The following is a 248,907-nucleotide window of genomic DNA, read 5'->3' on the forward strand; positions in this document are numbered from 1 at the left end:
TTTAAATAATACGATGTGTCCAGAACAAGCTGAGAACAAAGACATCTAATTTTTCAGGGCTGTATAAACACACATTACCCGGTTATCAGAGCTTTAGCCAAACCCCACAGCCAAGAGGGAAACATTGTCACCAGCTCAGTTTTTAGCCTGAGACTTTAACCACAGTAAATATTATTTCACAAGCTGTTTGGAAGGAAAAACAAAAAAAAGTTGAGAGGATCTTTCTTCTCCTTGGTCAATGCATAAGGAAGACAGGAATTGTCATAAAGGAGTAGAACCCTTGTTCATTTAGCCCAGTATCCTGCCTTTACTAATGATCAAGGCCTGATGGATCAGAGGATTAAGAAAAGGCACCTTTCTAACAAACAGACATGCTCCTGAATGACCATGGTGATGAATGGGAGAAATTTGATGCATACATTCCTGACTGCCTGCAGTTCTAGGACATTTATGTGCAAGTTCTTGTTGCTCCTGGACCACGGGCCGTGGCAGGTCTGATGTCGTAAGTGGGCGCCCTATCCTGTACGAGATGTGCATCTTTCCTCATGGAGACGGATGGCTCCAGGGGGTGGAAGAGAACTCCGGAATCATGGGCTCGGCCACCAGCATAAGAATTCCTTTGCTATCTCTTGAAGGACTAGGAATTTGGATAGCGGATGGACACTGGGTTTGTACACCTGTCCCAGCCAGCTCTGTAAACATCTCATGTGCAGATGCGCATTGCTGACTAGGAAGTTGCATGCTGCCATGTGCCCTATCAGCCGAAGTGCCCTATCAGCTGTTGTGTGGAGGCTGGATCGTATGGTATTTACAGAGGGCATAATTTTTTAGAAATGGTCTGTAGGTAGGGATGCGGTAGCCATTGTCAAATCGAGGCATGCTCCTATAAACTGTATGTTTTGTGTAGGAGAGAGCATTGACTTGGTTTCATTCACATGAAGGCCCAGGTGTCAGAATAGGTGTCTTGTAACTGACAGAGGATGGCAGGAGTTGTTGTGTGAGTGCAACTTGAGGAGGCATTCGTCCAGCTAAGGAAATATGATAACTCTTTATTTCCTCAGTTACACTGTGACAACCGCTAGAACCTTTGAGAGGACCCTTGGGGCCATAGAGAGTCCAAATGGAAGCACTTTGTATTGGTAGTGTTGACAATTTACAACTAAACAAAGAAAACACCTGTGAGACAGATGGATGGCAATGTGAAAGTATGCATCTTGCAAGTCAAGTGATGAGAACCAATCATCCTGTTTCAATAGCAGTAATATGCGTTACCATCTCATATTTTGTTTCTGAACAAATTTATTGAGGGCTCAAAGATCTAGAATGGGCCTTTTTTCAGTCAAGAAGTAATGGGAGTAGAATTCCTTGCCCCTAAACTGTGTGGGGACTGGTTCAGTCGTCCATGTGTGTAAGAGGTGGTGTACTTCTTGTTGAAGAAGGATCTCGTGAGAGTGGTCCCTGAAAGGGATAGGGCAGGGGGTGAAAAGGGAGTATGAACACAATGGAATAAGATAGCCTTTTTCAATTATCTGCAGGTGGCATTTATCAGAGCTTATACATTGCCAGTTGTTGAAGAAGGGCAATAATCTACGCGGGAAGAGATTTGCTTGCATATTTATACCTGCCTCTGGAAATTTCCACTACATGCATCTGATGAAGTGGGTCCTTGCCCACGAAAGCTTATGCTCCAATACATTTGTTAATCTATAAGCTTCTACAGAACTCTTTGTCATGCTTGCACCAATGATGTTGGAATAGGTGAGAGGCTCTCTAGACCCTCAACCTGATGATCAAATTTGCTTGTTGGACTGCTGAGACTGTTGGGAATTGGTAGAGGAAGGGTGTCATTGTTGGTTTCTACCACTGCCTTTGTTCTGTTGCTGCTGGTCTTGTCTATTGTAGTGTTGTGCATATAGGGGGTATCAAGGTCTCGGGTAGGGCTGATACCTATATTGCCTTCTTCTAGGTACTTGGTTGTAGATCCCCAAAGACTGAAGTGTCACTCTGGAATCTTTCATGGAGTGAAGAATTTCGCTGGTGTTAGCTGCAAACAACTTCTGGCCATCAAAAGACAGGTCTTCTATTGTAGATTGAATTTCCCTGGGGAATGGAGTGGAGCTAAACCATGATTCCCTCCTCATTACTAACACTGTTGCTGTAGAACATGCAGCTGTGTCAGCAGCATCTAAGGTGGCCTGTAATGCTGTTCTTGCAATCGTGTGATTTCTGTAACCATATTTGCTCAATAAAGTTGCAATTTGAAATGCGAAATTGTAAAGTAGAAGGCATACATCTCTCACGCTGGACTCCATCGAGCCTTTTGCTATCGTGGTCTGATGGGGTAGACCCGTATTGTTGCTGCTTGGATTTTAGTTGTGCAGCTTCTACCATGAGGGAATTTGGTGCTGGGGGGCAAAGAAATTCAGAACCCTTGGGCAGGACATAATATTTATCAGGTCTCTTAGCCATCAAAGAGATTGACACCGAGGTTTGCCATATCATCTTTGCCGGTTCCATTATTGTTGGATTAATTGGCAATGCTATTTTTGATGGTATTACTCAGTGCAGTTTGTCTGTTAGTGTGACGGACTAGGCCGTGTCTGGGCACAGCTTAGGGCGTCCGCTCAGGGCGAATTGCTCAAATCCGGGGCTCTTTACAGTCCCCCTGACTGGCGACCTCTCCAAACAGGCCACAAACCAGTCTCACAGAGCGCTTCAGCAGCCTGCCTGAAGCCTCCCGAGCAAAACCCCTCCGACACCCCAGCAATATCCGTGCCCCAGATGGCCCCGGGCCTATACACAGGTGGGGGGTCCTAGCACCCAATCTCACCTACCCCGAACAAGTTCTGTCCGGTTCCAAGAAACCAGCCACAGATCCCTGGTCAATTTACCCTCTGGACCTTACCGCAAATCACGCTGGGCCAATCCTTTAGAATCTATATCTAAAGGTTTATTATTACAAGAAAGAAAAGCCTGAGAGTAAGGTTATTAAAGTACAGTAAGTTACATGCTCCGAATCTCCCAGTTCTCGATGCAGGCTCTAGCAGAGATGTTGCAGCTGCTGGTTAAAAGTCATTATTGCACATCCTACGATCAGGATGGGTTCCCAGGTCTTCCGGGCTCTTCAATCCCTGCAGTGCTGCCTCTGGGATGAAGTGCTGAGCTGAGAACCAAAATGGCCTCAACCACATGGCCTCTTTATCTCCTTCCTGGCCTCTTCTGGTCTCAGCCGGTCACCTGGTCCTCAGCCTCTCTCTGCTGGCAGCCCTTGGGTCTCCGCCCTCCTGCTTTAGGTGTGTCTTTGGGCCATCAAGGGCCATTGTTCCACAGGGCTTTGCTACCCAGCCTGTCCATAGCCATGCTTAACCACATTCACAGAAATATTCAGCTTCCACACAGATTACAGATTCCTACCTACACACATAGACATTATACATTCACATAAATAGCGTACATAAGATCAACAAACAATTCAATCCCCATTCAATTCCCCCATACCAATTTCTGGGGCCAACACCCCCACCCAGGGGTGCAGCAGCCATCTGGCTGCTTCCCTCCAATTCAGCAACGTGACAGTTAGCTCATGCTGATTTTCCACAGCCTCATGAAGAGGAATGTTTAATTCAGCAGCTACACATTTAAAAAGGTCTTGGAAATGTGCAGTGTCGTCTGAAGTCATTGAAGCTGGGGCCAGAGACCCTCCCTCCACTGGAGGGAGGTTATTTGGATCAGGTTATTTATCTCCTGTGTGAGTGGGTCCCCTTCTTGTATTTGTTTGGAGGGAGAATATTGCACTTTGTGTCATTTCTGGCCATGTCGGTGTTTGTGATAATATTGCCATTTGTACCATATTGGCAGTAGGGGTACGGCTCAGGTAGAGGTACACAGGGATTCCCATAATATGAAGGTATCTTGATGCGAAGAAGCTAGGGAGCACTGCTGAGTCCATCTGTAACCGGAGGTGGTAGAGAAAGAACTGAGGATGGACGGGGGAGGGGAAACTTGCGCATGCACGATGCCTGCAGCCTAACAGCATGCAGCTGCTGTGCACATGTGCACACCCTCAGGGAGACTGCTACAAAATCTCCGCTCTGAGGCTCGGTGGTAGTATACTGACCTAATGTGAAGCACTCACAGGGACATCTCTCAAAGAACGGGAAGTGCCAGGAATGGGACCATTTTCCATAACATAGAAAGGGAGGGGCACAGAGAGGAGGGACGTGATACTGACAATGAGGGCAGCAAGCATAGGGGAGAACTATCCTGCAGAGGGACAACTGGGGGTAACTGCACTATCAAGAGAGTGGCCAGTGGGGCTGCAGCTTTCCATCTTGTCTGCCACCAGGCTAAGTAAGTAGCTCCCGTTCCCCAAACCCTTTCCTCACACCAGCCCTTGGCTACAGCACCGGAGGGGGGCGGGGAGGAAGGGAGAGAAAAGGAACCTGGCAGCTAGGGGGAACCAGAAGGCCCCTAGTGGCTGGGGGCAGTGGGAGAGAAAGAAGACCCCCGGCAGCAGGAGCGCTGGGAGGAGAGAGAAGCCCCTGGCATCTAGGGGAGGCTGGGGGGTCCTGAGTCCCTCCTCACCACCCCCAACCTTCACTCTTGCACTCCTCATGACCCCAGCCCTGCCCTGACTCCTGCTTCCTATGTACCACCAGCCCCCTGACCTGAAGGACCTGGGCAATGCCAGGTAAAGTCTTCTAGTATACATATAATTATAATACTTTCATTCTGAGCTTACTCCCCTCTACAAAGTCTTCTGTTCACATTACTTGGTTTCTTCAGTATTCTTTTGCTGAAGATTTTGGTAAGAATTCTTATTGTCAGATATTCAATCTGCAAAAGTGCAAGCAGTGAACAGCATCCTCCTAGACAACTTTAGCCATAGCCAGAGGATAGTACATTATGTATGGCACTGTGAAGACCAGATGTCTGTACTCAGTTTGGTTGCAACCTTATAATTTTATATTATGCCATTTCTTCGGAGACTCCCTGGTAATGGTTTGAAAGATAAATGAAAATATCACACACAAATTTCTACAACAGAGAAGTGCTCTATTCCATTTAAAAACTGAAATTACTAAAAGCAAAACATGTAGGCAATCAGGACTCCAAAAATTCATGGAGGGTAATATTAGTCTGTTACTTTCTCAGTGAGCTCCCAAAAGAATAAGCAGGAAGGTCCTTGTAAGTATTTTAGTGGGTGGTCTCTCTGTGATTTTTGTATTTAATAATAATTTGGGAGCTGGCCTCATTTCCTAGTATCTCTCCTGTTTGAGTCAGTAAAATTGGATTTTTATCATCATCTCTTTCAGAGTACTGGGGTCAGTGTTTTGTTCCAGACCTCTGGTATAACAATTTACACGCAATTCAACCTGAGTTACACCACTACAACCTTGAAAGCCCATTATTTCAACCGAGCTGGCAGGGTGCAACCTAGGGTAGAATCTGACTCACTCGTAGGCTGCTGAAATGACAGAAAATCCTGCTACAGCCCAAGGGACTTAATCCATAAGGTGAAGAGCTCAGGGAAGCCAATAGAGCCTTGTGTATGTTACATCCGCTCTAATTGACTAATCATAAACAATGGGCGGTGTGTGTGGGAGGGTGACCAGATGTCCTGATTTAGTAGGGACAGTCCCAATATTTGAGTCTTTGTCTTATGAAGGCTCCTATTATCCCACCCCACTCCTGACTTTTCATGTTTGCTGTCTGGTCACACAAGTGCAGGGGTGGGGATCCTTTTTTGAGTCAGGGGCCACTGACACAGAAAAATCAGTCAGGGGTCACACACAAGTGAGAATCAGGGGAAGGGCTGGAGTGCCAGCATGGGCTCCCCAGTACTAGGATGACCCTGAGCCTGAGGGGGCTGGATCCAGGGAAGCTGAGATTCCCCACCCCTGCCCTAGAGTTTGTGTGTGTATTAGCACCCTTCCTTCTTATTAGCACACCGTACTACTCTGCCACATACAAAACAAAAAATAGTGTCTATAGATCTATATAAACATCTTTTTAAAGTAGCAAAGAAGAGGTACTAAATTAGCAAGGCAAAGGAAGGCACTGGGAAGATAGGACATGAACACACACGGCCAACAATGATCATTCTATACTGGCACGATCTTGCGCAAGAACTCTTTTGTGGAAGAATTCTTGTGCAAAAGCTCTTCCAGAAGAGAGCGTCTACACTGGCATGTGTGTTTGCGCAAAAGATGTGCTTTTGCGCAAGAGCATCCATGCCAGTGTAGACGCTCTCTTGTGCAAGAAAGCTCTGATGGCCATTTTCACCATAGAGCTTTCTTGCAAGAAATTCATGTTGCCTTTCTACACTGGCCTCTTGCACAAGAACAGTTGCGCAAGAGGGCTTATTCCTGAGCGGGAGCATCAGAGTTCTTGTGCAAGAAGCACTGATTTCATACATTAGAACGTCAGTGTATTGCGCAAGAACTCGCGGCCAGTGTAGACAGGCAGCAAGTTTTTGCGCAAAAGCAAGTGCTTTTGCACAAGATCGTACCAATGTAGACACAGCCTACGATCATTCCAGGAAGGCTTTAATGAGGATTGTTAGAAGCTTGGTGAGTTTTGACACTAAAGTGATCACAATCTTGTTGGTTATATAGGTGGCCACCAGAGGAATTTCCTTCAGATTTTTTAATAAAGAAAGGATTTTGAAATCTCAAGTGCAATTTAAAAAAAAAATTGGAAATACACCAGGCTTGAGGCCAGTTAATTCAAGAAGGAGCCTAGCACCTTTCATGATGGGCCTCCAGATTAAATGAAAGCTTCCATCCCCCACTCTAATCCTGCATGATTCAAGCTCAGGAGTCAATGCTTCTCCATGAGATGAGCCTAAACATCATTCAACTGAAAGAAAGTAGTAGTGAGTGGTTGCCAGCTATGAAGAAGTGAGTAACTAACCCTTATTTATTATGTGAAATGCAGATTGGGTAGCTCCAATGCGTGCTGCTATTTCATTTTTAAAATATGCTAAAAAGTAATGGTTACATTTTCAGAAGTGACTAATGCCTCTGGGCATCCTATTTAATTTTCAGAGGGAAGAACTCAGCACTTTCTGAAAATCAGACACCCAAAATCATAAGTCAATGTTTAAATGTAGGCCAATGTAAATCAGCCACTGTAGAGAGCCAATAGAGAATTTAATCTTACTGCAAAGTGATTATTTTGTCTTTGAAAAAGGGTCATTCTACCCTGGTTGTGTCTTGAACAGAGATTGTATTCCCTTACTCCCATACTGTATTCCCTCATTCTCTGACCCATTTTGAAAACTACACTCAGGCTCCCGTTCTGGATCTTGTTGCACAGAGTTTCTCATTTTTTCAGCTTTGCAACCTCTTATTCAGTGTCAAAAACATTCACAGCTCCCTTATAATGAGAATAAAGAGAAAAGTGCAAAAAAAAAAAGGATATACATTACAACTACTACATGTTACCTCTCAAACTGGGAAGGATTTGGCCACCCTGAGGCAATTCTGGAAATTTCATTTTCTCTCCTTAGAACTGTAATAAAATGTTCATGGTCTTGCAGATCCATAGATCACCTTTTGTGACATCCTCTGGAAAATAATTCACCAGCTGAATAATACTTTTCAAGGCCACACCGAAGGGTCACTCATCACGATGGTGCACTTTAATAAAAAGTGATACATCAGATATCATTGCCTCCCGGGGAATTATAGGCAGAATGGAACTGAGGGTTAGAAGCATCCTGAGTACATTCTGAGGGTATTGAGGACAATGTTAAGCCCAAGGAAGCTTGGAAAATCTCCTTTATTGCATCCTCACTTACAGAAAAAAAATTACAAATGACATTAGGCTCCTAGGCAAGTCAGTATAGAAAGAGAACTAATTTCAAGTGACTTGGGATGATTGAAAGACCGGGACTCTCTTTTTTTTCCTGTTAATCTTTACCATATTTTTTTCTAGGTGCAATATGCACTCACTGGAGTTACTCCTCTTTTATTTATTTTATTTTATTTTATTTTATTTTATTTTATTTTATTCTTTGTTTTCATTGATTGTAAAATGAAACAGGGAGCACCTTTTTAAACTTTTTTGTTTGGCTATTGTCAAAGTTCTAGCACATCACAAAGTACACTGAAGGCTCATGGAGTGAGGAATAAACCTGAGATTCACAGAGGAACTCTAAGGACATGTCAATACCACAAGCACTACAGTGGCATTGTTGTGGTGCTTCAGCTACTCTGCTGTAATGTAGACACTTGCTACAACAATAGAAGGGGGGATTCTAACAATGTAGTAAATCCTCACCCTGCCCCAACCTGTGCAGTGGTAGCAAGGTTGATGGAAGAATTCTTCCCTTGATCTAGCTGTGCCTACAATGAGGATTAGGACAACCTGACTACATTGCACAGCATGTGACTTTTTTCTCTAGTGACTGATGTAGCTAGTTTGGCCTAAGTTTTTGGAACAGACCAGGCCTAAGCAAAATTGATAGCTGGGTCTTCAGGAAAATTCAGTGGGAACTCCCTTAGGTTCCATTACAAAACCAATATTTCTGGATGACTACAAAGACGCCCTCAAGCATATTAAAGGTCACATAATCAGTCTTTGCCTCTTTCAGTTCTTCCACTCAGGCCCCAACTTCTTCACTTTGGCCTGGTGCAACAGCTCCAACTTCTTTTCCAATATTTCCTTCAGTATGTCAGGCCACCCCTTAAACCCAAAATGCTAAGCTGCAACTTGGTGGGTCCAATCCTGGCTTCATTTTAGCATTGGGTCTCATTGCCAATCAAAGCCATGCAAATCTGTTCTCATTTCCTACTGTTTCTCCAGAGTGAATAAGTAAAATAGTGTTATTATTTCTGTTAGAATTTAAAGCATTTTGTTTCACTCTGTAGTTCTTGTATTTATAGTTATTAGTGTGTTTTCAGTTATACCTACCTGTTAGATTCCCTCTATATTTAGGAGAACTCATCACCATTTGGTCCTTGTCTCGAAAGTCTGTTCTCTCCTCTCCACTATTCCCATGGTGAAATCCTGATCTCTGGCTTAGCGATCCCTTGCCTCAGGTGATACACTCCTACTTTTCCTCTCACTATCTGCTGTGCCTCCTCACTTCCCTCCTCTCCATTCTATTCAAAATGGCACTACCTCATTCTCCTTCAATTCATTCCCCTCAGATTCTATATGGAATATCAGCATCTCATCCTCACTTCAACACTCTCCACCCTGACTTCTTCACCTCCTGATTACTTTTCCTCCTAAAGCCTCTCTTCTAAATGAAGTCTCCCTTCTTTCATGCTGTTCCTCACGCTTGGCCGTATCCTCTTCTTCTGATGAATCAACTTCTTCTCTTTAAAGTATCTTCTTCAAACTTTTCTCCTACAAAACCTTTCAGTGATGACCAATACAAGCTTTCTACACCCAGCTTTGTATGGGCATGAACAGATTTTTTTTCCTGTCTGAAACAGACTGTAAGCCCAAGGACCACTTCATCTTATGTATCAGTCACTTCTAGGGAGTTTTTTGCCAGACAGCATGAACACCCCCCAGTGGCATGAGTTAGAAAGCATGCACAACCCCTAGCAGAGTGACAGCACAAAATAAAACAGATCCAAATATTTTAAGTTCTTCTCTTCATCTGTGAGCTTTTAATATAACAAACAACAAAATAATATCACAGTGTGAGGCTAAATAGGTATACACCAATGGGATAAATGTAAAAAGACCCATTTATAGCAACTGTAAAATACATTGGTCAAATTCCACTACAGTCAGATATATCCCACTGCATTTCTCAGTGTGTGTCGAGGAATCCCTGCCACCCAAAATAAAACATAATACTGTATTTTGGACTTGTGCCCCCTTACCCACCTCTCTGCCTCTTTTCAAGACTACATATACACCATTTCTGAGTTTCTAGGCAAGCTGATAACTAACCGCAGTGACGGCATCACAAATTGTAGAAAGGCAGATTTAAAGGCTTAATAGTGATTTTTATTTAGGCCAAAGTCCGTTGAAGTTAGTGAGACTCTTTCCATTGACTTCAGATTGGGCCCACAATTGGTTATAATCCTTCAAAAGCATCCAACACAAAGGATGCTATCCTGATTTCATGTTATCGTGCTGTAAATCAGGAGTATGCCAATGAAGCTCTAACATTGGCATGAGATCAGAATAAGGCTTAGGCACAATATTACACAGCACATATTTAAGACTGATGATTGTCAACACAGTGTTACAGAATGGCACCTCAGTGCTCCCTTCTCCCAAATAACATCATGAGAAAAGAGGTACACACGTTACATAAGCTTTGCAACTGGAAATTACCACCTTACAGGTTACTATTTAATAAATATATTGGAATGACCTGCTTTAAATAACCTTTTCAAATACATTTCTTCCTTAGTTATATACAATGATTTAATCATGTCTTCAATAATGTTAGATTTGAGCTAATGCACTTCCAAAAGAGTAGTTTCTGTGCCTCATACAACAATGATCCTCTAATCATGTCTTTGTGCTTTACCATTATTATTTTTTTTAAAAAAAAGGAGACAGAGATGATCTCAACATTGTCAGCTCATGATACTTCCATTACTTGAGCAAAGAATATACTGATGTATTAACTGGCACTTGTGAAACAACATGCAATGAAAAAAATGTATCTTAGGCCAGGTCTACACTAAAGGGAACGTTGAATCAAGATATGCAACTTCAGCTACATTAATTATATAGCTGGAGTCAACCAGAGGATAGTACAGTATGTATGGTACTGTTTACTGGAACTGCACTAATTTGCCTCAGAAAAGAACTTGGTCAAAATTGATTTGGAACGCCCCAATGTGTTATAGTTTATATACCATTTCCTTTGTACTAATAGGGTATGATGGAAATTATTTCCAATAACTCCATGTTGTGGGTAAAGAAGAAAACAAAAACATTACCTTTAAAACTTTGCGGAAGGTCAAGAATTTTTTTTTTTTTTTTTTTTTTTTTTGCACATTTTCACCTGAAATACTGACAATTGACTTCTGACCATTAGTATTATTTGGAAAAGTGAGGGACTAGCATTGCTGATTTTAAATTTACATAAAACTTGATGGCTGTCTGTAATGCAATGAATATTCTAACACATTCACAAATAGTTGATTACTAAGGTTAAAGTTCACATCTACTGATTAGAGTGATGGGGAGAAAAGAAATTCATAGGCTAGAGACTCACATATTTTCCCATAGTTTATATGTATTTAATGTTGTAAATGTTTTACTTGCCATGCTTTTAGTTCCACATAGATCAATATGTGAGTTTATAGGAAATTTTTTTGTAATGATCTTTGAAATCTACAGCTGAATAATGCAATACAAGAGCTAAGTATTTGTATTATTTATCCATAGAACAGGCAGAGACAAAAATAACTTTTTCATAGTGGAACAGCCTAACAAAATAACAGCTGTTGAATATCATGTTAATGAGTAGTTTTGGGCCAGTTACTGTTCCAGAACAGAGTGTTTCCTTTATTTATTAATCCAATCCCTATTTGGGACAGGGGAGGGAGGCAGCATTGTCTATCTCAATGAGAGATATAGCTTAGGTCGAGGCATTGCAAATTTCCCCAGAAATCCTGCTGTTCTTCTGATCCTGAGGGTACATCTACACAGCAACATTATTTCGAAATAACTTAGTCTGCATCTACACAGGAGGCAGTTATTTCGAAATAATGGTGAAATACTGTCAAGCTGGAGGACTTCTTACTCCAACTCCCTCATTGTACGAGGAGTAAGGAAAGTCAGAGGAAGAGTGCTCTATTTCAAAATAAGTGCTGCGTAGACATTCCCAAATTCAAAATAAGCTACGCAATTGATGTAGTTCAATTTGCGTAACTTATTTTGAGTTAAGCCCTGCTGTGTAGATGTACCCTGAGGCTGTGTCTAGACTACATCCCTCTTTCGACAGAGGAATGTAAATTAGACACTTCGAATTGCAAATGAAGTGAGGATTTAAATATCTTGTGCTTCTTTTGCATATTTCTAAAGTAAAGCCGTGGTCTAGACATGGTTCTATCGAAAATGGCAGGCTTTTTCAAAAGATCCTGTACTCCATTTTTTGAGGAGTACAGGATCATTCGAAAAAGCCTGCCGTTTTTGACAGAATCGCATCTAGACCGCGGTTTTACTTTCGAAATGGCACTTTTTCGAAAGAGTGCCATTACGCGACTATGCAAATGAAACGTGGGATTTTTAAATCCCCGCTTCACTTGCAATTTTGAAAAGTCTAATTTACATCCCTCTGTCGAAAAAGGGATATGGTCTAGACACAGCCTGAGAGACCAACCCTATAGCGAGATGATAAATGGATCCTCAGTCCAAGTTGTGATCTCTGTGGAGACCACCTGCTGGATCTGAAGTGGCAACCTGCAGCAGAGGCGAAAGAATCCATATGCTATTACTCTATTATCCCCCGTCTGCTTTCCAGATGATTCTATTATAAATTTTGTTGTGCTTTATAAATAACATAGCTATTTGGAGGTTTTGGAATTAAGCTATATTCAATACATGTCATTTTAATCTTCTTCCAGTTGCTCCTGCCAAAAGACTCAAATATAAAAAAGACAGAAAAAAGTACACAATATGCTAACTACTATCTATATTTTCCCCACCCTGTTAATTTGTTTATATTATATTATGTGTACTTTGGCAATATGTATAGTTCAGAGATCATAGTATGATATTGCAACATTAAATGGGTTTCCTTGGAACACAAACAGTTTTAGCAACAATGTGATTGTCCCACATTTAAGAACAAAAGATCATACAAATAAAACGTATCCTATTAAGGCCAACAAATATCTCTCTTCTTCTATCTTTCATTCCCCTCCCCCCATATTTTCTATGAAATAATATACTACTATAGTGATATGATAGATAAATCCCAATTGACTCCATCGGGACTGAAGCATGTTTTATTCACTTTGCTGAATTAGGCCATTATTTTACATTCACCACATCTTACTAGCATCCATGAGAGTTCTCCCATGGATCAAAAGCAGTACATGGATAAAGTATTTTGACAAGTAATATAGAAAATTATTTTACACAGGAAATTTCCCAAAAAAGCATATCTTATTTTCTCCAAAAAATTCCCAAATAAATATTAAAGGAGGAGGGTCAGAAAAAGCAAACAAAAACCCTTAAATATTTTTTAAAAATATCTCTCAGTTAAAATATCAGTTTTTTGCGAACAGTTTTGGTTTTCCCAAACTGAAAGATTTTACAGAATTTTACACATTCTATGGATTTTGGGTCAAATTTTACATAAACATTTCAAAATGTTTCAACAAAAACATTTCAACCAGCTCTCTAGGGCTATGTCTACACTGTACATTTATTTTAGAATAAGGTATTCTGGAAGAAATAATCCAAAATACCTATTTCTAAATAGCGTATCTACACAGCAAATGCCCATCGAAACAGTGCTTAGCTATTTTGAAATAGAGCATCCACACTGATTGGATGCTAACTCACATTTTAGGCCACTAGAACCACGTCAGGCAGGGCATCAGGACAGCAGTTAGCCTCAGGCAGCAGCCACGAAGTATCTTAGGCTCTTGCTTAAAGGGACTCCCCTGTACAGCCGTGTCTCCAGCTTTTGTCCTTTACTTACCGCATTGAGGGACAGCAAAGCCTTTCTTTTGCTTGCTTTGGTTTGCCCTTGTGGACACCTCAGCTATCCAGCTATGGAGCTGGAGCTGCCTCTGGGCAATTGTCAGCTATTGCAGCCTGTGCTGCACCTCATGCAGCAGTTTCTGCACCTCATGCAGCAGTTTCTGCAGGCTGCCTCCCTGGCCCTGCAGGAACCCAACCCCCTACTCCACTTGGAGACTCTTCTCAGCTCTCTGCGGGCATGGCTTGTGCTGCTGGATCCCCCCTGCCCTTCCCTGCACACCAGGCACCGCTGTTTTTGGCACCTGGACACCAGTGCAGACTAGTGGGACTGGCTCATCATGGAGCAGTGGGGCAACCAGCAGTGGCTCCAGAATTTTTGGATAGGGAAGGACACATTTCTGGAGTTCTGTGAATGGCTCGCCTCTTCCCTTAGATGATGGGACATTCACAAGAGACCCACCATCCCCCTCCAGAAGCAGGTTGCCATCACCCCCTGGAAGCTCGCCACGCCGGATAGCTACCAGTCCGTTGGGAACCAGTTCAGCATGGGGAGATCGATCATCGGGGCCCTGCTCATGCAGGTTGGGTACTCTTGGGCTACTGTCCCAGGAGGGGGGATGGACTGCTGCAATAGGGTTCCTAGTGAAAAGGGGGTTGGAGGTGGTGGTATTGGAAGCCCCCTCCCCAGGAGGTTTTTCAGTCCTGCCCTCACAAAGCCCTGCTGGGAGATGAGGTAAGTGTGGGGTTGCTCCTGGTGTGTTAGGAAGGGAAGGGGGGTTGAGCTTGGGGATCTCCTGAGGGCTCTGCCCACCCTGCGGTTCTCTGTTTGTTTGTGTCCTTCTACAAGTGGTGCTGGCCATCAACACCATCCTGTTCCACAGGGTCATCAACCTTGGTGACATGAACGCCATCATTGCCAGCTTTGGCGACATGAGCTTCCCCAACTGTGGTGGGGCTATTGACGGCATCCACATACTCTAACAAATTCATCTTAATCCTCAGATGACATAGCTCTGAGTTGCCTTATTATGGACCTGATCCAAAGGCCATTGAAGTCAAAAGCCGAATCACTTCAAAAGGCTTTGAATTCGAACCCTAAATGTTGTATTGCAAAATGGCATTACAATCCTTTTTCCCCCCTTTCCTTTCCTTCCATGGTTTGTGTTTAAATCAAATGAATATCAAGACTGCGAAATTTCAGAAAAACCTACCAGAACCAGACTATCTGCATTTGTGACCCTCAGCAGTAGCTAGTTGTGCCTGAGAAACAAGACACTGGTGGCAAGGTATCTTGTGCCTTTGGAGGTGGGGGGTAACTTGCAAGCATTCTAGCATGTGTTATTGCAAGCTGTTGTTTTTGTTTCCCGCAGGGTTGCCAATTCTTTGCTTTTTCCCGTTGTGTGGTATCACACTATATTTCCTTTGCCCTGCAGCCATTCCACCTAACTTTGCTGCATTCCTTACAGTGAGAAAATGAGAAATATGCTCCATTTATTTAGAAATCAGTGACTTGCTATTCATTTGTCTTTTGTACTGTTTGCCATTGACCACAAATGCTGTGGACTCCATAAGAAAAGGTAGACTGGTTTTCATTAGCTGAGTAATTTTATAGGGTTTTTTTTTCTAAATACATAATTCTTATACTGCTCCTCAGTTATAATATATGGAGATATACCTATCTCATATTGCTGGAAGGGACCTTGAGAGGTTATTGAGTCTAGTCCCCTGCCCTCACAGCAGGACCAAGTATCATCCCTGCCAGATTTGCCCCAGATCCCTAAATAGCCCCCTCAAGGATTGAACTCACAACCCCTGGGTTTAGCAGGCCAATGCTCAAACCACTGAGTTATCCCTCCCCCACAGGCAGGGGAAAAAGGGGCCTGTGGCTATGATTTAGCCTCTCCATGTTCCTTTTGATACCTTCTGTGTCTTGCACTCACAAGGGCACCAGTAAGTCCTGCTACTTACAACTCCCTCCCCTTACTCTGCCCCTACTCACATTATTTGCAATTCCATGGAGCAGCTGCACACAGCCTACCCCAGATCTGTAATCTGCGTTGCTGTGGTTGAGTGCACTTTACATTCATATTTTACATAAGCACAAAGTTTTGGATGGTGAACTAGACAAAAAGTGGATGCAGTCCCAACTTGAAGACTTTACAGTATAGAAACCCGACACTAGGAAGACAGGATGGACTAGGTCACTCAGGGAGAAAATAACTTGGACAGCTTTAGCTGGCTCACTTCTTGTGGACCATTTAAAATGGTCCAATTAACACTAACTGCATAACTAGCTACATAACTGCGAGCAAATAAACATGAACCCAGCCATACACAACGACAGGAGAGAGACACAAAAGTCTAAGGATGATGAATTCCAGGACCCTCAGTTAGTGGAAAGCCTAGACAAAGATACTCTGGCCAAATTCCGGTTCAGACTTTATTTCCTGAGGGTGCAAATTCTAGCTGTCACTTACAGTCGACATTTTAGGATGGAAAAAACAAATGTTCAACTAGTCTAGGCTCTGATAAGCACCTCTCTTTCCCTGAGGGTACAGTATAGCCAGTTCTGTCATGCTTTTATTCCATAAACAGTTAGACTTTTCTGTCCCTGGGCAACTGGAACCCATAGGATCAGGCACTGTCATTAGCTCCAATAGAGTATTTGATGACTAGTCCTACAGCAGCAAACACCTCTCTACTAAACTTTTTTAAGTAAAAACCCCTAACTCTTTTATAAGGGTGCACTCAAATGCCACCCCAGTAAAAGCACAGGTGGACTATAGAGTTGTTTGAAAGCTGCTTCATAGACTTTCAAATATTTTTAATTTTTCTGTTTAAAATGTTTCTGTAATAATTTGTAGTTTTCAAACATTGAAAACCCCATTCAAGAATGAAGTGTGGAGCACTAAGGCAAGCAGCTACCCTATCCTATAAAACTTACCAGTGTAACAAATGCAATAGAGGAGGCAACACAACCATCTATAACATGAGACAGGAATGGTCAATGATGTCATTTGTGGAGATACTACACACAGTAAATTTCATCTGTTTTTAATATTTGAACTGACATTTTTACATTTCAGCATAGAGATCACTAAAATAAATTGCTGCAGATCCTTTCCCAATCCCTCTTTACTGAACTCAACTCTGCTTCCACTGAAATAGGCCCATTTTGTCCATTCAATACACCTCCATACAACATAGCTTGACCCTAATGAACACACAGAATTACATCACATTAATATAGACTCCACCTGTCTTTCAATGGAATAAGCATTTCTTTGGCTATGATTTGAATATAGCTATGTTGCCTGTCTAGTGAGGTGAAAATAGTTCTATCACTAATGAACTGCCTTTCTATTGAGTAATTCATTTCAGAGAAATAATGGTGTGTAAATCAGGGCCCTGGCCTTAGGGAAGCCTTTGTCCCATTCCATGCAAAACCTTTGAATCCATGCAACTGTGATACTACATTGGTTGTCCATTAGGAGTCGAGAAGCCTGAAGTGATGTCTGTGTATTATCCAGAAAGATGGGGGGAGGGTTGAATTTAAGCAGAGATGGGCTGAACCCAAACCCCAACTCTCAACACCTCTTAAATTACTGGAAGGTTTCAAAATCTTGAATTTTGAGAACTGAAACAATCATTAGTTTTAATTTTCTAAAGGTGGCTCTTCTTGGCCAATATGACATAAGCTGATTGGTTTTAAATTTTAAGCTCACTGGGGCATGGATCAGGTCTTGCTGTATGTTCATAAAGAGCCAAGTCTACTGACACTGCTTAATAAAAATGATAATATTTTCATCTTCTATAACAACTATCCAGCTGGTAAAGCTACCCACATCAGCATTAATAAATGTATATCTCTGCTGAACATTTGTAAAAGTACACAGAAAAATCAGTCAAAATAATAAATGGAGATGGTACTTGACCAACTAGGTACCTAAAACCAGAACGATCTCATTACATTCACAAATATGTGAAGGAACATGCACTTCTCTTTATCCTATTTTAGGTGGTTAGCTGTCATCAGTCCATAAATCCTATGTAATTTAACTGGCAGCCGTGCAATATTTCACAGCTCACCTGTTTAGCATTTCAGCAACTGCCCCTGTAAGAAAAGAAATATTCCTGTAAATGCCTCTTGTGACAAATTCAAATCCAGCTCTTGATTCCCACACTCTTTCTGCTACTTGGGGAACATACTTACTTTTCATCTACAGGAAAGTAATCCCCTCTGAAGTGCATTTGATATATAACACAGTCCATTAATGGTAGATAATTGAACTCCATGCATGCACTGACCACAGTGTGCTGTATTTTTTGTTCATTAATTCTTTATAATTTTGTCTAATTGTACTTGGTACATCCGATTGTCTAATTGGCAGACAAATTGGTGTTATGTTGCAGCTGGTGAATATCTCCAACCCACAGAGTAAGTGGATGGAGCTATACAGGCAGAATAAAAGCAGAATTTTTATTTCAAATTTATTAAATATTTGGAATGCATATCTTTTAAACTATTCTATTTTTATGGGCAATCTACCCTCAGAATTAATTCTGTCTTGATTAATTAATTCTGTCTGACAATTCCTTTCATATTTGACAAGTGGCGTGTATCTTTCAAACACAGAGTTTAATTTTCTTTACCAAGGGTGAAATTCACACTTATGTAAAGGGCAAGTATGAAGCCCATGTTCCCCTGCTTACCAACTACCTAAACCTGCAAAACGAAGATTATATATAATTTAAGTGCTAAATAGGTCTTGTGCGTGGTCTCTAATGATTCAGGAGTGAAATTCACTCCTAATTCTTTACTGGTCTGGTCCAAATGATGAATCACATTGAAATTAAGCTTTTTAATACAAGGAACAGATAGCTACACAGCAATATAAATGCTTTCTCGGCATCCCTGGATTGAAAGTAAAATGATCCCCAGGCTGATATAAAATACACAGTATGCTTAACAACCTTCTTATATGGTCTCTTAAAAATCCTCCCTGGTTCAGCATAAAAGTCTATTTGAGCAATCCCAGGTTACTGAAGTGGACAACTCCAACTTCCTGGTTAATAAATTCACTAGCATCATTGTGCTCAGTGTTCAGGAAGTGATTGTGTTGCCAGGGAATCCTTCCTTTTTATAGGGCTAATAAAGCACTTGTCTGATGGGACAACACAGCTACTATGGAGGCAGAAGATGCCATTTTCAGCAGCATTTTTTCCTAGTAATTTGATCTGGTACTACTGAAGCCAACAGGCATTTTTTCTGTTGATTTCAATGGTGCAGGATCAAACCCAAGTGAGTTGTCTACAAAAAAGGTGCCAACTGCCTAGACAAACTAGTAATAGCATCTTAGCTAGCATACTATGATAACTCAGGAAAATGGACCCCTTGGAAGAATTTGTCAACTTGGTACTCAGGATCATCTCCTTTCATTTTCTATAATTACTGGTAGCAAAGTATGAAAGCAGTTGTTCATTTTTAAGGGAATGAGGGATGCAAGCTGCCACTTTTTTCAACACCTTTGCTTATTGCTAAATTGTGTACTCATATTTATATATTGAAGTCAAAGTACATCCAAAAATACAAGAGGCTTCAACTGATATCTCAGCCCCATTATGCCAGGTATTGTATGTACACATAAAAAGAGACAGTTCCTGCCACAAAAAGCTTACAATCCCTTTTTCCATCCTGACTATATTGGCTCCACTTCCTGAAATTCATAGCACACGGGTACATTACAATACTCCTGTACAGACAAAGGTATGTGCTTGCACACTATGAATTGCAGGATCAAGATTGCAAGTTTTTTTGAAGAACGATGGGCCACATTTTACGTTGGATGCTCTAGGCTCTATACAGTACAAGTAATCAGAATTAATTGTAAAATTTACTTAGGATTAAGTTTCATACGAGGAGCCTCAAAATTTGTATTGTTCTTCCCATTTATATCAAAAGACGGCCCCTTTCCAAAAATATCACTAATAGAAATCACCAAAACTTACCAGTCCTACAAGATGCTGAGTGCTGTTGCAAAGTAGTGAGTATCTTAATGTTCTTGAAGTCCAAGGGCATGGAGGCTGCTCAGTAATTTAATATATCAGATCTTTCAAGATTTGTGTACTTTGAAATATTGCAGAAGTCAGTCAGATTGGACTCTTGGTGAGAAAAGTGTGAATATGTTAATTACTACTAATAGAGTGTGATGAGTATCATTTGAGAGAAAGACATTACCCTTGGAATCTTTAAGTAACCAATAACTAAATTTCCAGGTCTTTGTTGGCAACCTCGCTTTGAAAGAGTGACTCTAACCAGTGAGTGATCTGACATAGTCCCAGAAAGCCAGCTACACAAATATGGAAGATTTAGACCATTCTAATAAATACTTTAAAACAAATTCAAAATACATTTTCAAACAGGCATTGAGTAGTGATTTTTTTAAAAAATGCCCTGTATAATCTCTCCTGTTAATATCTTCTCCATATGTGTCTGAACTGTGAATCAGCCAAATAGCTTTTTTTAAACTCTAGCAGCTCTGACAGAATATCAAAACGCACTTCTGAACTGTATTGAGTTCACCATTAAAATTCTTGGCCAGGAAATGCATTACTTAAAAAGGAACCAGGTCCAGGAAAGAAAGTCATGGAAATCATTGAAGGCAGTCATGGCAATGCTGCATATTAGCAAATATAGCATTTTTACCAAATAAGATGACAGTGAGCATCACAGAACTTATTGCCCTTATTTTCTTACCAAGGCCTCCCCCGTCCCTTGATTGAAAATGTTTGACAAACTCACTGTCACAAACTCAACTGAAAATATTCCCAAGCCAAGGCCTTTTCAGGATTACATGTTTAGCAGCAGGAAAGCAACATTGTACAAAAGAGGGAAATTTCTTTTTCTTTTACTAAACTGTTATTGTCTCTCAATCCATTAAAAAATGTAAAAATACTTATTTTTGTCCGCATAGTTTAAAAAAGCCAGCCATTACTACATACTACTCTTGCATCCACTCTAAACTCCACATTCCTTTCCTTAAAAAGTACAGCCTCAAAACAGACCAGCAAGAGCCAGAAAATTGCTTATTTCCCAAATACCTTCCCCTGCCTTTGCCAGACCTTTTTCCCTGTCATTTCTAGGCAGCTTTGTTTTTACACTGTAGAGTGAATTCTGTATGATGTTTTAATGATATTTATGTATTACAGCCCATAACGGTGGGATCAAAGCAGAGGAATTCTGGCCTAAACCAGTTAGTGAGAAAGAAAGGAAAGATAACAAGTCATTATTCTTCACCAAAATGCAGCAGAAAACCCTACACAAAGACTGGATGAGGATATCCATGTTTAGGGGATGGCTGTGTCTAGCTAGAGGATGTAGAGCTGGGAACAACCATTCTAAGTGGGATCACCCCTGGCAAGCCAGGAGAACTTCTGAAATCTATTAAAATCTTTCCACTCATTTTAATGTGAGCTAGAGCAAGTCCTAAGTTTGCAAGGAAATTAACACTGCCATTTTCAGCATTGACACAAGTATCACACCTTTCATATCCCTCAGAAAGAGGGGGTTAATTTGCAAACTTCATGGGGAATCTGTGCAAAGGGTGGTATCTGCCAGGAGCTGACTCAAAAGGTAGGATTAGACAACCATAGACATGATCCGCTATGGGATCACAAACCCCTCCTTATAAAGATGTTCTTTCTTCTTCAGTGCAGTGAGTTTTACCATGTACATGGTAAAACCTGCAGGTTTTTCAGCGGTACAAGTTAAAAATGCTCTAGAAATGTATTTTAGTGGCTTGTACAGGGCTCTGAGCACCTCAGTAGGTGGAGGGGAGGGTCTGGTGCCCACCTCAGTCTCTATTCCAATATGTGATCTATGTGCATGGCTTCTGGGATCAGGCAGTTTCAACACCCTCAAGCACCTAGGGAAAAAGAAGGTGGAGGAAGAGCAGCACGTGCTGAATGAATGGTGATCAGCATGGGCCACAGGAGAATCTGGACGTTCTAGGAGAATGTTAGCTTGTTCTGTTCTAATCCTGTACTATAAGAGGAAAGCCTAACTTAACTTGTAGTGAAAAGCTAGCATGGATAAGAATAAATATGTATGATGCATATTTGTTTTATAAGTCTTCTCTCCTCTTCCCCTGCTTTGTCCCAAATGATAAATAAAAATATGTTGCCTTAAGAAGACTGTTGGTCGTACATCACTGGTAGAAGGTTCCACAAAGGAGGAATGGAGATGTTGGAAACAAAGTCAGAGCTGCAGGGTGATAGGCAGCAACATGCGGACCCAAGACCGAGCCAAAGGTGGTGCTGAAACCAGAGTCTGGAAACAAGCTGTGAGCAGGAGAGCAGACAGCCTAGGTGGGCCCTTGGGCAAGGCGGGAGGACTGACTTGGTACTCCTGGAAGGGGCAGGGCCTTGGGTAGAAGGGGTGAGGCCAGGGCAGCCAGCCCTCTGTACCAGCTGGAGAACACCACAGCCCTCAGAGCCACCCAGAGCACACCACATGGCGCACCAGCAACAATGTAAAGGGCCCATTGCTCCAGCTGCCATCACTGCCACAGTAGCAGTAGTGGTGGCAAGGAACCCCAGACCCCACTGAATCACTGGACCCCAGGGCAATTGTCCCTTTGCCTTCCCCGTTGATGGACCTGGCCATGATTTAGAACTGAGATCAGAGTCCATAGACAAGCCACATCAGGATCATAGGGCCCAGAAGCAAGAGTAAGTATGAAGACAGATGGCAGTTAGTCCAAGGGTCTGGGAGACAGGGGCAGGTTCGGAACACAGCATGGACAAAAGTGAAGTGGACTGGAACAAGGCATGGGCAAGGCAGTGGCAGGAACAGAGATAGGATCCAAGACAGGGTAGGCTATAACCAAGTCCACCGAAAGGGGGTGGGCCAGGGCTCCCGGCTGCTACCTCTACTACTATGGAAGCACCAGCAGCTGAAGCCCAGGCCCTTTAAATCACCACCAAAGCACCATACTGTGCACTCTGTGTGGCTCTCAGGGCTGAGGGGGTCGGGCGCCAAACACTCTATGCAACTCTGAGTGGTGGGCTCTGGGCAGTGTGAAGGTCTGGCTTCCCTTAGCCCCACTCCTTCTTCCCAGGGCCTCGCTCCTTCCAGAGCATAGAGCCAGGGCCTCTCCACCTTGCCCAGTGACCCACAGAGGCTGTCGGCTCCCCTACCTGTAACACCAAGAGGCAATAGGAGGAATCCTAGTTTTCGCACAGGCTAATTAGCAACTCCAGCAGTAGGAGTGAAATACCAGTCTGGGAATCCCTGCCCACAGATAAGCTATTACAACAACCAGGCTCCCCGTAGCTAAGCAAAAAGGGTTGCCAGCCCTCCAGGACTGGGCGAGAGTCTCCTGGAATTGGCATCACTCTCCCGGTGACAACTGAAAGTAGTCCTGGAGTTTTTAATAAGCTATTTTAAGAAAACAACATTACGGCATGTAAGAAAAAAAAAAGCGTCTCCCACAATAGCTTTAGTTAGAGTTGGCAAACCTTATGAGCAAACAGCCCTGGGCCAACGGTGGGTTTGCCTCACACAGTGTTTCATGTTCCCTCAACTTTGCTTTATGTTTCAGGTTCAAACGAATCTCAAAATCTTCAAATTCAGTTCAGCCAAAATCATCAAATATGTCTAGTTTTGGATAAAAACTAAATGACCACGTTTCTGCATATCTTTCCATCAGAAAGGAGAAATCGCCTCTGATTCACTCAATATTTGCTTTGTTTTACAGTGTATCCTGGGTTCACCAAATCTTTCATCAGTCTTTGCACACCATTTGCTCAAGCTGAAGTGAAGTGTTGGGATTATAGAAAACCTTGTTCCACATTTCAATTAATAAAAGAGGAAGAGGGTATATAATTCCATTTAGTATCACTTAAGATATTCTTATTTTGCTGCAAAAATGAAGAGATTGGAAAAGGAGGAGAGATAAAGGATACATTTACAAATAGAACAACTTTACAAAGCAAATTATTATTAATAAAACATATATAAAGAACGGTACATAAACATACTGATCATACAACTCCAGAAAGAAGGACCAAATGACATCAACAACCATTTTATCATCTTTCAGGCAATATGAGATTCTCTTCTTCACTTGCCAATCTTTTCTGACCATTATGCTATTCACAGCAATATTTAAACCAGATGCTGACTGCCATTTTTTGTTAGTCTACTTTCTTTGCTACACAAGCTGCTTTCAAAAAGAATTGTGGGGGCCATATATTTAAGGATCAGATGTCACCCAATTACTGTAACACAAAAATCTCTCAGGTTGCTCAGGGTGTCACCACACAGTATCTAAGTCTCAAGTGTTTTTTGAGGCTAGGAGCAATTATAAATAATATTCTCAAAATGATAATGCTGAATAATATTGCTAGAGGGATAACTTCGAATTTACAGCATTGAAGGGCTTGTCACAGTCTCAGAAAGTCAATTCCTGTACCTCTGTTCAAAGGAGTGACTCAAATTGAATGGTTCTGCTGAAGCCCATAACTGTGCTCTAGGGGCCAAAAAACTCATATCAACAAGCAGCTGATGTGGGCACTAAGCAGATATGTGGTGCGACAAAGGAAGGAATCCTGTTTCTTCAGGACAGACCAACTGAGGTGTCATTTCACACAGTAGCCTTTGGAGGGCTCATGCAAAGATGGATCCCTCATCCCACTTCCAGCCTACCCCAAACTTCACCACTCCTTCTCCCAGGGTACAGCTGTCTATACAACATCCTAACTAATATATGCTAATATGAATGTTTATGCTGAAAATCTTGAAGAAAGACACATTTGGACTTTCCATAGACTGATTCTGAGCATGTAAGCAAACAAGTCACCGAGTCATTAGCAGCCTGTTGACTGAAGGTTTGACACTGGAGTTGATGTATTTTTTTAAAGCAGCACAATTCCAAAACTACAGTTAGAGCCCTGTACAGATACAAAATTGATATCCACATCCATTTCCGCAAAAATGAGCCACAGATGTCCACATCCATGGATGCAGATGCCCAGAGATGTAAAGAGGATATCCATGGATTTACAGGACTCAACTACAATCAAACATTTATGCAACTGCATTGTTTCCATTTGTATATGAACGTAACTGCATTCTTCGTGTTAACTGCAGCATGGTAGCTGATCCCTTGTGGCCTCAAAGGACTCAGAACTGTTGTTCTACTAAAAATACTTTGTTTTGTACATTTCCAGGAAATAATGATGGATGGAGCAGGACAGATTGAACAAGAAGCAAAATGCAAGTTTTCCATGAAGCACTGAGCACTTTTGTAAGGTGTAGTGAAAGTTGAATGGAACCTACAAAAAGTGATGCGAACTCATGTTTGTATAGACAGTTCTACTTATTATTTACATGGTACACCCAGAGTCAGCGATACTAATAAACACTGGAGTTTTAGTACAGTAGACCTTAGAGGCCCCAACTGCAATAGTAGATACTGAAAACAACATAGAGAATTGTAGGATGGGAAGGGACATCAAAAGGTCATCTAGTCTAGCCCCCTGCACTCAAGACAGAATTAAGTATTTTCTAGACTATCTCTGACAGCTGTCTATCTAACTTACTCTTAAACATGTCCAATTAGGGAAATTCCACAAGCTCCCTAGGGAGTTTATTCCAGTGCTTAACCATCCTGATAGCTAAGAAGTTTTTCCTAATGCCCAACCTAAACCTCCTTCTTGCAATTTTAACCTATTGCTTCTTGTCCTATCCTCAGAGGTTAAAAGGAATAATTTTTCATCCTCCTCCTCGTAATCCTATAAATACTTGAAAACTGTTAATCATAGTCCCCCTCTGTCTCTTCTCCACACTAAACAAACCCAAATATTTCAATCTTTCCTCATAGGTCAAGTTTTGTAAAGAAAATAAAACATTCTTTACACTCTTGTGAGTTACCCAGTGACACAGAATTATAGGTTTTAAATACATAATAGAATGAGCATTGTTACTGTGTTGAACTGAAACATATTGACTATTTAAATAAAAATACACTTATACATAAACAGTACTGAAAAAGAAACTACTGCTCGCTTCCTGGATATCACACACACTAATCTATTCACTTCTCCACCATCCAGAAGTACAGCTGCACTAGGATAACAGTTGATGGCCTAAAGCCAGCCTAAAGGTAGTACATTTTTGCTTTAAAAAGTTTATCTATTGTGCACGGATGTAATATGTCACTGGTGATGACACAAAATATCACAGACACAGTATTTTGTATCTGAAACAAAATACATGCTTTTATGAACTGGCCAGGCTTTCCAAGAGTTTCTTTTCAATTCCTTGAGAATTGGTCCGACATGTAGATAGTTTGCTTCCTGCTCATCTTTATCCATGGTATTTATGAATTGCTCCAACAATTGCTGTTTCTGGATCTGTCAGCAATACGTGGCCTTGCTGAAAGCAAGACACTGTCTCCAAGAGAATGAATATCCTGTTCTATAAAGGCAAAAAACTTTGCTCTGTTGTATTGCATTGCTTCTATCATTGACCAATGCTTATGTTACAGCTGTCAGAAACAAACTCCTTCCTAAGGTAATTCCACTGAGTTCAACACAAACATAAATTTAAACTTCACCTTGCAGGGCAGGGCTTTTATAAATTAGAATATAAGTTGCAAAAGTATCCCTTATGTGACAATATAAATATTGAAGTCGTGCCTAAAGGCGACAGCCAGTTTAGGCCTCTTTTGTGCTTGGTGCTATACACTTTTCAGTAAAGGAGAGTCCCTGCCCTTGAATGGGATTTTACAAAATAGCAAAGAGAATTGGATTGCCTGTTCAAAGTGGAAACAACAGTTTCTTCTGTGGTAGACAAAATTCACCACTGTGCTGGGAGCCAGCATAAGGGAAACACTATTGTTGCCACAATCCCTTCTGGTGTTCAGCATGCTAACTCCAGTGCAATAGGCATGCTCAGTGAGTCGAGGTGGGCCTCAGCCTTCCCCAGAACTAACACAGAATGAGCAACCCCAGCTCCCTAGGCAGACACCCAGAGCTTGCTAAACAAGGACATACATGTGTCTATTATATATTCATTGAGTTGCTAGGCACAATCCAGCACGGCACAATGTATCACATATTTGCACATTTCCAAAGCAATGTGAATGATTTCTAACAAGTGTGTTTAGGTAAACTGAACTCATCTTCCACATAAGGCACTTGTTCTAGGTTTTATTTTTCTCCAATAAGCAGGATTTTCTTCATTTGAATTTAAATTTGTAGTTGAGTTAAGTCAAGATGGCACTTACAAGGGTCTGGGAAAATAATAGGTGCCACCAAAATGGATGAGCCATTAATAGGAGCAAAAGTTTCAGAGGGGTAGCCGTGTTAGTCTGTAACTGAAAAAAATAATAATGCATAGTTTTGCAGCACAATACCATCCACATTTTTGTTAGACTCTAAGGAGCTGCAAGACTCTTCATTATTTTTTAAGTTTTTCCATTCATATGACCCAACTCTAACATGATTTTAAAAATAATGACTATGTATGTGTTGCATAAATTGCTAGTTTCGTCCCCTTGGAGGCTAGTCTGATTTACCCCAAGAAGAGAGTCACACTTTCAGGCTGGGTCCAACTCAAGTTTATTGGTTGCAACCAAGGTACGGCTAAGGAACTCAATGTTCAAAGCAGAGCCGACGACCAACATCTCATAGGCAGGGGTTCTTATAGGGTTAACATCCTTCCTGGTTTAGTTGCCTTAACATGATAGGTTACTTCATTTTTGACGTTTAGCATTCCTATAGGTCAGGTTAATTTTCCAAATGAGGTTAAATACAGTGCCTACTTGCTGACTTTGCAGTTACAGCTGTGTTACATTCATTCACTTTTGCTGAACAATGGGCGAGCCATACTTCCCTTTTTCCTTTCCTGCTTGAGCCGGTCACAAGTTTAAAGGATGTGGAATCTATCCATATCTCTACTTAACAGAAGACTGGTTTCACCTCCCCTCGTCTCCTTATTATAAGTTATTACTTGTGACAGGCATTAGCAATGTATGTATATTGTACGTGCCCCTCATAGGGGAATCAATGGCTCCGGGGGATTTGACTTCCCTTTTACACATCATATGTATGTAGTTGATCAGACCATATACATCATGGGTCAAATTCACTTCTGTGCAGAAGATCAGATCAAGGCCTATACACTACTTACATGCCATTTTTACACTCTTCAAGAAGATTAAGAGGGGCCTAACTAGTGTTTACAGTTTATTGTGCTGGTCTGCTACATAGGGGTGAAATTCACAATAGTGGAAGCATAAGCAGTTCTATTTTATGGAGTTGCACCAGCTAACACCAACAATGAATTTGGTCCTCTGTCTTTGCTAATGTGCTCTGACTTTCAAGTAAAACAAAACAAAAATTTCACAGAAGCTATCATATTAATGTATTATGACTAGTATTGGTTTTGTAAGCACTAGTGAGCAGAGTTCAGTACTGTGTTTGTAGTACTCCATTGAAAAGCTAGTCCAGTTATGATGCAGAGAAATGATTCTGGATTTTTTGCATACTTTAGAAGCTACAGAATGTTAAACACAGATGTCTATAATCATAGCTGTCTTGCCCAGACAGTTTAACACCCATGACTTATTGTGTTCTTATCCCCAGAGAGAGTTAGCAAAAGCTAAATTTAACAACATTGCTCCTGCTGAGATCGACATTCAAATGATTGACAATCCAAAAGAAAACACTGATGACTAGGAAGAATTTTACAGTGTGAGAAAAGGGATAAAATATTAATCTGAGAATTTTCATGTCACAAAACAAGACGTTTTGCTTGTTCTTTGTGCCCTGCGGTATCCTACTAGCAGAGTTTAAAACAAAATGGGGCAAATGATCATCAGTTGTTTTAAATTGAAATCAATGGAGTTATCTTGATTTACATGAGATGAAGATGTTGTCCAGATAATGTCAGTCAAACTAAACTTCTCTTTTCATATAATAATATCCTTTGATACTTTTGCTTGCATACACTGGATTGAAATACCAAGACTTATGAAAAAACAAACCCACCTACTCTTTCCTGCCTACATATTGTGGGTTGATGGTTTACATTGTTCACATTTTTAAGCAATTAAGATGGGATTTCCTTCATCAACATTTTTCTTGGATGGTTTCAAATAACTACTTACTTTAGATTATTAATAATGTATTAGATAGGTTGAGGGTGCAATTAAGTGAGTTTGCCACTTATTTTATTTTAGCTTGAGCTGTGTATAAGTGCTAAGGAAAAGTATTAACCTATACAAGTGCTTTCATCACATGTGACCACTACACTAGTCAGCACTAAAAAGTCAGCAGATGTCCCCAGAAAGAGATGATGGGAGGAAAGGGAGCGATATATCTCGATTGTCTATGAGGAGGGGTCTTCCCCACAGACAATGAATGCTCCATTAGAACTGTTAGGAAAATGGGAAATATTTTCCATGGAAAATTTTTAGAACTAAATTTGAAAAAAACCCTCTTTAATGTAATTATCCAATTTTCATAAAATAATTTTGTTTGCTTTGTGTTTTTGGTTAAAAACACAGAAAATTAGAAGGAAACATTTTCCATTAAAATTTTCATTTCCAAATCAAGACTATTTATATTTGAAAAAAATTCACTTAAAGATGTCAATCCATTCTAGTAGCCCCCTGTCTTCCATGTGGGAGAAGGGGAGATCTCCATCCTTTATGGCTCTTGATTGAGAAAATACTTCTGTCTCCAGTGCTCCTAGGCTTTTCCATGGAGATTGTCGTGGTGCTAGTCTTTGACCCTGTTTATATCAGAATAAAGTCCTTCTCTGGAGCCAGGAAGGTCCATTCACAGCAGAACTGCATAGACATTGGAAGACCTTTGTCAGGCCTGGCTTGGGTGACTACCAACTGCAGCCATCCACAATCTCCCCTCTGTACAAATACCTAGTATAGTTTCCCCATTCTGGTAGGTTCCCCAGAGAATTCATCTGCCAGGTTCCCTGCTCAGCCCTCTAGATGCTCTTGGGAGCCTCTGTCCACAGGAACTTCCTGTTCGCTATGGTAGTCACCCCCCCCCCCCCTTCCCAAAAAGAACTTGAGTAATCTTTATTATGTCCAGGTGCTCTTGGCATCTGGCACAGACAGTTACATCCAAGTTCAAGCTTTCATAAGGTAGATATGGGTAAATTGGGCCTAACTCACCATAAAGGGCAGCTTCCCCATGGCATGTAGCATTAGGCTAAGTAAACCAATAGATTTATTGGTATTGCTCTGTTCCAATTCCTGGTACACTGGAACAGATCAAAAGAATTATCTGAAAATTCTTCTACGGCAGCTAAATTAGAGAATTCTAAAAATATTATATCCCCCTACAAAAACCCCAAGATGAATGAGGGTTATGCACCAATTTATGGAGACATAATTTGCAGCAATTAATCACTTTGATTCCTACTAAGCTGCTGAAGTTATACTAAAGGAGAATACTACTCTGTGGGGTCACTTGTTATTGGTTACTACAGAATCTCAGAGAAGTGGCCATTGAATTGTTTGCACAATGTCACCCTGATCATAGAAATTAAAGTGGTTTTCTGACACAAGAGATCAAATCTGTCTATGGAAAAATGCAAACAATCCACTAGTCAAATCATGCCAGAGATATTTATGTGCCCCTCCAGAGAGTAGGTGAGGTGTTCTAATGAGGTGTAGTTTTGAAATTCTAAAGTTTTCTAAGAGATGGGTGGAAATGGAAAATAGTTCAGTTTGAGCCTATCCAGGAAGAGAGAAAATAAGACTACTTTATACAAATGCACACAGCATACTTTATAGTTTCTTTCCAGCTTTGGCTGTTAATTACAGTTAGTTTGCAATGTTGCTCATGACAATTGATGGAATATGAGATTTATAAATGGTCCCACTGAGTACTTTTCTGCGCATTCATTATCACAAAGATAACCTGTTTAGTTTTACTTGTGGATTTCCTTAATTTAGTATGTTTGCTTTGTATATAAAACGATTTTCCTAATCCCAGCTGTGTATTTTTTACTGCAAACTGTTCTCTGCACAAAGACCACCTATATCTTGCCAACCACACTTTCCTAAGGTGTTTCTTGAAGGAAAAGATTTGTTTACTTTCTGTATGTCTGCAAGCATATATGGAAAAACCATGAAGAAAACCCACTACTATACAGGTATAATTCAAAAAAGGCCTTTTTGCACAGAGAATACTGGCACAATGCAGTTTTGGGATTCAAAACTGTATTGTTCATTATCTCATTAGTTAAGCTATGAGTGGGAGGCCTTGGGATTGGATAGCCCTGAAGACTGAGACTGCAAATATGACATTTGTAACTCTCTAAATCATAGCTTTGAATCAGTACTCACCAAAAGTCTTTTATGGCTATTTGGTAACCTATGTTTAGGAAATTAGAAGCCACAAGCCAAGGACTGGCTAGGCATTGCTAGCAGTGGTCTCTCAAATACAAGGAAATGGCCAGGCGTGGCAACAGAGGAGGGTAAAGGGGAAAATAGCCCAGTTCCCATTGATTTAAAAGAGCCAGGGGTCCTGCCACTGTTGTGGTAGCAGCAGCAGCCAGGAGTTCTGAGCCATTTTAAATCATCTTGGTAGACCACAGGGCTGGCTAGGCACATGCCCAGGGCGTGTAGGCCCTAGACATAGACACCGAGTTTCTAATCTGTCTGAGGTGCCCCCCACCCACTTCTGCCCAGGCCCTGCTCCCACTCCAGCCCTTCCCCCAAGGCCCTGCCCTCACCCTGCTTCTTCCCATCCTTACTCTGCCCCTGCCCCACCTCTTCCTGCTCCCATCCTGCCTCTTCTCTACCCAGTTCTACCCCCTCCCTGAGCCCACTGTACCTTTGCTTGTCTCCTCCTCCCCCCACCAGTGCATCCTGAAGCCACACAGTGTTTGATCCACGGCAGGTGGTAGCCTCTAGGAGGGAGTAGGAGGTACTGATCAGTGAGGTCCAACAGCAGACAGGAGACACTGGAGGTGGGTATCTGGTAGAGATTTTCCCTTCTCTTAGAAAACATTAGATTTTCAATACTGCACCCCATTAGAATACCTCACTACTCTTTGGTAAGACACATAAAAATGTGGCCCTTCATCAGTGTTACCTCTAATCTGCATAGCAGCACATCTTCAGATTAATCATCCCGGCCCAGACAGCTTCCTAATGGAGCATTGGGCCTCTGACTGGATGAGGCAGATTAATCACCTTTGAAGCTGTGTTGCCAGGCAACTTAGAGGAACACTGCCCTTCACCTCCCTCCCACTATGCTCACCTGCCACTCACCTCCCCGTTATCCTCCTCACCCCACTCACCCACTTCCAATTCAGAAAAATCTTTTCAACATGGCAAAAGTTACTTTTCCATAAGCACCATTTACAATCACAAGCTTGAAGGCACAAATAGTTGACTCTGCATATTGCATTTTCTGTTTTTTATAAATATTCTGATTAAACACCTCAGCTGTGTCTACATTGGCGCGATCTTGCACCAAAGCGGCCGCTTTTGCGCAAAAACATGCTGCCTGTCTACACTGGCGGAGAGTTCTTGCGCAAGTACACTGACGTTCTAATGTATGAAATCAGTGCTTCTTGCACAAGAACTATGATGCTCCCGCTCAGGAATAAGCCCTCTTGTGCAACTGTTCTTGCGCAAGAGGCCAGTATAGACAGGCAACATTAATTTCTAGCGCAAGAAAGCCCGATGGCTAAAATGGCCATCAGAACTTTCTTGCACAAGTGAGCGTCTACACTGGCATGGATGCTCTTGCGCAAAAGCACATGCCAGTGTAGACGCCCTCTTGCACAAATACTTTAACGCAAGAACTCTTGCGTTAAAGAGTATTTGCGCAAGATCATGCCAAAGTAGACATAGCCTTCATGAAACTGAGAACACCAATTATTAATGATGAAACGTTATGGGTGAAAAGATAGATACTCCATTAAGGGACTTCATTTTTTTTCCTGCAAAATTCAAGCACAGGCAACAAAATACTCCTAATAATTTTAGTATATTACCTATGTCTATTTTACACATGTATGGAAAAAATAAGCCTTTCCTCTACTGATCCATACAACAGTTATTTTTCAAGAAAGATTTCTCCCTTCCTTCTAGAGTTGTTCTTTCTCTTAGGGTACGTCTAGGCTACAGGCTTTTGTCGACAGAAGTTGTGTCGACAGACCGCAGTGGCAGGTAGACGCAGGTATAGTTTTGTCAACAAAAGTCCACTTTTGTCGACAAAAGCCTGTAGTCTAGACACACCCTTAGGGATAAAATCAATGTTTGATATATTCTTTTTCCTTCATATTTGTCAGCTTTACAACAATCTCTAAATAGATTCATACCATTTGGCAAAAATATTAGTAGCTTCATTTTATTATTTAAAGAAACTTTGTTTTTTAAATTGTATCCTGACCACTCATCTGCAAATATTGGTGCATGTCAGTAATACAATGGAGTGGTACTAAGTTGTGTAAGTGTTTGTAGGTTTGGGGCCTAGATTTCACCTAGTTAGATTTTGTAAGGTTAGAACTACATGTAGAAGAACAGCTCAAGGAGTTTGGGGGAAGGGGACAACAAGATGCCCTTTATGTCACTGAACACATCTCCCTTTATGGTCTATTAAAGAAATCAGGGTATGTCTACACTAGCCCCCTAGTTAGAACTAGGGAGGCTAATGGAGGCATTCGACGTTGCAAATGCAGCCCAGGATTTAAATATCCCGGGCTTTATTTGCATCGTCCCATTCAGGCGCCATTTTTAAATCCCCTTAGTCCAAACTAACTACCCGCGGCTAAACACGGCACTTAATTCGAGTTAACATTTGACTGCCACGTGTAGCCACAGGCAGTTAGTTCGGACTAAGGGGATTTAAAAATGGCGCCCGGACGGGAAGATGTAAATAAAGCCCGGGATATTTAAATCCCGGGCTGCATTTGCAACTTTGAATGCCTCCATTAGCCTCCCTAGTTCGAACTAGGAGGCTAGTGTAGACATACCCTCATATTCACATTGCACAGAAATTAAAATAAATAAAAATATTCAAAAATCTAAAAGTATAATCAGTGATGTTACAAAGGGTTAGTTTAAAAAGAAAATAGAGGTTTAAATCTTCACATTACATTAAGCATTCTGAGCTAATATAATTCATTATTTTTGCCTAAAAAGTTTAATTTGTGGATGACTTCTGAGAATGAGTTCCTTTGTAGCACAGGCAATGCAGTGAATGTCCAAAATCAGCCAACATCTTAGTGTTTCATCATAAATAATAATAACAACAAGTTAACTTTCCAGTGACTTACATAACTACCAAAAAAACATTGGATCAAAAGTAGAGCAATTTCTACAATGAAATAGGTTTCACATCTCAGTAAAAACTAGCTATTTCCATCTACAGAATTTTCATAATAGTATGTAAGTCTTTTTGGATATATACCATTCTAACATTGATATTAATCCTTGCAGTCTTGCCAACAATGTAAGCCTCTGGATGACTATCAAGTATTTTAAACCAAATTTGAGTACACTATAAAAATAAAATATCCTCCTTATTCTGTTTTCTACTCATTTTTATCTCTGCTCTCTATTATCCCTACTGATCAAATTAAATCCTGAACCCTGTATCATACTGTTCTGGTATTTTAGTGAGGTTTTTACACAGAAATATGGAAATGTTATAGAAGTAGTTTAGAAAAATATTGTATTATGTATACGGCTCTTAGAGTGCTGTTTTTCCATATGTTGCCATAGTTACAGCAAACTGAAGTTTAACATAACAGAAACTTAAAGCTAAGAAAGATGAACAAGGTCGTATGTTCTCTCTTATGCACAACAGCTGCCTGGAATACTAGTTACGTACTTTAGGTATCCAATATTTTGTTAACAAAGAAGTTGATGATTTTCTATTTGTTTAAAGAAAAAGTTCTAACACTTGTTCTTAGATTCACAAGCTTTTTGTAGAGTGGTACAGAAAGAAATCCATGAAAAATATATTGTACTACACTATTTATATAAAACTGCCATGCTATCATTGTAAGCTCCTTTATGATACCATTGAACCTCTCATCCCCAAAATTTAGGACATGAGGAAGATTCCCAAATCTGAGCCATTCTTTTTAGGTGACAAATGTGAAGAACTGTGCCAGACTGAGGTGTCATTAGAGGAAGTTTTGGAACATATTGATAAACTAAGTAGTAATAAGTCACCAGGATCAGATGGCATTCACCCAAGAGTTCTGAAGGCACTCAAATGTGAAGTTGCAGAATTACTAATTGTGGCATGTAACCAATCATTTAGATCAGCTTCTGTATGAAATGATTGGAGGATAGCTAACCCGCTACCAATTTTTAAAAAAAGCTCCAGAGGTGATCCTAGCAATTACAGCCCAAAAGTCTAACTTCAGTACCAGGCAAATTGGTTTAAACTAAAGTAAAGAACAATATTGTCAGACATATAGATGAACATAATTTGTCAGGGAAGAGCCAACATGTTTTTTTGTAAAGAGAAATCATGCCTTACCAATATACTAAAATTTTTGAGGGGGTCAACAAGCATGTGGACAAGGGGATCCAGTGGATATAGTGTACTTAGATTTCCCGAAAGACTCTGACTAGGTCCCTCACCAAAGTCTCTTAAGCAAAGTAAGCTGTCATGGGATAAGAGAGAAGATGTTCTCATGGATTGGTAACTGATTAAAGGATATGAAACAAAGAGTAAGAATAAAGGGTCAGTTTTCAGATTGGAGGGCAGTAACTAGTGGTGTCCCCCAGGTGTCTGTACTAGGACCAGTCCTATTCAGCATATTCATAAATGATCTGAAGAAAGGGGTAATCAGTGAGGTGGCAAAATTTGCAGATGATACAAAACTGCTCAAGATAATCATAATCCCAACTATCATATAAAATGATGGAGTTTTAATTAGCTGTTACCACACAAGAGAAAGATCTTGGAGTCATTGTAAATAGTTCTCTGAAAACATCCACTCAGTGTGCAGCAGCAGTCAAAAAAGCAAACAGAATATTGGGAATCATTAAGAAAGGTATAGAGAATAAGACAGAGAGTATCTTATTGCCATGGTACGCCCACATCTTGGTTTAAAACAAATAAAAAGAAATATTTTTCATACAAACAGAGCTGTCCCGTCCATAGGACAAATCAGGGCAGCCACCCTAGACTCTTCACTTTTGGGGACCCTGAAGCAGCCATCCCAACTATCCTATGGACAGGAGTGACCTGGGGGATCACAAGGATCAGGCGCAGGGTGACAGCAGGGGTCATCCCCCTGCACTCACCACATGGGCAGTGGAAGCTGGAGTGGCCCAGCAGCCTGTTCTATCCTACCACCCCACCCTCCCAAACCACTGCACTCAGCTGCTCCATGGTAGTGGGAAACAGATCGCCACACCCCACTGCCCTGGAGAAGTGGGGCACAGCGGGCCAAGAGAGCAGTGTAATGGTGTAGAGCCATTCCAGGCCCAGTGCCGTTCCCACCTCTCCCAGGAAGGCCTTGCATACTACACACAGTCAATCTGTAGAACTCCCTGCCAGAGGATATTTGGAAGCCCAAGATTTTAACAGAGTTCAAAAAAGAACTGATAAATTCATGGAAGTAGGTCTTTCAATGGCTATTATCCAGAATGGGCAGGGATGGTGTCCCTAGCCATTGTTTTGTGAAGGCTGAGAAGGGGTGACACTTGATGATTACTTGTTCTGTTCATTACCTCTGGGGTACCTAGCATTGGCCACTGTTGGAAGACAGTATACTGGGTTAAATGGACCTTTGGTCTGACCCAATATGACCATTCTTATGTTCTTATAGTGGAAAAGGGTCTCAAGTCACAGGAAAACAGCATGTCACACATGCTACTAACAACCCCCAATTCCAGGCACTGAAAGCTCTAGCCCACTAGCTAGACAAAAACATAAAGACCAAGAGAACATCAATATGGAACAACATTTTTGGACAGAGATATGTCTGACGTTTTTATAGAGTCAGGTTTGTATTTGTATTATTTGGCCCTACTGCAAATAGAAAGGGAATCTATCACAATGTGGAAAAAAGTTCAGTACAAATAATAGCTGTTAATGAAGATCTTCTAGTACCATAGATATGAGAGTTGAAATCATACTGAACTAATCAGGGCATAGGACTGCAGAAGGATTTTCATGTAGCCAGACTGACATCTTGTGGTGTGTGCAAAACATTTAAAAATTTAGTTATGGCAAATTAATGTAGCTAAGGCATGGTAAGACCTCTCTTTTCTCCAGGGCAACATGCAGCAGTCCCAATCTGTCACAAGTAGCAAGTATGCGATTTAAATGTACAATTGCCTTCATGTCTGGCTTTGTTTTTATATGGGGTTTGTTACATGCTCTGCAATTTTTTAACTTTTTATCATATGGAGGTACAGTAGTGCCAACCCCAAACATGCAAACACTCATGAGACTCCCCACCCAAAAAATCATGAGATTGGCTAAAAAAGTCATGAGGTTTTCGTTTGTTTGTTTGTTTGTTTTAAATAATGACTTTTAGGTTCTTTTTATTTGCCTTCTGATTTCTGGTTCTTTGGGGTTCATTCACGTCTTGTTTCCAAGCTTTCTTCTTCACAGAAAGCTGAGATTCTTACATAATATCTTCACTATTAGAGCTGGGAATGAAAAAAAGAACAAAACACCAAGGCTGTGTCTAGACTGGCAAGTTTTTCCGGAAAATCATCTGCTTTTCCGGAAAAACTTGCCAGCTGTCTACACTGGCCACTTGAATTTCCGGAAAAGCACTGACGATCTCATGTAAAATCATCAGTGCTTTTCCGGAAAAACTATGCTGCTCCCATTCGGGCAAAAGTCTTTTTCCGAAAGACTTTTGCCCAAAAGGGCCAGTGTAGACAGCATAGTACTGTTTTCCGCAAAAAATCCCCGATCGCGAAAATGGCGATCGGGGCTTTTTTGCGGAAAACCGTGTCTATATTGGCCATGGACGCTTTTCCGCAAAAGCACTTTTTGCAGAAAAACGTCCATGGCCAATCTAGACGCGCTTTTCCACAAAAAAGCCCCGATCGCCATTTTCGCGATCGGGGATTTTTTGCGGAAAACAGTGCTACGCTGTCTACACTGGCCCTTTTGGGCAAAAGTCTTTCGGAAAAAGACTTTTGCCCGAATGGGAGCAGCATAGTTTTTCCGGAAAAGCACTGATGATTTTACATGAGATCGTCAGTGCTTTTCTGGAAATTCAAGTGGACAGTATAGACAGCTGGCAAGTTTTTCCGGAAAAGCAGATGATTTTCCAGAAAAATTTGCCAGTCTAGACACAGCCCTCCCATTTGGGCAAAAGTCTTTTTCAGAAAGACTTTTGCCCAAAAGGGCCAGTGTAGACAGCATAGTACTGTTTTCCGCAAAAAAGCCCCGATAGTGAAAAAGGCGATCGGGGCTTTTTTGTGGAAAAGCGCGTCTAGATTGGCAGGACGCTTTTCCGAAAATGCTTTTAAGGGAAAACGTTTCCATTAAAAGCATTTTCGGAAATTCATGCCAGTGTAGACATAGCCCAAATGTTGTGAGACTCGTGATAAAATCAGAAGAGTTTGCAACACTGGGAGTGGGAGCATGAGAAGGGCAGTGGGGACACATACTAGGAGATCGCAAGTATTATCCTATGTGTGCAAAGGCCATAGAAACTTTCAGGATTCCTGAACAAGTATTCAGAAATAATCAATCAGTGGAGCACAGTCTGTGGCCCATGGCCTCCATGCAGCCCATCAGAGTAATCTTATTGTGGGCTACGAGACATTTTACTGACATTGATTGTCAGCAGGTACCCCACACACACAAACACAGTTCTTGGCCAATGTGAACCGTTAAAAGTTCACCTGTGGACAATGGGGAATAGAGAACTGCAGCCACTGGAAGCTATGTGGGGCGGGGGGTGCCTGTGGCCAGTCAATGTCAGCAAAATGTCTTGTGGCTCACAATCAGATTATCTTGATGGGTAAAATGCAGCTCGTGGGTCACACATTGCCCATCACCGCCCCAAATAGTCATTAGATTTTTTGAAATAGTAAATTCAGGGTTATTTTTATTTGCCTTCTGTTTTTTGAATCCTTAGGGTTCAAGTTTTCAACCTTTTACTCCATAACCAGGAGGGTTAGTAACTTATTTTTACAAATGAAAAATTAAATTCTTACATAATCTCATGATTCAAGGAGCTGATGCTTTAAGGAGAACACCAAAAATCATGAGACTCACGATGAAATCTCAAGACTTGGTAACATAGAATTTCTCCAGCCTCAGCAGCAAAATATCCTCAGGTGACAGGTTTAGAAAAGCCTTGCAGATTGTCTTCTTCCTTTTCTCATTTTAAGCTGCTGAAGTCAAACAACATGGACTGGAAGCTGTGAAGGGACCAAGGCAGGGAAGAATTGATGGGGATGACTGTGATGGTATGCTTCTCACAATGCCCGATTTGCCACTTTGGACAGCACTTTGAATTCCACTGCTCTGCAGCCAAGTAAACAGGTAAACAGAAATGCATCCCACCTCCCTGTAAGCTCCAGGAACTTTAAAATTCATTTCCTGTGGACTGGCTCAGCATGGAATGTTCCTCAAGGCATCTTCTTGAGGAATCAGGGGTTGCTATTGCTCAAGATGCTCTCCTGCTTGGTGCAGCCCAGAGCTTAGGATTTTATCAGTGTGTGAGGTGAAAAATCTGTTCAATCACAACTGCGAGTGACCCATAGGACATGTATGGCCACATTTCTCAAGCCGTGTGCAAGGAGTGTCAGCAAGACACCCTGCAATGCAGAGCCAAGGTAAAGGAACTCCAGCAGTCGTAGCATAAGGTGAAGGTGGTAAACAGAATAAGCAATAGTTTAAAATAATTTTTCCTCAGAATGCCCCAAAATGTAGAAAACATGCCTTCCCTGTCTCCCACCTCTGAATAGCTTACTGTCTCTGATCCTTCAGACACTTAAACATGAACATACGTGTGCAGGATCTGTACCTAAGTAGCTTACATAATACATTCCCCTTAGCTTTCCTGCTTGACCCGGTGTACCTCTGTTCCCATCTCCTGCAGCCATCAATTAGAATTTAAGGCCTGTTGTTTATCCTCTGAACTGCAGTGAATGAAATTCTCTCTAAATAACAGAAATAAAATATTTAAATTCTATCTGTTTAATTCATTTTTAAAATGAGAGTGAGCTTAGTGCTCATGAAAAATGAGGGACTAAATGTGCTGCCTAACAATAAACATTGTTGAGGGCACATTGTGGACAGAGTGCCTCTGTAACTGCACTGACTGGCGCTGAAACTGCAAGAGTGTAATACAGAACAGAATTTGTTCCACCAGGTAATTATGGCAGAATCTACCCCATACAGCTCTGCTAAGCTGCCGTTCCCTGCTATTCCAGCTGTGCTGTTCTTCATCAGTGACTGACGTTCATGCCAAATTACGTAGTGTGAAATTAATCCCCAACGCGTAAAGCCCTCTAGTGAAATCTGAGAAGAAATTATCTGACAACAGTTTCAGTGGCACAGGAAAGGCTTGGTAGTTAATGTCCCAGAACTTTTATCCAGTAAAAAATGCTCTTTAAAAATATATTTTTCAGTTATTGGGAGTGAAAAAGCTGGTTACATTACACAGCCTAAGAGGTCTCAGGAACAAGATTATATATTTTTCTCCAATATGAATGCCTTTAAAGCTTTCCTTTGTGCATACTTTTATGGCTAGAGGTTCCAATACCAGGGCAAAATTAATAGACAAAGGCTCTAGATCTTGCATCAGCTCTGCTAGCACTGGCCTCTGATTCCATGAGGGGTTGCACTGATCTCAGTGGCAATGCGGGGACTACACTGCCACTATGGAAGTTTCTATACTATGGTACGCTACCATAGCTGTGCCACTGGAGCACCTATAATATAGAACATGGAGACTGCATGGATGAAGGTATCCCCATAAGCAGAGCCCAGTGCAGAACTGAGGCCTAAAAGAGTATCCTCGTCTACAGACTCTGGCAAGGGGGAAAAGGCTGAAGCATTTTAGCTAAAGTCACCTTTCCCTTTGGAGAATTATATAGAAAGTGGAGCAAAAGTGGTATATACAGCTACATAGTCTCAGAACTGTAGCCATGTGTGAGCCCACTCTACATAGTCTGATGCTTTTCCACCATCAAGAGAAATAACCCAAATTTTCCTGGCAGAATAGACCCACATGAGAGATTGCACAAAAGTGATGACAAGAAAAGATAGAATAAATACTGCTATGGCTTGAAGCCAGTCTGGCCTTCCAAGACCACAGAGGGAGAGAGAAAATTACTTTTATTACCCCATTCACTAAGGTTTTGGTTGCAAAAAGGCATTGGATAGCGATGGCAGAGAAGGAGGAGAAAGGAATGTCATGTGTTTAAGTTTGTTTGAGTGCCATGTGTTTTCCTGCTCTATCACTGGGTGAGCTGGTATGTTTGGCTTCAGAAGTCTTGAGAATGATCACACATTGGATCACAGTAAGTCATATACCCTGATTTCTCAGGTTATTGCAGATGTCTGAAAAGCATCATCTTCATATAGCAGAACAGTATATCTGTTAATATAACTGCCCTTCAGGCCCTACTAGATCTCAACAGTCAAATCATCATTGGCCTGGATCCAGCTACTTCAGAAAGGTGTGAATCAAACAAGCAATGGGCATGCAATCATAATATATTTTGTGCTCACCGCTCCCTCAAAGATTCCTATATTGCAGAAGTAATTCTACCTTCCCAGTTATTCAGATTTTCTGGTTTGTCCTTCAGGAAGGCTACTTTTTCCATTTCCTGCATCTGGCGAGACCAGGGAATTCCGTTGTCCTTCACCCTCAATCCACGGTTCTCAAATTGTTTCATCTTACAGCTGTTAGATAAACTCCTAATAGCATAAGAAATTGCAGTGGTTTTTGAAGCAAGTGCATTAGTCACCTTTTCTGTAATGGAATCTATGCATTCAGATGGACTTGTCCAAAGTGGTAGAAACCTCAGATACAGTGATACGAATCATCAATGCTTATAGAGAAATCTCTACAAATGTCTCCAAATTTCCTCCTTGGTGCCACAAGAATGTCCCTAAATTTGGGCTCTACAGGGAGAGAACTCCCTTTTACTTGAATGAGAGTCCAGAATGGTGGAGCACAGGACAATCTGTTCCCTGTGGCGGTACCCCCAGCTCTGCAATGGGAATTTTACATGGTAACCTTGGAAGGAACTCATTCATCTGGGAACTTAATTGGCTCCCCTTGGTTTCTCTCAGCATCTGCAACTGATTTCCCTTGAGGGATAAGAGGCAGATGCCATTCTTATTTCCTATTTAGAAATCTCATTTTCATAAGAGGTCTCTAAATACAAGCATCATCTGAGAACTGGGAAATTGGCCCTTTCTTGTTAATAGGCAATGTAAGCAATTTTGCAATACATACCACTGCCTGTACAGATCGGGAGGATTCAATCTTCAAGCATATTGTTTCAACACATTTCATGGACACGAACACCCATAGAAAAGTTAGAAACAAACAATAATAAACCTCCTGGCCACACACTCCAAAAAGCACAGCTGGCACACACATATGCAGTTACACAACCCCTCCTTGCACACAAACTCACATTCAGAGTGTCTTTGATTCTAAACCACATCAAGCTTATCATTAATCATTGTCAATAGAAAACCCTAAAGCATTAATCAACTACTGTTTCTTATGGTCTCCAACCTTTATTCTTGTTTAACATCAGAGCAGCCATTCAAGCTACAAGTTAGAGCCATTGTTTTTGAAGCAGAGATCAGGTTAAATTTTAAAAGATAATCAATTATGATAATGACAAGAAATTGCAAGTGTCAGCACCATAAATTTCAAAGTCTGCTCCACTGAATATTATTTTCATCACCTAAGCAAGAATAATAGCCCTGAATTACTATTATTATTAAATGTATGTGCTAACTAGTCTGGTGGGCACCAGTGTTTGAAAATCAGCAAGGGTCAATATAAGCATTAGCCCCACTTAAAATACGTGTGTGGGCCGGTTTTAGAGTCCCATTACACTTCTCTAAACATCAGTGTTATAGGAGGTCAGATTCCACATCTTTATCCATACTGTGGACTAGTGTGTTTGTTCAGGACCAATAACTGAAGAACTGCTGCAGAATTAAGCATCTGAAATTAATCAAGAGACTTAATCAGTCAAGTCTGAGAGACAAGTGCAATTATAGCACCTGGCAAGTATTCATTCATTTCACTTTGCATTGTACTTCTTTACGCTTTTCTGATGGATTGGTGATGCTGCCACATCTTTACCTTTTATAACAATTCAGGATGCTCTACTTTTTACACAGTAAGGCATGGTATGACATGAGTAGTATATAAGTGGTAACTATATTTGGTTTTTTTTTACAAACATTGCACCTTCATATGGCTGAGTCTCATTTTAGACTGTCCAGGTTTTCTGTTCTATTATATATCTAGAGCAGACATTTTTATAAACCACAACATATACAGATGTCACTGGTGAAAGCACAATAGTGATGGACTCTGAAACAACAAAGTCACTTGTTCCTCAACTAGCTGGCTAAACAATCTAAGGGTATGTCTACACTGCAAAGTTATTTTGAATTAACTTCAATAGCGTCTATACATGCAAACCACTATTTTGAATTTAATTTGAAATAGCTGCGTGCTTATTTCGAATTTGGCAACCTCATTCTACGAGGAGTAATGCCAAATTCGCACTTAATTAGAAATAGTGGGCGTCCAGCCCTTCCCAGGGAGCCCTGGTGGCCACTCTGGGCACAACCAGGGAAACTTACTCTCCTCTGCCCCAGCCCTGGAGCCATTAAAGGGGTAGATTCAGGCTACAGTGCCTGTTCCAGCTCCAAGCCTGCCAGCCCAGAGCCAGCAATGGCCACTGGGGCCCCTGACCCAGTGGCCCCAAAACATGAGACAGCAAGCCACTGGCAGCCAGCCTTCCACTGCTCCCCAGGAGCAATCTGCCAGCTCCCAGGAGCCTGACAAGGGCTGCAGAAGGCGGGCATCTTTCTGGTCCAGGGTGGAGATCATGGACCTTATTCAGATTTGGGGGGATGCCCCCAACGTCCATGATCTCAGCAGTAGATGGAGGAATACGTCTGTCTATGGCAGGATAGCTGCCAGCCTGGCCACCAAAGGCCACATGTGAACCCAGGAGCAGGTTTGCATAAAAATCAAGTTGGTCCGGTGAGACCCCCAACCCTGGGCCCTGAGCTTCCCCTCCCTCTTCTTCCGCTTGCTTCCCCCTTCCAGCTCCCTCCTCCCAGGTTTCCCCCTCCCCTCTCCAACCCTCTCTCTTCCCCTCTCCCACCTCCTTTTCCCAGTCTCCACAGAAGTTCACCCCTTCCCTGCCCTCCCCATTTTGTTCAATAAACACGGTTTCTATTTTTGAACATACGTGTCTTTTATTTGTCATCAGGAAGGGGGGCTATGGAAGGATAAGTGGAAGAACGTGAGGGAGGAATGGGGCACGAGCCCCCAGTGGGGAGGTTCGGGGTGGCTCTGAGGGCTCCTCGGGGTGGATGCTCTCCTGCAGGGCCTCCTGGATCCTGACAGCCCCCTGATGGAACCTCCTGGATGGCAGCCTGCAGCAAGTGCAGCCGGGCTGATGGTAACGACCCCACGAGATGCACCGATGTGACCAGGGGCAGCCCTGGCTCCATGTGGCCGAGTGTTGTGGTGTCCCAAGTGCAGGCACTCAGGGCACTCCAAGACAGGACTGCTTTGCTGTCCCTCATCGAGGTAGACAAGCAAGCGGGGAACCCTGAGAACTGTCTGTCCGGGATGGGGTAGGTCCCTTTAAGCACGGAGCTCAGTTCGCCTCAGGCAGCAGCCCCAGACACTAACTTCGGTTCAGGGTCCACTCAGTGTGGATGCGCTATTTCGAAATAGTTTTGTGTGTAGATGCGTTAATTTGAATTAGCTTAATTTGAATTAACTATTTCAAATTAAGTTATCTCGAATTAATGCTGTAGTGTAGACGTACCCTAAGAGATTGATCATATGTATCTTGACATCTATATCTTCTGCTTGGTCAACAGTAATTCCCACAGTACTGTAAACGCACTAAGATAGAAGTAATCATTTCACATTGTTCAGGGAGTAATTTAATTGCCAGAGGGTTCAGAATTTCCCGCACTCTACAATTATCTAAGGGTACATCTTCACTTGCTCCCTAGTTTGAGCTAGGGATGCAAATGTAGGCGACTGAAATTGCTAATGAAGCGGGGATTTAAATAGCATGATCTTGCCGACGCGTTACTCTGCTCAACAGCTTTTTAGAAAGTGAAAGTGCACGCTGGGACACGTTAGTTCAAACCAAACCCCTTGGTTCGAACTACCGTTACTCCTCAAGGATTAGCAATTTCATTAGGAATTTCAGTTGCCTACATTTGCATCCCTAGCTCAAACTAGGGAGCAAGTGTAGACATACCCTAAGTGAATTATTAGGGTTATTTTGATTTCCTTTTAATTGTTATGCACTGTACTGGCCAGTTTCAAAAACAGAATGTTGGACTAGGTCAACTAATCATTTGATCAGGTGTGACAGATCCTATGTCCTTGTAATAGATACATATGTATAGAGAATTAGTGCTGTCTCTGCATTGCAGAGATTAATCTAAATTGCACCATAGGTGAGTAAGAACCAGGATTTGCCCCTGGAGAACTGGTACTCCAAATCTTGGAAATTTGGAGAGAGCTACAAGAGGCCAGAGCCATACACAGGGTGGAGGATAAATCCTCTCATGGAGGGAATATCCACAAGTAGGGCTCCAGGAGAAGAATCTGTCCCTCCAAGGCCCAATGACTATGTCTCTGTCCCCCTGTAGGAGATATTTGTATTTACTGGAGTAGATTTTCAGCAGAGTACACATGGACTTAATTATGCAGCTCCCAATAACAATAATGAGAGCAGTGTGCCTATCCTACACATACAGACATATACCCCAAGTTGAAAATGTAACCCCATGAAACTGCAAATTCACTCCTCTTGTACTTAAGTTTGTCATTTTCATTATGCTGTATAGAATGTATTTTCATTCTGGGTCTTGGAGCACTCCAGTTCCTCCAGTAGCAAACAATAAATGGATCTGAGAAGTCTCTAGTGTAGTTAAGAGGCTCTGGTGAACTTATCAAAAGAGGCCATTTATTTTTGAACTTGGCACTGTTTACAGCATGCCTTGAAAATGTCAATTTGTGTATGTGTGAGCATCTGACACTACTCAGCGGCACATACCAAGAGCCAAGAATTTGGCTGATTCTGGCTGATTTGCAAGCCTAAAAATATTTTCTTTTATCAATATCCATTTTTGTGCTTATTTGCATGCTAATAAAATTCTAAAGAAGCAACAATTTCACGGATCAGCATGTAACAATTCTATGTAGATCAAGTACATGATGACCTTCCATAAACTACATGCTGACACAGTTAGCATAATTTCATAAGAAATTACCCTTATATAAGCATACTTTGATTTTCATTGTCTGTCTGTCTTAATCCTGTAGGAATCAGAATCATTTTAATCTGTAGTGTTTTATTGTTGTGTATATGTTTACATGAAGTGCTCAGAAGGCCTAAGGCAAGTACAATGAGGGCCAAATAAATAACATTCATTATTATTACTAATGTATTTCCCATAATGGGCCCAATTCTATTCCTAGCAACAGAAAATCCACTACTGAATTCAGTGGGAGCGAGGTCAAGTAAAAAATCTCTGATTAGGCTCAGTGTTTGGCAGTCATAACCTGATAGCACTAGGGTCCCAAGACTGACAAGTTAGCTCTTCTTAAGGTACATGGAAAACAGAGACAGCTAATGGGGTTTATAATTAGAAACGTCTGTCCTTGTGTCATAGAATTGTAGAATCATAGAATCCCAGGTCTGGCAGAGACCTCAGGAGGTCATCGAGGACCAACCCTCATTAAATCATCCCAGCCAGGGCTTTGTCAAGCCAGGACTTAAAAACCTCTAGGGATGGAGATTCCACCACCTCCCTAGGTAACCCATTCCAGTAATTCACCACCCCCCAGTGAAATTGTTTTTCCTAATATCCAACCTAGACTTCCCCCACTGTAAATTGAGACCATTGCTCCTTGTTCTGCCATCCGTCAGCTCCAGAGAAATAAGAAGCTGCCCTATTTGTCATTTTAAATATGGCAACTAGGTGTATTGAAAAGGACAATTTGAAAGAGCAGGAAAAATATGTGCATCTTATGTTATTTCAGAGTTGTTTGTCTTTACAGGACAGTTTAGAACACAAAAAATTTGATTTATAAATCAGTGCTCTAACCACATCTGGACAATCCTTTTTTTTTCAAAATCATCAATCCTTTCAGATTGATCTCAAGCTTTGAATGCTTTGATACTACTCTATAGCCTTCTGTCTTTCAGTCTCTCATACATTTCAAGAGTCCCATCTTTTTCTCCCTCCTTTCAGTGTTCATTTCTTCCTTCCCATCTCTGTTTTCCTTCTTTACAGTCCTAATTTCTTCACACTCTCTCTTTGCTCTCAGATCTCTGTCCCCAGTAGCTGGCTCCCCTCCTTGTTAAAAGCAAAGTTTGCTATGCACTGCCCTTTACGTACTAACCCTTTTCTCTCTTTGTTGCCAGGATCTGTCCTTCTTTGCCGTTACCACTACATCCAGCTCTCTCTTTCAGGATTGGTCCATCTATGCAGAGCCAATTCTGTTATAAAAGAACGAACTGGATTCTGTTCCGGCTTCTGCCAATAGATTTATTAATGGTACTTCCAATCCAGAACCATATTCTTTGGCCCTGTTACACCTGTACCACCTCACTTAGACAATGGGTGTGTGGAATAATTGAGGGCTGAGTCTGAAGACATTGTGCATAAGATGCTGTACTACCTTTCCTGTCCCAGGGAGCACTAACATCCTGACCAAAGGCTGTTCAGACCCTTCCTTTATTTTTCAAACATAAACTTCACCAAGTGACAGTCAAGCAAAGCTATTTCTCTGACCAAAGCTAGTTGCCAGAGCCAGCTCATACATTCACTCACACCAGTCATAGCTATGCACAATTCCTCTCCTCAACTGAGCTTTTATAATCACTGGATAAATCTAAGCTGGAAGGCATCTGATTAGTCACAGGAAAGGCTGAACCCTGGCCTTATATTGCACAAACATAATATACAACAGAATGTGACTGACAGAATATTATCAGTGATAGTGTAAAATAGGGTGACCAGATGTCCCAGTTTTACAGGGACAGTCCTAATATTTGGGGCTTTTCCTTACATAGGTACCTATTACCCCATACCCTTGTCCCCATTTTTCACATTTGCTCTCTAGTCACCAAGGCTATGGTGCCCTTTGTTGCAGAGACCATGCAAATGAAGCACTCATTAGCATTTGTGTCACGCTTCCATTTGCATATTCTCTGCCAATGCTTTTTGCAGAAGAGGTTTTTGTGCAAAAACAAGCAGCGTAGACAGGGCCGTTTTCCGCAAAAAAACCCTAATGCACAAGATCCCTTATGCCTCAAAAAAGTAGTATTACAGGATCTTGTGCAAAAGTGGGGTTTTGCACAAAACGGCCCCGTCTATACTGCTTGTTTTTGCACAAAAACCTCTTGCGCAAAAAGCATTGGCATAAAACAGTGGTCCCCAACATGGTGCCTGTGGGCACCATGGCACCCGCCAGGCCATTTCTGTGCGCCCGCTGAGTGATCGGAGCCGGCACTGCCCCCTCCCCCAACCCCCACCTCCTGGCATGTGGCGCATGGGCAGTGCCGGCCCCTGGGCGCGCAGCGTATGGGAGGCCCTGTCCCCGGGTGCACAGCGCAAGGGCTGTGCCGGCCCTGGGCATGAGGCATATCATAGAATATGCACGTCCCCGCCCCTGGGCACGCGGCACAGGAGCAGCACCATCCTCAGGCGTGAAGCGCATGGGCACTGCCGGATCCTGGGCACATGGAACAGGAGCAGCGCCGGCCCTGGGCATGCAGCGCATGGGCTGTTCTGGCCCTGGGCACATGGCGTATGGGTGGCCCCACCCCTGGGCATGCGGCACAGGAGCAGCGCTGGCTCCGGGAGTGCAGCAGCCCCAAAAGGTTGGGGACCACTGGCATAGAATATGCGAATGACAGCACGAGAAAATGCTAATGAGTGCTTCATTTGCATTGTCTTTGCCAACAAAAGGCTGCAGTGTAGACATAGCCCTAGTATAAAAAGCAGGGGTGAAGTAAGTACTGAGGCTTATGGTACACAGTGTCAGCTGGCTGGGGTCCTGGGCAAGGTGAGGGAGGGTGGCTCTGGGCCCGCAGAAGAGGTGGGGCCTCAGGCAGAAAGGGCAGGGCTGGGGACCAGAAACACCCTGATTGCCTTTCATGGCCAACACGGCTGCAGCAGCCATGAGCCTTGGCGCTTTGACAGTGGCTGCGGGAGCCCCGGGGCTCTAGTGGCGATTTGAAGGCCTGAGGCTTGGCAACTGCTGCTGCAGTGGCAACAGCCAGGAGCACCAAAGTCCTTTTAAATCACCAGGCCCTGGGGCAATATTTTCATGCCAGCCAAGTATTGGCTGATACCAGCAACTGCTTTTTGCCTGTGCATCACACAGGCCCATACCAGCCCACTCTCACCTGTGTGTCAAAGCCAAGGTGAACACAGCTTGATTTTCAAGATAGTAAGAGAAGTCTTCACAGCTGGGAGTAAGACAGAGCAGTTCTTTATTTGAAAACTGATTAAATTTCCCCAGAAATTAATTGAAACACAAACATGCAATCCCAGCTTGTATCTTCACACAGTCTCTTAGAACACGACTTTACTTTAATGTTGCCTCAGTGTGCACTTTTATTTGCATTTAATTTCCCACTTGCCTTTTTCAAAAGTACAAAAAGAGAAAAGGCAAAAAGAATCTGCTTGAGCATGTTAGTGCTTAATTAATTGTCTCTAGACTGGAATGTAAATTCACATTGCAGTTATGTGGCTGGAGTCTTCTTTTGTAACAGGATGAGTTAACAGAATGATAGATCATCTTCAAAATAAAAAACAGATGAGGATGACAATAACAGGATTAAGGGAGACCTAATTAGCAGTAGTAGATTTAATGGAGTCATCATTACAATGTTTTGCATTATTGTGTTCTGGGTGCACTCAAAAGTGCTGGAACTAGGGATGCAGCATCACCCCTTGACTTGAAATGGTTTCCATCATATGCATGGTATACTGGTTTGTTCAATTGTTTTCTGCACCTCCGCTATAACAATTGTTCCAACACCATTGTGTGTGTGTTAATGAGTTGCTTATAACTTTACTTGTGCACATTGCCTGAAGATATAACTACATTATGGAGACTATACTATGTCAGCATAGCCCCCTAATGTAAACGCAGTATACCCTAACAGGAGAAGTTTCCCACCAACTCACTGAACATTAGCAGATGCACTCTTCTGTTGACGGCTGCATTTATACTGGATTTATGTCAGCATAGCTATACCTGTCGGCTACGTCTACACTGGCATGAATTTCTGGAAATGCTTTTAACGGAAAAGTTTTCCGTTAAAAGCATTTTCGGAAAAGTGCGTCTAGATTGGCAGGACGCTTTTCCGGAAAAGCACTTTTTGCAGAAAAGCGTCTGTGGCCAATCTAGACGCGCTTTTCCGCAAAAAAGCCCCGATTGCCATTTTCGCGATCGGGGCTTTTTTGCGGAAAACAGAACTATGCTGTCAACACGGGCCCTTTCGGGCAAAAGTCTTTCAGAAAAAGACTTTTGCCCAAACAGGAGCAGCATAGTTTTTCCAAAAAAGCACTGATGATTTTACATTAGATCGTCAGTGCTTTTCCGGAAAAACTTGCCAGTGTAGACACGGCTGTCAAGTATGGGGGACAGGGGTTGTTTTTATATTTTTGTTTTTGCAACCCTGACCAATGTAGATATATCGATGTAACTTTCAAATGTAGACCTAAGTAGACTGCTAAGTGGCAGTCTCCAGGTAGGAAAGGCCAACTAGGAAAACAGTACTAGTTTACAGCAAAAGGAGTGCAAAAGTCTTAGACAATAATGGGCATATTTTAAACCTGTTTTTAAAATTGTTTATACATTTATTTGTATTTTTCCCCACAACTCTTAATTTGTCAAAGACTCTGTTCCTCCAAATGGACTATGTTATGGGCAGTTCACCATTGTAGGTCTGGTTCACAATGCAACTGAAGATGTGAAAGTAGCACAAATAGGCATAGCCACAGCAGTTTAATCTAGATAGCATTTTAAAAATAGCAGTGAAGCCACAGCACATGGGCTTCACCATGGGCCAGTAATATGAACACATAACTAGGAGACCTAAGCAGGCCTCTGTAAACTATACTGAAGCCTGTGCCACCACGTTTTCACTGATATTGTTAGTGTGCCAGCTAGATTAAAGGAAGCATCGGTATATCTACCTGAGTGACAAATCATACCTTCAACTACAGTGGAGACATACCCTGTGTTGCTCCAATATCACACTTCCATAACACTGTTGATCAGGGCCGACCCATAACATTTTGGCACCTGAGCTCAAATGACGCCGCCATGTCCCCTCGCTTGGGCCAAAACTTTGAAAGGCCTCAATTCTGCCTTCTTCTTGTTCTTCTCCTCTCATGGTACTGCTCTGCTATGCAGCATATGCACCAGCAGCAGACACAATTTTCTACACTCTGGGTCCTAGTGGCGCCCACCAACAGTCTGGCACCTGAGGAGGCCACCTCAGTTCGCCTCATGGTAAGGTCAGCCGTGCTGTTGATGTCAATGAAGTTATAGTAGCCTAAGAGTAAAGTTACAATGGTGCATCAGGCCCAAAATTTGGGGGCTTCTTGTGGTGCTGTTTTAAAACTTATTGCTGATGAGCAACTGAATATTTGAAAAATGAAGGCAAAATATATTAAGCACAAATACTGGTTTACATTACAATACAAAGTCACTTAACTGGTATTTTGTAAACTTTTGTGTGTGTATCATTTGAATAAGCACATTTTTGTTTTCAGTATTTTTTGTTTTGTATGCAGAAACAGAGATTATCATGAATAATTGTTTAAGAAAGTATTTGCTCTGGGATTTATGATGATAGCCTTCATACAACCATTTTGAAAGGACTTTATGGATTTGGAAATCATCCAGTCAACAAGTAGAAACAATGCCACGTGGTTTTTCTCTTTACCACATGATGACTTCACATCCCAATTAGGATCTCTCTAAGTTTCCACAATATAAAATGTTATTAACATCCATCATAATTTAGGTGACCATTTACAAGATGTAAATAGTGAATTATTAACAAGGACTATTACAGCAATAGTTGCACCGAATACTTTGCAAACAATCCTTAGGCCATAAATTCTTCAAATAATATTGATGAACAAATGCATAGAAAAGTGAAAAAACAAAATCTATCCATCCTTCTAGGCTCATTTATTGCATCTTATTTTTAATTATGTTTTAAGTGCTTGTGGGTGGGAAAGGTACCTGTCTACCTGTGTTTGTAGAGAAGATATTGAAGCAGGATCACTATAAGGACTGAAACAAAATACAGGACTATGTAGCACTTTAAAGACTAACAAGATGGTTTATTAGATGATGAGCTTTCGTGGGCCAGACCCACTTGAAGTTTTGTCATTAGTATAATACCAAAACAATAATACCATGCAATGTGGTAATGATAATTCTAATTAAACAATAATTCAGTACACAGGATACATTGTATCACCTCTCATGTTATATGATAAACAGTTGGAGTTTAATTCAAAAATATGGATTTGCCAGTTCCACAATGACATTCCCAAGCATATCATATTTTGGTATTTTCCAAAAATATATCACTTCATATAATGGTGACACTGGATGCCTGACGATGGGATTCCTTCCAAGTAACTTGTTTTGGAATTTCTACCTTAACTACTGCCGTACCTCTCATGGTAGCCATTAACCTAAGCGACCACTGAAATCATTTTGGCCACATTTAACTCAAAAGTCTCCTCTTTTTTAAGAGGAAGGAAATGCAATCACTAGAGGTAACCAGAAAAAATTCAGTGTTTATTGTACTTCAATCAAAGCCCACTTTGTCAGAAGATAAATTTAAACAGACTCCAGCAATAAAATGCATGTTTCAGTCTTGCCTTGTGCAACCAAAAAGCAAAAGAATTTCTTTAAACTACTTCAATAAAAACATTTTTGTTTGAGTTAAAGAACTGCCAAATCATGCTATATCCAAAGGGAAAGTATTTTAATTGGTTTTTAAAATACTCTTGATGCAAAGTTGCTATAGTTGTTATCTATCCACATATTTAAGCTTGTCAGCTTGTCTGACTCAGTTTCCATTTGGTACTACACTACATCTGTCCTTATTCTTAGCATAATAAGAATATGGGTCCACAAATCAAGGGAAATAGATGTGATGACGTTGACAGGCTAAAGTCCCCTGGGATACAGAAAGCCTTTATTCTGCAGTTAAAAGAACAGGTTTCAAGCACTTGATGAAGAGGAGGGGGATGCATCTGATGAGATTAACAAAGGATGGGACAAAGTAACAACAATTTATAAACTAGGCAGTGAAGCCTGAGTAGACTATGGGCAGAAGAGAAGGAAGGATAAATGTAGCACGTGGAATGTCACAGAAACTAGATGAGCCCTGAAGAAAAAAGTTTTAGACACAAAATCCCAGAAGCTGGAGGACAAATGCCTCAAGCAGTAAAGCAAAGTACACTAGGAGGTCAACACTTTCTGAGTGCAGACAAATGACAGATTTACTTGGCTATCCTTCTGAAGCTTATCTACTCATTGTCTTTTTTCATCCTCCCTTTCAATTTTTTTTCCCTCCTTCCCTTATTTATTCTTGGATCTGAACTTCCAACACTCCTGTCATCTGAAGAAGTGGGTTGTGCCCAGGAAATCATCTGCATGTTTTGTCGGTCTTTAAAGTGCTACTAGACTATTTGTTGTTTTTTAAGTTTTTCCTGTTACAGACTAACTCGGCTATCCCTCTGACCCTCTGAAGATTATACTGATGACCTGGCAACACAAGCAGAGTATGCAGTTGCTTGTGGTTAATAAGGAACTGTCTACAGAATGACAGGGCTTATCAGTAGTAAGTGACAGACACCAACAAACACTCTCATCTGGAACAAACAAGATTATCTACTGAGCATTGTAAAAGAGGAAGCAAACATGCAGGAGGCAGAAGGAGTTGTTGATGTCGACACAAACACCCCAACAAAGGAAGAGATAAATCAAGCCATCAACTCCTTTGAAAATGGGAAAGCTCCTGGCAAGGATAAATTGAATGCAGAATTCTTCAAGGTAAATCCTGAGTTAGCAGCATCTAGCCTGACCATAGTTCCTGCCAAGGTGCGCACCTGCGCTGCTGTGCAGAAAAAAGGATCCACCCACCCACATACTTTGCAGAGCCGCACAGCAGCATTCCCCTTCCAGCTGAAAGGTGAGTGGCATGGCAGGCGGCTGCTCTGGGCCAGGGCCTGCTGAGGCACCATAATGGGGGATCTCCTGGGAGGGGGCAGCTGAGGCGGTGGGGTGGGGTGGGCTGCTCCTGCGGCCGGCTGGGGCCATGTGGTGGGCAGCTAGGGCCGGGACTTGCAACCTGCTCAAGGTCCTGCTCAGGGGGGCTGGGGCCAGCTCAGGAGGCTGGGGCTGCATAGCAAGGGCCTGTTCGGAGGGCTGGGGCCACATGGTGGGGGCCACATGGCCAGGGCTACATGGCGAGGGGCTGGGGCCACTTTGGTGGCTGAGGCTGCATGGTGGTGGGAGCTGTTCCCATGGCTGGGGCCAGTTCCAGCCCTTCCCCTGGGCTAAAGCTATGTTCAGGACCTCAAAGTAGCTTCCTGACTGCTCCTTGGGCTGGCCAGATGATGGCTGCCCAAAGCCGGAGCCGGGCTGTGGTGCAGCTGCTCCTGGGATTAGGACTCCCTGCATATCTCTTCCCCCCTCCCACACCTCTCTTTTGCCCCTCAGAGCCCCCTGTCCCCCAGGCTTCTGCCCCCCTCCCCCCATGTCACTGCCCCTTCCCCAGCATCTCACTCCTTGCTTGCAGCAGGGTGGGGACTCACAGCTAGCTCCATGAGGATCAGTCCCTGACCTGCACACAGGCTGCCCAGTGAGCAGCACTCTCTGGTGGGGGGCCAAGTCTTACCTTCTCCCCAAGAGGTGGGGGGCATGCCACCTGGTAAAGAAAGTCTCTTGGGGAGCAGCACCACTGGTGAGTGCCACAGTGGCACACATCCAAACAAAAGCACATGACCTCATTGTTGGCGCACAAGACAGAACTCACTCTGCTCATAGATGGAAAATCTTAGAGGGAACACTGATCCTGACCCCAATATTTACATCAGTCTGGGAAAGGGAAAAAGTGCCAGATGAATGGACTAATAGAGTTATAATGAAGATACCAAAAGGAGGAACTCTCGATGATTTTAATAACTGGCATAGTATCATACTTTTATCTGTGCCAAGCAAGGTATTGTGCAAAATCATAGTCCAGCATATGTCAGAGGAAAAAGAATTAGCTAGATTTTGGAAAGGGCATGGATGCACAGACCAGACCTTCATTCTAAGGATCATGATAGAACAGAGGGAGCCAATAAAATGGCAGCAATTCACCAGGTTAGCCCCCGGAAGGCCACTGCCACTATATTTACCTGCATCTCTGCAGGTATGGATGATCACATCTCCCACTGGCCGGGAACAGTGATCCACAGCCAATGGGAGCTGTGATTCCCCCATACCTGTGGAGGTACAGGAAAATATGGCAGTGTGGGGGCCCGCCAGGGACTAACCCTTTTAGACTGAATCCAGCCCCTGAGCCAGTATTTGCCCACCCTTGTGATAAAACAGTGCTTACAATGGCACATTCTGCAGTTATTTAGAATCCCACTCCATGTCATCAACATCTTCAAAAGTTTCTATTCCAACTTTACATGCAGTGTTGATCACAGTGAACTAAGTTTTTAAACCAAAACAGGAGTGTGTAACGTCTGCAATTTTCTTCAGCATTGCCATTGACTGGGTGATGCAGTGTACAACAGTCGACATGCTAAGAGGCATTAAATGGACTCCCTTCTCAAACCTCAAAGACTGGACTTCACAGATGATCCAGCTTTTGTACCACATACCCAATCCCTTATACAAGGGAAAAAAATCTAAATCTATGCATTCGGTGAGCAGATTGGATTGAAAATCAACTGCAAACAAGACTCATATCATGACCATTAATATTGTTCCACCAAAAACAGTACACATACAGGATCATGTGCTCACCATTGTAGAAACATTCACATGCTTGGGCAGCTCCTTCAACCAGGTTGGTGGAACAAGTCAGAGCATCCAGATCAGAACCAACAAAGACAGGAACATCTTCAGAAGCTTAAATACAGTCTGGAAACCATCAAAATAAAACACTAAAACCAAACTTAAAAGAGAGAGATGCATACTTTCAGCACTACTTTATAGTGCAGAATGTTGGTGAATGAGAAAGTATGACCAGTCCAAACGCTCTTCTTCCATGTAACCTGCCTAAGAAAATCCTCCATATCTTTTGGCCCAGAACAATATCAAATCAAGATCTATTTTCAAACTGCAGCCAAGAAGATCTGAGCACCCTCACTGCCAGGAGATATTGGAGATGGATTGGCCATGTGTTTTGAATTCCATTACCAGAATAGCAATAAGATGGACACCTGAGGGCAAACAAAAAGGAGGCTTCCCAAAACCAACATGGCCAAGAGCTGTGCAAGTGGAACTGAAAAAAATGGGGCACAGCTGAAGATCCACGAAAGTCTTGCTGGAAACAGACAGGAATGGGTGATAGTCATCACTGCCCTAAATACCAGTGGCCTAATGGGAACATTGATGATGATGATGATGATGATGATGATGATGATGATGATGATGATGATGATGCAAAAGAAGAATACCTTGACTATTGTGGTAGTCCTATAACATGTTTTATTGATGGCATACAAATCTTGACAGCAAATTTGCTTTAGGCCTGCTCTTTGTTGGTGTGTGGTAAAGATAAATAACCAATGGATTATACTCGTGATTTTATTTAATAATCTTAGTAAACTATTTATTATGTCTGCCTCTAAATGCTGGTCTCCCCCTTGACTCCATTCCTTATTTTGCACAATTTAGTGATTAATGGTTAAAAAGACAAAAATCTTAGCCAATTTGAATATTTCTAGTGTCTTGGTATTGTTGGGCATAATTCCCAATTCAAGTAGACGCCAGTAAACTAATGATTTGTTACTGATCTGTTCTAGCCATACCAAATCAGATTTTCATCTTGTACAAACTATGCAGGGCGAGCCTTAAATGGGAGCCTGATACTAAGAGAATAATCCCTTGTGTGACCCACAGTGTGTTTTTGATAAATCAATGCTTGCAGTCTGGGATTGCTATGCTGTTTGGATGAAATGCTAAACCAAGTTCCTGACCTGTTTGGGTCACTAAGAAGCCCTGCAGCATTTTTTTTTTTTTTGCAATAAAAGGTCTGTTGAGGACATAGGCGGTCCCTCCCTGTCAGTCTCATAGGCCTAGTCTATGATAGATTATGGAGGTTGGCTTAAGGTACGCAACTTTAGCTACACAAAATGCATAGCTGGAGTCAGCTTACCCTAAACCAGGGGTTCCCAACCTGTACTACCTTGGCTTTTAGTAAACCTTCCCGTACCCCTATTCAATATGAAAGGAAATAAATTCTAGACTCTAGAATCCACAACTTTTTTCACTAATACTACTACTTTTGGAATATTTCAATTATGATAATCTAGTTATTTACCAAATATTCCCCATACCCCCTTGACAAGCTTCTCGTACCCCCTGGGGGTACGTGTACCCCAGGTTGGGAACTCCTGCCTTAAGCTGAGCCCTGACAGCATCCATACAGTGGGAGGTCGATGGGAGAAAACGCTCCCATCGGCTTCCCCTACTCATCACAGAAGGAGAAGTATCAGATACCAGTGGGGGCTGCCCTCGGTGTTCGATTTATGGGTCTAAACCAGACGCGCTAAATTGAACACTAGAAGATCGGCCTCCAGAGCATAGATCTTCTGTAAGTGTAGACATGCACTCAGGGAGGCCACACTGTCTCACTGTCATGTATCTGTCACGTACTTTTAAACAGGAACTTAAGTTACTACACCTAGAGCTCTGGTTCCCCGGCTGCGCAAAACAGTAAGACAGCCTATGAGCCCTGGGCGGTCAGTCAGAGCAGGGAAGCAAATAGTAAGTTCTGGCCTGCAATATAGGCAACGGGCTAAGTAGTCAATAAGCCCAGGCCCAGTCAGGGTGGGGCAGCAAGACAATGGGTAGACCTACAATCAGGGCAGAGCAGCAGAAGATTCTGAGCTGCAAGTAAGGGTGAGCACCAAGACAGTATAGGAACTCAGGCAGTGGTGAGCACTAAGCAGTCTGTGAGGCTCAGTTAAGGATGCCCAAGGAGTGCAGGCCTCCTGGCCTAAGGAGGGGGAGTGATGCCACCCCAGGGGTGCAGTAGCATGGGGGATGGGCCAGCCCAACTCTACTGTATCCCAGCCTGGGGTTCTAATAGTGGCAGAGTGGTCGACCACTGGGTCAGTGGGCATCTGCTGCAGCACACTGACCTTCTATCAGGCCAGCTCCCAACCACACTGTTTCCTGGTTTCTCTGGACTGCTTTCTACTCTCCCCCTCAGGTATATCTGTGTCCATCACTTGGAGAAGCTCTGGCCAGTCTGCATGTGGCAGCCCCAGCTGCTCCTCAGCCTCTTAGTCAGCAGGCCGCCCAGGGAGGTCTGGCCAATGCTCAGGCAGCAAGCCTAGCAACTCCTCGGTGTCTTCATTAGCCAACAGTCCTGGGAGCTCTGGCCAGTCCTCAGCTGGCAGCCCTGGCCACACCTACATGCAGGCTCCTACCCCAAGAGGGGCACATCCTTCTTGTTTGGTGGATCCACTGCAGTTGAACTGCAGCAGGGCCCATCTTTTGTACTTTCCTTCCCATCTCACCCTTCCAATTCCATTGGGGGTGGACATGGCTCCCCTGGTTTGGCCCACCGGGGGAGGGGGTGTTGTGCTGTCTCCCTGTCACTCTCTGAGGGAGGCCACACTGCCTCACTACAAGGCTTTTTAATTGCATGTGGCTTTCTTCTTCACTTCCAGTTCTAGAGCTGAAACCAACAGCAATGGGGATGAAGGTTGTGAGGCCAGTGCTGAGCCACCAGTGCTTTGCTGAGGCCAATAAAACGAAGTCAACTGAGGGAGTGGACACTGATGGACAATGAGCCAACAGGCTAGAAGACTGATCTCAGCTTACATTGGGATGTAATAGGCAGATGACTATGAGATAGACTGTTTCCTGGAAACAGTCAAATGCGTTTCTGTCAATCACCGACCTTCAAATTGCAAATGTAAATTGTTATTGATTAGGACACATTTCCATACTTGGGATTCTAACATTTTTAGCAGCATAGGATCAACTGTTTCCATTAGCTCCTATAGGAGTCTTTCATTTGGTTTTACTTGGGACATAATGCAATTCAGAAAATGTAGTGAGGAATGCCCTCATTATTATTTTAACTGGACCTTTAATAATGCCATTCATCTGAAGAAGTGGGTTATGCCCAGGAAAGCTCATACCATCTACATGTTTTGTGAGTCTTTAATAAGGTGCTGCTGGACTATTTGTTGTTTTTAAAGTTTTTTTTCTGTTTCCATTCGCCTTACTCGCAATCTCTTTCACTTATATCATAACCTCTGATAATAATCTTATGATTGTTTTCAGTATAAATGTACATCTCAATGTTGTGATGTTTATATAGGCACTGATCCTCAACTGACTCAAACAGGTTGGTGTGCACACTGTCTGGTATTTCTATGAGTAGCCAGTGACAGGGGCTGGATATCACTGGAGAATGCTACAAAAGAGCTCAGGGACTACAGTGCACCTACAGACCAGCAAAGCAAAGTTAGGGTTGGCATAGCCCACAGGCAATTGAGCGATTAATAATACACCTCGTATGGTAGGAAATTACCTTAAAAGAAGGCTAGTGTTCTATTCTAAGGCTACATCTGCACTGCAGGCTTCTTGCCCAAGAACTGTTTTGCGCAAGTGTTCTTGCGCAGAAGGTCTTGTGCAAGAGCGCGTCCACACTGCCACATGCTTTTGCACAGGAGCATCCATGGCAGCATCAATGCTCTCTTGTGCAAGAAAGCTCTGATGGCCATTTTAGCCATAGAGGTTTCTTGTGCAAGAAACCCCTGTTGCCCAGCCACACTGCTTTCTTGCACAAGAGCTCTTGCGCAAAAGGGCTTATTCCTCATGAGAAGAGGAATAACTCTTGCTCAAGAAGCCCTCTTTTCTGATGCTTTATTGTATACTTACTTGCGCAAGAACACGCGTACAGTGTAAACGCTCCACAAGTTTTTGCACAAGAACAGTCGTTCTTGCGTAAAAAGCCTGCAGTGTAGACTTAGCCTAGTAGTGGAGATAGGGCCAGTCCCCCTCTAAAATTAGCTGTACTCATTAGACACCCCTTCACTAGCTGGTGCAGGGTCCTATGCTTTTGCCACCTCACCCTTCGGTGCATTTGCACTAAAATGGCCATAATTTTGCTTTTAATATCTGAGGCAGCAAGGGATTGTTTTTTCTTAGCAAACGCTCAAATCAGTTTTATTTAGATTTCTTTGGATTAATAAGCATATATGTTGCTTAAACAAAAGCCTTCTTCCTGCTGCTTTCTGAGACAGGATTAGTTAGTGGTAAGAATCCAGACATCAAGATATTTCTGGAATTCTACAACCCTGCCAATTAATTCTGCCATTCAATAAATATTAAATTGCATCTGTTAATTAAAGACTATACTTCGCCTTTTTCTACCCAGACATTTAATGTAAAGAACTATCTGGAAGTTTGTAAATAGAATGTATCTTTTTCAAACTTATTTTCAAAGTAGGGTGTTAACTATTATGAATTTTGAACAATAATTGCTTCAATGTAATTGTAAATGAAAAAACCAATTTAAATAATTGTCAGTATATATGAATCCAGAAGGGACAGTGCATTTTTTTAGTTATTAATTAATTCAGTATCTAGTGTAAATGCTAGATTCACAATGCTTTTCTTCTTGAAAGTGTTTTTACAAATATTAAGTCATCAATCCCTGTGGTGCAGACACAGTAAAAAAGAACTGTTCCCATGGATTGATGGAGATACAGGGACTTACAGTGTCCTACTGTCTAGACTACAGGCTTTTGTCGACAGAAGTTTTGTTGACAGATACTGTCGACAAAGAGCGTCTAGACTACATTCAGTTCTGTCGACAAAGCAAGCTGCTTTGTCGACATGGCAGTGTAGATGCAAAGGACAGTTTAGATGCAATAACGCTTTCTGTCGACAGAACTCTGTCGACAGAAGGCGTTATTCCTCATAAAATGAGGTTTACCAGTGTCGACAAAACTGCTGAGTTCTGTCGACGTTATTTCGACAGAACTCAGCGGTAATGTAGACGCAGGTTTAGTTTTGTCAACAAAAGTCCACTTTTGTCGACAAAACCCTATAGTCTAGACACACCCACAGATGCTCTTTTGCTATACATGGTGGAAGTAAGTGTAAAAGCCAAGAAGACAATGCCTGGCACCTAGTTCGTGTTTAACTCACTCAACCACAGTTCTCTTTGATAACAATCGTACTAGCAGGTGTCAGGTTGAGAACTCTGGAGAATGAAGCCTTCCATTTAACCACAGAACTGGTTCATCATAGGAAATAGCAATGCAAACTCCCTTACAACACTCCAGTCTTGAAAAAGGTGCTACTGTCAGTAGTGACATGGTATTTCATTCTGTTTATCCAGAAACTGCAAACAAGCATAGTAATCATGATGGTGAGTTTTTTATGCAAATTCTTGTCTGCTAACCGCTGGGGTGAGAACACTCATTCTTTTCAAACAAACATTAAACATAAGAACAAAAGAACATAAGAATGGCTGTACTGGGTCAGACCAAAGGTCCATCTAGCCCAGTAGCCTATCTGCCGACAGTGGCCACCACCAGGTATCCCAGAGGGGGTGGACCGAAGACAATGATCAAGCGATTTGTCTCGTGCCATCCTTCTCCAGCCTCTGACAAACAGAGGCCAAGGACACCATTTCTATCCCTTGGCTAATAGCCTTTTATGGACCTAACCTCCATGAAATTATCTAGCTTCTCTTTAAACTCTGTTATAGTCCTAGCCTTCACAGCCTCCTCTGGCAAGGAGTTCCACAGGTTGACTACACGCTGTGTGAAGAAGAACTTTCTTTTATTAAACCTGCCAGCCATTAATTTCATTTGGTGTCCTCTAGTTGTTCTATTATGGGAACTAATAAATAATGTCTGGCTAAACTGTCACTAATACAGTAATAACTCTTGATCATTACCAGTCTGGCTAAATATACTTTACCCTTTAGCCTAGAAATGATAGGCTTAGTTTCCCCAATATCAGACCCTCTTGTCCCTCTATAAATTAATTTATTGTATGTAATCTCCAAATCTGGTGGATGCCACTAACATCTCTTCTGTCATAGCTTCTGCAAATTGTATTGCAGCACTGCAAGGTACTCTCTGAAATTCTGCAGTGCCATTGCCTAGAAGAGCAAAATGTCACACCATCTCTGATTTATGATACATGTAGCCACAAAAGATATGATGCAGATGTCTACAAATTATTATTAGCTATGATCTCAAAATGACCTCAAAAAGCAGGGCACAATTTTGGGTATCTATTTTTTTTTATGGTCCTAAATTCACATTCAATTGACCTCAGTTGAACTATGATTATTATGAGGATAATATGAGGATCTAGCCCAAAGAGTCAGAAACAGTTAAAAACAGCTCAGTGGAGCATAGATGGCAGTCAAAAATAATCCATATCTGTTCTCTCAAGTTATGTCTAGTCTGCAGGCTTCTTTCGGAAGAACCTTTTCTCGGAAGAGATCTTCTGAAAAAACTTCTTCTAAAAGAGAGCAGCCACACTCAAAAACACATTGAAAAAGCGTCTGCTTTTTTGAAAGATACGTCCACACTGAATGGATCTCTCTCGCATGTAAGCTGTGATTACTATGGACAGAGTGTTCAGCAGGACACCTGTGCTTTTTCTTCTTTCCTCTTCTTCTGAAAGTCCTCCGTCTTCCCTGTCCCCACATACCTTTTTCTGAAAGAGCTCTTTTGGAAAAAGGCTTCTTCCTCATAGAAAGAGAATTACCAATGCTGGAAAATCCCTCTGTTCTTTTGATTTACTTTTAGAAGAACATGCTTGCAGTGTGGACATAACTCAGGTTTTGTTGGAAAAACAGCTGTTTTTCCAACAAAACCCTGTAGTGTAGACATACCCTCATTGGCTAAGAAAAGGAGGGAAAAAGGGGGCTTCTCTGCTCTGATTAAACTTTAAGTAGCCACTGATTTTTAATACAGTAATTTTCTCAATTACATTGCATGGACTAAAATAATAATATTGCAGTTCTGCTGACTACAACATTCAGGACTGTGGCAGTGGAATTGAGTAAGATGTGGGAAGATTGTGTTGGGGGTCTTACAGAAGTTTTTAATGGTCAACAGATTATATAACTATGTTATGTAACGAGCCCCATGCAATGAAAGATCTTTTGCCAGGGTATAAGGATTTCAGCAGTTTTGTTTTTAAGGTAAGTTTATTGTGTTTTGTTAAACTTTTAAGCGTGTTACAGATTTAGAGCCTCTTATATGTGCAATAAAAGTTTATATAAACCAATTCATACCATTTGAAGCTATCCATTGGGAGCCCTTAATCAAATGCGGGAAAACAGCTGATGTATTTTATAACAACTGTTAAATAATTATTTCAATTTTTTTTAGCGTTCCTGACTTTTTCCCCTTGAAGCTTATTGAGCAAGACGGTGGTTTTATAGAGCAACTACTCTGATTTTAACATGTGTTGCACATATAACATGCAGGTCGAGTAGCACTTCAGAAAACTGTTTAAGGATCCATATTAATACAGCAAAAAATCAATCAAATATGAATTTGTGATGTCCTTCTCTGATGGTTGGGGTGACTCAGGTTGGGATGGGAGAGGAGAATAAACTAAATAAAAAAGTTTATGAATTTCTGTAAGTAGAGGAGGGAGGCTATTGTTCAATGCAGCAAGGCTGATTCACCACCCATCCAGCAAAATCAATGGAGGAGGGAAAGGAGAATGATGGCCAATCTCAAGTCTCAAACTTGGTATTTTAGCCTGAGGTGAACTTGGGAGGTTTGTGGTTCTCAGACTTGCAGAAGAAAACATGAAAGAGCACATCACACTTAAGCAACTTCTCATTGTTAACTCAAGAAACTAGAGCTAATGGACTCTCCAGGAAGCTGTCTCCAACATTTCCCCACCAGATGGAGAGTAACTGCAGTGTGAGACTTTTGTGGGAGAAGAGCTTAAAAAAAAAAAAGCTGGAGAAGATCCAAGAAGCCCTCAAGAATGCCTCTGCTTCCCTCAGAATAAAATGAATTGAAACAGAAAACCTCAAATTAAAATAAAATAGTTCTGCTGGAGCAGCACAAATCAGCTGGAGTGGGATACAGGATCTGGCCTGTAATATATTGTTGTATTGCAGTAGCATTAAGGAGCCCCAGTCATGGAGTAGGGCCCCATTCTGCTAAGTGCATTCTTATGACCAAAAGTTACATCCTGATTGTAAACAGTTTACAGTATAAAAAATCTGAGCAACATGTATCATATATAGATTTAATCCAGGGAAAATGATGTACAAATAAATCTCCCCTTGGTTACAGGTGTTCAATAATCAAAATGCTATCCCACTTCCAACACTTTCATTTGGAAATCTGGCATGAGCTGTGAATTTAACATTTTTACTACATAGCGGATTGCTTCATATTGCAATTGTTCACTGTAAGTAGATGTGCTGCTCCGTGAAGTGATAATTAACCATAAAGCACTTCTACAATATCAACTTCAGAAGTTCATATCCAATCTCAGCGAAAATCTGAACTTTTCTCCCACTTGATCACCCTAAATGGAAATTTTGAAAGGAAAGACGAGTAAGGTAAAAACAGTATTTCTGCCAGTTAGTTCAGTATTTAATGTCAGATTTTAAAATAAGTTTAATTATGTCCTCCAACTTCCCAGAGGTCATTTTTACAAAAGTGCCCTCCAACTTAACATGATTGGCAGCTTGTACTCGGGAAAGGTTTAGGATAGAATCATAGAACTGGAAGGGACCTTGAGAGGTCATTGAGTCCAGTCTCCTGCTCTCACAGCAGGACACAGTACCATCTAGACCATCCATGATATCTAACCTGCTTTTTAAATATCTCCAGTGATGCAGATTCCACAACTTCCCTGGGCAATTTATTCTAGTGTTTAACCACCTTGACAGTTAGGAACTTTTTCCTAATGTCCAACCTAAACCTCCCTTGCTGCAGGTTAAGCCCATTGCTTCTTGTTCTATTCTCAGAGGCCAAGGAGAACAATTTTTCTCCCTCTTCCTTGTGACACCTTTTTAGGTACTTGAAACCTGCTATCATGGCTCCTCTCAGTCTTCTCCTTTCCAAACTAAGCAAGCCCAATTCTTCAGTCTTCCTTCACAGGTCATGTTCTTTAGATCTTTAATCATTCTTGTTGCTCCTCTCTGGACCTTCTCCAATTTCTCCACATTTTTCTTGAAATGTAGTGCCCATAACTGGACACAATACTCCAACTGAGGCGTAATCAGTGCAGAGCAGAGCAGAAGAATGACTTCTCATGTCTTCCTCCAACACTCCTGTTAATGCATCCCAGAGTCATGTTTGCTTTTTTTACAACAGCGTATGAGGTCAGAGGAGGTGGTATAGATAAGGATTAAAGAAGGTTGATGTGGGTGCATGTGGGAACTTACACAAAGCCTGCATGTGTGCCTCATACACCTTCTAGGCCATGTAGTGGCACTTAGACCACTTACAGAGCAAGGGAGAAGGCATGTGTTCTACAGCCTTAGCTGAGAGCCAGCTCATGCACTGATTTCACAGGTTTGGTTCTACCTGTTGGTATTACACGTGCTGTGGTCTGGCTCTGGCTGGTACTGTCAGTCACTTTTAATAGCACAACATTCAAGTAAAATATTCTGATCAATTTATACAATCTAGTAAAAGTTCCCACATCAGATGCCTCCATACTCTTTCTTGTTGGCGCTACTGGAACTGTATATGAGTTTAAGTGAAGGACACAGATAGAATGTTCACATGCACAGATAAGAAAAATAATTTTCAATCACAAAAAAAAAAAAAAAAAAAGGAGTGATGCAGAATATAGCAGCAAAATCCTATTAGCTATAATATGACCTAGAAGTCTTGAAGACATTGCTATGGGAATGTCAACAGTACAGTCAGGAGTAGTTATTGCATCTCATATAAGCTAGTTTTGATCTAATTAGCCACTTAAATATGAACTCAGGGCCCTGGCGGGGGTTAGGAGCCCACATTGCCACCCCTGCTGCCACAGCTACAGTTCTATTATTACTCAAGGTATATGGATCAAAACTAGTTAGGAAATGCCTATAAGCATTGCAACACACATCCTGGCTGCAGTGTAGACATGCCTCAAGGATATGTCTACATTGCAAAGGATGTTCTGGTTATAGCACAAATAGGCATATCTATGTTAGCTTTAACCTAGCCACCATAGGTATCAACAGGAGTATAGTTGTGATAGGATGAGCTTCAGCAGAGTTGGTACTCAAGCTCCTTGGAGGGCTTGCACTAGGGTTGCTGCATGGTTCTGAAGGATGTAGATGTTCAAGAGATAATGCCTCACAAAACTCATCGTTGGAAAAAATGGGCGGGGGGAGGGAGGTAAGAAATGTACCAAAGACCAAGGAAAGGAAACTTACTTTGGAAAATCTGGTATCTATTCATTTGAGCCACAAACTTGGCTAGTATGCATGATCATTTATGTTTTAAATTATCCACTTATTTGCCAAACATCCAGCTAAGAACAAAGACCACATTGGCTATTCTCTCTTTAGGATGATTTGCCCAATGATGGATGTCTTTTGTGGGAAATAAGAGGGAGGGTGGGACATGAGGTCCATAAAAGGAGTGAACCATGTGAAGAGGACCCATGGGAAAGTGCAAACAAAGACTATTCTGTGAGCTAGACTCAGGGGATACAGTGGTTCATACTGGTAATGTGCCAAAAGCTTGAGGGGCCATGGGCATGATTTGCATAAACTGTTAACAAAAGAGACATTGAAATTAATGCAGCTACTAAAAAAATATGAGTAGTGACTAACTTTACTGAATTGTTTTATTAGGAACATGAATGTCTTGCTGATACATTCTTCTTATTATTCAAGTTACTTCAACTGTTTGAGCATTCTTGAAATGCAAGGCACTTGGGGAGGTATGGTACCACACGCATGCAGGTCCCATTGCCGTCTGAAGATATTAAGGGACAATTCCTTACAGAGGGCAGAGTGGTATCATAGTTCAAATAGGAAACTACATGTTAGAAATGGACCCCTGAGCCTTGTGATATAGCAGAACTCACCCCATCTAAGAAGCAGATGAATAGAGACCCAAACACCACATTTTGTATTACTAATTTTTAATTAACCAATAATCTGCTACAAACTTTTCCAATCAGTATCCAGGCCATCATTAATAACCCCATATGCAACAGACTATTTATTAACAGAGAAGGTATTTTAGAACACGAGAAAGGGCAGAGTCACATTCTTTCTTCTATCAAAACCATAACGTACTGCTAGAACTGGAAGAGAATAGATTTACGCACTTTCATGTGATCTGGCTGAATGAGCCCATTCACAAATAAAACGATAGGCTGGACTCCTCAAGTAGAATATTAATATGCATCACCACTAAAATAGAAACTATGTCATATCACATTGTACGTAATTCTGACCATCAAAAGGAGAATTTAGGCCTTTAGGTGGTTAATTTTGAAAACTCAGTTCTCTATGTTTAAAATAAAATATCAATGTAAACATGGCACTTAACACAGAACCTAAAATCAAGCCTTCCACGTATTCCATTTAATCAGTTCCAAGGAGAGTATCCATGCAGTTTTTGTCTTGGTATCCCGGAATCCTCTTTTGTCTCTACAAGAAGTAAAGGTGTTCAAATCAGCAGTATAGCTGTTTTTTAGTAATTGAAACAAATGGACAGCTTCAGGGTCCCAAGTGTGGTATAACTGCCTTAGAAAGTTTTCCCTTATGGAAAGGAAATGATCATCCTCACTTTTTACATTATGTGCCTCAAAATGGAACTTTTGCAGATGTCTCTTTGTGACGTAGTGGGGGTACCTGGCTGGTTTCTATGCTGCTGGCTCTGGGGTAACCCCCACTGGCTGCTGTGGGTACCACGACCCAGCAAAACAGGATGAGTCACTATGCAAACCAGTGGCCAGACACCTCCCGTGGAGAGGAACAAAGGAAGATGGAATGCTGCCCTGGCTGGGGGGCAGGGCTGGAAGAGAGTTGGTTAGTTCCTGTCTGGAAAGCAGGGGAGAAGGAGCTGGGGAGGGGGGCTGGGACTCCCCTATCTCAAGGGGGGCACTGAGGCCTCTTAGCCCCAGTTCCTGTAACCAGATTACATCTGTGCTATGCGGTATCCTGGGGGAGCAATAAACCACCCTCAATTCCACTGGCTGGTGGAGTCTGTTTGTGCCATTTCGGGGTGCAGGAGACGGGGGACCCCCAACGCGCCGTCACACTCTTCACCTAACAACAGATGCACTTCAGATAGCAGAAAAATCATTGTATGTAAAATGAGAAGAGCTGCATTCAGTCAATGATCTGATAGATAGATAGATAGATAGATAGATAGATAGATAGATAGATAGATAGATAGATAGATAGATAGATAGATAGATAGATAGATAGATAGATAGATAGATAGATAGATAGATAGATAGGTCTGAAGTGGTTTGCAAAAAATTGATTATAATAGCTTTTGTAAGAATTGTAAATACCTGGCTTTTGTACTTTTTGTGCCATTCAAATATGGATAATTGAAAATGAAACTGAAGTTTCCTCTAAGTCTGTACCACTGGGTATGTCTACACGAGTTCATTAATTTGAGCTAGGTAGGCAAATCAGGCAACTGGAGTTGAAAATGAAGCCTGGGATTTAAATATCCCGGGCTTTATTTGCATGTTCCCGTCCGGCTGCCATTTTTAAATCCCCCTTAATTAGAATGAACTGTCCGCAGCTACACGCGGCAGTTTAAAGTTAATCCAAACTAAATCCTTAGTTCAGATTAACTGTTACATCTCATTCCACGAGGAGTAACAGTTAATCCAAACTAAAGACTTAGTTTGTATTAACTTTAAACTGCCATGTGTAGCCGCGGACAGTTCGTTCGAACTAAGGGGAATTTAAAAATGGCGGCCGGACGGGAACATGCAAATAAAGCCCAGGATATTTAAATCCCAGGCTTCATTTGCAACTCCGGTTGTCTGATTTGCCTACCTAGCTCGAATTAACGAGTTAGTGTAGACATGCCCTCCAAGGAGTCTCTTAATGGTTGTTTTGTTACACCTAAAAGCAGTCCATGTTATTACATTCCCTGTAGCAGCCATTTGCATAACAAGCAGTTCTGCTGATGGCAGGTAGAGTTCCTTCAATCTGCTGGATTGTAGTGTCCCAATTAGTTCGAAGATCTATGAATCCATTTTGTAGCTAAAATGGGGGGTGGGGAGGGGAAAGGCCTGCTGACTGAGAGCTATAGGGAGCATTTGCCCATGGGTCCAACCATTCAAAAGGAATTCAGTACACAGTATTTAGTTTACTTGATGCTGACCTCTTCAGTTAGGCTTTTGTGGGCTGGTTTAACGCCTCTGTGCTGGTAATTTTATCGTTCTCTCAAGTAGCTCTTTTGCAAGTGTACAGTATTCAGAGCTTTTAATTTTAAACCCTAACAAGATGCCAGAGCCAAGGCAAGATTGTTTACTCCATTTACAAGAAATTCAGGAATCTTTTTCCCACACGAGTATTAAAATATGCCAGATACATGAAATAGACACAATTTCTCTTAAACATACTAAATATGGAAAAGCTAACATTTCATCCTGTCATCTGTAAGGAATGGCTCCATTCTATAGGTATGCATAGGTATTACTCAAAACATTGTGCAGATAACTAAATTATGCTAGTGGATATTCATATTCAAAGAGGTACCGAGGACCAACAGTGAAACACGGGTTCCTGAAAATATGGGAAGTTTCTATTTAGACACCCAAACATGGCTTGATTTTAGTACCTCAGCTTCACTTGACCATAAGTACTTCTGAAACATCGGGCTTCTTTTATTTAGATGCCTAAATGTAAATGTAGGTGCTTAAATGTAAGCACCTGGATTGGAAAGTTTGGGTCTTAATGTACTGGTACCTTTATCCACCCCATAAGCATGTAAATTGCAATTACCAATATTTTCCAGCTTTATTGTTATGTGATCAGAAGGATGGCATTCTACTATAACCTTTCCATATGTCTAATAGACTCACCTGGCTTTGCCCAGGTCTAGGCCATGGTTCCCGGTCCTCCACTGGCATTTCATGGGTGTAGAGGGAGGCCGTTGTACCACAGCTCCTGGGCCTTCCCAGCATCTCCTGGGGGTGGAGGGATCACCAGGCCACGATTCCCAGCCCACCCCACTGTGTTTCACTGGGAAGAGGGTCATCCAGGCTGTGATTCCTCTCTCTCTCACACACACACGGCCTGTCCTGGGGGCAGGGTACTGCCAAGCCATGTTTCCTGGCCCCTTACATCTCATCAGGGTGGGAGGGCCACCAGGCCATGGTTCTCGGCACCGCTGGTGCTCCTTGAGAGTGGACTGAGTCCACGAGGGCATGGCTCCCTACCTCCTCCCTGCCACATCAACTTGCAGCAAGGGGGCCACCAAGGCTGTGGTTGATGGCCCCTCTGGCATCTCCTAAAGGTGTGAAGGGCTACCGGTTTGTGGTTTCCAACCAGCCCAGCATGTCCTGGGGTGGGAGGGCTGCTGGTTTTTAGTTTGTGGCCTTCTCCCCTCTCCCCCCACATTTCTTGAAGGTTGGGGGTGTCTGGGAGGGCCTGTGGGCTGCAGTTCTCCCCCCAGCTGTTTCTTGGGTGTAGGAGAGCTCTGGAGGGGAGGGTGTTTTCTGAGGTCAGAGACAGTCAGGGCTAAAATGACCGACCCCGAGGGCTGGTTGTGGGAGGACCATAGTGAGGTGGCTGGCTGGCAGTGCCCCTCCTCATGTAGCACTGCAGTCGAGGGCCAGGAGGTAGGGGGGCTACTTACCCGGGATGTGGAGCTTTGGCCCCAGCCAGCCACCCTCTTCCTGGTGTAGCTGCCCCCCAGTGGTCACTCTGCAGTGTATCTGTCCCCTGTGCTGGCAGCCCCCAGTGGTCACTCTGAGGGTGCATCCACACAGCACACTAAACTCGAAGTAAGATATGCAATTTGCACTATGCAAATTACATATCTTATTTCAAAACTATTTTGAAATAGCGCATTATTTTGAAATTTGGTGCATCTACACAGCACCAAATTCCAAAATAATGCGCTATTTCAAGCCATTCCTTATCCCTCGTGCAACAAGGTTTACCGGGATGGCAAAATAGCGCACACGTTATTTTGAAAAATATTTTGAAATAACAGATGGCTTGTGTAGACGCAGGGTCGCTATTTCGAGATATCTCCTATATCCCGAAATAGTTGTGCAATGTAGACGTACCCCTAGTATCGTGTCCCTCCTCTCTCTGCCCCTCCCTTTCCAGGTTAGGGAAAACATTCCCATTCCAGGCACTTCCCATTTTCCTGGCACAACAAATCCTGACCTTGATTTAAGTTAGAACTAAAGAAAGCTGCAGACCAAATTTAGTGATCCTAGCTCTTATTGTTTAGGAGGAGTTCTTGAACAAACAGACTCACAGATGGACATTTCTGATAGATAGATAGATAGATAGATAGATAGATAGATAGATAGATAGATAGATAGATAGATAGATAGATACTGTATTAAACTTCATGGTACAGTAAAGATAGGCAAGCTGCTGCATTTTTACTGTACTTTCTTTACACATGTACTACAATACGCTAAATTGGAATTGCTAAGTATAATGAATAAGAGAATAAAGCCAGTTTTAAAGTGATATAATAAAACTAAGATCTAAGTGAAATTATAAAATTATATCATACAAACATTCATAGAACTGCCATAGCAAATATATGTTTCTAGGAAAAGTAACAGCTGCAAACTTTTTTAGGTCTTGCAGGAATCCATACAAATTCATCCATTAATATCATAAGAAAAGGTTAACATTTTTAAATGTTCTTTTTTACATGATCATATGTTACTTATCAGCTTCTCTTCCATAAACCTCATCTTCTTAGAGCCAAGAACTATTTCCTAACCACTGGAACCAGAAGTTTTAAGTCACATTTTTTTCACTGTTGCACCCTTTATTTTCCCTAGAGACATAAGCTGAAAGAGTGAGATGAAAAGCTTCATTTCTTAAAGAACTAAAGCAGTGTTCAGTTGTTATTTCTGTGCCCTATGATCTCAGATTTGGTGTTGAACTGAAAAGTTACTTGTTTTTGTCTCAAATACGACTAACTAACTAGAACAAATTATATTCCTGAAATTGCAGGCGTATGTTCTGAAGTAGCTTTAACTGGCATTGTAAAGTACAGAAAAGTGATTCATGGGGATGTAGAAGATACACTCTTGTATAATGAGTAGTCCTGTGGCACCTTAGAAACTAATACAAATATATAGAGAACAAATTGCTTTAGTCTCCATGTCTCTCAGTCCTCCATCTCCAAAATGCAGATAAAAGCTCTTCCTTACCTTAGTTATCCAGTACCAAGTCTTTGTACCAGTAGATGGAGTAGCACAAACAGAAAATCCTGACACCTTTCTAGAACAGTACTTGCTTCCTGGCTATGTGCCTTCCTGGGAACATTCACTCATTTCCAGTACATGTATTTCCTTGTCTCCACGGTATTCCCTATGCCAGCACACAAGATAATAAATGCGGGCCAAGGATGTAAGTCAGGGGTTTTCGGCCCCTTCTGTACTTACAACCATTTTTGTAAGTATGAGAGGTTGGAACTCGGGTGGTCGCAAGTTGGGGACCTCCTGTATTTTATCAACAGGAAGCCTAAACAAAGAGGAAACAGAGGCTGTTTACCCCACCCAAAGCAGCTGCCATATTTATTGTAGAAGGAGCTGCTCTCTCTACTAAAGTATGTTTTTCTCCCATCCCCCAAAAACACAGAGATAGTCCAACAGTGAAAAAACTGCTGTCTGCTAGGCCTATGGAAGACAAATCAGAAACAAGAGAGAGGAGGTTCCTTGGAATTTATTAAACTGGCACTCATATCTTGTTGCCAAACCCAGATCCTGTCAGCACACTGGATTTGTTCAGAGCATGAGATATTTCCCCCCAATATATTTCCTATTGACACTCAAACACAAAACATGTTTAACTGCCTCAAAGAGCTATTTTTTATGTTTATATATTCTGTTTTTACTTTTTATTTTCAGGATACTAGGCATATGTGCCCCTATGATGGTTTCTGAAGCTTTGCTCAGCACTGCACAATTTAATGGCTCCTTCAGAGCATCAAATAAATGTATAATTTAATAATTCTTCCATCAGTGGAATTTCCAAAGCTTATATACAATGCTTTTCAGCTGTTCTTGCTGTATGACAGTAGACTAACTCTGACTAATCCTTCTTCATAGCTGTTACTGAAAAATAATGGGTATTAATTTTGTAAGGTGGTGATCAATGTAACAATACATTCAAAAAGTGACTAGAGAAGCCCCACACATGTTCATTCCTTATCCATATATACAATATAAAAGTAAGACTTGTTCACCCTTCTTGTTACCACTGAACATTGGGCATACAGCTATACAGCTATATGGATATTCAAAAATTACTCCCTCCTCCCAACATTGATTCCCTATGGATAAAGCCCTGGCCCACTGAAATCAGTGGGAATTTTGCTATTCATTTTATTGGGGCCAGGATTTCATCCAATGTCTTTATTTAATGCTACCTTGGCTATAAGGCCAAATATTACATGGTAGAAACTGGCTAGATGAATCTTTGACTATATTATTTAAACACAATTTAGACTGTAAGTGCCAGGATTTGCATAATGAAATGATACTTGAGTCTTGGCTGAAGAGATGTGTTCCCAAACAGATGTGTTCTCGAAAATGTTCAGCCTCCCTAAGTAGTGTTTCAGTAGTGTATTTAACTAGATTTATCAGAGCGACAGTGTAGGGATAACATATCAACGTATTAAAAATGTGATTCCCCCAAATGGAAGTGACTCCCCATAATTTGTTCCCCACAACTTAAAGTGTTTTAGATTTATTATTAATTCTTATTATTATTATTATCATTATTTGTTAAGATTGTTAAATGTTTAGATTTATTATTATTATTGCCCCTTTAGAATATAATGTATTAGGTCATGTAACTTAGAACTGTTAAGAATATAATCCTATGTAGCCAGAAACAGCAATTAAAACCCACAGCTGGGCTCTGGCCCCTGACTTCAGCTCACAGGGCTCAGGCTAAGAATCTGTTTAATTGTGGCATGGATTTTTGGGCTCATTCTGGAGCCTTCACTCTGGGGGTACGTCTAGACTACCGCGTTTTGTCGACGGAAGTTTTGTCGACAGATACTGTCGACAAAACTTCCGTCGACAAAGAGCGTCCAGACACATTGAGTTCTGTCGACAAAGCAAGCTGCTTTGTCGACAGAACTCCGTAGTCTGGACGCAACGTTACAGGCAATAACACCTTCTGTCGACAGAGTTCTGTCGACAGAAGGTGTTATGCCTCGTAAAATGAGGTATACCAGCGTCGACAAAACTGCTGAGTTCTGTCGACGTTATGTCAACAGAACTCAGCGGTAGTGTAGACGCTGGTATAGTTTTGTCGACAAAAGTCCACTTTTGTCGACAAAACTAGGTAGTCTAGACACACCCTGGGACACATGGGGGAAGGAAGTAGAACTGTTGCAACCAAGATATGAGCCATTTAGAGACATGTGTTCCAATTTGCCAAAATTCAGCTGAGATGACCAGACCATATTGTAATTAGACCACACCTCCAGGTAGACCCAGAGGTGGTGTAATGCAAATGTGAAGAATTGAATTGAGAAGTAGAAAGTCTATTTAATAACCCTGCTATATCTCCCTTTAGGTACAAGTTAGGCCACCAAGAATCTACCCCCACATTTCTGATATATGTAATGCAGGTAAAAATCTGTTCTTTGTTAATGTTCTGAGCGCAGGTTTGTAAAGCTTCGTAAACCTGGCAAAGACAGTATGCAAGCACTGAAATGTTATAAGATTTTAATTACTGCTTATTACAGTATTTGTTATTTCTATTACAGTAGCATCTAAAAATTTCTACAAAGCATCATACCCACAAGAGACCCTCCCTGTCTGCAGTAGCTTACCGTCTATAAATGGTGAAGACAGATAATGGAGGGAGGGACAAAAAGACACACAGATATAATGGGATATCTGTTCTCCTAAAAGTAGCTTTTCCAATATTTATTTCTCAGTTACATCATTAATAAAAAAAAGCAAAACTTACTAATTGAGGACCCCATCCAACTCCTATTAAAGTCAGCGGGAGTTTGTCATTTATTTCAGTGGGACAAGACCTTAGACTTAGATGATGGACTTTGTGAATACCAAGAGTAAAAAAGGAAAAGACTTTTTGAGTTAAATTTTCAAACAAACAAAAAACTACCATGCATTATTGAAAGGAAAATCCGCTAAAGAGTTAAATAGTTCCATAAACAGATATGAATGTGTTATGCTTGCATACAATGTCTAACACTAACAGATATCAAAAGGAGTCAAGATAAAAATATTCAAATTCTGAAAGTACAGATTTATTCAGTAATTAATTCATTCTTTAAGTGGCATTTGCAACGTTAAATATATTAAGTTCTGCCTTCATTCCTTCAGTTCCCTATACCGAAAAAATCTGCAACTATTTGTCAATCTTCTCAACACTAGGAAACAACATCTAACTAGCTTAGAAATGTTTGAATTGAAGCTGCTCCAGGGAATAGCTTAGGAAGTTTGAAAATTAGATGGCTATTTTACTTGTGTTAACTAAAGTTGGTGTTGTCAGATAAAAACAATTAGATTGTGCAATTCTTTTTTGTTCTTGTTATTTTTGAAATGCAAGACGTTGGGCTACATGAGCAGCAAAATAGTTTTCTCTGTTCCAGCTGGCAAGTTCCACAATGCCTACAGCTTTTTGCTGCTACAAGAACACCTCCTACTGGCTGAATAATGAAATTGTGTTGTTGGTATAATTGACAGGAAGTTTGGGTCTTGCAATATCAGGTTATGTCTACACTGCAATGAATATCCCAGCTGGCGCGTGTCAACTGGCTCAGGCTTGCAGGGCATGGATTAGCTATAAAATTGCAGTATTGATGCTTTAGGCTCAGGCTGGACCCTGGAGGGTCCTAGAGCCTGGGTTCCAGGCCAAATACAGTATCTACACCTTAATTTGACAGTCTCACATTCTCAACCCTGCAAACTCAAGTCAGCTAACATGGGCTAGCCCCAGGTTTTAACTGCAATGTAGACATAACCCCAGTGGCCTCTTTAGGTAAGCCTTCTCTAGAAATGTTTCATGAAGATGCTTGGTCTACATAGCATTAGAAGGGAAGTGCAGCTAGAAATCTATGCTGAGATTCAAATCTTTAGAAATATTAATCATATCTCAAGCTAAACATCAACATTCAGTGAAAATAGGAATTTTAGATGCTCTAATCAGCTCTACATTTACTTTCATGTGTGTGATATGTAATCCATCCATCTGCTTCAAATCTGTCATTAGACTCTTTTTGCTTATGTTGAATGCTTGAACACAATTTCATGTCACAAAATGCAGTTATTTTCCTGTTCTATTTCCAGGTTTTCGGATGGGGAAAAAAAAAAATCACATTCTCTGGTATAGTTACTGCCTTTACCATGACAATAGTAACACATTAAAGGAGGCTAAAAACCTAATCTGTTGCTAAATGTGCCCAAATATGTATTTGGAATTCTGTATCAAATGTCTTTTTGGAAAATGGATCCATTCATGATCTGTACATTACTTTTAAAATGGGAATACAGAATAGCTAGAGACCAGTGCAATTCAATACTAGAATGTTTGACTTTAATAGACCTCATCAACCCTTAAATGGATGACACATGGCAGAATACAAAACGGACAAGACTAGAGCAATCATCCATTGATTTATTAGAATCTTGCCGAATCTCATGTCTTACAAAAGATTCATGCAAGAGAGAGCCATGCTAGCTACAGCCATCTCTCAGGTATTAGCAGTTTTTCTTTTAAAATCAGGAGCCACTCTTCCTAACAGCTGCTTCATCCACTTGTGCCAATTATTAACTCAATCTTACCCATTTTACCTCCCCTCAGTTGAAAGGGAGGCTCAACAAGAACCTGGTCCTATGCTCCACATAACCTGCTTAGACTCTCTTCTGACCCCCTATTTTCTTTTAATCTCTCTTCAGTTTCCCTCCCTGTTCGCCACATTCCCTTGCAAGAGTGCAGGAGTGTCCATATGCGTGCGTGCAAACATACGCACGCAAACACCAGTTTTCCTCAATTCCACTGAGATTCTCTTATCCTTTTTGTTCTACCATGTTCAACTAGTCCTCACAGTATGTCTGTTGGCCTTCTGATAACTAATACCCTCCCAGGCTATGTCCACACTGCAGTTATTTCGGAATAATGTCTACACAGCAAGCTCGTTATTTCAAAATAAATTTGAAACAACAGGTTTCTTACTCTGACTCCTGTAACCCTCATTGTATGAGGAGTAAGGGAAGTTGGGGAAAAAATGCTCTATTTTGAATAACTGCTGTGTAGACAGCACCAAAAGTCGAAATAAGCTATTTCAACTTAAGCTACGCAATTAGCATAGCTTAAGCTGTGTAGCTTATTTTGAATTTAGCCCTGCTGAGTAGGTGTGCCCCAGAGAGCAAGCTATGTTCAATCATTTGGGGACAATGGTGATCATCTTTACCTCAACTTCTGCCTGAAAAGACTGCAAGGAAGTGGCAGTCATCTTAACTGAGGATAGTCTATGGCTTTAGTTCCACTGAAACTCTCAGACATGATGGTCATGTTGAAAAAGAGGAAATGTTATGTGTTTACAGGAGATTTTTTTACCCTTTATCCTAAATATTTCTGTTTAAAAACTATCCATGATTGCAGATCACCTTAAGTGTCACCTCTCAGCCAATGTTTTGTAAACTTAAACACAAAATGTGAGGAACCCTAACAAATTTCAGACAGAACCAATTTCAAACACTTCCTATTCCAAATTTATCACACTGAAACAAAATAACCTACACAAAAAATTCAAAGGGCTTACAAACTAACACTGAAATTTCACACTGAAAGATCCCTACAGACAAGTAGAAAGAAAAAGAAATGTATGTCCTGTTAGAACATCATGTTACATCTGGATTACTATTCCACTAATTATGCTCAGTATAAAGAACTAGATTGTGCATTTAAGGAATATCCTTGTAGAGGTGTCTGTGGAGGGAATGGCTTCATTATGATCTCTCCTGGGTTTTACACTAGAATAAATCCAGTGATGTCAGAGAAGTGAATCCTGATTTCCATGGAGAATCACTATCTGTGGGGAAGATTCTCCAGTTCTTACATTTAGAGTATCCTTATTCCACACGTATTCCCACATTTAAGTTTATTCATGAGTAGACTTATTAAATCTATGTGACTACCTGTATGCATGAAATTAACCATAATCATAAACATGTGCAGGGTTGGGAAGTAAGGTATTACTTACTACGACTGTAAGAATCTGGCCCTATGTATGTATTTCTACAATGGAATTTCTGCATGCCAAAAGAGACAGCTTATGCAACAATTTTTTATCAAAAAATATTCTGTAAGTTACTTGGCTTCTCATTTTGGGGGAATATTTTTTCCTAACCAAAATGTAAACTATAATTTAGCTTTTCTCTTTCCTGAGTGTGCCTGAATTATATCAAATCTCTGCAAATTAAATAATTGTGCTTTTTGTGTGATTGAAATGATTTTTATATTAGGCTAGATTTGGAAGCATTTTAAGGTACATATGAATGGGGAAAGGAGGGATTGTAGTAATAACTTTTGTTTCTTTCTTTGTGTTATAAATTTAGCAAATGGAATCTAAGTAATTGAGGCAAAATGTATTAAAATATATTGACTTTTATATAGATTTAACTTCTTATAGAGTATATATATTTAAACCCTATAGACAATATTAGTGTAACTACATTTCATCTCATGAATCATGTGGAATAGTACTTTGTTTTGATAACAGATTTGCTTTGCCAACATTTTAAATTATGTTTTAAGATCCTGGATATAATGAGAATTTTATAGAACTTTTGTGGAATAAAAAATGTGAAGAATTGCTGTAGTTTATTTATGTCCTTAAAATGAACCACACCATAAAACTAGCCAGGGGTTTTTAAAAAAATTCTCTAGATGTTCTTAATTGTTGGGCAGCTGCACTACACTGCTATGAAATGGCTGATGGTCACCATCTGGAGTTCTTTATTATGCAAAAGGAAATCATTGAATAATTTAATTATATAACATGATGACTATAATTTGCCAAGATAAAACATAATTATTCCAGATTTAGACTTTTAGAATCCTACCAGGGCTTGGATGGATTTTTTTTAAAGAAAAATAGCTTTCCCGTCCAAACAGCTTAGCAACGTGGGTAGTATGGATTCAATTCCATTTATATCTTACCCCAGAGTGTTTCTGTAGAGTATGTTTCTGTAGTGTATGTTGACAACTGTAGCATGTTTATAGTACACACTGTACTGTGAATTAGGCATTTAAATTTGTTCAGGCTTTCTAATGTAAGAAAAATGTGGGCAAAGTTAACGAAACAAAATAGACAGGTTTTCAAAATTTTCCTTCATTAAAATAAACTTTTATTAACAGTAAATGTGATGCAAATGGGATGGCAGAAGAGCTAATGGTTTTTGTTTAATGATCACTGGCATTTTGCTTGTGCTTATGTTGTCTATAGTGCTGCTAGCTGTAGGAGTTAAACATTTACCACTAAACACAGAATGTTGTTCAATAAGATACTTATATTTTAAAATGCATTAACTGTTGTTCAGGCAAGAAACTTGACTGAACCTCAAATTTTCAAAAGTGCCGAAAGATCTTAGAACGTGGCTGACTTTCAATGGATTTATGATCTTGTAGGCTTCTGCACAGCCATGAATCTCCTGCACTATGGTCCCATCTTTAATATGCCCTTGCTAGCCTCAGCCCTGCTTTCAGCATGCCCATATAATGGCTTTATGAGAGTCTCTTTGGAAGGCAGACCTATAGCTGCCTGTCACAATGTGTGTAATAGATATAGGGCTATTAGAGCCCATTAAACCACTCTGGCTCTATTCTCTGGCTTACCAGGGCCAGAGTAGGGATCATTCACCATTGCAAAAGGCATAAGGGATCTGTTGAAAAAGGCTTTCTTTCTCAACAGATCCCTTCTAGACTGCCGCTTTTTGCCGACAAAGTGCTGAGTCGGCAAAACGCAGTGGCTATTTTTATGCAAATTAGGCACGGGATATTTAAATCCCTGCCTCATTTGCAATGTTGACCTGCCTAATCTACATCCCTCTGCCGACAGAGGGATGCAGTGTAGACATGCCCTAAGTGAATTTTCCTAATCACACATGGCTGTGGTCACCTGTCCTTGTGGAATTACAGACAATCTCTGGCCCACAATGATACACGCAGTTAATACAGTAATACCTCCCAAAATATTACAGGAGTTTGCCATATCTGTCACAAGGTTGTGTGGCTATTAAACTCTTCACTTATTGAAATGACATGAGATCAGGAGTATAAAGCACCCCTCACTTTTATGTTATGAAATATTAGAAACAATAACTTATTTACCTCTGTGTTTTCTGGTTATGAACTTAGGGTTGCCAGGTGTCCGGTATTTTCGCCTCCTGTCCGGTAAAAAAATTCAGAAAGTACTGGACACCTAAAATGTCTGGTATTTTCTTTGGCGGAGGGGGAAGTGATCCCTGCCAGGAGGCAAAAATACCAGACACCTGGCAACCCTATGACACACTCAGCAACTGGGCCCAGCCCCCCGGCCCCTTCCTGGGCCCCCTGGCCCCGGATCCCCTGCTTACCTGGTTCCGCAGGGAAGCTGCCTTCTGGTTCAACCAAGAAAATAAGATGGCCTCCGGCAAAAAGCCTGAAGACCTGAAGCAAGGAGAAGCAATGCCTTCCCTGGGTCCTAGTGCTCAACCTCTCCTCTCTTCTCTTCCTATCCCTACTCTGACTCTGCACGCAGTTAAAGGGGCCATGATACTTTAACGCTCTTTTATTTATTTAGGCTCAACAACTTTAGTCTCTCCCTTTTTTTCCCCATGAACCAAATTTTTTCCCCAGTGTTCAGTATTTTTGGTTAAACCATCTGACAACCCTATATAAACTTGCAGCTTCCCATTTAAAATACCATGGTATGTTGAAGAAGTTACACTTGCACTAAAGCAGGACCTTAACTTACTCTTGGATTTATTTTCATTTTATCCATGTTTAGGGTTGCCAGGTGTCCGGTTTTGAACCAGAAAGTCCAGTATTTGAGCTTTCTGTTTGGGAAATAAATCGAGAAAATATAAATATCCAATATTTTCCCAGTAGCTAAGATAATTTGAAAGCATTCACCCAATTAATGCTCCAAATGAATAATTCAAAGGAAAAGTATTTAACTAGGAAACTGTATATAAAATGATATGTAATCTATGAAACAGATTACTCCCCTCCTGCTTCACAGTTTCACATAATCAATGTTTCTACCATAATAATAGTCCTAACAAAGTAGCTGCATTTCTGCTGCTTTTGATTCTCTTGGAGCCAAATACCTCTTTGCTCACCCAGACTGCAGCTGTAGTAAGCCAGAAATTACACCAAAAATGTTGGGTCAAGTCCAGGAAAAAAGAAAAACAAGGCATTTAGTGGCTGTTCTATTTTTAACCTTGGGCTTTTGCTCCCTACGACAGCTGGCACTGACAATGCCAGGGAGAACTGAACTCACCCACTTGAGGTGCCTCACATCTTTCAACAGTAAACTTTTTGGTTGACTCAAAAACACCACTCACTATTTCCAAGACCCCTCATCCAGTCTTTCTTGGCCAGAAAGCTGGTAGCCACAAAGCAAGGCCTAATCAGCAAAGTACAGAACCCCAAAGCACAAAGGAAGGTTTTCAAAAAAGGCAGAGGCTTCCCCGGAAAATGTGCAATTCCAAATGAAATGAGTCCCATGTCCCTTCAATAAATTCCTTTATGAAGATATCTGTGGGCATTAAATGTTAAGTATACAAGTATTAAGATCCACACCGTGGTTTGTTCTTGTTGATACTCACTTCTAATTTGCATGTAGATCCTTCATGCAACCAATGTGTATTTTACAAGACTATCAATGTGAAAATATTAAATTATACTATGGTATAATTTTAGGCTACAGGAAGTTGTTCGTCATGCTTTTCAGAAATTAAAATCAGCTTGGGCCAGCTTTCATAGCCCTAATTTCTATCATCTCAGTTATGCTATTACAGATTACTCTGGATTTTACTGTGAAGCAGTAGGGGAGTAAAGACCACTGTGTGTTAACCTTAGCTGATTTTCACAAAATAATAACAGTAAGAGCAGATAAGTGCTGGGATGAATTGTGGTCACAATATATGAATGCAGATATTATTTAAAAAGTTGTTCATTATGATTTGCATTTCTAGTTTTTTATTTTTATTTGTGTTCCAGTTATTATTATTAGCTGCAATCAGAACATACTTTTACAGGCATGGTAAGCCCATCTTAAAGTTCTAGTTGAGACAGATTTCTTTACACATCAGATTCTATTTTTAATCCATATTGCAGTTTTATAAAAACCATAGCCATGGCAGTATGACCTCCGCTTCAGTTCTTTCAATTAAACCATTTAAACTACAACTGCTCTCAGCATGCTACATGTTATATCCTGAAAGAGTGCTAACAAATTGTGTTTTAATGAAAGGTTCCCATTAGCGAGGTGAAATTCAGAGCTTTTCCTATTTACTCAAAATATCTCAATAAACATGACAGAAACTTGGTATGTGGACAATTTCTGCAAATAAACAGACCCTTTAAATCTTTTTAGTAGCAAGACTGTGATAATTAGATTACTTTGGGGAACAGATTTGACTCAAATTCCTGGGTGGATTGGAAAACATATTGAGGATAAGCACTTAAGTCCTTACCAAGCACTTGAGCAGAAAAGTGGAACAGCATTAATTTAAAAAACACTGCAGCTGCGTCTAGATTGGCATGATTTTGCGCAAATACTTTTAACGGAAAAGTTTTTCCGTTAAAAGTATTTGCGCAAGAGAGCATCTATACTGGCACGGATGCTTTTGCGCAAAATCTTGCCAGTCTAGACGCACCCAGCCTCTTCAATTATTAGCTTTCCCAACAGTACTTAATTAAAAAAAAACAGTACTCATTGACTAGTGTTTCAGAATGGCTAAAAACATAATGTTTTCAGGAAATATTTCACTGAGATTTGTTAATAATCTTAGGACTTGATTTCAATTATTTTGTTGACTTTTTTGAAAGGCTGTATGCTTCAACTCCTTTAGGGCCCATTCCAAATTGTAATCCATTAAAAAGTGGATTGATTATACAGGTACACTTTGCACATTGTATTTGTGTTTGATTCGCTTTTTTAAAAGGTTTAGGTTTAGATTTTTTATTTATTTCAGGAAGCACTTACGAATAATTGCTCTGTTCATATCAATAACCATTTAGCACTAGCAATTTTGGTTTATGCTATTGTTTTCTTGGTCAAAATTTTCAAAAATAGAAGCTTCAAGTTAAATTTCTAAACCCTGAATAATTGGGCCTGATTTTCAAAAGTGTCCCAGCAGGCAGTCTCCAAAATATGGAATGGAGCCTGAAAATGTAAAAGCCTTCACATGTCAGGGTAGAATTTTCAGATACCTAAAACACTCTGGAACACAAAACCCAAAATCATTCCATCAAAGTTCAGTATTTGATATCTATTCTAGTGGTTGATCTGCTTACACCCTTTATATTTAACTCAAGTTACACTAAGTTCTTCCTCTAGTTCGTTCATTCTGATGCCCTACTTAGCCATCAAATATTTGGCTTCTTTCTTGGTCATCCTCAGGAAGAATCTCTTGCCTGACTCATAATATGGCTGCAAAGATTATTATCCTAGCTCTTTGCTTTGGCTGTGTCACTTCTCATGTTGCATCCCTCCACTGGCTCCCCTGTCTCTATCATATATAACCTACACTACTTGTTTTCACTTTCAAGGCCCTTTACAGTCATTCCCTACCCTACCTGTTGCTAGGAAGAGGTCAGCTACCACCTCTAATTAACCCATGATGCATCTTCCATTCTACACTTACTGATTTAAAAAAAAACACTCTTGGCATTTTGACCCATGTTGTCCCTGATGCTTTGTAGGTGCTTCCCACAAACATCTGCAAAGCTATCTCAGAGTCATCCTGTAGAACCCCGCCCCTCTCAACTCTCCTTTGGTGTGACACCCACAGACTAGGCTGCGAGTGTGTGAAGACCACCACCTATTATGTTGACCAACCTTATCTTGTTACTTCCTTGTACTCACCAATCTGACCATATCCCTTGGTTGTCTCCTGTCTTATCCTTAGATTGTAAGCTTTTGGGAGGCAGGGACTGTTTTTTTATTGTTCTGTTCGTACAGTGCTTACATAAAGGGACCCTGGGTCCATTCTAGGGCTGCTAGGCACTATAGTTATACAAATAATAAAACAATAAGAAAGGTTTAGAGCTATCAGCTCAATACCGAGGTGTTTGAATCTGTGGGTTTGTCTGTTGCTAAGGTCCCCTTTATGCCAGCTAGTGATATCTCTCCTCTATCCCAGGAATCAGTCTTTGTGCTTTGGCCAATCCAATCCCAGACATTAAAAAGCACCTCCCTAGGTTTCTACACAAATCTCATCCTGCCCCCAACACCACAAGATGGTAGCTCCTGGTATCCTCTAGATCTCTTTACTCTTATCTCACTGACCTCATTCTAGCTGCTAGAAATTCCTCCTGAGTCCTTAATTTCCCACACTGGCAAAATTTCAAGCAATGTGCAAGTACGCTACAGGTATCATGTATATAGTATCCTTTACAATATGGTCATTGTATTAAACCTTGAATAACTAACTCTTGCATCATCCTGGCAAGATCGTTGCACTGTTAGCAGCATGGGTTTCAGTGTCTCAATTCCTTCTCCACCAAGTTCTGGTGGGAACTGTCTTTATACTCAGAGCCCTGCCTGCATACAAATTTGTATCCACATCCTTGCCCTATCTGCAAAAAAATTAGCCATAGATATCCGCAACTACATGCACAGATGCAGATACCCATAGGTATAAAGAGAATTTCCATGGATTTACAGGGGTCTGTTTATCCCAAATATATATGCATAATCTTGGGTCTAAACTAGCTCAAGGAAGAGATCTTAGAGGTTTGAACCCTTGGAGTTCTCTGAAAACATCTACTCAGTGTGCAGTGGCAGTCAAAAAAGTGAACAGAATGTTAGGAACCATTAGGAAAGGAATAGATAATAAGGCAGAAAATACCAAAATGTGTTTTTATAAATCCATGGTATGTCTATATTTTGAATAATTTGTGCAGATCTTGCCATCCCATCTAAAAAAAATGATATATTAGAATTGGAAGAAAGTACAGAGCACAGCAACAAAAATTGATAGCGTTTATGGAACAGTTTCCATATATGGAGAGATTTATAGGACAACTATGGAATAGCCTGTCTAAAAAGTAAGTTTCTTTTTAGCTACCATTAGTTCGTGGTTCGCTTCCTGTCTACTTATGTGATCTGCTCCTGGTCTCCATGATACTATGTGCAAGTGAGCTAATTCCATTTCATTCATGTCAGTGCATGTTCCCCAGTGTCTTTCCTCCCCATTGCTTGAGAGTTTCTGATATGCCTCAAGAATACCCATCCTCAGCACCTCATCTCTCATGACAGCGTGTTCTCAGTATTTGTCACAAGCATGTCTTCCTAACCATGCCAAGGAGCAAGTTCTCTGTCCGCCTCTGTGGTGTTGCTCCTCTCCTCCCAGCAAAACAGTTCTCTTTCAGGAATCAAAGGTCTTGGCAATTCAAAGACAAGGGCATTATATGGGTTTTTCCTTTGGAAGAAGACAAGAAATCTTCCCATATAACATCAATTTGATATAGAAGACCACAGATTTCTAGACAACCTTTAGTTCTCAGGCAACTTTCGTGGCCCCTGAGGAACGAGCTCGGGCTAGTAATGGTAAGATACATGTACTAAAGTTTTTTAAAATATAAAATGTTCATAGTGTCTTAAGCAGGATATGCTAGGGCTGGGATGGAAGTGAAGGAAGTTCAATCAAGAGGTTATTAACTGTCTGCAAATTTCTTCTATAAATACTTGCCAACATCTGAAATGGGACTTTCGAGTTACCAGAATGGAAAACAAAGATGGCTTTCCAGTGCTGTGGAGAAGATCTGGCAGTCTATGTTAGAAATATATTTCTCCTCCTAATGGTCAACTCACTGCATATTTATGAATGGAAGGTTTTCAATGGTTATGATGATGGACTAAGCACATTTACCCTGTTGTTGAACCAGCTGGAGTTGCTGTTACACTAAACAATTTCCTGAACTATTCTTACAGAATTGGGAGGCAATTTGATGAGAAATTGACCATATTCTTGGCTTGCATACAAAGTTTTCATGCAAAGAGAGATGCATACCACAAACAATGCCCCTCCACACATCATCAGAAAATCTGTCCCTGTGCCTGCTAACGGCAGTGAAATGAACAGGGAAAGAGACATACCACAACTTTATTTGACTCCTTGATGTTTCAGATCTGCACTGTAAGCCCCTCTCCTTGACATAGCAAAGGAACATCACACTATATTTCTCCAACTATTATAATCCTTCTCCCATGCTAGTTTCCCCTACCTTGTGCAGTATGGATGGGTGCAGGGAGAGGCCAAGACACCAGGTAAAGGGGAGGTAACAATTTTTGTAATCAATCATAGAACACTAGAACTGGAAGGCACCTCGAGAGATCATTGAGTCCAGTCCCCTGCCTCACAGCAGGACCAAGCATTGTCTAGATCTTCCCTGAGAAATGTCTATCCAACCTGCTCTTACATATTTCCAGAGATGGAGATTCCACAACCTCTCTAGGTAATTTATTCCAGTGTTTAATCACTCTGGCCATTAGGAAGTTTTTCTTAATGTCCAACCTAAGCCTCCCTTGCTGCAATTTTCCAAGGAAGTAAGGACTACTGTGACAGAAGGCACGTCTAGACTTGCTTTCACTTTTGAAAGAAGATATGCAAATTCGGTGCAAATTTGCATATCTTCTGCCAATCGCTTTTTCGAAAGAGGTTCTTTCGAAAAAGAAAGTCTAGACATGGTTCTTTTGAGGAAAAGAAACCTTTTCAAAAGAACTGTTCTTCCTAAAAAAAATAAAGTTTACACAGTTCTTTCGAAAAAGGGTTTTTTCTCGAAAGAACCGTGTCTAGACAACTTTCTTTTTTGAAAGAACCTCTTTTGAAGAAGTGATAGGAAGAAGATATTCAAAATAGCGCAGAATTTGCATATCTTCTTTTGAAAGTGAAAGCAAGTCTACACGTGCCCTAACTGTTCCCCAGACAACAAAAGTGTTTCCTTTCCCTTCCCTGACCTCACTCTCCTCCCCCTCCCCCGTCCTCCTTCAGTGTGCCTCACATTTATGAGGGTAAGTATCTAGCTGGGGAAGGGAAAAGTTTTAGCTTTCCCCTAGCTGCAATCTTCTAAGGCCTGGTCTACACTACATCAGAAGGTCAAAGGAAGATACGCAACTCCAGCTACGTCATTTACGTAGTTGGAGTCGACGTATCTTACATCATGTTTCCACACTGTCTGTTATGCTTAAAAGAAGCATACAGGATCTTTTTCAGGAGGATAAGGCAACATGACACATTTATTGATAATATAACAAAGTAGCATATGCATTCACACACACATGTCCTGCTGATGGAATAGTTACCAGTCTGTTGCTCAACCCAACGTATTGGCCAGATAGATTGACTATGAGGGAGGAGCCAGGTTCTTGTCAGTCAGGACTGATGCTCCATGGTTTTACCAGGACAGAACCATATAACACACCCCATCCTTCATAGGATTTTCCTTCCATGCAAGTCTATGCATTTTGCCTGGTCAGGCCTTAATCAGTCATTCATCATCACAATCAGTTTTTCTGTGACATATGTTTATCTGGAGGTTGTTCTCGCAGTCATCTGACACCAGTATGCTGACAACTCCTCCTGGGTGTTGTCTTGTGGCGAAAATTAGTACCCTATCAAGGGGTGCTTGCCACTAACTTCAGGATTCGTCAATCTGTCCCAGTAGTCTGCATCTTCAGTGCGCTTCTGTGTCTCCGGCCCCTCCTCTGACCATTTGAGCATGCAGTGGCCTTCACAGTTCTCTCTCCTAAAATATTCTCTCTCTCATTCACACATACAATACATTTACACAACTGCAGCATGGGACAAAAGGGTATTTCTAGTCACTTTAACAACGTTACAAAGTCTTTCAACATTAAACTTCTTTTTATCTATTATAAGGCCTTGCCTAATATTAACATCACTATGTATTACAATATTCCAACCCTTTGCTTTAACATCAGAACATGCTAACATCAAACAGAGCTGGAGCTAAATTATCAAAGCTGCCTGGCCTGTCTGAGGCCTACATCTTGGCTACGTCTACACTGGCCCCTCTTCCGTAAGGGGCATGTAAATTTCAGCAGTCGTCGTAGGGAAATCCGCGGGGGATTTAAATATCCCCCGCGGCATTTAAATAAACATGGCCGCCGCTTTTTTCCGGCTTTTAAAAAAGCCGGAAAAGAGCGTCTAGACTGGCCCCAATCCTCCGGAAAAAGCGCCCTTTTCCGGAGGGTCTTATTCTTACTTTGAAGTAAGCTTTGAAGTAAGAATAAGACCCTCCGGAAAAGGGCGCTTTTTCCGGAGGATCGGGGCCAGTCTAGACGCTCTTTTCCGGCTTTTTTAAAAGCCGGAAAAAAGCGGCGGCCATGTTTATTTAAATGCCGCGGGGGATATTTAAATCCCCCGCGGATTTCCCTACGACGACTGCTGAAATTTACATGCCCCTTACGGAAGAGGGGCCAGTGTAGACGTAGCCCTTGTGTTTAAGTTTAATTCAACCCTTTTGCTATAACATACATTAATTATAACTAACTGACTTATTACCTACAAAATTACAAGGCTACACGTCCACATAGCAGGAGGCTTCCCTTACTCCTCATGAGGAGCAGGAATACTAACACCAATGAGGGTGCCCTTGGAATTTAATCTAGCAGGTCTATACTACACCTGCTAAATCAAATTTAGGAAGATCCACCGCAGCAGCAGCAATCTTCCGTGTAGCATAGTTGTGCCCTAAAGAACAGAAGATAGTTGTTACTAACTTTACATAACCAACTGTAAGTTTTGTATAACTGTCCCATCCCTAATCAGGACTTCTGTAAACCAGACCCTTCCTTCCTTTTGTTTCTCAGCTCCAGAACCATCACTTCATATATGCAAGCTGGATATGCACAGACACAAGAGATACAATGATTATCATTTAATCATTTCTGCCTGTGGTTGGATTTGACCTCAGAGTGCCTATGGATAGAACTCTGACTATAACAGTCTCAGAACCTCACATATCTGTATGATACAGAGATAGTTTTCAGATAGTTAGGCTCTGTCTCTACACATTCCACGATTTATCCATTAGGCATGTGAAACTTTGCACATCTAATTACAGATGTTTTCAAACATTTCAATTTTATTTCCCCCAATACCTGGTGCGAGCCAAGCACTCTGCAGAGACATGCCTCAAGTATTTGAGATCATGGTACAATGCTCTGAACCCTGGTTTAGTCTGTATCTGTAAGCAAAAAACTGTTGCCAGAACACATCATCTTTAAGAAAAGTTGCCTTTTTCCTCCCCCTCCAGGAGCTGCATCCCAGGAATCCCATTGTCCAATGACACCAAATTTGGATCACTGTAAATACCTCATATCTCCATTAGCCACATCAAATTTGAAAGCAACCACATGAACTGTACTGATTGTGGATCATTTAGAACAACTGAGGTTTACACAAAAAGCTATTCTTAATCTCAGCAATAGCACAATTGTCACTCTGCTGTAATGTCCAATGACTGCTTGGTGGGTGGTTCCTCCTTCACGGGATGAGGAAACCTGACCATGCCCAGTTATCTATACGGAGTTATCTCAACACAAGCCCTGCTTCCCTACTATTTGCTAGGGGGCCTTAAGTCTCTCCAGCTAGGGGATCAAAATGAAGGTCACAATCCCCTCCACACACACATATATTAAAGGATAGTCTGGGAAAGGGAGTATCTGTCTTACCCTGGATGTCCATATACTCTCCCCAGGGTTGGCTGCCTAGAATCATAGAATACTAGGACTAGAAGGGACCTCAAGAGGTCCCCTGCCCTCATGGCAGGACCCAGTACTGTCTAGAATATCCCTGATAAGACATTTATCTAACCTACTCTTAAATATCTCCAGAGATGGGGATTCCATAACCCCTCTAGGTAATTTATTCCAGTGTTTAACCACCCTGACAGTTAGGAACTTTTTCTAACCTAAACTTCCCTTGCTGCAGTTTAAGCCCATTGCTTCTTGTCCTATCCTCAGAGGCCAGGAAGAACAAGTTTTTTCCCGTCCTCCTTGTGACACCCTTTTACATACTTGAAAACTGCTATCATGTCCCCTCTCAGTCTTCTCTTCTCCAAACTAAACATGCCCAGTTCTTTCAGTCTTCTTTCATAGGTCATGTCTCTAGACCTTTAATCATTCTTGTTGCTCTTCTCTGAACCTTCTCCAATTTCTCCACGTCTTTCTTGAAATGTGGCGTCCAGAACTGGACACAATACTCCAACTGAGGCCTAATCAACAGGGAAAGACTGACTTCTCGTGTCTAGCTCATAAAGCATCTGTTAATGCATCCTAGAATCATTTTGGCTTTTTTTGTAACAGCATCACACTGTTGACTCATATTTAGCTTGTGGTCCACTATAACCCCTAGATCCCTTTCTGCCATATTCCTTCCTAGACAGTCGCTTCCCATTCTGTATGTGTGAAACTGATTCTTCCTTCCTAAGTGGAGCACTTTGCATTTGTCCTTATTAAACTTCATCCTGTTTACCTCAGACCATTTCTCCAATTTGTCCAGATCATTTTGAATTATGACCCTATCCTCCAAAGCAGTTGCAACCCCTCCAAGCTTTGTATCATCTGCAAACTTAATAAACGTACTCTCTATGCTGATAATCTAAATAGTTGATGAAGATATTGAACAGAAACTGGTACCAAAACAGACCCCTGTGGAACCTCAATTGTTACTCCTTATCCACAAGACTTGTTATCATATCAAAGAAAGCTATCAGATTGGTTTGACATGATTTGTTCTTTACAAATCTATGCTGGCTGTTCCTTATCACCTTATTATCTTCCAAGTGTTTGCAGATGATTTCCTTAATTACTTGCTCCATTATCTTTCCTGGCACAGAAGTTAAACTGACTGGTCTGTAGTTTCCTGGGTTGTTTTTATTTCCCTTTTTATAGATGGGCACTATATCTGCCCTTTTCCAATCTTCTGGAATCTCTCCTGTTTTCCATGATTTTCTAAAGAGGATAGCTAAAGGCTCAGATACCTCCTCTATCAGCTCTTTGAGTATTCTAGGATGCATTTCATCAGGCCCTGATTACTACAGACATCTAACTTTTCTAAGTTAATTTTAACTTTTTCTATTTTTATTTTATCTTCTAAATCTACTCCCTTCCCACTAGCATTCACTATGTCAGGCATTCTGTTTCCCTCTTGTCACTGAGCAATGGGTCTACCCTGTCCTTGGTCTTCCTCTTGCTTCTAATATATTTATAGAATGTCTTCTTCTTTCCTTTTATGCCTGTAGCTAGTTTGAGCTTGTTTTGTGCCTTTGCCTTTCTAATCTTGCCCCTGCATTCCTGTATTGTGTGTTTATATTCATTCTTTGTAATTTGTCCTAGTTTCCATTTTTTATATGACTCCTTTTTTATTTTTAGATCATACAAGATCTCCTGGTTGATCCAAGGTGGTCTTTTGCCATATTTTCTATCTATCCTATGCAGCAGAATAGCTTGCTTTTGGGCCCTTAACAATGTCCCTTTGAAAAACTGCCAACTCTCTTCAATTGTTTTTCCCCTCAGTCTTGCTTCCCATGGGACATTACCTACCAGCTCTCTGAGCTTACCAAAATCTGCCTTAATGAAATCCATTGTCTCTATTTTTGCCATTCTCCCTTCTACCATATCTTAGAATCATGAACTCTATGATTTCATGATCATTTTTCATCCAAGTTGCCTTCCGCTTTCAAATTCTCAACCAGTTCCTCTCTATTTGTTAAAATCAAATCTAGAACAGCTTCCCCCCTAGTAGCTTTTTCAACCTTCTGAAATAAAAAGTTGTCTCCAATGCAGTCCAAGAACTTATTGGATAGTCTGTGCTCCGCTGTGTTAGTTTCCCAACATATATCTGGATAGTTGAAGTCCCCCATCACCACCAAGTCCTGCACTTTGGATGATTTTGTTCGTTGTTTTAAAAAAAAGCTTCCTCCACCTCTTACGCCTGGGTAAGTGGCCTGTATTAGACCCCCTATCATGACATCACCCTTGGTTTTTTTTACCCCTTTTAGCCTAACTCAGAGACTCTCAACATGCCCGTCTCCTATGTCCATCTCCACCTCAGTCCAAGTGTGTACATTTTTAATAGATAAGGCCACACCTACTCCCTTTTTTCCCCGCCTGTCCTTCCTGAGTAAGCTGTACCCTTTTATACCAATATTCCAATCATGTGTATTATCCCACCAAGTCTCTGTGATGCCAACGATGTCATAGTTGTATTTATTTATTAGCACTTCCAGTTCTTCCTGCTTATTACCCATACTTCTTGCATTTGTATATTGGCATACTGATTTGATCTTGTCCCCCAGTTCTGCCTTATCCCTCCTTTTTCTCTGCTATTATAGCCCAAACTCCTTCCCATTTCCAACCCATCTCCCAGGTCTCCATGTTCTTCACTTACCTGTGGGCTTTGGTTACCTGTCCCCGTTGAATCTAGTTTAAAGTCCTCCTCACTAAGTTATCCAGTCTTTATCCAAATATGGTCTTCCCCTACCTCAAAAGGTGAATGCCATCCCTGCTTAGCAGTTCTTCCTGGAATAGCATCCTGTGGTAGAGGAAGCCAAAGCCCTCCTGGTGAGAGTTTCAAAAGTTCCCGTTACAGTTTCAAAAGTCACTCCAGTCTGAGAGTTACTACTGAGAACAGCCTCTTTCCATCTCTTTGGAACCTCCCTTCAGGTAGTTGGAGGTTGCTATCAAATCCCCCCTCACTCTTCTCTTCTGTAAACTAAACAAGCCCAAATCCCTCAGCTACTCCTTGTAAATCATGTGCTCCAGCCCCCTAATCATTTTTGTTGCTGTCTGCATACAGTAGTTTATAACTGGTATCTAAAGTTTAGCATGTACTTCAGGTCCTTTGGCGGAAAGATATTAAACAAGATTGTTATTTTTATTCCTAAGTGCTTCATCTCTGAAATAATATCAAAAGCTTTGGCAAATTCCACTTCTGAAGCATTAATCAGACATATATAGATGTTCAAAGGTGTCCCTTTCAGAAACGGCCATCAAACATTTCTCACTGTAAGGTGAGAACCTCTGTGGTCTAGGACTCTCTGGTATGGCAACATCAGGACCATGGACGTTGATGGACCAGAATACCCCAGCAGTAGACCTTGACAGCGAGAATGGAGCTAGCCGTGAAGTCAGCAGGGCAGAAGAGCCCATGGAGTACAATAACCCATAGCTGGTAGGGCAGGGAACCGTGTGTGTCGGTGGGAGCCCCCCAAGATTGGCAGGGTGAAACTCACAGGCCTATGGACCAAACAGGGCTGCCAGGGCCACTGGAGCTCACGAGGCAGCAAAACTGGTGTGGCTGCAGGAGCTCATGGAGCTGCCACAGTTGGAGGGTGTGGGGGGACAGAGGTGCCAGGTGGTTGGAGAGAGAATCCCAGTGGAAAATCTGATGCCCCACCCCAGATGTCCCCATTCTGGGAAACTCCCTTGTCTAGGACCAGTCAGTTCCCAAGGTGCCATACCCAGGAGGTCCAACCTGTACTTCAAAATATTTTCAAATCTAGATTACTACTGTCAGGATCTTAAATCTGTATTTATACTCCTATATTAAAATGGCCTAGTTTTCCAATGTTCTGTGTACTTGCATCTTCCACTAATGTATTTCAGTGATAAGTGACGTGATCCCCTAATAAATAAATTTACAAAATTTGATGAGCCAAAAGATTATATCTATGTGATTAAGTGCGCTTGTGCCACAGAGCACTGAAGCTATGTTACAATAGCACAGCAAATGTTCTCAGTCAGTCAGTGGGGGGTGTGAGGAAGGGAAAGAAAAGTATCACTCTAGCATAGTGGAAGAGAGGGGGAATTCACCTCTTTCTCCTCCTCTTCTACTGGCCATGATTTGCTCGTGGTTTCACGCTTACAAACCGAGACAATTCCAATGGCTCCTTTTTACACCACGCACACGGAGGAAAATCTCAGCTATTTCATCTGCTCATATCTCCAGTGATTTATTCCAATCAGATGTGCACAATTCCTGAGAACCTCATGAAGACCTGTAAAGAGCCACAGGTATCTAAAGAGTCATGGATTAAGTATCAGAGGATTAATTGAACTGCATTGAGTTCCAAAGGAGATGGACCACAGAACTTATTCAGTGAAAACAGGAAAGTTATGATTTCTGTCAGAAACAATTTTTAATCCCAACAAAACCCTATTTAATAACATGGCAAAGATACCATTAAAAAGGGAATATTATTAACTTTCAATAATTTCTAGAAATCAATATGGAATCTGTTTTGGCAAAAACACTGCAGTCTTCTACCAAGATAAACATTTTATGCAGTTATGTAAGCAATAAAAATAAAATGTTTTATACAATTTACCCAGAATGATTTATAAAGTATTAAAAAATAATTATCCAGAGTTCTTGACATGTACAGCAGCCAAAAATAACATTTAGTACAGCTGAAGATGGTGAGGTCATTTCTTGTATTGCATTCCCAACACTGACCACCTGCAGAGATGCAAAAATAGTCAAAAGTATTCATTTCCCAAATATAGACAGACTGAAAGATTCTCAGTCTCTTACATGATTTTATTTTGCCAAAGGAATGGAATTCAATACACATTTAATGTGCATTACAAGTAGTTGTTCCTATGCAAGATTCCCCCATACATTTATGAAGCTGATACTGTGTTTCCCTGGAACAACAGTGCCCTTATGCTAGTCTTCAGTATTATTTTCCAGCTAATCTAAACAATAACATTGGCATCGTCACTTAAAGTTGAAGTTTTGCTCTTACAAAGTGAGATGTGTCTTTGCCCCATCACAAACAATTATGCAAAAATAAAACAAAATTTTGACTTAGATAATATGTGATGGGAATGTAGCACATTTCTAGTTCTTCTGATTATCATCAGATAGGCTACGTCTACACTGGCCCCTTCTTTGGAAGGGGCATGCTAATTTTGAACTTGGGAATAGGGAAATCCGCGGGGGATTTAAATATCCCCCGCGGGATTTAAATAAACATAGCCGCCGCTTTTTTTCCGGCTTGGGGAAAAGCCGGAAAAAAGCGTCTAGACTGGCGCGATCCTCCGGAATAAAGCCCTTTTCCGGAGGATCTCTTATTCCTACTTTGAAGCAGGAATAAGAGATCCTCCGGAAAAGGGCTTTACTCCGGAGGATCACGCCAGTCTAGACGCTTTTTTCCGGCTTTTCCCCAAGCCGGAAAAAAAGCGGCGGCCATGTTTATTTAAATCCCCCGCGGATTTCCCTATTCCCAAGTTCAAAATTAGCATGCCCCTTCCGAAGAAGGGGCCAGTGTAGATGTAGCCATAATGTAATGCTGATCCAGAAATTAAACAAAGGCCAAAAGCAGATTTCACAATAGATATAATAGTTATATGTTTAAATGAGTCATGACCCAAAAGTCATTATTTCAGAAATTGTCCAGAAACCTAATTTAGGTGGAAGGAGTCCTCTATATCAGAGTGGCTATTTAGCTACTGGAAACACTTATACGAAATTACTGATTGGTTCTAAACCCACAAAAAAGATACAACAAATAATAATTTTACACTTGTATCTTCCATTTGAAGCTCTCAGTGTACTTTATAAACATTAAACCTCAAAACACTCATTAAAGTAAGTAATGGTAATAAATAATAGTATACCAATTTTTAAAAGACGTCTCAAGTGACTTGTCCAAGGTTCCACGGTATTAAGGGTCAGAACCAGAAACACAACTTGTGAGTGAAGATTTGCAGATCCTTCCTTTAATCTTTCTAGACATAAAAATCAACAGAAGATCACTAGTGATGAATCTGGCCTAGTGAGAACTGTCATGTATTGTTTGATGCTATTTTGCTTTGAGAGTAATCTGAAAGATAAGATGTTTTATGCAGCAAAAGAAAACCAAATATTGTTGCATTCTATATGACTTTACACATGTGGTTTGAATCTGCCTATGGTCAATGGATTACTTGTCATAGTATTAATATTTTCAAATACTACAATACAGTAAGAAATAAAAACTAAAATACTGAGATCATTTCCCCCTTTTCATAGTTAGTCCTATTCATTACTTCTTCAGCCCATGTGTATCAACATTTTCCTTTCTTTGGTCTAAGCTATTCTATCATCTTCTGGGTAACCAAGAATCATACAAAATTCAGTACAAATATTGGGGAGAAACTCTACAGTTGTTTTACTTTCTACTCATCAGATTTTTTGTTTTTGTTTTTTTTCCTGGAGGACAAAGCCAAATTTTTTATCCCAAACTATTTTAAATTTAAAAAAAAATGCAGATTCAGATTGATCAAAATATTTCGTGAATTTGTATTGTATTCACCAAATTGTTTTCAGTAAAAACAACTACATAAAATCAGAAAAAATAAAATTTATTTAAAAAAATGTCAAAACAAAAATATTTCAGGTGAAATGAACCATTTAATTTTTCAGCACAGAGAAGGAGCACAAAACACTATAGTCTCTAACTTTTTACCCTGAAGTTTCCCCAAAGTCCTACACAGACTCAAACCCTTTCAGACTGGCATACACTATCTGAAGGCTAGGGCTGCTGTCATCTAACAATGGCAAAAAATCACAGAATAATTTTTTTCTAACACTGAACTTCTTTAATGTAGTAAAGAAAACAATAGTCACCCATAAACTACTCCAGAGGTGGCCAACCCATGGCTCTCAAGCCGCATCTGGCTCTTTGATTAAAGAAATGCAGTTCCTGCTGGTTCTGAGCCACACACCGGTACTGCTTACAGCTGGCTGCTCTGAGCATGCGTCCCAGTGCCTGGAGGGAGAAGTGCGTGACAGCAGCTCTGGGACCCAGGCATTAGGGTAGAGCGGGGAGGGGGAGAGGCATTGGGTTATAGCAGGACGGCTGAGGGTGCCTGGCTCTGCGGGAGGGAGGGGGATTCGGTTAGAGCGGGAGGGGGGAGGGGGGAGAGGCTGAAGCACCTTAAACTCAAAGTCTTCGTGGATGCAGAATAAGGCAGCCAACAAACACAGATGTCATTTAAATTCCAGGGCAAAAAAAGAATCCACATGTACCTGGTTTACACTGTGGGGTTTTTTGGGTCAGGACCCCTACAAATACAGCACCATGACATTTTATATTTAAATAGGATTTAAAAAATAATACATTTCATTATTTCACCTATGACTGTGAAATTGACCAAAATGGACAGTGCATTTGATAAGGTCTTAGCTATGTCCAAAGGAAATGAAAAAAAACAGCAGCAGCATTCCTTTGTAAAAGGGTTGGACAAAGCTCAAATTGGCTAGCAAGATCCACTGGTGAAGCTTAAAATTTTCTGGCTGCCTAAATGCAAGTTTTGGCACTTGAACTTGTCTGCAATTTGGCAGCATTTGTACTTTTAAAAAATATTACTGTATTAAACACAGAGGTCATCGAGTTCAAACCCCTGCTGAAAGCATGACCAAACTCAACTAAATCCTAGCCAGGGCTTTGTAAGTCAGGACTTAACCTCTAGGGATGGAGATTCCACCACCTCCTTAGGTAACCCATTTCAGTGCTTCACCACCCACCTAGTGAAATAGTTTTTCCTAATATCCAACCTAGACCTTCCTCACTGTAACTTGAGACCATTGCTCCTCATTCTGTCATCTGTCACCACTGAGAACAGTCTCTTTCCATCTTTTTGGAACTTTTAGTTGAAGGCTGCTATCAAATCCCCCTTTTTCTTTTTTTCTGTAGACTAAACAAGCCCAAATCCCTTTGCCTCACCTCATAAGTTATGTGTTCCTGTCCCCTAATCATTTTTGTTGCCCTCTGCTGCACTCTCTCCAATATGTCCACATCCTTTCCGTAATGGGGGGCCCAGGACTGGACACAGTATTCCAGTGCCAAATAAAGGGGAATAATCACTTCTTTAGATCTGCTGGAAATGCTCCTATTAATGCACCCCAATATGCTATTAGTCTTCTTGGCTACAAAGACACACAGTTGACTCATATCCAGTTTCTCAGGTCCTTTTCTGCAGAACCACTGCTTAGCAAGTCAGTCCCCAGACTGCAACAGTGTTTGAGATTCTTCTGTCTTGTATTTTATGAAACTCAAGGGTTTCTGAATAAATATGCTAACATAAATATCAGTGGTTCACACATAGTATGCTGATGTTGAAATTCAGGTATTTAGTTTACACATAAATTGTGGTGTTTGAGAGAACAAAAAAGCCAGGCCATAAAGCAATTTCTTTTGGTTGACACACACTGATTAGTGACTGAATGATGTATCTGACTTACAACCAGGAAAGTATAGTGCAGGAAATACCAGAACTAGAGGCCTGAATCTGTGACTGAATGGAGAGAGAACTTCAAAAGAATCATGAGCTGGTTTTATGGAGACACAAGAAAAAATATCAAAGACACAAGAAGATCATAGAGGTAGGAATCAATTGAAGACTGAGAAAAAAGTAAAAAAGTCTCCCTACCAGGAATGTGTCAGGAACACAGATAATCCAATAATTTTAAATGGCAAAGGAGAGCAATAGAGACATGAAGTCATGTCAAGGTCTTTGGAGGTCCTGTTAAGAAATCTCCATAATGTATTATTGTATACCAAGAACTTAATATTAACAAAATCTAAAACTGAAGACTGAGGCATATGAAGTCACAAGCCCTTTTCTGCTTGATATTTTATAATTGCTTGCATTCATTTGGGGGGCGGGGACCAAAACAGCATAGGAATATTATTTACTTTATCTGGTGGCATGTGCCAGTAAAGTCACTACCATCCTGAATCTGGCTTAAATGGTCCAATGGGCTTGGTGTCCTTTGCCCATTTTTTTTTAAAGTCTAGTTCATTTATGCTCAGCAGAGAAAGAAATGCTGCAACTGATAGTGTGGTAAAAAAATTGGACAACAGTTACCACTGGTGTGACAGGCTAGACATGGAAATCTTTGATTGAACCGTCAGAGGTATGCCAGGTTTAATTTTAATAATGTAACATCTGAAGCAAATATTATTCTCATAACAGGGTGGGCTCCACTTAAAATGCTACAACTGCACTGTAACACCATTGTATTGCTTTGATGTGGGTACTAACTATGTCTATGGGAGGAATTCTCCCATCAGTGTGGGTAATCCACCTTCCTGAGGCCATGTCTTCACTCTGAGAAATATCGACTGGAGTTTGATCTTCTGGAGTTCTATTTAGTGGGTCTAGTAAAGACCCACTGAATTGAACTCCATGGGCGCCCTCATCAGCAGCGGGTACTTCTGCTCCTGTGAGGAGTAAGGGAAGCACTCCTGTTGGTCTCCTGCTGTGGGGACGGTGGGGAAACTTGAATCAAGGTACCTTGATTCCAGCTAGGTAATCAGATGCGTAAATAAGGTGACGCGCTCAAGTGTGCAGCTCCAACAAGAGCGGTTTGAATTGCTGCAAAAGACAACAGGGGAATATTTAAAGAATGAGCAAGGACCTATTTAAAGATCTGTCAGGAACTCAGAGACGGGAAGCTATTTTAGAGAGCTGTTGATGGGCTATTTAAAGGGAAATTAAGGATTTACAGGAGTGTCAGCCAACGGTCAGGGCAGTGAGTCCCTTATGACCGGCTGAAGTTCTTTTAAATTGTGCTTGGTTCTGTTACAGCAACTGAAGGAGTCAGGTTAAAGCTTAAACAGTTACTATTTTATTGTTACAGGGTAAACTTAGTTGTTAAATGCTACTACTGTGTTACAGATAACACAGACACTACAAAGGACAGGACAGAAATTACACTAATAAGTCACTTACAGGTACCATGAAACCCTTTGGTTCTCTGAGCTCTTATTAAATGCATGCAAAATAGACACATAGCAGGTATATATTCTCACCCCTGCGTTCCAGACTTGGCGTGGCCAGCGTCTTTCTCTCAATCCCTCGGGAAGAAGTAGGGCGAGGTTGGGCGTCCCACAGACCTCGGGAGACAATCAATACCTGCCAGCAGGTATAGATGATTGGAGCTCAAATGGGGTGGGCTGCTGAACCTCTTTTATACCCCTTGGGTCATGTAGGCTTCTTCCTGGGCTCAAGTGGCCAATTAGGAAAAATGGCTTTGAATGCCAAGTTTCCCACGAAGGGTGCAAAGCATAATTCACACCTGGGAAAATGCAGACAATGGGCACCTCTGGTATGTGATGGGCGAAGATTCCTCTCTGGGACAGTGCAGGCGTGTCAATTACTGGTACTAGCCATCAGGGCGACGGGAGGCCCCGGGTCGTCAGCTAGCCCATTTACTGTCTGGTTTCTGTTTATGGTAGAGTCAGGGACAGGCAGCAAACCTGTGTTCCCAGGGCATCAAAGGCTGACTGCCTTTCTCTTGCTCTCTGGGGGGGGGGGGGACAAGATGGGGTGTGTGGAAAAACAAGATGGGGTTTGTGTCTGGCTACATTCCACCCCCTTGACACGCCTCACTATGTCCCAGAACGCAAGATGGCGGTGATGCCAGCACCCTTTGCCCTCCTTGGAGGAAGCTAAAATCGCCCTATCAGCAGGGTCTGATCAGATAATTTGGATCCAGGGATTGATTAGGATCACTTCCCAACGCCATATACCAGATTTGTGCAGAGGAGGTAGCAGTGTACACAAAATGCCTAACAATACATAGAAGCATGCAGCAAGCAATTACAACAAGTAAAATGGTTAATATAGTATTTATAATAGAGTGAAGGAAGGGAGTTAACGAAAGTCCTAGGTGTTGGGCTAGACAATCTAGCCTTGAGGCTTTACATTTTTAGTTACAGCATGTCTTATCCCATACCGTTTGTTGCCACTTCCCTTGCCTTCCGCCCAGAGTTATTTAGAGGATTGCGGTAGTCGCTGTCATCGAACCATACCGGTCCCCATCGGAAGATGTCACTCTTGTTTCACCAGTCATTTGGGCTGAGAGGGACAAACTCGATTCCCAGTCCAGTAGAGGAGTCAAGTAAGGTGTTCTGGTACAGAAGTAGCAGTTGGGATGAGGAAGAAGACCATGGCGAGTTGGAGTACCATGTCTTATTTCAATAGTCTGTAACTAACAACAGTGGTTGCAAGCGCTACAACAGCAAGCGATATATATATATAAAAAGTTCATGGTGGTTTCCCGGATCCACACCAGCATTGGGAGGGATCCATCCCACTGGAGCACTGTTCAGGGCTATTGCCTCAGTTTCCTGTGATAAAACATAAGGTTCGCCGGTCTTGGATACAATCCAAGCCTCAGTAATGGTTATTGGTGTTAGCCCAGACTCCCTTTCACCTGTAGGAGTGCAGTAAATGGGTTTGTGTTCCCAAACTGGGGTGTTGGGACAAGGTCTATTAAGTGGTTTAGTCCCATGATCGTAGACAACCCTGTTGTCCATCGGGTTGGGTAAGCAAAACCAATTTTTGAAACAATTTTTACTTCAGTTAAAACATACTCCCACCCTTGCTTACTGCTGGGCGGTGGACCAATATACTCTACTTGCCAGGTTGCCCATAGTATTTTTCTATCTTTTAGCCTGGCAAATCATTGCCTTTCTGTTATATGTTTTCTGAGTTTAGCACATAGGGTGCAAGCTTGTACCAGAGCTCTGGCTTGTTTGTGGGTGATAGGCCACCCCCTGGCATGTGCCTGCCGCACCAGCTCTCTGTGTGTCCCAAGGTTTTATGTAGCCAAATGTACAGGCGTTCCCAATCCACCTGGGCAGCAAAAATTTGTACTGCTGCATCTGCTAGGTTATTTAGCTATGCAGCTAGAGTATTATTATTATTTTTTTTGACACATGACTTATGCTTAAGGCATGTGGGGTTGCATGCTGGTATATCCATTTCCAATATTCCAATCTCCAAACAGGCTTTCCTATTTCCCAGTTATTATTCTTCCAATTAGTTATCCACTGGGTGGCTCCAGCCCATACAGCATAGGAGTTAGTGTAGATGGTACTGGCCCCTGCCTCACAAGCTAATTGATTGCTGCCAGCTCTGCAAGCTGAGCTGTTCCTTCTATGTTTGTGGACAGGGGTGCAGTGGATGTGTCTGCTGAAACAGCAACAGCCTTCCCTGTCCACTTTCCTTTGAAATAACCAGGCAGCCTGTATTTACATATAATGTTGAATTTAAAAGCAAGCCAAAAGTGTTATCAACTCAGCCTTGAAAGAGACAGTTAAGTTTTAAAGCTTGAGTTTTTAAACTAATAAGTTGGTTTCTAGAAAGTTAAATGTCCTTAAGAGTTGAATGCCCAACAGAAGCACTAACTAATTTGTGCCTTGTCTATTTGCAATTTTAAGCAAGAGGACATTATCCAAAACAAAATAAAACTAGTTAATTTGAAATAAACAAGGTGTCATTTTTAAAACAAGATTTCCCTTCACATATTACAACCATCACTTAATTCCTTCCACACTCCCATGGAGTCCACCTTTTATCTTCACATTCCCTCAAATCACTTGCTTTGTTCTTTCAAAAATGTTTCTCATTCCTAGTAACTTTCCAATGTCTGACTTTCCTTATTCCTTCAACTATGCCTATAGGGCTCCAAACTTTTTGCCTTCCCCTTCTTATGGTCCATCCTAATTCCTGCTAAATGACTTTTTACAATGACACATGTTTGTCTACTATTAATTTGGTAAGGAGGGTGAGCTTGTTCACTAAGCCTCATACCTCCTTGTCCTTTTCTTAAACATATTCCTGAAGGAAGAAAAACAAAAAATAAATCTGAGTTGCTTTAACTCTCAGCACCCATCCTTAAGGGAATCTAGCTCGTTTGGGTACTGAGGGACATGCATTTCTACCTCTCCACTTCTGCAGCAGAGGCTTTTACATTTTTCCAGTTTCATATTTGTATTCTTATATTCAGACAATTTTGAAGAACACCTCATTACAGAGTTTCCATAGAAGTTAAGCTGCAGCTGTTTCCCTCTTCATTGGAGTTGAGGGTTTACATATGCACAAGTAGTTAGCCAATTTGCCTTGTAGGTCTGAAATTGTATGGACAAGCAGTTAACACTTGATCAGACCAAGGGCTATGCCAGAACCTTTGCAAGATTTTGTTCAAAAGGGGTAACATCTTTTACAAATGCCAATTGTCTCAGTCTTCTCTCTGCCTTCTTAAAAGACTGCTTACATTTAAACCTTTTCTAGTATACCCAACCTCCTATTGGGACTAAAATAGCAATACCAATACCTCCTTTTTCTTTCTTTCTGGAGGGTTACAATTTGAACTTTCTGATCTCAGCTAGTTTGCTAATCAAACTTAGCTATTACCTGCAAAGCTTCTTTGTGCTGCCAGCTAGGGCATTTGCACCACAAAGGAAATCACAACCTGTTGTGGCTCCTGGAGCTTTCACAGCATTTTAGTTTGTTTGCAGTTTTTACTCATTCTATAGTTTACAGGAAAATGTGCAATCTTTGTTTACAACACTACTTAGCCACATTAAACTTTGCATATAGTGTAACTCTTTCTTTATGCTTACAGTTTTCCTGTACTTTCATTAAACAACTTGGACTAAAAGTAAACCAAACCAATCTGTTTTAAACCTACAAACAAACAAGATTATTGGACCTTAAAACTTCATTTATTTACACTATATATATATATATATATATATATATCTACACAGAGATACACATACATTCTCTTTGAACCTTTCTTACACTATTTCTACATAGCTGTACAACAATTACATTCCCTTTTTATTCATTGGGGTAGTTCAGTTCCAATAGAACCCCCTCCCTTTAGAGTTCTTTTAGCAGTCTCTCTAATCAAATGTACAGATTTGAGTCAAATTTGCCTGGGTTATTTACAGACATTCCTTTGGAAAAAGGGCCCATTTTTCCTTCAGAATGACTGTAAAGAAACCACAATTTTCTATCTACACCATTTTAGCATTTGCACAACTGCTCAATTCTCTCCATTCTCTGCAGAGTTTAACTTCTCTGTTTCTCTTTTCTTAAAACACTTTCTTATCTCTAAAATAAAAACTGGCCTTGTTTCAGATATTACTCTTGTAAGTATGTTTTAAGGTTTTAGATTCCCAGTACTTACTGCCTTTTTCTCAGTTCTATAACAAGGCTTTCAATCTTATCTGTTACCTGCCTGCTTGTCTGGGCCTGATCCTGTTTTCCTTGCTAAATGGAAAGTGTCTCCTTTCCACAGACTCAGGCTTTGTCCCATTCTTTAGCTTACAGGCAGTTCTATACTTACAGAACTGTACCCACAACTCCTCAGGATTTCCCCAATCCTTTTCTAACATTTCTCTATCCCATTTTGGGTTGCCCCAACCTTCCTGGGCAAACCCTTTCTCTATACCACTAAAATCCATGTCTATCATGACAGGCTTCATGTTGCTGTATGTGAACCAATAGCACAATCCTGCCGACTACGCCAATTCTGTCAGCCAACGGTCAGGGCAGTGAGTCCCTTATGACCGGCTGAAGTTCTTTTAAATTGTGCTTGGTTCTGTTACAGCAACTGAAGGAGTCAGGTTAAAGCTTAAACAGTTACTATTTTATTGTTACAGGGTAAACTTAGTTGTTAAATGCTACTACTGTGTTACAGATAACACAGACACTACAAAGGACAGGACAGAAATTACACTAATAAGTCACTTACAGGTACCATGAAACCCTTTGGTTCTCTGAGCTCTTATTAAATGCATGCAAAATAGACACATAGCAGGTATATATTCTCACCCCTGCGTTCCAGACTTGGCGTGGCCAGCGTCTTTCTCTCAATCCCTCGGGAAGAAGTAGGGCGAGGTTGGGCGTCCCACAGACCTCGGGAGACAATCAATACCTGCCAGCAGGTATAGATGATTGGAGCTCAAATGGGGTGGGCTGCTGAACCTCTTTTATACCCCTTGGGTCATGTAGGCTTCTTCCTGGGCTCAAGTGGCCAATTAGGAAAAATGGCTTTGAATGCCAAGTTTCCCACGAAGGGTGCAAAGCATAATTCACACCTGGGAAAATGCAGACAATGGGCACCTCTGGTATGTGATGGGCGAAGATTCCTCTCTGGGACAGTGCAGGCGTGTCAATTACTGGTACTAGCCATCAGGGCGACGGGAGGCCCCGGGTCGTCAGCTAGCCCATTTACTGTCTGGTTTCTGTTTATGGTAGAGTCAGGGACAGGCAGCAAACCTGTGTTCCCAGGGCATCAAAGGCTGACTGCCTTTCTCTTGCTCTCTGGGGGGGGGGGGGACAAGATGGGGTTTGTGGAAAAACAAGATGGGGTTTGTGTCTGGCTACAAGGAGGTATCTCACATTGCTGCTGGTTTCCATGCAGCAGTGCTCCCACAGAGACAGCCCACATCTCCCTCCTGGGCAGGTAAGGTTACCCGGCCCCAGCTCCTTCCCTCCATGTTCTCCTCCACCCCCCAGAAGATGCCAGATCAAGGGAGGATGAGAAGCTGACAAGTGCACCTGATCCAATTTTTCTCATTAGACCTCTACTTTTCCCTTCCCCAACCAATGCTCACAACTGTTCTCCATTACCTTATATCTCATCTCCATTTATCCCCCTTCCCTCACTGCAGCCCCAGTCCTTCCCCACATAGTCTTCTGATCCCTAACTTCCCTTCTCCTTCCAGTGTTTGCATGTGTAATTTCTTTTAAAACATTGTTTTAGGACTTTCTTAATATTCTGCTATACTCAAAATTACATTTCCTCAAAATACAAAACCTCTTTAGCAGAGGCAGACTGTAAAAACATGCCTCTTATTTCAGATTTCTACTCACAGTAGGGCTTGAATTCATAATGCCTGAGCGATGATCAGGCTGAATAGACACAACATTGCTGCGGAGTAGTGGTTCTCAACCTATTTACTATGGTGAGCCACATATGCATCTCTCTGTGTTATGTGGGACACATACACACACACACACACACAATATATATATACACACACACTACCTCTATGGACCTGAAGATATTGCATGTGTTGCAGTTGTGAGCTGACATGGGCACAAGCAGTCTGATCTGCAGGTTGAGAACCACTTCCCCAGAGCACCACACTTGCTATGAGTAAAGCTGGCTTGCAGTCCTCTTTGGCACTTTCAATGCACATGCTCACTGTAGACCTAACCCTAATCCTTTAATTACATATATTTTATATTCACAATATGTTACATTACTAATCCTCTTCTGGTTTCAGTTTTTACTTCTTGTGAAGTGGAACAGATTCACTTCTGCTCTGATGTGATGTAACTGAACTGTCTGGGCCTCACTCATAGATGCTAAAAGTAAATCCTTTTGCTGAAGTAAAGAAGTTTAATATTCAGTGTATAAAAAGTGATTGGCATAACCTCCTCCAGCCTTAACAGATTAGTCTATTGTGTCAGTGCACAATTTACAGTAGAAAGTAATTTAAAAAACACCTCCTAAGAATATACATTCCCCCACTTCGGAAGAGGGAGGATGGATAAAATAGTACATGTAAAAAATTTAAGTTAATTTCATCCTCCTGTAAATAATTACCATAGCTAGAGTTGCATATCTTGATTCCACTGTCTACTTTAGAGTAGACTTGGCCAAAGAGGAGGTAGCAAGGTTGATGGAAGAATTCTTCCATCGACCTACTGCTGCCTGCATAGGGATTTAGGTCAGGCTAACTACACTGCTCAGGGTGCATATGGATTTTTTCCATGCCTGAGCAACATAGTTACATCAACCTAATTTTCTGAAGTAGACAGGGCCTTGACCTCTCTCCATTGTACTTCCAGTGCTTTTTAACTACTCTCTCAGCTAACCAATAATTAGCTCTTTAGCCCCTCTCTTCCCCAGTACAATTAGGTAATTAACTATTCTATTTCCCCTGGGGGGGGGGGGGGAAAGAGTGAGAGAGAGGAGAATAATGAACATTTAAGTAATCAGAGTTGCCAACCCAGCCACTAGCTCTCAGCATCCAGTTACAAATCTCTTGAATAGATCTGAAGTCAGAACAAGATAGCTTGTACAGTTCTTTTCACAGCACAGAACACAGAGCTAACATTACAATTACCTTCTCACCAGTTGCTCTGCAGGTGCTACTTTTGAGACCAACTCTTGGGGATGAGATGAACAGGGAAACGGGGCAGCACCTTCCATTCCTGTCATGGCCCATAGTCATGGACTTGAGATTTCATGAGCTTTCGTGGGCACAACCCATTTCTTCAGATGACTGGAGTGTTGGAAGTCCAGAACCAAGAATAAATAGGGGGGAGGGAATTGAAGGGGAGGAAGAAAAGAAGACAGTGAGAAGATAAGCTTCAGAGGGCTAGCCCAGTGAGTCTGTAACAGGAAAAACTTAAACAAGAAACAATCTAGTAACATCTCAAAGATTAAATAGTTACAAGAGGCTGATAAGAACCATTAGTAAGCACTTTGAAAGGAAAATGACCAACACCAGATTCTCAACAGACATCAAGAACCATTAGCACCTTCATTGTTTGGTTGGTTGGTTGATAATGCATGAGCCATCCAATAACAAAAACTTTCAGGATATATATAGAGCATTCTTAAAACTGAAATATACACCTGGAGAAGTGAAAAACAGATTGGGAGAGGCAAAAAAGTATCCAGACACGAACTCCTTCAAGACAGGCCCAAAAGAGAAAACAACAGAATTCCACTTATTACCTACAGTCCACAACTTAAACCCCTCCAACGCATTATCAAAAATATACAACCGATCCTAGAAAATGACTCCTCACTCTCAGAGACCTTGGGGGAAAGGCCAATTCTGGCTTACAGACAACCCCCTAACCTGAAACAAATTCTTTCCAGTACAGGCAGTCCCCGACTTACGCGGATCCGACTTATGTCGGATCCGCACTTACGAACGGGGCTTTTCTCGCCCCGGAGTTCACGGGCGGCGGGACCGCCCAGAGCGCAGCGGTCCCACCACCGCGTCCTCCGGGGCGAAAAAAGCTGCTCCGGGTCTCCCTGGTGTGCACAGCAGGGAGACCCGAGCAAAACCGCAAAGGCGGCGGGACCCCACTGCCCGAGTGGCTTTGCTTCTTTGCCCCGGAGCAAAGCCGCACAGGCGGCGGGGTCCCCCACCTCTGCGGCTTTGCTCCTCTCCCCCCCAGCACAGCAGGGAGACCCGAGCAAAGCCGCACAGACGGCGGGGTCCCCCGCCTCTGCGGCTTTGCTCCTGTCTCCCTGCTCTACACAGCAGGGAGACAGGAGCAAAGCCGCAGAGGCGGGGGACCCCGCCGCCTCTGCGGCTTTGCTCCGGGGCAAAGGAGCAAAGCCGCACGGGCAGCGGGGTCCCGCCGCCTGTGCGGCTTTGCTCAGGTCTCCCTGCTGCGCTGGGGGGGATTCCCCCAGCACAGCAGGGAGACAGGAGCAAAGCCACAGAGGCGGCGGGACCTCTGCGCCTCCGCGGCTTTGCTCGGGTCTCCCTGGTCTTCTGGGAGGGGAGGGGGCGCAGCTAGTGCGCCCCCCCCCGCCCAGCAGACCAGGCTTTTGTTGCGGGACGCCTGGGGTAGAGCAGATGGGGTGCTGCCGGGTTGGTCCTGCGGGGATCTACCCGGCAGTGCCCCAGCTGTTCTGTCCCAGGAGTCCAAATTCAGCCGCTGTTGAAACTGATCAGCGGCTGATTCCAGGAAGCCGGGGGCAGAGCAACTCTGCCTAGGGCTTCCTGTAGTTAGCCGCTGATCAGTTTCAGCAGCGGCTGAATCTGGAGCCAGTTCCGACTTACATACAAATTCAACTTAAGAACAAACCTATAGTCCCTATCTTGTATGTAACCCGGGGACTGCCTGTAACGATCAAATGCCAGCAATGCCTCACTGCAATGCATATCGGCCAAACTGGACAGTCTCTACGGGAAAGAATTAATGGACACAAATCAGATATTCGAAAAAGGCAACACACAAAAACTTGTTGGAGAACACTTTAAACTTCCTGTCAAGTATCAGAGGGGTAGCCGTGTTAGTCTGAATCTGCAAAAGCGATGAGGAGTCCTGTGGCACCTTATAGACTAACTGAAGTGTAGGAGCATAAGCTTTCGTGGGCAAAGACCCACTCCGTCAGATGCATGCATCTGACGGAGTGGGTCTTTGCCCACAAAAGCTTATGCTCCTACACTTCAGTTAGTCTATAAGGTGCCACAAGACTCCTCATCTCTTTTAAATTTCCTGGACACTCATTAATGGATATCCAAGTTGCTATTTTATTTCAGACCAATTCCACAGTCAGATACTGAGAAGGATTGGAGCTTAACTTTATTCACAAGTTTAATTATTATGCCTATGGTTTGAATCGGGATATCAGAGGGCTTGCACATTATCAACCAACAAATGAAGGTGCTAATGGTTCTGGATACGGTTTAGAATCTAGCGTTGACCATCTTACTTTCCAAGTGCTAACTAATGGTTTTTAATCAGCCTCTGGAAACTATTTAGTCTTTCAGATGCTACTAGAACTTTTTTTATTGTTAAGTTTTTCCTGTTACAGACTCACTGGGCTATTCCTCTGAAGCTTTTCTCCCCCCTTGCCTTATTTATTCTTGCATCTGGACTTCCAATACTCTGGTCATCTGAAGAAGTGCCTTGTGCCTATGAAAGCTCATAATACCAGCTACGTGGTTTGTTAGCCTTTAAGGTGCTACTAGACTATTGTTCTTTAAGTTTTTCCTGCTACAGACTAACTCTGCTACCCCCTCTGAAGCTTTTGAGATTTCATGTCTGTCCATCCAGGTTGCATGAGGCTGGGCACCAGGGACAGGGAGAGCGGGAAAGAGCTAGAGAAAGGAAGCCAGAGAGTCGGATGCTGTGCCCAACCACTCTGCATGGCTGCTCTCCGGGTGTCTGCTGCAGCCGGCCCCGAACGCAGCGCCCCAGGCAAGTCCCTGCAGGCACCGGGCGCCTGTCCCGGGACTCCCCTGCGCAGCTGGCCTCGCCAGAACGTTCCATAAGCCCGATGCGCAATCCATTGTTCTGGGCTCGCCCCTAGGGAACCTCAGTCGAGCGCCGATCAAGAGGCGGGGTCAAGATTACGCCTCTCGTCACTAATGACGTCAAGCTAGGGGAGAGAGTGTCAATTTGTAGCTCCATAGGTGGGTGCGTCTCTCCGCCCCCTTCACGTGAGGCGGGGAATCCGCGCATGCGCACTCCTTCGCGGAAGAAAGGGGGTGGTGCCGGGCACGGGCCATGATGCCCACCCCGCGGCACGGGCACGTGGGCCCGCACGGGCCCTTCAGCGAGGTGTACGAGCCGGCCGAGGACACCTACCTGCTGCTGGACGCGCTGGAGCAGGACGCGGTCCCCATCAGAGAGGCAGGGTGCGAGATGGGGGGAGGGGAAAGAACCGCTCCGCAGCCAATGGGAGCAGCCGCCGGTTGGGGTGGCGGGAGCACGTGCCAGCCACAGCCGGTGCAGGGGGCGGAGCGATGGCTGTTAGGGAGGCGGGGCTGGAACATGGGGGCGGGGTCTAAGAAGGGCGGGGGGGGGGAAGTGGGGTTGGCAGCCCCTGCCCTTTGCATCCAGCCTCTCCCCCTATTGGCTGTCAGTGGATTCCTATGGGGACCCCCCCCCCCAGCCCTGGTGAGGCTGATGGCAAAACCAGCCCTGCTTTAAACAGTGGGGAGCCCACCCACTGGCTGCTGGGTGATGTGTCAGCCTCTGCGCCGCAGCCCTGTGAGACACGGGGGCGCTGACGGGTGAGTCCTTACGCTGGGCTCCACCTCTGCTCTGCGCCCATCCTCCCTTAGCGCCTGCCTCGTGGAGCCCTGCTTGTGCCGGGGACGAAACACCCCACTGGCTGGGCAGCGTGCAACGGTGCACGCATGACATGGTGCTGTATGAGCATCTGAGGCCCTGGGAAAGATTCAGAGCTACCCCAGCCTCTGTGGAGTCACAGCGAGTGCTGCTCTTCTACGACCGAGTCATTTGGTAATCAAAGGACAGCTTTTTGGAAGATTGGTTCATCCACAGCTATGTCTGCAGTGAAAGAAAGAGGATTGTTGTAGTTTGAGTGAACACCTATTCACACTGCAAAAACGACACAGGCAGGAATTCTATTCTCGTTGGCGTCATCCCCTGTGCCTCTTTTTCTCCCTGAGGCCCCACCTTTGGCCAGGCCATGGTAAGAGCTTGGACTGCTGTGGCGTGCCTCAAACTCTCCACCTACCCTTGGTGAGGGGCCGGGGTACCTAAGAGCAGATCCTGGCCTATGTCCCTGCCACCCCTGTTGTGCACAGTAAAGGGCAGGTGGAGGGTCCACGCATAGCAGCCTGGTTTTCCTTGGTGGCTCTTGTTACAGTTCAGCTATAGTTTCTAGCCTGGCTTCAGGCTAGTGAAGTGTGAGCTAGTGCACTAAAAATAGCATGGACATTGCACCTTGGGCAGCAGCTTGTGCTCTCAAGCCTGTCTGGCCTTGGAAGGCTAGGCTGAGTCTTCACCAGAACCTTAACATCCGTGCTAGGGATATAACTGTGTAATAGGGTAACCATATAACTGCTGAAAATCTCAGTGGTTACACCGCTACACACTCTGCGGGTTCTGCAGTATAATGCCCTTGCCTGCCCGGCTCACAGGGAGGAGTCTTCACTGCCACAGCAAAGCTTCTCTCCCTTCGGTCAGCCCTTGCCCACCCAGTGCCTTGGGAGATGTCATCGTTGCCCTGCCACCGTGAAGATGCCACTCCAGAAGCTGGTTGAGTGTAACTGAGACCATTCACCAATAAGCATTAGCTTATTGGTTAATTGGTTATACTCTAACGTCCCTGTTTTTAGAGTGATAACTTGAACCCTGCTAGTGCAAATTTGTATACCAAGCTGGCAGGGCACAGCTGCATTGTGTAGATATATATCCTTGGGATCCCAGTTTCATTGTGGTCTGCTCCAAACTCTTACGTCATGGCTGTTTGGAGATGGAGGTGGAAATGTGTCTAGAAGTATGATTTTTGTGTTGACAGTGGACATCTTGTTGACATCTTGTTAAGAAAGATGTAAGAATGTAGTTATTTAGATGGTTAGCCTATAAGCTGCCTATCAGTTTCTGTTACAGTTATACGCCAGCTCCTGGCCCTGCACCCTATACTGCAGACTCTAATGCAGCCAGCTTCCCAGAATAAGCTTTATACTGCAGCACCGGGTGCAGCTGGCTCCCTGGGACCAGAGCCGGGGCTGGCATTGTAACCATAACAGAAACCATTTAAATGATTGCACTTTTACATCTCTAATTAAAATACCTGCTTCATAAAAGTATCAAGGATAGACATACACAGGGCTGGATCAGGCAATACTGCCAAGCAGGCAGCCACGAGGAACCATGCTAATAATGAGGTTTACTAGTCATATTGCCTTCAAGATGACTGGTGTGCCATATGATCTGCTTTGTGCTGACAGAGAATTCTCTAGGAATAACTTACTTCTCTAAGGGAATCAGTACGTTTCCTACTTACCACAGCCCTTGCTGGGGCACATTGCATGTTTCCTTCCATCTGTTAATTTATATACTGCATAAAATTTATGTACTGCATAATATATATATACTGTACACTATAAGCTGATTTGTTATATATTCTGTATACTATAAGCAGGCTGCTGGCATGCACTGGTTTCTAGCTGCCAGCCGTGCTCCCAGTAAGCCAGCTGCACTGCTGACTCTGTAGCATAAAGCTTATACTGCATAGCGCACAGCTCGTATAACCTATAGAATTTTTAATGGTTATATGGTTACATTTTTAACATTTTTTTATATCCTCAATTTTAATCACAGTATATACTAATTATTTTTATTTAAATTTAGAGTTGAGATCTCCCTTGAAGTAGGATCTGGATCAGGTGTGGTTTCAACATTTCTGGCTTCCATTGTGGGACCCAGTGCATTGTACATGTAAGTATTATAATACCAATTGTTTCGATTATTGCAGCTAATAATATAAGAATACTTAGCCCTTACAGTATATGCTGCTTTTCATTTCAAAACATTATACAACCATCAACCATTAGAGAAGTATTCTTTACATGTTACAAATGGATTTTCAAAGGCATTTAGATTTCTGTCCCCCACTGATTTCACTGAAGAAAGGTTTGACACCTAAAAAGCTTTGAAAATCTGGCTCTAAATTACTTGCTGAAAAACACTTTTTGGTTTGGTGGTAGCACCCAGACTAGCGTTCAGAAATCCCTTCTTCCCAGCTTGAGCTGAATTTTTAGTCATGTTGCCTCTTCCATGTTTACTCAGAACTCAATCCTGCAAACACTTGTCAAACTCCATTCATGTGAGTCACTTTGTTGAGCTCAGTGGGTATGCTCACATGTGCAGTTTCCCATAAATTTAGCCAGCCAACCAAAAGGAGACTATGTTGCCACTAGTATTCCCTGTAAGCTGAGCGCTTGGACAGCCCCCCAGAAGAAATTCAAATGCTCCTCACTTGCTCTGCCTCTCTCTGTCAGCCAGGTCTGGCAGGGAAGATCGGGGCTTTCTTCACACCCTCTGCCCCACGTACCCTCTGAGCAGAAGCCAGAGCTGGTGTTTCAGCCTTGCGGCTTCACGGCAACCATTAGGCTTGAGTGGCAGCACAGGCTCACCTGTGCGTGCGGGGCTGAGCTCGAGCTGCAGACTGCATGGAAGGTGGCCATAGCCCACTAGTGGTTTGTGGACTGCACTTTGAGAACCACTGCCTTAGATTCATGCACATCATTTTCTCCTAATTAGCAGTTTTCCTTATGATGTTTCATTCTTGCAACTAGGCCCTGCACTGCATCGTCTTCCTGCACTGCTTACACTTGACACGTTTTCTTTTTAACTAGGGAACCAATTTCTTCAAAATATTCCCAGATAGGGGGTGTGTCTCACCCAGAGACCAGGACAGTTTTTCTGTGGCAGTAGTTTGGGGGAATATAGGAAGTTGTGTGTGTACTGAATAACGTCTTCCCTTTTTCTTGCCAAAAAAACTTAAAAAAACAACAATGGTCATGTAGCATTGTTGGGGTTTTTAAAGTTTTTTTTAGTTACAGACTAACATGGCTACCCTCTGAGACTTTCTTGCCAGTCCACTCCTCTGTTCCTTTTTATGGTGCCTCCATCCTTTCCTATATATTGTCTCTCTCTGCCTTTAAAACAAAGTCTTAACTAAGTTCTGTGCCATGCTTGTCCAAGGTCCACCACCACATAAGCACAGAACAAAAACAATCCAATCCCACTCGTGTCTGTCTTTGAACATGTTACTTTTTAGTCTGATGAGAAATAGAATTTGAAAGCCCAGAACTTTCAAGAACCAAGAGCTGGTAGTTAGGCCAGACAGACTATAGCCATGATCTCATGTTTAAGGGACTGTAAGTGTATGTGTAGCATGTTTGTGATAAGATTTAATTGTAACTGTTTTTAAATGAGTTGAATTTTATTGGTTATTTTAAATAAATAAAAAAATGCTATTTAAATCAATAAAATCCAATTTTTAAAAAAATCTGATTTTTATCCGCCCTTAGCCCGACTGATTAGCAGAACGCCTATAGTGGGCAGCATGTGGTTCTGTTGGTGGTGTACATGCTTCAGTGCAAATTACAAAATTTATTTTTCATATGGATGGAAAAAAGAGGGAATATTGTTTGCCACCAATTTTTATTTCAAACATTAGCTTTAATAAAATATTAAGCAAATGCACAAGAGTTTGAAGGACTAGGTCTCACTGAGAGTCTATGATGCAGTGCCAGAGAGACTGGAAAGGCAGTCTGATTAAAAACACTTGTTTTCACAGACAGAACCATTTTAGACTGAATTTCTGATGTCTGTTCTCAGCCCAAATTTTGTTTGAAAGACTGGTAAAATTATCTTGGCCTTTTTTGAGTTATCTAAGCACAAAAAGTAGAAAACTTTGATATTATAGTATATATGTGATGATTCAAGACCATTGTAATGCATCCGTAGATGAGGACAAAGTTAAAGTTGTATCTGGGCATGCAACCTTAACTTTTGCATTTCCTGGACTTTTGAGTACTTGGGCAATCTTAATGTTTCCTCAGGATAGTGTTATTGTATGAAATTTCATCTGTGTATAATCACAGTATGAGTAACAAGAATTGTATGTTCTTTTTGAAGACTTAGATCAGTGGTCACTAACTGGTTGATCATAATAAGCTGAGATCCTGGGGAGTCTTCCAGTTGATTGTGGTCAACAGGCTCCTTGCTTGCCCTGGCCTCATGCTGCCAGACATTCCCAGGAGCAGCCAGTATAGTCCCCGTAGGTGTGGAGGGTCTGGAGTCTCAGCGTGCCGCTCCTGCCCACAAGCACTACCCCCTGCAGCTCCCAGGAAACTGTGGCTAATGGGAACTGAGGTAATGGTGCCAAAAGAGAGGAGCAACATGCGAAGTCTCATGTTCCCACATAGGCACATTGGTCCCTTCTGGAAGCAGCTTGGGTTCATGGCAGGCAGGAAGCTGCCTCAGCCTCACCACATGGCAACCTCTGCTGCTGGCTCCAAGATCCCGGCCTTCCACCCTGCTGCCAGTCCAGGAGTTCTGATACTGGCTCTGGGGGATTGCTTAGCCTCCAGCCCTGCACACGGAGTCCCAGCTGCTAGCCACAGCTGTGAGGAGCATAGACGGGGCTGGGGAGAGGGGTGCAGCTCAGCATCTCCTCTCCAAAAATTGTTCCAGCATCACTGCTGGCAGGAGGCTGTATACCAGCTCCCAGCATCCTCCCGTAGCCAACACTCCATCCCCCATCTTGCACTCCCAGTCCTGAGTGCCCTCCCAGAATCAGCACCTCACCTCTGCCCTAACTCTGAGCCCTTTCAGCTAGCATCCCAGACCTCTTCCTGTATGCCAAGCACTTGCCCCAGCCCTGACCCTCCTCTCAGAGCCATGCCCCTTTTTGCATCCTAGTGCATCTCCCAAACTCCAGCCTTCAGCCCCAACCTGGTAAAAATGAGTGAGGATGGGGGAGAGCAAGTGATGGAGAGAGGGGGGAATGGAGAGAGCAGGACTTTGGGGAAGGGGCAGGGTTCTCCTTAAAATTCAGAAAATGATTTTAGGCATAAAAATATTGGAGACCACTGGCTTAGATGATGATTATTCAGTAAGGCTATGTCTGGACTGCAAAATAGTGGTGAAAACAGTCATTATGTGCAGAGCATGGCTAAGCTGTACATTTGCTGCTACTACCGCAGTTAAGCATCTATTTATACTTGTGCTAATTGGATGAGAACTAGTGGAAGTATGTGTGCATGATCAGGGGAATCTCATTTATTCACACACAAGGCTTGATGTCACATCAAGCAATAGCAGTTACAGTCTTATATTAATTTTTAATTATATTTTGTAATATTGATGTGACGTTGATGTTTTGCTTTCAGATGTACAGATATAAACCCTATGGCAGCTTTTTGTACCTTGGAAACAGCTGTACTTAACAAAGTTTACATTCACCCAGTAATTACTGACTTGGTAAGACACATGTTCCAATAACTGCACCTTCTAATAATTTTACAGTTCTTACAGTGTACAGTGGGAGGCTTGCCTGTAACCATTCAGATGCTGTTCTACCACACTGAAAGAAAGACCAAGGGGCTTAAGTTATTTTAAATGTCAGAATTCCATAGCAAAGTATAGAAGACTTTCTATAACTCAGTAGTATATAATTGTAAATCTATTAATTTTTTCCTGTCTTCATAATGATTGATTATATGCAAAGATTAATCTCTAATATTAATCCCATAGATGACAAATCTGCATTCTCACTATTTATTGTATAGTGAGAAATGGGTATGTGTGTTCTTGTTGTAAAATAAAAAAATGTAGCCAATAAAAGGACTGCCTAAATAAAACTAACTTGTTTCCTACCTCAATTTTATCCTTAGGTCACAGGATTGTTACCAAGATTAAATGGAAAAGTTGATCTCCTGCTATTTAATCCACCGTATGTGGCAACCTCCTCTGAAGAGGTAGGAATTCCTAAGATTTAAGAAGATACAATCCCCGAAGCTGGTGGAGATTCCAATACCTAGCTTTTCCAAGCACAAAACAGCTTCTACAATACCTTACTGGTTACCCTGAAGCCAGCAACAGTTGCCTTAAAGCAACCCAGCCTTGGGCTTCCACCCAAACAGCTAAGTTAAATATGATGAGAATTACTGAAAGTTCTGCCTATCCTAAAGGATTGGACACATTACCTCCCAAGTAACTATTTTAAAAGAGACTGTATTGGTTAAAAGATCAGTATTCATACAGACATGAGTACAGTTCCGAGATCAGATTCATAGCAGAGATGATGAGTTTTGTAGTTGTAAATAATTCTTTCAGAATTAGTCCACAGGTTATAGCATAGTGTCCATATTCAAGGTGATCCAGAGGGGACTGGATATACCAGTCTTACGACTCAAGCTTCCCCTGCGTAAAGCATCAAGCAGATAAGAGATACAAAGGATCAGGATCCAAGGGTTCCTCTACAATTCCAGGCCTTCTGTCGGGTACATCTACACTGCAACACTATTTTGGGATACCTGCGTCTTCACAGTAAGCCCATTATTTCGGGCTCGTTATTCCAACGTCCCTGTAAACTTCATTCTACGTGGAGTAAGGGACATTTTGGAATAGCGCTTTATTTCGAAAGCACCATTTTGTAGACAGCACCAAATACGAAATAATCTATTTCGAAATAGCGTTGAAATAAAATATGCAATTTGTGTAGCTCAAATTGAGTATCTTATTTCGAGTTACAGTGCTGTGTAGACACATCCTAGGTGCTGTGTAGACACATCCTAGTAAATAATCCTCAAAACTCAGACATAGACCTGTTTCCTAAACATCATTGGTAATTAGCTACATTAATTAAAGTAGTGCTGTTGCCAGTCTTCCACCATTTGCAGGGGTGTTGATACATATATTTAACTGGAGAGGAATATAGTGATATTCACTATATTTACAGTTCTTTTAAATGTTAAGAATTCCTTTGGATCTCTGAATGAACAGCATAGACAAGAACCATTTGATTGCAATACATAAGTAAATTGAAGTTTTATTTACCAATATGTCCCTGTAGGTTGAATTTGGGTCACTTATCCTGCAGGATGCTTAACCCTTTCTTGCCATTTATCACAGGGATCATGTGGAGCCAGTGGTGATAGCAGAACTGTTTGCACTAAATATGAATCACTAGCTCTGCAGCAATTAACTGCACTTTCTGCATAAGGAAACTCTTGACCACTGTTCCAGAAAATGTTGTTCCATCCATGGGAATTCTTAAATCCATCTACCCAGGGACACTTAGGAAATTTAAGGAGAATCTTCCAAAGTGTGAAGTCAGGGCGCATAAACTAAAGCATGTTTAATCCTCCCTCTGTCAATTATCTTATTCAGGAGTAAGGGGACTTGAGTTTTCTGACTTTATTCTTTGATTAAGGGCTTGTCTACAGCATTACTATTGTACATCAGTGAAGATGCTACCTGTGCCAAAAGGGCTTCTCTGGTGTAGATACACCATAGCCCTGAGAGGCTGTAGCTGCGTGAGCAGGAGAAGTGCTTCCATTGACATAGCACTGTCTATCCGGAGGGTTAGGTCTGTATAATTGCATTGCTCAGGCGTATGAGATTTCCACACCCCTTGAGTTGCTTTGTGTAGTTACAACTAACTTTGGACTAGTTACAATGAACTTAGGCCTTATCTACATAAGTAATGGCTAAGTCAACCTAAGTTGCACAACTACAGCTATTTGAATAACATAGTTGGAGTCAATGTAGCTTAGGTAGACTAACTATAGTGCCTACACTGCTCTGGGCCAACAGGAGAAACTGTCCCGTTGAGGCTATATCTAGACCACACTGATCTATTGGAAAAAGGTACGCAATTTGCACTCTGCAATTTGTGTATCTTTTTCCGATATTTTTTTCGGAAGAGGCTTTTCGGAAAACCTCCTCTTTCGGAAGAGCCCTTCTTTCTCATGGAAGGAGGAAAACAGGGTTTCTGAAACAGCGTATCTGCTCTTCTGCAAAAAAATAAGCGGAAGAGCAGACGTTTTCTCTGGATGCGGCGGAGTTTTTTAAAACCCCATAGTCTAGGCATAGCCCTGCTTGCCTTATGTGTTTCATTCCATTGAATTAGCGGAGTTGACCAGTGGTCAATTTAGCAGATCTTTACTGGACTCACTAAATTGACCCGTGATGGATTGATCATTGCAGTGCTGATCTCCAGTAAGTGTAGACATGCTAACGTTCCTGAGTAAGAGATCCATGCAGAGCTTTAACTGTGTCTTAATTTAGGTGCAATGACTTCACACCTCTAATTGATTTACCTTAACTTTCCTGAGTGTCTTCAAATAGACAAGCCCAATGATTTTCTGGTGGAAAATACCTTTTCCACAAAATCAAAATTTTCAGGGATGAGTGCTTTGGTTCTCATCTCGTGTGGCAGCCTGCCCAAAGTCTGCCAAGAGCCATACAGATGGGCAGCTGGAAAGTTGCAAGATTCTGTTTTGGATTTTGGATTTTTTTCAGAATTTCTGGCTTGTGAAAAATCTTGAGCTATTTACTCTTTTATCCAAACTTGGAATTAAATGTTTCCAAAACCTCAACAATTTCTATGAGACAGAAATTCCTTTTTCTGGACTGCTCTAATTTTTGTCTTTCTCTTTTATTCTTCAGGACTCTTGAATTAATGTCTGCACAGCAATAAAACACCCATGGGTGGCTCATGACAGTTGACTCAGATTGGGGAGTTTACTCTACAGGGTTATAAATTGGAATGTATAAAACCATGAAAGGGGAGGTTGTGAGAGCCTATGCTCTCACCCAAATCCAAACATTTACACGGCAATTTTAAAATGCTGCCTCCTGAGCCCCCCCCCCCCAACCCTCCAAGTCAGCTGACATGGACCAGCTGCAAGTGTTTTATTGGAATTTAGACATATCCTTCCTGGGTGGAATTTATGCTAATACCTTCCATATGCCTCTAGAGGAAGGATATGCTTTGAATGTTACAAAATGTGTCTATTTCCAAACAGTGTCAACAAAAACCTTCTTTAAATCCAAACAGAGCTCATCTATAGGGAGGATAAGTTCTGAAATTTGACATGTACGCTGTATACACTAAACTGCCATCTAGCAGTTTTACAACTGAAATTATTTTAATACAATACACTCCTTATGATAAGGATTGTGGTAACGTTCTTTCTAAAGTGTCAAGAACATATATAGCACTCTATAGTCATCTGTAAACCATTAGTAACAAAATTAATCTTCCTTTAATTTCTCCTAGGTAGAAAGCCATGGAATAGAGGCAGCCTGGGCTGGAGGCAAAAATGGCAGAGAAGTAATGGATAGACTTTTTCCTTTAGTACCAGATCTGCTTTCAACAGGAGGGTTATTCTATTTAGTTACAGTTAAAGAGAACAATCCAGGTAATAGAATCCTTCTGTTTGCCAAACTGTATTACTGATGCTCACGTGAAAACTATGAGCACAAAACTAAGGTGCTATAGCTAATCAAACATTTCCATTCTTGTGTAATACCCTTGAACTGCTTTAATCTGACAGCCTTGGGAAATAGGATATGCCAGATTATGGAATTTTCCAGACCATGAGTGTTTGCCATAATGAAGGGGGGGGGGGGAATAATGTTGGGATGTGGAGGTGCGGTGGGAGGAAGGGTGAAGGAGCATAGGGAGGGTGCAGAAGAATACTGGGTGTGCAGGATCTGGAAGGGAGGCTGCAGTGGCGCAATGGGGTTGGAGGGGCGGAGTCTGGGACGGAGGGAAGACACTGGAGGTGTGGGATATGGGAGGTAGGGTATGTGAGGGGAATGGGAGTGCAGGGTCTGGGTGTAATGGGGGTGGGCCCTGCTGGAAAGGGAAGAAGAGTAGCTTGTTGCTGCGGCTTCCCGAGCTCACCAGGATCACACTCATGGGACTTGTGCTCTCGCCCATCTCCCACCCTACCCCCCACGGGGCACGTGGAGGCACCGCCACTTCCCCATGCCTCACAGCTCCCCACGAGTGGCCATAGAGATGCCTCAGCTTACAGGCCTAGAGGGGCCCCTCAAGAAGCGAAGACTGGTGGACTTCCAGTTCTCCGCAGGAAACTCATTCTGGCTTTTGTGTTAATATATAGAATATTACAAGCTTACACTTAAGCTTTGAGCACAGTTTTTAATCTTAAACATTTTTTACCTATTCATTTAAGTACTTAGTATATTTTTCAAAGACATTAAAATCCAACATTTGCACTAATAGAAAGCCAAGTTCATTTGGTTCTGTTGGATGATCACTTTAAAAATTGTTCTAAACAACTGAAGGAGTATGATAGATATTTTATGAGATTATCTGATTATTTGTTTTTGCTTTTAGCATATAAATCAGTTTAAGGTGGGATGAGCTTAAGTGGTGATTAATACAAATTGAACTGTAATGCTACACATTTTTAATTACAGATGAAATTTTGGAAACAATGAAGAAATATGGTTTAAGGGGTACTAGAGTACTTTCTAGACAAGCAGGAAGAGAAACTCTCTCCATTCTCAAATTCAGCAAATCCTGATGACTATTAAATCTTCCATTGCTGAAGAGATTGAAAGGTAAACATAAATAGTGTTATAATGGTCAGACTATTTTGTAACTACAGGTTGAATTTCTACGGTCTGCGGCTCTCTGGTCTTGCAATATCTGTGGTCCATCAAGACCACAGGTGTTGCTGGACTACAGAGCCCCAGTGGCAGAGATTGCCAGTGGCTGGGTGCAGAGCTGGCCAGGGTGGGCAGTGAAGCCCACAGGGCACCAGAGCCTGTGGGGCAGGGAAGCTGTCCAGAATTTGCAGGAATTCAGAGCCTGCAGTAGCAGGGCTGTGAGTCTGTCAGGAGTGCCAGAGCTTGCAGAACTACGAAGTCTAAAGGGCTGCCACAGCCAGGGGCCTGCGAACACTGGTGCAAGGTTGCTAGGGAGAGGAGCCCAGTAGAGAGGTTGGTGCCCCCCTACTCCACCAGACCTCCCCTGGTCCTACAAACTCCTTTTTTGGAGGCCAGACAGGTCCTGATGGTGCTGGACCAGGGAGGTTCAACCTGCACAAATCATAACTCAACATATGAACTTTAAGAGAGATTATCCAGTCTGCTGACCTCTTCAGGAAAACCGAGCAAGACTTTTATTGTTGTTCCCTTAACCTGGCTTTCAACCCACCACGATCTGTAATCTTTGACGAGGAAGTTGTTACTCAACTTGGCTTTCTTTGTAGCATAGCGAATCAGTAGGTGAAATGTACACTTTAATATGGGGAAATTCCCTGGTATTTATTTTGTTTTTATAACTGAAATAATTTTATGTAATCATGCATTTAATTATTTTAACTACCTTTGTCTTTCATTATGGGTTCTCAAAACTGTTCTTCCTTTAGTACTTAGTCATGATTTATGGTACCTATTCTGCATGGATGTTTGGTTTAAATTAGTACTTTAAGAAGCCACTGATCTTGAGATTAGTGGCTTCTGTCATATTTTGCACTTGGTGATTCTGTAACAAGACCCTAGTGCACAGAAATCAATTTTGCCCCTATAATGGGAATATTTTTTTACTTCTCTTGCTACTGTATTATTGCTATGGATATTCCAATAGGTGTACTTAATATGGAACTCTGCTGTATGTCATACATGGGTTTTAAGCTAAATGTTGTGGTTTAAATGTAATAAATTCATGTTTAATCAATGTTACAGAATTAATTTATGGCAGAGATTAATTTTAACTACAAAAAGAGAGGCTCAGTTCTAAAGTATTTTCAGTGGAGCCCTACCTCTCCAGAATATAAAAAACTAACAAATGATAGTTCTTTAGGAAGCAGGTCCATTTATCACTATTATATGATACCATTCCTATACTAAAACCCCATAAAATGTATACTGTGGAGCCTTGTATGGTCTGATTATCTCCCTGTATATAAGCCCTTTCACTTTCAGTTTAAGCTGATTTGACCCCCAAAATTTCTGGGTTTTACAAAAATGCTGTACTCATTTTTTTTCTGATTTTTTTTTTTTCCACCCTACTTTTATATCCTTCAAATGTATAAAAAAAATAACTTGCTTTATTAGGAAAATACAATATATTGAGACATGTATTATGATAATATATTAGTTTGTGTACACGCTGCAAATGGTGTGGTCCAATTATTAAATGTAAATAATTATAGGCTAATAGTCCTAAATCTACAACAGTAAACTTATTCAAATGAAAACTTTATTAAAGATGGCATTGTGTTTTGAAGTGCGTTAGTTCTGCAGCAAACCACATTGATAAACAGAATTCAAAGCATTAATCTACTCAGTATCTTTTCCTGTCTTTCTGTCCACCAAAATAAACCCTTATATTTGCCCAGAAAAATATACTTTGCACTGATTTTTCACCTTTTCTTGTTGTTGTGGCAGTAAACATGGAAACAATCCAGGGAAAAACTAAAAAAAATATTTATTAAATAAAATAAAAATTAAAAACAAAGGGCTCCACTCTATAATATACTTAATAGGAAGTTTGTAGTCAATCATTTCCTTTTGCTAGCAGAATCTCCCACAATTCTGAGAAGTATGGGCTATTCCTCTCCTTCCTGCGATTGAAAGCTGTTATGCTGCCTTACTGATCATGCTCCCTTCTCTAGCTTGCCATCAGACTATGCAGGATGCATACAAAAACTCATCATTCTGTGAATAACAACATTAATGCCAACCAGTAAACCTACATACAGTAGGCTAACTAGCCAATAAACTGTGGCTCCATCTACGCTGCAGGCTTCTTGCGCAAGAACTGTTTTGCGCAAGAGTGTGTCCACACTGCCAGGTGCTTTTGCGCAAGAGCGTCCATGGCAGTGTGGAGACACTTGCGCAAGAAACCCTTGTTGCCCATCCACACTGCCTTCATGTGCAAGAGCTCTTCCCATTCTTGTGCAAAAAGCCTGCAGTAGAGACATAGCTTGTAGGTTTAAAAATTAAACTTTATCATTTTGCTACAAAGCCACCCGTAGGGCGTATGGGAGACAGATAAAAAAGGAATTATTGGGTAAGAAAGGAAGGCAGAAGGTCGTAGGATTAGAGCAAGCAAGTCCTCCCTCAAAATGGCAAATTTATTCTGGATCAGTGCATATAGCATCTTCTTGTCAAAGGAGGCCACTTTATCATGTCTATTCAAGGTGTTAATTGACCACATTGTTTCACTGCAGATATCCTGAGTTGAAGTACAGGCTCTCTGTGCCAGTGAAGATCCTGTGGAAAATGCTTATCAAAGTGATGGCAAGATCCCTCACCTCCAGCCAGATTTTAACACTAAGGGCCTGTTTCTCCAACTCTACAGGAGGTAGTGATATCAAGAAAACTACCAGGGACCTGTTATCCCAAGTATTCTGGACTCTCTTCAAGACAGCATAAACAAAGGACTCCAGCCCAGCATGTAGCACGCCAGGTGTCAATCATAATTAACATCTTACATGCAGTGTCCTTCAATTCCTTGGCCGACAATCCTCAAATATCCAGATTTCTCACAGCAGTCAAACTGGACAGTTTCAGTGTAAGACTGTGGTACGGTGAACAGTTACTTTAGTCAGAGCTCTGATCAAAATGTCATCCAGGAACAGAATGAAGTGAGTGCCCCAAGTCTACCTGTGCCCACCACCAGCACCTTTATAGAACACTGCTTTAATGTGGTCCACTGTTTACAGGACATTTCAGTCATATTTTTGGGGTAGAAGGGAGGCCTGTAGTGGTGAAGATAGTGATCCATAAATGAACTGCCATAGGGGCAGAAACTGTGCAGCAAGCTAAAGGGACTGTGAGTAACACAGCTGCTGTCCTCAAACTGCAGGCAAAGAGGATTATTCCATCTGTCTCAATTGCAGTAGACTCAGAATTACAGTAATTGACAGTAATGCATTTAAAGTTAGAAAATACTACAAGAGTCCCACTAAACAAGGATTACTCTCAGTTCTTGAGCTATTTTGATAAAATGGTTTTGGAGCTGCTACATGTTGTGCTGTAAGTAGGAATAGGACCAGTGGGTGTTACTCCTCTTCATATCTTGTGACAAATATTTCCAAGAAAAACATAGCAGACCACACACTGTATAGTATGGGGTGCAATCCTGGCTCTATTGAACTGAGTGAGTTGTGTGGTTAAGATTTCACCCTTACATATAGCAGTGACTTGAATATCAAGACCCTATGTTTTATATTCTACTGTATAGTTACTCTGCCAGTGGTTTAAGATTAATCTTCTTTCAAAAATTGTTACCGCAAGAGATTAAACAATTATGAATTACCAAAGGGCAGGTATAGGCTAGAAAGAGTTGCCACAGCCAGATATTTTGAAAGGTACTGCTTCCCACCACCAAACTCTGGACTACCGGATGCCTAACAGAACCACCTGCAAGCCACTCTATGCTGTCTTTGGTAGCAGCCCATATCTCATGAATTGCATTTAACTAATGAAGGTGTATGGTGGTTGTTTATCCAGCAGAAGTTGTCTCCTAATCTAAATAATCATTTAGAATGGTTAATATTTAATAAATTACTGAAACAAAATGAGAAGCTTTTCTGTTCTACTCAAGTATCAAATTCATGGAAACAAATTATTTTCCTCTGTTTTTCAAAGATTAATATTAAAACATGTTTGGCTCTCTTTATTAAAAGATAAACAAAATGCAAAAAATCCTAGCAGCTCAGTGCTGGGATTACAGATCAATTCCACCTATCAGTCATACAGGCCCATCTTTTTAAAAGCTACAAGTGACACTATGTGCCCACCTTGAAAGGGCCGGGTTTTGAGACAAGGCTTGAGCACTCATCTGAAAATCAGGCCCTTTTAAAAGATCTGTCTAACTGGATACCCAAAGCACTAGTCACTTACAATTTAGGGTATTTTTTCAGAAAACCCACTGGCCAGACAACCAAAAAAAAAAAACAGCCTAGTATAATCCAAAACAATTAAAGACTGACATAATAGGACTATTTCTCCCTTTCCATTGGTGTGACTTTACAGGTACAAATATTTAACACATGAAATAACATGGCTTCAAAGTTGAAAGAAGTTATATGCTCTGTACATATATTTCTCTAGAAAATGATCTTGCATGAATAGAAGTTACTAGTGAAACAACAATTTTAAGTTGTGACATTAAATTTAATTATAAAACTAAATCCCTGTGATCACTGGAAAATGAGAGTGGAACATAAAATTTTATTAACAGGTTAAGTTTTCACCAACTGTTGATAAAGAAAGCAGCAACAATGACAGTACAACAGCTGGTCTGCATCCTTCCTTTTCTCTAACTTCTCTCAATTTATCTGGTGAATTTTTCAATCGTTACACTATTAAAATTCAATTTATAAATACTGTAGATTACCTTATTTCAGATCAAGCTTTAGCACTAAGTTACTAGATGTTTTATCACATTTTAAATTGATGCAACAGCAGCTGCAGCTAATAATTCAAATGTGAAGCATTTTATAAATGGAATTTTAATGGCCCCAGAAATTTAGATCTTCATGCCACCAACACTATATTCTTCTGTAAATTAGAGGAACCAGTTTTCTTAAGTGCCTAACAGTATGTTGGATTGTTTTTAGATATGTTAAATTGAGTGAGCTGTAGTTGAGCACTACTTCAGTGCAAACATAACTATTGAAATCGCCTCTGAATTTTCAGAATACTTTAACATTTTAAAAAATACACAAATTAAAATAAACTATTCTTATATATATTTTATATCAAATAAATGTTTCAGAACCCCTTTACAAAAGCACAATTCAGAAATCAACATGGATCATCTATTCTGCCAAGCAATTTAAGATCATTCTGATATTTTCAAAAAGTTGGCTTCCTTCAATGTAATTCTTCAAACAGAATCTGTGCCTCCTCTTCATTTAGTACTTTGTTTATTTTTATTGAAGAGGGAAGAGAGAGTTATATTTCAAAAAAAGGTCTCTCGACAAAGTGGACAGGTGGATTTGTTGCTAGATGTGAACCATTTGTACTGAAAGAGAAATAGCAACATTTAAAATGTAAACATATGATGAATTCTAAAAATGATTTACACTTGAACGCTTTGATCTAGTGACTTACAACTTGCCAAGTGGAAATGGTTACCAAACACTAAATATTTTAGTAAAAGTTATTTGTCCAATAAGCATTGCATAAGCAACTACAGGCAGTCCCCGGGTTACGTACAAGATAGGGACTGTAGGTTTGTTCTTAGGTTGAATCTGTATGTAAGTCGAAACTGGCGTCAGCCCCTGCTGAAACTAATCAGTTTCAACCGCGGCTGAATCTGGATGCCAGTTCTGACTTATATACAGATTCAACTTAAGAAACCCAGGCATCCCCAAGTCAGCTGCTGCTGAAACTGATCAGCGGCTGATTCCAGGAAGCCTCTGCTGAAACTGACCAGGAGTGAATCAGAACGCCTGGGGCAGAGCAGCTGGGGTGCTGCCGGGTTGGTCCGGAGTGGCGCTGTGGGACCAACCCGGCAGCCCCCAGCTGCTCTACCCCAGAGGTAGGCAAGAAAAGCCTGGTCTGCTGGGGGGAGGGGCACTAGCTGCATCCCCCCCAGCAGACCAGGGAGACGGAGAGCAAAGCCGCGGAGCACGCCCGCAGGGAGACAGCCCAAGCGCGCCCGGGCTGTCCCGCTGCGGGCGTGCTCAGTGGCTTTGCTCCCCATCTCCCTGCAGACCAGGGAGACGGAGAGCAAAGCCGCTGAGCACGCCCACAGCGGGACAGCCCGGGCGCGCTTGGGCTGTCCCCTTGCAGGCGTTCCCCAAGGCTTTGCTCCCCGTCTCCCTGCAGACCAGGGAGCGGCTTTGCTCGGGTGTCCCTGGTCTGCTGGGGGGGTTCAGTGGCTTTGCTGGACCCCCCCAGCAGACCAGGGGGACAGGAGCAAAGCCGCCCAGGTGGTGGGAGTCCCGCCGCCTGGGCGGCTTTGCTCGGGTGTCCCTGGTCTGCTGGGGGGGTCTAGCGGCTTTGCTGGACCCCCCCAGCAGACCAGGGAGACCGGGAGAAGCTTTTCTTGCCCTGGAGGACACGGGTGGCGACCCGCCGCCCGGGAGCTCCGTGGCAAGAAAAGCCCCGTTCGTAAGTGCAGATCCGACATAATTCGGATCCGCGTAAGTCGGGGACTGCCTGTACAGTTTCTGAAAGATAATATCCAGGATTCTCTTTGTTTTCTGGTCTCATTTTAAGAAGCTAGGATCCCCAAGTGAGAACCCTGTTGGAATTTTGTTGAGAGTAGCAGTAATTTTTTTTTGTATGGCAATAAAGACAACCTTTTTTAACATACTCATGATTACCATTTTGTCAGCTTTAATATATTTTACATACACCAATTTGAACCAAATATTAAATTTAGGCAATATATATATATGTACACAAGACCAAATCTGAGTACTCACCAAACAGGCTGAATGGAATTTTTTCTTGCATGTTCTACAGGCTTTTTTGGGAAGAGAATAATTGGAACCATGAATGACTGAAAAACAGATCATGCAATCTTCAATGCCCTCAAATCGTTTGTCCACATTATTTTTCCACAAAGACAAGCCTTCCATAATACTTCCATTCTAACAGAGGGAAGAAGTCATGACAGCAGTCAGTGATATGTTGCTGTTTTAGAACATCTCTTATTTCTAGTAGCACCCAGAAGACCCAAGCAGGATTTGGGCTCGATTGTATAAGGAGTTGTATAAATACATAGGGCTTGGACCATATCCTGAAAAATTAACCTACGATGACATGCTATATATGAAGGGTGTGGTAAAGGGATAAAACATATGCAATTTTTATGTATACAATAAAATAAAGTAATGTATTTCAAATACAACGGACAGCATCCTGTAATGTTTCCTTCGGATTCCAAACACACATGTTCCTTTTTACAGAACTCATAATATATAGTGTCTATTTAAGAGCATTTATAAACATATTCACATGAACCCTTTTGTTAATCTTTTTATAATCTTAAGTGAAGAGCAACATCTACAAATACCAACTAACCCAATTTTAGAGGGTCTTATGTTAGAGGAAGTTTAGAGACTTTCTAATAGTTCATCATCCACGGCTGTGGAGCCTGTGTTAAAATTTCAGTCAGCACTACATTGCTAAGATTGTTCTTTCATTTTTGTGTCACTGTTTGTATTTCCTAAGTTGTCAAAACCAAGGACTTTGCCTAAAACTTCACCTGATGAGTGAGGTACGTGCTTAACTGTAGCATCCAGTTACGCCACTGCTGAACAGCCACACCAACCCTCTTTCCACTCTCAACTGTTATTGATCCCAGTGGGTAATTTGATGGAAGCTGTATTATCAGTTCAATAAATATATCATCCACTGAATAGGTAGCAATCACCTCCCGAGTAGCAGACCGAGCTTTTACCTGTAGAAAAACAAACATTCAAAAGATAGACAAAATCTCACTTTATGTTAAACATATACTTTCTCAAGTCTCTTTACATTACATGAAACATCCATAATTTACAACATATACCAGGTAAAAAAGAGACCAACAAAGCTTTTCGTAAAAGAAAAATGTGAACTTTTGTCAGGCAAAATTTTGTATGACTTTTGTCATGCTAAAACAGAACTTATACCAGCCAATCAGACTGAAAGATGGATGACAATCACTGATAAATTAAAAAAAATTACATTAACCAGAAAATATGAGATTCATAGTGTTTTTGTAGAAACCAGCACTTACAAAAAAAACTTCTCTGAAGCTATGTCTAAACTACACCCCTCTGTCAGCAGAGGGATGTAAATGCAGCACTTTGAAAGTGCAAATGAAGCGGGGATTTAAATATCCTGAGCTTCATTTGCATAATCACATCATGGCGCTCTTTTGAAAAATCACCGTTGTCAAAAAAAATGCGTCTAAACTGCAATTTCAGTTTCCAAATGGCGCTTGTTCAAAACAGCACCATGACGTGATTATGCAAATTAAGCACAGGATATTTAAATCCCCGCTTCATTTGCACTTTCGAAGTGCTTCATTTACATCTCTCTGCCGACAGAGGGGTGTAGTCTAGACACACCCCGAGGGTACTTCAAGACCGGAGTTATCCTGAAATAGCTACCCCTCATCCAAGGAACGCATCTGCTATTTCAAAATAATTTTGGCATCCCTGTAAACCTCATTTCACGAGGAATAAAAGATGTCTCGAAATAGTGCTTTATTTCAAAATTTGGTGCCATGTAGACAGCGTCAAATGACGAAATAAGCTATTTTGAAATAGACTCGAAATAAGCTACGCAATTTGTGTAGCGCAAATTGCATATCTTATTTCGGGTGCTGTGCAGATTCATCCTGACTGAAGTGCATGACATACAGGAAGTCAGCAATTATACAGCAAACAAATGTCACCTTGCTAGACCAATAACAACTGAAATTATGCTATCAATCATATATGATAATAGAAAGATATTTTAGTCATTGCCAGAGTATCAACAAGGTTCTGAAAAAGCAACATCTCCGCTTTGACCATTACAGCATTATGATGAAAATCTAGGGTAAAATCCTGGCTCCACTGAAATTAACGGCATAACTGCTGACTTTCACAGGGTCAGGATTTCAGTTGAATCACAACTGTAAGAGATCACTATAAAGGCTCCTTACTGCATTTAATGCCTAGTTTAGACATGAGAGCTTGTAATATTTCAGTTTTTACAAGACAATTCACAGACAACTTTTTAAGATAAAAGTCCTTACTAACCGTCATGCCATTAAATAACTGTGTGCTAGTCTGCACAGAAGATATTTCTTGTAAAGAAAGTACATTGCTGACGTATTTGCTTGTAAATTTATCTACAACATTGAAGACACGTTTCTCACAGCTATTCCACCAAAGCCTAACCATGGCTGGCAAGTCCTTCAATGTCATATGATACACCGAGCAAGCTAAGTGCGGAATTTGAGATGACAGTACTGTTGTATCTGGAGGGAAAAAAATGAAAAATATTTATTGTTATATCTATCTACATACTCAGATAGGTGACAAAGCACTGTTTCTGCCCCATGTCACAGGAGCATTATTTTAGTAATTTGATTATACTAGGGGGCTGCCCCCTGCTCATATAGAGAGAGATGAAAGCCTATTGCTGATGATAGAAAGCATACCAACAATTCCCAATCCCTCTTGTTCATAAGTGCTAATCATCTTAGGAACATTCAGATTGGAGGTGATTGGAAAAACATCACTGGAACCATTTTCCCTTGGAGAAAGTAGCTGTGTCTAAAATGAAATGCTCTGCAAAGTTGTTTTCATTTTGCTGAAATTTTATCAAAAAAGGAAAAATTATTTCATTTAGGGATGTGATAGTGTACACATTTAAACAGTTAACTAATCAGCCTGGGCGCACCAGTTAACCTTCATGGTAACACACAAGCTCCCTCGTACCCCCACACTGGAGCAGGTCTGGGGGAGGTGGTGCTCACAGGCTGTCAGCTTGTAAGCAGGCTCCCTGTGAACACAGGATTCCATGAAACCACCTGCCGCATAGCGAGGGGAGGGGCAGGTGGGAGCCAGTACACATACCAGCTCCTGCAGAGCTGCATGTCCCTTTGCCCCCACTGCTGCCTCTTGCAGCAGTGTGGGGGTGGGAGGGAGGGACAGGCTGGCGGCTCTCTGCGCACACCGGCTTTGATGGAGCCTTTGATTCCTCCCCTCTCCTCCTGTGTGTCACCGCTGAAAATTTCAGCAGTTACACGGTTACCAGAAAAACAAAATAAAATAATATGCATTTTAACATCCCTAGTTTCAATAAGGTCCAAGTGTTGCATCTGGCTGTTTTTAAAATGAAATATTTCAATTTCCTTTTTAAACAACTTTTCATTTTGTTTGGTTTACGTGATATAGTAATATGAAAAAGAGGAAATCAAAACATTTGAATTTTGAAACTAGTTTCCAGTCTGTGTTAACAATATCACTTTCAATTATTAGAAAATATTTTTCAAGTTTAATTTGCTTTTTTCTGCTTCTCTGGTAGAAGAATGAATGTTAACTAATCTACTTAACTTTTGTCTTTCGACAATTTAACTTGTTTCTCATGCATGAGCACTATACTGCAACATTTGGGTGGCAAACCAAGTGCTGCAGATAAGCTAATGCAAATATGAATTAAGTATTCTGAGGACAGTTTTATTAGGTTCATATATATATTTTTAAATAGGCAATCTAAAAGTTTCACTTATTCTACCTAAAAGTGTCCATTTAAGAAATGAAGCAAGAAATCTGCATGAAAATTTAATACATTATAGGTTTAAATATACCCTTTCTTGCCCCACCTAAACCCTGAATATATGGAGATAAAGGGCACTATTATTTGCAGAGATATTACTGGTATTAAGGATTTCCCATCCCAGCTTTTTCTGGAAATAGCTTATTAAGGCTGAAGTTACTCTGAGCGAACAAACATCAAATACATTTTTACTAACCCTTGACACTTAAACAAAGCTCTTCAGTAAAGAAAGTTTTTGTGTCCTTATCTGGGACTTCAGTAGCTGGCGCTGAAAAGGCAGGGTTTTCTGGCATAAGCCTGAACAGGTGATAAAGCAGTTTATTCAGATTCTTTGTTCTTCGAAGGTATTGTGAATACAAAGCACGTAGCTGGTAGGGTGGAAAAATAAAGTATGCATAAGTCCTAATAAGAAGTAGCTTGTTCTGAAGATATGAACTTATACACATATAGAGGAAGGATAATCCAATAATTAGAGCACTAGCCTAGGACTTGGGAGACTGGTTCAATTCTTTTTTCCACTGCAGACCTTCTGTATGACTCTGGGAAAGCCACTTACCCTGTCTGTACCTCAGGTCACATCTCCACTTACGGGAGGATCAACACTCTGGCAATCAATCTTCCGTGGTTTGATTTAGCGGGTCCAATAAAGACCTGCTAAATTGAATGCTGAGGGTGCTCCTGTTGGCACTGGTACTCCTTGCTGCTGCTGCAAGGAGTAAGGGAAGTCGATGGGAGTATTTCTCCCGTCGACCTCCCACTGTGGAGAAAGCGCCAAGCTTGTCATAAGGATGTCAACTCCAGCTATGTTATTTACATAGCTGGAGCTGTGGGCCTCAAGCTGATCTTCCCCCTACAGTGTAGAACTGGCCTCAGTTTCCTGTCTATGAAATGGTAGAGTTTTTATAAACACTGCTCCATGTGCCTCATGTATTGTTATTGATTTTCATCAGGAAAGTCTGGTGGCTAGTAAGGTTAACTACAGCAGCATATTTAATTAAATGCATCAACTACTTCCTGTGCACAAACAGTAGTTCAAATTCAAATAATGTATCTCTTGCAGCAAGCTTGTTCTCCTTAAACAAACATTCATCTACAGGAGGCGTGGACAATAATTTTTGATGGGGGGGGCCACTCCAAGATTTTGGAAAGTGATCAAGGGTTACTTTCTTCCATAATATTAATGGAGGAGGTGCAGGCTCTGGGATGGAGGCTGGGAGCAGACAGGAGCAGCCTGAGGCGGTCTGCGGCAACTGGCGCCCCAGGCAGAACGCGCAATCGGGGCTGCCACCTGCACGGCCGTCAATGGGGTGACATCATCATCGGGCACCCTGTGACGCCATCATCGGACGCCATTGAAGGTGGTGCCCTAGGTGACAGCTGAGTCGGCCTATAGCCACGGGCCGTCCCTGGATACAGAAGCAAGCTTGGGGTAAGGGACTGGGTTGCAGGAGGAAGAATGGGGTCTGTGAGGGAGTTTGGGTGAAGGAGGCAGTTGTGACCAAGGGCAGGGAACTGGGATACAGGGTTTTGGAACGTGACCTAGGACAGGGGACTGGAGTGCAGGAGTTTGGGTTGTAACTTTGGCTAGGAGGGGATTGTGATCTAAGGCAAGGGATTGGGGTGCCAGATCTGGGAAGGGGTATGGCTGCAGGAGGGTGGCAGAAGGTTTGGGTATTGAGTGGGGGGACAGAGGGTTGGGGAAGAGAGGGGCTGGAGTGCCAAAAGCAGGCTCTGGCCAGGAGACTTACTAGCCTGCTGCCCAACCAGCCTGGCTGCCTGCAGAGCTAAATGCTTGCAGAGCTTAAAAAGTTTCTCAGCCAGCCTCTCTGCTTGTCCCATGCCTGCACAGGCTGCATCGCCATGTGCTTGTGTAAATAAGAGTCAGAGGGGAAAGGGGAATGGTGCTTCGTGTGCTGCTTGTTATTCAAACAGGCAGCTCTCACTGGCTACTTCCTGGCCAGAAGCCGACCAATGGGATTGTGCTGGGGGACGGGAGTTAAGCCTGAAGCCTTCCCTCTTCCCCTCCAAGCTCACAGTTTTGGAAGAGAAACGGCCCTGCAGCCACTTTTCTGAGATGTGTGTGGGGCTGTGGGGGAAGCAATGGAGCCTGCCTGGGGCTTCCCACTGAGCCCATGGGCCAGATCCGATGGCTTGGCAGGCCAGATCCAACCTGCAGGCTGTATTTTGCCCAGGCCTGATCTACAAGTTCTACTTTGATTTCTTGCTTCCTATTGAGGATGATTTCTAAATATTGTAAAGCAAGCATTTAGCAAATGGATAAACAGAAAAGTGATAAATGCCAATGAGGTTGTTTAAAAAGTGCTTACAGATTATATATTTGAAAAACATTCTTAAAGCATTATATTTACTACTCAGCTCCATAATAGTAGCTTTCTGCACTGCCATGTCAGACACATGAGTGCCATTGCTAGCTTAATGGCAGAGCTAATAGTGCTATGTAAACAATGCTCAGCACTAGGGAAAGATAAGTAGTGAATTCTACAGGTGTCAGTATCAGTGTTGATGGGGTTCTAAAAAGAATACCATTAATTCAGCATCCGCGGAAGGCCTGAAGCCATCGAATACTTAAAAGGAGGAAAAATACCAAGAGGAAACTTCAGGGCCAGACATAAATGGACCTTTGGACAGATAAGAGTGTAAAGAAAAAATACATACTTGAGAAGAAGCTGCCTTGAAAAAAGTTAATATTAATTTCCATGTGAGAAGATATCCTAAAATAAAGCAGAACTCTTCACTCAGTGGCTGAACAACTGCAAACTCTCCAACTGGAATGCATTCTAGGATGTTTTCTAGAAAGAGTTCTTGAGTGGCAAGAACAGACATAAGAGCTGCAGGTGGTGACCTATAGAATGATAAAATATTATATTTGGCATAGTGATGAGATATACTAAATAAAGCTTTCTTACAACACAAAATGGTTTTCTTTTTTTACAGCCTCCTCAGCAGCTGCTCAGTACCAAACATGTAAATACATCAAAAGACATTCTCTTCTTACAATGAAATTCTCTTCTCAGTCCTGCACAGCAGTATTACGTTTTAATTCTCTTCTACCCTTAAACAGATAGACTTCCCCGTTAACTTCTCACAGGAAGAGCAGAATATAGAAAGTGAATGCTACCATGGAATCTGAAAGGATGATTTGTCCTTTATTTTGTCGCTTTAATTTATTTTGGGCAGAAAGCACAGTATTCTAGTGTTGGATAAACACAATTAAAAGCACAATCCATTCTCACTGCCCAAGCAGGTGGTAATAGTGAAACAACTGCTCCTAACTGCTCCTGAAGTTTGCTTTTTGCAATGCTACACATTGGATAAAAAGTCCTTCTTGACCCCATGACATGCAATATCTCCAACCCTTTAAAGATTCCAAACTGATGTCAAAATAGGGAGTAAAAACATACAAAGCTGATTCCTCTTCTTCATCACCATAAGACTTGAGATCCTCATCATCAAATTTAGGCAATTCAGGCATTAACCTGTGGATTTGAGAAGAAGGTGGAGAGAAACAGTTTTCATTTTTATTGTCTACACCTTTATCACTTACATCAAGAAAAACATTAAACTGTTGGCAAAGTATTTATTAAAAATAGTATAGTGTCTGGAAGACAAATATCCATATACTCAAATGGAATGGCTGTGTAGACACTCGCATTGTTATTCTGAAATAATGCTAGTTATCTCGAAATAATGGTGCAGTACAGACACACCCTAAGCCAGGAAAATTTCAGCTCAACAGACATAATTTTTTGAAAGCTATGCCTATTTCACACCCCTATATTGTAAACACTTAGGCAACCCTGGATTGTACTAATGTTGATGTTACACTTAAATCATATACACAATTGTGTCAGAAAATCAAAACAGAAAATCACTGTTTTTTCCAAATGAACAATTATTTTACAAGTCTCACATTTCAAAACAGCAAAATTTTGCAGAGTTTATACAGAGAGGAAAAGATCACTGGTTGATTCCTTACTTATAAAGCATGTGGTAGATAGTGATTTGTACAGGTCTAGCTCGGAAAAGCAGCAACGGAGATAACGTGTTTAACAAGGTCTGTAGGTTATCTGGGAGATTTGTTTTCTGGCCAGCAACAAATTTGGCTGGTAGTTTGTGGTTCAACAACTGGTCCTTTGAAATGTATGTTAGGACTTCACCTAAGGATTTCAATACAGAGTTCTGAAAGGATTTTTCAGATGCATCTTTGCTTCCCTCTGTTCATAATGGAGAAAAACAGCAAGTTATATTTGAAGCTCAGTTTGTTATAGTTACAAGTAAATTCAATCACATATGACTAAAGCATACTACTTCCACTTATCTAAACTATGAAATGCTAAATATTCTTAAAAATCTAAGTATAATTATATATTGCTTAAATATATTTCACTGATAATGATGATCATACATTATATGCTACTTAAATATTGTCTAACTACATAAGCAGAGCACTCCAAATAATAAGTCAAATTTAGTCTGTCAGCTGTTCTATTTAAAAATACTTTAGTTCAGGTCACTTTTCATATCAAGCTACTATTTGTCATTTGCCATATACTTGCCTGTGACTTTTACCAATAAAGTTAACAGCAAGTTGTGAATGCCTTCAGAAAAGAATTCCTTCCATTCACTGATCAAATTCGAAGGAAGATTTTTGATTGTCTCAGGAGTTGCCATCTGGAAGTAAGCACTAAGGGCAGAAGCTAAGTCACAGCTGACACAGGCAAAAATTTGCACAAGTGGAACATGATAAAGCGAAGGGTTTTCACTTGTAGTCTGGAAAAAAAATGTAGTAATTTCTTAGTCCTCACGCTGCTTTAAAACAGTTCTTTTTGCACATTTATTCAGCTATATATCACCATAGAATTTTATTTCATTGAGTGCTTTGAGATGTTTGAAGGAAAAAAAAGCATTATTTACTTCTACAAAATATGAGAATTAGTAAATAAGACAAATCTGCTCATCTCATTTCACAGCTTCTGGTATTTGATCTTGCAAGGTTATTTAAAAACTTCTGCTGGATCCCTTGAAAGTAAATATAATACAATTTCTTTCCCCAGCTCTTATCAGGGCTTAGAAAAATGGATTGTTTCCTTTCTTAAAGAATCCTATACATAATGGTAGGCAGAAACTGCCACCAAGAGGATTCAGATGAAGTGTGTGTATCTGCAACACTAAACCTTACACTACCAAGTAGGTCAGAACTATAGTAATAATGCACTCCGCTCCCCCTTCTCTCACAAATATAAAAATGTCATAAGCTTAATTCATTAAAGTATTTCCACATTGTGGAAAACCTGCATTCAACCAGAAATTACTAAAACAATTCTCACTCTTTGGACAAAAATTAATCCTCTCTCAAATTGGGCTCCTGTTTTATTTGCATCCACAAAAAGTAATATGACTAACTACTGAAAATCCTCTAACATTACAAGTCTATGCAGCAAATCCACAAATATAGCTGCCATTGTATTTTGGGCTGCTGTCTTTACATTAACCTCCATCCTTCCATTTTGTAATGATACGGCTGTAAAACGATGAATATTTTTCTAGCCAAGGTAGACGATGCAAGCCATATACTTATATTAGGTAAAGCACTCTCACATCCTTCAGACAAAAGCTGTTATAAGAACATACAGAAAGGTATTAAGGCTTAAATATCTGTTCTTTAGCCTCCTTATTTTAAATATAGAAAAAAACCCTGAGTTTAATGTCATATTAATAGGTGTCGAATGTCATTCTGAAAGTCCTATTTCAGCATGCAATATTGTCTTTAGCAATGGTGCTTATCATTTTACCTCTAGCCAGGCCAGCATAGCACACAATACGAAGTCCCACTCATTGTCCACCAGTGGAGATGTGGAATATTTTAGCAACAGAGGAAAGTAACGGATCATCTCTATATTGAAACCAAGCAACTGTGGCGTTGCTTCTTTCAGATTGCTGCAACAGAAGTACATAAGTTAAAACCATCCTCATTAATGCGGAGGAATAAAATATTTCTGTTCTAGTGGTTGGCCAGATTCACATTCTATACTGGAATCTGCCTAAGTGCTTAAAATACCCTGTCTTTCTCTGAGGTTACAATATCTATGTAATAGGAAAAGGATAAACCAACATGCAAACAAACAAAAAGTTCTGTGATTTTAGGCCATCAACTGCACATTATACTAATCTATTTGCTCAAATAGTATCCTAATGTAAATCAAAAAATTTTAATAACTGCAGTTTGCATTATACTCCAGAACACAATTCAACATGGGTTTGTATGATTTAATGATTTCCTTTAGCCAATAAACATAGGAAGGAATCACAGAGATTGGTTTAAAATGTGAGCACTTGGGCGCGCAAATCCCACAAGTTAACGCACAAACTGGTACACAATAAGGATGTTAAATTGGGGTTAATTGGCTAGTCGAGTAGTCGATGGAATTTCCATTGACTACTTGACTAGTCAATAGGCACTTCCGCATTGCTCCTTTGAAATGTACAGGAGTCCCTGGGGCCACCAGGAAGTCCCGCTGACTCCAGGCTGCACGCGGATGCCTGCTTCAAAGCCATGGAGCCCGGGGTCAGCTGGGGACTCCACAGCTGACCCTGGGTTCCACACGTTATTTCCCCGTGGGGGAGGTTGGTGAGCATAGCGAGCAGGGGGAGCAGCCCCCTAATTGGTAGCTAAATAAATGATCTGATCTTCAAAGTGCTGGGCATGCAAAAGTTCCCAAAGAAGCTTACAGAATCTGCTGGACACTCAACACGTTTGAAAATCCAGCTATTTATTTACGTTCTTCATTAAGGATATAGCTCTTAATTCTGAAAAGATGCATGCATGTCCTTAACTTCAGACATCCAAGTACTCCTATTGAATTGCAACTTTAATAGATGGATTTTTATTTCTAAGTTCTTTGCCCTTATAAATAGGCTGCTTAAAATACAGAGAAAGATCTGACTCTGTTAAGTGATAGCAAAGATACCCACCAGCTAAAAAGGAAGCTGTGCTCACTATCATTTCTCCATGACATGATGATTTTTAATATTCCAGGCAGTAGCTCCCGACAATCAATACTTCCACTCTGTAAGCAGGAGTTTAAAATGGAAAGATATCCAAAGGCTCCTACAATACAGTCAAATGTAAAAAAGCACATAGAATTAAATGCTCTTGAATACATTCATGGAGTTATTAACAAGACAATGCCAGCACAAGAAAGGGAAAATGCATATCCAATTACTACTTTTTGTTTGTATCTTACATATACATAATACAAAAAAACAAAAATTTATTCTGAACAACATTTAGATCCTCTTATTCCTTCTGCAGTTAATCCACTGTTAAGGCAACTAAATGCTATAAGTTTACAATGTTAATAGTAAAAATGATTAAAAATGCAAACTCAGGATCCAACAGCACATTTATGCTTCGAAGGAGATTTTAAAACAAAGATCAATACATTTAAATTATATATTTAATGAGATAATTAGGAAAAGAAAATATTACAAATGTATAACATGCAGAGGAAACTTGGCAATTATGTTAACTATAAATCATTATTATTGCATTAATATATTTTGTCCATTTACATTTCTATTTAAAAAAAACACCCATGTATCCATACCTTCTGGAGAACAGGTGCATTTTTGCAAGCACCATACCAATGATGTTAGCATTTCAATAACTGCATCCTTTATATGTGCATGTCAAGGAGCATACATAAGCTCTGGTGCTGTAGTTACAAGAACTTTACCAGGTCTTTCATGAAGTGAGTAGAGTACAGACTCAATGGAGAACCCATTCCTTGTCTAATGTTTAGAAACTGGGCAGACATTCCTTGGAGAATAGGATGAGGCAGAATGGGAAATGTAGACCAGAGAAGCTGACTGGAAAGCAATTCCCAAATCACAGAGTGTGCGCCAGAGACACACTTTGGGATCCCCTAGAGTCAGGAGACAATCTGAGGACGCACTCCCCTGTTATCTACTTAAAATTTCCCAGGTTAGGCCCTGATGGCTCAAATACAGTTTCAGAAGCAAAAAGAGAGAGCCAAGAAAATGTTAACTGAATGTATAACCCAATGATAATATAGTCAAATACACACTAGTTGTGGGGAAAATAGAGTCAAGAAAATTCAAGATTTTGATTAACTGTTCCCTCTTAACTATTGTTTAAAAATGCACACTTACAAAGCCTTTACAATATGTCTGTTTGAAAGGGCTCACCTGAAAACACAATGCAATGTTGCCCAAATGGCCATTTATTTGTTTTAACAAGTTCAAGATTTTCAAATTCAGCAAGAGATATACTCCTCACTGAGGAACAGTGATATGACAAGTATCAAGTTTTTATGTGGCTTGGTGAATAAGAATGTGGCCAGAAATGTATGAAAACAGGGAAGAAAGGGGAGAAAGAGTGCTTTGTTTTTTTATTTTAACACCACCATCCTCAAAATTCCTAAAGGGATTTGGGTTACACTTTCCCACACAATTCTTCTTTGGGCAGAAACCCACCTATAAAAAGGTTAGGCTCAAAGCGATAATTTTTCAGAGTTATACAATTTTTCAGAAAGTTAAAAATTGTCAAAAGTGACACAGGGCACTTAACAGCCTAAGTCATGTTATGTCGCTCAGCAACACTGAGCTGTGCTATGTCTAAATACCATAAAAATCTGGGCCTGGGTCATTTGCTTCCCATTGTAGATGAGACACGTGGGTAATACTAAATTATATGCATGAGAACAGTCCTCAATAGTTTAGAAAACTGTAACAGACACAATATGCAGACAATTGAAGATAATGCATGTAAATGGAATGAAAAAGCAATTGTTTCTAGTAGGGCTGTTAAATTTTGTTTAATTAGCTAATCGAAATTTTCATCAACTACTCGATTAATCAGTAAGAAGGGAAACTGCAGAGCCACAGGAGCTAACCCTGCTGTGGCTCTGCCTTTTAAATGTAGTAACAGCTGCCTGGCTCTTACTCCATATAGAAGGCAGAGGCGTAGCTGTCCTGGTTCACTCCTGGTCCCAGACACTACACCTCTGCTTTAAAAGCATTTAAAGGCATTTAATGGCAGAGGCACAACATCTGGGATCCTGCTGCGCCTCTGCCCCCCAACATGGACAGTGCTGGGGGGAACCAACCACCTCCGCCTCCTCCCCCCCCCCAGCTCCTGCTCCCCACCCTCTTTGCTGCCTCTGATTGTGGCAGCAAGTGGGAGGGAAGGGACTAGTCGACTACTCGACTAGCAGCTTACATCCCTAGTTTCTAGTAAACATTTGCCTTATCAAATAGTCTACGTTGCATTACCACAAATAAATTAATTTCAGAGTCGCCCAAACTTAAATCAATAAACCAGACAGGCTGAAGAGTGTATCATTATGTTACTTACCATCAGTACTGAAGAGCTCTGTTTCTGTGCATGACATAAGTTTAGCAGTACACTGGATAACTAGTTCTTCCTTTTCTTCTTCAGGTAAAAATGGAGACAGACTCTGAACTGTATGTAAGTTGCCTTCTGTTAATGGAAAAAACCTGTTTATGTAAACAAAATGCCAAGAATGAAACTGGGAAATAAAAATCAGCTTTATTATAGGAATGTGTAAATTGGTTCCTGGAGATCATGGATCAAAGGATTATTTCATATTCTGCTTTTTTTCAGGCAATGTATATACAATAAATTGCATTTCTTTTACACTACATAGATAAAAGATTAATAGTATCCATTCTACATATTTCATTCATCACTAGGGTTGCCAGGTGTCTGGTTTCGAACTGGACAGTACGGTAATTTGAGGGTTCTGTCCGGGAAACAAACTGAGAAAATACCGGACATATAAAATGTCCAGTATTTTTTAATTAGGTAAATTTTATTATTATTGTGAGTGTCAGCCCACAGTTGCGAACTGCCTGGCTGGTAGACATGCTCACGCAGCATGAGTGTATCTACTAGCCAGGCAGTATGCAACTATGCAGGGGGATGGACGGGGGGGAGGGTGGCAGGGCTGGATGGAATCCCTGGGGCCGGACTCACTTATACTTCACCAGGACCATGCACAGGACGGGCAGCACCCCAGGATCTGTGTGCACCTGGGTCAGTCCCACTTCCTGCCAGCCGATTCCCTCCTCCCACTCCCCGACCCTCTCCCGGCCAGCCTTGCTTCCTGCTGACCAGTCCCCCGCCCCATCTGCCCTGCCAGCCCTGCTGCCCCCGACTATCCCCGCCCCCCGATCTCCCCTGGCCAGCCCCGCTGCCCGCGCCAGCCCTGCTTCCTGCCTGCCAGTTCTCCCCCCCGGTCCCGATCTCTCCCTGGCCAGCCTCGCTGCCCCCAACCTGACCCCCCTGGCCAGCCCTGCTTCCTGCAGGCCGGTCCCCCCACCCTGGCCAGACCCCCTTCCTTCCTCCATCTGAGATCAAGTGCTCTTGGTATTTTTTCTGAAGCCATCTGGTAACCCTATTCATCACAACTAGTAGCAACATAGTACAATAAAATCTGTATTATCTGGCATGCCCGGGGATTAGGGCATGCCGGTAACCTAAAAATTCTGGTTACCTGTGGAAGCCATGCAGTGGCCGGGATGTGGCCTGCTGGGGGGGGGAGGCAGGATGCGGCCTGGCGAGGGGGGTGGAAGCCGGGGAACAGGAGGTGGAGATGGTAGGGGCGGCCTACTGGGGGAGGGGGGAACCACGGGGGGACTGGCCTGCCGGAGGTGCCAGGAACTGCGGGGGGGGGGGGGGGGGAACCGAGATGCTTGCTGCTTGCTTCCAGCTGCCATTCGCCCCTCCCCCAGATACTTGCTGCACGCTCCTCTGAGGAGCAGCCCCGGCACTTAAAGGGCCAGTGTCCTTTTTTTTAATTTGTTTTTAATTTGCTTTTCCCAGCATCAGAAATTTGTTGGTTTTTACAGTTTTCTGGATGCTTAAGTTCTGGAAAGTGTAGGTTTTACTGTATCACCAACAACATTCACTCACAATCACAAGGAATTATGAAGTATAAAATTAGAAATACCCCTCTGTCATTTTATAAAGTTGCTTTATTTCACTGAATGCAATATTCTTTGTATGGATCAATCTAACCATGGCTAAGGCCCAAAGTCTTCCACACTCCTTTGACCTGCAGAAGAAAAAGAAAAAGAAAAAAAGAGCTGTTTATTTACATGTAGACTGTACACAAACACACAGTGAACAGATGAAGGAAAAGACCTTAATGAAAGAAGTCAAAAAGAAATCAAGTCACCAAAATGACAGCATTTCATAATCTCTGTAGTGCAAATGCCAAAGCTAGAATAAATCAAAAGTGTTATATTTCATCTAGTTTTTTCTAAATCTGTACCTACCTGTTAAATAATATTTGCAGAAGGTTGGCTGTATTACCAAATGTACTTAAATCCTCATATGTAATACTGAGTACTTGAAGCATGTTGAGAAATTCAAGGAAGACACAAGGAGGATCATTAAGTTCTTCAATCCACTGCAATGAGTACAACAGTTCTGCAACTAAGCAAACCAACAAAAGTATCAGTTTTAATAAATGTAGGGTGTACATTGGAAACTGCTTACATGTTCATGTAACTCATCATAAAAAAGCTGACATTCATACATAGCTTCAGATGGTGAAAGGAATAAGCTGGACTCCTGAAACCAACAATAATGTATTTTGGGGTTAACGATAGGTAATAATCTGTGGTTAATTTAAACCATTCTAGATGCTTAGGCACTATTAAATTAAAAGAAGTATTACAAAGATTCTAGTTAGCAACTCTTGTATTACACCTTCCCATTTTTTTCCTCTTCTTGGTTCTAACTTTTCAGACTGTTGCTCCTAAACTAGGCAGTCAAGACTGAATTTCAGATAGTAACCCCTGTCTGAAGTTAGATGGCAGTTTTTAAAATTACTGTGTATTTGTTTCTTCTTCATCCTCTTATAAGTGACAATGCTGAGAAGTTACATTCCGCTTCAATAGCAAGAGAAGAACAACAGAGTGACATAGTGCTATACTCCAAAGCTTTCATTACTAATTGCGTCCACCAATTAATACAATTTAGTTTACTACTACTATACAAAATTAAAATGATAATGTTAGTGGTCAGGTCTGATTTAAGAACATGAAAATAATTAAGCAACTTCACAAGTGATTGAACCAGAGGGACATACTGTTGGAATGATGAAAAAAAGAAAAATGGTTGCAATAATGTCTCCAAGCTCATGCCTAATACTCAAAATGTACCAATACACTATCATGGACACATTGCATGTATGCTCACCATGCAATAAGCAGTGATTTGAGATAGTTGTTGTTGTCCAAAATACAGGCTATTACTTCAGTGTATGCTAAAGATTAGATGAAAGAATTTAAATACAAACAAAAATATAAAACACCCCAGTGAAAGACACTTGGGCACTTAAAGAAGGAGCAGAACAACAACTGTAAAATACATAGGATAAAGTAATAATGCTATGCGCCAAACCTTTCATTCCTAATTGCTTCTACCAGTTACAGGCAGTCCCCGACTTACGCGGATCCGACTTATGTCGGATCCGCACTTACGAACGGGGCTTTTCTCACCCCAGAGCTCACGGGTGGCGGGTCGCCACCCGTGTCCTCCGGGGCGAGAAAAGCTTCTCCCGGTCTCCCTGGCCTGCTGGGGGGGTCCAGCAAAGCCGCTGGACCCCCCCAGCAGACCAGGGACACCCGAGCAAAGCCGCCGCCTGGGCGGCTTTGCTCGTTTGCCCGGGAGCAAAGCCGCCCAGGGAGCGGGACCCCTGCCGCCTGGGCGGCTTTGCTCCTGTCCCCCTGGTCTGCTGGGGGGGTCCAACAAAGCCGCTGGACCCCCCCAGCAGACCAGGGGGACAGGAGCAAAGCCGCCCAGGCAGCGGGGGTCCTGCTGCCTGGGCGGCTTTGCTCGGGTCTCCCTGGTCTGCTGGGGGGGGGAGGGGGCGCAGCTAGTGTGCCCCCCCCAGCAGACCAGGCTTTTGTTGCGGGACGCCTTGGGTAGAGCAGCTGGGGTGCTGCCGGGTTGGTCCTGTGGGAACCTACCGGGCAGCGCCCCAGCTGTTCTGTCACAGGCTCCAGATTCAGCAGCTGTTGAAACTGATCAGGCTGATTCCAGGAAGCTGGGGGCACAGCAACTCTGTCTCCGGCTTCCTGTAGTCAGCCCCTGGTCAGTTTCAGTGGCAGCAGCTGAATCTGGAGCCAGTTCTGACTTACATACAAATTCAACTTAAGAACAAACCTATAGTTCCTATCTTGTACGTAACCCGGGGACTGCCTGTAATACAATTTGGTTTACTACTACTATACAAAATTAACTGCTCTCTAGTTTATCGTTCTTACTTACTTATATTCTCAATATTCTTTCTTTCTGCATCATGGTTTTCAAATACCACCTCATATTCCTTTATAAGTAGTGCCATTTTACTTAACAATGCAGCAGTGCACAGATGGTTTGGAAGTTTAGTTGCTTTACATAGTTTAACCTCTGTTGCTGAGTGCTCACAGTTCACACTCAGTCTTCCTTCCAAAAGAGGTTTGTGTAAACACTGTAACAAAGCACAAAGAATGAGCTGTCCATAATTAAGAGTCATTTTTACATTTAAGACTCAGGCATTTATGTCACTTTCAAATTCAAAATTACTTACAATGTCACCTACAGGTCCCACATTGAAGTTTACAAATATTCGTAACAAAGAACCAGTAAAAGTACCATAACTAAAGAACTATTCCCAAAACAGGTCTAATTGCTGAAGCCATGTTATTGGGGGGAGAGGGGACACTCCTAATTTAAAATATTTTTTTCTGTCTAATTTCAACCATACTGCCAACCAAATTAAAGAGACACTTGTAACTTTAAATTGCAGTTATGTCTGAAAACTGTATACACAATATAGTTGCAAGTAATACTATGAGCATTATACTCTAAGGCTATGTCTAGACTACACTCCTTTTCCAAAAGAGGCTTTTTTGAAAGATACTTTCGAAAAAGCCTTATTCGAAAAAGAGCGTCTAGACTACAACCAGTACTTTCAAAAATGCAAGTCGTTTTTTCGACGGAGAGCACCCAGGCAGTCTGGATGTTCTCTTCCGAAAAAGCGGTTTGCATTATATAGTGCCTTTTTTTGAAAGAGCACTTTCGAAAAAAAGCGTTCTTCTTCTTCCTAACACAAGGTTTTCTGCAGTTGAAAAAACTGCCACATTCTTTCGATTTACTTTCAAAAGAATGCGGCAGCAGTCTAGATGCAGAGGAAGTTTTTTTTTTTTTTTTTTTAAAGGCCACTTTTTTCTAAACAACCCTTTAGTCTAAACACACCCTAACAGTAGTTATGGAGAAATTTTTTTTTTCAGTTCACACTGCCTTTTTGACAGTTAGTTTCACTGTTTTCTCTCTATAGTCAGTAAATCAGTTTAAAAGAATAGAAATAGCAGTAGGGAAACAATAAAAGCCTTATGAAAGGATTATTTTTAAACAGGATTTACTATTAGAAACTTCATTTTTAACCCAGTAAAATGCAAAATAGAGCAAGTTAACAGTATCCTTTAAATAGCATTTTCCAAAAAGAGATTAGATTTTATAGTTTTTGTATGACACCATTAGGGTAACAACAGCCTAAATATCCTGTGTATGAAAGGCCCTGCAATATGCACAACCTACACATAACGCTGCCTTTCCCTCTAATATGGACAGGGACTCAACCACCTCGGCCGCATTCCCATCTGGACCTTGATCCTTCTGAGCACATAAGCTTCTGAGCACTTCAGCCTTGATTCAGCTCAGAACTTAAACATGTGCTTAACTGTAAGTATTCAGTTAATGTAGTCCCATTGACTACAATGGGACTATTCCTGTGCTTAGAGATAAGCATGTGCATACATGTTGTTCTGGATCATGCACAGCACCATGCAGCATTGAGCTCCTGCACTTCCCAAAAATTGAGGCATGGAAACTAGGAATGTAAAATCCTATTTAATTCGTTAACCGGTTAAACATCACATTTAACTGGTTAATGGATTAAAGAGGGCACAGGTGGTGGTTGGGGGGGGGGGTCCAATTCAACTGGACTGAAGCAGCCCCCTTCACCTGTTGAGGCCACACTGGAGCAGCCACCTGACCAAATGACAACTGGAACAGCCCCTGTCCACAGTGGACTTCCCACAGGGCTAGAGCAGCCCTCCACCCGCAGCAAGTGGGAAGCTGCTCCAGCCCCCACCGGTTAACCAATTAAACATTTACATCCCTAGTGGAAACTGGACAGGCAATACTAGGATAGGATTACTTCACATCATTTCCAGAGATTAAGCAGGAAAGATTACAGAGAAAGTTCTACATATAGCAGCTATTTCATTCTGTAACAGCTTCCAGACTGCAATCGTTTTCATACCTCAATGGGTAGAGCTTTTCGCAACTTTTCCCATTCAGAGTTATTTGGAATAATATGTCCAAAATAAGCACCAAGAAGACAAGCAGACAGTTGATCAGCTTCCAGTAGCTTGGTCAGCAAATCATTAACTGCAGAGATCAAAACCTGAAGGCTGAAAAGGTGGAAACAAAAAAGAATTCTTCCTGAGAAATTAAGCACAATCTTGTGACATGACATGCCACATCAGTAGCAGGCCATATCAACGACTCTTCACTTTGCATTTTATGTTATGGTGTTTCCTCACAGACAGAATAATAGACATTTTCATTATTTAGGATGTAAGTATAGGCAGATGCTGTTAAAGCCTTAGTTCTCACAGGCTGGATCAATACAAGCTGTGGTCCAGGCCATAGGTTCCCCACCCCTAAGATATGCAGTAAACATAGTTACCTTTTAACCTCCAAAGATGAAGACTGAATTTGATTCTTGACCCACAATGCAGATTTACGCAGGAAGGTGCACTGTGTCTGCATATAGCCAACCTGATGCACAAGGGAATTTAGGCCAGACAACCAAGTATGCTTTAGTTTACTGAAAAGTGAATCTAAATACAAAAAATAAGATAGTTAAAACCTTAACTGCCAAATTACATACTGTGTAGGGATGGGCACATTCACTACATTGCAACGCTGTTAACATGTGAAGTAGTGTGTCTCAGTCTTTTTGGGTTGAAAACCAATTACTTTAAGATTAAAATTTGCAGGACCTTCTTACATTTACAATAAAACTAAGTAAAATGCGAATATAATTATCACACACGTACCTTGAAAAGTCAAGCATACAAAAGTTGTTAAGAAATGCCAGAATTAAGGCTGCCTGTGCAACCTTAATTTTGCCATCTTGTGCATATCTATTATAACATTTTTAATTACAAGGGATCCTAGAAATGTAAGCCTGGAACAGACTTCGTGATGCCATCAAGTCCAGTCGCCTATGCTGAAGTTACACTGACTGGTCTATGATTCTCTGCAGCCTCTTTTTTTCTCCTTTTCTAGTCTTCTGGGGTGTCACCTGTTCTCTATGAATCCTCAAAGATAATTTCTATTGATTCTGAAATTGTTTCAGCTAGGTCCTTAAGTACCCTAGCCTGCATTTCATCAGGCCCTGACAACTTGAACCCACTTATCTAAATCTTATACTTGTTTCTTTTCCTGTTTTGTGTTCCTTCCCCCCTTGTTACTATAAATTGTGTGGAACATCTGGTCACTAGTAACCTTTTTAGCGGAGACTGAAACAAACAGGCATTTTTTGACACCTCAGCCTTCTTGATAACATCAGATATTAGCTCTCCTTTCCCATTAAGCAGAGCACCCACCCTCTTCTTTGTCTTTCTCTTGTTCCTAGTGTATTTGAAGAACATCTTCTTATGGCCTCTTATGCCCCCTACTAGGTGTAATTCACTTTATGTTTTAGCCTTTCAGATTTTGTCCCTTATGCTACTCTCCTGTATTCCTTCTTAGCAATTTGTCCTGATTTCCACTTTTTGTCCCTTTTTGATTTTCAGGTCAATAAAGAGCTCCTGATGCAGGCATACTGGCCACTTCCTATTCTTCCTACTGTTCTCCTGGGGGAACGCTGCACAACTGCACAATGCAGAATTTTGCAGAAATTAATGTTGTATGTGTAGCATTTTCTTTCCCACACAGAAATGCGCCGCAGCGCTGCTAGCTGCCACTAGAGGCTGCTGGATCCAAAAGAGCGAAGTTCACACACAGAAGACACTGCCAGGGCGGAAGGAGGAGGGAATTAAGAGGATTTCTGGGGACTATAATTCCCAGCATTCTTACATTTCTGAGGTGGCTTTTGTCTACTACTGCCCTGAAGATCAGCCTTTAATACAAACCAACGTTAAATACATGTGCAAATAAAATCAGAAAAATAAATGTTCCAAAGTCAGATTTCAGTTCGCAAAGTAATTCCTGCAGTAGGTTACCTGATAAGTGCGTAGCATCCTGGCTCTGAGCACAAAGTTGGAAAATAGTGAACAACAAATCTTCAGAAGATGGCATCAGTAAGCACCCTTTAACCGAGCTGAAAAAGTTAGAGGCTACATCACATATGAACGATACTGATGGTTCAGTATTTCCAGCTTCAGAAAGATCCTTAGCTTTTGAAAGAGCTGCTTGAAGTTTATCAATAATTCTTTCAACGTAAATTTCACCAATCAAAGACTCTATTAAAAAAAGATACTTTATGATTATGCTGTGACAAGTACGATCCTACAGATGCCATCAGATGTTACAATCAATCTCTGCTTGCTTTTCCAGATTCAATAACAATTGAATGTAAGATCAAGGGGAGAGTCTGCTTTAATTTTGTAAGTGCTAAAGCTTGATTCATTTTACTGTACAGGTTGAACCTCTCTAGTCTGGCACCTTCAGTACCTACTGGTTCCGAACTAGAGATGTTAAATTTCATTTAATCAGATAATCAAGCAGTTGATGGAATTTCCATCCACTACTCGATTAATCAGTAAGGGGGGAACTGCAGAGCTGCAGCGGGGTTAGCTCCCCACAGGAGCTAATCCCACTGCAGCTCTGCCTTTTAAATGTAGTAACAGCTGCCTGGATCTTACTACATTTAAAAGGCAGAGGCACAGCGGGGGATCGGGCATGAGCCGGGACAGCTGATTCCCAGCTTGCAACCGATAACCTGCTTCGCCTCTGCCTCTCCCCCCCTTCCCTTGCTGCAAGGCAGCGAGGGGGAACGACTAGTTGGATAGTCGAATACTCGACTAGCCACTTACATCCCTAATCCAAACCAGAGAATTTGCCAGACCACGGGAGGTCAGGTCAATATTATCTAAAAGCATTGCCAACACTTCCTGGAGTGGGCTAGGTATAGGGGATTCACCTTTCCTGGAACCCAACAGCAAAACACAATAGTATTATGAAGATATATCTATTCTAGAGTATGCATTTACCTTACAGGTACATCTCTTGGGAAATTATGAACTATGGCTTGGCATAAAAAAAGAATCCAGCCTTCAAATAAACAAGGGAGCATTACTGCAAGCATTTAATAAAGCTTGGCAAGCTTACAAAATCATAGCATTATAAATACATTGACTTTAAAATTGGGTAATACACCAGAATATGAAAGTAATTAATACAGAGATGTTCATATTTGTCATGCAAGAGAAGCAACAGGTAGAAAAGTTAGTTACTCACAAAGGTATATGCTACATCTCTCAATGTATGTGCCCCAAATAAGTAGACTTAGGACCAGTCTTCCCTATAAGCTGGGTGCTTGTGTGGCCACTTAGGAGAAATTCAAATGCTGCCCAGTGGTTTAGCAAAGCATCAACAGCTACATTTTTTGTTTTTACTAATGGTGCACATTTGTACATGCCTCCGTGCACATAACATTATTTGCTCATGGATGGAAAAGATTAAAAAGAACATTGCTTAGGACTTATCAACTTCTTCTATCATCTGAGTCAAATATGAATCCATAACCCTTTAGATTTGACACCACTTTTTGAACTGTAAACTTCAGATGATATGGTCTATTCTGCATTCAATCATGTAGTAAATCCAGTCTTTGCAAACAATTATACAATTAGAGAACTGGAAATAGAAAAAGAGAATTAATACAGATCCTGTTAACAGTTGCATGGAAAAGGAAGCATATCAAGTCACTACTCCAGGTTAGTTTTAGTGAAATTAACAGGACATGATAATTTCCTAGCTCAGATAAGTATAAACCAAGTTTGATGTTACAAAATGTAGTATGGTGAGAAACCTCAAGAAGTTTTTTCCTCCCAAGTAGCAATTCACTTACCATTTTTAACATGCTGTGATAACACCAAGCTCAGGAGGGTCCACCTTTCCGAACAATACAATTCTGACGAGGTTGTTGTGGTTTTCAAACCCTTATAGCACAGATCATCTGCTAGTATTACAAGTTTCTCCCCTAGCACATCACCTTTCAGCCACCCAGAAACTAAAGAATGTTTCACTGAGTCCGAGCATGCCTGAATGACAAGAAAATAACAATTTTTGCAAGGTTAATGACTTAAACGGTGTAGAATTAGTATGCAGCTTTTAGAGACATTACTTCATTCCTACACATTAATGATCCCAAGTTATATAGTGTTTTTCCAGAAACTAATGCCAAGTTATATACTGGGGAAAAGTTCTCCTAGGTGATGAGCCAATTATTATAAATAATAAACAAGATAAAAAACAGGAAGGAATTTTAAAATGTGAAGCATCCATAGATGAGGAGGGAAGAAACTGATACTGAACATCAAGAGACCTAGGTTCAGTTCCCAACTCTGCTACCAATTTCACATACCACTTCAGGCAAGAGATAAAAACAGGGATAATAATATTTTAGTTTACAAGGCATCTTGCAAGGATAAATGTATTAATCTTTGTGAGTTACTCAGAGAATATGGTGATAGATGCTAGACAAATGCCTATAAAGTAAAATAACTTGGTCCTAATTTGTCAGTATTTCTTGGGTTTGCAAATAAGTGGTTGAGTTTACACATCACGCTTTCTATGTATGCAGAGTGCAATGCTGTTTTATAGAGAATAAATGGCTAGGAGAAATCTATATAAAATCTCCTCCCAAAACTGACCCCCCTCAGAAACTCCTATATATGAATGGACAGGGAGCCCCTCTATTTCAGACATGAAATATACTGAAGATGGAAGTTTTGTATACAGTTAGTGCAGTGCCTCTCTCAGTGGTTTTCAAACTTTTTGTAATGGTGACCCCTTTAACACAGCAAGTCTCTGAGTATGATCCTCCATATAAATTTTAAAAAGGAAATGGGCAATTTAATTTAACAGGGGTTCAGGGCTGTCGGTTACTCCCTGTTTCAGAATCCCTGAAGGAAGTGCTTCATTTTCTAATGCTTTCTACAATGGACTTATGATAGAGATACTATATTTAAGTTGTAATAAAACAGCACTGTTTCAAATGTCATTATCATCATTATTTTCAAACTATGAAAATCAGATTAGTTTGCAGTCTATTCCATTTTAGCTAACTGAAATCCTATCACTTAAAGAGTGGAAAGTCTTTAAGAGCACAAAATAAGAACAAAACTCCCAAAGAAGATACCTTTTGAATTATTTGTAGGAAAATATTCCATTTCAGATCCATCTAGTGGAAACAACAAAATAAAACTATAATTAATAAAACATACTCCACTAGGATGAGAAAGCTTAATGCAATTTCTATGTATTGTCTAATTATAATTTGTGAAAATGATGTATAGAAGTTGTCAGGCCACAGTAGTGAGCAAAAGTTATTCCCAAAATCATGATTATTTAGCAGCCGATAATCAATAAAAGAAATTATAATTGCAACTTAAGATTTTCCCATTAACCAGATCAAAATGGGGAGAAGTGAGTGTGGTTAAGAGAAAGGTTACAGGTTACTATTATAAGTCATATTGTGTGAAGAAAAAAGGTGGTAATTTAGAAATAAAAATCTTCAGATATATTCATTTTTTTCATTACAGTATATAAGAGGGATAAATATATTAATGTCACATTAATGTCACTACACCTTTCCTAGAAGTCTAATTCCAAACTCTCCTAATTCCATTTTCCCTTTGTCCAATTTATCCAAAACCAATGTTAGTTAATTTAAGTCAGAATATATTTTCCAGATCCAAAATAACAATTATTCCTACTGACAGCTATAGTCCACAAATCAGAATTGTCATTATATAAATATTTCTATTTGCAAAGTAAAAAAGAAAGTCTTACCTTACTTAAATCATCAAGAATATTTTTTCTCTCTGTATTACTGTTACAACAACTAATGACACTGTACAAAATATCAACCAGAAAATCTGTCTCTTTCCTCCAGTCTTCTTTCAACCAAGCTATTAACTTCTGATGCAAAAAGCGTACTGAAGGATTTTCATGAAGTTTTACATCTACTTGGGATTCAATCTGAACAGCACTCACACCTATTTCCTGCTCTAACAGACATTGAAAAACTCTGCTAGAAGAGAAGGAGTTGAGCAGAGCAGACAGAAACTTTAAGTGACGATCAGACTTCTGTTCACTGATATACACAATACTCAGTTCAGCGAGGGTACAGACTAAATCTTCTAAAGGTTCTTTCCTTAATAACAAGGTGTGTGGCGTATCAGTCAGTATTTCAGATTCACCATTATTTGTCACTGCAGCAAGCTTCCCATTCTCAGTGTTTCTTTCAGATTCATTCTCATCTGTAAATCTGATCTTTATGGTTCTTCTTTTGCTTGGTTTCATAGAGCTCTCTGGGCTCTGCAGAATTTGTAGCATACAGGATATAGCAACCAAAGACGTCTCATCAGCATCTGCTACATCAACACAGAGTACACACATTTTAGAGAGCCTGTCCCAGAATTCCGACAGCAGCCTCTGGAAAGTTTCAGCTGTGCCATCATCATTTAAGTTTTCTGTTTTTGTTTCCCAGGACATCAGTGTTTCTGCTATTTGGTAAAACAGTGGACCTGTTTGTAACTTGCTCTCTTTAAGTACAGCTTCAATGAGAGGAATTAACTACAAACAGAAATGCAAAAAAGTTTTAATAATTAAATGTTTACAGAACTGGACAATAATTTTAAATCTCAATCTCAGGACGCTCTGAAAAAATAAAGTGTTTAACATCTATTAAATATCAACTTAACATCAATCTAAAAAAAAGAATTAGCATATCATTTAACCCACCCAACCTCTTCTATTAAGTAGAATAAGCATTTACAAACTCCCCTCCATTACATTTACACTTTATTTTTAAAGACATTAATGTTTTGTACAATAATTCCACAACCTATAAGATGGTCTGTTTTGTGGGAAGGAGGACATGGAAACATAGCTAATGTTATTTTTTCTTAAATTCTCTGAAAACTTTTTGTGTGGGGGAATACATTTGCATTATAGAATTTCACAATTTTTAAAGTGAAAAATGTAAAACTGCAAAACAAAGAACAAGATTTTTTAAATATTTACATACCTGATCACAAATAAGCATATTCTGAATTTGTTTTTGTTCATCTTCTTCTCCCAAATGCTGTAGCATCGCAAATTGTAAACATTCCATAAATGCAGATATGATTGCAGAACACTCTGAATGGCTAGCTAAGGCTCGCTCACTAGACAAGCTAAATACATGTAAATCAGGAGATGTAAAAAAAATCAGTCATCATTCCTTGATTACAATGCTGTAATGTAATAATAGAGTTGCTGTTCATTTGATGAAAACGGTATAAGAAAATCATGCTGCTTTTTAGCCAATTTGCTTATTCATAACAATATAATTAAGGATGAAACACATTTGTAGCATAAAAGACAAACATAGCCTCTACTATTGAATTGAATCTCAGTTTTTAAATGCATGTAAATTAGGCTATGTCTAGACTGCAAGCCTCTTTCGAAAGAGCGCGTCTAGACTGCACGCGGAATTTCGAAAAAGCAAGCCGCTTTTTCGAAAGAAAGCACCCAGTGAGTCTGGATGCTCTCTTTCTAAAAAGCCTGTTTGCTGTCAAGAACGCCTTCTTTCGAAAGAGCACTTTCGAAAGAAGGCGTTCTTCCTCATGGAATTAGGTTTACCACCGTCGAAAGAAAAGCCACATTCTTTCAATTTAATTTCGAAAGAACGCGGCTGCAGTCTAGACGCAGGTGAAGTTTTTTCGAAAAAAGGCTACTTTTTTCGAAAAAAACCCTGAGTCTGGACACAGCCTCAGTGCCTCTTTTTACACCTATGCTTTGTGTGTGTAGTCCTGAAGAGAGAAAGGGGCAAGAGATCATGGCAGGAAAGAGGAGCGAGGCAGAGAGTTTACAGAATTCAGTTTTTGATACCTACATATTTTAAAATGTTTCAAGTAGTTTTATTTTCAAACATAAATAATTATAATATTTGACCTAATATCAAGAATTTGTGGCTCATACCCTTGAATTATGGAGCTGAAAAATGTTCTGTAAAAGTCCAGCTTTGGTGCCGTAATGCCATGAGGTAACTTGCTAATCAATGGCAAGAGATTAGGATATATAACAGTAGCTAGACCTCGTCCACCTTCTCGAAGTACTATCCATAGCTTTGGCAGAACTCCTTTTTTGGCATTTACATGACTCCAACAATCCTACAGAAGAAAATAATTACAGGAATAAATTAAACCAGTCTCAGCTGGTTCGGAAGAGTTCTCAAGTGGATCATCTAGTCTGTCTCCCCACACTGCAAGCTATCATCAAATCTAAATAAATGGACATGAGTATTTTGAAAACTCATTTTCACTCTAAACATTTCAGTTTAAATCAGTGAATGTTAAGGGCTAGAAGAATTCAAAACAAAATCTTGTTTTAACACAGCAAAGATCTTCTGGGTAATCAACTTAAATCAAGGTTTTGTCTTAAATGATCTTTTGACCACAATACTGCTTTGTAAAACAGCTTTCTATAATATATTGCTACTTTTATGACATTTAACTCATCACCCCCAAAAACTAGGTGTTATGTTTCATAGAGTTACTACAGCCAGTATTAGTATTTTGCTGTGAGTTTTAAATTATAAACTGTGATAAATCAACTATAAGTAAGATATTTATTGGACCAACTTCTGTTGGTGACAGAGACAAACTTTGGTACTTACACAGAACTCTGCTTCAGGTCTGGAAAACTTACTCAGGGCTTGTCTTCATGTACAGTGCTGTATCTGCTTCAGTGAAGATGCTACTTAGCCAATGGAAGAGTGTCCACTGTTGCCCTAGTTAATCCACCTACCCGAGAAGTAGTAATTATGTTGACAGGAGAAGCTCTCCTACTGACATAGTGCTCTCTATGGCAGTGGGGCGAGAGGGAAGAGGGAGGTGGATTAAACCTACCCCTGCATGATGTAATTATAGCCATACAGGTCTGCAGTACAGACGTGGCCTCAACATGTCATAGCTATGCAAGATAAAACAGATTGTTCAGCATAAGTAGTTAACACTCATTTCAAAGGACCATTCAAGGCAAAAAATCTCAGAGAGAAGGCTGAGTTAGTCTGTAAGGTTAAAAACAACGAGTAGTCCTATGGCACCTTAGAGACTAACAAATAAATATAAATATATATATAATATCATGAGCTTCTATGGGCAAAACCCACTTCTTCAGTTGATATTTCTGTTAGTCTCTAAGGTGCCACAAAACTACATTCAAGGTGAAGTGACTCATTAAGACCCAACCAGTCATAGGAAGGAAAGGAAGGGAAGGGATGGGAGGTAGCTGGGGGGCAAGAGGGTTGTTAGTGGGTTATAGATTGACATGCCTATTGTCTATATTCGGTCCATACTGGCAATGAGGAGCTTGGAAGGTTGTCTGAAGGCCAGGAATAGATCACATCATGAAATGGACCACACATATACCCTGAGAAAACCTGCTTCAATACAGAAATAAAACTCTTTCCATCCACACACACTCCTGTTGTCAGTTACTACCCATTCCCCATTGGAACCCATCCAGTGTATCATCAAACTACAACCCATACTTTCCTGCACCCCCTCTCCAATCTCTCCAACCTTGTACCAAAAGTAAACTCCCCGTTGACCAGGATACACCAACTCAAAGCAGTACTACAATCTGCCAGAACAACAGATACGTATCTCTGTTGTTACAATGATCAATACACCCATAACAGATCTTTAAATATCCATAAGTCCTACATACACTAAATGCCCCAATAGCAACTATGTGGGTGAAATCAGACAATTACTACACCCTCAAATGAGCTTGCACAGAAAAATAATAAAAGACAAAAACCCCAGATCATCTGTGAGTGAATACTTTTCATAAAGCTATCACTCTTTATCTGACCTACCAGTCCTCATCCTAAAAGGAAACCTGAATAACACTTTCAAAAGATAAGTCTAGGAGCTTAAATTAATAAATTTGCTAGACACCAAAAAAATCACAGACTGAACATAGACTGTATTTATGACTTATTTAAACAATCAATAACCCACTAACAATTCCCCCAGTTGCTGTAGTAGAATTTTTACTGAAGTGTAGGCCTATCCTGAGGAATTTTCCCAGACTGAAGAAGAGCTCTAAGTTAGCTCAAAAGCTTGTCCACAGAAGTTGGTCCAATAAAAGATATTACCTCACCTAGCTTGCCTCTCTAATATTGTGTGACCAAAACAGCAACAACAACACTGCATGTAAGTTAGACTGTATTTTGAATTCAAGCAAAAAGGCACAAAAATATTCTAGAGGGAAAAAATTGTCCAAGTACTACTTGTACTGATAATTCTGGCCCCCCTCTGAAGTCAATGGTAAAATTTCCACTGACTCCAATGAAACTAGGATTTCATCCGAGGAGTGGAGTAACTACAGTATCAGGCTTTAACTACACAGTGAATAGAGAACAAGTTGCACATCATTTATAAATTCAGATAAGTAATTCAACAGAGAAATATTTGTAATTTTTACAAGTGACTTTATACACATGGGAAGTTCTTAAATGTCTCTATTTCAGTTTAATTACACACTAAATTCCTGTCTACTTTTCAGAGAAAGTGGACACTCACAATTTTTATTTACTTTTAGAGGAGCTGTGAGTGCTGAGTACCTCTGAAAATCAGGCCCTTATAGTTTGCGGGGAGGAGGAGGAGGATTGTTTGCAGTAGTAAGGGGTTCACAATGGTTATTTTAAGCTGATATCTTCAGCTTAACACCAAACTGAGGGCAGTGGTATATTATGAAAAGGTTAAGTCTGACATTTAACCAGAACACGTGTCATTAACTTATAAAGGGGAAAAAAGTTCTCATTTAGTTTCCTGCATTACCTCAATGGTAACAAGAATGTACAGCAAGGCTTCCCAAAGAGCTGGACACGCCACTGCATCACTGTCATCGATACTTAGAAGAACTGCAGGACAAACTCTTGGAGCTTCAACTTTCATTGACTCAGGAAGGAGCTGACAGAGAGTAGAAACTAATTCAAAAAAAGCGGAGCGAACCTAAAGTAAGCCACAAAAACAAAATATTTCAGTAAACCGTGGATTACAATATTTATTCACTATTAGAAATCAAAGGCCCCCATACTTGTAAATAACATGCAGTGATTTACTTTTAAAACAAATGGCATATCAACATATTCATGTCTAAAATACTACTTTTTGCGTAAAAAAATAAAATTACAAAATTGCAGTTAATACAAAGAGCTTTAAAGGATTTTTAAAAATAGGGAAAATGTGACTTTTTTTTAATAATTATTTCTAAATACATTATTTTGAAATAATTTCCTAGTGTAGACATGCCCTAAGGTGCCAAAGGATTGCTCATTGTTTTTAAAGTTACGGACTAACCTGGCTACCACTCTGGGACATTGTGCAGAACGTGTATCTTCCTTTAATGGCATACATTGAAATGTGTTGACATGCTAAACAAATAATTTTATGCAACGTTGAAAATCAATGCTATAGTTGTTCTTCACTGAGAAACACAAATAACAATTCTTAACAGAATGAAGGTCAATCACATAACTTAGAAAAGTATCTGCCTAAATGTATCTATAAGTTTATGGAGTTGGCTACCTCAAAGGAACAAATGAAGGAGAATAGTTGGATACTTATTTGCCGATACGAGGGCCAATATGTCTTGTGATTGAAAGACTGTTAAATACAGTTGGGCAAGGCACCTGGTTCTTTCTTTTTTTCCAAAATATTGGGGATGACTTAGTGCCCTAAGTTTCCAAGTGCTGCACTTGTTGAAAACAACTAAAAAGATAGTGTATAAAGGTTCAGATACCTGAGGTACGCTGTGCTTCCCATATTTCCAAAATTTGTTTTGAGATTGAAGGGGTATTAGCTTTTCTTCTAGTGAATGAGTCTCATTCTTTGGCAACATGCAAAGCAACTTCTTTAAGGCTAACAAGGAGCATGTCAGAATTCGAAAGTATTTGGCTTCCCGTTCTTCTTCTGGTACAGTTCTAAGGGAAAAAAACAACAAAAGCAAATTTAAAACACTAATTGGAAATGTGTCTATTCATATTCTTCACATATCATTTTAATAAGAAAATCCTAGGATTCTTTCTAAAGACTGCAGCAGCATATTTATAGCTATGCACTTTCCATAAATTGTGTATGTTAAACACTTACGTCTTACCCACAAAAACTCAAGATACTACAGGTTGAATCTCTCTAGTCCAGAACCCTTGGGATCTGGTTCCGAATGACAGAATTTTCTGGACCATGGGAGGTCAATATTATCTGGCACTGGCAGCATTACCAACACTTTCATTGCTTACTGTGCTTTTAGAGGACATTTAGGGGTAAATTAGAGCTAAATAACAGCACAGAACACTGGATTAAGTGTGCTGCTAGCCCAAAAGCACAGTTCTAGCAAGATTCCAAAGCTCAGCTGCCACCCATGGTAGCATAATGAAATACAGGCTAGTGTAGCAGCCTAGTTGTATAAACTTGATGTGAAGAATAGAAAAAGACACTTTCTAGGGGAAAAACCCAGTGTTTTCTATCGATTTGCATAAGTATGTTTTCAGTATATTTATTTTCTGCAAAAATCTGCAATTTGTTCTATTATGAAATATACTTTACATCTATTAAAATTAATTGAATATATTTTTGAAAGAAAAAATGAACTTTTAATCTATATATTTGGTAGTAGAAAAACATACTGTGGATCACTGAGTGTATCAGGGGTTTCTTTGAGAAGGTGATCTTGTAGCATCTAGACAAATACATAAAAACATATTTTTTCATTGGTGAAAATTAAGTACATGCTATAAGCTAGTCATGTGAGAGTAAGCACTAAATAATGAAGCTTCAACACTCCTCTCATGTAAGCAGGTAGCTTTTAGGCACATTTTATAAATGAGGAAGCAAAGTTAATGAGAGCTGAATTGACCAACCCAGGTCATGAAACAATGGCAGAGAGCCAGGATCAAAACCTTAGGTTCCTGACTGCTAGTCCCATGATCCAACCACTGTTAGACCATATAGCCACTGTTTGGACAGAGAGATATCACATCTATCCAGTATTAAAACAAAAAACATTGAGAAATTTCTTATCAGGGCTTCGTAATCACAAACAATAAAGATTGTAATGTAATGTTTTCCCTACTCCAAATGGCTCTATTCTAGACATAGATTTCCTAATGTAGATGCATCTTGCACAGCACAAGGTTTAACCTATGCTTTCAGAAATGGGTCCAGTCTACTACTGCAGTTAAACCACTTCAGCTGAACATTTTGCTAGCATCTGTTATCAGTGATGGATAAGTGTTGTTTGGAACCTACTTGGTGACTGTGCATCATCTGCTGTGCAAAGAAATTAGTTCCTATTCATCCACATAGGTTTACAAACCCATGCAGCCTTGATGTATGTGAAAAATTAAGGGAAGTATTGGAGAATGTGTCGGCATCTCTATCTCCATTAGCATTAATGTGAGTTTCAGTTAGGAAGAGAATATACCTTTCTGAATGCAAATACAAAGAATGTATGAGTTAATATTTGCAAGAAAAAAGCCTTCGCTCTTTATTAACAAATGACAACTACTTGCATAAACTTTTAAAGACTTGGTATTCTGTAAACTCACATTCAGAACTTCTTCTTTACAAAATGCTAAGGCTTCAGGTTGTTTACTTGAAGGGAAAGCTGTCTCAAATGCCACTTTAGCTGCCGATGCTGCAGGGGAGTAAGTATCACACTGAGCAACCAGCCAGTATCCCATAATACTTTTTAAATAAGGAGCCAAGTGCTTCTTTACTTTAAGAATAAGTTGCTCAAAAGCTTGTTGCGTTGCTTCTCGAACACGGCGGTCATGATCCTGTTTTAAAATAAAGATTTTTTAGAAGAAATACATGTTTTGATACCAATACCACCAAAACAAAAATTGTTTTGCTCTGCTATCATGTCCCATCTTCCCCCACTCAAAAGGAAAAGCTGTCTGTATTCAACTGTGTGGTTTCAAATGAAGTTCTTATACCCCAAGACTAAACGTGTATGCCCCTTTCTGTTTCAGCCACCATTGCAGATGACATGCTTCCACGCTTATCATACCAATTAAAAAAACAAAGAGTTGTCTCCTGTTCTGTTTTACCCACATTCTGCCACATATTTCATATTATAGAAAACTTGAATGATAATTCACATGTTGCTTTTTAAGAACACTTTCACAGCAGTTTTAACAAAATGCAAAGAAGGTACTGATGTGAGATGTCTAACAATGGCTATCACAATTAACCCAAAGTTTAAGAATATGAAGTGTTTTCCAAAATCTGAGAGGACGAGGCGTGAGGAAAAAAGAGCAATACTCCAATGCAGATACTACCAAACCCAAACCACCAGAAAAAGAAAATTAACTTCGGCTGATGGTATTTAACTCAGATGATGAAAATGAACATGCGTTAGTTCACTTCTGCTTTGTACTGTTATTGAGCAGAACACATCATCACCATGGACACACATCCTCTGGAATGGTGGTTGAAGCATGAAGGGACATTTGACTCTTCAGCATATCTGGCAGGTAAATATCTTATGATGCTGGCTACAACAGTACCATGGGAATGCTTGTTCTCACTTTCAGGTGACACTGTAAACAAGAAGCAAGTAGCATTCGCTCCTGCAAATTGTACCAAATAGGAATGTTAAATTTTGATTAATCAGCTAATTGAGTAGTCGATGGAATTTTCCTCGACTACTCCATTAGTTGATAATGGGGGCGCTCACTATCCTACAGTGCCTCTCCTTTTTTAAATGTACACGAGCCGCCCACTCCTGTACATTTCAAAGGGAGAGAGGCAGAGGAAACTTGTGCCAGCAGGGAACAAAGCAGTCCCCGCTGCCAGGGTTTCCCCTCTGTGCCTCTTCCTTTGAAATGTACAAGAGCTACAGAAGGCTCTTGTACATTCCAAAGGGAGAGAAGCAGCACTGAGGCCTGTTTCAATCCCAGCTCACGCCATTTCCCCGCTGCCCTCTGCAGAGATGGTGCGGGGGGGGGGGGAGGGGGACCGGCTTTTAAGCACCAGCTCGTGCTCCCCACCTTGTTGCCTCTCTTTGATAGAGGCAGCAAGGGGTACGGGAGTGACTAGTCAAGTTCCTATTCAACTACCCAATAAGCAAATACTTATCAGGTAGTCAACTAGTCGCTTACATCCCTAGTACCAAACTTGTTTGTCTTAGCAATTGGCTGAACAAGAAGTAGGACTGAGTGGACTTTAGGCACTAAAGTTTCACATTATTTTGTTTTTGAATACAGTTATTTTTTGTACAGAATTGTACATTTGTAAGTTCAACTTTCCTTATAAAAAGATAGTACTACTGTAGCTGTATGTGGTGAATTGAAAAATACTATTTATTTTATCTTTTTACACTGCAAATATTTGTAATAAAAATAAATGGGAGTGCTGTACACTTTGTATTATTCTGTACTATACCTGAAATCAATATTTTTGAAAATATAGGAAACATACAAAAGTACTTAAAATAAATGGTATTCTATTAACAACAGTGTAATTAGTCCGCAATTAATCACAATTAATTTTAATTGCTTGACAGCCCTAATTTTGATGTAATACTAGCATTACCCATCCTGTTGTGACAGTAGACGTACGTGTGGCCTTCTCCCTTCCCGCTGTTCCTGAGGGTGGGGAGGCTTGGGCCAGCTCGAGCCATGCGGCTGCCTCCCTTCCTGCAGCTCCAGAGCCAGGGAGGCTGGGGCCACATGGCATCCTCCCTCCATGGTACTCCTGGGGCCGAGGAGGCTTGGGCTAGCTCAGGCTGTGGGGCCTCCTCCTTCCCCACTGCTCCAGGAGCAAGGGGGGAGGCCATGCATCCTCTTCCCTCCCCGCTTCTCCGGGGATACCGGGGCAATGTGCTCTTCCTCTCCCACTGGTGAGGGGGAGGAAGGTGCGTGTGCTCAGCGTGCTGCTCCTCCTCCTTCCCTCCCCATGGTAAGGACGGGGCCTCAGTGGAGGGGGCGGGGCTGGAGGTGGGGCTGGAGACCTGCCTCCCCCTAGAAACTTCTCAAGTCTTCTCAAATGTTCTCTGTGACAGATGATGTGATGGACACCTTTCCTTTTATAATAGTATAGATAAATATATTTTTCATTGGATTCCCTAAATGTGAAATTCTTACTTTATCAGCAACATAATCATGAATTGTACATCACTGCAACATACCACATAAGAGCTATAATCTCTTTGGATTCCATATATTGTATATAACATGAGGTATGCAATGTATGATTGTATTTATATTGCACCCATGTCTAGATTTTTCCATTAATATTAAAAAAGATTAGTACAAGAAAAGATTAACAGGAAACTGTTCTGAATTCTGAAATTTTTCTCATTAGCATAAAAACATCTGGGAATTTTCATGAACCATGCATAATTGATATGTAAACCTCAAGCATTTGTTGGCACTTATATATTCACAGAATTGTTTTGCTCCATGGCTCCTAATAACAATAGGACTTGCTGTAACACATTAGTACAGTGGTCCATCTAGTCCAGTATCCTACTTCCAATAGCGCCCGATGCTTCAGAGAAATATGCTAGAATTCTTATAATGGATAATTATGAAGTAAGCAACCCACAGGTGAAGTTTCTTCCTAACTCCTGTTGGAGAATGGTTCATCCCCTAAATCACAAGGGTTTATATATTATAAAGAATATTTATATTAAGGGCTCGACAAATTATACAATCTACTCGCCCGCGGCGAGTTGATTTCAGCCACGTGCTCCGTTCATTCGCGGAGGGCGCATGCGGAATGCGGCTCTTGCGCATGCGCAGTACGGGGCTGGTGAGCGGTTTTCGCCGCCGTTTGTCAAGCCCTGTTTATATTCTTTAATTTAGTTATCTTATCTCATAGAGCTGTGGATGTTCTCATTATCCACATACAAGCCAAAGAGCTTTTTTATGTTGAAATGTGAAGCTGAAAAAAAATGGACAATGCTCATTAAAGGTGCTAGTGACTGCAAACTTCTGTACACAGAACAGGCACAACACAGGCAATAGCAATTAAAGCTTCCCCTCACTGCTCTGATGATACATTCCAATCACTTAGGACAAAGTGCTTTTCCCTAAATTTTAACAGTTTGTTGGTTTACAACTGTCATAACTTAATCCCTTTCATACTTACAAGTGAGATTTTACAGTAAATTCTCGGCCAGTAAGGAAGAACACCTTTAACAGCTTCCGATTCTCTTTCCTTACACATTGCAGCAAATTCCTGCATAGCCTAAAATTAAAATACCAACAGCATGGGATTAGAAAAATTGCAGGTGGAAACATATCTTGAAATTTACTAAATTTACCAACTACTGCCTGGTACTATAATTCTTGTGAAATTGGATTACCTCTTGCAATTGGGTCTAAAGTAGGAATGTAAATAATTAACCAGGTGAGGCTTACTGGTTCCAGGTAACAAATGGGGGCTGGAGCAGCTCCACACACCTCGCAGGCAGGGGGCTGCTCCAGCCCCACTGGGCCTGGAGCAGCCCCTGCCCATCTGGGCTGGAGTGGCCCCCTCGGTCATCCTTCCTTTAACCACATTAACTAAAGTTACTCTTGTAAATCCTCTTTACATCAGAACCAGATGACAGATCTTTCTAAAACTCTTCTGATACATCTTAAAACTGCATGCAACCAAAATCAAGCTTTTGAAGCATACAAAAGTAATTTCAAATATGTTAAACAAATCACAGTACATGCTATGGAATTTTCTCGTTTGAAAGTAAAATTGATTATTTTGGTAGATCCATTTCTATCCCTTTACACAAAAATATTCCCCTTTCTAAGCAAAACATCAAAAGCACCCTGGCACAAATGAATATTAGAATTGCATTTCTCAAATGTACTTTTGTTACATACAACTTTCTCACATTTTTTTTAAGATTCTATGGCTTAAATCATGATCCCATTGAAGTCAAAGACCATTTGCCAATCACTTCAGTGGAACCTGGATTTCATTCTGTAAATCAGTGGTTTTCAAATTTTCTCTCATGATCTAGTTGAGGATTCCTAGCCAATGGGGGTGTTCAGGGAAGGGCAAGGGCATGCGCTCTCTACCCCCATACCCATCTAGGAGCCAGGCCTGCTGCCGGCTGCTTCTGGGGAGCAGCGCAGTCTGTGGTGCCAGGACAGGCAAGTAGCCTGCCTTAGCACGTCCACTGGTCACTGGATCCCCCCCCGGCAGCAACGAGATCCAGTGCCTGACATTCCATGACCCAATACTGGGTCATGACCTGTAGTGTGAAAACCACTGCTATAAATCTTCAAGTTGATTTTTTAAACATCCTTGAAGGAAAAGGTAACTCAGGGATATAGGATACACATACTTTTAATTTTGTTGTGACATCTCTTTTGGAGAGTTTTCGCAGCACCATTCGGAAATCAGCATCTACAAGGCTGTCTATTTCTTCTGCTCCTTGGACTGCAGGTACATATCCTAGATCACTCTGAGATGTTCCAAAGCCAATAAAACCAGGCACTGTTCCCCGTTCCTTGGCAAGGAGTTCTGCAGCTCTGCCACTGCTGGAGGGCTGGTATAAACAAGAAAGAAAAGCCAATTAACAATTCATGACCCTTTAAACTATTTTATTTCTCACAGAAGTGCTGGTTTTGGAAACCATTTTCATTAACGATCTGAACCATCACACTTGAAGAAATGAGCCTGTGGGTTTCTGCCTTATAATTGATCTGCTGCTCCAAAGAAAAAGTTTCACACTATATGCCTTATCAATAAGAAATTCCACTTGAATATTGCATGTAGATGTGTTCACGTCATCTCAAAAAATATCTTGTTGGAAAAAAGTTCAGAAAAGGTCAACAAAAATTATTAAAGATATGGTATAGCTTCCATATGGCAAGAAATTAATAAGACTGGAACTTTTCAGCTTGGAAAAGAGATTACTATGATATGATAGATATGATACAGGGATATGATAAAATCTATAAAATCATGACTAGTGGGGAGAAAGTGATAAAGAGTTACTTACTCCTTCCCATAACACAAGAACTTGGGGTCACCAAATGAAATGAATAGGTAGTAGGTTTAAAACAAACTAAGGAAGCACATCTTCAACCACCACACAGTTAACCCATGGAACTCCTTGCAAAATGATGTTGAGTATCTTATTTCAATTTTAGAGTGCAGTCTAGATGTACCCTTATTTACAACATCACCTGTAAATGAGAACAGGTGTTTCCAAAGCACTGGGGTAGACAGGATTGCAAAGTATTCACATGCCAAATAATCGTATGCCACCTTCATATTTTGGTCACCATTCCAGAGGACATGCTTCCATACTAATAACTGGTTCTGCTCAATATCAAGCCAAAGCAGAGTTAACTGAACATGTTCATTTTCATCATCTGTGTCAGCAGGTTGATTTTCTTTTCTGGTAGTTTGGGTTTGCTAGTGTCCGCATTGGAGTGCTGCTCTTTTCTTCTGAAACAATGTTCCACACCTCATCTCTCTCAGATTTTGGAAGGCATTCAGATTCCTAAACTTTGGGTCAAGCATGGTAGCTATTTTAGAAATCTCATATTGGTTCCTTCTTTGTGTTTTGTCAGATCTGCTGTGAAAGTGATTTCACATCGAATAACATGTTCAGGGTAGTCATCCAGGTCTGCCATAACATGGAATATATGTCAAAATGTGTTAAAACTACAGGAGACATTCAATTCTTCCCCCAAGGTTTCAGTCACAAATGTAATTATCATAGTACTTTCTTAACGAGTGTAACTGTGTTGAAATCAATGTATTTGAAAATACAGAAAAACAAACAAAAATATTTATAATAAATTTTCAGTTGGTATTCTATTACTTTTAACAGTGCAATTACAACTGTGATGAACTACAATTAATTTTTAATCGAGTTAGTTTATTTTCAGTTAATTGCTTGAGTTAACTGAAATTAATTGTACCCATGTGACTAGTGCCAATGAAGTCACCCTGTTATCTCAGCAATTATGTTTGCTAGTAGAATTGGCAGGGCTGACAAGAATTCACCTATGGAAATGACAGATGCCAGAAAGCAATGCTATATTTTAGGATGGCCATATTGCAAGTTGTATCTCCAATTTAAATTGGGGACGTTAACGTGAATCCAAGTACACGGTTAACTGTTGAGCCTAGACTCATCAGTTAACCCTCTCAGGGTACATCTAGACTACATGCCTCTGTCGCCAGAGGCATGTAGATTAGGCTACCCGCCATAGTAAAATGAAGCGGCGATTTATATAATCGCTGCTTCATTTAAATTTACATGGCTGCCGCGCTGAGCCGACAAACAGCTGATCAGCTGTTTGTCAGCTCAGCGCGGCAGCCATGTAAATTTAAATGAAGCAGCGATTATTTAAATCGCCGCTTCATTTTACTATGCCGGGTAGCCTAATCTACATGCCTCTGGCGACAGAGGCATGTAGTATAGACGTACCCTCAGTTACATGCACCTCCTATCCCCTGTATCAGAGGCAGCAGCACTGAGGGCTAGGGAGGTGGGCAGGAGTTGGTGCTCCCTTGGAGCCGCCTGCCTGCCCCCCCTCCCCAGAACATGAGCAAATGCTCACAGGGAGCGGGCTTAAAAGCCAGCTCCCCGCAAGCACTGGCTCCTGCTCCCCTCCCCACCATGTGTAAATGTGTAACTGACAAAAAAAAAAAAATCAGCAGTTACATGTTTACACAAATACATGCATTTTAACATCGCTAATTTAAATACAAAAGGATTTTCAACCTACTCCATTTTATACCAGCTGGCAGCAGGTTCTGGTCCTCAAGGGTACTTCTACACGGCAAAGTTATTTTGGAATAAAGTCTGTTATTCTGAAATAACGTTATGTACTGTCTACACAAGAAGCCCATTATTTCAAAATATATTTGAAATAACAGGCTTCTTACTCCAACTTCCTGTAAACCTCATTGTATGAGAATTAACGAAGACAGCGAAACAGCAATTTATTTCAAAGTAAGTGCTTCGTAGACAGTGCCAAATTTCGAAATAAGCTATGCTAATTGTGTATCTTATTTCGAGGTACACGCTACTTTCTAGACATACCCCAAATGAATTAACAACAAAGTGAGAACAAGCATACAAATTTTGGAGGCCAATTATTTCCTTGTGGGTGATAACTTTAGAGCAGTGGTTCTCAACCCCCATACAATGGGCCACATGTGGCCCAATCAGCACACAGATGTGACATGACATCCTCTGGGCAACGTAGAGAGCTACATATGTGACATGACAGATGTGACATGACATCCTCATGGCCCAGGAGAGCTACATATGCAACCCATAATGGTAAGCATGTTAAAATCCATTGCTTTTAGTGTATGGCCTGTGAACTCCTGTTACATTTCAGTTTATGTCCAGACCGGCTTTCTGATCATGGGACCTCCTAGCACAGGCCATGACTTCTACAGGAGAGGGAATTATTCCCTCATGCATGTAAGCAAGCAGTATTTATTGCTCTTCAGCCCTGATTACTCTAGACATTTTATAGATACAGCCTTATCATCGGAAGATAATTTTTGCACCATTTATATATGACCAGAAGCCCAGCGTATCGGTGGTTTAAAAGTGGGTTTTGTCAGTATGGTTTATTTCACTGGGGTAGCTGATCTGAAACCCCCCAGAAACGCACAACGTACATCAACACCGGTCGGGTTTGCCCCTTCTAGCGCAGCCGGGACCCTGGCAGCTTAGATCTGGGCAAGGAAGCAGCGTGCAGCAGGGTCCCAGCTCTACCATCCCCCTGCCCTTCTCTGCCAAAGGCTGATCATCCCGGTGGGGCAGACACCGGGCCCAGAGTCACCCCCAGCCACGCTGTGGCTGTGGGGCTGGGAGCCCAGGGCAGAGCAGAAGGGGCCAGTCGCGCCCTGCTCCTGGGCCAGAGGAGGAGCAGCCGGTTCCGGCCTCCCCCTGCCTGCTCCAGCAACCGCCCCCGGCCCAGGCGCACTCACCCGCACGTTGCCCTTGGTTCGCTGCTTGTTCTTCCCCCCCATGGCGGCGGCGGCGGCGGCGGAGGAAGCGGCCGGACCCGGAGAGAGCCAGGCCAGGCCGGGGCGGCGCTTGCAACAGGGAACCTCCCCCCGGCGCGGAGGAGGCGGGGAAATTCCTCTGCCCGGAGCCGCCGAACAACTCGGCCCCGGTCCCCAGGAGGCTTCCACAGGCTGGTCGCTTTTGCCACATCGCCACGCCGGGCCCTGGGAAAGCAGGAGTCAGGCCCACAGAACCATTGTTTTTAAACAATAATAAATGTTGGGTCCTTCATAATGACGGGCACAATATTTAATTGGATTGTAATGAAAGTTAAGAGTCTCATGAAATCGCTTGAATCCAGGAGCCGGGGTTTGAAGAAAAAACAATCTCATGCTGTAAGATTTGATGGTAACACTGCTTTTCCCAGATGTATGATTTTCCTTCACCAGTATTACACCTGACTCAGCTGGTACGCAAGATGCAAGGTGCTGACTGATTACCACTGAGTCAGCATGTCCATGATGCTGTGGGGATAAACAGCAGACCCCTATCTCCATTACATTTCATTAAACTACACACTTTATAATCCACTGCTTTGATCTTAATGCCTTTAAGCCTTCATATAGGGCAAAATCTATTGAAATGAACACAACTTCTTCGATTTTCTTAGAAATATTAATACAGTAAAGCTACTTGGAACATCATGACAGCCTTTCCATTGATAAATGCATGGAAACAGCACAACAAATACTTTTCAGTGGCCCTGGAGTGCTTTTTTGTTGCAAAAAATAAATCTTGATATTCCTTAAAAATATTTACAAATATCTATATCAGATTGATTGCAGATGTCTGATAAATGGGAACTGGAACATTTTTTGTAATTGCTGCTATATTTTTAATATTACATTAACATAGTTCCAAACTATATCAAAGCTTCTACTAATATTTTTTGAAAAGACTAACTTCCTCAGATCTTTGGATAACTTTATTAATCTTCAGTAGATCTATGCAGGACCCGAAAGAGGAAACCAAATGGCGTTGTGAGCTGAAAATCAAATATCCACCACAAAAGTTGTCTTACCAATTTTTGCCTTCATAAGAGTTTGAACATCAAGATTATTACTAGGTTCACTTACTAATATATTAATCGCCATCATCCATAACAATGTGTGCTTAAGATATAGTCCTTTACACTATAGCCTATCACCATTAGGGAAAAATAATAGAGTTCAGTTTTTCTTATGAATTAATATATAGATTTTCTAAAATCTGATGCAAATTATAGTCTGAACTAAAAATTCACTCATGTGAAAACAAGGATTTTATCTGCTAAAGGAGGTGCTATAGTTATCATGAATAAGAAATCTGTTGGTTTCTAAGGTGCCATAGGAATTCTCCTTGTTTTTGCAGATACAAACAAATACAGCTACCTCTGAGACCTCTCTCATGTGAATAGTTCTATTTTTATGAGTTCTATTCGAGTTAGTGGAAACAATTACATATAAAATGGATTGCAAACAAAAATTTTGGAGACAACAACCATCTTTTGTTGGGTGTTTGCATGTAGTTAGCTCAATGAGGCACCAATCGTGTTTTAAAGGCTTTGATCAAGATCACACTAGAAGTAACACCAGAATTGAACTCATCAATTATAAACTTGTTAGGGCAGCAAGTATGTCTTATCTCTGGACCCAAACTTGCAAACTTTTATTCTTATGGGACTAGTCCCACTGGTATAAATAAAACGACTTGCACGAGTAAGGCTTTAGGTTCTCCAAAGTACAATGTTCAGCTGTAGGTATTATAAAAGCAATAAATATTAAATGTTTTTGTAATCAAAATATCCGCTGGTAGCATATGTAAATAGTGTTCAATAATGTAAAAGACTTCTTTCCAAAGATGCCTGCTTAAAATAACAGTAATCATTGGAAAATCACACACCTCTTCCTTTCCCATGCCATGTATAAAAAATGCCTTGCCTATAATATGATGTACAGCACCTCAGCCCAAAACTAACACTTTTTACAAACATCTGGAGTGTTTTTCTTATATTAGATAATCAATTCTCCAAAGTGAAGTTTTAAAAATTCAGATTATAAATGGTATACAACATCTTTCAGAAGGTTCTTGGTGGTCTATCACTATTGTTGTCTTTGTAATTAACATTCTTAAAGCTTTTCCTCAAAAATATCTTTATATTAAAGCAATAATGTAGTCTTTTATTTAAAATAAAGTTCGTTTTCGTGGAAAACAGATTTCACCTTATAAAGTAGAAATAATCATTCCCCTCACTGATCAGCTATTTCAGAGAGGAAAACAATAATTTATCTAAAACTGCTACATAATTTTTTAAAGTTCATTGATTGGATCCTTGCTGATTTAACGTCCTTCAACTCCAAAGTACATCTGAAAAACATCAGCACACCCCTTTTCATCTAAAAAATGATACAGCTGTCCCAGATCCATATGATTTCCTCTGACACCATGTGCATCAAATGCTTTTTCTTCAAAAGTTAAGAATTTTCTTTGTTTCTGCATTTCAGCATGTGACCCATCCAGAGAAATGTCCTCTCTGTGGCGAATTAAAATTCTCTGCCATGTTAATCTTCTGACTCTGAAAACAATTAGGGAAATATGAATCCATAAAATGTAGCACATAGATTATTATAAAAGGAGGAAAAATATTGACAAAATTTCAATTGGATAGATATCTGGTATACACATCTAATTTATTAGCCAAACATACACACACATACCTGCATACATTCCTAGAACCAGAGCATTGTTTCTGACACCCATATCTCCAAAACGATCAAACACACTCTCATAACTGGCAGAACAGTCAATAAAGTTACTATTTAAATATAACTGCACACCTCCACCTTGTCTATGCTAGAGATGTGAACAACTAGTCGACTATTAGATAAGCAAATGTTTATCAGATAGTTGACATGCCAGTTGACTAGTCACTCCCCCACTACTTGCTGCCTCTATCAGAAATAGGCAGCAAGAGGGAGAGGAGGGAGTGCTTCAAAGTGGAAGCACTGCGTGGAGCCCAGGATCTGCCACTTTGAAATGCCATGTTCAGCCCAGGGTCAGCTGGGACTCCACCGCTGACCTCAGGCTCCATGCGGTATTTCAAAGCAACAGCGTCGCATTGAGCCCAAGGTCAGCTAGGGACTCAGAGGGAACACAGGACCAGCACGGGACTGTTGCTACACTTGAAAGGCTATTCGACTATTGGATTAGGCAATTAATTGTCATTTAACATCCCCAGTCTGTGATAGGAATTTTCTTATCCTTTTCTTATCCTATTTTTTTATTATTAAATAGGAAGGGATAAGCCAGGCCTACTATACACAAAAATTCATATAATACTAGAAATATAAAAATGCTAACAAGACTGGTGGCACAGTACACTCGTGCTATACAGCTGATGTGGAGAGGAGAAAAGCATTGTATGCACTAGTCAAAAGTACCTCTTCCTGGCTAATTTATGACCCTGATGGCTATAAGAAGTGACAAAAGATGGGAGGTGTAAATGTATTGTGATAAAATACAAAATATTTTTTTCATACACAAACCACAGATTTTACCTGTACTACAATGAGCTGCCTACCTTCTGACCAAATGTACAGAACCACAACATAAGCACAATGTCTGAACAATGTTACTTAAAAATAAAATATAGCATATAAAAAGCAAACCTTGACCAGAATTCTTCACAAGCACTCTGTGGGCCTTCTACACAAATGACACCTGGTTTCCCAGGCATGCTAAATCCCGACAGAGAGAGCTCCTTAGACCAATCAATAATATTCTTCCTTTTATGCTTGTTGTAAATGTGATGACTGTAGATCCATAATCTAGTGAAAATAACCTCTTCTGATGGCACAGTTTTCAATGATGTCACTGGGGAAGATGAAAGTTCCCTGTCGATATAAGCAGCTGCATGATCTTTAACCCATTCTCTTGCATTTAATACACAGACCTCACCAAAGCAGTTTCTTTTCAAGTATGTTTTTAGATCAGCGTTCAGCTTAATTTGCTGTGTTCGGCTTAATGATGGTGACCTAATGAAAAAAATTAACACGTCGTCTTAATATTTTAAAAGGTAATAAAGTCAAAATTTCTAAAACCTCTGTTGTTAGTTTAGAATTGGTGTATATTAATGCTCTACAAATGTATTCTGTTTGGCTAAAACAATTAAGTAACAATTTGCTAAGAAAACCCAGTTTTAATCTTTAAAGGGAATGCTAACTGCAGATTTCATATATAGCACTATATATCTGTAAACTTCAAAGAGGAAAAGTCCAGATGCCAACTGATGATGTTCTCTGCAGTAGTGAGATATACAATGTAACAGAAACAAACAAAACTAATAAAAGAGAAATAATGCTTGTCAGTAAGCAGCAACATTCTGCCAAGCAGAAGGATGAGATTGATCAGACCACTTTTCACTTCTTAGATTAGAACAGACCGGAAACATCTCTGTTTCCCTTCCCATTCTTTTTCTGTTTTTGGTGCTGTCTATCTCCTGCCATAACATTTGTGCTGATCTAGTAAAATTTAGCTTTTAGTTCCTTGTCTAGAAATATGCAGTACCTGACAGTAATTTCTGGTAGAACAGCTGGATAGTTAAGCGGTAAAGCACAGGATATAGAAAGCATTACCTAAAAAGGAAAAAAAAAGGCATTAAAATCAGATCTGAAATGTCATATTTTTTTCCTTTAAAAAAATATAGCTACATTACCATAGTGGCATCAGCAACCTCTAGCTTTACATTCAGTGTAAACTGAATTTTTGAAGAAGGAATCTCTGAAGTCTTATTATCAATATAATGCTTTAGTTCTGCTACAGCCAGCTGGTCAGTCACAATAAACTCATCTTCATCAGGAAACATACTAGAAAGTAGGTCTAATTCAGAAAGTTGTACTTCAGCTTCTTCCAAGTTAGTCATTTTAGCCATGTTTATGATGTTTCCTAAATAAAGAAATTAGGAATTAGTGAAAAGACAATTTTGATATATACACAAGTTTAAGATGCAACAATGCAACTCTTATATGAGTAATATTAATTCATAAGAGTGATCCCACCAAAATTACTCATGTGAGCTGGACAGCTAAGGGTTTAAAAGGTAATGTCAATATAGAAATGGTGGCTGAAATTTTTGCCCTATTGAAATCGATGGGAACTTCGGACATAAACAGGGCCATGATTTCATCTTATGTTTTCAAACTCAAATATCTTTGGATTACAGAATGATTACACAATTTGGTATGCTTTGAATTCCATCACTTCTGATGTTTTGGTATTTGCAATTTGCAATGCTGGATAAGACTATATTTAGTGGTCTGTCCTTCCAACAATGTGTGGAGAAGTTAGGCCTATAGTGCCAATTTAAGCATCAATGTGCATTTATGGTCAGAAAGTGATGTCAAAAATTGAATATTCTTGTTCACTGTATCTGCTCACTGTTCATTCAAAAACATACAGTATTTACTGTAGTAGAAAAGTCTTCAACATTTTAATAATGCTAGCTCTGCAGAGCCAATATAGATATAACAGTTGTGATGAATTTATTTTACTTTACAACTCAACCAAATGGTGAAACTAAATTTAATTCCAGATTTTTTTTAAACAAATGATGATGCATGAACTAAAAGAATCTCTGGACACCTACACCCCACAATTGGGTTTCCTGTACTAGCAGTTGTCACACTAAGCACCCCTATCCTTATGGGAAGATGCATTCTACAAAGAGGAACAAATCACATTTGGTTATTTTAAAATGCACATCTCATCAAGTCTAAAAAAGCAGAGCCATAGTTTATACTGAACCTACTGCAGATTTTCCACTAGTCTTGGAGGTTTGCATAAAGATTAACTCTGGTACTAATTAAATACTATAGAACTTTAGGTATTTGTCCTGAAAGCCCACACACGCATGCTTAATTTTATGCACTAAGTAGTCCTGTTGACTTCATTGGCAATACTAACAGTGTGTAAAGTTAAACATGCCCATAAGCTTTTTTTTTTTTTGCAGGACCTGGGCTTGAGTAAATCAGTCTTGAGTCAGTAGTGTAGTTGTATCAATCCCAGCATATTCAAGAGACAAGGCAGGGGAGATGGTATCTTTTACTGGGCCAAACATCTGCTGGGGAAAAGACACGAGCTTTCTGGGCTGCACAGGGCTCTTCTTCAGGGCTGGGAAAGATACGCCCAGGCCACAGCAACACGGGGGAGGGGGGTGAGTGTTTAGCACCAAAGCAGTGACGGGCATCTCACCAAGGGGCCACTCTACCTGGAATGATCCCTTAGCAGGGCGCTCTCGCTACGCGCGCCACCTTGTTCCACCTCGTGCCCTGCGCTGTGACGCGGCCAGTCCCAGCCCCGCGGCCTCTTGTCGGCCACAGGCCATTGAGCTAGCGCGCATGCGCTGCGGATCTTGCTCTTCCCGAGTCGCCATCCCTGGCCGACTCGCCTCGCCTCACCTTGGCCTCGTTTCCCACTGTGCAACTCACCGGAAGTGACGAAGAACCCGTCCCTCGAGCTCGAGGATAGTCACGCTCACAGCTCAGCCGCTGGAAGAGGCCGGCAGCCGTAAAACTACGCTGAGCCGGAAATATGGGTCGTAAAAAAATTCGCTTCACGACACTGAAAGGTGAGGGGCTCGGACTTAGCGAGCACCCAGGGATTTCACCGTGTTATTTACTCTCCCTTATTCCCCCACCAGCCTCCCGAGTCACTCACTCCCTGGCCTGAGGCGCGTCGTGTCCCTTCCCGGCTCTGCGCGACTGACCTGGGGCTTTCCCTACTGGTTCTAGTGGCTGTCCGTAAGGGGCGGGAGGCGGGCTCAGGTGAGGCTGACTAGCCAATCGGAGACAGCGGGCTGCACCCAGTGTTGCCCAGCGGGGTGGGGTACGCTGCAATTCAAGATAGTGTGAGAAGAGGGGCCCGGCTGCAGTAGCAGCAGCGCTGGTGGCGAGAGCTCTAAGACTCCACGTGAGCGGGTAGGTAGCGCTGGGCGCCCGCTGCCTGGGGCGGGGAGGCAGCAGCAGCAGCAGCAGCATCTGTCCTGGGTCCCCAGGGGTGCTGGGACGGTTTGTCCAATGGAGGTGCTGCGAGTCATTGACACAACCTGTAAAGCCCGTCGTGTGTGGTGGAAACCACTTCCCGCACCGATGACAGCAGCAGCATCTTTGGACCCAGAGGCAAAGAGCGCACCTGGGACAGGTTCAGGGGCCTGGGCAGGTGTGACCCAAAGACCCTGTGGTGTGTGCTGCCTGACACTCTGTCTTGCGGCCAGGGAGGGTCTCCCAAAAATATACATCTTTCATTGAGGTATGGTAGTGGCGAGAGAAACGCCTAGAGACCGAGAGTTACAGCGGGCATCAATTATGCTGGACATTTGCCATCTGCTGGTAACCAAGTCTGTGTTGTATCAGAGGCATGTCCCATTCCTAGTGCACAAATATTAGTGAAGTTATAGTGGGATAGACCTCTTCTTCTAAAAATCGCCAAATATCCCTATCAAAGTCCTATTCCCATTCTGTAGCAAGTGTATCTTAAAGGCTTTCAGGTACCTTAACAAGCTTGGGTCTAAACCACACTGCATAAATAGTGTTTTGTAGCTTAATAGGTTGAGGAGATCCTGCTTGACTTGACTACCCAACCACATTATTTAATACTTACCTTTTCTCATATGCCACTTGTTCTATTGGCAAAAATGAGGTCAACCCAAACAGGACTAGAAATGCAGTAGTGTGACTTAACTAAAAGTAGACAATTGCAATTTTATTGATCTGACTTCTCCCTTAGCCTCAGGGCTCAGATCAGTTTGCGGAAGTGGGGTCTAAATGTGCATTAGCCATAATGTATGAAAATACTATGAATTCATGTGTCCTTGAAATTCAGTTAATTTACATTTGTCAGATTGCTGTTACTTTTTTATAACCTCATACAAGCAGAAGCAGAATCTAGTTTTTAATTTAAATGTGTTTTTCCCTATTAGATGATTATTCTGCATAAGGAAATCTACAAAGCACTAACATGGGAAAGAAAAGAACAAAGGGAAAAAACATACAAGTTGATGAGTCTGAGGATATTTCAGGTATGTTTCATAGCAAAATTGTTTCAGAGATGTCTATAGTACTGGGGAAGAAACATGATTTGTTTGCCTTCAAAGTGAGAAGCTTTGAAAAACCATTAATAATCAGAAGGCATTTAGAGTACAGGCAGTCCCTGGGTTACGTACAAGATAGGGACTGTAGGTTTGTTCTTAAGTTGAATTTGTATGTAAGTCGGGACTGGTACATATTGTAGGGGAAACTCTAGCCAAACATTTCTCCGGAGCTCAGTTTTATTCTCCCACACCTCACTTCCCTCAGTCCTTTATTCTCAAGCTGAGGTGTCTGCTGAAAAAAGCCGCTCCACGTCTCCCTAGTCTGCTGGGAGGGGTTCTAGCTGTGCGTCTCCCTGGTCTGCTGGGAGGGGTTCTAGCTTTATGTCTCCCTGGTCTGCTGGGGGGAAGCAGCTAGTGCGGGGTTGCCTCACCCCGTTTGTAAGTAGGGATCTGATGTAAGTCGGATCCATGTAACCCGGGGACTGCCTGTACTCATTTTTACTTCTTTGAAGATTTGATTGTAAAAAAGGAGTTTACCTAGCTGGAAGTTTCAGTGTTGCCTCTTAAACTTGCTATGAAATCTATAGTAAATTAAAATGTCAAAGATTCAATGTTATTTACTGTCATACAAATCCAATCCTAAAAACCTTTTCTTAATACTCAATTCAATTCACATTGAAATTCTATGAGACATTTATTATATTAAAGGCCTATAGTGCCAGGCCCTATATGTGTAATGAAAAGTAGTTACATATTCCTAATACGTTTCTGGGTAGATAGGTGTGCTAACAGTAAAAGGTTATGAATTAAAATGTTCACTTATAAAAGTGTATGATACTTCAGAGAATTGTTATTCTCATTGTTGTAGCATCATACTCCATGGGGCTTTGAAGGTCATTGCTTCCTCAGTTTGCTCACTGCCATCTGTCTTCCATGAACTTATAGGCTATCATAACATTTTTTGACCTTTTGATCAAAAGTCCACCCCTCTTTCAGAGTAAAATGAAGTTCTGAATAAATTAAATATAATTCTTCCAGATTCATTTCTGGATCCCAGGCTTGCTTCTGGGGGCCCAAACCATAGCTTTTTTTGTTTGTGTAACCTTCCCCTAGGCTTCAAATAGTTCTTCAGTGTTTCTATTTACCTCACCAGTGTCTAGTGTTTCCATACACCTCTCTATAGGTAGGGAGCAATGCCCACTTTCCCTCCCTGTCCTATAGGTTTCTAACCCAGAACCTTAATGCCATAGGCCAGGGGTCTCAGACTCAATTTTCTGTAGAACTAGTGCCAGTCCTCAAATCCTTCTAGTGGGCCAGCAGGCATCCCCTTCTGATAGGGCTTCAAGGGAGGGTCTCTGTGCATTCCCCTTGCATGTATCTTGGCCCTGCCTGCTCCCCTCCAAGTGATTTAACCCTTCCCCTCCTCCCCGGACATTTGCCACCGTCACTGGCAGCTCAGCGGGGCTAGAGCCATTGCTTGCACATCCCTATGGCCCAGGGGAGTTGTATCCAGAGCCATCCTATCCATAGGGCAGTTTGGGGTGGCAGGCCTGGGCCCTGTGCTTTGCAGGGGGAGAAGGGAAGGAGCTTGCAGCAGCTGCCCCAACTGTGCTATGGATGAGACAGCTTCCCTCCTGCATACTCAGGTTAGCCCATGGGGCCCTAGATTGGGGCTGGCATCACTCACTGCAGTGGCAGGAGTTACATATTTACCTAAATAAGCACATTTTAACACCCCTTGAGAGCGGGTACACTTGTTGAACCATTGAGGGGAAAATCAGATGCAGTTGCCTTGAATTGAGACAGAGCACAATGCAGTTATCTAGTCTTGAAATAACAAAAATACAGATTTTGGTAGCTGGATCTGCATCCAGCAGAAATTTTCATGTACATCTGGTCAGAGATTCTGACATTCTTATTCAGTAATGCTATTTGGTCACATTTGAACGACAGTTGACAGTACAATGATATTGCTAGGTACTGAACTCTCGTAATGAAGAATGGATGTGTCAAGTATTTGCCACAGCTTCCAGTTACTTCCCCTAACCTGCCATTTTTTCCTTAACTGTGAAAAGGTCACGTTAGCTTGTGGGCATCTAGAAGTCTGTGTCCATATTGACTGCTTGGCAAAAAATGAATGTTTCTCATTTTATCCCTATTTTTTGTTTTCTAGAACCTATATGTAAGCATATCCGCAAGGGATTGGAACAAGGCCATTTGAAAAAGGCATTGCTGAATGTGGAATGGAACATTTGTCAGGACTGCAAGACAGACAATAAGACACAAGATAAATCTGAAGAGGAAGCTGATGAAAGCCCTTCAATATGGTTATGTCTAAAATGTGGCCATAGGGTATTTCTCTTAATTTTTTGTTAAATATATGATGGGTTTCTGCCTGGCTTGCCTCCTAGAACTGGGGGGTACCACTGAGCCCTCGGATGCGCCAGGCTGGAGTCTTTCTCAAGACTGTGCTACTGTGACAAGTTGCAGACTTTCTCCCATTCCTACACTATCACTAGAATTCACAAAGTAGGGATACACCCAGTTGTATTTACATGCAGGATCTGACCAGTCACTGAATGAACCAGCAATAGAGAGGTTACAGCCACGGACCAGCTTCCCAGCCTGTACAGTCCTGTCCTTTTCTAAACCCTAGTCAGTATGAATGTATTATCCAGTTTGCCTCCCTCTTAGTGTGGAGAGGAAGTACAGCAGCCCGGCTTCCTGAACTAATATTCCAAACACTTTGCTCCATATTTACTAGTTTAGATGAAAACATAAAGTAAGTTTATTAACTACAAAAAGGAAAATGGTAAGTGATAAGTGACAGCAAACAGATCAAAGCAGATTATCTGGTAAATAAACAAAAATGCAAGCCAAATTTACAAACTAGGAGAATTGGATTTTAATGAATAATCTTTCACCCTGATTCATGATACAAGCAGGCTTGCAGATTCTGAAGGCACAAGCTGCACTTGGTTTGCCACTTGAGATCCCCAGGTTTTCATACATAGGCTAGAAATCCGTTCAATCTGGGTCCAGCACTTCTTACCATTCAGTTTTTCATTCCTTTGTTGCTTCCAGAAATTTGTACTTGTGCATGGGGTGTGAAGAACAAGTGATGATATAATATCCTGCCTTATATGCAAGGGGTGGCCAAATTATGGCTTGTGAGCCACAATCAGTTCTTTAGGGATCTCTGCTTTGCAGTGGAGTGGAAGAGTAAGGGCTCTTGCCCTAGTAGGGAGAGAAATCTCAGGGCTTCAACCTTAGGCACGCCTGCCAGGGCTTGGGACTTGCGCAGGACCTGAGTTGAAGCCCCAACCTCTGTCAGGCACCTCTCACAGGACTGAAGCCCCGAGCTTTGGCAGGTGTGTCCCAGTAGGTTTGGCTGCCCTTGTTATATAGCTTTGACGTATGGTGGGAACCATTTGTTTTAAACTTGGTTCCCAGATAAGTTTGTGGAAAAATAGACATCCCGAAATGGAGAATAGAGTCACATGCCCTTGAGTACCTTGCTGAGTCACAGCAGCCAGACTTACAGGCTGTCTGGAGTAGGGATCTAAATGAGTAATCAACAATACAATTAACCAGTAACACTAGGCTTATCGGTTAATCTTGTTGACTACTCGCATTTCCTGTATTAAGGGCAGCAAAGGCTGGGGCAGGAGAGCCAGCTTAAAAGCCAGTTCCTCCCAGCAACAGCTCCACAATGCCACCTGTGCCCCCCCTCCCCCCGCAACAGGTAGAGGCTGCTTCACAGCAGAGGCCCTGTCCATGCAGGAGGGGGGAGGGAGTCCGAGCTCCCATGGACAGAGGCTAGAGCAGCCTCTGTCTGAGGGGAGCTGGGACCTCCTGTAAACAGGAGCTGCTGCCGGACCAGCCTCTGTCCGTGGCAGGCCCAGGCTTGCTGCAGACAGAGGCTATTCTGTTGGGGAGGCAGAGCAGCCTCTGTTGTTGGGGAACTTGGACCCCTCCCCCCACAGACAGGGGCTGCTGCCAGATCAGCCTCTGTCCACAGCTGGCCTGTGGGGAACAGGTTTTTAAACTGGTTCACCTTATGAACTGGCTCCCACCTGGCACCCTGCCCTGCTATCTCTGATACAGAGGCAGCAGTACAGGGTGGCAGGGGGCTCCCCGGGAGTGGAGCTGGATTGCACTTGCTGCTGCCCCACCCCCAGGGACTATCAAATAGTCGAATAACCAATAAGAATTCATGCAGGTTACTCGACTATTCAGTTACTCGATACTAACATCCCTAGTCTGGAGTGATTTCAGGAAGGTTAAGCTATTCCATTGCTCATTGTCTTTGTAATATTGTCTGGCTTCTTCACTGTTTTACCTGAAAGGCTGGCTCTGGGTGTTTTTCAAAGTAAGCCCATTTAAAATAAAGATATATAGTCAATATTTAGAACTTCAGATACAATAATGATACCTGCATATAAATAGGATAATGATATTCAGCAAAACATATCTTTTCCAGTGACACCGTGCATGCTCTGTATTGTACAAAAGGCATCATAATTATGTCACAACCATATCATAATATTATTATGAAGAATATGGGGTACAGTATCACATCCTTCAGTGTTGTAAAATGCAATTAAGAAAGAGAGCTTCAAATTAATTCTGTGAATTTAATCTGAAAACATTGTCTGCTCTGACTCACTTCTAAAAGTATCTAGAAACCTGGTACAAAGGCATTTAGCAGACTTAAGGACCAGACTCAATCATGATTACTTCTGCTTCTTGAAAATGTAGATTATTTTGCTTGTAATAATATTTACTATTCATATTAATATTTCTGTTGCAGGATCTTATAATGTATTGTAGTAGTGATATGGCTAACTTAATTTAGACTCATGTATGCCTAATAATTTTTTCATTTTTTAGGACTTAAAATTGGGATTTTCAAAAGCACTTAATGGAGTTAGGTGTCCAGATCCCTTGCTACTTGATAATTTTCCTTTATCCAGCTAGTACTTTTTCTCTATAGAAATAAACTTCAGGAGGTATTCATACTAATTACTTTATTTGCTTAACTAATTGTTAGATATTTATTTTAAAAATTGATTTTAGTATGAATTTTTTTTTTTTCATTTAATCATCCATTGGGTTTTGTGACACTTCTGGTTATCAATGTTATAGGGCTGTGGCAGAAATTCTCAAGAGCAGCATGCTTTAAAGCATTATACAACACCAAGATCAGAACCCCATTGTTTGGTTCTCAGTTTGGACAACTGGAGTGTGTGGTGAGTTTGTCAGGCAACACTCATAAATCATAACTGAAAGAAAATTAAAAACTAGGGTATGATTTATTTATGTCTTTGTAGACTTCTCAAAATAATACACTGAAACTTTCAAGATAGTTCTGTTTAAAAAAATGTTCAAAGTTAAAGTTGCTGAAGTAATTAATAAATTCCTTTACTGCAGCATTACTAGGGTCCTACCAAATTCACAGCCATGAAACATGCATCGTGGACCATGAACACTTGTCTTCTGTGTGCTTTTACTCTATACAGATTTTACAGGCGACACCAGCATTTCTCAAACTGTGGGTCCTGACCTAAAAGGGAGTTGCAGGGCATTGTGGTACTTCCACCCTTACTTCTGTGCTGCCTTTAGATCTGGATGTCTGCTAACCATGGTGGCTGCTGACCGTGAGCCCAGCTCAACAGGCAGAAGTGCAGAAATATAGGTGATAATCCCATACCATGCCTTCCTTACCGCTGCTGGTAGTCACTCTGCCTTCAGAGCTGGGCTCCCAGCCAGCGGCTGCCCCTTTTCAGCTGCCCAGCTCTGAAGGCAGTACTGCTGCCAGTAGTAGCATAGAAATAAGGGTAACAGTACTACAGATGCACCTCCCTTCCCTCTCTCCTCCCTGCCCCCATCTTGCCACCGTCCAAATTCTTTTTGAATCAGGATCCCTGTAATCGCAGCACTGTGAAATTTCAGATTTAAATCAGAAATAATGACATCTATTATTTTTACAATCCTGAGGGTGAAATTGACCAAAATGTATCTCTAATTTGATAGGGCCCTTCACATTAGAAGACTGGCTCTGACCAGTTAATAAATATTCTATTAACATTCACATTTTATACATTCCCTTAACAATAGTACAGTAAAAGCTTTCTTATCTGGGATGTTGGGAGAATGGGGATTGCTGATAAGTCAAAAATTCAGGTTAACTAAGAGAGAGGGAGTTCGTGTGCGGGGGTGGGAGGGACTCAGGGCAGGATGTTGGGTTGCGGGAGGGATTTTGGGATGCTGGATCATGGTGGTGCTCATTTTGGATGGCTTTCTGCAAGCAGCAACATGTCCCTGCAGCTCTTAGGCAGAGGTGAGGTGTTCTGTGCACTGCCTCAGCCCACAGATGCTGCCCCTACAACTCCTTTTGGCTGTTCCAAGCTAATGGGAGCTGCAGAGCCAGGGCTCAGGACAGGGAGATATAACGTACATAGATCCAGACGCTGTTACTCTACCTGTGAGCAACAGGGACATTTTGCCACTTTCAGGGAGCCATGTGGAGCAAGGTAGGAAGCCAGACCTTATTAAAGATCAGAAATGTCAGTTTATAGAGCTTTCTGTGCTGGTAAAGTGCCAGATAACACAGCTTTTACTGTATTGAAGTGAAAAATTCATATTATGCATTCCCAGATTAATTTAAATGTTGACTTTCAAGACACATGCTGTTTCAGTCCGAACATAATAATAGTATCTTTCTTAGGCTACATAACGTAGTGATAAATGTTAAATCTTTCAGTTTTGTTACAAATTAAGGTTTTAATGAACGTGCTGTAATTGTGATTTTTACATAAAGTTGCTTATGTGATTTATACAATGGCTAACTAAGTTAAATATTTGTGTTGGGTATGGTATAGGATATTGTAAATTGTATGACACAGAAATGTTGCATCTACTGACTTCAACTGGCTAAAATTGCAGCAAGGGAGGTTTAGGTTGGACATTAGGAAAAACTTCCTAACTGTCAGGGTGGTTAAACACTGGAATAAATTGCCTAGGGAGGTTGTGGAATCTCCATCACTGGAGATATTTAAGAGCAGGTTGGATAGACCTCTATCAGGGATGATCTAGATCAGGGGCGGATAACCTTTTTTGGGTGGGGGGGCACTGACCCATAGGAAAATCACTTGGGGGACTGCAAACAAGTGAGAAATAAAAAAATCCCACCCCTCACCAGTGCCTCGGGTCAAGTCCAGGATAGGGATGTAATAGTGTAGTCGATTAACCAATACGCAAAATCCTATAGGTTAGTGCTATGGAATACACGCATTTCACTCCTCCCCTGGCCGGTACATTTTTTTAGCAGGCTGGCCAGTAGCCCAGCTCACTCCTGGCTTGTGACGAGTCTAGGGCCTACCCCACTGCAACTCTACATTTAAAGTATATTAGGAGCTGGGAGGTAACCTAACTCAGTCCTGGCTCGCGCTGGAGGACCTACTCCCACTGCAGCTCTACATTTGAAGTGTATTAGGAGCTAGGCAGGCAGGCCAGCTCAGTTTCAGCTCGCACCGGATCCAGGAGCTCAGGCATCCCCTAGACAGGGACTGCTGCTGCTTCTTTATCAGAGGCAGCAGCACTGGGCGACAGGCAGCCAGTCCGTGAGGGGATCTTAACTCTGTAGGACTAATGCTGGAGTGCACTGGCTGCCTGCCCTGCCGACTATAGAATAGTCAACTAATCGATAAGAATTCATGAGGTTATTCGACTATTTGATTAACCGATGTTTAACATCCCTAGTCCAGGAAAGCAGGGGCTGCATCTGGTCCTTAGGCCTTAGGTTCTCCACCCCTGATCTAGATGGTACTTGGCCCTGCCATCAGAGCAGGGGACTGGACTTGATGACCTCTCAAGGTTCCTTCCAGTTCTAGTATTCTGTGATTCCTGTAGAATTTAATACTGGATGGCGTCATACAGTATTTCATTGCAAAGTGGATGTTTAAAACTAAAAGCTAAGAATACATTCTTTAAATCTCTTGATATGATTAATATACAAAGGAGGTGCTACAATTGTAATATTTTATACGGTATTTAAAAAAAACTTTTTTCTGTTCAAAACTTTTAGCTGATGCACAGACAATGAAGAGAATGTGTAAAGAAATGGTGCCTAATTAAGTTTGTCATGTGTTACCCTTTAAAATGGTGATTCTGACCCTGTTTAAAAATTTACCAAGCTTCCAAAACAGTTGACAAAAAATAGATTCCTAAATAGGTTGGCTGAAAAATTGGTTATATGTAGATACTAAATCATGGAAAGAGCACTGGGAATTCTAGTGAATTAGAAAATAGAGCTTCGTTATGAACTTCCTTTGCTCCCCAAAATGGAAGTCAATCCACATTTTCTTGTAATCCTGAAATCTGCTAAATGCATTTGTGCCTAACACTTCAAAAATCAATGTACCTGAGAGACTCTCATTTAGGATGTTTCTGTATGTCAGTGCAGTTCTGTTTGGTTACATATGTAACCGAGTCTATACCAGGTAAAAGGACAGGTGGTTCCTGAAAGTCAGGGTTAAGTTATATTGACAGGACAGTGTGGGGAAGGTTGCATCTCAGTGCTGTATCTGCACTGTTGATAAACAGAATATTTCTGTCCGCCAGTGTCACTTTTCTCAGCACAATTAAAGGAAACACACTGCAGTAATCTAGTGGTATACTTACTTGGTTGTATTCACACTGAAATAAAACACAACTGTATCAGCAATAAAAAGGCAAATAAAATACAAATATACAATAACATGACAAATAGAATATGCATGTTAATGTCTTATTCAAGTTAAATATAACAAAGTAAATATCTGGATAAAATAAGCTTCAACTTTCATATTTGTATCCGCTGATATTTGTAATAATTTCCTTTGGAGCCTGTTAGTCTAATTTCTTTATTCATGCAGAACACCCACAAAATATGAGTTTTGCATGAGTAAGGACTGCAGAATGGCCTTAGTCATCCTGCATTCAAAGAAGTTACAATTTATATATGATCCCTATCGCCCATATCACTGCCACTCTTTTTTTTTTTTTTTTTAAGTGAAGGTAAATTGGCATCAAAATTGTTTTAAATTCCTGATTCAAGAAAATAGTTATAAAATTATAGCATTTTCAGATGTATATAATGGAGTAGTTCACAAATGACTTGTTGTGATTGGCTGGCATATAAATATGATTTAACTCCGTTTTTCACTGCACTCTTTTGGCTTCTTTTTGGGAGACAGGTGCTACTTGTGTGATAATGAAGTCCCATATAATAGTTCCAATAGATTGGGCCAACTCGTGGATTATGTTAGAAAACAAGCTCAAGTTGACACACCAAGTCCAGGTAGGTACTGGTAGAGTATATAGTACACTGAAAGTGCCTTGAGTCCAACAGGCACTCATACGAATAAAGACAATACAATATTTGTGGGGTTTAGATTTTAGGAAACGGGGCCAGGATTTCACCTAATGTTCTCAAACATTTCAAAAGTAAAATATGCTCACAAAACAAATTATTTATGGAATCTAGACTGCTCTTGTTAGAATTTGTCATGTGGATTCCATTCGAGGGACATGCCCCTGAGATAGCGAGTATGTGAATAGTAGCATCTGTACCTGTTGTATGCACATCTTTCTGTGGGACCTTCCTGATGACACAAAAGACAAAGAAGGTGCACCTGTCATCTCCATTCCCTTTTATTGCCCGTAGCAGCAAGATAGGAGTGTTTGCGTGGTATCCCTTTTTTAATGGAATGTTCCTCTTGTGATTTTTCTCTAAATAGAGGAATTTCTCAACAAATTCCCCCTCTTTTATTTAGTTGTTTTAAATTAAACTTCTCAGCACTTTGCACCACTACCTTTAATGTAAACAAATTCAAAGCTGACCTCCTTTTGCAGTATTCTACAGAGATATGGTGATATTGAGATATTGTCCCAAGTGTATTTCCAAAGTTGTCAGATTTCCATTTTAAGTGGAAATCTGCAATTTTTCCATTTTTCCAAAACCCCATTGTTCTCCTGGGAATAAGAAACTTTACATCTTACATGTTCTAGGCTGTTGCTGTATTATTGTGATAGGCCAAACCACTTCAGACAGTCTTTCTGGCTTAGAAATGCTACTTATGACAACAAAGAAGCAAGCCTTATACTAGGTAATCTATCACATGGCTGCTATACCTTTTCCTCCAAATATGAAAGCTCATTCTGCTAGAGAACAAGTGACCTCCTCTGTATGCTTTACATACAACCCCATATCTGAAGTCTGCAAGACAGTTACACAGAATAATCCATTGCTGTATTAAACACTATTCCTTCTATAGGCTGTGCTGGAGGATCCCAGACCTGCCCTCTTCTCACTTTTTTTTTCCAGGGGACTTTTTACCTGAGATTTTGAATTAGGGGAACTGAGAGATGGTTGTGGCTGCTCTGATATTTATGGCTATATCTGTGGAGTAGGGAGGCACAAAGATATTGCAGTTCTAATTTGATACCACTGGATTTAATGGAATCAGGAATTGGCTCACAAGCTCTAACTTGATGTACAAAAGTGAGAAAACATGGAGAGAATCTGAATTACTGCACTTAGTATGAATCCACATGATTTTGAGGGTTGCTATTACTCTGAAGAAGATGCATTCATATCCTATCTGAATGCCTTGCTAGTCAGAGCCCCATCAAGAAAAGCCTGCCAGTTATTTAGCAGGTGTTTCTGTTGGAATTCAAACTCAATTTCTCCAGGAATTTCTGGTTCAAAGTATCTAGTGGCATCTTCCAGTGCGATATATGAATTTTGGAGAAACATCCTCAGGGTACAGTTGTTGCTTTAAAGGAAAAAAGTACTCGAACTCCATCTTTTTACGTGTTAAAAGTATTGGCATGAGAACACTTACAGGAGAGTTCTGTTCTATATACTTCATTTTAGGTTGTAATTACTGTTTCACATGCAGTATTATTTAGATGCTATGGTGAGGGATGCTGTACAAAATGCTATGGTAGAATGACTTTTGACTCCATAGAGAAATTTCCAAGAAAACATTAAATTTCAAGGTGTATGTTTGTTACAAGTCGGGATTCAACTGATAGCTATATAAAAAAGCTCTGCATAGTTAATCTTGTTAAATTGTGATGTGCAAGAATGACCTCAAAACTTAGAACAGAAATATTATACATGGAATGTGATGCTTGAGTGGCATAGGTTTAAAATTTTACCCTCATAGGGTATGTCTACACTGCAGCACTATTTCTAATAACTAGCGGTATTCCAAACTAACTTAGTCTGCTTCTACACATCAGGCAGTTATTTTGAATTACTCTCAACTCCTGTAACCCTCATTGTACGAGTAATAAGGGAAGTCGGAGGAAGAGTGCTCTATTTTGAAATGAGTGCTGTATAGACGCTCTCTATTTCACAATAAGCTACACAATTGACGTAGCTCAATTTGTATAGCTTATTTCAAGTTAAGCCCTGCAGTGTAGATACACCCATAGTGTTCTACTGCTTTCTTCAAAGAGGTAACACTTTTCTAGGTCTACAAAATGTTAGGTGCTTGGGATGAGTTGGAAACAGGTGTTTGTTTTTTTTGTATTTCAGTGTCAAAAGGTGATGAAAACAAAGAACTGGAAAATAAAAAAGTAGAAAAAGAAAACCAAAATGAGCAGGAGAAGGAAAAAAAGGAGATCACAATCAAAGAAGGTCATTCTTCAAATACTGGAACAGCAGTGACTGTGAAAGGACTTAGTAACTTGGGGAATACATGTTTCTTTAATGCTGTTATGCAGGTACACTAAATATTGTTGCAACCGCTTTGGATTCAGATTTTAATGTTTTGTAATAGTCTCGAAAGGGCCTAATGTATATTAGCACCTAATGTTATAGGTGCTGTTTAAATATGCAGACATGAACTTTGCTGTACAATACATACAGTGAAATTGGAGACCAAAAACAAAAGATGTCATTTGTAAAGAGGAGGAAATTAATAGATAGGGAGGATAGAGGACTATAGTTAAACTAAGATCGGTTACTTGGTTTAGCTATTGAGCAATGTGATTTTCATCTCATTTTCTTATGTCTCCTATACCTGATGCCCACACTTGTTGGAAGCACAGCAGAAATGGGTCATGAGGGAAAGCAAGTGGTAATTTGTGGGAGAAGCAGACATATTGGTATTCAAGGCTGGCATCATTGGTAGTGTGTAGTGGTTGGGATAGAAGAACAACATAGTAAAAGCAGGTAACTAAAGGGGAGCAGGTGCAGAGTTGTAATGATTCTGATGGTAAATATGAGAAGCTTGAATTTCATATGATGAATATGAAGCAGAAAGGTGGGGATGTGGCCAGAAAAACCTCATGAGTGGATTGGAGGTGGTGTAATGTAACCGAGGTTGGAAGGGAAGTAGCAATAGTAATGTAAGATGAGCGCGTAAATTAGGGTTCTCCCAAAGTAGTGATATCTTAACACATTGCAACTCTGATCCAGTGGTTTTCATTAGCATACCTCAAAGCGCCTTTCAAAGGGAAGTAAGCATTATTTTTCCCATTATATAAAAGCCACAGAGATGTAAAGAAACACTTACTCAAGGTCATCCAGCAGGCTAGAGACAGCCAAGAATAGAGCCCAGGTCTCCCATGTCTCAGGTCAGTGCTCTATCCTATAAGCTACATTGCCTTGCTCACTAGCCATTATTTGAAACTGTTATGAAGTGTCAGGATTTGGATACTTTCTGGATGTGTGAAGCAAGAGAGAGGAAATGGTCAAATCTGCTCCCTCTCCCGCCCCCAGTTTACTCACTTGAATTACAAATAGAATGATAATGCTAGCAGTATGTGAAGAGCTGAGCAGGGAGTTTTGGCTATATGAAGTTAGAATGACTGACGATAACTTTAGATGTGCAAATATAAGCTGAGAATGGAAAGACAGACTTATAAGTAGCTGGTGCAAAAACTGTTTGCTGTGTTATATTTATTACGCTTTTATAATGACTTATTATTTTGCCTATACTGTGAACTTTATACAGTAACTCAGAGTGCAGAGATTAAGGAAATAACTGAAAATGATTGTTGCTTACTCTTTTAAATGTTTTAAAGAAGTTATTAATTAATGCGTTTGTAATACCCATAGAGTTCTTAGCAAAAAAACCCCCCTCATTTTCCTACACTTCCCACATATGTATCTAATGTGTTGAACTTCTAAGTGTTGAAAAATAATGTTGTAACTACTACATTACAGGCAGTCCCTGGGTTACGTACAAGATAGGGACTGTAGGTTTGTTCTTAAGTTGAATCTGTATGTAAGTCGGAACTGGCGTCCAGATTCAGCCACTGCTGAAACTGACCAGCAGCTCTGCCCCGGGCTTCCTGGAATCAGCCGCTGATCAGTTTCAACAGGCTGAATCTGGACGCCAGTTCCGACTTACATACAGATTCAACTTAAAAACCCCAGGCGTCCCCAAGTCAGCTGCTGCTGAAACTGATCAGCGGCTGATTCCAGGAAGCCCGGGGCAGAGCAACTCTGCCTCGGGCTTCCTGTAGTCAGCACTGGACAGTTTCTGCAGCGGCTGACTTGGGGACACCTGGGGCAGAGCAGCACTCCTCGGCGCTACTGGACCAACCCAGCAGCACCCAAGCTGCTCTGCCCCAGGCATCCTGATTCAGCCGCTGCTGAAACTGACCAGTAGCGGCTGAATCAGGACGCCTGGGGCAGAGCAGCTGGGGTGCTGCCGGGTTGGTCCAGTAGCGCCCAGAGTGGCGCTGCAGGACCAACCGGCAGCGCCCCAGCTGCTCTACCACAGATGTCCGGAGAAAAGCCTGGTCTGCTGGGGGTGGGAGGGGCGCACTAACTGCGCCCCTCCCCCCCCCCCCCCCAGCAGACCAGGGAGATGCGGAGCAAAGCTGTGGAGCACGCGGGCAGCGGGACAGCCCAGACGCGCCGCGGCTGTCCCGCTGCCGGTGTCCTCCGAGGCTTTGCTCCCCGTCTCCCTGGCGCAGACCAGGGAGACGGGGAGCAAAGCCTTGGAGGACGCGGCGCGTCTGGGCTGTCCCGCTGCCCGCGTGCTCTGAGGCTTTGCTCCGCGTCTCCCTGGTCTGCTGGGGGGGGCTTCTCCCCCCTCCAGCAGACCAGGGAGACGCGGAGCAGCTTTTCTCACCCCGTAGGACGCAGGCGGTGGGACCGCGGCGCATCTGGGCATCCCGCCGCTCCCGTCCTCCGGGACAAGAAAAACCCCGTTTGTAACTGCGGATCTGACATAAGTCGGATCCGCGTAACTCGGGGACTGCCTGTACTGACTTTTCAATTGCATCAGAGTTCACTTTTTCCCCTAATTACCAGGAATTTAATTTGATTTTTTTTAATCTCTTACAGAATTTATCACAGACACCAGATCTGAGAGAGCTGTTGAAGGAGGTTAAAATGCCTGGAGCAACAGTTAACATTGAGCCACCAGAATTTTCAACAGTATGTACACTGCAGTTTATAAATTAAATGTTAGGTGTATTAAAATCAGTTGCTTTTTGGTCTTTTGAAGAAATTTTAAGGAAAATCCTAAGTCTTGGATCCATTAAAGTCAAGGAGGGGATTTTTCCATTGACCTCAGTGGAATTAGGAATTTTACCAAGATGTACAGTGAAGTGGAAGATTTAATATGTTCAATGTTGTTAATGCATAGACATAGTCACATTACAATGAAATTTCCATTACAGTTAAAGAATTATTCTTGTAAGTTTGGCATCAATGAGGTCTGGTAAGAGTCCAATTTCAACCCAGTTTTAAAATTTGTAAAAGGAAATAATCTCTGCCCTTTGATGTGATCCTGCTATTCCTTCACTCTGGGGTCTAAGGTTGATTACATATTTTAAATATTAAATTGAAAGTTAAGGAAGTCCCCAGATGCTTACCTTTGATAATGTACCTTTTTTTAACTTGAAGGTTTGTTTTGGTTTTTTTATACAGCAAAAAAAAACCAACAACCCACAAATACATCTTTTTTTCAAAAAATTATAAATACTAGAAACCCAGAACACTAAGGATAAATTGTTTAATTTCAACTCTGAGTGTGCTGAATCTAAGGGTACTGTGTCATAAGGAAATATTTTCCAACCATTTCTGCCTTATGTTAACTTATTCACTATTGTTTCATTTATAAAATCAGAAAATTAGGCTTTTTTTAAAATATTTATAATGGATCATATTTCAGGAAGCTAAAAAGAGTTCCGTTTTTCTAATATTGACCTAATTTCAAATTAATCCATAACTCTGACTGAATTAAGGATGCAAAACAAAACTTGATTTTTGTTTTTGTTGTTTAAAAAGGAACCTCTGGTGATAAAACTTGAGCAGCCTGGACCCCTTACATTAGCTATGTGCCAGTTCCTTTCAGATATGCAAGAGACAAAAAAGGGAACTGTCACTCCTAAAGAGCTCTTTGCTCAGGTTTGTAAAAAGTGAGTATCTGCACATAATGCATTGCAATAATGATAGAGTTAATGGAAGCATTAGCTTATATAGTAATAAGGCAGGTTTTACTATTAATGACAAAAGTTTTCATTTATCTGTCACTGTGCATGTGCCAGCAGAAGTTCAGATGGTACCTATAAACTTTTCGAAGACATTGTATAGGCTAAAATAGAAATGAAATGAAAGAAGCATATAAATTGAGACTTTCTATGCTTTCAGCTTCGTATTTTTCAGAAATTCCAATATATATGAATTTATTTCATTAGCGTTTGGGACTTGTTTTAATAAATTCTCATTCTATTTAAACAGAGCAATACGATTTAAAGGTTATCAGCAGCAAGACAGCCAGGAATTGCTTCGTTATTTACTTGATGGGATGAGAGCAGAAGAGATCCAAGTAAGTATTTAATTCATTGTAGTATATAACAGTGTTGGTGTTCAACAAAGCACTAAAATTAGTATAGTTAGAGTAAAAATTATCTTTAATGTCTCTTGTTAGGTACACTGTAAGCAGATCTGTTTTACGTTTTAACCGTTTTTGATAGGTCTGCAAGGAATTTTTAGACCACATACCTCCCAGCTCATACTAAATTGACTTGACCATATTGTCATTTGCATGATTGTGTGAGCAACAGTAGAATTTTTGAAAAAGGCTAGTTAGGGGTTTTCTTTATCAGAAGTTTACTGTAGTAGCCTAAAAGGACCTCCTTTTATGGATGATGAAACAGCTCGGTTTGGGAAGAGAGAGAGAAGATAATCTGGCACCTTCAGGACGCAGGGGGTGCCGAATTATCAGATATGACGGAGTACCGGAAGGGGGACTATGAGGGGTCTGGGGTGGGGGTGGAGGGTCGGTGGGAAACTGCGCAGTGTGGGAGAGGGCGGCCCTGCGGGACCAACCCGGCAGCACTCCAGCTGCTCTGCCCACGGCTTCCCCAAGTCAGCCGCTGGTCAGTTTCAGCAGCAGCGGACTTGGGAAAGCCGGGGGCAGAGCAGCTCCAATTGTCGGGCTGGCCGGAGCACTTCCGAGTTCCAATTGGTGCCAGACTATCAGGAGTGCCGGACCACTGGATGCCAGACAATTGGAGTTTTACTGTACCTGTAATTTACTGTCACAGGAAGGGAATTCACCTGCTTGTATTTGGGCCTGGCCATAGCTGCAAATACTTAAAGGATAAACAAGTCAATGAATATTAGTTTCTAGATACAACTGTGCTCCTGGAGGGATGCATTCTGGTGAATCTTGGGTTATTTTCTATCTTCTGATGATTATGTACCAAAAGAATCAGTACAGGCAGTCCCCAGGTTACATACAAGATAGGGACTGTAGATTTGTTCTTAAGCTGAATCTGTATGTAAGTCGGAACTGGCATCCAGATTCAGCCGCTGCTGAAACTGACCAGCGGCTGACTACAGGAAGCCCAAGGCAGAGTTGCTCTGCCCCGGGCTTCCTGGAATCGGCCTCTGATCAGTTTCAACAGGCTGAATCTGGACGCCAGTTCCGACTTGCATACAGATTCAACTTAAGAACCCCAGGCGTCCCCAAGTCAGCTGCTGCTGATTCCAGGAAGCCCGGGGCAGAGCAACAGTTTCTGCAGCGGCTGACTTGGGGACGCCTGGGGAAGAGCAGCTGGGGTGCTGCCGGGTTGGTCCAGTTGCGGGACCAACCGGCAGCGCCCCAGCTGCTCTACCACAGGCATCCGGAGAAAAGCCTGGTCTGCTGGGGAGGCCGGGGGGACGTACTAGCTGCGCCCACCCCCCCTCCCCAGCAGACCAAGGAGACGGGGGCGGCGGACCGAGACGCACCGCGGTCCCGCCGCCCGGGTCCTCTGCGGCTTTGCTCCCCGTCTCCCTGGTCTGCTGGTCTCCAGCAGACCAGGGAGACATGGAGCAAAGCCGGGGAGCACGCGGGCAGCGGACAGCCCAGACGCGCCGCGGCTGTCCCGCTGCCGGCGTCCTCCGAGGCTTTGCTCCCCGTCTCAGCAGACCAGGGAGACGGGCAATAAACCCCGTTCGTAACTGCGGATCCGACGTAAGTCGGGGACTGCCTGTAGTCCTAAACAGTAGATCCAATTCTGCCATGTTGAAAACATTGGGCTAATATTAACATAAAAAGAACTTGAAATGGGTGTCTTAAGTCCCTTATAAATGCATTAATAAATTGCTGGCCTCATGTTATTGTAGAATCATCTTGAAATTATTTTGGAAGGTTGGTGGATGTCTTAAAGAGTTCTGTAAAATGTTGTGTTTTAGTAAGGTGAGGGAAGGATTCTTGTGGAAAATGTATCATTTGTTTGCATGGGGACTTAGTTAAGAGACACTTTCTTCCTTGGACTTCCTACTAAATACATTAACTAACACATCTGATAATGGGGCTTAAAAAAAGCCCAGATGTGGAATACATTTTGTGTTTCTGCAGACAGTTTTGTTACTTTCCTAGTCTGGTTATAGTTTATTGATCTTAATTCTTTTAAATTGGACAGAATTCCATCTTCACCAACACAAATACTTAACTGAATGCACATTTGGAAACCTTGTTTTATAAAGTCTTATGATGGAATATTTATTTAACTTTCAGCGAGTAAGTGTTGGACTATTTAAGACACTGACTGACTCTGACCAAAAAAATGAAGAAGAGCTAAAAAAGAAAATTAAAGGTAAAATAACAATTAAAAATTACTTTTGAGTATTGAAACCAGGACAGTGCATTACTCATGCTAGTTTTTTTTAACTATTTTCAAATGTGATTTAGTTGCATGACTTAGAACACGCAACTAAATATTAATATATTTTTCTAGCACCGTGGTCACCAACAGGTCGATCGCGAGGCCTTGACCAGTTAGTTGATCGCGAGGCGTCCTGTCCGCCCCACCCCCATTTCCCTCCCACCCCCGAGAAGCCCCACTACTTACCTCAAGTGAAAATGGAGGTAGTGTCGGCTTCCCGGGGATGTACAGAAGTCCCGCAGCTTAGCTCCACTTCTGGCGATTTCGGAAGTGCGCTAGCTGCTCTTCTGGATGTACTTCGGGAGGGAGCATTGGCTCCCTGGACCACACAGGAGGGGTGAGTTAGACCTGGGGAAGGCACGCGCGGGGTTTCCCTGCGCAGGGGGGGTTGGTGCCGGGGCAAGCGCGCGCGGGCCTTCCCTGCACCGGGGGAGGGGAGGGTCGGCCCCGGGGCAGACATGCACTGGTTTCCCTCTGGGAGGGGGAATCCTGGGAGGAGGCAGATGCAGAGGACTCTCTGCCTCCACTGGCACCCCGCTCCCCAGCCACAGAACGCTGTCCCCACTTCCCTGTCCCCAGCTACAGAATGCTGTCCCTACTCCTGTCCCCAGCTACAGAACGCTGTCCTCACTCCGCTGGCCCCAGCCACAGAACTCTGTCCCTATTCCCGTCCCCACTCCCCAAACTTTGTCCCTACTGGCACTCTGTCCCCTGCTGCAGAACTCTGTCCTCTGCCCTCCCAGCACCCTGTTCCCTCTCCCCTCCCCCAGCCATAGGCCTCTGTCCCCATAAAATGTATAATTATAAATGCTTCATTTTAGATTTAAATAGCATGAATAAAAAACAGACCATTTATTTCTTAACTATAAACACATGATTTTAATTTTATATATCGTATAATTTAAAAATCAGCTGTTTATCAGCATGTGTAAGTAAGGGCTGGGGATAGCAAGTGATGGACAGGAGGAGAATAGAGAGGGCGGGGCTTCAAGGAAGGGGCGGGGCAGTAGATCTTTGCCTGTTCTGAGATTTAAAAAGTGATCTTGGGTGTAAAAAGGTTGGAGACCACTGTTCTAGAGTATCAGGTCTCATCATCTTACTCATTGAAAGAGCTCATTAATTTCTTTCAGAGCATAATCATGGGTAACATAAGCAAGATTCAATCCTAGTTTCATTATACACTAGTGGTGTACCCCAAGGGTCAGTCCTGGGACCAATCCTTTTCAACTTATTCATAAATGATCTGGAGAAAGGGGTAAGCAGTGAGGTAGTAAAGTTTGCAGATGATACAAACTGTTTAGGATAGTCAAGACAGAAACAGACTGTGAGGGACTCCAAGAAGATCTCACCAAACTGAGTGATTGGGCAACAAAATGGCAAATGAAATTTAATGTGGATAAGTGTAAAGTAATGCACATCAGAAGAAATAACCCCAACTATACGTACAGTATGATGGGGGCTAATTTGGCTACGACAAATCAGGAAAGAGATCTTGGAGTTATCGTGGACAGTTCTCTGAAAACTTCCCCGCAGTATGCAGTGGCGGTCAAAAAGGCAAATAGGATGCTAGGAATTATTAGGAAAGGGATAGAAAATAGGACCCAGAATATTTTACTGCCCCTGTATAAAACTATGGTACGCCCACATCTTGAATACTGTGTACAGATGTGGTCTCCTCACCTCAAAAAAGATATTTTGGCCTTGGAAAGAGTTCAGAAAAGGGCAACTAAAATGATTAGGGGTTTGGAATGGGTCCCATATGAGGAGAGGTTAAAGAGACTGGGACTTTTCAGTTTATAAAAGAGGAGACTGAGGGGGGATATGATAGAGGTCTATAAAATCATGAGTGGCGTGGAGAGGGCCAATAAAGAAAAGTTATTTATTAGTTCCCTAAATAGAAGAACTAGAGGACACCAAATGAATTTAATGGGGAGCAGGTTTAAAACTAATAAAAGAAAGTTCTTCTTCACACAGCCTGTAGTCAACCAGTGGAACTCCTTGCCAGAGGAGGCTGTGAAGGCTAGGACTATAATAGAGTTTAAAGAGAAGCTAGATAATTTCATGGAGGTTAGGTCCATAAAAGGCTATTAGCCAGGGGATAAAATGGTGTCCTTGGCCTCTGTCTGTCAGAGGCTGGAGAGAGATGGCAGGAGACAAAACGCTTGATCATTGTCTTCGGTCCACCCTCTCTGGGGCACCTGGTGCTGGCCACTGATGGTAGACAGGATACTGGGCTAGATGGACCTTTGGTCTGACCCAGTACGGCCGTTCTTATGTTCTTATATGTATTACATGATTTCTAGATGATCAGACACTACATAACACCTAAAACTTTCACTAGTCTGCTACTACTGTGGTGTACATCTTTGAGCATGGCAACAATACAAACTATTCAGGGGAAGAGGTGAAGAATCATTTGCTTAAGTTAAAAATCCCAACCACTAGGCTTTGCTCTTGAGTCTCCATACAAGTGCTGACCAGCTCCACTATGTTTTGAGATTTGTTAGGATTGCAATTTTACATGAGATGGTTACTAGATTATTCAAAAATCTTGGGAAAAAGCGTGAAATTTTCTTGCAGTATATTAATTGTGAGAAGGTGGGGAAGGAAAGAGGAGCAACTGAGATTTTATAAAGATGCTGATTCTGTTTAAACAATTTAAAACTAATTTTCCAACAACCTCTTTCATCCTCTCTTTGGCCATACCTTTGTGCCACCACCTTCTTTCCTGCTCCCCTCTCAAAATCTGTGAAGCTTATTTTTTTTCCTTTAGGAAAACAAATATAAAGCAAAACAAATGCAAATCAAAGACTTTACACTACATTCTCCCTATTTACAACAGCTTAACATCAAACCAAAGCTGTAACTAATATACAGGTAGTTATTGTATGTGACTTATATATTTGAATTAATTCTCTATTTTCAGAGTATGAAAAAAAAAGGGCAATACCAACTTTTGTGGACAGAATCTTTGGTGGGGAATTAACTAGTACAGTCATGTGTGAGGAGTGCAGAACAGTAAGTAGAAGGTCTGCTTGATATAGTCTAAAACACCATGTATAAGACTTGTGCATGGAAGAAACAAGAAGCAATATATGTAGAAATGATATTATTTAAGAATGTATGACATGAAGGAGACTAGGTAGCATGAATTGTTCTTTTCACAAAATGTAAAATTTGACAAGTACCTGTTCACATGTATTACAGATCTATTCTGTGCTCCTAGTACTTGATGTGGAGATGAAAACTGAATGCTCAGAGCAGATAGTGTAGCAGCTTCTCTTCATTTTGAAAAACTGCAGGGATCTTAGTAGGGATGTTAGTTTTGGTTCATGGGTTCCTGTTTGTAAATATAATTTATGACTGTTTATATTTGTATGTGTAAGTAAGAGCATGCATTGGGCACTATCATGAAAACAGACAAAAGAGAAGGGAAATACATGGCAGAAGACTACATTCAAAAAATTCTAAACCAGGATTTTTTTGAATGCCTGAAATTATTAGCTTAAATCCATAGGTAGGTGTGTAAATAAATGACTAGATTTCAATAAATGGCCTCATTACATCAATTGTAGAGTGCTAGCTTCTAATTTTTGTTTTTCTTTGTTAGAAATGTAAACAAAGTTTTTCTAATTATAGTAAGTAACATCTGTTTGCTTAAGGTGTCCTTGGTCCATGAGTCTTTCCTTGATTTGTCACTTCCTGTGTTAGATGATCAGGTAAGAACCAGAAGTATTTTTTTATAGTCTGTTGTGGGGTGCAATTCTAACTCTAAATTGGACCTTAGAGGAAATTTTTAAAACGTAAGTAGTTGCAAAACCTTACCTAATAAAATTACACAACAAAATTAGAGAGAATGGTAATGTATTTCCTTAAAGTAAGGTACTTTGAAAATTATCTGAGTGGAAATGCTACTTCAGACAAGGCACTGGTATGTCAGCTAATCTTCCTGCCATTAAGTAGTAGTGTTTTAGTCGAAGAAAAAAATCCACTATGCTGAAAGGCTGTGTAACCGCAGATGGGCAGCTAGGCATTCTTCAAGGTCACGAGTCTAAAATGTAAATATATCTCATTATATGAATGTGTCAAAAGCCATACTTTCCTGAGGCAAATCAGAGGACTCTTCAAATATCAAATTCCTGTCTGTTCACTGTATTGGGAATGGTAATGGAGGCTTGCAACTAATGCTGATAGTCTGATTCCTATCAAATACTCTCAAGGTGAAGAGAGACCAGGTTAGAGCAGGTACTGTGATAATGCACTTATTTAATTGATCAATCTTATAAACATTTCAGTTGTTTTGGATTTATATCTGTCTGTTTCTTTTTGCCATCAGCACACACATTATCACCTTTCATCTTCAAAACACATGTAGGGTTTACTACAGGTTGAACTTCTATAATCTGGATTTCCCTCGCCCAGCAACATTTGTGGTCTGGCATCCCTGAGAGTACTCCCAGGCTGGAGCTCTCAAGGAAAAGCCAGGGACCCCACACTCAGAAACTCCTTTCCAGCCCTCTCACAGCTTCCAGAACACCGCAAAGAGCTCGTTTGTAGTTAAGGCTCAGAGAGGAAGGGAAAGGAGCCAGGACAGGGGTGACACTTGTGGGAAGAGGCAGGGTGGCTGCAGAGCCTCATAGCTGGGGCTAAAGGAGCGCAGCCCAGGGGTCAGTATGTTCTGTTGGGGCTGCACTCCTGGCCCCCGTCTGCAGGGCCCTGCAGCCACTCTATCTCTTCCTCCGAGTGCCCCCACTATGTCCATTCGGTCAATGCCAACCCCTCTGTTGCTGCTGAAGTGGGACTCGCAGCCAACAGCAGCAGAGGGGCCAGTGGTTACCTCCCCTGGTACAGCAAATTCCCTGGTTTGGGACTGGTAAGGTGCTCCAGACCAAGGAGGTACAACCTGTACACTGAAAACAAACACTGAGGGAAGAAACTTTAAAATATGTTTCAGTCCAGAGGTGTTTGGGTAAAATGTTCCTGAGTCATACTGCCCTCTTTTCTTACCAATAGAAGCAAACACTTACTGTCTTCTTATTGAAGTCCTTTTAAACTACTTAAAATAGTTAGTATCTTTTGTGAATTCAGTGAGATTGATATCAATAAAATGGGAGGCTATGTTTCATCTTTAAGGGTATGTCTAGACTACATCTCTCTGTCGCCAAAGGGATATAAATTAGACATACCGAAATTGCTGATGAAGCGGGGATTTAAATATCCTGTGCTTCATTAGAATAAAAATGGCCGCCGCTTTTTGCGGACGCGGCACTTTGCGGGCAAAAAGCAGCAGTCTAGACAGAGATCAGTTGACAAGGAAAGCCTTTTCTGATTGATCCTGTAATCCTCGTTGCACGAGGCATAAGGGATCGGTAGGAAAAGGCTTTCCTTGTTGACTGATCCCAGTTTAGACTGCCACTTTTTGCCCGCAAAGTGCCGCGTCGGCAAAAAGTGGCGGCCATTTTTATTCTAATGAAGCGCAGGATATTTAAATCCCCGCTTCATTAGCAATTTCGGTATGTCTAATGTACATCCCTTTGGCGACAGAGGGATGTAGTCTAGACATACCCTAAATGTTTATGACTTGGTTCTGTTGCCCTGACTTTGCAGAGTACAATACTGCTCACTAACATACATTGCAGTAGGAATGCTTGTAGAATAAGGTACTACTCAGGAAGAGCAGCAGAATCAAGCTGTTAGAGTGAGTGAATGTGTGTATGTCAATGTTCTATTATAATACCTAAAAGTCAGTAACTTAATTTGAAAATTTTGAGTAATATACCAGTCTCTCTGCAATTTTCTTTGTGGGTATTGTTTTTTTCTCAATCACATAACTGATATTAAAATCTTTAATCCATAGTCTTGGTCTTTGAAACTATGATGGTTGCTCCATTTTTGTTTGCTCTGTTTTGATTTTTTTAGAGTGTTAAAAAAAGTTCATATGAGAAAAATGTTAAAAAAAATAAGGAAAAGGAGGATGAAGACGATGAAGAGGATAAAGACAATGACAGTTATATGAAGGAAAGGGGTGATAATCCTGGTGCAAGTAAGCACCTGCAGAAGAAAGCAAAGAAGCAGGCCAAAAAACAAGCTAAGGTTGGTTATGGTGCAAAAATAAACATTAAGCACTTTCACTTCAGGCATAATATGAGATGCTAGACTTTTTGTTTAACTTACTTTTTTTTGTAGACTGATCATTTGCAAGAGGACAACTAAATATTTCTCCTCATTCAAGTGCAAAGTTTACAGGAACAAATCTCTGATGTTACCTATTATGAAGTTTTATTTATTTTCTGTTGTCTGCTTTCCTAAAGTCACAACCAGTAATATCCCCGGAACTAATGAAGTAGTCAGTCATATGCTGCCTGATTTAAAGCAGCATTAATGTACACCAGAAGGCTTTTCTCTTTGTCAGTGTCACAAGAGAAGCACTCCGATGGTTCTGGAGTATGTAGTCTAGAAAAAAACATTTTGGGGACATGAAAGAAATTCAGATTTGGATCGCAGTAAGTGTTATAATTGGAAGTATAATTATAAGCGGGAAGACTGCAACTGAGTAACTCAGTAAGAGTAATACTCATTATTTTGAGCTGATGCCCTCTGCCATAATCACCGAAATAGATTATTTGCTCTTTTTATGGCAACTTCTGTGGCTTAAAGTTATAAGGTATTTCCTAAATAATTGATGCATAGCAAATACAAACACAGCAACTTTCTCTGCTTTTTATATTTTATTGTACTGCACACTGCATATTTTTATTTGTAGAACCAACGTCGGCAGCAAAAAATTCAAGGAAAGGTGCTTCCGATAACCAATGTATGTTCCGTAGAACTGTCTGAAGAAAATGTGAAGGAAGATAAAGAAACAAAGGGAGAAATAACCTCTGAAGTCACTGACCTGAAAAAAAAAGAGGATTCTTCCAATGAATGTGAAGAACTTTCCTTAAATCAGAAAGATTTAAATGCTCAAAGGAATAGTACAGATGTAGATAGTCTGCATGAAAGTATAGAAAATCCAGATAAAGAATTTGAAGATAATGAAACCAGTATGGATGTTGCTATGGAAGACTTCGTTTCTGCTGAGTATATTAGGGGCTTTGACAATCCATGTGTTAAAGAAGATGACCATGGGGAAGAGGAGGAACTTGCTACAAATTTAGAAGAATTACACTTAGATGCTGTTACTGATTCTGATATGGATATCTTGGATGACCATCATGTGACTGAGTTAAGAACATATGAGGTAGTGAATGAGGATCCGGAAACAGCCTTTTGTACTCTTGCAAACAGGGAAGATCTAAACGTAGAAGAAAGTTCAATCCTTCATTGTTTATATCAGTTCACCCGAAATGAGAAACTCAGTGACGTCAATAAATTGCTCTGTGATGTATGTACTCAAAGACATTGTGGACCAAAGATTAGTGGAAAAAGTAAGCCATTAAGTTTTAATTACAAACTTAACCCCCATCTTCCCCCCCCCCCCAACACACACACACACACACACACACTCTAAATAGGGATGTTAAGGATTAACCTTACAGGGTGATGCTTACCAGGTAGAGCGGCTTAACTAGCAGCCCAGCTGGGCTGGAGCAGCCCCTCACCGGGCTGGGCCCACTGTGCCATAGGAATGCGGGAGGGTGCCCCAGCCTGGCTGGGTCTGCTATGCTGTGGACCCAACCGGGCTGGAGTGGCCTCCTGACCACAGGATCCCAGTTAATTGGTTAATCTTAAACAGAGACAGCAACAAGGGGGAGGAGAGGGGTAGGCAGGAGCTGGCACATGAAAGGAGCCAGCTGATAGAGGCAGCAGCGGAGAGAGAGGGGGGAATGGGAGCAGTTGCTCATGGGGAGCCATCTTAAAAATTTACCTACGTGTAATTGTTGAAAAATTCAGCGGTCACACATTTACACAAATACATGCATTTAACATTCCTAGTTTCTCTTGGATCTATTGATACTTAGTATTTAAGGGCCAGACTGAACCCATTACTCTTACTAGTGAGTACTTACTCACAAGTAGCCCCACTGTCTTACAAGTTACCACCAGTGTAGAGCAAGGGGGCTTACAATAGGATGAAATATAAAACAGGTTTTTTTTTCCTGTGTTGTAGAATTATAACTCTTCAAATGTTAAACTTTTTATAATTACTGCAGCACATAAGTCATAGGATGAGAACATGCAGGAATTTGCTCAACTGACTAATAAAAGCACAATTCAGTGTGTAATTCTGTAGACATCCCAGAAATGTGTTAGAACCCTCCCTATTCAATCGATGTGGTGATTTGATTTACACTAGTTAATCTCTTGAAGTAGGACCTTGTAGGACCTCATCATGAAGATAGCACCTTGTAAATATAATTTTGAAGGGAAATCATCAGTGCCTTAAGCATATTATAATGTATGAAATAAAACATGTTTCCACCCCAATATGTGATTTCTCTAACTTTGACATTAGAAAAAATTTAGAATGGCAAGTTACTGAATTATTCTTGACTATCCAACCAACGGTGCTCTCTCTCTTTCCTTTAGGTGCGAAGAAGTTTGTTTACACTAATGCCAAAAAGCAAATGTTAATTTCTCTTGCTCCTCCAATTTTAACACTTCACTTAAAGAGATTTCAACAGGTATTGTTAACTGGCAGACTCTTGTATTTTTAAATTATATAGTAATAACCCATGGAAGTTAGTAGACCTTGATTTTCTGATAAACTTGTTCCATTAACTAATATTCTTTCCACAACTTGAGAAGTAATATATAGATAATTTGAGAAATCTTTCTGATGCATTCATTCCTGCTACTTGTTTACCATAATAGCTTTTAGAACTTTTGAGTTCTTCTAGAATAGAGATATTACTACCAAGAATATAGAATTAAATATGGACAAAACAAATTGATTTGTGCTGAAAAATAAACTTACTAAATATAGAGAAAGATGATCCACAACAGAGATTTGCTCTAAGAGGTACATAACTAGAAAGTAGTACACTAAGAGACATCTGAGTGCTGATGGTGGGCTTATAAATTAGAAACAAGTTTACATTGTGACCAGGCATTTTTGGAGGTTGTAGATATATAAAGCATCATATTAACTAGAGATGCAATATTCCTTCTGTACATAGATTATGGCTCTGTTTGGGGCTCTTCAGTATCAGAAATACAGTAATTAAACTAGAGAGAAATTAGAAGGGGAAAATGAATATTGGAAAAGATTGACTACAAATTTAAAATACTAATTGTATAATGCATTCTGACCAGACAGTTAAGTAGGGATATAACTGTCTATGTAATTGAAACTCCAGGGAGTGAGAAGAATTGTGCACAGTGATCCAGTGGGATATATTTGTGATTAAAGTAAAGACACATGGGAAGCTTTTCTTGATATTCAACATTAGTTCTTACTGAGCTATAGAATAGTATTTGAATGGAAGTGATAGAAGGCTCATCACAAGATTTTGAAAACCAGGCTAGATAATGTAGTATAAATTATTCTGCACTGTCTAGCAATGGATCAGACGTGTACTCATATAAGAATTTCTATAAGTGTACTTGTGTAGCTGTACGTATAGCTGCAGTTGTCATTCATGCCAATACGTACTAAATCTGAATTAAAGTACTATATTGCCCTCTGCTCCAGATAGAGAGTAGAGAAATCACAGACGAGTAATTTGGAATATGGCCATAAAGAACTGAAAAGCATGACTGGTAGAATAAAGTCTTTCTTCTCCCTTATCCCCAAATTTTGTTGTCCATCAAAGGTTGGTTGTGCTCTAAAACGAATCTCTGAAGTCTTGTTAGAATTTTTTAAAATAACTAAACGTGTAACCTTTAAGAAAAGACATATCTCCTATTTGTTTATCAAGATTTAAACTCTTATGTTTCTTCATTTCTATCTTATTCTAGGCAGGATTTAATCTACGGAAAGTTAACAAACACATAAAATTTCCAGAGGTGATAGACTTGGCTCCTTTCTGTGCAATTAAATGCAAGGTAAGATTAAAAAAAAATCATACTGTTTAAAAAAACAGTCAACCTTTACAGCAAAAGGTTGGTGATTTGGAAAACTGTTCTGAGAACACACTAAAACAATCAGCCATTAATCTGAATCTGCCTATACTGTGTCTCAAAACTTCACAGACAACATCATAAGGCAATAAATCGGGATAGTTAAATTCTTAGGTTAGAACTCTGCTGCAGTGTACTTCAGGTTTTAAATATTGATTACATCAGTGGTCCCCAACACGGTGCCCGCGGGCGCCATGGTGCCCGCGGGCGCCATGGCGCCCGCGGGGCCATTTGTGTGCACCCGCTAAATGCTCGGGGCTGGCCTGGCCCCGGGCACGTGGTGCATGCATCGTGCCGTAGCCGACCCAGGAGCATGGTGAGCGCCGGCCCCGGGAGCGCCGTGAATTGGCCGCTCGTGCCCCGGGCGCGCAGCGCTTAGGAGGAGCACCAGCCCTGGGGCGCCGACCTCGGGCCCGTGGCGCTTCGGAGGCGCGCCAGCCCGGGCGCGCGGCGCTTGGGGGAGGAGGGGGCGCCGGCCCCAGGCACACGGCATTTGGAGGGGGCACCGGCCCCCCGGCGCATAGTGCTTGCAGGGGGGGGCCTGGCCCCGGGAGCGCGGCGCTTGCGGGGGGGGGGCCCCGCCCCCGGGCATGCCTGTGTTCCCGCCCTCTGGCGCCCAGCAGGCGAACAGCCACGCCCCCTGGCGCCCAGCAGCCTCTAAAGGTTGGGGAGCACTGGATTACATCCATTGCCATTAACACATTGTTTCTATGCTGACAAGTTGAATTGGAACTGGCTCTCCACACAACAGTGGAATCAGAACTGACTTGTTTGAAACACTGACATTTCAGCTACGGTGACATCTCATCATCTGTACTCTGCTGGCACTGTAACAAAATTGTCACTTCACAGAATGTTGCTGAAGGGAATACAAGTGTATTGTACTCTCTGTATGGAGTGGTTGAACATAGTGGAACAATGAGATCGGGACACTACACTGCTTATGCCAAGATGAGAACTATGAGAAACTATCTTTCTGATCTTGTCTTCCGTGGAGAAATTCCCCAAAGTAAGCATCACCAATATTTTCACAACAGTCTAATCTTAAGTCTAAACTGGTACACCTGAATCGCTGTACTCCAAGTGTGTCTGACCCAGGAACACTCATGGTTCAGAACTTGGCCGGGGGAGAAGGAAGTGGCTCTGTGCGCTATCACTCTTTCCCTCCCAGCTGAGCGGGTGCTTTTTGGGAGGCTTTTCCCTCCCTCTCCCTAGCAGTGAAGGGTGGTGCCCCATCCCAATCCTCCTTTCTCACTCCCTCTGAGACCCTGTTCCAGCGCCCTCCAAGGTCTGAAAAAAATCCCTAATTCAGCATACCCTGTTTTCCAGGGTTGCTGGATTAAAGAGGTTCGAGTGTGGTAATTTGTGATATTTTTGCTTCAGCAGTACTTTTAAGATTTTTTTTTTTTAAACAGCTTTAGAAACTGAATCAGCAGGACAGTGGTTTCACATCAGTGACACCCATGTGCAACCTGTGACTGTATCTAAAGTGCTGAACTCACAAGCTTATCTCCTGTTTTATGAACGACTGCTATAACTCTCCTGGGACCCATTCCTCACACAATACTGTATGGTTTTTAAACATCAAAAATAAAGAAATGTTAAATCAGAGAAAAATTACATGTAAATCATGTTCAATAAGACTTGAAACTGTCTTCTGTAGAAAATCTCATGGCTCCTAGAAATACTGGCAAATGAAATATTAACTTATACTTTCCCAGTAGACCCATTGCTTTTAAATAAAAAGCTATTTTGTCTTTTTCCATAACTTCAAGTCTGAAGCATTTATTTTACTCTTCCTTTATATAATTACTTCTTTATATAATTATAAACACATTTCTAATATTGCTTTGAATGGAATTTTACTCTCTAGACACCTGTATTTAATTCTTTAAAGATGTGCTAGAATTTTTTTATAAGGAACTTACTAACTAACCACATATAGCTGTTTGTACTCCAGCATGATTAAATTAATGGAGATTGCCTATCTCCTAGAGCTGGAAGGGACCTTGAATGGTCATTGAGTAGTTCCCTGCCTTCACAGTAGGACCAAGTACTATCCCTGACAAATTTTTGCTCCAAATCCTTAAATGGCCTCCGCAAGGATTGAACTCTCAACTCTGGGTTTAGCAGGCCAATGCTCAAACCACTGAGTTATCCCTCCTCCTATGATGGTGTAGAACAAACATCTTTGTAGAGACAAGTTGGGTTAGGTAATATGTTGTTAGACCAACTTCTGTTTGGCTTGAAAGATTTGTCTTTTATACACACACCTCTTTTTTGGAGCATATTGTACTGTCTCTTGCAGGGTCCCTTAAAAATATGTGCCAATTATTCACGCAGAACATATTTCACCTTGCTGCAATTCTGGCAGTATCTTTTCCAGATCTGAAGAAGAGTTTTAAGTGGCTCAGAAGCTTGTCTCTCCCACTATTGGGCAAGCTGGTCCAATAAGAGATTACTTCACCCTTGTGCTGGGTCTGAGATGGCTACAAGTACTATACGTAATCTATTGTAAAGGTAGTTTGCATGACAGAGCTGTACCTTAAAACCTTTTATTGCTCAGGATAGAATCTACTGCTTATAGAATATCACTTCTCACTTGTGTACTATTCAGGAAAAAAATGGTCAAGCTAATTTAGTAATAGTAATGCTGCTTGCAGTAGATAAACTTTCATCTCCGGTCTAATTTCTCTTAGCCCAGATTTGAGTGAACAAAAATTGTTGCCATCTAATCACTCTGTAGGTTCTGTAAGATATATTCTCTTAACTTACCAGATGTCAGTTACTATTGATAGCATTCTGAGTCTGAAGATGGAATGGATATAGGAACTGAACTTTGATGCTGTGCTCTGCTGAATATTGCAAATAGGACCAAAGGAACAGAAAAGGATTAAACGTCTACTATAATAGTTTTGAGATCAGCATCCTAGTAAGCCAGATGTGGTACAAACATAGCAAGTAGATAGTACCTCTGTTGAAAAAATAGATAGGCTGGGGGAGGAAATATAGCTACAGCAGGCTCAAGGTCCCACAATAGGCTTGTAGCTGGGCAGGGAATAATAATGATCAAGGATTGATTGATTCCCAGTGCAATGTCCTATATGTTTAACTAGGATGTCTTATTGACTACAGCATCGTGGATCAAAAGCTGGTGTGCATCCTTGACACTGAAGCGTACAGATGCTCTTTTGGCTAGAACACACTCTAGCCAAAGGACTAGGATCCTTTTTGTTTGACCTGTTCCCCTTTAAGTTTTTCAATTAAAAAGCAGGGTGTGGAAAAGGGTGTAGTTGATTGAGATTTTATGTATCACAACCATGTACCTTAATTTTCTAGAGAGTTTGTATACAGAACAAGTGGAATTAAGTTCTGCCCTCCTGCATAGAGAAAGTAGAAAGACTACAAGGCTTGTACCACACATACTGAACATAAAGCATTGATTGTCTTTCTATGTAATAGTCTTTTCATTTAAAAGATGGAGGTTTTGAGCCTGCTAGGTCATGCAAGATCTCCACTCCCTATACATGTTGGCTATGTCTAGACTGGCATGATTTTCCGCAAATGCTTTGCTGTAATAGGGTTTCCAAACTGTGGTGGAGCAATCCCTATCTTGGCACCTGACCACCTTGCCAAGGCATACATTAACCACAAAAGGTACTGCATAGATGGTGGATCACAAGAGCCATTTCACCAACATCAACATAAGGTGATTGGGAAAGGTTCATGACACACATCTTTAAGAACTCCACCTCTTCAGAAAGCTGCAAGCTGGAATTTTCTTCCCAGACTGGAAAATTACCATTAGAGGCATTAAAATGCTAATAGTGATCCTTGGAGACCCAGCCTACCCCTGCGTCTGTGGCTCATGAAGCTGTACACAGGTAGCCTGGACCATAGTAAGGAGCAGTTCAACTACAGGCTGAGCAAGTGCAGAATGGTGGTAGAATGTAATTTTAGACATTTAAAGGGAAGGTTTCACAGTTTGACTAGGTTAGACCTCAGCAAAAGCAACATTCCCACTGTTGTGGCAGCCTGCTCTGTGCTCCATAATATCTGTGAAAGTAAGGGGGAAAGTTATATATCAGGGTGGAGGCCAAGGCACAGCATCTAGCCCCTGATTGAGCAATCACACACCAGGGCGACAAGGAAAGCACATGGAGGGGCACCACAAATCAGAGAGGCTTTGAAAACACTTTGGCTACTTCTACACTGCGTTGTCTTGCACAAGAAAATATTCAAATGAGGCAAAGCGGTGAATATTGCTGTGCCTCATTTTCATACTTAATGAGCTGCCATTTTTGTGCAAGGGCCTTTTGTGCAAAAAAGAGACGTCTACAGGGCTTTTTTTCAGGCAGAATGGCTCTTGTGCAAGAGGGGGTTTTTGCACAAAAGGCCCCTGTGCAAAAATGGCAGCTCATTAAGTATGCAAATGAGGCACAGCAATATTCACCGCTTCACTTTATTTGCTTATTTTCTTGTGCAAGAGAGTGCAGTATTAGCCTTTGTGAATGGTCAGACAATGATATGATAGTCACATGTGGTGTTCTTAACTAGGAGTCCTCTGTATTAAACATACTTATCTGTAAACCGGCCCCCACCCCTTGCAACACAAGCAATAAATATCTTGTTGAGAAACCATGCACTTTTATCAAGTGAACACAAGGACGAAGGGTCAGAAAAGGAGTTCAGCACAGGAGCTTGGTGGAAGAGAAGTGAAGTGGCATATTACAGTCCCCCTGTTGGGGAATCGAACAGGTACAAGAGTTCTGTTACAGCCTATTGTTCTGGGATACATCCCTGAGGGTTGAGTGTAAGGCTGCCCTTGTCTCCCTTCTTCCTCTGCATTCTAGGGCCCCTTGGAGAGGAAGCTATAGCACTTGGTGAGAAGGGAATGTGGGTTAGCATGGGCCAGAGGAAGCACCTATACATCTGGCTGTCATGTGAGTCCACCATGTGCATCATCAGATCCCCTGTGGCCATCAAAGCATTCTCTTGTGTCTTCACTTCAAGTTGCCTGCTCTTTTCTGTCCTTCAACAGCATTTTTCTCAACTCAATTGCTCCATGTCCAAGGGAGGGGGCAGATTACATTTACTCATTGAACATGTCATTACTACATTTTCGCCTTCAGATCTGTACTGAATGAACACTTCCTGTAACGAAAAGTCAAGGGCAGACTTTACGGGAGATACACTATGGTACATAGTACCTAATCTTTTTAGCATTGAGGGACGGCTGTTCAACATAATAGGCATGTGTCATGTACAAAGCCAAAGGTGTGCTTTTAAGTGCCTACCATGCAGCAGGTACACCACAGGGATCTGGGAGCAACTGGACTCAGTTTGGTGGGAGGTATGGTAGGGACAGGTTGGGGCTTGTTCTTGCACTTTGAAAGCATGTCAACACAGTGCTTGCAAATAGCAGCTCCTGCAGGTAGGCAAGCATATGCATTTGCAAAAGTGGGCTACGTATGTGGGAAGGCAGGACAGAGGATCACATGGAGACCGTGCCTCCAGCACAACCCCCTCCCAGGGAGAACAATGTTCCTTTCTTGCAGGAGCATGTGGACCTCAGGGGGAGGTGGGCTGGGTATGGCAGGGGCTCATGAAGACACCAACGAGCCTGCGGGAGATGGCTGGGGATGGCCGGCCTGGCAGGGGCTCAAGCCATGCTTTGTTGAGGATGAACAAACGGAAGTGTACTGTTGTGGTATCAGTTAGAGCTTCCCCTGCTTAATCCAGGTTGCCATGCACAATATCCGTTTTCTCCAAATCACACAGCGTGATAAGGAGCAGATGCTGACTGAATGTGACCAGAAACCTTACGCTGCAATACTTAGTGCTTCAATGACAGCGTACCACTTACTGCTGGCTTGACATGGAAAGGTGTCCTACTTTGGAGGATGGAATAAAGCAGGCCTCCCCAGAAACCTTGTGAGGAGGATTGAAGATTTCCTTTATGGAGATGTGCAGGGAGACTTTCCACTGAGTCTCCAGACAATTTAACAAACGATTTCAGGGAGCCTCTGCCACAGATTACACCCCATCCTGTAACCCATTTGTAGCATGATTAAAAATGTGGACTCAGCACAAGTAACCACCCTGCCATCAGTGTCTGGCAATAAGTTATCCTGGAAGGAGGGGATTGTCTCCAAAGTTATAAGTCCTGGCTGTCAGTGAGCTCGGATGTTCTGCTCACCTGCTGACCATTCTCCTCCTCATCCACGCTGTCCTCCAAGCTGCTGCCCAAGGTTGCCTGAGGAGTGTCTTGGGAGGAATCCAGACTGGCTAGGAAAGATGATCTGGCCCCTGCGTAGGATCCCATGCAGCTGCTCACAGAAGCAGCATACTTGCAGCAATGACCCAGATGCCTCCTTGGACTTCTGATATGCTGCCCTGAACTCCTTTGTTTTCCAGTGTCCTTATTCCACCAGGCAGGCCATATGCAATCTTGGCATAGGTATTAGCGTTTCTTTTACTGCTTCATAGTTCTGCCTGAACTGATTCCTTTCCCCACATAGCAATGGGGTCCAGGATGGTCCTGTATCTCCATGCTGGTGCTCGTTTGGTTGTGGGCATTCACAGTCAGGTGTCCTGCCTGCTCTGAGGTATGATTTTAAGAGGAATAAGGGATCTTCCAGAAAAGGCTTTATTTTCCAAAAGATCCCTGTCTAGACTGGCACTTTTTTCCGGCAAAGCCCCGAGCCGGAAAAAAGCGGCAGCCATGTTCATGCAAATGCCGCAGGGAAAATTTAAATCCCCACGGCATTTGCAATTCCAAAGTGTTTCATTAGCATCCCTTTTCCGGAAAAGGGTGCCAATGTAGACGCAGCCATAGTGTAGACCAGGCTATACAGGCAGGAAAAGCACTCCCACTGAATGCTAGCTACAGCAGCCAGTAGATCTATATATAACATTATTACTCAAGGATGTGGATTGTTATACGGTTATAGATCGATCCCATATATGACATCATGTAAGTATGTAGTAATACAGCTATAGATCTGTGATGTAAACTAGACTTAATTCTACTGTAAGGTTTGAGGATAAAGAATGTTCACTTCGTACAAGAGTTTAACATCTGCTCATCTTGGCTTAAGCTCACTAGAAGTGAGGTTCATACAATTAGTTATATGCTGAAATGTGTTATCTCCAAAGGCTTGAGCCTTTTAAAAATACATATTTTATAGGAGCAAAATTGAGTATTTAGGATAGGCACTCACAAAGATCTTAATGTAAGGAGTTACATTTACCAGAAGTTCTGTACAACATATTGGAGCTCCTGTCCACAGTCCAACTTAAAAAGGGCATTCGCCTCATATAAGATCCAGGTGCCAAATCATCAGGTACTGGGAGATGGTCCACAAGTTGTGGCATTTCTTCACAGAAAAGACGTAGAACACATTATTCAAAAGTATATCCTCCCCTCCCCTCATGATCGGTCCAAAAATGTCTGAGAAAAGGGGTTTTGCTTCACCTGCCAAGCTCCACTCTGCTTTTTGTAAGTAAAAAGCCAACCTTATAAAATCTGCAAATACAGTTTGCCTCATGGTGTTAATTCCATGTGGAACAGCAACTTTCTGTACAGAATTTTATATTTCTGCAGTCATACTGCATTTTAACTAAATAAAATATTTCTCATTTAAAAATAAGTTACAATTAAATCTCATCACAAACATCCTACCGGTTGAACCTCCCAAATCAGTGACACTCTGGTCCGATAACATCCGTGGTCCAGCAGGGCCAGGGATGTTGCTGGACCAAAGAGCCCCGGAGGAATGCAGGAACCAGGGAACCGCAGCTGGGCCAAGCAGCATCTGGGAAAACCTCGGCATTAATGGGGCCAAGCAGCAGCCAGGGATCTCCTGCCTAGCTAGGGAACCCCCAGTGTTAGCAAGGCCAGGAACTCCAGGAAACCCATTGGCAGTGAAGCTTAGATGACCAGGCAGCCTCCTCTGGGGCTGAAGTGGGGCTGGCAGAGGCTGGAATCCCCAGCAGCAGAATGGGGTGGCTGGGCAGCCCCAGCAGAAGCAGAGCTGGGAGGTCCCCATCCGGGAACCCCTGAGAATGCCCTGCAGCAGCCAAGCAGTCCACACTGGGAACTCTGGGAGACCCTGGGGCAGCAAGCAGGCAGCAAGGTGGGGAGCCGCGCCAGGCCAGTTTTAGCAGGGTCAGCAGCAGGGCAGTAAGCCCAAAGAGAGGAGTCCAAGAGCAGGGGAGCACTAACCTCCCCTGGTCAGGGACAGCTCAGGTCCCCAGGGTGCCAGACCAGGGAGGTCCAACCTGAACATCTACACTTCCCCTTAACAGTCTCAAAAATTAATTCATGGCTATTGTCAGTCCAGCCTAACTACCAGCTCTTGGTTCTTAAAAGTTCTGGGCTTTCCAGTTCCGTTTCTCAGCAGACTAAAGTAACACGTGCAAAGAGACAAGATGGATTGGATTGTTTTTGTTCTGTGCTTATGTGATGGTGGACCTTGGACAAGCATGGCAAAGAACTTAGTTAAAACATTGTTTTAAAGAGAAAGAGAGAATGAGACTATATAGGAAAGGATGGAGGTAGCATAGAAAAGAACAGTGGAGTGAACTGGACAGAAAAGCACAAAGTTTTCTATATTCCCCCCCCCCCACACTTTTGCCACAGAAAACTGTCATATGTCTCCTAGGTGTAAGAGACCCTATCTGGTGATTTAAATTGCCTTGATTTAAAATCAATCCACCTTGAATAGGTGTCCTCAAAGATACAGCTTTTAGCTTTGTAGTTAAGGAAACTTTCATAGGAGCTAAGACTAACATTTCCATTAACTATTTGTATAGTTCTAGTAGAAGTTAAAAAAAAAATCACCACACTATTTGCAATCTAAACACAAAAGGACAAATGCCACCTTGGGTGAAACTATTTGACATTTCATTTTGAAAATTACAAGTAAAATGAAATTACAGGTTGACCCTCTCTTGACTGGGACTCTCTGGTCTAGCAATATGTGGGGTCTGTCAGGATCCCAGATGGTGTATGATCAGAGGCAGGAGCCCCGCAGGGGCCAGGAATCCACCCATGCTGGCCGTAGTGTGGCCAGAAGCCCTGCCACAATAGTCTGGCTGAGCCAAAGGCATGGCAGCCAGAATGCCAGTGGGCTCAGGTAGGGCAGTAGTTACTTTTTAAAGCTTAGTTTAAAGAACCAATGTTACTTGTAAAAAGAATAAGTGACAACCTGGTGAATTACCCGCCAGTCAGCTTAACTTCAGTACCTGGAAAGATAATTGAGTAAATAAGCAATCAGTTTGTAAATATCTAGACGATAATTAGGTGATAACAGTTAACATGGATTTGTCAAAGCTGGTGTAAAATGATTTGTTCTTTTAATAGATCACAAGCTAAATGAGTCAATGTAATTGAAATGTATGAGCGGGAGTGTTGTAAGCAAGAAAGCAGCAATTCTTCCATTCCACACAGATAAAGCCTCTGCTGGCATGCCGTGTCCAATTCTTGATGCCACATTTCAGGAAAGAGGTGAACAAATTGGAGAAAATGCAGAAGAGAGCAACAAAAATGATGAGAGATCTAAAAACATATGACCCACGAGAAAAGTGAAAAAAATGGGATTGCTTAGTCTAGAGAAGACTGAGGCAGATATTAAGTTTTCAAGTACATAAAAGATTGTAACAGGGAAGTGAGTGAAAAATATTTCTTCTCAACCTCAGGACAAGAAGAAATGGACTTAAATTGCAGCAAGGGAGGTTTAAATTGGACATTAGGAAAACTTTCTGTCGGGGTAGTTACGCACCAATGTTCCCACATTTTTCCCAAACCTGAGTGGAATGATGTGTTATATGCACCAAGGAGGAAGTGATGTGTGACATCACCTTCATATTGGTGCACAAATGTTGTTGTGGCAGGAATAGAGCCAAGTGATTAGTAGAGTGGGAGAGGGCTCAGGGTTGGGGTACGAGCTCTGGGGTGGGATGAAGAGCTCAGGGCTGGAGTAGAAGGTAGGGGTGTAGGAGCATGGGAGCTATGGCTAGCGGTACAGGCTATAGGGTAGGGCCAAGTACAGGAGGAGTTTGGGATGAAGGAGGGTGCTCTGGGTCTACTGCAAGGAAAGAGACTCCCCCATCTCTCTCCCCTTACAAAAGCACCGAGGCTAGAGCAGGGGACGGGCCACCTCCACTCACAAGAAAGTTGGGACTGGGCCACCCTGGCAGGTTGGAGGGTGGACTGCTAGGTTGGATCAAGGAGTGGAGCAGCCCTCCCCAGGCTGCCACAGGTCCCTGCTGAGCATATTGCTAAATAAGTAGCTGTGTGGCCGCGCAGCTTACAGGGAACTCGGGATTAAGCTACTAATCAACTATATAAGCTTATCAGATGATCAACTAGTGAGGCAACTAGTCCCTTCCCCCACCCTTGCTGCCTCTCAGAGAGAGGCAGCAAGGGGGAAGCAGCTAGCAGGTGGGGGGGAAGGGGGAGCAGGGGAGGTAGCGGCTCAGCAGGAAACTACATGAATGGGGACTGAAGCAGTCTCTGCTCACACTGTTTCTGCTGCAATTCTGCTTTTGAAATGTACAAGAGCCCCAGTAGGGCTCTTTCTATAGTTCAAAGGCAGAGGCGCCCTTATTGACTAATTGAATAGTCGATGGAAATCCTATTGACTAGTTGATTAGCTAATCTAAATTTTACATCCCTACAGGGAACTTAAACACTAGAACAAGTTAACTAGGAAGACTGTAGAAACTCCATTATTGAAGATATTTAAGAACAGGTTTCATAAACATCTGTCAGAAAAGGTCTAGTTATTTCTTAGTCCTGCCCTGAACATCGGTGATTAGACTAGATTACCTGGAGAGTTCTCTTTTTAGTCCTATGCTTATGATTCTAGATTTCTCCCTAATGAAAGGTTCAATGTTAACAGTGCTCGGGTAGGGGGCAGGGGTGTTTCACATAAAGGTTAACAGAAGCAATATAGATTCAAAGCAACCTGTTCCTTTAATATAGATTTATACTCAAAAGTAACATTGTGTGTGTGAATGTACATTTTAAGGCTACAAGTATAATAGGAAAAGGTAACAAATTGAGTCTTTTTATATTTCAGGTTCATTTATTGAAATGGTAGCAGTATCGTACGCTTTACTGATACAGTCTCATAACTTAAGGTGAGGGAGAAAACATGTGAGGTCCCAACAGGAGTACAAGAAGATACATACAATCCTACTTCACTCAAACTACAGTGACAAGGTGTTCATTCGCTTTGGTCATCATCCCAATCTTTCTTTCCTGAAGGAGGTTTAGGCCCACCAGCTGGCTTTGCCATGATGATCTTGGAGAAAAAAAAAATTAGGTTAAGATAACCCTCACATTGGATTTTTTTTCTTGCTACAGCATCAGCAGTGCAGTTTAAGCAGCATTCACTAAACTCCTGAAAATCTGTTACTTTCATATGATCTAAAAGCCAGGTTTTTGCCACTGGATGTGTCCCATATTTCAGCAAACATTCAGCAAGTTAGCACACCAGAAGATACTGTTTTCCCCAATACAATTTTAGTATTCTCAGTTAATTTTTTTTTTAAGTAAGGTGTAAAAGTGTACAGCTAAGATAGACAGACCTGTTCCCATTTTATTTTTCCATTAAATTTAAAGCCTAAATTTGGTTAGAAAAAGTTCAACATCTAGACAGTTTATTGAACGCATGCAATATATTACAGGAAGTGTTTCAAGATAATCTGTAATAGACATTCAAATTATTCATTTTTTGTGTATTTCAAATCAATGACATGAGGATTTCCCAGCATAAAAACGACTTCCAAAAATGTCAGCTACAGCTCTCTTCTGTTAAGATTTGGTTTTAAATAAAGTATGTTTTCCATAATGATATTACACTAAAAAAGTAAATATCACCATAGACGTTAGTTTCAGTAAAAAAAGAGTTCACTACAACCCACCATGTGTCAAACAGGTAGTTAAAGTGACAGTGTGCCCCTGAAAGGGAACAATGGACATTAGCTCCATGTTGAATGTGGCTACATTCATGCAACAGATATTTGAACTCAATATGACAAGTGCCACAGATCTTACAGCACGCTATTTTTTGGGTTCATCTTTCCATTCATCCTTATGCCAGTGTCCTTGTTTAGGAGCTTTTGGACCGCCTGCTGGTTTTGCCATAATAATCTACAGAAGTTTTACATACATCATACATACTGCTGCCAAAGTTCCATAAAATACCAAGTTATTAAACTACCTAAAAAAAATCTTCAGCTCATGCCTTCCATGTTACTGTACAAGAAGCATTTCAAATACAGACGTGGAAGTTTTTCTTGATATGGCACCTTGCCTCACCTTTCAAAGATTTGAATCTAGCAACATGGTCAACTATAATTAAGATTGCATTTGAGTCATGGTATTTTTAGTAAAAAAGTCATGGACAAGTCATGGGCATTACAGCTACCAGCTCTATGTGCTGACTCCGTTCCACACCAAGCCTGGATTCTGCAGCTCTTATTTGCAGAGAACCACCACCAATGGGAGCTGTGGGGGCAGTGCCTCTGGGCAGCGGCAGTAAGTGGAACTAGAAGCTGGAGGAAGGGGATCCCCCCCCTCAGGTAAGCACTTCCCCATACCCCAATCCCAGTCTTGAGTGCCCCCCAAACTCCTGCTGCTAGGGATTTGGGGGGTGAGGGTGGGCCTGAGACTGACCTAACTGTGACCAATGCAACTGGGCCTGAAGCTGCCTGAGTTGCTCAGGCAGCCACCAGGCCAGCCACACAGGCTGCTGCAGAAATCACGGAGGTCACAGAATCCATGATCTCTCTGACAAACACAGAGCATTAGCAATAATACATCTTGATTTCACAAAATATAGACTTAAGGTTATCACTTTTTACCTGATCTACTCTGAGCACAGTCACTGCAGCATTTGTAGCCAGCTTAATACCCCAGTGTTTTCCAAGATATGTGTCTAACACACCAGTTTCCAACATATCCTTCACAGCTGCAACCTCAGCCTGTTAGAAAAAAAAAAAAACCGTTCAAAGTTTCACACCAAGTTTACTTATTTTATTTCAGACAGTTCTATAGTTTTTAATCCTAAACACCAACAGCTACACCCATTAAGTGATAAAATAATACTTCCCTGATTTATCCCCCTTCCACCAAATAAAACATTCATTTGAGAAACTTTTAGAAATATGAACTGAGTTACAGGCAGAATTATCTGAGGATTTTCTTCCACAAAAAGAGAACAATCATTCAACAACATATCGTTGCTTCTCACATATGCTAGTCTAATATATCTGTTGAAAAACAGAACATCCATGCTCATGGTAGACTAAGCTGTTCATATAGTTTATCAATGAAACATATTGCTCCAATTATTTCAAAGCTGAATGTCTAAAAACTAGAATTTAGATATTTGATGTGATGTGTTCTGTTGCACAGAAACAAAGCATTTTGACAGGCATAATGTATTACCTCGATATCAAATCCAACATTTCTGTTGCCTTCTTGATGCACTGCATAAAGTTTGGAGATAACTTCATTAGCCTTTACTCCTGAATTTTCTGCTAATGCTCGAGGAATGGTTTCAAATGCCTCTGCAAATTTCTTGATAGCATACTGGTCAAGCCCAGGGCATGTCTAAAGCAAAATTTGAAAGCTGTTTAATAATTCGAAATAAAAGAAATGGATAAAGTGAGAGGAAAACACATTATGTACCTCTCCGTAAGATGTGATTTGCTTTGCCAACTCAATCTCTGTTGCACCACCACCAGGGACAAGACGTTTATCCTGGGACAAAAAACACAGATACATAACCATAAATGCAAAGTGGTTTGAAGTAGTTTTGATTTAAAGTAATCTGATTGAATGTTTAAGCTTTCTAGAAATCATTTCCAACTTCATCAAGTGAGGCATTTTACTAGTAAGGTTAAAGTTAAAAAAAATCTAGCACCTGTTATTTCCAAACATCTTTGGGAGAAGATCATTACTTTAAGATAAGGAAGTGGAAATAAGAGAAAATATGTTTTTATTTCAACTTGCTGGGAAAAACAAGACAGGTGGATGGGGAAAATGGTTCCGAGTGCCACATATAAGTCACGATTCTCTGGCCAGGATAGTTTTTAGCTTTGCCAGCTCATATTGGTCTCCAATAGATTATCTTGTGACTGAAAATGGTCTAAGCGTAGTGGACTGTGGCCAAAACCCAATTCCTAACACCAGAGCTGCATGAGTGGTACAGAAATCAGTTACACGCCCAGGCTACGTCTACACTGCAAGGTTTTTGCGCAAAAACCCATGGAGCGTCCACACCTCAAATGTGCTTTTGCACAAGGAAAATCAAGAGTAAAATAGCAGAACAGAAGGCTTTTTCCGCCATAGGTAAACCTCCTTTTACGAGGAATAATTCCTTTCAAGAGTTCTTGTGCAAAAAGACAAGCGTGGATGCTCCAGAGGAAAAAGCACAGGTGCTCTGCTAGCCATTCTATGAATGGCTATCACAGCTTTTTTGAGCAGTGTGGACGCTCTCTTGCGCAAAAGCACATCACTTTTGCCATGTGCTTTGAGGTGTGGATGTGCTCTTGCACAATAAGTTTTTACACAAAATCTCTTACGCAAAAGGCTTCTTGCGCAAGAAGCATGTAGTGTAGATGTAGCCCCATTCTTTATCCATTGGTGAGTACCCCCATGTTATGTCGATACAAGTACCATCTGCATTCCAATCGACAGAAGAGTAAACCATGCTAGAGTGTCTTGGCAGAAATATCTTGGAGTACAACTCTATTTTAACAGAAGTATATGTATTTTACTCACCCTAGTAAGTACTTTGAAAGTATTAACACCATCATCTACAGCTCTTTCTATGTCATCCATTAGATTTTCTGTAGATCCACGTATTACTATGGTAGAAATGGCACCATCTTCCTTTTCTGTTAAGAAATTTCCAGAAAATTAAGTTAAGAAGTTAAAAACATATATTTCTAGTCACAACACAGAACCATGATCTCCTACGAAAAGAATCGTACCATGCTTAAACACAACTACTTGTGTATCTCCAACCTCTGACAAACACACACTATCACAATGACCCATTTCTTCTAGAGTAGGTGGCGTCTGAAAAAAGAAGCAGAAGTCAGAGAAAGATTCTGTGCATACAGAATTATTTCCAGTGTCATTATACTCTTTGCAAATAGCATACCAATTTGGGAAGAGCTGTAGCACCAAGTGTTTTGCACAGCCTCCTGAGATCCCATTTTGAGTTCAACCTTAAAAAGAAGAGTCCTTTTAGTACCAAGTTTCCAAGGACAATTTGAAGTTTCAATTAGTTAGCATGGATAAATAATTTTATTTACAGGAATTTAGTGCTAATATTACAAAAACTGTAATAATGCTTTATTTTTAAGCAATCTCATTTGGAATAAACTTTATTTAATATTTGTCTAACCCTCTGGAAAGTTTAACTATTAATCCTCAACATCCTTACAACAGAGAGATAATAGATTTCCTCTATTTTACTAATGGGGAAAATTAAGTTTAATGACCTGATCAAGGCTACTATTCCAACATTTAGACTGCTGTATTACACCATATTTCACCAGAAATTATCTGATGGGCTCAAAATGCTGTTTCAGTGGAAACGTAACTCCTCTTTTGACACGTCACTGATTCTATTTTGTAAACAGAAGATTACCCATTTACACACACAAGACTTTTCTAAGAGGATCTAACTATGAAAATGTAACATTACCTGTTTTGTCTTTTACATGAGGCTGTCCTAAGTATAATAATTATACCTATACTAAATGTTTACTCATGTTTATAAAGTGAATTTTAGTGCTCATAGAAGATGCTTATCAACAGCCCCAGGGAACAGTTTATCCATTTATAAACAGAATAAGTAGTGCATACTTCTGCACACCACTGGGCCATCATGCTTCTACTGTGACTTGGATGTACCACTACAAACAGCCCCTACCTCTTTGCCCATTTAACACTTAAAATCAAATATTCTTAAAAGACATATGAGTGATTTCATAGACTACAAAATTAACTTTCAGATAATGAATACCTAATATACAGAGAATGAAACAATTACACTAAAACTCCATATTTTACAAGATTCAATCCACTGTCAAGAAACCCAGGCTATGTTCTGTAACAGATATGCTCTAATTGTAACTACCTTAATATTCAATTTCACCCTCTACTGGAGAAAAAATTACCACGCACATTAGGTAAGAACATTTACATTACATATTCCTTTGTATTCTCAGGATTTTGAGTCAAGAACGAGTATGGTATGTATAGGTACATATTGACATTTACATTTTTGCAATTCTTACCTTATTAACATAATATTGTATTTGTTAGCATAATGAAGTGCCATGTCCGCCACTTTGCCACCTGTTACTACAATATTTGCACCAGCATCAGCAATTGCCTTGACTTGCAGATCCATTAGATTTTCTTCTCCTTGGCTGAAATTCTTAAGTTCTTCAGCATTTTTTATCAGTACAGTGCCCTATCAAAAGGAAATATCTTTCAATTTACAAAAGAAATGTACATTGTGCCTAGATGTTTTACATGACACTTTAACACACCAAAATGAACTTTCCCCTCTCCTATTCACAACCTCAAGTCATGCTACATTATCACTATTTCTCAAGTAAAAGCGTGCATGAAATGTGTCAGATACTTAATTGCATGTCAACAAGGTTTTAGCTGTGGACCACGAGGAAAGAAATTTCAAAGTTGCAGATCCTGTATCAGTGCCCTAGTTTCTAGTCCAGAGTTCAGATACAGGAACTGTTCTTATCTATCCCTGTAGCTGCTCAAGTGTCAAGACAGTGCTCCCAAAAATAGTCAGAATACTAGCCATACATAACAGTACATATACAGAAGCCATCCTGGCTGCCAGTTTGCTTCCAGAGCTCAGTGTTATTTATGGAGAATAGGGTGAAATGGCCTCAACATGGCTAGCACCACGCGGATAGCCACATTCTGTACCAGCAGAAGCTTCTAAATGGTCAACCAGGACAGCTCTAGAACACACCATTCTAGTCTAATCTAGATGTCAAGTAAGCTTGTATTGCTCTGGCAGAAGGCAAATCACCCCTTGGACTTTTCAAAAAGGAAGAACCAAGACACTGCAATGCAGCTCCATCCACCCCTACCAGACCTTTTCAGGTAAATTTGTATACCCCCATGATGTGATGAGGCACCTGCAATTAGATCAATTAATTAATTTCCAATTAAGTCAAAGGTCATATTAAATAACAAAACCACTATGTGCAAAGCACCAAAAAAATGTTAAGTCAAACTCTATTTTGACACAAATTATTTGCGCATGTTAACATTTTGTGTTATGTTTTCTGCTAGTGGTCTCACAAAGTTTGAAAAGGCATTTTTGCTCAAAGAAATGCTTCATATTAAAGTTAGAGAAAAACATGGTTTAGACAGCTTTGATAGAGAAACTTGAACTTCATTTTAACATAGAAACTCAAGTCCTTTATTTAAAAAAGTCAATATCACCAAATGTCAAATATATTTAAAGTTAGTATTCACACACACACATATACATACATATATATATATATAAACTGATATGGGATTGCTTTAGGTCACCTACATACCTTAGTTTCAGTTATCATGCCATCAAAAGGACAGGAATACACAGCTATTTTGGCATCTTTGACCGAAGTAACATCTCCTTCAGTTTCTTTTTTAAAAACCATGCCATGCAGGACTGAAGAAGCAGCAATACCAGAGCCCTAAAGAGAATCAAGGGAACAGATAAAGATCACATTTCAGTATACCAATCCACCACAATAAAGCTACACTTTTTCTTTGGAAAAAAAAAATCTCATACTTAAAACACTTTTTTCCCCCAAGATAAGGAGAAAATACTACACTGACTCGAGAATTCTGAGTCTTGTCTAGAAATACAAAGTTAAAGATTTATTCCATGGTAGTGTTAATTAGAAATTTATATTGATCCCTTTCTCTGATCCCAGTCAGGGAGAAGAATTAGCAAGAAAGAAGTTGATGGGAAGCACAAATTTGGCCTATCCTAGCATCTTTAGTGAAGTCCAATATCCTACCAACAGAGTAAGAACAATAGGATCAGTTACGTAACATTCTGCATCCTCCCCCACCACAGCCTGAACATCTAGGTTGTATTTTAATTGAAGGTACAATTACTAAAGAACATATTGTCTAAGCTTTTAGCGCAGGGTTTCCCAACCTATGGGTCGGGACCCAAATATGGGTCGCCATTACATTTCAAAAGAGTTGCCAAGTGTCTCCTCAGGTGGCTCTGCCCAGTCTCCTCCCCCGTTTTTGAATTGCCTTGGGTCACCAAGTCTTCCTGAATTGTCAAAATTGGTCCCCATCTGGAAAAGGTTGGGAACTGCTGTTTTAGCTCATAAAACTGATGTGTTGACCACGTACTTAAGAGTTCTGTCCCTGAAGTCTATTCAACTCCAAGTCAAGTATTCCATTACCAATATCTTGAAACTAGGCATGCCAGATGGATTATGGTAAAAATAATGTGTGTGCGCTATAACACTCTGCATTCATGAAGCCATAGCTTACTCAAAAATAAAGACAACCTTAAAGTCTAGGCTCGGGTGGAAGGCAATAGAAAATGTAACATCTACAGGTTGGCTATTTTTATTACAGAGATGTATTCTAATGCAGTCACAGGAATATCGGAATTTACTCCTGGAGGAATTCTGGACTTCTGCCAAGTGCAGAATTAATATCCCCTGCAGATTATTATCCTCCTCACAAAGCAACGAATTCTAACAGGAAGGCAAAGGAAAGCCAAAAGAGGGGCCATGGTGCAATTACTCGTGTTGCCAAACAGGGGCTGATGTGTGCCAAAAGAGAGAGCAACTCACTCATGGGCTGGAGCAGCCAACTGCAAGGAGGGAGAAGCTGCCCTCCTTTCAACACCCTGCCCATATGAGCAGCTTACCAGGCATGGGATATGACGGACAAAGAGTGAGGCACATGGGGCTGCTGGAGAGTCATACAAACTCAGAATGGCTGGTGGAGGGTACAGGAGTTAATGGAGTAACAACATTAAACCAGGGACTGAATGGGAGTGGGAATACAGGGATATGAGAGGGCCAGGATACATGGAGACAAGGTAGCTATACCTGGCTGAACAAGGGTGCAGAGCTATACAGGGACATACGCAGATGTGCCTGATTAAATGGGAGAGTCAGACAGTGTTTGCATGAGATGCTCCCCAACAATCCTTCCTCCTCTGCCCCCTTCCCAAAACCTTTTCCCTCTCTGTCTCATGTTGCTCCGACCTACAACCAACAGCCTTCCAGGTTCAGTCACCAGATCCTTCCCAGCAATTACTTCTCTCCCCCTTAACAGCTCTATTAGCTTGGGAGAGTCAGAGTTTCACACTGCTTCTGAGTGAGGAACATATGTTTCTGAATTGTAGTTTAAATTAATTACACACAGTTTTGTATTTAATATTCCTAGTAAGGAATCTACTTGCTGAAAAATATTTCCTGAATTTTTTTTATTGTCTGCATTGTTATATGCATACTTGCTGACAGGTACTTTGAAATGAATTACCAAAACAATTGAAACTGGAGTAACTATATTGTGTTATTATGACAAATAAAATACAGGCAGTCCCCGGGTTACATGGATCCGACTTACATCAGATCCCTACTTACAAACGGGGTGAGGCAACCCCGCACTAGCTGCTTCCCCCCCAGCAGACCAGGGAGACGCAAAGCTAGCGCCTCCCCCAGCAGACCAGGGAGATGCGGAGCGGCTTTTCTCAGTAGACACCTCAGCTTGAGAATAAAGGACTGAGGGAAGTGAGGTGTGGAAGAATAAAACTGAGCTCTGGAGAAATGTTTGGCTGGAGTTTCCCCTACAATATGTACCAGTTCCGACTTACATACAAATTCAACTTAAGAACTAACCTACAGTCCCTATCTTGTACGTAACCCGGGGACTGCCTGTACACAAAAATATGCAGAATTTTAAAATATTTAATTTTTTGGCACAGAATTTCCCCAGGAGTAGAATTAGTCATGTTTTAGTGAAAGCAGTTCAAAGCTTACCAAAATTTTGCATACTCTGACACTGTCAACATTGAAATAACCAGATTCAGGAAGAATAGATACTGTTGAGAAAAAAAAAAACATGTATTATATACGCGCAAAATACAAATGTGACATCAGAAAATCATATGCGTCATTCAAATAGAAGATACTGCACTAATAAGATATTTGTTCAAAAGCTTTTGAAACCAAATAAAGAGATCAAGAAATTAACTGCCAAACTTTATACATTTGCAGGAAAGTTACCTTTCCCACTAATCATTGGTACATACAAGTATAGGTGATGTATAAACAGAATATAGAACACGTCTCTATGGAGTAGCAGCATTTGGCAATGCCAAGAGAACACAAATCAATGCAGCCAGCAAGCCAAGTCCAGCCTGTGCTTATTTATGCTGAGATTGAATTTAGTCCCTAATATTTGAGGAAAATTTTGAGAGTTGTATTCTTAAGCTCTATAGAACACAGATATCACTATATAACAGAACACACTGATATCACTTAGAGATTAAATGATAGATTAAATGATACACTTAGAGCATGAATACAACTGCAAAGACAAAAACAGATTTTCATCTTGAAAACATGAGGCTTACTAGAAAGCCATTTGGACCAATCAGAGGGGCCACAATCAGCATGAAGAGAATTCAGTTGGTAAGAGGAAAAGAATTACAGGCAGTCCCCGGGTTACGCGGATCTGACTCATGTCGGATCCGTAGTTACGAACGGGGCTTTTCTCGCCCCGGAGGACGCAGGCGGCAGGACCGCCCAGACGTGCCGCGGTCCCGCCGCCCGCGTCCTCCGGGGTGAGAAAAGCTACTCCGCATCTCCCTGGTCTGCTGGGTGCCCCCCCAGCAGACTAGGGAGACACGGAGCAAAGCCGCAGAGGAGGCATGCGGCGGGACCGTGGCACGTCTGGGTGATCCCGCCGCCCGCGTCTCCCTGGTCTGCTGGGGGAGGGGAGGTGCAGCCAGTGCGCTCCCCACCCCCACCCCAGCAAACCAGGCTTTTCTCGCCGACGCCTGGGGTAGAGCAGCTGGGGCACTGCCGGGTTGGTTCCGCAGCGCCGCTCCTTGCCGCTGGGGACCAACCCGGCAGCACCCCAGCTGCTCTACCCCAGCTGTCCCCAAGTCAGCTGCTGCTGCAACAGATCAGCGGCTGATTCCAGGAAGCCCGGGGCAGAGCAACTCTGCCTCGGGCTTCCTGTAGTCAGCCGCTGGTCAGTTTCAGCAGCAGCTGAATCTGGACGCCAGTTCCGACTTACATACAAATTCAACTTAAGAACAAACCTACAGTCCCTATCTTGTACGTAACCCGGGGACTGCCTGTACCTTCTCCCTCTCTCCCTTGCCCCCAGTGGCATTAGGCCTTATATTTTCAGCTAATTTAGCCTGATACATGAATACTTGTTTACTTACCACAAGCCTGAGCAATAAGCTTTGCCAGGAAGTTTTCATTGCCATATTGTTTGCTCATTACTGGGGTGTGCAATAAAAATGCCACTTCTTCAACATCATGCAGATTCTTTGCAGAACAGCATACTAAGTCAGGAAGAATTTCCAAGGCTTTCTTGCAAGCTTTTTCATACCCTTCTATCACCTGTGATGCAAATAAAGTTCACTGACATTTTAGTCTCCTCCACCCAACTATACATTTATGTTCACTACATTTCTTTATGAAAGAGTTGCAAAAGTATCAACACATACAGTATGAACATATTGTCATTTCAAAGTTGACTAAATAGAACAGCTCAAACAGTGTAGAGCAAGGGTTCCCAAACTTTCTGACACGGGGACCAGTAAATCCATTCATGAACTTTTGGAGGACCGGTCATGTTCATTTGCATATTCATCAATCAAATGATGAATATTCAAATAAGTTGTTTCTGATCCAGCTTTAGCAAAGCTTTTGATATGGTGACCCACAATATTCTTGCCAGCAAAGAAATATGGATTGGATAAATGGACTGTAAGACAGACAGAAAGCTGGTTAGACCAGGGTTTCCCAAACATTTTACTTTAGTTGGAACCCTTTTTTTCAGTACTGCTTTTTGCAGCCCAAAAATATAAACACACAAAAAACAAACTGAGAAAATACCAGACATAGCATGTCTGGTATTTTCTCATTAGGTAAGTTGTATTATTACTAGTTGTATCAGTTTGTAGTTTCGAACTGCCTGGCTAGTAAATGTGCTCAGGTGCATGAGTGTGTCTACCAGCCAGACAGTTCACAACTACTCGAGGGGTGTGTGTGTGGAGGGACAATAGAATCCCTGGGCCAGACTAACTCATCCTTTGTGCTTTTTGGGGGGGAGGGGGGAATGGGGGCAGCACCCCAAGATCAGGCCGGGTCAGTCCCACTCCCCGCAGGCTGATTCATTCTTCCCCCCTGCTCTCCCCGCTGTGCCTCTGGCCAGCCCCACTTCCCCTCAACCTCTTCCCGGGCAGCCAGTCCTCCCCCACTTCTCCTCCCAATCTCCCTTGGCCAGCCCCGCTGCCCGCATCCAGCCCTCCTTCCGGCAGCCGCTTCTCTCTCTCCCCCCCCCCCCCCCAATCTTCCCCAGACAGCTCCCTGACCCCAACCTTGCATACCCCGGCAGCCCTGCTTCCACTGACCGTCCCAGTCTCCCCAGACTGCCCTGATTCCCCCGTCCAGTGCTGCTTCCAGTGGCCAGCTCTCCCCTCCTCCTCATCCCAGAATCCCCTGACACCTGCACCTTCCCTTAGCTCTGCACCCTCCTGGTGCCTCCCCCTTCCCTTACTGCCCCTGCCCCCTTTTTCCCTAATACCCACCCCCTCACCACTCTCTGCCCCATTCCCCTCCTGCCCCTCTGTGCCCTCACACATGACTTACTCCATCCTGGCCTTCCTCATGCCCACCCCTTCTTTCAAGCCTTCTCCCAGCACCTCCTCCTCCAGCCCCCAATACCCTTCCCCTCTCCTCTCCTCTCCTCTCCCAGCATCACCCTGTCCCCTCTCCCACTGACACCTCCCCTCCTGCCCTTTCCCTCTTTGCCTGCACTTGACCCCCTGGCATCGGTCTCTCTCTCCTGCACCCTGTCCCTTGGTGACTTCTCCCGCCCCCCCCCCCCCCCCCCCCCCCTGCCTCCTCGCCTCCGCCCAAGCCCGTTCCCTATCTTCTGCCTTCCACATTGCGGGGCCAGAGGCCGCGCTCAGGCCCCGGAGGCCGGCACCAGAAGCAGCGTGGCCCCACCACATGCCTCCGAAGAGTTTTAAAATCCCAGGCCGTGACATCATGTTACGCCTGGGCGTCCTCCTCGCCCATGTGCATCACAGCAGCAGACGGCGAGAAGGAGCCGCGCATGGCGGGGATGCTCTGGGGGCATGGTTAGGAGAGCGCTTGGGACTGGGGGAGAGACCCAGCTCCACATATTGGTGGAGCAGGGCCCCCGGCTCTGTAACTCGCCAGCACTTCTAGGTTCAGGGGCTCGGGGCCTGAATCGGCGTAAGACCGGCCCTGCCGGCAGCCACCAGCCATGCTGAGGCCCGGTATTTTTTCCCGCGGCCCATAGTTTGGGAAACACTGGTGTAGAGATCATCAAGTAATACGATGTATCAAGAACAGTAAAAAGAAGGCATTGTTACTTAAGTTATCTGACTAGCAAGCATTCAAGAATATTACAGATCTGATTAAGTAATACACAATCCAAAATCAGATTATTCACGCAGCATGAATATTAAATTAACTACTTGCCTCTGAAACTGAAAGTCCCATCCTCAAAAGTTCCTCCGCTAGCTCAAGAAGAGCTCCAGCAAAAACAAGGACAAAGTTTGTTCCATCTCCAACTTCTTGCTCTTGCATATGTGAAGCCATCACAATCATTTTTGCAGCTGGGTGTTGGACCTGTTAAAGGAGTTAGACCAATTAAATTTAACTGTTATATCCTGGTTAGTCAAATTTTAAAAGTATATAGTCCTATAGTCCTTCATATGTATCAAATATACGTTCTTTTTTGGTTAAAAATCAGATACAGTAAACTTCCGATAATCCAGCACCTTTAGGACCCAGCTGGTGCCGGATTATCAAATATGCCAGACTATGGGAAGGGGGGGCTATGAGGAGTCTAGGGTGGTGTAGGGGAGATGCCACCCCAGACTCCTCATAGGCCCCCCCTTCCGATAGTCCGGCTCTGCCCCAGCTGTCCCCGATTCAGCTGCTGCTGAAACTGACCAGCGGCTGACTCTGGGAAGCCTGGGGCAGAGCAGCTACCAGACCAACCCAGCAGCGCCCCCAGCTGCTCTGCCCCAGGTATCCCCGATTCAGCCGCTGCTGGTCAGTTTCAGCAGCTGCTGATTTGGGGACGCTGGGGGCAGAGCAGCTGGGGTGCTTCCGGGTTGGTCCAGTAGCGTCGCTCCTCAGTGCTACTGGACCAACCCGGCAGCACCCCAGATGCTCTGCCTCAGGCGTCCCCAAGTTAGCCACCGCTGAAACTGACCAGCGGCTGACTCCGGGAAGCCCGAGGAGAGTTGCTCTGCCCCGGGCTTCCCAGAGTCAGCCGCTGGTCAGTTTCAGCAGCTGCTGAATCGGGGACAGCTGGGGTGTTGCCGGGTTGTTCCCGCAGCGCCGAGGAGCAATGCTACAGGACTTACCGGCAGCACTCCAGCTGCTCTGCCTCCGGCTTCCCCGATTCAGCCACTGGTCAGTTTCAGCAGCGGCTGAATCGGGGAAGCCGGGGACAGAGCAGCTCCAATGGTCTGGCTGCCTGGAGCACTTCCGGGTTCCTGATGGTGCCGGACCATCAGATGCTGGACCAATGGAGTTTTACTGTATAAAGTTAATCACGATTATGAACCAGATGGGCAAAAAAAGTAAGTTAAACAGCAATATCTTAGTACATTTGGTAAATTATACAATAAGCAAGAGGAGAATGTATGAAAAATTCAAGGCTTTGGAATACTACTGTGGGGTTATAGAGCACTTAGGGGGGGAAAAAAAAAAAAAAAAAAAAAAAAAAAAAAAGCACTTCGTTTTCCCTCCACCCTTCTGACAGAGGTGTTCTTTTATGGGATACCAGTATGGCTTTATAATAAAAAAATGTAGTAAATTGAAGATCTAAACTTCAAACACTGAGTTTGTGTTTGCATATATACATGCAGTAGAACAGCTCTCTAAGCTATACCTAGCAATCTGCACAAAAATGGTAGTTCTGCCTCTTCCAAAAACAATTTATAAGCAAAGTGCTTTATCTTCTCTTGGATACTTTTATAGCTACAATTACAGTTACAGTATCTAAGCTATAGTGACAGGGAAAATGATTAAAATAAGCAATTAAGACTGCTATATTTAAGCACTCCAGTGACCTTTTACAGTACTAAGGATACTGCAAAAACAATAAAGTTTTACAGTGCACATTAATGTAAGATTAAGAAACATCAAATAAAAAGTAGTAAATATATTTTCTTAAACATTTTTACTGCGTGTTGTTCATCTGCCAATTTTAGACTTCAACCACTTCAAATAGGGGACCATTATCAGTTAACTAGAAAGTTTCTACAGAAGTGATAAGACCGCATTGGTTCAGGAACCGCAATTAGCAATCAACGTCACCCAAAAGAGCCAAAGTAGTGTGAATTCATTATTTCATTTCCTATTTTCATATATTATCATCACAGCAAAATGACTAAGTATTATTATATCAACTACAATTGGTTATTAACATAGCAAAAAAATCCTGATTAAGAGCCACTTGAAACTTGAGGCCCTTATTCTTGAGTATCACTGTTCTACACCATGCACAGAACATTATTCATGGATTAACCTAGAGGCTTCACACAATTGAGATTATATTTAATTATTGCAGCAAATGACATGTCAGCTTCTATACAATTCTATTAAATTTTTCATTACAAGACAACATCAAATTCTCAACGCCTCTAAAACCAAAAGTGAGAATTCTAAGCAGGTAAGAGGGTAAGTGACAGCTGGCAGTAACAAAAAATTAACATTGCACTTATTTCACTTTACCTAAGAACGTTCTATGCAAGAGATCAGCAATTACAATCCATCTCTCTAATTCCTGAACTCTATTCCTATTTTGAGGAAGAAGTGAGGCAAATATCAATAAAGATATTCAATGTCCAAGAGTGTTTGTAGTGAAGTTTTTCTGTCACTACTGGAGCTCTGAAAAGCCCTTCTATTTTTTTCCTGTTGTCTGTATATTTGCTACACACCTTTTGGGGTCCAATTATTAATTGGATTATTTAGAAACTGATCTACAAACTGACATTATTAGTAAAACTGAGTAAAAGTCACTGCTGTTGAAATAAACTATGTGTGCAAATGAATTTTAATATGAAAAAGCACTTACCTCCAACTCCCTTAAGATAGTTGCTGCATCATTTGTCACGAAAAGCTTCTCAAGATGATTAATAACCATTTTGTTCATTCCTAAATGATGAAAAGCTTTCTATTTTACACTGTAAATACTTTACAGTTTGAATGGTTATTCCATTAATTCCTCTCATCTCATGCAATTGATGCATTATTTTTGTACTTCATATAAAAGTATTTATAACAAAGCTATTTACCATAATCAGTTCTCTCTCTAAAGAAAGGGTTTATGATATTTTAACATTCAAAAATTTTAGTCCTATAAACATTTGTAAATTTAGATTGGATTGTGAAACTTTTCTTCTGAAATAAAGTTTTGAAGTTACTTTAAGGAGACAGCAATTTAAACAAGATTTTTTGGGGGGTAATCCTACTCTTACATAATTTAAGATAACAAATATGCACTAGCACAATATATTGTCTTTAGTTTTTCAGTTTGCTTTGTGTTTGAATAGTGCAGTGTGTAGTCAATTTAACTATATCCCCTACACAGTCAATCATGTTTCTTTATCTTCAATGGATCTCTCACTTAACACCAAGTGGGGCAAAACATTAAATTAGGACAAAAATAATAATTAGGGATGTGAAGGTTCCTGGTACCCATGAGATGACAACTTAAAAGCTGGCTCCCTGCACATATCCAGAAAGGAGGAGGGAGGCATCAGGAAGGACCCTGGTACACATCTGGCTTCTCACTCGCACCAGTTCCTGGGAAGCTGCCTCCCACCATGTATAACCACTGAAGTTTGTAGCAGTTACACAGTTACATAAATGCATTTTAACATTCCTAATAATAATTCCACAAAAACGGACTTGAGGACTCAGAGCCAGACAGGGTACATTAAAAGTTGAACAAACTGAAAAAGTTCCTTTTCTGAAATCATGTAACTATAGACATTTCTAACTCAAGTTTATGGTAAAATAATGGAATGGTCATCCTTCAAGAAAAACAAATATAGCTTATTTATACATAAGTATTACAATAAACAGTATAAAATTAGAGTGTTACCATTTGGCCCAAGAGCTGTACGGGTGGTTTGAGAAAGCTCCTTACATGCCTGTATGTTCCTAAACACAGCTTCTTCTAATCCTGAAAAATGCTACAAAAATGTATTGCTCAGAATTAGTGGGTCTAACAAAAGATTCTGGAAAATTACAGTCATTTGTCAGCCAGGATGAAGTGCTGGCTTCACTGAAGTCAAAAGCAGAAGTCCCACTCAGTTACTTTGCAGTCAAATCCTGGCTTCTGAGAAGTCTAAACAAAAGTTAAATCCTACTCCTTCAAGAATCATGAAGCTAACATACAGTGACTCAATATGAAAAAGGAAAGCTGTGTCAACATTCAACAGACTGACCCCTATAAGTTGGGACCTACCAAATTCATTTAATCAAAATTAAATTTTGATTAATTTCACAGCCACGTGATCTTGAAAATTGTAAGAACCTTTCAAGTACCTAAAAGGTTGTTACAAGGAAGAGGGAGAAAAATTATTCTCCTTACCCTCTGATGACAGGACAAGAAACAATGGGCTTAAATTGCAGTAAGGGAGGTTTAGGTTGGGACATTAGGAAAAACTTCCTGCCAGGGTGGTTAAGCACTGAAATAAATTGCTCAGGGAGGATGTGGAATCTCCATCAATGGAGATATCAGGATCTTTTGGTAGATCTTGGAGACTCTAACAGGTGATCCTGACTGGTTTGCTTGGGAGGGTAATCAAATACCAGCACTTGAGCTGTCTGTCCCCCCCACTACTATGCTGCTCCTGCCCTCTGCCTTGCAGCTGACTTCTGGGAGCCTCCTGTTTGCTCTATAGGGTGGGGAAAGGCAGAAGAGAGGGGCCACTAATGTCAGGGTGTCCCCCTCCTCTCATCCCTGTACCTCATCTTCACAGAGTGAGCAGTGCACAGCCTTGGAGAAGGAGCAGGGTGAGGCTGGGCCTCGAAGAAGGGGTGGTCAAGGAGAGGGGACAAAGGTATTTGGGTCTGAGGTAGATCCTAGACAGAAACTCAAATAGCAATCAAATGCTTAAAAAGGTTGGAGACCACTGTTCTAGATCAGGGCGGGCAAAAAGGCCTCCATGGGCTGGATGCGGTCCGTCAGGCAGGTGGATGCGGCCCACAGAGGCCCTGCAGCTGCCCCACCCCCAGGCCAAATAGGACCTGGGGATGGGGGAGCACGCAAAGCCTCGTCCCACCCTGCCAGAAGCACGTGGCACTTTGAAGCAATGCAAGCTGCTCGCAGGGCGAGGAGCGGAGGAGGCTTCACAAGCTCCCCTACCCCAAAAGCCAATGAGGGCCTGAGGGTGGGGGAGCTGCGTGAAGCTTCCTTCGTCCTACTCATGCTCCTCACAGGGCAGGAGGTGGCTTCCTGCGCTCACCCGCCCCAGGCCCTATTGGCCTAGGGGTGGGGGAGCATACCAAGCCTCTTCCAGGGCCTGGGTGCCTAGTGGGAAGGAGGGGGAAAGGGGCTCCCCCACACCCCAGACCAATCAGGGTAGTGGAGGAGCTCAGGGCTGGGGCAGGGAGTTGGAGTTTAGGAACCTTACCTGGGGCAGCTCCTGTTTGCTAGGGGGAGGGGGGAATTAGGTGGCGCTGCACAGTACATGTTCACCAGCAGGCACTGCCCTCTGCAATTCCCAGCCAAAGGGAACTGCAGGGACAGAGCTTCCAGGCACTTACATTGACACATCATCTTCTAAGTGGGAGGAAAGAATGGCAGCACATGGTGGAAGGGCTGGCCCAGAACACAGGGACACTATGGCCAGTGACTTTGGGCTAAGGGAGCCCCCTCACTCCCCTTTGCAGCCCCTTTCTTAATCTGGCCTTGCTGCTGCAGCCAGGAGAGCTCACTGCTGTGGCTGGGGCAGACACATGCTCCTCCAGCACAGAGCTTATTAGGCAGCTGTGTGGCCATGCAGCTCGGGAAACTGACACACCTACTCGCCTGAAGAGTAGTCTAGGATGAAAAAATCATTCCCATGAGGAGGAGGTTTCCATCAAAAGCATACAAAGTTTACAACTACACAATTCCCATTAAGGATATGAAAGGTTAACCAATTAATCAGCAATCATCACCCTTAACAGGTGATGCTGAACTGTTCCCTGCCTGCAGCAAGCAGGTAGCTACTCCAGCCCCCACCAGTTAACCAGAAGTGGCAAACATTAGGGTTGTAAGCAACTAGTTGAACAGCTGACTACCTGATAAGCCTAGGCTTATTGGGTAGTCTAGTCACTACTTGACTAATCGCTGCTTCTCCTCCTCCTTGCTTCCTCTATCAGAGGCAACAAGGAGGGGGGAGGGGGAAGGAAGCAGGATCCAGTGCTGGAGAGAGCAGGTTTAAAAGCCAGATCCCTCCAACACTGTCTCAGCAGAAGAGGACCAGGTGTGAGCTCTTACTACATTACAATGGCAGAGCTGCAATGGGGTTAGCTCCTGGGGCTGGGAGCTAACCCCACTGCAGCTCTGCTGTTTCCCCCCTTATCAACTAATTGAAAATTCCATCAACTACTCGATTAGCTGATTGAACACAATTTAACATCCTTAGTAGCTACTGCTTCAGAACGGGTTGGACACCCTGATTATAGGCCACTGTATAAACAACCTTCTTGATTTAGACACTGGACCAGAATACAGGATTCCAGTGGTAGTCACACTAGCGCCAAATACAGAGCTAAAATAATCTTAATACTTGCACACTTGTCTCCCTTATTGTTGCACCTCACAACTGCAGTAGTCAATTAGTCAGTTAACTGATAAGCCTAGGCTTCACTGGTCAATCTAGCCGACTATGTGCATCCCCCCTTCTCCCCTGGCAGCCTCTATATCAGAAACTGTAAGGGGAGAGAAAGCAGGAGTGGGTGCTTAAAAGCTGGTTCCCCTCAGCACTGGCTCCTCGGTGCCTCCTGCCCCCCCACCCCATTGTTGCCTCTATTAGTGACAGCAGCAGTGTGGAGGAGGAGGGGAGCAGGCAGAGCACCCTTTGCCTGTGGCGTGCGCAGGCTCGCAGGGAGGAGATGTAGCTTCATGACAGCAGCTCCTGTCGGGGGGGGGGGGGGGGTCCAAGTCCCTCACGGACAGGGTCTGCTGCTGGAGCAGCCTCTTCTGCCCGCCCCCATCCAACAGCGCGAAGAATCCCGGCTGTTCGTATCCATTAGCCGCGACCTCACATCCCTCCGCCCGGCCCGGGCCTGGCAGCTCCCAGCCACCCGCGTCTCCAGCCGCTGCTCCCGGGGCAGACTGAGGCTCACGGGCTGTTAGGAGGCTTGAGCCGGGATCACGGACAAAGGCCGCTCAGACAGCGTGTGTGGGGGGCGCGTGCCCGGGAGCTCAGTGTGGAACCGGCAAGTGGGGGGGGGGCCGCTCCAGCCCCTTCCCTCCCTGCAGCTGCGGGCCCCGCCGCGGAGCAGACACACACCGATGGGGGGGGGAGGCTGCGCCCGAGGGGCCCGGCCCCGCCCCACTCAGCGCGCGGAGCCGCAGGGCCCAGCCCGGGCTGCGCTTCTGGAAGCTTCTCCGGCCTGGCCCCGGGAGCGCGCGCAGGCCCAGCCCCGCTCTCACCTTGGCTCCTTCCTTTAGCATCTGGGCGAAGCCCGGCGCCTTGGGCACGTGCAGCGCCATGGTCCGCTCCGAGCAGCGAGGCCGGCCGCGCGCCGCGAAGCACGAGCTGAACGGGCCACGCGAAACGGGAGCTAGACGCGAGGAAGGAAGGAAAGAAGGGAGGGGGGGGGAACTTCCTGCGCGCGCAACTCACACACGCGCCTCCCCTGGCACGCAGGCGCAGACGGGACCGGCCAGGCGAGGCGGGAGAGGGACGGAGGGAGGGGCGGGCTTCTCTCAGAGAGAAGCGAATGATTCTAGAGAACATCGATCGCAGGGCGCACGGACCCTGGTTGGGGAGTGAGGGAGGAGGCGGAGTCGCTGTGACAGCGGAGCGGCGCGCGCGCGGAGCGGCCTCTTTCCCCCCAACGGCCGAAAGCAGCTGCCTTGTGCCCCAGCCGCGAGACGGGGCTTCGGCCGGGCCGCCTGTGATCCCCCCCCCACCCCCAGTCGTCAGTCGGAGGGGGGGGGGGCAGCAGGCGCTCGGGAGTCTCGCACCCGGGGGCGGGTAGCTCAGCAGCCCGTACGGGGAGGGGCCGCAAAAGATGCCCCCCCCCGCCGCCCATGGTCTCCCAAGTGAGCGCGCTCCGGCCGGCCCGGGCAGGCTGATTGCCCCGCGTTGTGGGGGGGGGGGGGCAGAGCGGCTGCGCGCGCACCCTGGCATCCACACTTCCAAAAACAAGCACCGTCGGAAATCCCGCTGTGACTCCGGCTCCCGGCCCTGCCAGCGCGTAGCCTGTAGGCACCGCTCAAGCCGCAGTCCCGCCCCCAGCCAGAAGCTCTGCCTTGGGCAGCTGGAGCAGCCATTGTCAGCGCCGCGGTGCAGCTGAGTGTGGATGCTGTGACGGCGCGTTGGGGGTCCCCCGTCTCCTGCACCCCGAAATGGCACAAACAGACTGCACCAGCCGGTGGAACAGAGGAAGTTTATTGCCTCTCCAGGATACAGCACAGCACAGATGGAATCTGGTCACAGCTGGGCTAGGATGCCTCAGGCCCCCTTGAGATGGGGGAGACTGGGCCCCTAAACTCCAGCCCCTTCCCCTAGGCTCTCCTCCATGCTCTCCGACAGAACTAACTAAATTCCCTTCCAGCCCTGCCCCCCAGCCAGGGCAGCATTCCACCTTCCTTTGTTCCTCTCCATGGGGGGTGTCTGGCCACTGGTTCAACAAGTTTGGCCTTACCTCTGCCTAGCGAGGTTTTCCCTGCTGGGTCTTGCTCCAGACAGCAGGGGTCACCACAGCCCAGCAAGTACCCCCACTACGTCACAGATGCCTACAGCACAGTGCGAGCTCAGGCCTCTGATGCCCTGGGCTTTAGTTACTTGGCTCAGGGTTTACACAGAAGTGGCTCCTTGTCCATGTGTGGGGGACTTCTAACCCAGACGGCTTCAGTTCGTTGTCTGACCGCAAAGAGACAGGCAACACCAGCAAGGTCTAATCACAAAGCTCTTTATTGAAGAGTGCACAGGACAATAGAGTAGAGAGCAGCCCGTCTCTACCAAGAACCAGCCCCCGATTTCTATAACAAGTGGGGTTATATAGACAGTTCCGTCGTCATAGACTATTTACTTAAGCACCTACCCTCCCCCCCCTTTGTTAGTTAGAAACTTCTAGCATGGGTGCATACCTTGCCAACTATACAAGGTGGCCTTAGAATCATAGAATCATAGGACTGGAAGGGACCTCGAGAGGTCATCGAGTCCAGCCCCCCGCCCTCAAGGCAGGACCCAGCTCCATCTACACCATCCCTGACAGATGTCTATCTAACCTGTTCTTAAATATCTCCAGAGAGGGAGATTCCACCACCTCCCTTGGCAATTTATTCCAATATTTGACCACCCTGACAGTTAGGAATTCTTTTCTAATGTCCAATCTAAACCTCCCTTGCTGCACTTTAAGCCCATTACTCCTTGTCCTGTCCTCAGAAACCAAGAGGAACAAATTTTCTCCTTCCTCCTTGTGACACCCTTTTAGATATTTGAAAACCACTATCATGTCCCCCCTTAATCTTCTTTTTTCCAAACTAAACAAGCCCAGTTCATGAAGCCTGGCTTCATAGGTCATGTTCTCTAGACCTTTAATCATTCTTGTCGCTCTTCTCTGTACCCTTTCCAATTTCTCCACATCTTTCTTGAAATGTGGCGCCCAGAACTGGACACAGTACTCCAGCTGAGGCCTAACTAGTGCAGAGTAGAGCGGCAGAATGACTTCACAAGTTTTGCTTACAACACACCTGTTGATACAACCTAGAATCATATTTGCTTTTTTTGCAACAGCATCACACTGTTGACTCATATTCAACTTGTGGTCCACTATGACCCCTAGATCCCTTTCTGCCATGCTCCTTCCTAGACAGTCGCTTCCCATCTTGTATGTATGGAACTGATTGTTCCTTCCTAAGTGGAGCAGGATTGTTCCTTCCTAAGTGGCCTTGATACATTAGAAACTTTCTTATTAAGACAGAAAGCAAGTACCAGGCAACGAGGAGACAGGGAGTTTTCTTATCAGTTTCTTAAGCAAGCTGTTCAGCTCAGCAAGTACAAAAATGCAGCTGTTCGCTTATCTCATGCCCTTGCTCAACTCATGTCTCAAATTTTGTTCAGGGACTACCCAAAACTCCTTGCTGGACTCTTCTCGGTCTGTCTTAGCATAACCACCCTAGGCCCAATTCTCTAGGGCCTAACACATGGCAGGGCCCTGCTCTTTTTCACTGATGTGGGAACTGAGCAGGGTGTTTGCAGCCCAACTGTTCGTGACACCCTCTCCCCAGAGTGTGTGTCATGAGTGTCAACTGTGGTGGCGCATCATCAGCTATATCCGGGTGGCCAACCTTAGAGATGTAGAGCCAAAATAGTGGTGGATAGAGTGCAAAGAGCCACGTACTCGAGGCGGGGGGGCGGCGGAGCGGGTAGGTTGTTGAGAGAAAAAAAAAGCTGCGCTGGGGGAAAATGGGTGCCGGTACACCGTCCCGGGCATAGCATCACAAAAAAAAAGCACTGGGAAGGGGTGAGAGGTGCAAGCTTTGGAAGGGAATTTGGGTGCAGGAGGAAGTAAGAAAAGAGGATGCTGGCTCAGGGAGGGGGCTCCAGGCTGAAAAGTGTTGGGGTCAGGTGGAGGGGTGGGGTACTGAGCAAGCCACAGGCTTGTGACTGAGGGTACAGGAGTTTGGGCTGGGGTGCATGAGGGGCTCGAGGCTGGGAGTATGATGGGCTTAGGACACAGATTTGCAGTGTGTGGTTGGTGCAGGAGTGTTGTGGCAGAAGACGGGATGTGGGGCTGCAGGAGTTTGGGAATGTGAGAGAATCAGGACAGTGGGTTCCAGTGTATGATAGGCTCAGGTTTGAGATTGAGAGTCTTATGAAGCTGCCGCCAGATGGGGGTTGGCCCCAATTGAGGGCTTGTTGGCCAGGCTTCATTTTTAAATAAAATATTATGTCAAACAAAAAATGTTTCAGTATTGTCTTTATTTATGAGAAGGGCGGGGAACCTGTTTTGAGCCAGGGATCAGTGACCCACAGAAAAGTCAGTCGGGGCCACGCTCTCCTTTTCCAGAGCCAGGCATCTTTCCTCTTCCCCCGCTCTAACCTAATTCCCCTCTCCCCCTAACCTTTTGCCCAGGTCCCGGAGCCGCAACCGCTGCACCCGAAGCCCTCGCTGCTGCCTGCGCTCAGCGGCCAGCTGCTAGCACATGCAGGGTAGGACACTGTGTGTGACCTGGCCTGCACATGCAGAATATGACACAATGCGCTGGGGGCCGTGAGTAGAACGGCGCGGGCCGTGAGCACACGTGCTGCTCTCAGCGGCCCAGCAATGAGAGTGGCTGACCTGAGCAGTTCCAGGTTCCATCCTGGTTCCGTCAGGAGCCGCAATTTGATCCCAAAGGCACGGTAATTACATCCTTACCCACCCAGCACCACCTAGGTCACACATGGTGATGCTCTGTCTCTGGGTGGTCAGTCTGTTCTCTGCTATTCCCTGGCTAGCACACTACCTTCCCACATCCTAATGACATACTCAACCAAACAATGAGTGTTTAGAACAATTTGCACCTTCTCTTATCAGTTTCGTGTAACATGAACACTCTAATTCACTATTTTTTCCCCTTCCTTCTTCCCTTCTCCCCCAGCCCTATTATTTTGGAACTGGACTTTTAACACTCCATTTATCTGAAGAAGTGGGTTGTACCCATGAAAGCTCATGATACAATTGACATTCTTTGTTAGTCTTTAAGATGCTGCTAGACTATTAGTTGTTTTTTAAGTTTTTCCAGTTACATACTAACTGGGCTACCTCTCTGAAACTTCAAATTTAGGTAGATATGGTGCTCAGTGGTGTGAAAAAGCCACACCCCTCAGCAATTTAGGGATGTTGACCTAATCCCAGTGCAGATTTAGGGAAGTCAATGGAAGAATGCTACCACTGATATAGCCACTGTCACTCAGGTTCCTACAGTGAAAGAAAAGCTGCTTTTGTCACTATTCCCTGCATCTAACTATGGGGCTATGTCATTATAGCTATGGCACTCCAGTCCTCTTAGCATAGGCTTCCCATGTCTTGTCTCACACCCCTGAAGCTTTTAGAGAACATGTGATTACAAAGTGTACCGAGGCCTTCCTTGATAAATGCCCGTAATAATTCATTGGTGTTCCATCCTAATAATATCCATACCAAAAAAGCTGCCAAAACTGTCAGTAGAGAGAGAGTTGGTTGCTGGTTCCCATAGAAGTGGTGGCTTAACCACATTGGCCAGAAACAAAGGGCCATGGCCACTGGGAGCTGCGAATATCCATGCCTGTAGATGCTCAGGTAAACAACATGTCTGGCAGCCTGCCAGAAGTTAATCCTGTCAAACTATATCTGGCCCATGGGTTAGAGGTTCCCAACAATTGTTTTAGTCCTTTGCGCCTCTAAATTAATTTGTTAGTTGTTATACAAATGAATTTACTTAATTCTGTAACCAAATTCTTTTTGCACAGCTTTTGTAAAAGAAATGCAATCCTTGTTATTTTAATAATTCAGTTAAACCAAATTCTTTTAAGCTCCATTTCATGATGGTGCAGCATGTCTATTTCAGGGTTTACACTGGTGGGTAGCTAAATCTGTTTATTCTAACTTTACATCTATTTAGTTACAATGGTGCACATTTTCTTAATGTAGACAAGCCCTAAAGTTAGTTTTCTATTTGCAAAAAGGGACTAATTTTTAAATGTTGCAGTTCATTTTCTCAAAATTGTACAGTACTTTTTCCCCTCTTTTCCCCCAATTTCTTTTAAAAAGTGTAATTTTTAATTCCCCATGCACAGAGAATCCACATGGCTATGAAATTAGGAATTGATTCTTCAGTTCATACTTCTAGTAGTGCTAAAAGATGTAGCCCAGTGCTGTGTGTAGGACCTATAACATGAGTTATGAGAATAAGTTCTGTTTGTTTAAAATTAATTTTGTAAACATGATTGGATTTCAAGTCAGTGTTAGTTCCTTCAAAATCTTTAGTCTAAGAAGAGCAAATAAATTGTTCCTTCAATAAATTGTTCCTTCAAAATCTTTAGTCTAAGAAGAGCAAATAAATTGTTTTAGTCTAAGAAGAGCAAATAAATTGTTTTTAATATACACGGTCACTTAAACAGCCTCAAGAGGGAGCACTTACCTTACTTTTATGTCTTGCAGAATTGAACAGACTTGGGTGTTTTTCACTTTGTAACAGAAGTAGAAAAGAGAAATAAAAAGGAGGGTAGAAAGCGAAACTGACAACATACTACAGTAGACTTCCGATAATCCGGAACCTTTGGGACCTACATGGTGCCGGATTATCGGATATGCCGGACTATCAGGAGGTACTATAAGATGGTTTATAAACCACAGTTAATAGTTCAGCAATTTCCCATTTGAGTTCTTTTAGAACTCTTGGGTGAATACCATCTGGTCCTGGTGACTTGTTACTGTTAAGTTTATCAATTTGTTCCACAGCCTCCTCTAATGACACCTCCATTTGGGACAATTCCTCAGATTTGTCACCTAAAAAAAATGGCTCAGGTTTGGAAATCTCCCCAATATTCTCAGCCATGAAGACAGAAGCAAAGACTTCACTTTGCTTCTTCTATTATATTGGTATAAGTGCATTTAGACTAGGGCTTCATACCCTGAACTGGCATAGTTATACTTCAAAAAGTACACTGCCCTTTTTTTTCTCTGACAGTAGGGGTGCATCTACACAGCAGGGCTTAAATTGAAATAAGCTATGCAAATTGAGTTACATCAACTGCATGGCTTATTTTAAAATAGCTTATTTTGAAATTGGGAGCGTCTACATAGCACTTATTTTGAAATAGAGCACTCTTCCTCCGACTTCCCTTACTCCTTGTACAATGAGGGTTACAAGAGTCATAGTAAGAAGTCATCCAGTATTTTGACATTATTTCAAAATAACTAGCTGCTGTGTAGACGTGGATTAAGTTATTTCAAAAGAATGCTAGTTATTTTGAAATAATGTTGCTGTGTAGATGTACCCTAGAATGTCCATCTGTATAATTGGGACAGTAGCTCTTCCTATTTAACAGGTTCATTGTGATGATAAATACATTTAAAATACTACAGGGATGAGAAGGAAGGAGTCATATAAGTACCTAACAGAGAAAAAGATAAATAATATTTCTGAGACTAAAATGCACAACAGCATTTAACAGCTCCATCTTTTTCTGTGCAAGTTTAAAACAATGATCTCCAATTGGCAGCAAGGGAGTGCAACATCAATCATGTCTATCCTTTATTAGTTTATCATCCTGTATGTTTCTTGTTCTTTCCAGGACATTGTTGCAGCAGTGGTATTATGAGCCACATGTGGAAAATTGGCACATTCACTAGGAGCAGAGACTTATATATTTACATGCAAAGGAAGTACCAGCGTGTTGGAGGCTCCTACCAGGTGCTTCTAAAAAGTCATTGGTGTTTCCATTATAAAAAGCTCTTTGTAGCATTTTTGTAGCTTGCTATATTGTATTTCAGCTAATTTATTAGTAGTTAATTAATTATATGAGTTTCAATGATGGTATCTACAGTCCTTCTTTTACCATTTCATAACTGCACTGGATAGTTACATTCATTGGCAGCAGCTGAATTTAGGCATAATGCAGCCAATGTGGTTTTGTATTAAAAAATAAAAGGCAATGAGCCTGATCTCACTTACACGGTTTTTTTCCCCTCCGATGTAGTTCCCTTCATTTTATCAGATTCACTCCTGATTTTCACTAGTCTTAATGAGAGCAGAATCAGGCTTATTTAAGAAAATAAACTTTTACCTTTTTATTACTAGTACAAAACATCCTCTCTTTTCACTGGGAAACTTCTATCCACTCCTCCCTCAAGTTATGCATCATGATAACATTCAGCCAGCAAAGGCTGGATGTATCCCTTTTCAGAGCCCATGGAATGCAGCTCTCAGCTTTTTCAGGAAACAATGTGTTGTTGAAATGTGTCCCGATGCCTGTATCAAGCAAAAGTCTTTGCTGAGGAACTGAACCAAAGATTTTTGCATGGTAGTATGAAAGTGGTAATCTTGCAAACATCCGGCCAGTCAGAAAGTGACATTCCCCTGTTGTCTACAGTAATTAAAATGTTATTAGTTAATTAGTCAATTGATTACAATTATTGAATGTAATTTATGGAATATTGAAACCAGACTAAGAATCAAACTCAAGTCACGTGGGCCACCGATAATCATCAGATGGTAACAATTTCAGGTCATAGGTAACCTGAGTAGCAATTGAATCAGTAACCTAGAAGTAAAAGCCTCTGTAACTTCTGTCTAATCCAGGGGTAGAGAATCTCAGGCCCAGGGGCCAAATGTGGCCCCCATCTTGCCTGGATTCAGCTTCTGTTACTCAGGGCCCTCCCCAGCATTGAGAAGCCCGCACTGGCACTCCAGCTCTGCCACTACCCTACCACAGGGCTGGAGTACACAAAATGTACTAGACTGGGTCCCATTAGGCTCTGGTGTGTGAGGGGAATGCAGGGAGTGTCTTTCTCCTTCTCAGTCAGGGGCCACGTCAGTTAGGTGGTTTTTTTTTTCCTGACTTATATGCAGCCTCAGATTGATTTTTCTGTGGATCAAAAAAGTTCTCCGCCCCTGAATCCCCTGAACAAAATGAGGTGTCTTAATTCAGATCTCTTATTAAATGCAGGTTTTATTTGGAGAGGAAAAATTACGAAGTGTTTGTGCGCATTCACAGTGCTTTAGATAAGTAAATGGGCAGTGTTTTTAAAGTATTAGTCAAATGCTTCCAATAAATTTGTTCTAAGCACAAATTAAAAAAAAAATGGCTTTGATGCTAGAACACTTTAAAATCATTTAAAATATTAGTTAAAAGATCTTTGTTCTTATTTGATCAAGAATGGCTATTAAATATTTGTTCAGGGCTGAATGTCTAGTCATGACTTTCACATGGCCTTGATCTTTATTTAGCTACTCAGATACTCAGTTTATATTCTGCAGAGACATTGGCCATACTATAGGATCATCCAAAGGTCAAAGATTTGGCTTATGACAGTTGATTGCTCCTTCACCAATAAAATCTGTTAGTGCACAAATGGAAACCTCCAATTCATCTGCGGACACATGTTTCATCAAATTTCAGGATGGTAAAATTTTAACAAAGATGAAAATTCAGGTAAAGAATAGTATGTAAAAGACTAGCTTCACTTGCAGTTACCTATACAGTATCAGGAGTCTCTGAAGGTGGAAAATAGAAAGTTACAAAAAGTCTGATGAAATTGTACATATAAAATTGAAACTATATTTAGTGAAGGGGCCTCCAAATTTGACCAATGAAGGGTTCCACTTGCAACTTGTCTTGAGTCTGAGTGCTATGTCTCATTCTTATATACATATGCATAGTTCAGCTTCCCACAGGCAAAATACAAAGGTGTTAGACCACAAAGAATACAGAGCTGAGTATGGATCGAGAACTATAATCTTGATTATTAGTAGTAGTATTTACATTAAAGTAGGTCCTAAAAGTCCCAGCCAAGTTCAGGAAATATTGTGCAAGATTCCACATATACACATAGTAAGAGAGTCCCAGACCTAAGAAAGTTACATAGACTAGACAAGATGGACAAAGAGTGATAGGGGAAACAGGCACAGAGAGAAAGTGACTTTAAATGTAGCATTTTTGCCTTGTAGATCAAGCCAAAAATCACTCTGTGATCTCCACTTCAGTCTCTTAAAATACAGTCCTATGGAGATTACTTCTTAATAGAAAATAAAATGTTTACTGCAGTTTTTGTAATTTTTGTCTCCATGAGTAGGAAGTCTCAACTATAAAGGAATGACAACATCTCCTTTAGGTCTTGCAAATTGGTGGGCTCCATTTTGCCTGAGAAGGAATTCCAGAACCTGATGTGATCCAAGAACCACCATGAAATATGATACATGCAGACACAGTAAGTGCACTCTCTGATGGAGAAAACACAGATGTAGAATTTGGAACTTCCAGGCTGCTGTTTTGAGACACCACTCCTATTTGGAAATAGGAAAACTTTCTCAGGATCTGTGGGATGTTTTGATAACCAGAGGGTTGAAACTGTGAAAAGAGCTCAATGAGTTTCAGCCTGTATTTATCACAGAACTGAAGTACTAGACCATGACAACAAGTCTGTGAAAGAAACTACTGCTTCTGAGATGAGTTTGTCCTAGAAGTGATAATGCCGAAGGGAATAATTTTAGCAGCAGTGCAAGATCCTAAGAGAAAACCATAGATTCTTTTGGTGGGCAGGTGGGACAAGCAATGTGTTGTTAATTATGTGTGATCTGAACCTGTTGAAGATTCCAGAGAGGTCTTGATCCAAAGCCCATTGCATGTGAGTCTAGTTACTTCAGTAGTCTTTGGATTTGGCTCAACATTTGTAAAGTCTTCATCTTCCTGGTCTAAGTGTGGCTGAAGAACATTGTTGTGCCTAAGGGTAATTCCATGGTTGCCATATCAACTCATTAGGGCTTCCAGCAACTATCAGATTGACCCAACAAAGACTTGTCTGTGGAACAAAGTTAAAAAAAAGGCCACGTTTTTACCTCCCATTTGTGAACTGTGTTGTGCACTGATGATCTTAACCTCTGAAATTATATAGTGTCTTTCATACAAAATTCTCAAAACATTTAAAAATGTTAATAAATGGATTCTCACAATACTTCAGTACAGTGGAAAGAATTTTTACCCTATTTTACAATGGGAAAATTGAAGCACAGATATCTAAAGTGGCTCACTGAAAGTCACAGAATGAGCTTATAACAAAGCTAGAAATAGAACCCAAGATTTAGTCTTAGTGCTGTGTTCTGACCATGCGACTATGCTCCCTTCCTCAGCCTAGTTCACAGAGCACATTACTTACTATTTTCTCTCAAAAAGCTCAATATCTAAACATTTAGTATTATTACATATTGTTCTTAGTGGCTTCAAAGCATGGTTCAAAGTGCCGATATATTTAATCACTCGTGTACATAATAATTTAAATGTACAATGGCAGACTGGGAAAAATATCCAGTGTATATACAGGTACTTCTGTCACACATTTCTTAGACCAACTTTATGTGTGTGTGAGAACTGTGAAATTTGGATTAATTTAAGAGCTCAGGTTGTGGTCGGGTTTGGCTCACTCATGGCACTATTAAAGACGAATGACTATGGGTCCATGACTCTGCTGGTGACTGAAGTCAATACTGAAAAAAAATGGATTTTTTTCTGGGAGACTAGAAAGAATCAGAGGAATCCTCAGTCTCGCCTCATAGGTCATGCGCTCCAGCCCCCTAATCATTTTGGTCGCCCTTCACTAGACCCTCTCCAATGCATCCACATCCTTTCTATAGTGGGAAGCCCAGAACTGGACACAATACTCCAGATGCGGCCTCACCAAAGCCAAATAAAGGGGAATAATCACTTCTCTAGATCTGCTGGCAATGCTCCTCCTAATGCAACCTCATATGCCATTAGCCTTTTTCACTACAAGGGCACACTGTTGACTCATATCCAGCTTCTCATCCACTGTAATCCCCAGGTCCTTTTCTGTAGAACTGCTACTTAGCCAGTCAGTTCCCAGCCTGTAACAATGTTTGGGATTCTTCCGTCCCAAGTGCAGGACTCTACATTTGTCCTTGTTGAACCTCATCAGATTTCTTTTGGCCCAATCCTCTAATCTGTCTATGTCACTCTGGACCTTATCCCTGTCCTCCAGCGTATCTACCTCTCCCCCTAGGTTTGTGTCATCTGCAAATTTGCTGATGGTGCAATCCATTCCCGCATCCAGGTCATTAATAAATATGTTGAACAAAACTAGTCCTAGAACAGATCCTTGGGGCACTCCACTAGAAATTGACCTCCAGCCTGACATTGAGCCATTGATGGAGACCTGTTGGGCCTGACAGTCTAGCCAGCTTTCTATCCATCTTACA

At 41.8% G+C, this 248,907-nt stretch overlaps 5 protein-coding genes and 2 long non-coding RNA genes across 13 annotated transcripts; 2 read left to right on the plus strand and 5 right to left on the minus strand.

Moving 5' to 3' along the window:
* Window positions 1-89,054: 89,054 nt before the first annotated feature.
* On the minus strand, window positions 89,055-107,756 carry LOC102450965 (uncharacterized). Of its 2 annotated transcripts, XR_012897892.2 has the most exons (6): window positions 107,547-107,756; window positions 97,232-97,373; window positions 96,241-96,351; window positions 94,432-94,616; window positions 93,008-93,151; window positions 89,055-89,305 (listed from the first exon to the last, which is right to left on the minus strand). It is a non-coding gene; the product is annotated as an uncharacterized LOC102450965 (long non-coding RNA). The 2 variants fall into 2 exon arrangements; XR_012897894.2 differs by lacking the exons at window positions 89,055-89,305; window positions 93,008-93,151; window positions 94,432-94,616 and adding an exon at window positions 94,623-95,077.
* LOC149525679 (uncharacterized) lies at window positions 102,314-105,752 on the minus strand. Its single transcript, XR_016347935.1, has 2 exons — window positions 104,194-105,752; window positions 102,314-104,005 (listed from the first exon to the last, which is right to left on the minus strand). It is a non-coding gene; the product is annotated as an uncharacterized LOC149525679 (long non-coding RNA).
* A 2,837-nt stretch (window positions 107,757-110,593) lies between the features above and the next one.
* Window positions 110,594-129,804, plus strand: HEMK2 (HemK methyltransferase 2, ETF1 glutamine and histone H4 lysine). 2 transcript variants are annotated; one of them, XR_016347936.1, is made up of 8 exons: window positions 110,598-110,813; window positions 113,284-113,370; window positions 116,835-116,925; window positions 117,339-117,422; window positions 120,731-120,872; window positions 121,900-122,043; window positions 124,662-124,795; window positions 128,917-129,804. XR_016347936.1 is itself a non-coding variant. In XM_075910367.2 (7 exons), exons 1-6 carry the CDS (start codon window positions 110,683-110,685, stop codon window positions 122,004-122,006), a joined length of 642 nt encoding a protein of 213 aa, XP_075766482.1. In that variant the 5' UTR covers window positions 110,594-110,682; the 3' UTR covers window positions 122,007-122,043; window positions 128,917-129,804. The 2 variants fall into 2 exon arrangements, 1 of the variants encoding a protein (XP_075766482.1); XM_075910367.2 differs by lacking the exon at window positions 124,662-124,795 and having other exon boundaries at window positions 110,594-110,813.
* LTN1 (listerin E3 ubiquitin protein ligase 1) lies at window positions 126,098-170,652 on the minus strand. Its single transcript, XM_075910346.2, has 30 exons — window positions 170,056-170,652; window positions 166,430-166,633; window positions 165,232-165,330; window positions 161,682-161,912; window positions 160,761-160,813; window positions 159,875-160,055; window positions 158,911-159,084; window positions 156,041-156,231; window positions 155,106-155,253; window positions 153,866-154,651; window positions 153,213-153,254; window positions 151,920-152,112; window positions 150,070-150,309; window positions 148,527-148,680; window positions 148,098-148,248; window positions 146,060-146,261; window positions 144,058-144,217; window positions 143,730-143,834; window positions 142,112-142,254; window positions 139,708-139,843; window positions 138,528-138,672; window positions 137,292-137,505; window positions 136,712-136,949; window positions 136,137-136,211; window positions 135,391-135,577; window positions 132,911-133,082; window positions 131,190-131,410; window positions 129,662-129,856; window positions 128,877-129,044; window positions 126,098-127,465 (listed from the first exon to the last, which is right to left on the minus strand). Exons 1-30 carry the CDS (start codon window positions 170,095-170,097, stop codon window positions 127,403-127,405), a joined length of 5,313 nt encoding a protein of 1,770 aa, XP_075766461.2. The 5' UTR covers window positions 170,098-170,652; the 3' UTR covers window positions 126,098-127,402.
* Window positions 170,653-170,786: 134 nt separating this feature from the next.
* On the minus strand, window positions 170,787-176,737 carry RWDD2B (RWD domain containing 2B). 3 transcript variants are annotated; one of them, XM_006126079.5, is made up of 5 exons: window positions 176,599-176,737; window positions 174,828-175,057; window positions 174,680-174,747; window positions 173,782-174,147; window positions 170,787-172,688 (listed from the first exon to the last, which is right to left on the minus strand). In XM_006126079.5, the coding sequence occupies exons 2-5, from the start codon at window positions 175,041-175,043 to the stop codon at window positions 172,454-172,456; spliced, it is 885 nt and encodes a 294-aa protein (XP_006126141.1). In that variant the 5' UTR covers window positions 175,044-175,057; window positions 176,599-176,737; the 3' UTR covers window positions 170,787-172,453. The 3 variants fall into 3 exon arrangements, with proteins under 3 accessions (XP_006126141.1, XP_089629720.1, XP_006126142.1); XM_089773594.1 differs by lacking the exon at window positions 176,599-176,737 and adding an exon at window positions 176,363-176,546; XM_006126080.5 differs by lacking the exon at window positions 176,599-176,737 and adding an exon at window positions 176,379-176,545.
* On the plus strand, window positions 176,602-208,203 carry USP16 (ubiquitin specific peptidase 16). 3 transcript variants are annotated; one of them, XM_089773591.1, is made up of 19 exons: window positions 176,602-176,738; window positions 178,089-178,187; window positions 180,373-180,551; window positions 183,093-183,128; window positions 183,348-183,451; window positions 187,439-187,542; window positions 189,790-189,977; window positions 192,556-192,648; window positions 193,504-193,634; window positions 193,957-194,044; window positions 196,226-196,304; window positions 199,300-199,391; window positions 200,036-200,092; window positions 202,293-202,466; window positions 203,137-203,800; window positions 204,903-204,997; window positions 206,274-206,360; window positions 207,288-207,444; window positions 207,851-208,203. In XM_089773591.1, the coding sequence occupies exons 2-19, from the start codon at window positions 178,127-178,129 to the stop codon at window positions 207,970-207,972; spliced, it is 2,511 nt and encodes an 836-aa protein (XP_089629717.1). In that variant the 5' UTR covers window positions 176,602-176,738; window positions 178,089-178,126; the 3' UTR covers window positions 207,973-208,203. The 3 variants fall into 3 exon arrangements, with proteins under 3 accessions (XP_089629717.1, XP_006126144.3, XP_075766501.2); XM_075910386.2 differs by lacking the exon at window positions 183,093-183,128 and adding an exon at window positions 176,811-177,087 and having other exon boundaries at window positions 176,608-176,738; XM_006126082.5 differs by lacking the exon at window positions 183,093-183,128.
* Window positions 208,204-217,506: 9,303 nt separating this feature from the next.
* Window positions 217,507-237,618, minus strand: CCT8 (chaperonin containing TCP1 subunit 8). Its single transcript, XM_075910413.2, has 15 exons — window positions 237,430-237,618; window positions 233,881-233,971; window positions 232,849-232,928; window positions 230,235-230,384; window positions 227,939-228,119; window positions 226,521-226,582; window positions 224,055-224,192; window positions 222,765-222,943; window positions 221,621-221,687; window positions 221,448-221,535; window positions 221,236-221,351; window positions 220,141-220,212; window positions 219,898-220,062; window positions 219,312-219,431; window positions 217,507-217,747 (listed from the first exon to the last, which is right to left on the minus strand). The coding sequence occupies exons 1-15, from the start codon at window positions 237,487-237,489 to the stop codon at window positions 217,670-217,672; spliced, it is 1,647 nt and encodes a 548-aa protein (XP_075766528.1). The 5' UTR covers window positions 237,490-237,618; the 3' UTR covers window positions 217,507-217,669.
* Window positions 237,619-248,907: the final 11,289 nt, after the last annotated feature.

This window comes from Pelodiscus sinensis, chromosome 1 (genome assembly GCF_052426305.1).
Source record: "Pelodiscus sinensis isolate ZL-2025 chromosome 1, ASM5242630v1, whole genome shotgun sequence".
NCBI lineage: Eukaryota > Metazoa > Chordata > Testudines > Trionychidae > Pelodiscus > Pelodiscus sinensis.

What these genes read in the sequence shown, in the direction of transcription:
- HEMK2 (XM_075910367.2), top strand. Translation starts at nt 110,683, where the DNA reads ATGATGCCCACCCCGCGGCACGGGCACGTGGGCCCGCACGGGCCCTTC. An exon ending in GTCCCCATCAGAGAGGCAGG is followed by an intron (nt 110,814 to 113,283) that starts GTGCGAGATGGG and finishes ATTTAAATTTAG; the next exon opens with AGTTGAGATCTCCCTTGAAG. An exon ending in AGTTAAAGAGAACAATCCAG is followed by an intron (nt 120,873 to 121,899) that starts GTAATAGAATCC and finishes TTTTAATTACAG; the next exon opens with ATGAAATTTTGGAAACAATG.
- USP16 (XM_089773591.1), top strand. Translation starts at nt 178,127, where the DNA reads ATGGGAAAGAAAAGAACAAAGGGAAAAAACATACAAGTTGATGAGTCT. An exon ending in TTTCAAAAGCACTTAATGGA is followed by an intron (nt 183,129 to 183,347) that starts GTTAGGTGTCCA and finishes TCAATGTTATAG; the next exon opens with GGCTGTGGCAGAAATTCTCA. An exon ending in CCGTGGAGAAATTCCCCAAA is followed by an intron (nt 207,445 to 207,850) that starts GTAAGCATCACC and finishes TTTTTTAAACAG; the next exon opens with CTTTAGAAACTGAATCAGCA.
- RWDD2B (XM_006126079.5), bottom strand. Translation starts at nt 175,043, where the DNA reads ATGGCTAAAATGACTAACTTGGAAGAAGCTGAAGTACAACTTTCTGAA. An exon ending in AGGTTGCTGATGCCACTATG is followed by an intron (nt 174,748 to 174,827) that starts GTAATGTAGCTA and finishes TTTCCTTTTTAG; the next exon opens with GTAATGCTTTCTATATCCTG. An exon ending in TGTGAAGAATTCTGGTCAAG is followed by an intron (nt 172,689 to 173,781) that starts GTTTGCTTTTTA and finishes AATTGTTTTCAG; the next exon opens with AGTCAGAAGATTAACATGGC.
- CCT8 (XM_075910413.2), bottom strand. Translation starts at nt 237,489, where the DNA reads ATGGCGCTGCACGTGCCCAAGGCGCCGGGCTTCGCCCAGATGCTAAAG. An exon ending in TGCTAAAGGAAGGAGCCAAG is followed by an intron (nt 233,972 to 237,429) that starts GTGAGAGCGGGG and finishes ACATTTTTGTAG; the next exon opens with CATTTTTCAGGATTAGAAGA. An exon ending in TGGGACTTTCAGTTTCAGAG is followed by an intron (nt 228,120 to 230,234) that starts GCAAGTAGTTAA and finishes TTTGCATCACAG; the next exon opens with GTGATAGAAGGGTATGAAAA.
- LTN1 (XM_075910346.2), bottom strand. Translation starts at nt 170,097, where the DNA reads ATGGGGGGGAAGAACAAGCAGCGAACCAAGGGCAACGTGCGG. An exon ending in ATATGCTTATTTGTGATCAG is followed by an intron (nt 154,652 to 155,105) that starts GTATGTAAATAT and finishes TTCTGTTTGTAG; the next exon opens with TTAATTCCTCTCATTGAAGC. An exon ending in CTTTATAAAATGACAGAGGG is followed by an intron (nt 142,255 to 143,729) that starts GTATTTCTAATT and finishes TTACATAAACAG; the next exon opens with GTTTTTTCCATTAACAGAAG.